Below are 288,358 nucleotides of genomic sequence, written 5' to 3'. Positions count from 1 at the left end.
GTGAATTATCAAGATTTTTGGGTAGTTTGTACATAATGTCTTGAAAGTAGAACATTTCAAACTTTGAAAATGAAGAATTTTAAAAACTTTTTCAGAACGAAGCTCAAAACTTATCCCTTAAATTTTACAACTAAAATCAAGTACAATGTGTCTGGAGAAAACGTTCTCAAAAGCATCTGGATATGTTAAAGCGTTCCGAAACGATAACCAAATATAGCTGGAAACCAGCGTCGTTGATAAGGGGTTAATCTCTGTCCTGCTCTTATATAGACACTATAGATCCTGTTTTGCCTGCTGAAAAAAATGGACAGGTTATTTAAAACGTAATTCCATCGTTTTATTGTTTTCCTCCTTTAACCCCTTACTGCTGTGGCCCTTTTTTTTTGTTTGTGTTTCCCTTTTTCACCACACACCTTCAAAAATCTATTTTATTTAAATATATCCTTTTTTATTTTTTCCATGTCGAAAGCAGTGTGAGGGCTTGCTTTCTTCGTAACAAATTGTTCTCAAAGTGATTTTATATAATATTCCATGCACTGTACTGGGAAGCTGGAAATATAATTCAAAATGCTGTGAAATTGGTGGAAAAACTAATTTGCGCTGTTTCTTGTGGGATTGGATTTTACAGCTTTCCCTGTGCGCCCCAAATGACATGTCTACTTTATTCCTTGGGTAGGTGCAATCATGGGATACCATATTTATATAGGTTTTATAATGTTTTCATACATTTACAAAAATGAAAACCTCCTGCACAAAAAAAATGTATTTTGCCATCTTCTGGCACTAATAACGTTTTCATACTTTTTTTTTTAGTACTGTACAGCCTTTTTATAGAATTTTTAGTATTTTAGAAATGACAAAAAGTGCCATTTTCCGTTAAGCGGTTAAATGCCGTAAGAAAGAAAACGCTATTCTATTTTGATAGATTGGGCATTTTGGGACATAGCGATACCTAACTTGTTTATGATTTTTACTTTTTATTTATAATTATATGACTTCTAGGGAAAGGGGGGTGATTAGAATTTTGGTTAGTATAATTTTTTTCCTTTTTTTTAGACCCCCTAGGGTACTTTAACCATAGGTTTTCTGATTGCTCCTACCATTTACTGCCATACTAAACCAGACAGCCTCAGGACACCCTGAGCCTTTAATGGCAACCGATCACCACCCCTGATGACATAATGGGGAGCGGCAATCTTAACCAAGCATGGGTCGCCATCGTTTGTAAGCCGCCGACAAAGGACTGATCGCAGGTACAATATGCAGCAAACACTTACCGGTTATGCAGAGGGCCCAGCCCGTGAGTCCTCTGCATTCACCTACAGCCGATGAGTGACGTACTACGTCACGCGACGGTAAGGGGTTAAAAACAGAATGATGCCCATGTTGTGCTTTGACAAAAATCTTTCTCGCTAGGTGAAGTGGGCTGAGACTAACCAACAAGACTAACAGAGTCCAATTCCCTCTGCCCACAGATCTCATGTTGCCTTGTGTTCTCTTTCAAAGAAATTTAGCAACAAAATCTGAGATTCTTACAAGAAAATCCACTGAACACTGCACAGTGTACATACAGGATGTATATGGTGACTAGCCTGCAACTCTCATCACATCGAGAAACATGGAACAAGTAGAAATCCTAAGTAAAATGTGTACATGAAGTATATAGTATGTGAGCACTAAGGGTTATTAGCTTTACTGCACAGTGCTAATAGTGTGGAATACAAGGTGGGGGAGGGGTGCAGCATGAGGTGAGGAGAGAGACAGAGGAAGTTCTGTAGAATCAGACTGCAGTGAAGGGATTGATATGGAACAGGGGAGATCTTGTACCTCACTAATTTGTGTAGGAGACCTCTGTATCCACAGCACCGCACATACTAAGCTCTGCTATACATACACACAGCAGTGTCACATGACCTCCCCCTGCTTCCTTCTCTGAAAAGGGAGCAGCAGCCCCTCCTCACCTGTGAGTCCTACTGTTTTTGTAAAGTTGCTTATATGGCTGTCTCCGGGGCTTCTGAACACAGACAGGAAGCACTGGGATAATCTGAGGAGTATAGCAAACAAATTTCTGGATATCGGTAACAAAGGTAACAGGCAAAGTTGTTATGAGTTTTTGGAAAAATTTTTTTACAGTTGTGCTTTAAGAGATATGCTTAATGTTGAGAATATTGTCCCTTCTAGGTAGCCCCAGGATGATTTCTTTGGGTGGCTTAAGAATAAGCCTAAACAGGTGTTTCCAGTCAACAACACCCTGAAAGAACTAATCACTGATGGCAGGATCCCAAAAAAAATCTCTGTCTCCAAGAATTTCCAGAAGCAGCTTCTATTTAACTCAGAAGAGTCTAAAGACTGGGACTCCTGTCCAAACGTCAATGTCTAGGGGGCTAAAGTAATTAAGAAAGTGGAACTGCTGTTTGAATAAGCTACTCAATTACGTGACCCTTATGGACCTTAATTCTGACTATTTACTGGGATAAAGCCTTGGATGCCTCCATTCTAAATCTTAAGACCAACATCACGGCTGCGTCAGTGTAATATTTTGGCTTGGAGTACTGGAGAATAATGTTAAAGAGCATACTCCTAGAGATGTTAGCTTGGTGAATATTCCACTCTTTCTTGTTGATGCTCCAGTACAGTCCATTAGATGTGCTGCAAAAGAAGGAGCCCTTTCCAGTGCCTCCAGAAGATGTCAGGTTCGCTAGGGAGATTGCTGGGACTTCTGGTTCTTCTGGTGGTACCAGCAGCGTTCTCCGAACCCCGGCGCGTATCCGCGCAAACTCCACCTCTCGTCCTGGGCAGCGGCTGCTAAGATCTCGCGCTGTCTAGGAGTGGCTGGGACTTTGAACCTCTGCTTGGTGCCTGGTTGTTTCTGCACCATGAGGGGTTAATTCCCAGATGCTGTCCAGCACCTATCAGGTTCTGGAGGTGGAGTTCTGGCTGCATAAATTGCAGCTTCACTAGTCACCTGTGCCAGTGTTTGAAAATCCCTTTCTCCACTCGCTGCTCTAGGTTGTTTTGCTCAGTATCTTTATCTGTATTGTTGTTACCTCGGCTAGTTTTTGACTTTGACTCTTTGCCTACTGATTTTGCTATTGACGTACCCTCTCGTTGTGATTCCGGCTTGTTTACCATTCTTTTGTGTTTTATGTTGTCAGTCTGTTTGTGTTTTCCTTCCCACACTTATTCCAGCGTATCTCGAAGTCTTCAAGTAGTCGCCCCACGGTTTAGCGTGGGGGGGCTATAGGAAGGGACAGAGGTTGGGGCAAGCTCAGGGCTCACTATCCCCTGTCTTTTGTGTACCAATCTTAACAGAAACACTGGCCACACATAGGTCTGCATCCTGTATCCGACCTGCTACATTCTCTCCTCCCATGGAGCCCTTGTCAGCTGTGGTCACTCAGGTCCAGACCCTAACTCAGTTTGTTCAGGATCTAGCCTCCCGTCTCCAAATTCAGGAATCTATGCAGGTTCCGCGGCAGACATCACCGCAGGATCCACTGCCACCCACACCTGAACCAAAGGTTCCTCTCCCTGACGTGTTTTTTGGTGACCGTAAGACATTTTTTTCATTTCGGGAGGGCTGTAAACTTTATTTTTCCTTACGTCCTCGTTCATCGGGCACAGAGATTCAAAGGGTGGGCGTGGTAATTTCCCTGCTGCGTGGGGATCCGCAAAATTGGGCCTTTTCTCTCCCACCTGACTCTCCATCCCGTTCTTCTCTTGATGCTTTTTTTTCTGCTTTAGGCCAGATTTATGACGAACCTGACCGCCGAGCACTTGCAGTTTCCCACCTTAGATCTCTGTGTCAGGGAAAACGGACAGCAGAAGATTATTGTGCCCAGTTCAGACAGTATGTGACTGACTCGCAATGGAATGACTGCGCCCTAAAAGACCAATTTATGTCCGGACTGTCAGACCGAGTACAGGACTTAGTCTTAGCTTATGCCGAGCCTCAGACATTAGATGATGCTATGACTCTGGTCATCCGAGTTGATCGTCGCCTAAGATCCAGGTGATCACCTCGGGTGTCCTCTGACTGTCAGCCAGCGGCCAGTCTGTCTCCAGGTAGTCCAGAATTGGAATCCATGGAGCTGGATAGCATCTCTCCTGCACAGCGGAAGCAACATCGACTGAGACGTCATCTTTGTTTCTACTGTGGAAGTCCTGATCATCTGGTCAACACCTGTTCCAAGAGGCAGCAGCAGGAAAACTTCCGCTCCTAAGCAGTAGTCGGGGGGACTGCTTAGGAGCTCAGGTACTCCCAATTGTGTCTAGAATGTATTTACCTTGTACAGTTAAGTTTCAGTCTTTTTCCTGCACTGGTCGCGCCTTTTTGGATTCAGGTGCTGCGTCTAATTTAATCGATTATAAGTTTGTCTCAGTTTTGCATGTCATTGATTCCATTGTCCACTCCTATCCAGATGTCGGGTGCGGATTTGACCCCTCTACAGGCAGGGTTGATCAAATTCAGAACCCCGCAGATAAAGCTTATGGTAGGAGCTATGCATGAAGAATGGTGTTCTTTCCTAGTTATGGAAAACTTGTCTGAAAATGTCATTCTTGGTCTACCCTGGCTCCGGATCCATAATCCGGTAATTAATTGGGAAACTCTGGAGCTGGTTCATTGGGGTCCTCACTGTAAGGATCACCTGTCCAAAGTTTCATTATGTACAGTAGTAGCGGAAGATCAGAGTCTTCCAGATTTTCTCTCTGATTACTCAGATGTGTTTTCAAAACCCTTGTCCCAAGTCCTTCCTCCTCACAGGGAGTTTGATTGTAAAATTGACCTTCTTCCTGATGCTAGATTGCCAAAGGGTCGTATATATAACCTGTCAGTACCAGAACGGGAGTCACTGAAGAGTTATATTGATGAGAGTTTGGCAATCGGACATATCCGTCCCTCTGAGTCGCCCACTGGGGCCGGGTTCTTTTTTGTTGAGAAAAAAGATGGTGGTTTACGGCCGTGTATTGATTATCGAGAATTAAATAAGATAACGGTAAAAAACTCAGGTCCTCTCCCCTTGATCCCGGATCTCTTAAATCAGGTTTCTGGGGCCCAAGTTTTCTCTAAATTAGATCTCAGAGGGGCTTATAACCTGATTCGGATCCGAGAAGGGGATGAGTGGAAAACCGCATTTAATACACCTTTGGGGCACTTTGAATACCTGGTTATGCCCTTTGGTTTGAGTAATGCCCCAGTGGTTTTTCAAGGGTTTATGAACTCCATCTTTCATGATTACATCGGTGTGTTTATGGTGGTATATCTAGACGATATTTTGATTTTCTCTCCTGATATGGTTTCTCACCAGCAACATCTCCGCCAAGTACTTACCAGGTTGCGCAAAAACCACCTCTTCGCTAAGCTGGAAAAGTGTGTTTTTTGCGTCCAGAAGGTTTCCTTCTTAGGTTATGTTGTGACTCCCTCTGATGTACAGATGGATCCGAGTAAGGTTCAGGCGCTCACGGACTGGGTTCGGCCTACCAATCTTAAGGCCCTACAACGTTTTTTAGGTTTCGCTAACTATTATCGGAACTTTATAAAGAGCTTTTCCGTGATCGCCAAACCCCTCACGGATCTGACCCGTAAGGGTGCTGATCCGAACAATTGGTCCCCTGCTGCTTACTCAGCGTTTGAAACTCTAAAAGCGGCATTCTCGTCAGCCCCGGTTTTGGTTCAACCTGACCTCTCTCTACCGTTTGTTGTGGAGGTTGATGCCTCCGAGGTAGGAGTAGGTGCAGTGTTGTCTCAGGGGTCTTCCACTCTCACCAGACTTAGGCCCTGTGCATATTTCTCTAGAAAATTTTCTTCTTGTGAGAGGAATTATGATATTGGTAATCGAGAGCTCCTTGCCATTAAGTGGGCATTTGAAGTCTGGCGACACTTTTTGGAGGGAGCTCTTCATCCGATAACTGTGCTCACAGATCATAAGAACTTAGTATATTTGGATACTGCTAAGCGCTTGAACTCACGTCAGGCTAGGTGGGCCTTGTTTTTCTCTCGCTTTAATTTTGTGGTCACCTACCGACCTGGGTCAAAAAATGTGAAGGCTGATGCCTTGTCCCGTAGCTTCGGGACTCCTGAGCTTCCAGAGGCTGCTGACAGTAATATTTTGTCTCCAGGGGTTGTGCTGGCAGCTGTCTCCTCCCACCTCTCCTCTCAAATTTTAGCAAGACAAAGATCTGCACCTAAAGACCTTCCGGAAGGCAAATTATTTGTTCCTCCTTCTTGTCGTTTGAGAGTGTTGGAGGAGACGCATTGCTCGGTATTGGCTGGTCATCCGGGAATGCGGAGTACCTTGGATCTCTTAAAGAGAAGTTACTGGTGGCCTCACATGACTAAGGATGTGCACGCATTTGTCCAAGCCTGTCAGGTCTGTGCGCGAGGAAAGACTCCCAGGAGACGTCCTGAGGGGTCTCTTCTTCCGCTTCCAGTTCCCACCAGGCCATGGTCTAACGTGTCTATGGACTTCGTCACTGATCTGCCAGCATCTCAAGGCTGTTCAGTGGTTTGGGTGGTAGTGGACCGTTTCTCTAAAATGGGACACTTTGTTCCATTAAAAAAGTTGCCTTCAGCTGAAGAATTGGCTGAATTGTTTATACAGAATATTGTACGCCTCCATGGTATACCAGATGATATTGTGTCAGATAGGGGCGTACAATTTGTTTCCAAATTTTGGCGAGCATTTTGTTCTAGACTGGAAGTTAATTTGTCGTTCTCGTCGGCGTTTCACCCTGAGTCTAATGGTCAGTCTGAGAGAATGAATCAGGAGATGATTCAATATCTGCGACTCTTTGTCTCGGACAGTCAGGACCAGTGGGTGAAATTCCTTCCGTTGGCAGAATTTGCTATTAATAACCACTGTAGTTCGTCCACACAGGTATCTCCGTTTTTCTGCAATTATGGTTTTCATCCACGTTTCTCTTTTTCATCTGTGCCTGTCTCTAATATTCCTCGAGCGGAAGCTATTACATCCAAGTTGCGCTCGCTCTGGTCACAAGTTCGGGAGAATATTCAGAGGGCACAAAATTCTATGGTCCAACAAACTGAAAGAAGGCACACTAAATCTGATACGTTTGTGGTGGGGGATAAAGTGTGGTTATCAACAAAAAACCTTAAATTGAAGGTCCCCTCTTTGAAGTTTGCGCCCAGGTTTGTGGGTCCGTTTGTTGTTACTCATATTGTTAACCCGGTTTCCTTCAAGATTACACTTCCAGCAGGGTGGCGGGTCCATAACACCTTCCATAAGAGTCTTCTGAAGCGCTATGTTGAGCCTGTTTTGCCTCTTTCTGACCCTCCTTCTCCATCTATTGTGGAGGGGAATCTGGAATTTGAGGTGGAAAAGGTGGTGAATTCCAGATGGGTAGGTAACTCCCTGCAGTACCTGGTCCATTGGAAAGGTTTTGGTCCTGAGGATAGGTCTTGGGTTCCGGCTAGAGATGTTCATGCTCCACGGTTACTCAGGTTATTTCATCAGACCTACCCTCAGAAGCCATCTTTAAGATCTAGGGGTCCGAAGGCCCCCCGTCAGGGGGGGGGGTACTGTCAGGTTCGCTAGGGAGATTGCTGGGACTTCTGGTTCTTCTGGTGGTACCAGCAGCGTTCTCCGAACCCCGGCGCGTATCCGCGCAAACTCCACCTCTCGTCCTGGGCAGCGGCTGCTAAGATCTCGCGCTGTCTAGGAGTGGCTGGGACTTTGAACCTCTGCTTGGTGCCTGGTTGTTTCTGCACCATGAGGGGTTAATTCCCAGATGCTGTCCAGCACCTATCAGGTTCTGGAGGTGGAGTTCTGGCTGCATAAATTGCAGCTTCACTAGTCACCTGTGCCAGTGTTTGAAAATCCCTTTCTCCACTCGCTGCTCTAGGTTGTTTTGCTCAGTATCTTTATCTGTATTGTTGTTACCTCGGCTAGTTTTTGACTTTGACTCTTTGCCTACTGATTTTGCTATTGACGTACCCTCTCGTTGTGATTCCGGCTTGTTTACCATTCTTTTGTGTTTTATGTTGTCAGTCTGTTTGTGTTTTCCTTCCCACACTTATTCCAGCGTATCTCGAAGTCTTCAAGTAGTCGCCCCACGGTTTAGCGTGGGGGGGCTATAGGAAGGGACAGAGGTTGGGGCAAGCTCAGGGCTCACTATCCCCTGTCTTTTGTGTACCAATCTTAACAGAAGAGCAATGGAAAGGGGAGACATTTGCTCAAAAACTAAGCTTTGTAATTTTAACTTTCTCTACCATCCTGGAAAAAGCTGCTGACAGAAAAAAAGTTGTCTCCAAAAAATAAACCCAACCCTAAAAAGAACTTTTTTGTGCCCCAGAGACCAGAAGGATTCATTTTGTGGAAAGGGGAAACAAGGCCATTGGAGTTGCCCCAAAGGAGGTGAAGGACATGGGTTCTACTTTTCTTCCGCAAGCAACAACTCCTCTAAAAATAAAAAACAGTGATGCAAAAGTTAGGGAAAGACTTGACTATAAGATTTTGGCTTATAGTAGTCAGAAATTACATGAGATCTCTGGGTCCGAGATATAGTAGAAAACTGATACAGAATAGAATTAACCCATCTTCCCCTTCAAAATACATCAAACCTTCATTCTTTTTTTTAACACATCTGCCAGGAGGTTCAGGTTATGCTCCATTTAGGGGTGGTAGTGGAAGTTTCCCGAGAGCAATGAGAATTATAATTCTACTCCGCACTATTAAAAAAAAAAAGAAAAAAACGGTTCAAAAGCTTCTCATGATAAATTTAAGAAATCTTAACCGATTCATTGTCTACCGTAGATTCAAGATGGAATCAGTAAGTTTGGCTACTCCTCTTATTTACCCAAACCTTGCACCGTAGATCTAAAGGATGCATCACCCTTCTTCTCAGAGATTTCTAAGATTGTCTATTCGGTCTAAAGAGGGCGAGAGTCACCACTTTCAATTCTGTGCTCTAATTCTGCACCAAGGGTCTTTACCAAAATCATGAAAAAGGCTGTAGTCTTCCTAAGAGGTCACGGAGTCCGTATTATTCCCTATCTAGACAATCTTCTGAATGTGGCTAGAAACAAACCACACCTAATAATGGCTCGGAACTAATAATTTCTACCTTATCAACATTGAGATGCATAATTAATTACTTGGTGCCTTATACTCAAATGAAATTTTTGGGAGTTGATTTAGACAGACTCCAACAGACTTCATTCCTTCCAGAGGAGAAAATAAACAACATCAGGATCCAGATGCAGTGCTTCAGAAAGAGGTCCAAGATTTCCATCAGAGCAGAGATGAAAATCCTGGCCCAACTCACGTCTTGCATACCTACCATAGGATGGTGCCAGAATCTTACAAGGATTCTTCCACTATGGATCATTTCCTCTTGGTGGAGAACATTCCCAGATCTCAAGAAAAAAATCTCCATATCCTCAGCGTTAAAAAGGGATCTTTGGTGGTGACTTTGAGAGGAAAACCTAATGAGAGGAGTCTTATGGAATTATCAACCAATGATTGCGATCCAGGGGACTTGTCAGGGGGCCGAGGCCTTATCCATTGAGCAGCTATGACCTTTCTCGCTTGATACAGAGAACGCTGGATTGCGATATTATTAAGTTCTGTCAAATTGTCTACCTTTAGTACTCTCAATAGGCATGCTAAAGGGCTCCTTCAATAACTATGGAAAAGACTTTTCTTCAGCTCCACATCTAGGGCATTCTGAATTGGGCCTAGCCCCTATACGAAACAATAGTTGAGGACATTTATAGGCTCTATGTAAAAGAAGAAGGTGGGACATCCACCTAGGAGAGAGAATTGGAACCAGTTCTAGGGCGTCAGACCACAGTTCCTCCTCAATAGGTCCCACCTCTCTGTCCCATTTTGCCCGTTTTAGTGGGGTATCCTTTATGGAGTCATTAAGCAATACACTATAGGAATAAGATATTAGGCCTTTAGTAGAGTTTGCTTTCAATATTCTGTTCAATGCCCCAATGGAGCCCACCTCTATCGGTTCCGCCCTGTTCTGCTCCTCAAATGCGTGCCTAAGTTGTAAATATTGATAAAACCACGCATGCGGCAACTGAAACTCCGCTCGCAATTCTTCAAACGTCTTACAACTTCCTTTCAGTTCCCACGGGATAATAGCCTTCCAAACGAAATATTTCTGGCAAGTCCGGATTTCGCTAAATTGGGGTGTTAGAGGTATACTTAGGAATTCCCATGATGTTTTTGGCTTTAGACCATACCTTTGACATTAGGGACACCCTAACAAATCCACCCTCCAAAGCATGCACTGGTGTTGTATGTTGTGTCCACAAACTAATGAAGCGGTAAGCTGAACTCACTGCCTCTCCTTCTACCTCCAGCCCACATCCTTGGAAGTGCTGCAACTGTGCTGCCAGAAAAGAGAGCCAGGGTTCAGTATTGCTAGGCCCCCGTCCTTCTTCCCCCTTTGCAAAGTGTCCAAAATTAATCTGGCTTGTTTGCTCTTCCAACGAATTTTCAAAACAGCCCGCGGATTCTATGAAAATATTTCTGTGATATCCAAATTGGTGAGTTATGCACGATGTACAATAGCTGGGGCAACAATTCCATTTTAGCAAGATTACCGCTCCCAATTGGAGATAGTGGAAGTTTGCACCAAATTTTTATTTTTTCTGTGTACTTAGAGAGCAACGGTTCTAAATTATATTATCTATTCTCGTTTGGGTCTGGGGTTACTTCCATCTCTAGATATTTAAATTTATTTACCACTTGTAATGGCACTTCTTTTGGGACAATATTATCATTAATTGTCAGTGGCATTAGAACTGATTTGTCCCAATTGATTGTAAACCCTGAGTAGGTACCAAACTCCTTTATAAGCGACATCACTTTGGGGAGGGATCTATTAGTATTTCCCATATCTATCATCATGTTATCTGCGTAAAGTGAGACTCTTTCTTCTCCCTCCCTTCCCCGGGAATCCTGTGATCTCGGCAGATTTCCTAATGATGGCGGCCAAAGGCTCTTTAGCTATAGCAAATAAATAAGGAGACAGGGGGCACCCCTGCCTTGTTCCCTTCTCTAATGCAAATTAATTTACTTTTACCCGTGCCGTAGGGCCTGAATATAATAATTTGATCCATTGAATAAATCTTATTCCAAATACCATACTCTCCAGGGTTTCCCATACTGTCGGACAATATTACTACAATTTCCTACCACAGAAGACAATGAGGAACCAGATTGCCAACTCTCCTGGCTCTATCACAAAGGATTTTTCTGTGGGAAGAGAACAACTGTCTCTTTTTTTTAAACTGACCCATCTTCGAGATGCACAAAATACCACGGCAGATTATTTAAAGGAAACCTACCATTTAATTTGATGCATTATGAAGCAAACATACTTTGAGAATACTGCAGCTACACTGATGCAGAATAATATCTTGTTTAATCCCCGTGCTGAATGGTTTTGCTGAAAAAAAACCTTCTGTCGCTTCTGTGCCTGGTCTCCGTGCTTTTACTTTCACATTAGTTATTCACTGCACCATAGGATGAAGCAATCACTGTTCTCCCTGCCAAGCAGAATAATCAATTTCTGCACCATTCCCCAGCTGCTGTGTGTGAGTGATCCAGCTCAGGTTGACTAAACCTGTCTTGGTTGTTCAGAAAGCTTGTGTGTAATGTGGATCCAGCTTTCCCAAGGTCCTGAATTTTATAATTGCTTTTTCAGCAAAACCACTCACAGTGGTTGAACAAGATATGTTTCTGCATCAGTGTTGATACACCATCATAAAGGTATTTTTGGTTCATAATGAATTAAAATCAAATGGTATATTTCCTATAATGAGACAAATACTTCACCCAAAGGAGTGGTGCCTGAAACAGTCATCTTGTGTCCCCTTCGGGGTGCCCACAAATAGACTTATTCGGTACAAGGAAAGTGCTGGATTTTCTACTATGCAGATAGATTAAAACCTTGTAATAGTGTTTTGGCACAATAATAATTTATATACTGTATATGATTATGAGTATATAAACAAAGATAATAAAGCTGGTGTTATTATAATAATATAAGGTGCTTGAAAAGGGAACCTCTCCCATGCAGGGGAAACTGCTCAAAGGGTGACCCCCTGACAAGGAACAGCCTAAAGAGCAATACTACATTACTCAATTTTTGTGGGTAGGTGAGGCCCCAGGTAGCAGGACTCTTCAAGAGGTTTGACATGGCTCACCACTGAAAGTGGCAGCCTCGGCCAAGAATGGAATTTTGCTCTAACGTACTGGATTGTATGTTAGTCATGCAATTGCTGTTGGTGCTAAACACTTCTCTAAACGCTTTGCTTCCCTACAAGTAACTGCTCACTAACAAGCCAGCAGGGAGAATAATGGGAATGATTGAGAGTAGCAGTAACAACACGTTATAGGCAGGAACAGTGTAATACGTAAATGTTAGATTCTAAAGGTGTAAATATCACTTTTTATGAAATGTATTGCATTGCAAGCCGAGGAGCCTTTTCGATTCGCTGCCATGCTGCATTTAGAGTGTAAAGTACATGGTAAATATGGGCTTTGCTCAAGAGTGCTTGTTTAGAGCGCTGCCAAGGAGAGACTTTCCATACTGTTTTAAATTAAGACACCAAAATCTGGAATAATGATGCAAATACATTCCCCTACACCATGTAAAAAGATATGGTAAGAAATATACTTGCATTTCCATCAATAAATATTCTACATTGAATGATTTTCCAATAAGATAAGGGTTAATGAAGACTGTATCAAGTGTTTGAACTCTAAACGCTATCACTGTTCATTCAATGGTGGATGAATTTTAAAGGGGTTTGCCCATGAAAGAAAATTCTCAAATTTTAATCCCCTAGTCATGTTTACTCTCTAAGCAGACACATTATGAACCCTCTAGTGCAATGAGAAGCCGTGTGCTAACAACGTGGTTAGATTATCAGGGTACAGGTAAATGTATGATAGTTACACTTTCATTTACCTTCTGAACATTGTACTATTATATGACAAATATCACGCTGTTTTCTGGCAGGAAGTCTCTGTGTGAGCTCATCTTGGAATGCAAGGGTGGGGGCTGGAGGCAGAGAGCAGCTCAGTGCAGCCTCAGACAGGAGAAAAATATGTCTACCGACCCTAAATTCATAAGGACTGATAGAGACAGGTTGGAATTTTAAAAAGAAAAGGGGGTGACACGTTTCGGACCTCATTTTCTAGGTCCAAAATGCATCATCCCCTTTTCTTTTTGTCATGTGATCATATTTTAAATGTATTTTCAATAAACTTTTTTTCATTTTTACTTGTACATAGGGGCAGTATTATAGTAGTTATATTCTTGTACATGAGGAACTCTATTAGATAGGCTGAGAACCACTGCTATAAGCAGACGCTTTATGATTCCTCTGTGCTATGAGATGCTCAGTGCTGAGAATGTGCTTAGATCATCAGGGTACATATTTATTTATACTTTCATTAAGCTTCCGAATAATCACTAGTATCTGACACACAGAAAAAGAGAGGTGAGTCAGATCAGAGATGAGATGATGAGATCCATGAGATGGATATAAAACACAATGACACACTTCAGCTCTGCTATATCTCAGCTATTACACACAGAGAGTCAGTTCTGCTACATTTCAGCAATTTTCTGATGTGCTCATCTAGAGTTTCCACACATTCCTCTAATATTCTGCAAAAGTGATGTAAATGCAAATGACGACATGATGTAAATGTGATGTGAACACGGACATCAAAACATAATGTTACTGCAAAAGCAATGTAAACATAAACTTGATGTAAAGGTATTTGCATAACATTTGAGAAATCATGATGTTTACATTTGCATTTACATGGCGTTTGTGTTGTGTTTACACTACGCTTATGTTGCATTTATGTGGCACTTGTGTTTCATTTGTGTTTATGTGCCGTCTGCGTTGCATTTGCGTTTATGTGACATTTGCATTCACACAGCATTTCCTATTAATTGCCATTTGTGTTTATGTTGCATATGCATTCTCTCTGTGTTTGTGGCACATTTACATTCGTCGGTATTTTTGTATATGTGCAGTTTGTGTTGCATTTGCACTCATGTAGTGTTTGCGTTTATGTGTTGTGTTTGCGACGCATTTGCGTTTACATTCCGTTTGAATTATGTTTACATATAAGTGGTGCTTGTATTGCATTTGTGTTTACATGTAGTTTGCATGGTGCTTGTGTCACATTTTTGTTGCATGTGCCTTTTCATGGCATTTTCGTTGCATTCTTGTTTATGTCACAAAGTTGCATCATGGCGGTGCAGGCTGTGAACTGTTAATCAACTGTTAATGGCTGTGAACTGTCATCTGTTAATCAGAATAAAATTGCCAGAAATACCTGGCAAGGAAAGAGTTAAACTTCCATGTTTTACTTTTATTTACAGAAGTTAGAAACAGAAGTTTAAAGGACATCTACCACCAGGAGGAAGAATTGTAAACCAAGCACACTTACATGCTGGTATGTGCCCCTTCTAGCAGGATCTGTTCTTCTTTTCTCTTCTTAAGAAAAAAAAGTCTTTGAAAATTATGCAAATGAGCATTAGGGGCTCCAGGCTCCATTAACACCACTGGAGTCTGGAGCTCCTAAGACTTGTTTGCATAATTTAAAAGCCTTTTTTTGGTAAAAACCAGAGAATAAAAAGATAAAAGAAGAACATATCCTTCCAGAGGGAGCACATACCAGTATGTCAGTGTGCTTGGTATACAATCCTGGTGGTAGATGGCCATTAAAGGCTGGCATGAACTGATCATTAGCCTTAGGCCACTTGTATGGGTATGGTAACAATAGAATTTCTGGAATATGAAGAATCCAATGGACATTAGCTGTAGCCATAGCAATAGCAGCTTCTATTAGACCCAAATGAAGAGCTCTTGCAAATTTGGGCAGTCCCTTTTTGTCACAAATAAACCAATTACCAGCTTTCTAATACCTAGCACTTCTATGTGGCTTTATTGGGAACAAGATCTAATAAAGATCTAATATATGACACTTGATCCTTGTAATAGCTGTCAGCATTGCTGTAGTTTGGCATCATCAGGAGGTATTCTGATCCATAAATCCAGGCACAGTGACTGTGGTAATCTTCTTATATTTGTATTCCATCACCTCCTTCCTTCTAAAATCAACATTTAAAATTAAGCTAATGGGTTTGAGTGGCTACCCTACCCCTCTGTGATCTGACTTTACAGACTCTTTCACTGTCTTACCTTCCCCCCAGTTCCCTGAGCATTTGTGCAGTGAGCACTTCCTGCTGTAATCTCAGTGCTGAAGGAGCAGGGGGAGGGGGAGGTAATGTAGGCAATGTAGCAGCTCATAGAGAGGCAGGGGTAGCAGCTTAGGTTCATTAGCATAATTTGTACATGATTTTAGACGTAAGGAGGGAACGGATAACAAATACAGGCGGTCCCCGGGATACGTACAAGATAGGTTCTGTAGGTTTGTTTTTAAGTTTTGTATGAAAGTTGGAACTGTTTATCTTATAATTGTAGTACCAGTCAAATTTTTTTGGTGTATGTGACCATTGGATTTTTAAAGTGTTGGATTGTCATAAGGATTAACAATAAAGATTAATTACAGACACATTTAATAACTGTTATAGTTGCTGATTGTAGCCTGGGGCTAAAGTACAGTAAATTACCAAATACCAGAGGTCTGTTTGTAACTAGGGGTCGTCTGTAAGTCAGGTGTTTTTAAGTAGGGGACTGTCTGTAAAAGAAGATAACCGCAGTCACAGTAACTGGATCATTAAGTAAGTTTATTATGCAGGATTTTGATGGTACCGTATATTCGGCGTATAAGACGACTTTTGAAGACAGAAAAATCTTCTGTCTTCCCTGGGGTCGTCTTATACGCCGGTAATCCCAACCGCCCGCCGTGTATTCACGGCGGCGGTCGGGTCCTGGTGCATGGAGAGGGCTCACGGGCTGAGCCCTCTCCATAGCCGGTAAGTCTTTGCTGCCATCGCGGGTGTTTTCACAGCGATGGCTGCCGGCAGCCTCAAAAAGCTGCCGGCAGCCTCAAAAAGACATCGGGGCGCATACTCACCCTCCGTTGGCCCCGATGTCTGCGCGGCTCGTCTTCAGTCTTCCGCGCCGTCTTCTTTCTTCTGCTGGGCGCCGCCATGTTTTTCCCAGCAGCGGCGCGTCATACTAGGCGCCTGCCGGGGAAGATCAATGGCGGCGCCCAGCAGAAGAAAGAAGACGGCGCGGAACACTGAAGACGAGCCGCACGGACATCGGGGGAGCAGCGCAGCACATCAGCGCCACCGGAGGGTGAGTATATAAGTTTCATTTTTTTTTTAATGTTGGGCTGGGCTGTATACTACTGGGGGCAGTGCTGTATACTACTGGGGGCAGTGCTGTATACTACTGGGGGCTGTGCTGTATACTACTGGGGGCTGTGCTGTAATGGTAATGTTGTTGTTGTATGCCTTATGTTTATGAGCGACAGTTTTCCTGCTATATACCTGCATGTCATAAGAATTTAAATTAAAAAAGGACCATGTTAAATTCAAATCTGTTTTTTTTTTTAAATTTTTACCGGTGTTTTGTATGTATATTTTAAACAGGAAAGTAGGGGGGTCGTCTTATACACCAGGTCGTCTTATACGCCGGAATATACGGTAGATTTCCTTCAAGCATGTGCGGCAACTAAGAGTGAGTATCATGTAAAATAATAACAACCTCATTCAGCAGGTGAAAGAGTTCAAATGTTTTATTAAAATTGCTGACTTACCAATAACTAAATTTTAACAAAATAGTTTTAACAGGTTTATGTATTTAAGCATTATATAGAATCATAGATGAAACATTTCAAAGCGATGCACAGCTTTACAAACATTTTTAAATTGTCTCAATTACATTAAAATTCTAAATTGAACTTGAATTATAAAGGGTTCAATTAAAAATTTTCCATTGTCTGTGTCTATGCTAACATTTTACAGGTGACAAAGAAACCTGGTTGTCAATTACAATGGAGACGCATTGTCTGAACAAATGCTGCAAAACAACAAAGTATGGGGAAGATGTATTAATCTGTCTATGCCAGAAAACTGGAGTACAGGCAATCCCCGGGTTACGTACAAGATAGGGTCCATCAGTTTGTTCTTAAGTTGAATTTGTATGTAAGTCTATACTGTATATTTTATAATTGTAAATTGTAAATAATCTTTTTTTTTGCCCCAGTGACAATTAGATTTTCAAAATTTTAGCTGAAATGAGAGGATTATCAATAAAACTTCATTACAGACACCTTACAGCTGATCATTACAGTCTGGAACTTTAGTATAGCATCAAGAGCTTTACCAAAGGTCCAGGGGTCAGAGAGGTCTGTCTGCAACTAGGCGTCTTCTGAACATTGGGTGTCCTTAAGTAGGGGACCACCTCTGATTTGCAATTACTCCCCTATGACTTTTTGGTTTCTTTGAAAATGTTGTGAAAGTGAAGATGAAGAAGCCTTCAGATTAAATTAAAATGCCTAAAACCAGTGCTCTGGAGATATAAAAAAACAAGCTTGGTTTTATGTCATCACCATCTGACAATAAATGCAAAACAATGAAGAAAAAAAGGTTTTATTAAATACATAGTCAACAGTAGAAATTAGATTAAAAAATATAAATATATCTAGTTTTAGTTTCTAGCTATGTCTATGAACTAAGAGCTATACTCATAACCTGTAGACTACCATAATTCTATCTATAAAGCTACCAACACTTGACCAATGCCAAGAGTTTATATTCACACGGTGACTATGGTACTTTACTTACATAGCCATTGCATAACCATTACACAATCCATGGGTTGAAAGGATTTAGGACAAAATATACATAATACTAATGGACAAATTCATTCCACTTCACCTTAAGCATTATTATTCTTTACATATTCATCATAAACAGATACATTTTCAACCATGTGAAGAATTGACTAATCTTATCTTTTATATGATGAAATGAAACAGCTGCATCTGTTTTACAGAATATATGGAATATATGTTTTACGCTATATGATCGACGTATAAGAGAGTGCATGGTTGGCACAGGGTGCACAAGGAGTGGATTTTGAGTGGATGCACTCCTTTGTTTTAAAATGAAGAATAAACTCCTTGTCCTATGGATTTCTGTAATTACAGTACCAAGTAAACAGCTACTATAAAAATCCAACAAGATAAATCAGGGACAGTTATTGATAGATCCAGGCACCGTTGACTGTGGTAATCTTTTTATAGGGTGAGGCAGTGGTAACAGCCTGTAAATTCAGACCACAGAGGGACTAGTGTAGCATAAAGTAGATTTTAGAAGGAAGGAGGCCATGGATAACAAGTATAAGAAGATTACCACAGTCACTGTGCCTGTGTCACAGGAGGTTGTTATGGTGGATTGTTTATACATGTTCAAGAGAGGCCTGGATGCCTTTCTGGAGTGCAACATTATCAAGGGTTATGGTGAAAAAAACATTTGTTTAATTCTTAAAAGTTGGACTTGATAGACTTGCATCTTTCTCCAGCCTTATATACTGTGATACTATGGATCTATGAGAAAGTTCCCTGGTTTATCATGATGGATTTTGATGGAAGATTTCAAGAAAGCAGTGTTTTACTGAACTGGTAGTTAGTACCTTTTATGATACCACCATAATCACAATGATCATCTTGCATGAAAATGGTAAAATCCTAAATTTCAGTAGACTACATATCTCATAAAAATGGATCAAGGAAGGTATGGAAAGAACACCTGAAACACTTGTACCCTTTTAGCCATTTATTTTCCTTTAAATAAGAGTTTGTCAAACAAGTAAGTTGTAAACTTTTGTAATTTAGAATAAAAGAGATCTAAGCAACCATACAAAAAGTTCATGCAGGTGTGAAGGCACAAGAATGTTTGCTGAAATTATTTTTTTTAAATCTTATATAATTGAGGATGAATTGGTTGTAATTATAGGGTGAACTTGGATGAACACTACATCTTTGATTCTTCCCTATTTAAAAAGTTGACTTTCTACAGTTAAGTGCTTCCGTTTCCTTCGCAATATATTCTTTGCCTGAAGATATAATGCCTGCATTTTGAGTTACATAGCAACCACCGGAATAGTAACAGAATTTCTCCTCATGTTAGGTTACATTTTTGTGTCCTTTGCTAAAAATACTTTTTTAAACCCCACATTTTTCTTGGGTTGGCTCGGGTTCTTTAGTTTCACAAGGGCTTGTATTTTCTGTTGCACACTCACAGGGCACAGGACTTGCCTCTTCCACAGTTCCAGCACCTTCCTCTTTAATTGTTTGAACACTTTGTTCTGCTGGTTCCTCTGGAGTTTCACCTGCTGGTGTAGGTTCTTCTGGGGGCCCTGTTTGAGCCTCATCCACCTTCTCACCTGGAGGTTCATCTTGGGTTTTGACAGTTTCTTCACTTTTCTCACTAGTGGTTTCTTCTTTGTTTTCATTTTTAGATGTCTCATTAGTTTCTTTGGGTTCCTCTGGGACTTTTTGATCTTCTTTGATGATAGGACCTTTTGTTGGAGACTTAAGGTTCTGTGCAGCATTTATGATATCAGTTTGTAGCTGTTTTGTTGAGTCTACGACCTCTTCGGTTTTGGAATCTTGTGCCTTTTCAGGAATCTCATTGAAGGACCTTACCCCTCCATTTTTGTCATCATGATTTACATACTCTTTGTGGGAGAATGAAGATGGGTAATAGGCAGATGCTTTGTGTCTATGACTCATAATCACTGCTGCACATACAATAAATATTAGTAAGATGACCAAAGAGCCCACCACGATAATGAGCAACATGTAATCCTTTAAAAACTGAGTTACACTATCCATGAAATTGGTGGTTGTGCCATTTCCATTTTTTATAGTGTTTTCTGTTGTAATAGTCAAATGGTCAAGGCTCTCAGTAGGGGAAACTAAAGTTGTCGCTTCTCCTTCTCCACTTCCATATTCAGTCTCTGTGGTATATCGAGCCAAAGTTATGGGACTGGCAACAGCGAGGACAATAAAAAGGGTGAAAAGGAATCCCATGGTGCAGTCTCTGTAAAAAAAAAAAAAAAAAAAAAATCATCGACTGTTACAAAGTTGTAACAAAGCCGCACACTTTTCACAATCTTTCTCTATTATTAGGTTTGCTTATTGCATTTATATATATATATATGTATAACACATTCCAAACGAAACTCTGACTTTAGAAATGATCTTTTTATTGCCTAATTCCTGTGTATCTTATGTCCCTCATGTGAGTATAAATAAAGCTGTTACATCAAATTATTTAATGTGAGGATATAAAGTGATAGAAAATAGAAAGAATCTTATGAGGACATGAAGTGGATGATGCCTTTCATGGTATGCCCTGGAGAGAAAGGGTTAAATAAAGATTACGCTAAAAGTTCTATAATTGAATTCTAACAATGAATTCTTTTAATTGCAGAGTTATTGTTAAAATGTAATCCTGAGAGAACGGTATGAGGGCTGAATGACGGAATTGCAAGGTTATGGACCATAAAATCTTTATAGTGCCTGTGAATTTAGCTTGCAAATCCTCTGAGGAAAATGTTCCAACTGAAATACATTTTGAGTAGAGGAGCAAGTTCAGAAAGTCTAGCCCTGCCCCCTTTTCTCTGTGCCTACCACATCTGGGCTCCGTCTGCCCTTTTGTTGTAAAGTTCTGTCCCTAGAGACTCCAGATCCCAGGCTCACAGGTTAGGAAGGAGAAAATATTTCACATCTGGAGGAAGGAACAGAATATGGGAGGTTCATCTACCATTTTCTGATTTAGAAACTAAGCTGAGCATACAAGACACTTTTGTTCCCATTAAGCACTTCTGTCTGTAAGAAAACGGATCACAATGTATCATTATGTAAGTGCTCTACTCCCTTCATTTCTAAGAAAAATCTTAAAGGCAACTTTATGCATTTCAGTTTTTTGGAAGCTTTTACATTACATAGTTATATAATAAAGTTTAAAAATTTAGAGGTCCATTAAATTCATCCTTACATTGGTATTTATGATGCCTAATATTTGACATATAAATAGTACACAGCCGGAGACTCTGTATAAGTACCTACATAATCAAATAGATATATTTCTAATTATGACTTAAACCCCCTTCTAACAAAGTTTCAATATAAAATACATTAAGAAAAGTCAAGACACCATTTTTTCCATTTTCCTCAGGTCCTTTTGGCAAGAATAGTATAGCCATAAAAACACCAGGACCCAAATAAAATCTTATCGACACCATTATAAGCTAATGAGATCAGTTTGAGAACTGACCCATCTTATTGTACAGCCCAAGAAACAAAACACATCCTTCACTTATAAAACAAAAGAGACTGAACAAACACTTCCCCGCTAATAAAACAAAAGAGACTGTCATAATATAATACAAATAACATGCTGCAGTTTTGCAAAGGTATAATTATAAATAAGTAGTTCTCGAATGAAATTAAATTTAGCATATAATGGGTCTTATAGGACATTGAAGTGCGCTGTAAAACAAGTTCACTTACCAAAAGCTTTTAAATTCCAAGATAATGAAAAAAAAATTGCCTGCAAGCCACACGCCAGCTGTGTCTTAGGACGCGTTAAATGTATACAGATATATCCCTTCCCCTATGGCCGTGTGATTTGTAACAGTCCTGAAGTCATGGAAGAGAAAGCTTGATAACTTACTGTGTGTCCCAGTCTTGTAATTTCCTGCAGGCTCTGCTGCTATGATCTCCCAACTCCTTCTAATGCAGACTGTTTTCATTAAGGGAAAGAAAAGGGGGGGATGTAGGCTCAGCCCTTAAAAAATGAAATCCCTCCTGCCTTTTCTGTGCATCCTTCTGGATCCAGAGGCGGAGACGTTTAACCCCCTTGCTATGAAATGGGGAAACAGAACTCAGATTTATGTCTTGAGTTTGTCCTATGAAGATTTACTCATTAGGATTACTTTATAGTAACTCTTTGCCTATACAAAGTGTGCATATCCAACACTGACAGGTCTGTTGGTTCATATGTGACGTTTAATTTAATGCACAGAAATAAAGTTTGACAATGCGCAGTCGTAGGCCTGGGTGAGTAATTGAATAAAATGACTAGTTTATTCAAAATTACATGCAAAGAAAACACACAGACCAGCTACAGAGCACTATATCTGTAGAATTCGACATCAGACAGATATAGCAATATACAATGAACAGGTTTTGTTTCTTAACCTCTATTTTACAATTTCCTACAGTTCAGCCTGGATAAGAAGACAGTTATGTACACTTTACTGTCATTTGCAAATCAACCCAGATAAATCTCTTACAAAAGACACATGTATAGAGACTTTGCTGGAAATAAAGCCCTGCTAAGTTCATATTACTCTGTTCTGTTGAGATCAGGTTTCTTTTTCATTCCTTTTAAGGTAGTGCAGTTGGCACAAAGATTTACTCCGTTGAAGAATTTGTATTGCCATCCTTTCTATCTATAATGTGCTGTTCATAAGGTGTAAGTACACTAAATATATATACATAAAGTACATTTCAGCTGTTTAGTTTCTGCTGAATAGCTTCTAACCGGCTTACAGCTATTCTACAAGTTGAAATCAGGTTTTCCATGGAAAATATGTTGCTGGCTCAATCTACTTAGTCTAGGGAAAAGTGCATATGCAGCATTTCTCCTTAGCTCAGTCATACAGTATACTAGTGAGTCTAGTGTCTTGCATGACGACGTTCCTACCAGCACCAAACTCTTAACTATAATACAATAGGGATTTATAGTGATATAAATATGAAGCGTTTCATCCAGTGCAGATTATTTATAGTCTAGAGCAATACAAATGCTTTAAGTTTAGGGTTTTAACACAATTTTACCCATATGGTTTTGGTTTAGAAATCTCTAAATGGCACATCCTTGTAAACTAAGCACTGTTGTGTCTACCACCACTTTATCAAGGGTTGGGAAGTAAAAGTTCTTCTTACGGAGACTGCCAATTAGGACCACCGTGTAGGCCTGTGGAGTCTTCTAGCCATTGATGCTTAACCTAGGGGATTCTGGGAAAATATGCAAAGTTTTCCAGGATGGAATTAGGAAAACCACGCCTCTTTTAGCTCCCTTGACATCAAGCATAACCTTCAGGAAGCCTTATGACATGTGGGATTAAAACCAAACCAGTATATCTATTCCAGAAGGATCAGACTCCCAACTGTAGACAGCACTGTTTCAACGTTGTTGGTACCTTCAGTACAGCGTAGGGAACTAGTTTGGCTGAGTGAAAGGCTTTTGACTAGGGTCGGGAAGTAAAAGTTCTCCTCACAGAGACTGCCAATTAAGGCCACCATGTAGGGATGTGGGGACTAATAGCCATTGATGCTCCACTAGGGGATTCTGGGAATATATGCATAATAGTTTTCCAGGATGGGATTAGGAAAACCACACCTTTTAGCTACCTTGTAAGGCAGCTCCCTTGACATCAAGCATGACCTTCAGGGGGCCTTATGACATGATGCCACTTTATCAATTCAACTTACCAGGGGGAGACTATGCCGTCTCCAGATACATGTTCTGTTAAGTGAATATTAGAATCTGCTGCATTTCACAAACTTTATTCAACTTGGGTGGTGGGAAATATAAGTAGGCCTACTTCAGGCACCATGTGGTGATCAACTAGGAATACAATGTTTTACCAAACTCTTTTCAGATGCCCATCTGAAACATTTTTATTTTTTTACTGGAGTCATTTAGTTTTAGCTGTTCATGCAGCATATATTTATTTCCTCACTTACTGTGCCTACCGGTATAGAATATACTTTGCATAACTTTTATATTTCTGTAATTTTATTACCAAGTGCTTCATGGTTACAGGAAATTTTAATAGTACAGCAATAAGACTGATAAACATCGCCAGGACAGTTTTCCATCCTGTTGGTCTCCCAGGGGAACCTTATAGCATCCTTCTTACTAGAGATAAGAGGTTGAACATCAGATAAAAGGGGAGGTTTGTTCTTGGGAAAATAAGAGAGAGGAAATGGTATTTGTAGAATTATTTAGGCTCACAAGTCTTCAGAGGGAAAAAGTTCTTGTGATCTCAAAACTTGTTTTCTGTACTACTGCAATTTACTTTTTAGAGGTCTTCTTCTTTAAAATCCAGCAGAAAAGAGTGATAGAATAAAATATAAAATCAGGTAAGCAGACCTATTATGGAATAGCTGTCCACTAGTGTGAATATGTGCTGGGCTGAGAATCCATGTGTTTACAGCTATTTCCTCCAAATATACAATATTTGACCATGAAAACTGACACTCAGCTTTCCTGAATTGCGTGTATTTTCATTAATAGTATCCACAAAACAAATCTGCCCATATAATGAAGAACATTCTATATTGTTTTGTAGAATTCCCATAGTATTTCTATTGGATTAGCTAGTAATTTTGTTCTTCAGGCAGTCCACGGGTTACATACATAGTTGGAACTGGTATATTTTGAAAGTGTTACGCCAGACAAAGTATTTCTTTCCCTAGAAGAATTGGATTATGATAATTTTGGATTGTCATGGGAACAAGGATTCACAATAAAGTTTCATTGCAAACACATTTGATAACTCTTATAGCTGATCATTGTAGCCTGAGACTAAAGATGAGTAAATTATCAGCAAAGAGAGAAAATGATTAGAGGTCACAGTGGGCCAAGAGGTCCGTTTGTAACTAGTGGTCGCCTGTACTAGTGAACATTATATTGTTAATTTTATTGGCTCCATTGTAAGCTGCCACTCCAGTCATTTCTATGAGTGCAGCTGAAGATAGCCAGGCACAATCTCGGGCCCATCCAATAGAACGTTAATGGATAAGCAGCAAGCATTATTGGTTGTTTGCTTCACCCTATAATGAAAACAGGATCGCCTCCTGTCAGACCCTCAGCAATTAGGAAGTTATCCCATATCATGTCAATTTGAAATAACTTCTGAGGTTGGGAAAAATCCTTTAAATATGCCAAACACTGTCTAAAATACTGTCTAAAAGAGAGCATGACTTCATATAAATGTGGGCATGCCCTAATGTGACATTTGCCTATATGCCAAAATAAACTAAGCCAACAAATATGACTCTATCACTATAGTTTACTCATTCCCTTTTAGCGTCCTCAGGTAGGGTATGAAATATACTTTCTAGAATTCCCAGACATTTTCTAGAATGTCTGTCTATAAAATTTTCCTTCAAAGTCATGTGAAAATGAGCAGAGAAGCCATATTATGGATATTAAGCCTGTATAGATTTTCCTTAGATACACTTCGGCTACATTCATATGGATGTCCATTGCACTGGAGAGGATGAGAGATGACCTCTCTCCTCACCATAGAGATGTATGGGGAAAGATATGACATGTTGTATCTTTCCCCCGTGTACAGACTGTTAAGGAGAAACTTTAGACCTTGTTTTAATTCATGGAATACATATTCAACTATAATATATATATTTGTAGTAATATATATAAAAATATTTCTACAACACACTGTACAATATGTAGCAACATGACCATAAAAAAATAATCTATTTATCAGTTATCACGGTGCTCCCTAACATGCTCTTTACCCCATGCTTTGAGCTGCTCCATGGCCCATTGTCTTAATGCTAAAACAGTAGTCACGAATAGGCAGTACCTTGGACTTTATGGTGAGGGACTGCTCTGAGAGCACTTGATGGACCGGCAACCCAAAGTTAAGACTTTGTTTTTCATATTCAATATGAACAATTTTGCTATCTGGTTCGGCTGTGATACGCAGACATAATGCCAGATTGGTAGACGAACAGCCAATCTGGCAAATTGATGCCCCATGGCCAATCATAGCCATGGCTAGTTGCAAGGAGCATCAATTTGCTGGATTAGCTGTTCAGACGTCAATCCAGCATTATGTTTGCGTTGCACGTTACAGCTCACAAAATTCTCTACCTGTCAACAAACATCAACAAAATTAGCGATGTAGCAGCTCTCTAAATCCAAGATATGCTTTTTTCCAAGCTTGCATATGAGTTCAATGTGCTGTAAAACTTTTGGTGGAATAAATTTATCTTAGATTGGAAGTTCAGCTTAATTGCTGATTTTGTTTCTTTCTATATCATAAGGCCTTCTGGAAGCCTTTAAATACTTTTACACATGCTGCTCCAAAAGACTTTATTTTTGTGTTGATAGCATTGTCAACAGTTTTCATGGTCAGTCTTCATGCTGACAGATTTCCTAAACTCTATATACAAAAGTGATGAGTGATGAGAAAGGTACCACAATAGTAATTACAATGCAACCATCAAACACTGCCTGCCTTACTTATGCTGACCATAATTTTTCCCAAAAAATAAAGCTTCACATTGGTAGAGAATACATATCTGTCACAGGCTAATTCACATCTTGTTTATTGTATACACTCAGCTTATACAGCAGGAAAGCTCCTGGCATATATGATTAATGTATACAATACATAGACATATACTGGTAGACAGAGGCCTCCTTTGCTTCTTTATGCACAGTATACCTTGTACACTATGGAAAAGAGTGTAAGGACCGTAACACTCTGAACGTAGGCAGCAGCCAATTCTTGTGTTTGCTCCTCCACCTGGGGGGGCAGAGGGACAAGAGCAGGACAACGTATACAGTGGTACAAGTCTTGGCCCTCCGTTGTAAGGGTAAGCCAAGAATCCTCCAAACATAGCCTTGATACTTAATGGCTAGAGTGGAATATGTGGCTGGTTAACAGAGAAAACAAAATAAAAGGCATATCTAAAACAAATTTGGCTGATGCTTCTTTGCCCGGGTGAGATGCCAACAAACAAAATTATAGATTTATGTTTGATTCTACCAAAAATGTTCAGAGTAGCCCATATTTATTTGACTGGAATAACCAGAGTAAAGGTGGTTCTGAATGCTAATTCATTTAGCCACATAAAGTGTCTCTTTTTTGTTTTATTTACTCAAAGTTTGTTGTTTTCACCTTGTGAGCTTTTCTAGTAGAACACGTTTTATTACTGGTGTAAAGCAACCACAGTCTACAGAAATCATGCTTTGTGCACCTGTTTACTCATGAACTACAGCTTCTTTTCTTGTACGTTTTACTTTCAGAATAACTTGACTACAGAGAACCCTCAGTATAAAAAACAGTAGCCCTTCATTTGTTTAGAGCTCTGTGTGACGCCCAAACATCAAGACCTTTCATTTTATAAAACAGCAAGACTTTAATCTGGGCTGCAGCAAATTGCTAGAATTTGTGGCCTAGGACATGACTCAATGACAACCTGCAGCAGGAGAAGCAAGGATTTCAAAGTGATGTCCTTATTTTATCCAGGAAAATTACAGAGTAGCGACCAGGCAACACAGTCTACTCAGTGTCAAAATAAGATGCTGTGCAATGCCACAAGTTACACGGGCAGCATAATATATACTGTGGATAAATGTAGTCTCGGTTATATACAGATATAAATATTCAAAATAGTTGGCATTTCATAATTCCCTCACTGCTAGAGAAGTCAGCAATAAACTCAGAATAGGAATAGGTGGAATGGAAGTTTTACTATTAATGGGCAGGATAGTCATAAAAGTTTAAAGGCACAGCATACCAGGAATACGGTAAATGGACTGTGCTCATATAATGGTTAAACAGTTTGGCATGTTACGTAAACTTTTTCCTTACAAAGTATAGGGATGTGTACAAGTAACGAAGATGTGCCTTGTATATTTGAAGCCAAGAGCCAACATTACAGTTGCACTTGGACCATAGCTACAATGCTGTGCCATTAGACTATTCAATGCGAGTGGTATGCTTTATAGAGAGCAATAATAATTATAAGTAGCCCTGCCAGACCGTGTCCCCAGCTCTAATGCAGACAGCCTGTGAGCAGAATCCAGCCACTGTAATTGCATTTCAGTGTGTTCAGCACAAAATGAACCATTAAAATGACTTCCCTGTTTCTTTCTCCCAAGGGAATTTCTCCTCCGCTCTTATAACAATTTCCTGACTGGCTTTGAAATGTAGATACTCATGAGTCTGAAAATCACCACATGGCCATATCTAGACTGTTACTCACCCACAGGTCTCCTAGCCATGGCTCTCAGCTAACAGACAATTTTTAGCTGCCAAATGGGACAATAGCTCATAGTTTAAAGGAATTCATATCAAGCACATATACATTCAGACAGACTTTATCGGTAACTAGTAGCAGCTACTAAATTCTAGCCAGATTTTGCCTCATGGCTAGATCCAAGAACACTCGCGCACATTTACTAAGCTCCACGCTCCAGTTTTCACGACTTTGCACATTTTTTCTAGTGTACACTGCTTGCACAGGTATTTAAGAAGTGTTGCACATTTGAGTCGCACAGGACCATTAAGTGCACTATTCTATATCCAAACAAATTGCTGCAATGGATGTTCCGGTGCTTAGTCGGACCTTGCACCACATTTATCATGCCAAGCCTCACAGTATTGTGTGGCACGCCCATAGCACATTCTGAATGGAGAGAGTGGAGTAAGCTTGTATAAAACACCTGTGTGTATATTTAACACCCTGCGGAAATGAAACAGTGGTAATTCTGCGGCCATTCCACAAGAATACGCCTTTTATCTATTGACTGGATTGGGATGCATTTTTATGCCATGATTTTGCAATGCAAAGCTTGAATTCCACACAGGGATCCACAGCAGATAAATGGCATGCTGTAGATCGTAATTACACAAAGGAAATCCATTGGAATTGCATGGAAAAACCCCCTCTATACTCACCTTCGGCTTTTTCTTCAAGGTACCGCAGCTCCGTTTTCTCCTTCCGGCCTGAAGGCACACACTATGACGCGATGGTGTCAGGGAATCAGCTGTGGACATTTCAATAGTGGGGGGATCTCTACTGTGGACATTTCATTAATAGGAGGCGGGATCTCTGCTGTGGACATTCTGTAAATGGGTATACATGTTAAAAAGAGGGTCTCTACAGTGGATATTTCTTTAAAGTGTGGCATCTGCTGTGGACATCTCATTAAAGGGGGCACCTGATGTGGACATTTCTTTAAAGGGGCATCTGCAGTGAACATTTTATTCAAAGAAGCATCTGCAGTGGACATCTCATTGAAGGGGGAATCTGCTAAGGACATTTTATTGAAGGGGGCATCTGATGTGGACATTTCTTTAAAGGGAGTATCTGCAGTGGACATTGTAGTAAAGTGGTATCTTCTGTGGACATTTCATTGAAGGGGGCATGTGCTGTGGACATTTTATTAAAAGGGGCATCAACTGTGGACATTTCTTTAAGGGAGACATCTGCTCTGGACATTTCTTTGAAGGGGGATTATGCTCTGGACATTTCCTTAAAGTGGGCATCTGCTGAGGACATTTCACTAAAGGGGACGTCTGCAGTGGACATTTCTTTAAAGGGGGCATCTGCTTTTGACATTGTAGTAAAGAGGTATCTGCTGTGAACATTTCATCAAAGGGGGCATGTGCTGTGGACATTTTATTAAAATGGGCATCAACTGTGGACATTTCTTTAAAGGAGACATCTGCTGTGGACATTTTTTGAAGGGGGATTCTGCTGTGCACATTTCCTTAAAGTGGGCATCTGCTGAGGACATTTCACTAAAGGGGGCATCTGCTGTGGACATTTCTTTAAAGGAGGCATCTGCTGTGGACATTTCATTAAAGGGGGGTTCTGCTGTGGACATTTGTTTAAAGGAGGGCTTTGCTGTGGACATTTCATTAATGAGATGGAGCTGCTGATGGACATTTTATTAGAGTAGCGGATGCATTTCCTACCCTAGGATTTATACTAAAGTCATATTATGTATATAGAGGATATAGAGTATATAGAGAAATACTTAAGTCCTAACATCCGGGCACATGTTGGTTTTTATGCTGGGGAGCCCTAATCATGTGAACAACCCAGGGCCCATGGAGCACTTAATCCACCACTGATAATATGTATTGTGTGATTGCACCTCCATGTTATCTGCATTTATCAGAATGGCTACGGAGCTGTGATTTACCCCAGCTGTGATTTTGTAACCATTTCTAAAGCATAAGGAACCTGCCAAAATGGTAATTCAATTTTTTACCTCTTTGGGCTGGATACAACTATGTAATACTTCTTAAATAAATGTATTTCATCTCTTCAATAAATGATCTTTACCATTTAAATGAAGAAACTATACCTAAAAGCACATCAAAACTGAATATTATTTGTAATGCAGTTTAAACTGCAAAGTGTTAACGTTTTTTATCTGACAGAATCCGGCAGGACATGGAATGTCACAGGAAGTCCTGAGTACTGCTGTTGGGTCACGTGACCTTGGGCTCCTCAGAGAAACCACCTGTTTCTTATTGGTGGCCAACCCCATTAAGCCCATTGTTCACAACTCAGTTTGGCACAGTTCAGCTCAGTGATTCTAGGTTTGTACCACTAATTCCTGCAAGTTCGCACTCAGCTGTTTATGCATCTCCCATGGATGTTCAAAATAAAGTATTGAGCAAGGTGGCGGTTCTTGCTCTGGTATGGCTCTGGTCTGCTCCTTAATATAAATCGGCGCATCACAAGAACGAAACATCCAACTCATTATCCTAAGTATATTAAAAATACATGTTAATTGAATTATTGTCATAACTGTAACTAATAACACATTATAACTAAATCTATGGAAAAACGCTTTCAAATTTTCTTCATAGTCGCACAGATGTCAACTGAGAAGGTAATTAATGTGTGTGGCTACTTCTTGATTTATTTCCTGCTTAAGGCTGCATTCACACTAACATGTGCTCTCCATACCGTAGTACGGCGGGCACACATTGGTGCCGGGGAGAGTAGGAGGGGGTGAGCGCTCCATAGAGAAACATGGAGCACGGCGCCTTATTCATGTCCTATCTTTCTCCCGGTTACTGAATGGTAACCGGGCACCGCTCCCGTAGAGCACCGTGCACCCATTGCCGTCTATGGGGGATGTATATCCGACTTATATATATGTTGGCCGTATATACATCCCCAATACGACTGTGTGAATGCAGCCTAAATCCAGTGAAAACAATTCCTTTTTTGAGATGCTTCTCTTACTTTCCTCCAGGAAACATATGAATATGAATGTTTGATTTCTCAGTAAGAATTGTCTCTATACATCCTGCAAAAGTCACCACTTATTGGATCGTATCAAGAGAACCCAATAAGTCCTCTGAGATGAAAGCAGGTATTTAAGGTTACTGTCAGATCACGACACATCTCTATACTTATTAAGGTGAATTTGTTGTCATGTGCTGAAATTAACCACTTCCTTTCAATCCAACACAAGGGAACAGCATTGTACAAAAAAGGACTTTACAGCAGCGAGTATTCTCCCTCCTCATGTGTATTCAAACCGCAGGGTTTTGAAGTAGATAAAAATAGCATTGGAGGAATGCATGACAGTTTAGGATGGAGGCAGTGAAGCTACTGCTGTCTGTAATTTTTGGAACTTTGAACTCCCTGCTGAGTTTTGCATTATTGGTCCTGTCGAAACTGAAGTGTTAACTTCATCTGGATTTGACAATATCGATATGAAAACTGAATTGTCTAATAATCATAATTAACATAATGTAGGATGACACCTCTGCTAGTGATCACAAAACATCTGGATTTTAGAACCATCTTGTTATTATAGGTTATATGCGACAACATACATCAATAGTACTGTGTTTCATCTCAGGATTACTTGTGATGAAGTATTCACAATACCCACATTCTTTTTATTACAGAATGTGTTTAGGAAAGGGGAGGGGATATAGAGGTCAACTGTTTCCATTCAAAGCTATTTCTAGTTTTAGCCACAACTACCAGCAAAGATTGAAAAAACTTCCTTAAAGGGGTATTCCCATTTCAGAAAATAAATGTCATTGTTTGTATAATGAAATGTTATACTATTCAAATATATTTTCTGTATCAATTCCTCATAGTCTCTATGCTTTGCTGTCATTGTTTACTTCCAGGGGACAGAAATCTGACCAGGGTCACAGTACCTTAGATGTCTTTATACATGTTCTACTGATATCTCTATCTATAGTATTAAAGCTATAATTTTTGTGACTTTTATTGATGTCCCCTGTTTCAGTTATGGAGGCAGGGAGCTGTAGTATACAGTCAAGCTACCCTCCCTCTTCACTGATGTTGATACTCAATGCCTAAGAGAATTCCTAAGATAGGGGTAAGGACAGGGCCGCATCTGTCATGAGGCGAGATGAAAATCTCGCTTCAGGCGGCAGATTGCGGGTCCCTGTAAAGGGCGGCGATATTCGCCGCTCTAATGTGGGTGATTCGGGCGTGATGACGTCACCCGTCTGTGTCTCTGATCAGAGCCACGGCTGACAGGAGAGCTGCGAGAAGATGGGAGCTGCGCTCCGTGGAAGCACCCTGCCGGAGGTAAGTATAAGTTTTATTATTTTTGATGTCCCGCTACTAATTAAATGTGGCCAATAAGGGGGATATAGGATTATATAGTTAATATAGCTGTGTAGGGATGGGGAGGTTTTTCTATATATTTATATATATCGGCCCATATTCCTTTTATCTGGGGGGGGGGGAGCTGTTCATTTTATATGGGGCCATAATCCTTTTATCTGGGGGGGGGGGGAGGCTGTTCATTTTATATGGGGCCATAATCCTTTTATCTGGGGGGGGGGATGCTATTAATATTATATGGGGCCATAATCCTTTTATCTTGGAAAGGGGGGAGGGTGCTGTGCATTTTATATGGGGCCATAATCCTTTTATCTTGGAAAGGGGGGAGGGTGCTGTGCATTTTATATGGGGCCATAATCCTTTTATCTGGGGGGGGTGATGCTATTAATATTATGTGGGGCCATAATACTTTTATCTGGGGGGGGGTGCTGTGCATTTTATATGGGGCCATAATCCTTTTATCTGGGAAGGGGGGGGTGCTGTGCATTTTATATGGGGCCATAATCCTTTTATCTGGGAAGGAAGGGGGGTGCTGTGCATTAAAATATATATAAAATCTTATGTAAAACGGTGGGATATATTAGTTATAGGATACAATAGGATACAACTTTGCATCGTGTAAACCAAATGTTGGGGGGGGGGGTCTGTATTAATAAATTGGGGGTGTTGTATATTGATTGCTGCTGTGCATGCTATAATTCCAGTAGAATGTATATATTATAGTGAAGGGATGTTTTATATGTGGGGAGAGTGACGTCCATTACGTTGTGAGGGGTATATATTATTTAGGAGCGCAGTGTTGTTATCCAGGAGACTTCATACTGTAAGTGACTGTGGTATTTTTAGGGATGCCGGGTGGAGATGCTGCATGGAGCTGAAGATATCTGGCCGTGAATTCAGCAGTGATATGTTATGGATTGGAGAACCCGGAATAAAGTCCTACTGATGGTAGAGGTTGTCATCTATAAGGTACTAGATGCCACTAATGACTTCCAGAACCTGTAGTCAGTCACACAGTGGCAGTAAGCTGTCTGTTGGGATGTTAATTGTTAGTAAAGTTTTCAGTATTTACTGAACAGGGAGTGGGGGGGCTGCATTTTAATATTCGCCTCAGGCAGCAAATATGCTAGAATCGGCCCTGGGTAAGGAGAAAGTTGATTTCTCTTCACACAGCCAGCATTACTCTTACCCCCTCCTTCCAGAGGGAGTGGTTGGTGATGTAGCAGAGCCAAGTCATGAACAACCACTATCTCCCTTACTACCTCCTCACCTCACCCTCAGGAATTCTCTTCAGCCAGATTAGCAGAGTCAGCATCAGAGATGAGGCTTGCCACTCCCCGGCAAGCCTCATTTGCAACTTGCTTGCAACTCCCCGTTTTCATGACTGTAACAGAGGACATCAATAAAAGTCTTTTAGAAGAATGTTGGCTCTAATCCCATGCATAAAGGCATCAGTGGAACATGTATAAAGACACCTAAAGACACTGTTTAGGGTTTGTGGGGGTGTTACTGATCACAGGTTCTCTTTAATGATCATACCATTTCTTAGGGTTTTTTTTTTACTGTTAATGCCTTCTACAAGCTATGACATTTTAATTTTTTTTGTCACTATAACTCTATGGGATCTTGTTTTTCACGGGACAAAATGCAGATTTTAATGACAAATTACCTTAATTTGCTTAATGAAATCCATTTGGGGAGAAAAAATGCTTTGAAGTAAGTCATGGAAATTTCAGTAGTTTGGAAATCAATACTACCACCCATCAGTGGGATAGCATTCACCCTGGTTACCTGGATTGGTTCAGGCAAATGTTACAAATGCTTGTTATCCCCAAAGCCAAAACAAAGTTCATATTAACAAAACTGGCAGCAGCCCCTAAATCAACAAAGGCCTTGCCAAAGTGAGACATTCTGGTAACATCCTTCTTAAAGGGGTAATTTCCAAAAAGACAAATTTCTCATGAAATTTGTACTCAGGATAACAAGATAACATATTCTTTCATTCACTGTTATTAACAAAAATCCAGCATTTCACAGATATAATTCCAACCTGTCCTGCTGTACACAATTTCAGTTGCCCATAGACACGACCCAGTAACTTCTAACTTAGGGTCTGGGCCATCTTGGATTTCTGTGTGAGATCGTACAGAGGAGATTTCTGTGTCTCTGCTGAGCCTGTAGCCACGCCCCCTGCACGGAGCTCAGAGACACTCACATCCTGCCAGGAGATGGTGAGCAGAGAGAGAGGCTGAAAACTAAAAGGAGATAGAAGCCAGATGAAAGTGTATATACACCTTGAACTCTGATAATCTAACCACATTGTCACCCCACAGAACTTGATGGATAATACAGTAATGTTTCTGCTTAGAGAGGCCCCTGCCGACACCCTGGCACTTTGCACTGAGAAGAGAGGGAGCTAAAACAGCAATTAAAGGAATAAAATTGTAAAGTAAGGGGTTAAAATGATCTTTATTCTGTTTACATCACTAGGGGATAAAAATGTGAGAATTTTCTTTTGTGGGAAAACCCCTTTTAAGACGGTTCAGGAAATTCCTGGGAACGGTTGCTGACCGTGGCCTTGTAGGTTCGGATCACATAAGACGACTGGATTTGCCACAAGTTACTTCTTGTGTTCTCTGTGTGAATGGGCTGAAATGGCTCCTATAGGCATGGGTTCCTGACAGACTAGACGTTTTTCCATCCAGCCTCAACAACCCCTTTAATGTAGTAATTCATTGTGCATGTTATGCAGAATACAGAATGATTACATTTCCATAGTACCCAATAATGTTATAAACCGTGAAGCCCAGAACATAATTGTTCCCAGGTTTATTGTTAAACATGTGGCATTGGAATTATGTTCTATTTTCAGTGCACAATACTATTGGAATGATTTGTTATTATGCCAAAAATACCCTGTACACATATCTAATAATTCTCTGCATTCGCTTTCTCACATAATGTTTTCTTCTGAGAATCTTAGAGGAGCCATGTAACATGGAACATGTTTCAGGAGAAGGGGGCTCCATGCCACCACTTGAATATAGTCTTGCAGGTGGAGACCTCATATATTTGCTCCAGCCTGTAATAAGAATTTGAGTTTCACCACTTCAGAGATGGTGACATTACCACATGCCCTAAATCTTAATAAAACTTTGAGAAGTGTATCCCACCCAGCCGGCCAGGATCCAGGCTCACCCTGTGGCCTTTTTCCTAATTAGAAGCATATATGTATATATCTGTAATTAACTTCAGGCGTCTTCTTTTGGACCAGTAATCCTCTTTCTTTGTAACCCTTTCTATGCTGAAGAAATATAATTTACAAGTGTGTCTAGCAAAGCAAGTGTTAACAGCCACTGGGTTCCAAAGCAGGCCGGGAGTCATCTGGCATCTATTGAATTTAGCCCTTGATATTCCCAGTTATTGGCAGGAAGACAACATGTAAATATATCCTTACTAGGCTTTAAACTGGCTAACAAGCTTCACTGGACAGTGCCTGATAGAATTATATTCTTCCATTCCAAACTTCAAGTGCAAAAACATGCATTAACTAAGACATTATATAATGTTATAATTGTTATTTCACAGTTTAGACGTGTTTTCCAAGTTCCTTCCCACTATAGTATAGTAATTTATAGCCTTGGCATTGCAATATGGAAGGAAAAAGTGAACATATTCTAATTAGAAATAGTACACATTCCCATGATCCTGTGCTGCTGAATAAGCCCAGATGCAGTAGGACCAGTTTGGTGCCAGTGGACATAGGTTGGTTGCTGTTTGTGTAGTTTTCTGTGTACATTACTAAACGTATTCCATTGTCCTCTTTGGTATGAACTGTTTGGTCTCCTTTCATCCTTGGCTCATGTCTTTTATCTCCTTGGGGCTCATTTACTAAGGATCCGAATAGCGCATTTTCGTTGAGTTTCACGAATATTTTACAATTTGCGCCGAATTGCCCTGGGATTTTGGCGCACACGATCGGATTGTGGCTCATCGGCGCCGGCTTTCACGCGACAGAAATCGGGGGGCGTGGCCGTCGGAAAACCTGACGGATTCGGAAAAACAGCGGAATTAAAAAAAAAATTGTGACCCTCTTTTCTTTACATTATGATCCACTTTTCCATACATTGTGTATCCCTCTTTTTCCTACATATTTCCCTGCGCCTTCTTCTGTATATTGTGTAGATTACCCTGTTTGGGATCATCTATATATTGCAAAAGTGGTGAATGATGCAGGACTGTGGGGATTACATGCAGCTTTAACCTATATTACACAAGAAGCACTATGGTATAAATCTACAAGTACACCCATGACATGTATAACAAAGACTTTTCGGCATATGGTGAGAAGGTGGGGTCATTGCTTCACCTAATATTGTAGAATTTTCAGGGTAGTTGGTGTTGGGTTCTTTGGAGTTTATGAAAAATTAGTAGGGGAGGGAATTCATATTCAGGTGGTCTTCCCCACAAATAATTATCGGATGGTTGGGGTGGTTCAATTTGGGCTCCTGCTGGGTTGTGTCCCGGAGAGTAGTGGTGGTGGGGCATTCATTTTTAGATGGTACCCTCCACATATGTTTTTATGGCACATTTGGGCTCCTTCTGGGTGGTGTCCCAGGGAGTGGCTGTGCATTAATGTTGAAATTGTTGTCCCTGAACCAGTGGTAGGGGGTTAAAAAAAAAGGCAGTGGCCGACTGGTGCCGGATCTTTAAGCTCCAAGGACTTTGGCATAAAAATCAGTATCACAGATCTAGTTTAAGTCACTTTTAAAATAAAAGTAGCTGAAACCTTGCCAGTACACTCATGAGTCACAAGGGGGTATGTCTTATTTGACTATTTCACTGTGACTCAGTGTGACTCACATCTCCCCAGCTCCTTCATTCCCTTATCCCTTAGGAATTCTCTTCAGCTCAGTCTCCCTCAGCTGCCCCACTCTCTTGTCCAAACTGTCTTTAGGTTTAGGTGGCTAGCCTGAAGAGGGCATGGTGATAAGTACACGACTAAGGTATTGCTAGAATCCCTGGGTTCTCACTGGATTCTGTATGTCAAGCAGAAACTATTGGTAAATCTCATCCTAGCACTTGACCACTACTCCACTGATTGTTTTAGTCTCTATGATTTAACTACTCAGACTCATAAGCATAATTGTAATAGTTGATTTTTAGAAGGAAGTAGGCCATGTATAACAAATATAAGAATATTACTACAGTTCATGGGTGTATGAGTAAGTGTCTCTGGTTTATCATGCTTGATTTTGATGGATGATGTCCTTTCAAGGGGTTTTCCTACGAAAGAAAATTCTCACATCTCAATCCCCTAGTGATGTTAACACAATAAAAGATCATTTAACCCCTTACTTTACAATTTACTCAGTTTTATTGCTGCTTTAGCTCCTATCACTCACTATGCTGCTCAGTGTAAAATCCCAGAGTGTGGGCGGGGCCTCTCTAAGCAAACACATTACTGTATTATCCCTCTAGTTCTGTGGGGTAACAATGTGGTCGATTATCAGGGTACACGTGTAAATGCACTTTTATCTGGCTTCTGACATTGTACTAACAACCTGACACATAGAGAGAGAGAGAGAGATGAGACAGATCAGAGATGCATGAGATGATTACACAGAGGCTGATAGACCATTACACTGTGAGCTCTGCTACATCTCACAGACATGTGCCTGCCTCCCCCTTCCCCTGGATCACTTATCTCATTTTAGCTTGTAGTTTGCAGCCTCTCTCTTTCTGCTCACCATATGCTGACAGGATTTAATCAGTCAGTGTCTTTGAGCTCCATGCAGGGGGCGTGGCTACAGACAGAAATCTCACCTGCACGATCTCACACAGAAATACAAGATGGCGACCCCCTGACTCTAAGTCAGAAGTTACAGTGTCATGTCTAGGGGAAAGTGAAATTGTGTACAGCAGGACTGATAGAGACTGGTTGGAATTATATCTGTGAAATTCTGCATTTTTGTTAACAACAGCGAATTAGAGAATGTGTTATTTTGTTATGCTGAGTACATATAAGAAACTTGTCTTTGTGGGAATACCCCTTTAAGGGGTTCTTGGTTCGCACTAGTCAAGAATTTATCAGAAACATACAGCCACAAAGACAGAGGGGACAGAGTTGGAGTCGGAGTCGGGCTGTGAAAAAAAAAGAGGAGTTAGTGGTTTGGCTTAACAACACAGCCTCATAATAGCATACTTAATAACTGGCTCATATATGGGAATATTTCCCAGACATATGCATCAATTGGAAAAATGTAACATTTTTCCTACTGGTGCCATCACTAGTGGGATAATCTAGAAATAATTCATTAGAAAATATTTTCTTGACTGTATCATTGTCATTGTCATCTCTGAATAAAGACAGCTGGCAGCTATTTCAATGTTTATAGAATCTCTGATACTAATTTTCTGACCCCTCACATATATAAACACTGGCTTAGTACACGGCAGGCAATGCAGCCGATGACTATTGGCTTACATAGTACATGCCATCTGTATGAATTCAGTAACATAAATATATACCACACACATTTACCATCCTAATCTTCTAAATTTTTCTTACATAGCTAAACAAGGAAGAGTTATAAAATCTAATACGAAGAATAAATATTTTTCTTTTGCTATAAACAAGAAATATTTGAAACCTAGCCTAAAATGTGATGCAGTAATATTGTGTAAACAGGAAGTGGCTATAAAGTTCTATATATTTGAGGAATGTCGCCTATAATGGTTCTCACAGAAATTAAACTTTGGGGAGGGGTTTATTAGATTGTTGCTTTTGTGCATTATTTATCACACATGGCATATGATTGCATAATGATGTACGATGTTATCTCTGATGTACCTCCTTAATGCTCCTTGTTTTGTTATGCTGTACCGTTTCATTTTGTGGCAACAGAGTGATTTAAAAAGAAAAAAAAAGCACTAGAATTATTCAGATGCACCGCATTGGCACATCTATGCCAGAGACTATTGGTCTCTGTCATCATGTGATAGATATGTGCCAGTGTGGTGCATCTGAATAATTTTAGTGCTTTTTAAGAGTTTCTTTAACATTACCTGTAATCAAATGTTTATGAAAAGCATAAAAGTAACAAATATAACATAATCATGATCATGCAGGATCAAGCAGGTTGTCATAAAGGTAACACATTGAAAGTAAATGCATGGATCCTCAATATGGAGCATGAAGCGAGACAAAGTAGAGATCCATTGCGAATGATCGACCAATACAGAAGTTACAGTAGCATGTTAGAAAAAGAAGCCACAAATAAAGAAAGAAGAGAGGATGGGGAGGTGAGGGATGATACAGAATGTGTAGAGGATTTTTCCAGTATACCATACAGCATGGAGAGCCGAGGAAAGGATATATGAAAGAGGGCCTCTAGAGATGTGGGGGAAGACCCCAAACCAGCACAGTCTGGGTCAGCTGATACATATGATGTCAACTGTCTATCCATGACATGGGAATGTCCAAGTGAGAGGCGCACAGAGACTCCAAAGGAGTGACGGAAGAGCCATCAACAATCTGGCCTAGACTAATATCTGAGGAGGCCTTCCAACAGAGGAACCTCTGCCTGCCTACCCCACAGGGGAATGCAGGTTAATGGAAAAATTAAGTAATGGGGCAAGGCATTTTTATCAGCCAGCATTTCCCAGGTGGAAAAGAAGTAAGTAGAGAACAAGGAGTGAATGAAATCAGGGGGTCGTAGTTAAGCCAGGACCCAGGGCCCAGATAATCTTACGGAACACTGAACGTAAGCTTGAGAAGGAGAAGCTTGGAGAGTGAATCGGTAAGGTCTAGTACAGGTACAGAAAACGAGGCAGTATGTACATTTTGAGAACATTTATGAGACCCCACCAGGATAGATACTTGACGGGATCTCTAATTATGCTGTCTAGGAGAGGTTTATAGTTCAATGCATATAGGAGGTCAGCAAGAATGTTGATGCCCAGAAAACGGATATGGGAGCCCCACAATTTGAAGGGGAATTGAGAGGATAGATGGTGTACTTCAGTTCCTGGTAGAGAGACATTTATTACCACATATTCAGAGAGGTTGACTTTGAAGTTGCCAAGGGAGTCAAATTTCTTAAATTCCTCCAGAATAGCTGGGAAGGAAATTCTGAGATGAGAAATACAGTGAAGAAGTCGTTGGCATAGAAATCAGTTTTCTTTTAATGAGGACCCACCTGATCACCATACATACTGGGGTTACTACGAAGGACAACAGCCAAATGTTCCATAGCTAGTACATACAATAGAGGAGATGGGGGTCAACTTTTCCAGGTGCCATTTCTAATGGGGAAGGGATATGACATAATTCCATTGGTCCAGAACTGAGACGTAGGGCCCGAATATAATGCCTTCACCAGTCCCAGGAAAAGAGGACCAATCCCATCCTGTGTTAGAAAGGCCCATTGGAACCCCCAGCGTACATGGCCTTTTCCTCATCTACATGCAGTAAGCACATTTGTAGAGCAAAGTCTTATTAGTATTATCCCGTGCCTCTCTCGTCTGGATGAAACCCACCTGATCACTATGAATAATGGAGGGGAGAAGAGCCCCAAACCGGTAGGTCATTAGGTAAGAGTGCAATTTCATATCTACATTGATTGAGTAAATAGTAATTGGTACATTTGGAGTGGTCTTTATCGTGCTTAAGGATAACAGAGATTACTGCCTGTAATTATTAGTATGGAAGGGGAGCAGATGCAGAGATGCAGTTAAAGATGCATGTTAACAGATGGACTAGTTCAGTCTTAAGGACCTTGTAGAGCAAGTGGTGAATCCATCTGGACCCAGTCTCAAGCCTGTGGGTCAAGGACATCGATCAGTTGAGAGTCCCAAAGGGATTTCTGAAGTTTCCGCATTTGGGGAGGAGCCAGGGAAGGTCACAGAACAGTCGACCGTGGGGTCCATTGGGAAGTTAAAATCCCCACCCAACACTGTGTTGCTGTCACAAAATTCCTGTAGACGGGCCTACACCCCAAAGCCTAACCTTTAAGAAGACGTCTGCCGTCGGGGATGATGAGGGACACCACTGGACTTGGCCCCTGGGTAAGTGCTTGGCCCCTGGGTAAGTGCTTGGCCCCTGGGTAAGTGCTATTGAACCATTTAGTATATTATCTGTTCCTGCTGCTAGGAACATGGTTGGTGCGAAAGTGTGTCTCTTCCATTAAGAGAATAGCCGCAGGGGAAAGACAAATACATGGGGAAGACATAGACAGGAGGGATGGGCAACAAATAAGGAGGATTCAAGAATAAAGGCAAGGCAAACAAAGAGAGTAACAAAAACAGCAGCACACACTTTCTTCTCAATTTAAGCTTCCCTTATCCTTACTCAATGCCCTCCCACTGCCTCAGCTTCTCTCTTGTTCCCTCTACCCGTTCATGTCAGAAAGGGAGCCAGGTAATGTTAAAGAAACTATTTAAAAGAACTGGAATTATTCATATGAACGACAAAGGCATTTGTGAAATCACCATGACAGAGGCTATTGGAACCTGTCATCTGTTCAAAATGACCTGATGACAGGTTCCCTTTAATGACTTTTCTACAAAAGGAAGGGACAGCATCCCAGATCAAACACAATCAGACACAAATGCAATACTGATGTTAAATGATCCATTCTAGAGGCAAAATAGATTGTACACATGAAACCAGCCTTACCTATTGAGATTTTATCCATGGTTTATATTCTGCAAATGCACATTAAACATTTGAAAAGAACAAGAGTCGGTATTTGGAATTTGATTATATTCTAGAGTGAACTTCTGCACTGTGATACTGTGATCTGTAGCAGAACCTGTCATACATAGTTAATGGGATAGATTAGACAAATCTCTGAACTACCCCATTAACCCTCTTTGTGCTGTGATCTTGTACTTGGAGAACCAGAATCAGAGCATCGTGTGACTGAGCCTCATCAGTCACTGGCAAAATGTTAAAAAAAAATTACCCCAATTTAACCTAACCCCTTAACGACTAGGCCATTATTAGTTTTTCTGTGTTTCCATTTTTTACTCTCCACCTTCAAAAATCTATAACCTTTTTAATTTTACATGTAAAGAGCTGTGTGAGGGAGTGTTTTCAGTTTACCAAATTGCAATTCATTGCGACAGTATTTAATATTCCATGCCGTATATTTGGAATCAGGAAATAAATTCCATATGCAGTGAAATTGGTGAAAAAAAATGCACTTGCTCCTTTTTTTGTGGAATTAGATTTTACAGCTTTCACTATTTACCCGGAATGACATGTCTACTTTATTCTTTGGGTCGGTATGATCAAGGGGATACCAAATAGGTTTTAGAATGTTTTCATACATTTGCAAATATTAAAACTTCTGGCGCTAATAACTTTTTCATACTTGTGTACGGAGTTGTGTGTATTGTCATTTTTGTGAGATGAGACAACATTTTCAATGCTACCATTTTGAGGACTGTACAGCCTTTTGATCAATTTTTAATAATTTTTTTATGTGTTGCAAAATGTAAAACAATGTAACAATTTTCGGTTACAGGGTTAAAGGCCGGGAATAACCGTCCTATTTTGATAGATCAGACATTTTGAGACATGGTGATACATGTTTATGATTTTTACTGTTTATTCATATTTATATCAGTTCTAGGGAAGGGGGGGGGGTGATTAGAAATTTTAGTATTTATTAATTAATGAATTTTTTAAACCTTTTTTTATTTATTTTTTTTACTATTAGATGTCTGTTAAAAACTGTGATGGCGGTGTTTGCTGCAGTATTCAGCCCGTGAGCCCTCTCCATACAGTGGCAGCTGATGTGTGACGTACTAATACGTCACACGTCAGTAAGGGGTTAAAGTGGTTTTCGGGAGGTGGATGCATCCTCCGTAGGAGCTGGAGTGGTGCTCACTCAGAAAGGGCCCAAGGGCTGAACTTTGAATTGCGGTTTATTTTCCAAGACTTTTTCCCCAGCTGAGAGAAATTATTCTGTTGGAGACAGAGAACTGTTGGCCATCAAACTTGCTCTTGAAGAATGGTGGTATCTTCTGGAGGGAGCTCTCCATCCAGTTTGTGTGTACACTGACCAAAAGAATTTACTGTACCTCCAGACAGCCCAGCGCCTGAATCCCAGGCAAGCCCGGTGGTCATTGTTCTTCTCCCGCTTTGACCTGCTGATTCATTTTCGTCCGGCAGACAAGAATGTCAAGGCTGATGCTCTGTCCCGTTCTTCGGATGTTGTTGGAGATGAACCAGCTCCTCGGCACATAATTTCTCCTGACCAGCTTGTTGTTGCAGCACCGGTGGACCTTCGGCAGCTACCTCCTGGCAAGACGTATGTTAGACCTGCTCTCTGGAAGAGGATTCTGTCTTGGGGGCATTCTTCTCGTCTGGCTGGGCACCCTGGGGTGCAACGCTCCGTGGCCCTCATCTCCCGCTACTACTGGTGGTCAGACCTGGTCAAAGATGTTTGGGAGTTTGTGGGATCCTGCTCCTTTTGTGCCTGCAATAAAGCCTCTCGTCTCAAACCGGCTGGACTGTTACTCCCGTTGCCGATACCCAGACGCCCGTGGTCTCACGTGGCAATGGACTTTGTTACCGATCTGCCTGTCTCCTCGGGCAATACTGTCATCTGGGTGGTGACGGACTGGTTTTCCAAAATGTCCCATTTTGTTCCCCTTCCAGGTCTTCCATCTTCACCACAGCTTGCCAGTTTGTTCTTCAAACATATCTTTCGGCTGCATGGCCTTCCGCTTCACATTGTGTCCCATCGAGGAGTCCAGTTTGTGTCTAAGTTCTGGTGTTCTTTATGTAACCAGCTGCAGGTCATCCTTGACTTTTCTTCTGCTTACCACCCTCAGTCGAATGGTCAAGTAGAGAGGGTGAACAAGACTTTGGGCTGCTACCTGCGCCACTTCGTCTCAGCCCGTCAAGACAACTGGACTGACCTTCTACCTTGGGCTGAGTTCTCTTACAATTCCCTGGACTCGGGATCTACTGGTTTGGCTCCGTTCTTTGTGGTCTATGGACGCATTCCTCGCCCTCCTCTCACGCTGTCTACTCCCTCTGTTGTTCCTGCGGTGGAGGAGCTGTTGCAGGATCTCAAGGCTATTTGGGACCAAACCCGCCAGTCCCTTCTACGAGCTACAGACCGTACCAAGACCCAGGCTGATAAGAAACATCGAGCTCTTCCTGTCTTCTCTCCTGGTGACAAAGTATGGCTATTCTCCAGATACGTCCGGCTTAAGATACCCAGCTACAAACTTGGGCCCCGGTTCCTTGGTCCCTTTGAGGTAATCAAGCGCATCAATCAAGTGGCCTACAAGCTCCGCCTTCCTCCATCAGTGCGCATCCCGAACTCCTTACATGTGTCCCTCCTGAAGCCAGTCGTCTTGAACTGCTTCACCCAGCAATCCCCTCCTCCGGCCCCTGAAGCGGATTATCCAGATGTATATGAAGTCAAAGAGGTTCTGGACATGAACCGCGCGCGGCAGTGCCTCCAGAATTAAAGGGCCAGCGCACAGATGATTTTACCCAATGGCTCCCATCATTTCCTGCCGGATCTTTGTGTGTATTCCATGGTGAAAGCTCCCCTGCAATATTCCTGCGTTCCTGTCTATTTCTGCGTTCCTGTTTTTCCTGCGTTACCAGAGTCCCTCCGCGTTGCCGTGTTACCTGAGTTCCTCCGTGTTGCTGTGTTCCTGTGTCCCGTGTGCCTGTCCTCCCGTTCCCTCCTGCCCGGACCTCCCGTTGCTGACCCCGGATTTGGACTTGACTTTGCATCTCTGCCACCTGCCCTGACCTGCTGCTTGGACCTGATCACGAGCCTGTCTTCCGCTAAGGTACCTCAACCTCGGTCGCCACCACGGGCTATAGGTCATTTATCTAACAAGACGAACCTCAAAATTTGCACCCTCTCACCACTAAGCTATGCTATATTGTGATGTTGCTAAGCAACTAAGGTGTATATTGTGATACAGAAAATGGGGGAAATGTCTCCATTCTTCCTCCATTCCCCATAGTGATACACGTATGATGCTACCTTCTGTTATTCATCTGTATTTTAAGCAGAAAATAAAGATTTGGGTTGCAGCACTATTTTTCTGTTTAATGGTTTTATTTTCGGTTATGCTGTTCCGTTATAGAAGATTATAAAGGAAACTATAAATAGACGGTAATCGTAATGTCTATTATACACAAGGCAGCCTTCCAATATGTCTCAGGTAGCTATAATGGTGAACATTACACTTTAACTTTGCCATTATAAACAACAGAACAGAAGGATAGGGTGCCAACTAAGAGGTAATCTGGGCACATATATAATACCATTGTATACATCTCCACGAAAATAATCTGCCTACATAACCTATACTGAAATCTTTCAAATTGTACTTTATACACAAACAATGGCAATCCTGGATCCTCCACCATACTTAACTGTGGTAGGGTTTTCTTTTCTTCATTGTGCCATCAGTAAACAAACTGTGGCTGTGCATTGCCAAACAGGTCTTTTTAAATTTCATCTGTTTGCAGAACATTTATCCAGAAGGATTCTGATTTGTGTCTTTGGCAAAGATCACTTGTTTCTTTTTATAAATTTTTTTTCTATGTCCATGCTCTTCGTCCATAAAGATCTGCTTGGTTTAGTGTGAGGCATGTGGTACTTGTTGAAACCATGACCCCTGACAGTTCCAGATTGGCCTGCAGGTCTTTGGATGTTTTAAAGGGTGTGTTTTCCACCATTCCCATCAACTTTGGAAGACATCTATTTTTAATTTTCCTCCACAAATGTCTTAATTACATTTTGCATGGTTGAAACTGCAATGCCAAGGTCTTTGGCAGTCTTGTGTTTGCTAATAATAGCAGTTCTGATGTCCTCAGACATCTCCTTTGTCTTCACCATTGTGACAAAGAAACAGGGCCAACCATGTGGCTTTTTAAAACATTACATGAATTACCACAGTAGAGTGAAAATGTGTTTCCATACTAGTTTAATGTAAAGGGAACCAAAACTAGTGTCCCAGCATTATGCTTTATGTCTTCAATTTTTCCCTCCCTTTATTTTCAATTCTTGTTTATTATTTGTTCTTTTGTATCTAACGCAAGATCTCTATACCAACAAAACTGTTCCACTTGATTCATTTTTTCAGGAGATATTCTACGTTATGTACCGTACTTAAAGGGAGTATGCCACCAGGTTTTACCCCTACTAGACTATTTACAGCACGTAGGGTATGAAATTTCCTTTCTAGAATTCCCTCTTTAATGTGAAATCTCATCCATTTACCTGGTAAAAAACCTCCCGTAAAGTCACCTAATTTTCCCATAAGATGAGTCAAGTTTAGTGGTTGCAGGGGCAGTGTCACTTCCCCCCTGTGGGGGATGTTAGTTAGTGAGGGCTGTGGGGACAACACTGGGGGCCATGAGGACATTGTTGTTGGCTATGGGGGGCATTACAGGGGCCTATGAGGACAGTAATGGGGCTGGACAGCAAATTAATTTTAATGTTCTTATGATAATAAGCGTTATACAATTTTTCAATATACTTTCTGTATCAATTCCTCACAATTTTCTATATATCTGCTTGCTGTCATTCCATAGAAAGCTTCTATGTTTACTTCCAATGGACAGAAATCTGACCATGGTCTTACAGGTGCATGGCTCGTTATATCACAGAGAGTAATCAGAGCTGTGTTATAAAACGAGCCGTGCACCTTTGTGACCATGGTCAGATTTCTGTCCACTTGAAGTAAATGCAACACCCCTGCCAATGCATAGGCATGATGGTTCTAGTGGATAGGGCTCTCTAGTTGTCAGGATCTATCTGGCGAGCCTGCGCAACTCATCCAGAAGCTACTGCAAAGTAAACTTAGTAATTGCAGCTTGAAGCCACTGCCTGGTAAGGCAAGAGTTAAGTATGCCAAATATTGTTATCCAATGAGATTCTTTTCTTCATTGTGCCATCAGTAAACAAACTGTGGCTGTGCATTGCCAAACAGGTCTTTTTAAATTTCATCTGTTTGCAGAACATTTATCCAGAAGGATTCTGATTTGTGTCTTTGGCAAAGATCACTTGTTTCTTTTTATAAATTTTTTTTCTATGTCCATGCCCTTCGTCCATAAAGATCTGCTTGGTTTAGTGTGAGGCATGTGGTACTTGTTGAAACCATGACCCCTGACAGTTCCAGATTGGCCTGCAGGTCTTTGGATGTTTTAAAGGGTGTGTTTTCCACCATTCCCATCAACTTTGGAAGACATCTATTTTTAATTTTCCTCCACAAATGTCTTAATTACATTTTGCATGGTTGAAACTGCAATGCCAAGGTCTTTGGCAGTCTTGTGTTTGCTAATAATAGCAGTTCTGATGTCCTCAGACATCTCCTTTGTCTTCACCATTGTGACAAAGAAACAGGGCCAACCATGTGGCTTTTTAAAACATTACATGAATTACCACAGTAGAGTGAAAATGTGTTTCCATACTAGTTTAATGTAAAGGGAACCAAAACTAGTGTCCCAGCATTATGCTTTATGTCTTCAATTTTTCCCTCCCTTTATTTTCAATTCTTGTTTATTATTTGTTCTTTTGTATCTAACGCAAGATCTCTATACCAACAAAACTGTTCCACTTGATTCATTTTTTCAGGAGATATTCTACGTTATGTACCGTACTTAAAGGGAGTATGCCACCAGGTTTTACCCCTACTAGACTATTTACAGCACGTAGGGTATGAAATTTCCTTTCTAGAATTCCCTCTTTAATGTGAAATCTCATCCATTTACCTGGTAAAAAACCTCCCGTAAAGTCACCTAATTTTCCCATAAGATGAGTCAAGTTTAGTGGTTGCAGGGGCAGTGTCACTTCCCCCCTGTGGGGGATGTTAGTTAGTGAGGGCTGTGGGGACAACACTGGGGGCCATGAGGACATTGTTGTTGGCTATGGGGGGCATTACAGGGGCCTATGAGGACAGTAATGGGGCTGGACAGCAAATTAATTTTAATGTTCTTATGATAATAAGCGTTATACAATTTTTCAATATACTTTCTGTATCAATTCCTCACAATTTTCTATATATCTGCTTGCTGTCATTCCATAGAAAGCTTCTATGTTTACTTCCAATGGACAGAAATCTGACCATGGTCTTACAGGTGCATGGCTCGTTATATCACAGAGAGTAATCAGAGCTGTGTTATAAAACGAGCCGTGCACCTTTGTGACCATGGTCAGATTTCTGTCCACTTGAAGTAAATGCAACACCCCTGCCAATGCATAGGCATGATGGTTCTAGTGGATAGGGCTCTCTAGTTGTCAGGATCTATCTGGCGAGCCTGCGCAACTCATCCAGAAGCTACTGCAAAGTAAACTTAGTAATTGCAGCTTGAAGCCACTGCCTGGTAAGGCAAGAGTTAAGTATGCCAAATATTGTTATCCAATGAGATTCCATGTAATATTGTAGAGCAAGCTGGAAGCTGATTGGAGGGTTCTACCACCTGACTAAGGGAGTATATAAACGGCTGGTGGGCAGGAGCACATGGTCTGCAGACTCAGTCAGAGTCAGAACTAGTCAGGGTGAGAGACTCCATCTTGAAGCACATGTAAGCAAAGCAAGCAGAGGAGAGTGCAGCACATGCCTGTATTGTAATAACCAGTGTCATAATACCAGGAAGCCGAGGTGCCTCAGGCCAATGCCTGACACCCTTAGGGCAAGTCAGGAAACTTCAGCCCCAGAGCAAAGAACCACCATCTGGTCTCAGATCCATCTTTACCATCTACTACCAGGATGTGAGCAACCTTCCTGTGGACCAGATATCTCCATAAATCTTCCAACTTGCTGAATCTGCTGCTACCATTTGGCTGTTGCCAACTTGCATCATCCACGGACTCCAATATACACCTCAGGGGTTGCCCCAGGGAGAAACCTCTTTCATCAGCCTCTCCCTCCATATTTCTTGCACACATCACCTGCTGGAGACCTGCAAGGCTGTAGGCCTGTATTCTGGTCCCAATACCAAGCACTGTGACCATAGCGTGCCCAAGGCCGGATAAACAAGCCACTCCAATATTCTGGGCCCCAGTTGTCTACAGCCACCGAAGAAAGGCTAGGCCTGTCACCAGGAATGTCATTTTTTGCTGGTGACAGATTCCAATAGTCTATGCTATGCTTATTTTAAAATTGCCTTTGTCACCATTCTGAATCATTTCAGTAGTTTATGTAAGTTTAATTCACATTACCTGGCTCCCTGCCAGCAGCATGTGGTGAGTCATGGGGAGGGGCAGCTGCAGCGATGTGCCTGTGTCAGTCTCTTCTCCTCCAAATTCTTGCAGCTCCCTCCCCACTTCCTGTAATTTGCATTAGGCAGGCAAGGGAAGAATGAGGATAGTGTAGAGGAGAAGAGACACAGGCACACACAGGCTGCAGATGCGACCCGCCAGGCCTCACCACACACTACTGGCAGGGAGCCACGTAATGTAAATCAAACTAATAAACTGCGGAAATGATTCAGAAAGCTGACATGGGCATTTTGAAGGGGTTATGTACAGGACCAAACATTACTCAATCTTTTATGGCCCTAGTAACGCTCTTGCTAGCGAGCATTGAATGAACTTACACCATCAGGTAAAATGACATAATTACTGGTTTTCTCCTAGTGAAGTCAATCAACATCATCTAAAATTAAAATGGGACACAAAAATGGGAAGTTATGCTGTTAAATCAGGTATCTGTACAACAAAAGATTGGCCTGCGCAGACAGCATTCAGGCTTTGAAAATGAGCTCCCTTGCTTTCCACACCAAAATTATAATAACCGACAATACTTCTTTGAGAAAATACATACCTGTTTTGTACCACCACAATTGCAACAATGTGGAGGATAAATGTATAGTGTGGTGTAAAAGTATTAATAGCCCTTTAATTTTTCCTCATTTTTAAACGCAACACCCACATACCCACATGTCAGCAACAAAAAGTACTAAGAATTTTTGAAGAGCAAGATCTGTGGTTTTCAAAAGTGTGCCGTGCATATGTATTTAGCCCTATTTATTCTGATAACTCTGTATAAAATCCAAAATTAGTGTAGTCTGTACTATGTGCGGTTTGACAGTGGAGTTTTTAGGGTGCGTCAGATTAATTAAAACACAGGGCCCGACGAAAGTGCGATCCACGGAGCCTTAGTAAATAAGCCAAACAGTCTTCATGAATCTGGTGCCCCCGCACTGCTCTAGAAGAGTGCACCATTTTTATTTTGGTGCACTTTGTTCATGCTCCAGAATTGTGGCGCATGTCAGTAATAAATGTGGCGCAAACACCAATTATGCACTAACACGGCCCTTTAGGTGCACATTTTTTCTGTCTTGTGGGGCACAGTGCAGCTGCAACACAAAACTGACGCTCACATTTTATAAATACCTTTATAAGTGCAAAATCAGATAGTAATCTGGTGCAAACGGTATTAAAAATTAGGGCCAGTGTGTCCAATTGATTTTGTAAGTCACCTAATTAGGAAATAGAGAACATCTGTATGTAATTTATTCTCAGTATAACTACAGCTGTTTTCTAAAGAACTCAGCATCATGAAACCAAGGAACACACCAAACAGCTCATGGATATGGTGCATTGAAGAGTTAGGTTTAAAAAAAAGACAATGCTCTGAGCATCTCACTGTTCAGCCCATGAACTGTAAATGGAAGTATTATAGCACAACTGCTAACCTATACTGTTAATCTTACAACCCAGACAAGCCAAAAAGCCCAGGGTCACTCTGGAGGAGCTGCAGAGAACCACATCTCAGATGGGAGAAACTGTCCGCTCTGAAACTGTTATAGTGTACTCCACAAATCTGTGCTTTACAGAAGAGTATAAAGAAGAAAGCCATAATAATTTAGGGATACAGCAAACATATGAAAGGAGATGCCCTGTCAGATGAAATAAAAATGAAAGATTTTGGTCTAAATGACAATGCTGTGTGTGGAGGAACGCCAACACACCACGGGGAAGCATAATGATGGCAGCATCATTGATACAACTGCAATAAAATCATTTAATCAATTTCGGCAAACCTTGTTTAGATAAATAAAACATGATCACCTGATCCCGGGCTGCAGCTAAAGAACCTAAAAATGTAAAAAAAAACTTGGTACTTCCCTCCACAGCTACTTTTCTGACTGCGGCTAAGTCTTCTTCTATTCGTAGCTTCCTGGAAGAGTGGGCAGAGGCACGTCTATGTGCTCTGCCCGCCGCACAAGCTATGATTCGGTGGTGTTAATGGTGGACTCTGCTGTGGACATTTTATTAATGGGGGGTGTATGCTGTAGACATCTCACTAATGAGAGGGGGCTGTTGCTGCTAGACATTTCATTAATGAGGGAACTTTGCTGTGGACATTTCATTAGTGAGGGCGGCCGGCTCTGCTATGGACATTTAATCAATGGGAGGCTCTGCTGCGGACATGTTGTTAATGGGGTTTCAACTGTGGAGATTTTATTAATGGGGGTGTCTGCTGTGGACATCTTATTAATGAGTGGAGGCTGCTGCTGGACATTTCAGTAACGAGGGCGGGGTGGTTCTGCTATGGACATTTCATTAATGGGGGTATCTCTACTGTGGACATTTCATCAATGAGGGAGGCTCTGCTGTTGACATTTCATTAGCGAGGGTAGGCTGCAGGACATTTTAATTGTGAGGGTAGCCTGCTGGACATTTCATTATGGAGGGAATGCTGCTGGACATATTATTATAGAGTAGCAGCTGCAATTCCCACCCTAGGCTTATACTTGAGGCAATAGGTTTTTCCCAGGTTTTTTGGTAAAATTAGCTGATTCAGCTTATTTTTGGGTTGGCTTATAATTGAGTACGTACAAAATGTATATTTTTTTCCTCACAGTGAAAAGGCATTAGGTATTATAAAGTATTAAAATATCCCCTTTTCTGTAGACTCATTCTTATAAAGACGGTCAAAAGAAAAAGGGGGCTACTGAAAAGGGGGCAGCTGCATATTTTAGAACAGGGGCTGCAGGAAATGGGACATTATATGGGTTGGGGTTAGACATGGACTATTTGCAGGGAACAATTTCTCCCCGAGGACCATGGTAAGAGGGTTAATGGATTTTGGGTGCAGCCGGTCCCCGGATACAAAAAGAATAGAGACCATCGCTGTAGAGGACACTGTGGTCTGCTCTACAGAAACATGCTGCACCATCCATTCAGGGAGTGTCTCCTGCTACTTTTACAATGTGGAGGATGCTCACTTCTTGGATATGTGGCTTTTGTGTCCAGCAGTTCCTACTACACTATAGTTTGCAGTACAACTATTGTTCCTTATCCCACTTATTCCAAGTAATTTTTGCAAGCATGGGTATTTTTATATAAAGGCTGCCTTGTGATATGAACTATACATGTATCATCCAACATCTTGGACACATTATTACTTTATTCTATCAAGCTGTTTTCTTGTTATATGGTGTTGTCTGCCACCTAGTGGTAAATAAGATTTTTCAATACAAAGATGTGGACTATTCATATGACTGGGTCTATAATCTACACAACATTATTTACAAAAAAAGCTCATTATTAATGTTTTGAATTTATTTTGAAATTTTTTCAAATTTGATGAAGTAAAAGCCAAGTTTTAATAGTTTGACAAATGGGTTTCGGCAAGGCCATTTTTAGGCCTTTTTTTGTAAATAAATAAGATTCTTAGACAAAAGTACAAATGGTGGAGGTTTAGATTATTAAAGAAGTACTATTTATTTACATAAAATGATAAGACAGGTTGGTGAGAACAATTACAATTGTAGCGTAGCGTACAAGTAGATGGTCAGAGGATCTGAGGAGCACACCGGCGGATGTGCCTGCTGAAAAGGCTGCGGGAGCATCGGCGATGTTGTGGGCGATGGTGGATGCGATGCTCCGTAGTCAATCTGCGTAGTAGCTTCAGGGCTGGACAAGGAGAGTCAGATGTGATATCTGTGTCCAGGTGGTAGTGTACACTCAATAGTGTATGTACGCAGTGTATGAAGAGGGGGGGGGAGGGGGGGGTGCACTCGTGGATGACAGAGTGCGGGGGGTCCCTAGTTAGCCCTAATGGGGGCTAGGTGGGGGCCCTGCCAATCCCTAGATAGTCCTAAATTCGGGGCGGCAGCCCTAGATGGCCGTCGTCCCGACCGGAACCTGCCCCTGTCCTCGGCCAAGTAACCCTAGTTACCGTGGGGAGGGAAAAGGGGGATATGAGCAGGTTAGGACAAAGGCTGTGAGGATCACAAGAATCTGTCGCAGTTAAGAGACAAGAGACAAGTGCAAAGGTAGAACAGTAGGGTGAGGAGAAAAGTTATAATTCGAGCTTTGTTTCTATAAGGTACGAATCCCTTAATGTGGTATATGACTGTGCGCGGTGCAAGTCGTGTGACAAGTTTACACCATGCAGAAATGAGGTCAGTTTTCCCTACATGCCATGTTTCACCTATTGAATATAGGCTCATCAGGGGAAATAAGACCCTTGTATTGTGTAGGTTTGCAACATGCCTAGTAGGATTGGGTTAAGGTGCACCAGGGGCAAGTCTGGGGTCTCGGTTCAAGGTAGAGGAGGTTCTCCAGAGGAGGGTGCACTGGCAGAAGGGGGCGACAGTATAGTGATACTGTCTGCGGGAGCGCTGGGACACTGTGTGTCGGTGGGGCAGCCCCACCGACACACAGTGTCCCAGCGCTCCCGCAGACAGTATCACTATACTGTCGCCCCCTTCTGCCAGTGCACCCTCCTCTGGAGAACCTCCTCTACCTTGAACCGAGACCCCAGACTTGCCCCTGGTGCACCTTAACCCAATCCTACTAGGCATGTTGCAAACCTACACAATACAAGGGTCTTATTTCCCCTGATGAGCCTATATTCAATAGGTGAAACATGGCATGTAGGGAAAACTGACCTCATTTCTGCATGGTGTAAACTTGTCACACGACTTGCACCGCGCACAGTCATATACCACATTAAGGGATTCGTACCTTATAGAAACAAAGCTCGAATTATAACTTTTCTCCTCACCCTACTGTTCTACCTTTGCACTTGTCTCTTGTCTCTTAACTGCGACAGATTCTTGTGATCCTCACAGCCTTTGTCCTAACCTGCTCATATCCCCCTTTTCCCTCCCCACGGTAACTAGGGTTACTTGGCCGAGGACAGGGGCAGGTTCCGGTCGGGACGACGGCCATCTAGGGCTGCCGCCCCGAATTTAGGACTATCTAGGGATTGGCAGGGCCCCCACCTAGCCCCCATTAGGGCTAACTAGGGACCCCCCGCACTCTGTCATCCACGAGTGCACCCCCCCCTCCCCCCCCCTCTTCATACACTGCGTACATACACTATTGAGTGTACACTACCACCTGGACACAGATATCACATCTGACTCTCCTTGTCCAGCCCTGAAGCTACTACGCAGATTGACTACGGAGCATCGCATCCACCATCGCCCACAACATCGCCGATGCTCCCGCAGCCTTTTCAGCAGGCACATCCGCCGGTGTGCTCCTCAGATCCTCTGACCATCTACTTGTACGCTACGCTACAATTGTAATTGTTCTCACCAACCTGTCTTATCATTTTATGTAAATAAATAGTACTTCTTTAATAATCTAAACCTCCACCATTTGTACTTTTGTCTAAGCCTCAAAAGGTGGACGCGGCTGGGCACCAACGTTACCCACCCAGTGTACTCTTCTTCTAAATAAGATTCTTAACACAAATTATTTTTCACTAGGGAAGCCCATAGAAAAAATGACAGATAAATATTTTATAGGCATTAAAAGGGTTGTTTCCACTAAAGAATATCATGTGTTAATTGTGCTATACCTGATTGTGCATTCCGGTCATATGTGGTCACACCGGTAAGATGATTGGTGTAGATTATGTCGATTATATAGATTAGTTTTGCAAAACTGGTTGGGACCACCAAAGCAATTGTGTTGGAAATGAAGGGGGGTTTAATGGTCAAGCTAAAGTCATATATTAAACCATTTCTTGTTCAAGTAAAATTCATAAAATTTAGTTGAATCATTGATCCAAGCAGAGTGGTAGAGTGGTGAAAAGATTCTAGTCTGCAATATATTATGGGTGCTACCCACCAAATGAGTACAATGGTACACACATGCCTTTCTTTATATTCTGTGCAAATATTTGTAGGAAAGCATATTTTAGGGGTTGTCACATTAGAGGTTATATTCTAGAGGAAGAGGACACCTAGTTTGTTACTGTAAGGCTCAGTTTACAGTACCTTTAGGACCTCCTTTAAATAAAAAAAACACAGATGATAAATAAACAGAAATAAACTGTTTAATATACTTAATACATTAATACCTTAGAGTTTAAATTACACTTTGCTTTTAGTTGATGTCAGTTACTGGCTTTCTTTAACATTTGACAAATCTGTTATCTTGTATAAATCATCCAAAAATGTATCTATCTACAGTAGAGGAGGATGGGCTCAGCTCTAAGCCAGGCAGTGCCTGGCACAGAACTGCGCTATAGACTGCACCTGAACCTAGCAAAGGCTATGTCTCGTGTGCCAGTCCACTGCACAGCTTGGCACCGGCTGCTCTCCACCCAACCAGCGAAGAGGGTGATGTAGTCTCTGCAGGCTCTTCACTACCAATTGTCAACCAACATCTAGTTATTGGATGTTTTTTAACATACATTATGATAAATTTGTTAACTTTTATAAATCATCTATAAATGTATTAATCTATAGGGGGGGGGGCATTATATGCTGGAACATCATTTTCCAGTGTATGATTCAAACATCCCCCTCCACTGGCACACACCAGATGAATCATAATGCTCCGGCCTCCTCATAGATATCCAGCTGAGTGGTCTGGCCTTGCACAGAACTATGCTATAGCCAGTCCAGAAGCTAGCACAGTCTATATCTTGGGAGCTGTCCCACTTCACAGCCTGGCACCGCCCCTTTTTGCCCAACCAGATGGTGGAGTAGTCTCTCTGTAGGAATTGTTGCGGGAATTGCAACTAATCCTCACCACCACCACCACCCATATCAAACGTCCTTCCATCTATCTAAATGACAAGTATTTCTCTGGCCAATCGCTAGAGCTTTTAGTAGCTTTGCTTCGAGATGCATTCCAAAGTGGAATGCATAGCCGCAACTTCCGATATGCTGCTATTAGAGTTTTTTATCCAGGGCTTCAACAACCCTTCTACAGTTGTATGGTTATCTCCAAATTAATTGTTAGGGAAAGAGGATAAGATAGCTGCCGATACCGGGATTACAGAGTATAACAGAAAGACACATACATTGGTCATAACTGTTCTCAAATCATACTTTATTCCAGGCGCGTAAAAAACAGAAACTGCTTTGCAGAGGGCGTGAAAAGGTGATAAAATACTGAAATGCTATATGATAGCTTGAACATACCAGAACCTCCCCCTTCAACTATTTTCCCAAATGAACTCTAGGTTTTGTTTCTTGCAAAAAGCACTACTTCTCAAGGAAAATGGAATGTTATCACTAAATGTATTTGTGAAGGTTCTCTAGTCATCAAAACAAGATGCAGACGCTGAAGCAAAACCAGAATACCAGTCAAGGACAAGCAGGCATATTACACAAAATGGCAGCTGATTCATGAAATGGATGACAGTGTACAAGATGGCGTCTTGGTGAACAGGATGGCGTCTGGAGAGACATATGACTTCTATCACACAGCTCATCTTTTTAATGCCCACAACTGCTTTGAATGCTGGCTTGTCATTCTTTGATGGTGTATACCGCCCTATTCTCCAGTCCTGTGCCACTACAGTGGGCAGTTCTGCTCTTTCTTTGTCCACTCTACCTTGCAATCTGATGCATATTGTGCCTTCTGCTACCTATTTGCCTTTAGATACATTGGGGGGTATTTATCTGGACACTTTTGTGGCATAGAAGCCCTGAAATAATCACATAAAGGGTGGTGCAGCCGATGGGGGAGTGATCCAGCAGGGGCATTCATGTACCTCTGCCAGCACCCCCCCCCCTCCCATTATGTTCATGTGATGATTGTAGAGGAGGTCATATTACTGTTTGTATCACCTATTATTGTTTATGTATAGGATCTCTATGCTTATTAGTTGTTATTGTTTGTGCCTACCCTTCGTACCCTCATTGATTTATTAATTCCTGAGCCCTCCAACATGTTCCTCCTTTTCTCTTGATCCAATCATCCTAGCTCATTTCCTATTACATTACATATAACTATATATATTCATTGTTTTGCTTTAACATCCTAAGTTTTGTACATTATGGGGCAGATTTATCAAACTGTCTAAAAGTCAGAATATTCTTAGTTGCCCATGGAAACCAATCTCAGCTCCCCTTTAAAATATTCATGAGTACTAATAAATGAAACCTGAGCTGTAATTGCTTGCCATGGGCAACTAGGAATATTCTGACTTTTAGACAGCTTGATAAATCTGTGCTGTATTGGATTTGCACCCACTTACTGCTTTCCACTAGAATATGTTTTCTTTTTCTCATGCCACTCATTACGCTTTAACCATTGATATTATTGTAGTTTCTGTTATACTTACTGTAGTTTCTATTTTAGCTTCTTAGTTTTTATTTTCAGTGTCTAAGGTTTTAATTGAGCCCGAAAAGTTACCCAAATTTTGGATTGCTGTATTCTGTGTACAAATAAATTTCTCTTTATTGCTTCATTATCTCAAATTCTTCTTTGAAGTTATGATTTTATATGGACTGGTATACGACTGGAGTGCACTAAAAAGCACCAAGTAGAGTGACGTGCAGTCTTTTACTATAAGTAATCCCCTCACATACCCCCAGTATATAGGTAGTCCACTCATATGCCTCCTAGTGTATAGGTTTTCCCCACACATGCCCCACAGTTTATAGGTAGTCCCCAGTATATAGATAGCCATGGCACATGCCTACAGTGTATATGCAGCACAGCAAAAAAATGATAAAAAATAAATACTCGCCTAACCTGCTAATAGCTCCTCCTGGCTTCCACGCTCTTGTGCTCTATGGCGCCAGCAGATGGGCGACCACTACTCTCTGTGACCCAGGGGCCATCACCTAAGCAATGACAGCGGCGTCACCTGGGTCACATAAAATGCACAGGCAGTGGTAACATTGCTGCATGCATCCAGTGATCAGCGCTTTGTGTGTCAAAAAGAAGCACATAGTGACCATTTTTAAGTCTTTCCAGAGATGCTCAATTGGGTTTAAGTGAGCGTTCTGGCTGGGCCAGTTCAGAATGGTCACAGAGATGTTTTGAAGCCACTTCTTTGTTATTTTAGCTTTGTGCTTGGGGTCATTGTCTTAGAATGTGAACCTTTGGCCCAGTCTGAGGTCCAGAGCATTCTGGAAGAGGTTTACATCTAGGACATCTCTGTACTTGGCCGATTTCCTCATCAGTTTGGGAGTCTTTCACATGGTTTTTGCAAACTGTATACAGCTTTCATCTTGCACAGAGAAGAGGCTTCCGCCTGCAGACTCTGCCATAAAGCCCTCGCTGGTGGGGGCTGCAGTGATAGTGAAACTTTCTCCCCTCTCCTTACTGCATCTCTGGGGCTCAACAAAAGTGATCTTGAGGTTCTTCTTTACATTTCTCACCAAGGCTCTTCTCCAACAATTTCTTACTTTGGCTGGATGGCCAGGTCACATTAGAGTTGTGATTGTCCCACACTTCTCCCAATAAAGGATTATGGAGGCCATTGTGCTTTTGGGATTCTTGCGTACGGCAAAAATAATTCTTTTGTAACCTTGGCCAAACCTGTGCCTTGCCACAATTCTGTCTCTGAGCTCCTTGGGGAGTTCCTTAGACGTCATGATTCTCAAGTGCTCTGACATGCACTGTGAGGTGTTATTTAAAAAATCCATCCAAAATAGGGAATTCATACATGTTCATTTTGAGTTAATCTGAGCAACATTAAAATCTATATATATACACTCCATTACAAAAAAGGCTGTTTTCCACTTTTTGAAAGTTTAACCCCAAAAAGAATTAATAATGAAAAATATTCATCAAACTCTTGGTAAGTTTTAACTAGCCCTATGTGTCATGAAAAAACAGTGCAGCATACATGCCCTAATATATTACTCTACAAACACTTAACTGCCCTGACTCTTCTTAGCCTTGCAAGTTAGGTATTGAACAACATTGAAACTGTTCTATGAACATTCAAGGATGGTATTATGACAATACAGTGATACCCATTAAGAAAAATGAGCTCCTATTGATATCTGAAGGTCTTTAGCAATAATTTAGTGAGGTGATAAAAATAAGGATATTATAAAATGCATGACAAGAAAACTACAAGCAAAATACAGCTAAGGCTACTTATCTTACGGATAGGCAAGGGAAGGTGCCTAACTGTCTATGCGTCTTTAATGTAATTGATTTCAAGAGTTTCCCAAGCTCTATGACACAGGTGGCGCAATAAAGCCATTGGTTTAATTTGGTAAATTGTGAGGCTTCTCCTGTAGATGCGCCCCGTGATGTGGCCTGAGAGTGTGGGTCTCTCTCTTGCTGAGTTGATCCACTTAAAACTTGTCACTTACATACCAGTTACAAAGATGTGTTACTGTTTGTGCAGTTATTATATATTTATTAAATGAAAATCAAAATGCTTGTTCAATATAATTTTGGAAAAATAGAGATATACTGCTTCAGTCACAATCAGTAACGGACGTATTTGTAGACAGTGACATTGCCAGCGGCTCAGAAGACATGGCAAAGTTTATTTTTCCATGTATAAAGCTGTATGATGACCATTTCCTGCGTAACAAATTGTTCATCCTAGTGTTGGTGTTTAAAATTCCACACCATGTACTGGGAAGCTGCAAAAAAAAATTCAAATTTGGTGAAATTGATGAAAAAATGTATTGATGTCTTTTTTTGTGGGCTCTGTATTTATAACTTTAACTGCGCTAAGCTACACCTACCCTTTGGGTCGGTACAATCACAGGAATACCGAATTTATATAAGTGTTATTATGTTTTAATAGATAGTTCGGTGTATGGACCTGTGTCTATTTTGGGGAACGAGATAATGTACACATGATGAGGTTTACATTGCTACCATTTTGGCGACTATATAACCTTTTGAATTTTTATGTGAAATGGCTAAAATGTGGCATCATTAATAAATCATTAAGCCACTGAGGAAAGAGCCGAGGAAGGCTTTGAAACGCGTATGGCGATATTGGACTACAATTCACACGTGGAGAAGTTACAAACCGCTGACAGTGCACACAGGCACCATCAACAGCCAGCAGGGTCCGCTATTCATTTCTCAAACCCTCGTTCTAACTGCTAACAGAGCACCTGAGCATTGTTTAGCAAGGGAGATCACCCATATACCTCCCAGATCCACCATATACCTCCTAGATGCTCCTTCATTCCTGTGCATCCTGAAATTGGAGATCAACAGCACACTCACTAGGAGGACGCCAAGATAATCACCATCATTTGCAAGGCCCGCACAGTGAGGCATCGGACCCCAAGGAGGACACTGTGTCATTCAACTAAACAGTGAGTGTGACTGTATACAATGAAAAAACTAAAGATCTGACGGTCGTAACAAAAACCCATACCTCCCAACATTTGGGAAAAGGAAAGAGGGACAAAATGGCGGCACGCGTAGCGTGCCGCGGCAATCCCCCTAAGCCACACCCCCAATCACTCCCTGGCCACGCCCCAAATTTTAGCCATATTAAAATAATAAAAATCATCATTTAAAAAAAAAAAAATAAAAAAATTATCCTCATTGGGATTTGAACCCAGAACCTGCAGTGTCCATGTACAATAATAAAACAGCGCCTCAACCCACTGAGCTATAACCTCTGTGATTAACAAGGTGGAGAATTTTGGTAACTAAGAACTATGACTATATACTGCCTTGGTATATAGGGAGGGATCTTCTCAGATTATTGTAATTATTGAGACTATTATTATTATTATGGAGATTATTATTATTATTATTAATATTATTATTATTATTATTATTGAGATGATTACTATTATTTTTACCATTATTAATAATCATCTCCATAATAATAAAATTTATAATAATAATAATAATAATAATAATAGTCTCAATAATGACAATAATAATCTCTGAGAAGATCCCTCTCTATATATCAGTGCATTAGTCTGTATCACAATGTAACACTGGCTGATAACATGTCTTAGTTACCAGAAATCCTCAGCTCTGTATCACTGGGCTTATAGCTCAGTTAGTTAAGCTCCTGTCTATGGTGCAGAGGGTCCCAGGTTCGATTCTCAGCTTGGCCAAAACTTTATGTAATTTAATTATATAAAGAGCTTGTGTCTGGGGAAGCCCTGGAGACCATATATGGACAGATGGTGATCAGACCTGATGACGTGGTCCCTGCTCTCTCTGCTAAGCCCGACACTTCTCTGAAAAGGATTCCCTCCCGATGTCTGCTCTGGGGAACCCTAGGAGATGCAGTGACCATATATGGACAGATGCTGATCTGAAGCTGATGACGTGGTCTCTGCTCTCTCCGCTAAGCCCGACACTTCTCTGAAAAGGATTCCCTGCCCGATGTCTGTAGAAGCCATTCTGTACTGTGAGTTCAGACTTTCAAAGTATTAACTATGCGGACACAGCGCCGGGACACAGCGGGACCTGGGGGGAGAATCCGTGACAATATCATAGCTGCCCGTGACGCGGGGCAGGGGTACAAAAAACGGGAAAGTCCCGTCAAAATCGGGACGGTTGGGAGCTATGAAAACCTATTGTTGGACCTGTATCCTAATACCACACAGGACCATTTTTTGTTTAATCTTTCTCGCAATATATCGCAGAGACATTACCATCTAGTCAGAGCGACACGGACAGTGTGAAAATACAAAGCATTGACTTAAATGACTTTGGTAATCAACAACTAAACAGCAAAAATAAAGAATAAAACATTACAAGGCCTCAAAACAATCATAGTATCCATGGACCACGTTTTTGTAGTCTATGGGGCAGATTTATCAAGCAGTCTGAAAGTCAGAATATTTCCAGTTGCCCATGGCAACCAATCACAGCTCAGCTTTCATTTCACCAGTGCTCATGAATATTTTAAAGGGGAGCTGTGATTGGTTGCCATGGGCAATTGGAAATATTCTGACTTTCAGACTGCTTGATAAATCTGCCCCTATATTTTAATTTTAAAAGGCAGAAATGTGCACTTGGGCTCTATTAGTTCCATTTCTGCCTCTTTTTTAGCCCAGCCTGAGGTCTTAAAGAGTGTGTATATTTCTATGTATAGTATATTATTTTTATACTGTTATACTTCAAGTGTTTGCACTAAGGTATACCTTTTAAGTGGATGAATATCCCAGGAATATTTGTGAAAAGTGAAAAATAATTTTTTTTTACTCATACATCTATAGCTACAGTGTGGATTGGTGCTACTTTCTGTCTTGTTCAAATTTGCTGATACAGTTAAGCACCTGTATGTCGCCTTCAGCAAGCCCACTTTCCATTTCATATCAATGTTAATGTCAGGGTAGTGCTGCGATAAAAAACTTTTTCTTCATATTTAATTCCCTAATCTACTGACTAAAGGCTTTCAGAAGGAAAGATTAAAGGGATATTCCAGGAATCAGCATAATTCAAATACAAGTGGGCACTCAAAATATAAGCTAATGTGTAATTAGTTGTTATTTAAAATTTTGCTCCCCTTAGCAGAAAATGCTGGTGACATAGACTGTAATGAAGAATTAAAATGCTACTGGCCCTTTAATCAGTTCGTTGATTTCCTCCGCGCGGTCCGTTGCAGGACAGAAGATGGCCGCTGGTCACATGTCCACCTCACATGTCCTGTACCTGCCTGGGCAGGTCATGTGATCACCACTATGTTTGGCTGTTGTCGGTTGGTTGCAGTACATAGAATGTTGTGGTGATGGCAGTTACACATCATTACTATGGTAACAGAGGAAGAAAACCTGTTACATCATCACTGTTATCGGAGCATAAGAGGTAGGAGGAGTTACTGAGAATGAAAGGATCATGGAACTTGTAGTTTCCAGTGGCGGCCATCTTAGTGATAACTCCACCTACTTTAGAGAGGCCATAAATTTTGTAAATCATAAAATCATATTATTTTAGCTCCGTTTTGTGACTAATGACATTGCGTATTGTTGTATTAATTTATTTATATCATCATGGGTTTTTGTGTCAGACGTTCATATTCCCGGAATACCCCTTTAAATAATTATTGCTCTGGGCAATGCTCGGCTCCCTCAATGCCCTACCACAATAGTCATTTGTGGCTCATAGCCGCACTGAGGAGCAGGTAGTGCGCATTGAGGGAGCCGAACTCGCATGTGCAAGACTTCACAAGATCGCTAATTTGCATAAATTAAAAAGATAACTTTTGTGAATTTACATCTTTTCGTGGATAAAGTAAACAAGAGTAGAGTATTTTGTACTTAACCCAGGGACTGACCTGTAAGAAACATTATTTCTTCGTAAACAGACAAGTCATTAGAGGTTCATGGTTATTTCTAAAGTTCTGGCTTAACTTTGCCCATTATTTTTAGGCACACCATCTGATTTACAGTTGTTATTTTCAGGTGAGGTTTCATAATAAGTTATCGTTACTCTATTTCTGCCATTGATATGACTTGTGAATGCCATTTTTCCTGTTGGTTCTCACTCTAATTATCAGTTGCCCCTGAGCTAGAGGATGGAGACTAGCTGCTATCATCTTTCCTATATATGCTACATGTTGAAAGAACTGACCTATATTGCTTCCATTATGGTTCTGAGGTCCAATATACTCAGATGCATTGTGTTCCCATTGCTATGAACGTCCAAACCATGTCTTAATAAATTAAAACTATTCACTTTAGCCTTTAATTTAAAAAAAAGACAATCCTGTCAACTTGACCCAACAAATATGGGTCCAAAAATCAATGAAGCTGCTAAAAATAACATCATAAGCCTAGTAATTAAACTAGGTAACTTCAGTTTTGATAATACCACCCAAATTCATTGTTTTGTAGTAATGATTTGTTCTAGATTTGGAAAAGAATAATAAATTCTAATATAATAGCAGCACCACTAAGGAGATGTTCAGAAAATTCATCTACTGAGTATAAAGGCAGCGCCATCTAGGGAACGTATCACAAATTCAAGAAGCAATATCTAAGCCTCTTCCCCATCATAATAATCTAATTGCTCCTATCTCCACCAAATATTGGTCTCAGTACATATCAAACATTCCCCTTATTCATCTTCACTAAATGTTTGGGAGCATCAGCTAAAATTGCAGAGATGTCTTTTTTAAATAAAAGAAAAAAATTTAGATTTTTCGTTTTTATTGATAAAAGGAATATGCACCGAAACACCCCTTTAGGAGCACAATATTGTGTATACATAATGCAGCCGCAACAAAATACTGGCGCAAACACTTAATAAATAAATGTGCAAACATTTTCCACATGTATTTATGAGCAATCTACGCCAGAATACTGGCGCAGATTGCTTGATAAATGTTGGCCATTTTTTGGATGTCATCTATACTATGCATACAGGGAAGAATCTGCTACCTAACTGTATCAGAAAAGTCAGCAGGAGCATGGATGATAGGCGAGATAGAGGCTGCAGCATTGTCTGTGTGGGTCTTTGCCCCTGTATCTCTCTAGCAGCCTCCTTCTCCCCCTCCTCTCTCAATGGGCTTCTTTGGGCCACATATAACTTGGTCCCATTGGGGAGTTAGTCTGTTTCATGAAGATGTATATAGTTCTTCAAGCATGGAGGTAGAGAAATGTAACCGTTTCACATTTTCTTGTACCACTGTTTTTTGCAAAGATTATACAGTGTTTATTTGCCCACCCTTCTTCAAAAAACAGTTCTTGTTAAGCTCTTTAAAAAAAAGGCAATCTCCCAAATGAATCTCTACCTGCTTTACTAGATGACATTAGAAGTCTTGATATCTGCACATTTTTACCATATACCATATTGCAAAGGAGAGGCCTGAGCATAACCCCATGCCACTACATGGCAGTGACTGTATCCTCTTGGGCATCTGGCACAATGCATTTATAAATAGAAAAACCTACACCACTTCTAACTTGCAGTCTTTCTTTCTTTAGAGGCACTAATCTACTAATAATGATCGGGAAGAAAGCTGTGAAGAGTGGTGTTGTCTCCATCACTCTCCTCCATGGCAGAAGCAAAAGTCTTCAATCTTTTAGGCTGTGGCTTGTTCTGTTGGTCGTCTGGCAAGAGAGAAGAAATACACCTCATTTCTGTGTAGGCCACTGGATGCCGTAACTTGTTTCTTTGTTTCATAGTAGAAAGTTTGGCAGCAAGTGCTATAGTTGTGATAAGAAAGATGGTGCAAGCAACAGCAAGAATCAAGATGGTAAGCATGCACTGTCTCATTATAGACTGTGTCTGTATTGCATCCGTTGAAGATGTAGTTATATGAGTTACTGCTGCAGGCTTTGTAGAGGAAGTCCAAAACCATATAGTGGTGAGTCTGTGTCCAGTAGTTAGATCATGTGATGTAGCTGGCGTTGTGCTTGGGAAACTCTCTGGTGATTGTGGTGATAAGCTAGATGTAGAATCCTCCAAGTTGTCATCCGGGCTTGTCTGTTTGCTACTTGTGTCTTGACTAGCTGTAGTAGGAGCGTGGTCTACTTGAGTTGGTTTAGTATATTTTTTGCTTGTTAAATCGGCTAACCCTTCCGATGTGGTAGGGTTAAATGTTGATTCAGTGACTAAAGCTTCTGACTGTGTAACTGATTTGCTTACATGTGTGGTTTTAACTTCTTTAAGTTTCTGTACAGCTTCCTTAGTTGTTTCTGGTATATCAGTTAAAGGGGTGGTTTCATCTTCACTGAGTGTCTGTCCAGCTCCCTTTGTTGTCTGCTCTTGATCAGTTAGAGGGGTGGTTTCATCTTCATTTAACAGATGCATGCTCTTAGCTTTTGTAATAGCTGCACTAGATGCTTCCAGAATGTATGGGGTAGCATCTGAAAATTTATCCAGTGGTGGTTCTGTTGGTTTAACTTTTGGTAAAGGTTGTTTATCTGGAATGACATCTCCTTTTTTGGACTTCTTATCTATAACTTCTCTTCTCAAGCGTGGCAACATTAGGGATCCTCCATCCATTCTGTCCTCTGTTTGCAATTCCCACTTGTAGTTAATGCCAAAAGGAGAATTATTAGGTTTATGTACAAGGTTATCATCATGAGTCAAAAGAGAACCATCCAAGAGGGGAAGCTTGTATGCAATGGCAGAAGACAACCACAAACACAGCAGGAGGGTTGCTGACGGGAAAGACATTGTACCTGTAACATAGATTTTGTAATATTAGTAAGGACAAATCAATTATGCAATTGTTTTACAAAATATAATCTATGGATTCTCACCATTAACAGGGAATATAGTGTGTAATTAGTACGGCCTAAAGAATACCAAACACAATGGGGCACATTTACTAAGGGTCCGCAGCCGCGAATCCGTCGGGTTTTTCCCGAATATTTCCTCTTTGCGCTGTATTTCACGGAATTGTGGCGCACGCGATCGATTTTTGGCGCAATCGCGCCGACTTTCGTGCGACAGAAATCGGGGGCGTGACCACCGGACAACCCGAAGGATTCGGAAAAACCGCAGAATTTAAAAAGCCATTTGTGTCGCAAGATCAAGCACTCACATACACCAGAAAAAAGCAGGTGAACTCCGGCGGACCTCGGCGCAGCAGCGACAACTGGGGAATATCGGCGCACGGACCTTAGTGAATCCCAGCAGAACCCGAATCAGCGTCGGAGAACCCGCCGCTGGATCGCGACTGGACCGGGTAAGTAAATGTGCCCCAATGGGGCACATTTACTAAGGGCCCGCAGCCGCGAATCCGTCGGTTTTTCCCGAATATTTCCGCTTTGCGCTGTATTTCACAGGATTGTGGCGCACGCGACCGATTTTTGGCGCAATCGCGTCGACTTTCGCGCGACAGAAATCGGGGGGCGTGGCCACCGGACAACCCGAAGGATTCGGAAAAACCGCAGAATTTAAAAAGCCATTTGTGTCGCAAGATCAAGCACTCACATACACCAGAAAAAAGCAGGTGAACTTCGGCGGACCTCGGCGCAGCAGCGACACCTGGTGAATATCGGCGCACGGACCTTAGTGAATCCCGGCAGAACCCGAATCAGCGTCGGAGAACCCGCCGCTGGATCGCGACTGGACCGGGTAAGTAAATGTGCCCCAATGGGGCACATTTACTAAGGGCCCGCAGCCGCGAATCCGTCGGTTTTTCCCGAATATTTCCGCTTTGCGCTGTATTTCACAGGATTGTGGCGCACGCGACCGATTTTTGGCGCAATCGCGTCGACTTTCGCGCGACAGAAATCGGGGGGCGTGGCCACCGGACAACCCGAAGGATTCGGAAAAACCGCAGAATTTAAAAAGCCATTTGTGTCGCAAGATCAAGCACTCACATACACCAGAAAAAAGCAGGTGAACTTCGGCGGACCTCGGCGCAGCAGCGACACCTGGTGAATATCGGCGCACGGACCTTAGTGAATCCCGGCAGAACCCGAATCAGCGTCGGAGAACCCGCCGCTGGATCGCGACTGGAGCGGGTAAGTAAATGTTCCTCAATATATTAATATTGTTATTATCATGTTATTATCATTAGTTGATACAACAGGAAATAATATTATTAGTAATAATGGCAAATGGAAAGCTGTCATATATAGTCCACATGTAATGGATAAAACACAGACCTCAGACTGATATAATACAACCTGTTACCTACTGAGCATCGCAAAGAGAGTCACAAAGAATCTGGATTCCGCCAACAACTCCATGAATATTTTATGAGTATTTTAGCATGTATTATTAACATACACAATATTTGGCCGTAAAAGCTCAACATCAGCTGGAAGTAACTTATCTCCTCTCGGCACTAAGAACACAGGCGTGCCCAGCTAACGTGAACCTGATCATGTATGGCAAGGTTGGGGGTAATTGCTGTTAGCGCAAATAGCTTTTGAAGGTATATTCCCACTTCAATGTACTTGGCAGAAGTAAAAAATTAGACTTAGAAAACACTGAGGAGACAAGGATAGTTCAAAAAAATTGAGAAAATAATATGCTTAAATCTCCATGTGACACCCCCCACCCGACCTTACAGCTCCAGCACAGATTTGCAGTGTTCATTACTTCTACTCTTGTTGGATTGAAAGTGCTAATGTCATGTTCATTCCACAGGTGACGCTGGATCCATGAATTACAGAATGAAAATGGGTATAGCACTCCTGGTCTGGTGGAGCTGGAAACACCAGAAACCAAAAACCATCTTTTCTTTTTTTGTTGCAAGGTTGAAACTTTAAAGGTGTTTCCATTTCTCTCAACTGGGTCTAAGGATAACATATATGCAAATAGGGCAATGTGTGGTCTACTGGCAGCACTTACACATCATTACTGTAAGTACAAAGCAGTCTTTTGTCTTTACCATATTGTTCGCATGTCTCCCTTTGATTTTTACACATAAACACATAATTGGGGACATGTATTTTTATTCTGATCTGATTTTCTCTCTTCTTTTTGCAAGTGTTTTACATTTTGGGGGGACTTTTACAACTATGCTAGGGTCTTGAGAAGTTGGCTGGTGGGTGTTTCTGTTGCCGTGTCCTTAAATGTATATTTCCAAGAAAGATGTTTTCTTTGTTCTGCAACTTTTAGCAGAGCAAATAAGAGACTTTTTACGTACATAACTACTGTAAGTACAACTCACCCCATGCTTAGTTCCATAGATACACCTAAAAAAGCTAATTTAGAAAGATACAAAGCACTGCTAAAGTAACAAATGATACATGTGCCCCAATATGTTTTATAAATGAACTGAAAAATGGAAGACTATAAAAAGTTAAAGGATATTTATGTCATGAGGAAGTCAGCTATACCGGCTTACTGAAAATAGAGGAAATGATAGGCGACTGTAGACTTAAATAATCAAAACTGAGAAATGTTCGTCTTGTGGTTGCCTAGAGCAACTAGAGCTCAGCTTTCTGAGCTATTGGCTGCGATGTCTTGAAGTGCTCTGAAAATGAAAGCTGCACCCTGGTTGGTTGTTTCACTAGTTACCCAATTTTCCTCTGTGTGTTTTACTTACACCTACTGCTTGACATCTGACTGATCATTAGAAGCAGATAGCAAGTCATAAGCCTGTGCATGTCCAGCACATGGAAAATTCTTCTGTGGTGATACAGCAAATATATGGCTCATATACAATAGATTGTAGACTTAGAGGTTAACCTGTTAATGTCTAAGGATATGCATATTTGTCCTCAGCGCTGTCAGCGCTTAAAGATGCATAACTGATTAACATGACTGGCTTAACCCATTGATCAGATAAATAGCACAGTCTGTAGTGCGAGTGAATACTGGTACCAATTTTCTGTGTTAACTTATTTTGTTAACATACTTTCAGTCATGTGAACCAGGTCTGCATATGTACCTGCATGATCAGCAGCTTGTTGCAATTGCCCAGACTGGAGGCAGCTCTTGTCAGGACAGTTCATTCTCTAAGATGTCAAAGTCAATGCTAAATGCAGGATAAACTCTGTCACCCCTTTAATGTGATTGTGAGGTGTTGTATTGCTATGGCAGTATGAGGTCTGATTATGGCCTCCAGGTCTGCATCTTCAGGCTTAGCCAAGGGTGGGCTCTGATAGACTGGCTACAACAGTTACAATACATTGCAAATACTAGCATTTGTTTTAATAATAAGAAATGTAAAAAATTTCAAAACATTGCCTTTTCAACTTATCCTGTGTTTAAAAGTTATAGTTCTAAAAAGATACCAACACTAAAGCAATAGTCTTTAACCTGTTACCAAGGTCACAAATCAGCTGCGGTTGTATTACGAGGGCTCACGGATTGAGCCCTCTCCTTAGAAGGTGGGCGTTTGCTATATATTGCATCAAACATCCACCAGTAACACCACTGATCATGGGTGCCACCATCTTGTCTTAAATAGTCACTCCCCTTGATGTCATTGGGGGAGCGATGATCTGTTGCCATGACAGCCTCTGGTCTTTGTAAGTCCAGAGGCTGTATAGTTTCTGATCATATGTTAAAATTGTAATACATTATCAGTAAAACCCCCTAATACTGTAGTACAGCAGTACATGGTAGGATCAATCAGATAACTTAGGGTTAGAGTACCTTATGGGGGTCTGAAAATTTTAAAAAAATAAATAAACCCTAAAAAGTCAAATCACCCCCTTTCCCTAGAACAGATATAAAAATAAACAGTAATTGAAAAAATTTTCAAATATGTCAAAATATAATAACATTTATTCCCAATGTTTAACCTCATAATGGAAATTAGCACCCAAAAGTCCAAAACGCTACTTTTTACTATTTCACAGCATCTAAAAAATGTTATAAAGTAGAAGTAAGTATGAAAAAGTTACTAGCACCAGAAGGTAATAATTTTTTTAATGTATTAAAACACATTAAAACCTATATAAATTTAGAATCCCAAAGAATAAAGGAGACATGCACATGGGGCACCAATTGAAAGCCATAAAAACTAAGCCCACAAGAAAATTGTCCAAATGCGTTTTTTTACCAATTTCACTGCATTTGGAATTTTTTTCTGCTTCCCACATGGCATGGAATAAATAAATACTGCCACTATGAAGTGCAATTTGTTATGCAGAAAACAAGCTTTTATATAACTCTCTACATGGAGAAAACTTATAGATTTTTGAAGGTGGGGAGTGAAAAAAGCGCAAAAACGAAAAAGGGCCTGGTCGTTGAGGGGTTTAAAAAGTTGTTCTATTAGAAAGGGTTGTAAAACATTAAAAACCTACACACAGTTTTGCATGTTTTTTGAAGTGACCAGCACTAAATTTTTATTTCAAAAGCAGGTGCTTGAAATGCTCTTTAATGTATAAACCCCTCTCCTGCCCCAAGAAATAGTTAGTACATTTTAATTATTATGTCACATAAAGTAAAAAAAAAGCACCCATGAACTTGAGTCGACAAAAAGATAAATAGTAATAGAAAGGAAAAACTAAAAATAAGTAGGATTTAATAAACTGTAGATTATTAAAGGTATTAAAGGACATCTGCCATCAGATTTATTGATGGTAGACTGCCCAAACTTACCTGCATGTTATGTTCTCTGGGGAATGGCACTGTTTTTCATGAGAATATAGCTGCTCCAAAACTAATCAAAAATGGTGCCATACCCCTGAGAACTATTTACAATAAAGGTCATTCATAACTAAGACCCATTTCTTCTTTAAGACGTAACTTTTATTATAAATTTATTAAAAAAGATAATTACTTCATTATTTCTTTTGTGGTATCATTATTTCCATTTGTAGATTAAAAATCGTGCAGCCAAGTTATGTCTGAAAGAAGAAAAGACCAATGGTTCTTAGTGAGGTCATGAATGACCTTTATTATAGCTTGAATTAAATATAGACCCAGTCATAAAAATCCACATAATTGTTGTGATACCCTAGAAAACATAACAAGCAGGTAAGTTTGGGCAATAGTAGATCTGTGCCTTTCCCGATCCGGAGTGTCCGACGATTCACTTACATCATGCGCCCGATATCCTGCATGTGTCGCTTCCCCGCTCAGGTCCACCAGAGTTCCCTATCTTCTTCCCGCTACATGTAAATCCTGCACTCAGTCCGAATCAGTCAGATTGTCCGACGGCCCACCCCTGATTTCTGTCTCATGGAAGCTGGCTACGATGCGCCAAAATCCGGTCGCGTGTGACACAATCCCCTTCTAAATCCCTGTCCCAGCGGCACTATCCCCGAAAACACCAGAAAACCCGACGGAAAGGCGGCCGCGGAACCCTTTGTAAATTAACCCCTATTGTGTTAGACAATGTATTGCTAGTTTTCTAGTTGAAAACACGAAATAGCCTCATGATCACCAAGTCAGGAACTGAATCTTTTCAGCCAATAGTTGGCACAAAATCTTAAAGGGTAGTACTGCATAGTAAAGACTTCATAGAATTATAACCCACAATAAACATAGACCATTGCTTGCAAACCACCTCATCATTAAATTGCAGAGAAAATATGTTATATTACGGGGCACATTTACTATGGCGCCAGATTTCTGTCAGACTTTGCACGTTTTTTCTAGTACAAAACTTCAACACATATTTAAGAAGTGCCTGCGCCACATTGGTGTCGCACACGACCGTTTTGTGTCTGCACTGAAATGGCTGTTCCGGTACTCAGTCGGACCGTGCGCCAGATGTAACATGCAAAGTCCGACAGAAGTGTGTTGCATGCCCAATGTTAAAGGTGCACCAAAAAAAAGTGGTGCACTCTGTTGGAGCAGTGCAGGGAGCACCAGATTCGTGAAGAAAGCGGGCCAGAAATCATGAATCTGTTGCACACTATGCACAGGCAAACTCCACATAGTACAGGCTGCACTGTTCTTAGTAAATGTGCCCCTATATGTTAGTTCTTTTGCCGTTTTTTTACTGCAGACTTTCTTTTGCAATGCACAATCTGATACAATATCTGTAACTAAATCTGCATAAATTTTTTTAAATAGTCACAGTCTATACAATGCCAGTCAAGTGTTTGAGCAACCTCTTTGAAACATGAAGTTCTGCACTCATCCAGGAAATGATGCCTATAGTTTTTACTGATGATTTCGTAATTGTTGTTGCTATAGAGAAGCCAAAAGCATATGTGACAAAAATCCCAAATAAATTATCATTTTACAAAAAAAAAAAACATGCTTTAGATACTATATACATATATTACATTGAAACATTAAACGCTGGTATACAAAATCAGGAAAATTATCAACTTATATAAAAAAATAAAGTAACTTGGGTCTGGCTATAAAATGGTTTACGTTGATGGATTTGGGGCTTTTTCAATTCACTACATAATTATATGTACTATCAAAGTTACTAGGGGGTTCACACATCTTCTAGATTACTGTAATCTGTGCAATTTCAAGATAGTAAACTGTTCACTACAATCAAATCATTATAAATTTGTATAGATAGATAAATAGACAGACAGACATATAGATAGATACGATTTGGTGACCAATGTGTCCCTTACCATAAAGAAAAGTCCTCCCTTGCCAAATGTATACTTTACCGTTTAGGCTGATCTAGTTTTGTTCCCATCCAGAAGCATTTCAGTCCTGTAGCCTTCAAACTATGTACCTGAACAAGACAGGAAACATAGAGGAGGGTGTGGAGTCTTCAATAAATAAGGAAGGACAGGACCGCAGGCTGTGGTTTGTGAGAGAGGCGGGGGAGCAAGAGATAGAGTGCATGTGAAAGAGTGTCAGATGAAGAATGCAGTTTTGTAAAAAGGAAAGGAGTGACAGATAAAGGCATATAGATTAGAGAAAACAGAAGCAAATATATTGTTTATTGAGAACTAGATGAAATGATATGTGGCCCACAGTGCATGTAGAGTAGAAGGATAGAAATAAGCCATGGAATGGAAACACAACTATGCAGACATGCATTTACATGCTTACACTTCTTTGCTCCCGGGCATCATCTGTTTAACCCTAAAACAAATTGTTGCTTAGTGAAACACAAATTTATGGTTACAACATTTATAATAGATACAATTGCACTAATAAATGTGCCACCTAGGTCTAAGCAAAAACTTCTGTTTTAAAGGAATGCCCAGTTTAATGTTACTATTTGCTGAAACATAACTGCAAAGAGAACTAAAGCCATTATTTTATAATAATGACAGCCAGATTGTTTAGTGTCCTCAAGTGGCTTTTCTACAATCACCATGTATGTAAATATCTTTTATAAGAATGGCCCTTGTGGGTTGGCCCTTCTCAAAAAGAAACTGAGCCCAACCAATACATTAAACCAATTGATCAGCTGTTGTTGCTAGGAAAAACTTTGTGGGGCTTATTCATCAAGAATTTTACTTTATGCTTCAGTCTAGTTCTCCCCTGCAAATTAGAGGCACCTAATGACTTAAAAACATTTTAAACCATACAAAGTTGTAGACAGTATTAGGTAGCAGACCTGGAGATCTATGTAATTATACCTTTATGTATATTGTTAGTAGGACAGTTTCTAGATCATTTATTCTACAGGGTCAATCTCAAAAAAGGAACTAAAGTAACATATACAAAAAGTAACATATATACAATGCCCCCTCCACATAAAATATTAAATACAGTGTTTTTGGATGAACTATAGTGTATGCAGTGTCTCTCCAAAATTACTTTTAAAACATACACTGACTCCCCCTTAGTTAAAATTTCTAAAGTGGCCTTTAAACTAAAATTAAGGACCTCCCATCGGTTATTGTAATAACTCAGCACATTAACACAGCACCAGATTTAATATAATTACAGCACCAGCAAGCTATGTACATTAAGACAGCACAGGAACCAAAATCACAACATAAAAGCAGAACTAGAACGGAGCTGAGTACCTAAATACAGCACCAGAACAAAGCTCAGGAAAAATAAAGAGCACCAGAACTGAGCTTTGTACATAAATACAGCACAAGAACCTGGCTTACCAAAACTGAGTTCTTTACATAAATACAGCACCAGAACAATTCTCATATAAATATCTCCATATTAATTGTTTAAATATGCAGTACTTCTCCACCCACTGATTGCAGACTGTAACTGAGGGGCTGCAGGAGATCCAGCAAATCCTACCAAAAAATGTCTACTTCATCGGGGTTTTATTTCCCAAAGCTTCTTACTGTTGTTTTGATGTTATTTTGGCTTCAATATTTTCTTGTTTAATAAATTAGCAAAAATATCTACATTACTGTGAAGATGGGATGTAGAGTGTACATTAATGAGCAATTTTTTTTTATATAATCTTACCAACTGGCTGCAATGAAACAAAAGGTGGAAAATGTAAAAGGGTCTGAATACTTTCTGTACCCACGATATGATGGTTGTGTGAATTAATCTTAAAGAGGTTGGGCAGGAATGTATATTGAGGCCTATCAGCTGTTCAGAGTTAGAAGCAGTTGTCTCTGTGTCTCTATGTGGGCCAGAACTGGAACACCACCCATGGCACACACTGCAGATGTAGTACTGGCGGTCCCCTACTTAACGACAGTCGACATACAGACGACCCCTAGTTACAGACAGACCCCTCGGCCCACTGTGACCTGTAGTGAAGCTCTCTGGATGCTACTTTAGTCTCAGGTTGCAATAATCAGCTGTAAGGTGTCTGTGATGAAGCTTTATTGATAATTCTTGGTCCAATTACAGCAAAAAATTTTGAAAATCTGGATCTACAATGACAAAATATACAGTTTTGACTTACATACAAATTCGACTTAAGAACAAACCTATGAAACCTATCTTGTACATAACCCGGAGACTGCCAGTATTCCCATACAGGGATATGGAATATGGATATGGAGCCAACTGCTTCTGTGTCCCTGTCTTAACAAACATATCTCTGCTCTTACTTAGTTAAGAAGCTCATGTTTAAAGTTCTTTTTCTCCATTTTGCGGAATCTCCTAGAATATAGATGAACATTCTTGTGCTCCTGTGGCATAAAACCTTATTATAGGTTACATTTTAAAAATAAAACTATACAATTATTAGGTTTCCACATCCTTATTTTAGTCAATATATTTGAATGCTGTAAATATAGCTCCATAGATTTTTTTTTAATCCGCTGTTCTTTGCATTTTGCCTTCCATCCTGCCATTCTATACTCTAAGCAAGTTGCAAAATGAATCCATCCACATACAGAGTTGCTGATCAAAGTTGTTTATTTCCCTGACCCTAAATTACCAGTTAAAGATACATTTTTCTAGATGAAAGCTCTGCCTGAAGACTATCTGCATCTTTTAAGGAACTTAGGCAAACAATTAACCTAGAATAAGTACAGTTCCTGTGCATACATATTTCATCAGCAGATCAATATCCAGTCTCTAGACTCATAATCCAACATATCATTATGCTGAATGGTAAAGAGGGTTCCCTCTGTGTACATGCAGATCCTAGGATTTCCCATCTATGTCTCCTTCAGTCTTTCCTAATCCATTATTCTCAGACAATAGACATAGGCCCACTTTTATCAAAACTAGTTCAGTCTCTACTATGTGCAGTTTGCCTGTGGAGTGTGCAGAGTGCACCAATTAATAAAAACTGGCGCACAGTCTTCATGAATCTGGGGCCCCCTGCACTGCTCTGGCAGAATGCACCAATTTTTTTGGTGCACTTTGTTCATGCTGCAGAATGGTGGCGCACGTCAGTAATTAATGTGGCGCAAACTCTGACTAAGCAGTAACACCCCCTTGAGATGCACATTTTTCTGTCTTGTCGGACACAGTAAAGGCGCTACACAAAACTGGCGCAGACACTTTAATAAATGTGGGCCATAATGTTAAAAACACAGGATGAACGGCTGTGCTTCAGAAGTCCTAAATTTTATAAAATCAACAAATCCCTCAAATTGCCTACATCGAATATACAGCTATTAGTGGTAATATTTATATTTGTGGGAAAGTGATACAGGGTCTTATTAACACCAGCTCTCCATGTCAGATCTGTTTTTACAGCTCAGGGGACACTGGGTGTCAACGTCATGTATGATGTTAGTAATTATAATAGTGTAAACCACATCAAGTGGATTAATATCCACTTGAATGACAGAAAGCAGAGATCTTGAAAAACCATGATTTTGAAATGAAGAAAGTCGTTTATCCACAACAGGAGAACATAATGGTCTTATGCCTATACGGTTCAAGGATCCTCATGGTCCTATAGTGATATGAACAAGTTAGTGGATTCTCACAATTCATCCATTTTGAAAAAATGCAGAATCAAGTTCCTCCATTAACATGAACACAACATTATCTGCATTGAAATGACATCCCTTACATCTTCCCTTACATGTTTGATCAGTTTAAGTGCCATATTTTATAATATGTTTAGCATATGACTTGGTATCAAAAGATTTTTTTCATCTATAGGGAATATTATATGTCTCGCAACATCTGTGGCTTTCATGTGATGTTTTCAGATTGCTTTGTAGCTTTGTCCTATATGTTAAACAAAATGTGTTTCAGGGAAGTCCCTGATATTAATATTATTCTGCAGCTTCTCCAATGTCTGTTAGACATTCATTTAACTTCACAAAGGCAAAGCTTGCCGATCAGAGAATGGGGCTTAAATTTAAAGAAATGTGCTGTACTTTCCGCAAACCTGCAGAGGAGTTCACTTCTAGATTATCACTTCCACATCCTGCTAACACATCCCATTTTTAAACTGTTTATAGTAATAAGTAATATGAGCATCATAGGAACAACCTGAATCTGCAGTGCCCCATAGTATTATCTCCACAAGTCCCGCTCGCAACTGAAATATATTATTTATCTATAGTTACCTAATGGATGAGGAGACACTTTATGAGCCCCTGAGGCTCCTTGGCTTGGTTTTCGAAGAGGGTCTTATAAGTTTTAACAACAATCACCTAAATTGGTGAATTTCAGTACACCATCACTTAACATGTAGATATATCTTTAATTTCTTTGGAGCATTCAACACACATGGCAAGGGAATGAGGGGGCAAAGGGTGGAAGAAGTTTCTAGTTAGGGTGATTGAGCATAGGTATTTTTATCTTAAAGTCTAAAGAGAGAATTGTATTACTGTAGATACTCGAGTATAAGCCGAGTTTTTCAGTACATTTTTTGAAAAAGCCTCACCCAGCTTTGGGGAAATACCATTATATGTCCATATATGGTATTTCTACATCGCCAAGGGCTTCCCCTGACACAAGGTCTCTAAATTATTTAATGATATCCTAATTAATTATTTTTTGGTGAGATTGAATTTGAATCTACAATTTCCACTCTCTAACAGAGCAACAGAATTGCAGTGATCTCAACCAGTACCCTTGAACTTACCTACTGTCAATAGAAGGATTATGTGTAACGTAGAGCTTCATAAGAGTTACACTGTTACACAAGCCTAATGCACTGGTATATAGAGATATATCTGTTCAAAAATCTCTTTATATATCATTACATTATCCTTTTTTAATACAGTTAAATTGAATTTATAAAACTGTATAAGGGCCTTTCATTAGTGAGAGGAGGTGATGTGTTGTTGTTTAATTAATGAGAGGAGGTTGCTGGGCATTTCATTAGCATCGAGAGGTTGGTTTTTTTTTCTTTTTCCTTCATTTATAAATTTTAATAACAATACAATGACAAACTACAAAAAACAACCAACAGCAAACATATAGGGGCAGATTTACTCACCTGGTCCCGCCGCGATCCCGCGGCACATTGTCCAACGTGGATTCCGGTCCGGCGCGATTCACTAAGATCGCGTGTCCGAGTTCCTGCATGTGTCGCTGCTGTGCCGAGGTCCGCCGGAGTTCACCTTCTCCTTCCTGGTGCATGTGAGTGCTTGATCTTGCCACACAAAAACTTTTTTAAATTCCGTGGTTTCTCCGAATCTGTCGGGTTGTCCGACAGCCAGGCCCCCCGATTTCTGACGCCGATCCCGGGGCAATTTGTTGCAAAAAGGAAATATTCGGGAAATCAGACGAAAGTGCAGATTGGGGCACATTTACTTACCCGGGCCTGTCGCCATTCCCGATCCGGACGGTCCGACGAAGATGAAGTCCGCCGCGATTCACCAAGATCGCGCACCTGAGATCCTGTATGTGTCGCTTCCCCGCTGAGGTCCGCCGGAGTTCACCTTCTTCTTCCTGGTATATGTGAGTGCATGTCTTGCAACACAATTTTAGATGTTAAATACCGTGCGTTGTCGCAAGTCCGAAGGCCCACCCCCTGATTTGTGAAAGCCGGCGTCGATGCGCCAAAATCCGATCATGTGCGCCAAAAACTCCAGTTAAATGCGGCGCAAAGCGGAAAATTTCGGGAAACCCGACAGAAATGCATTCCGCGGACCCTTAGTAAATGTGCCCCTTAATTTATACATTTGTCTTGGCCCAAACTTTCTATGTTAACCCTTTCTCGGCCCGTAATAGCACGTCACAGGTCGGCTGCGGGTGCATGGAGAGGGCTCAGGGGCTGAGCCCTTTCCATATCGCAGCAAAGACTTATCGGTAACACCTGCACATCGCCGCCAGCAAAGCCACCAGCGGCCTTAAAAAGATGGTGGCCTGTGGGCGCCGCCATCTTTTTGGAGATCGTCTCTCCCTGTGACGTCCTCGTGGAGCGGTGATCGGTTGCCATGACAGCCTCGGGTTTTTACGAAGACCCGAAGCTGTCTGGATTTAACCCATTCATTACTATGTGCTAATTGAACATTGTAATGTATGAGGATGAAGTATGGTAGTATGGTAGTATATGATAGGATCAATCAGACAACCTAGGGTTAAAGTACCCTAGGGAGTCTTAAAAATAGTAGAAATGAAAAAAAAATTATAATAAAAAACCTAAACATTCAAATCACCCCCCTTTCCCTAGAACTGATATACATATTAAAAAACAGTAAAAATCACAGAGAATATGTATTGCCACATCCAAAAATGCCGGTTCTATCAAAATATAATAATGTTTTTTCACTGTGTTTAACCCCGTTACAGAAAATAGTCCCAAAGTCGAAAATGGCACTTTTTTGCCATTTTTAAAAATATTTAAAAAATAAATAAAAAGTGATCAAAAGATCATACAGTCCTACAAAGGTCACAAAAAATATACCACCCACAGCTCTGTACACTGAAGTTTTAAAAAGTTATGAGCGCTAGAAGATGGCAAAATTTAAAAAAAAATTCTACACAAGGTTATAATTTTTGTAAATGTATAAAACCTATACAAATTTGGTATCCCTGAGATCGGACTGACCCAAAGAATAAAGTAGACATGTCATTTGTGGCGCACAGTGAAAGCTGTAAAATCCAAGCCCACAAGAAAACGCTGTAAATGCATTTTTTCACCAATTTCACTGCATTTGGAAATTTTTTCCCGCTTCCCAGTACACTGCATGGAATATTCAATACCATCACTATGAAGTGCAATTTGTTACGCAGATAACAAGCCTTCACAGAGCTCTTTATGTGGAAAAATAAAAGGTTATTGATTTTTGATTGTGGGGAGTAAAAAAATTAAAATGGAAAATCAAAAAAGGGCGAGGTCCTTAAAGGGTTAAACCCAATTATTGTTATATCCTTTGTTTCCAAAGTACAGCAGATATCCTTGTTCATATTTACCTTTTACTAGTACAGGTCATTCTAATTATATTTTCCAGGCATTCCCACTTTTACTTTAAGTGTTTTATGTGAATTACTTCATTATTAGAGAATACCTGTTCATATGTGTAGTAGGTCAGTAATCTTTTATGACATCTTTTAACAAGGGGGAGTTGTGATCATTCCATCTTGATGTTATTCCATCGGGAGGTTGTGACCAATGCATTTCCCACCCTAGGCTTATACTCCAGTCAAAAAGTTTTCCCATTTTTAAATCAGGTGCCTTGGCTTATATCATTGGTAAAGGTGCACTTTGTCCAAGGTTGGAGTTCCTTAGCAGTATTTTTATTAGTTTTATAGTTAGATTAGTAAATCCCTAGTTGGAGGAAAGGGGAAGGTCTGGATACATGTTTCACTGGGTATAGCCTGTAATTACTGTATTTCGCACTCTTGTATGATAGTAATTGATGAGTCTTGACAAATCTGTCTTCCCAGGTACCAGATGGTGTACTGGAAACTGGAGTATATTTTCATCGTTATTTCTGCTGGTAAAATGTCCATAAATGACTTCCTGTCACGGTTTACAAAGAAGCAGGGAACTGTATAAAGAGAGCTGCAAGAAGTAGAGAAACAGGGAAGGAAAAACTGTCCCTTACTATGAGGCTAAGCTAGTCCTTGCCTGTGGGTGACAGTCAGCTTACCTGGGCTACCTCCGGACCCGACAACTTCTCTCTCTCTGATCACAAATACCTTTTAAGATAGTTGGGGAAAGGACTAAAGGATACTAGGATCTGGTGTACTAAGTTTGCACCCCCCTAATGAAACAATTGCTGAAAGTAAAAACTTGGATAACTAGCAATCCCAGCATGCACACAAACACATAACTGAGACAAATACAGGAAGGAGGGCAATAGGAAGCACAGGAATAACGGGTAACAACCTGAGCAAGTCGTTCTGATATAGGGGACATTCGGGTATAACTATTCCAGCTAAATTACTTTATTGGTAACAATGGTGTAAGGTGTTAATATGCATACTGTACATTCAGTTGGTTTTAGGTGATATGTGTGTTTTGGTGACTTCCTTCACTGTGTCTTAAAATTGATGGATGTGGGGGAGGTCCAAAAGCAATGGAAAAAGTCTGCAGAGAAACCGTCACATTAGGGTCCACAGGCTAAGGGTAAATGTGTCATTTAGTGGGAGGGAGAGATTTACAGTAGGTCCTATGGGCTATTTATAGTTAATGTATATACTGCATATATATATGTGCATTTGCTTTAAAGAGAACCTGTCAGGCAAATTAACCACCAAAACTAAATATATTTTCATAAACTGCCTTTATAAAGCATTTCCCCTATCCCCACATTATCTCTCTACATGCCTGTACAATTAAACAATCAGGTGGTAAAGCTGTATGCAAATGACCTGAGAGAGGTTCAATGAATCATTAGCATACACAGCAGTCCAGCTTATTCATGATTGTGAGGCACAGCCACACCTACCATCCTTGACTGACCGCATGTATAATGATGTGGCTCCTCTATGTACTTCCTGGTTCCGATGGTCACGCCCCCTGCAGCCTGTGTGTGTATGAGATACTCCTATACACATGACTGACAGCCGGTATAATGATGTGACACTCCTGGTGCTTGCTCCTCTATGTGCTTCCTGGTGCTGGAGGCCATGTCCCCTGCAGCCTGTGTGTGTATGAGATACTCCTATGCACATGACTGACAGGCTGTATAATGATGTGACACTCCTGATGCTGGCTCCTCTATGTACTTCCTGGTGCTGGTGGCCACGCCCATGCAGCCTGTGTGTATATGAGATACTCCTATACACATGACTGACAGCCTGCATAATGATGTGACACTCCTGATGCTGGCTCATCTATGTACTTCCTGGTGGTGGCGGCCACGCCCCCTGCAGCATATGTGTATGAGATACTTCTATAAACATGACTGACAGCCTGTATAATGATGTGATATTCCTGGTGCTGGCTCCTCTATGTACTTCCTGGTGCTTGTGCCCCCTGCAGGCTGTGTGTATATGAGGTACTCCTACACACAGGACTGACAGCCTGTATAATGTGGTGACACTGCTGGTGGTGGTTCCTCTATGTGCTTCCTGGTGCTGGAGGCCACGTCACCTGGCTGCAGCCTGTGTATGTGTATGAGATACTCCTATACACATGACTGACAGCCTGCATAATGATGTGACACTCCTGATGCTGGCTCCTCTATGTACTTCCCGGCACTGGCGGCCTTGCCCACTGCAGCCTGTGTGTGTATGATATACTCCTATACACATGACTGACAGCCTGTATAATGATGTGACACTCCTGGTGCTGGCTCCTCTATGTGCTTCCTGGTGCTGTAGGCCACGTCCCCTGCAGCCTGTGCGTGTATGAGATACTCCTATACACATGACTGACAGCCTGTATAAAGATGTGATACTGTTGGTGCTGGCTCCTCTGTGTACTTCCTGGTGCTGGCGGCCACACCCCCTGCAGCCTGTGTGTGTGAGATACTCCTATACACATGGCTGCATCCTGTAGCAGTTGTAACAGCCTGACATGCTGTTACTCCTATACACTACTCGTGTAGCTAAAGTCTGTGTCTCTTGAGGGTAGCAGATAAAGCACAATCACCAGCAATGCTTTATTATACATCACACACAGATATCAGGGGTGAGAAGAGAGGGCAAGGGCAACAGGGGTGACATTCCTGTGCCCAGGCTCATTTACATAATAAAGATGATTTTACAATGGTTAATGTATTAATCAACTAGACAAAGGCTGGGATGGAATCTGTGTGAGATGCTCCAACAGGTAGTAGCGACAGGACTAGTGACAGAGACCTGATGACAGGTGTCCTTTAAGCTGTTTGAAAGATGATCTTAAATTTGATGCTAGAATACTTTGGGAACTTAGATCATGTGGCTACCAAACAAACTCAAATCCTCCATCACCGTGCTTGACAGAAAGGATGCTTTTATTCTGTGTTTGGTTGTCATCAAAATAGAACTGCACATTGTTAAGCCATAATCCATTTTATGAGGACAAACACTTCTTTGTCACATTGGTTCTAAGTTTCTACAATGTCTTAAAATATGGAGTAAGGCAATTACAGAGGTTTATGGTGCAAATTACGAATTTGTCAGAATTCTGACAAAGAAATTGATAAATCTGTCACATTGATGATAAAAATAAACTCTGTAATTGTAATTAAAATGTGTCTCTTTTTTTCCCTGCTTCAGTTTCCTTTTAGCAGTGTATATTCAGCCTTCCCTTTTATACTCACACTGGTACAGGTAGTACCTGGGTTAGGTACAGGATAGGTTCTTTAGCTTTGTACTTAAGTTGAATTTATATTTAAGGCGGAACTGTATATTTGATAATTGTAGCTCCAGAAGAAAATAAAAAGAATTTTGCCCCTGTGACAATTGGATTTTAAAAATGTTATGCTGTCATGGGAACAAGGATTATAAATAAAGCTTTATTACAGACTCCTTACAGCTGACCTACTAAACCCTACTAAAGTAAAGGGTCCAGAGACTTCACTAGAGGTTACATTGGGCAGAGATGTATGTAGGAGTCGTCTTTAAGTCGGGTGTCCTTAAGTCACTTGTACACATTTACTAAAAACAGTACAAAGTGCACCATGTGCAGTTTACCAGTGTAGTGTGCAGTGGGCGCCGGATTCATGAATTGTCGCATTGCGACACACGGAAATGAAATTCAGACATACAACATAATGCACACACATCATTTTTATAGTAGCTGCTCCTAAACAAAGCTACCATTTACAGAATATCACATAACACATACAATTTCAGGAGGATTTTTGAAAGGTATACAATGTACTGTAGAAATTTATTGTTCAATTTTTTTTTAATGAAACATACATATTTTAGAACAATTCGTCACTCCTTGCTTAACCACACATCTAAAATATTTATCTCCATCGCCCTGACAACTAGCTGACATACATACTCAAGCACTGCCAAATATGTCAAAGGACGGACTAAGATGCAGAACTTGAGAAAGCTTTTAAAATGTGTAAAATGTGAACTGAAAATTGTGCAGGTTAAAGTTTTAAAAATGAAGTCCGTATGTATAAAAAAAAGTCTTCATTTTGTCATATTCTGAGGCTTGTATCTTATTTATACTTTGGCGTATGGAGTTTTGTAAGCTGTAATGTTTTGCAAGACATAGTGATCTTTACATTGATACTGTTTGTGGGACAGGACTGTACAGCTTTTTGATCACTTTTTATTTCCATTTTTATGAGTTGCTTTCAGTCAGGATGTCATGGTGACGGATCATCGCTCCGCGATGATCACAGCCAAGATGGTGACACTCATGCACTGCTGGCTGCAACATTGCCAGCAGCATGTTAAGGTTTAACACCTGTGATCGGTGTTGGGTGTTTTCTATAATATTCAACAATCACTTATTCTGTATGAAGTGGAATTAGATTGTAAACCCTCTCCATAATCCCCTTACCACATGCCAATGTACTATTACATTGGTTTGTGGCAAGGGAAACATTGATATTAAAGGCCACCACAATGGAATAACAAGTGAAACACACAGGAATAGTTGGGATATGTTCCACATACTGCTGGATTGGTAACCCTGTGATGACTTGAAGGACTCTCACCATGGACAAGAAAATAGAAGAAACCATTTTGTTGTATAGCAGCACCAGTATTTGGCCGCAAATGGTTTCTTCCGTTTTCTTACCTTAATGGAATAGGTATACTGGTTTGGCTATAATCGTTCATGATGTCATAGGCTTACTGAAAAAGTCATGATGTTAAATGGGGCTGCGTTACAAGGTAGCCAAGAGGCTACCAAGATCTTTTCACAGAAGCACATTTTTCTCAAAAGCAGTAAAGTGGGGCAAGTAAATGGTTTCCCAGTTTCTCATCGTCCTTTAGATTTTAAAGAGTACCTGTCACAAGATTTTACCCCACTAAACTACTAGCCCCCTCAGGCAGGGTATGAAATGTCCTTATTAGAATTCCATTTTTTATGTGAAATCTCATCCATTTACCTTTAGGTTTTAATAGGTTTTAAAAAATAAAAACCTTTTTTTTTCTTTTTTCTTAATTTTACCATATTCTGACGCTAATAACTTTTCATGCTGTCGTATGCAGCTGTGTAAGGTGTATTTGTGGGGAGTTGTGGTGTGAGGGGGAAGCATTATTTAGGAGCACAGTGTGGTCAGTTGTGGTGTGAGGGGGGAGCATTATTTAGGAGCACAGGGTGGTCCATTGTGGTGTGAGGGGGAAGCATTATTTAGGAGCACAGTGTGGTCACTCGTGGTGTGAGGTGGGAAGCATTATTTAGGAGCACAGTGTGGTCAGTTGTGGTGTGAGGGGGAAGCATTATTTAGAAGCACAGTATAGTTATATATAGGTGGATCTATACTGTGACTGTCATGTTTATAGTTGTACAGTGTGGAGAATGTGCTGCACGGAGCTTAAGACGCAGGAGTTGTGGGTGAATACACCCATAATTTACGACCGGGAAAACAACTATGTTCTATCCCCAGAGGAGCAGCTCATCACCTGTAACTTACTAGATGCCTCTTGTGGCATGATGCTACATGTGCCTGATTTGTGCTGCCACTGACGAACCTAATCCTAATGTGTGTAACATTGATATGTCATATGGTGTACAATGGGAATTTGTAATGTGTGCTGTAATGGGGAGGGCGGGGGATTGGACTGACTAGCAGTATGAATACTTTTGGTTTTGGTTATTCTTTTCGACTGTGGAGGAAAATAATGGAAATCAAATATTTATGATAAATGGAAGCCCTTCTGTTTGCCATAATTAACATTAGACGTGCATGCATTGAAGATTCCCTTTTGTCATTCTTTTACTATTAAAATGTAGGAAAATAACACAACAAAGACTGCAGCGTTCTTTTTTTTTTAACTATAGTTGAAGCATGACAAAAGGCAACTTTTCATGCTTACAAGTGTATTATAAATGGGGGTAGGTGGGAGTCCTGATATAAATATTTCCCTGGGACTCGTAGTTACGCCACTGCTCTTCTCACCTCATTTTCATGTGAGATGAGTCAAGTTTACTTCAGAAATCTTCTGTTCTATAGGACCTAGACCTTGTGTCATATTACAGATAAGGATCACATTAGGCCTATGGCTTTGTGAGCTACAGAACTGGAGATACTCGCAGCTACAGACAAAGTTAGAAATGCAAGCCGCAGACAAAGATCCAGTTACCGCTCTGTAGTATATAGCCTGTCAGCCCCTGTAGTGTATAGACTGCCACCCCCTGTAGTTCATAGCCAGTTAGCCCCCTGTAGTATATAGCCAGCACCCCCTGCCGTATATAGCCTGCCAGCCTGCAGCCCCTGCCCCCAATATAATGCCTGTAAGAAAAAAAAACTAACAGTGTACTCACCTTTTTTTAACAGAGTCTCTACTTCAGGAGCGAAAAGTCTGTCCCACGCATGAGAAAACAAATGATAACTATTTGTGAGCTTATGGGTAATAGCAGCATTTAAAATCCAGAAACTCACAGATGACGTCTGATGAGTCTCTTTCGGTATTTTCTTCTGCCTGGCCACTATGTTTATCCTGCCATGATTCATCTCAGAACATTAACCAACACAAAAATTTTAGGTTCCTCACTTCATCTCCTCCACCTTCTTACCTCAAACTTAATGCTGTTCTCCTTCTCCAATAGCAATCCCTATCAGGTCCCCATAAAAGCCAATATAGTAATGGTGTCCCCACAGTAGCCTATATAGTAGCAGTGCTCCACAATAGCCAACATAGTAACAACATTCACACATTAGTCAATATAGTAATAGTGTCCCTACAAAGTAGCTATTAAAGTCACAGTGCCCCCACACAGTAGCCTACGTTCACCGGGCTTGCCTCACAGTAGACAGCAGTCAAAGCAACCTGCTCCCACAGTAGTCAGTGGTCACAGTGCCTGCTACCAGTAGCCAATGCCAACAGTCACAATGCTCACCTCACAGTAGCCAATATTCACAGTGCTTTCCTCCAGTAGCCTATGCTTGAGGTGCCTTTCCCTGGCATCCCGGGGAGAAGAAGGGGATGGCTGCATCTACAAACTATCACCTGTTAAAATTACTGCAGGCTCGTTTAGCAAGGGCAAAGCCCGTCTGCATGCTGCCTGTGTGAAGGATAGAGAGCAGAAGAGCATGGCAGTTAAAAGGACCTGTGCTCTGCTGGAGCAAGCCAGGAAGGGAACCAGCAATCTGCCCTGCTTCTCCCCGGCTCAGCAAGCCAGAAAGATTACACCCCTGCATGTTACCCAACAAAAGGCTTCTCTGGTTTTGGAAAAATTTTCAAAACTGACCCCATACTACCAGAAGCTTGGAGTAGGAGTGCTAAGGAGAGTGCCAAGTAGATAGTAAAACATTATGTAAGCCCTTTGTATACAGCCCTTTGGTAATTTGAGGTACAATAATAGCACACCACATGTCAAAGCATACAGGTACAGGGGTGCAAAACGTGTGAAATATATATGATATATACTGCTCAAAAAAAAATAAAGGGAGCACTCAGATAGTATATCTTATAGATAGATCTGAATTAATACAATATTACTTAAACCCTAGGTTGTCTGATCGATCCTACCATATAATGCCATACTGCAATATGGCAGTATATGGGGATTTTACTCATCATTCATTACAATGTGCTGATAGCATATTGTAATGAATGGGTTAAAACGAAGTAGCCTCGGGTATTTGGAACACCTGAGGCTACCATGGCGACGGATCGCTGCTCCCCGTGACATCATCAGGGTGTCATTGTAATACCCGTGACTAGCACCGATCGCGGGTGTTACCGGTAAGCCTTTGCTGCAATATGCAGCAAAGACTTACCGGCTATGAAGAGGGCTCGGCCCACGAGCCCTCTCCATGCGTCGGGAAGGGGTTAAATATTAGATGGAGGTTTGGATGTGGAGCCACCCACTAAATCCAACTTTGATCTAATGTCCTCAAAACAAGTCAAAATGCGGCTCAGTATTGTGTGTGACCTCCATGTGCCTGTATGATCTCCCTACAATTCCCCTGGATGCTCCTGGTGAGGTTGCGGGTGGTTTCCGGCGGGATCATTTTCCAGACCTAGATTAAAGCATCCGCCAACGCCTTTACAGTTTATGTTGCAACAGGATGTCAGTGGATAGAGCAAGACACGATATCACAGATGCACTCAATCAGATTCAGGTCTGGGGAAAGAGCGGGCCATTCCATAGCTTCAGTGCCTTCATCTTGCAAGAACTGCTGACACACTCCAGCCACATGAGTTACAACAACCGCACCAGCATATGATCTCACAAGGGATCTCATCTCGGTACCAAATTGCAGTTCAAGAATGCAGATTCTTAAATTATGTGTGCAAAAAAAAGGCTACCTCTGGCCAGCACATGGAGGGCTGTGGAGCCTTCCAAAGAAATGCCATCCCACACCATTACTGACCCACTGCCAAACCAGTCATGCTGATGGATGTTTCAGGCAGCACATCACTCTCCACGGCGTCTCCAGACACTGTCACATCTGTCGCATGTGCTCAGTGTGAGATTTTTTTTTCTGTGAAAAGCACAGGGTGTCAGTGGCGAAAATGGCAATTCTGGTGTTTTCTGGCAAATGGCAAGCTCCCTGCACGGTATTAGCCCGCATACCATGCTCATGGTTTCTAACTACTTGTGCAGACACATGCACATTTGTGGCTGCTGGAGGTCATTTTGCAGGGCTCTGGAAGTGCTCCTCCTGTTCCTTCTCGCACAAAGGCGGAGGTAGCTGTCCTGCTCCTGGGTTGTTGCCCTTCTACAGCCCTCACCACGTTTCATGGTGTACTAACCTGTCTCTTGGTAGCCCCTCCGATCTCTGGATACAGCAAACCTTCACAGCTCACATTGATGTGCCATCCTGGTTGAGATGCACTATCTGAGCCACTTGGGTGTGTTGTAAAGTCCATCTCATGCTACCGCAAGTGTGAAAGCACCACCAACATTAAAACTCACCAAAACATCAACCAGAAAGCAGTAGTACTGAGAAGTGGTTTGTGGTCCCCACCTGCAGAAACACTCCTTTAGTGGTCTTGCTAATTGCCTGTGAAATTGATTGTCAATCAGTGTTGTTTCCTAAGTGGGCAGTTTGACTTCACAGAAGTTTGATTTCCTTGGAGTTATATTGTGTTAAGTGTTCCCTTTATTCTTTTTTAACAGTAATATATATTATATACACTCACTGGCCACTTTATTAGGTACACCTGTCCAACTGCTCGTTAACACTTAATTTCTAATCAGCCAATCACATGGTGGCAACTCAGTGCATTTAGGCATGTAGACATGGTCAAGACAGTCTCCTGCAGTTCAAACCGAGCATCAGTATGGGGAAGAAAGGTGCCTTTGAACATGGCATGGTTGTTGGTGCAAGAAGGGCTGGTCTGAGTATTTCAGAAACTGCTGATCTACTGGGATTTTCAGCACAACCATCGCTAGGGTTTACAGAGAATGGTCCGAAAAAGAAAAAACATCCAGTGAGCGGCAGTTCTGTGGGCGGAAATGCCTTGTTGATGCCAGAGGTCAGAGGAGAAATGGGCAGACTGGTTCGAGCTGATAGAAAGGCAACAGTGACTCAAATCACCACCCGTTACAACCAAGGTAGGCAGAAGAGCATCTCTGAACGCACAGTACGTCGAACTTTGAGGCAGATGGGCTACAGCAGCAGAAGACCACACCGGGTGCCACTCCTTTCAGCTAAGAACAGGAAACTGAGGCTACAATTTGCACAAGCTCATCGAAATTGGACAGTAGAAGATTGGAAAAACGTTGCCTGGTCTGATGAGTCTTGATTTCTGCTGCGACATTCAGATGGTAGGGTCAGAATTTGGCGTCAACAACATGAAAGCATGGATCCATCCTTCCTTGTATCAACGGTTCAGGCTGGTGGTGGTGGTGTCATGGTGTGGGGAATATTTTCTTGGCACTCTTTGGGCCCCTTGGTACCAATTGAGCATCGTTGCAAAGCCACAGCCTACCTGAGTATTGTTGCTGACCATGTCCATCCCTTTATGACCACAATGTACCCAACATCTGATGGCTACTTTCAGCTGGATAATGCGCCATGTCATAAAGCTGGAATCATCTCAGACTGGTTTCTTGAACATGACATTGAGTTCACTGTACTCAAATGGCCTCCACAGTCTCCAGATCTCAATCCAATAGAGCATCTTTGGAATGTGGTGGAACGGGAGATTCGCATCATGGATGTGCAGCCGACAAATCTGCGGCAACTGTGTGATGCCATCATGTCAATATGGACCAAAATCTCTGAAGAATGCTTCCAGCACCTTGTTGAATCTATGCCACGAAGAATTGAGGCAGTTCTGAAGGCAAAAGGGGGTCCAACCCGTTACTAGCATGGTGTACCTAATAAAGTGGCCGGTGGGTTTGACCAATGAATGCAGATTCTTAAATTATGTGTGCAAAAAAAAAAAAAAAAAAATCACATTGTGTCCTATGCCAAAGTGAAAAATCTCACCTTTAATCATAGGTATAGGAATTTGTGTACGTCCCGTCTGCAGATTGACTCCACATGCAAAGCCAGCCATGGTTTCGGTGCAAATCTGCATCTTATTTCACATCAAAATTATACAGTGACACATTATATTTTATACCAGATTCACCTAAAAGTATTCATACCTTTTTACAGCATTAAATACTGGACATGGAACATTATTTCCTTTTACACAACTGAGCAAATTGGGAGAAGGCTGTTTGGATAAACAGTGTAAATTATATCATACTTCTGCATCTCAACTGAAATCTATAAAGGAAATATGTTCTCAAGTTATCTTTGGTTCTTGTGTGAAAAAAACACATTAAGGGTCAACAATTTCTGTGGGAAACCATTAGGGGAAACTTAAAGGAAACCTACCACTTGTAGTGGCAGGTTTCCGATGGCAATATCGGGCACCAGCTCAGGGTGAGCTGGTGCCGGAGCTTATTTTAGTTAGTGTTTTAAACCGCGGTATCGCGGTTTAAAACACTTTTTAAACTTTATAGCCGGCACAGGCAGGTACGCGCTCGGCGCTTACCATGCCCGCGGCTACATAGGAAGTGAATGAGAGCCGCGTGCACGGTAAGCGCCGAGCGCGTACCTGCCTGCGCCGGCTACAACGTTTAAAAAGTGTTTTAAACCGCGATACCGCGGTTTAAAACACTAACTAAAATAAGCTCCGGCACCAGCTCACCCTGAGCTGGTGCCCGATATTGCCATCGGAAACCTGCCACTACAAGTGGTAGGTTTCCTTTAAAGAAGACCTGTCACCAGAATTTTACCTCTCACACCAGTGATAGCTGCTGGTAAATGTCCTCTCCATATCACCTAAAATGATGTGATTGCCCAATGGTTGGCATCAGGCCAGAGAAACACAACCCTGTTTGGTCTGTTAATCCTGTAATAGGCACAGTGCTGGTGATGTATAGTGATATATGATGCAAGGAGTCACTTTATTCCCCACAAAACAGCAGCAGTGTGCCACACCACATTTATCAACTGAGAATTTTCTAAATAACGCAAATTTAATTGCAAAACTACACCACATAGGAGGTGGTGTATGTGGGTCCATTGCTACTGAAGGGGGAAGTTTTTGCTCAATTTTATGTTTGTGGTATCTGAGAATTTTCTGTGCAAAAACATCGCAAAAAGGCAGAAACTGTGCAGATGTTACACATACGTGGGACTGGTGCAGTCTATTCACACAGAGAACACACAGCTGATCAGAAGGCATGTAACACTGCACATACACCGGACTATAAATCCGACTGTCGGAAACCTGCCAGTCTAACACATAGCCAACTGCTCAAAATCCTGCCTCATGATAAATCTCCCCCATAAAGTTCTGTTTACTTATAGGAAATATCGTGTCATATTTTTTATGCAGTACCTTGTGTTACATTTATGTCATCTAACTCCATGCCCTAGTAACCTCTGCTGTCCCTGCCTACCTGCGCACTACTGGAGCTCTGCGCATGTACAGTAGCTCGGCCTTCAGTGAGGAGAGCAAGCAGCTGGCGGCATGAAGGAGAGGATATTGGGGCATGGAACGTATTAGATAAACTCTAGATTAGGTTAGACATCGTTAGAGGGTAGATTCATTATCATAATTTTATAATTGTTTTTTCAGCAAAACCACTCAGCTCAGGGATAGTGTAGCTACAGCATTCTCAAGGTATGTTTGGTTCATAATGCATCAAATCAAATGGTAGATTTGCTTTGAATTCATTCCATTTTGGGCTCTTTCAAATCATTATGTGTCAACTGCATTTGCAATACCTTCTACTTGTTCTGAGTTGTTCCTTTGTAGAAAATGGTGTAACATTTCCACACTCGTAGTTTGCAATATTAAGGAGGGTGATGTTTATAACAGCTGTCCATATTTTGAAATGCTGAAGATTTCATCACTCGCTCCAAATTTCAATACCCACAATGGCATAATGTAACAATCACCTTCAGGCTGTGTTCCTCCGTTCAAGTTTCATATTGCAGCTTTTGAGGTCCAAAAGAACCACCTGTCAGCATGCATTCACATGTGGCGTTTCCACTGCATTTTGCAACACAACACAATAGCTGAGGAACAGATTTGCCGGTCGCTGTCATTTGTCATGTAACATGTGTCATGAGATTTGTTTATAGCTTCACAACACTAACATATCAAGCTGACAGAGTTTTTTTGTGTTAGTTGCAAAATGTAAGTGATAAGTTTTGTGTTGCGTTCTGAAAAAAATTTGGCAAAATTTCTGAAAAATTCAGAAGTTTGAAATGTTCTGCTTTCCAGGCAGATAGTTATCTAGCTTTTTTGGGTAGTTTAACTAACATTTCCGGAATGTCTGTATTATGACATGGTTTTTAAGTGTCCTCTTATTTTATTTTCCAGGATGTTATGAGGCTTAGAACTTCATGTGCGATTTTTCACATTTGGAGGGTAAACTGCGCTTTGATGTGACTTTGAAAGGCCTAAAATAATTCAAAAAAAAAAAAAAAGTGATAAAATCCCATAAATTACCCCAGTATAGAAACTACACACCTCTTCGTATTAACCTACAATTTTTTTTTTTTTTTAAAAGACATTCATTTAGGCCAATGACACTTTCACGTTGAATTAAATAATGAAATTGCTCTGCAAATTTTGATGCCCAATTTCTCCTGAATTTACCGATACCCCATACGAGGTGGTAAACTGCTGTATGGGCACACGGCCCGGCATAGCATGAAAGCAGTGCCATTCACATTGTACCATCTATAACATTATTTCTTTGGTGATGCAAACATATGAGGGCTTATTATTCCCGGGGTAGGATACAATGTATAGATAATTCATGTTAGCGGTCCATAGCTTATTCACAAGATTTTATTAACTATTTCAAGGGGAGCACAAACAAAATCATCAATTTTTAGCACTTTTTTGGCTGCTCATCATATCATAAAAATAATATTTTATCTTTATTCTCAGGTTCACTACAATTATGGTGATACCTCATTTATATAGTTTTTCTTATCTTTGCTCAATTTTACTGAGCAAAACCTATATTGGAGAAAATTACATTTATTTTTGCTATCGAAAATTTAGCAAAGGCATATTTTCCTTATTTTTCTGTTGAGGGCTTATTTTTCACAAGTTATTTTTTTTCAGTCATATCATTTTAGGGCATAATATTTTTGATCACTTTGTGTAACATTTCTTGTGAGGGTATTTGATGAAAAATGATTAGTTTGTGTTTCTTTTTTTTTAATTGGTGGATTTAGATTTATTATACAGATTAATACAGACACATACTATGCACTTTTTGTGGTTTATATACTTTATTTGGTTTTTATATGTAACTGGCAGACCTTTTGATTTTTACTTTCTTTGGGATTTAAATTTTTTTCCAGACTTCTCCGATCGCACGTTTATTGCAGTGTGTAATGTAATTAACTAAGCAGGTTGAGCATGCTCAGTTAGTTACAGCTGGGTCTTGCCAGGAGGCAAAACCTGGAGTAAAGAGGAGCCAGCAGCCTTGGACCCTGGGGATGCAGCTGTATGGATCTGATCCCCCTCAGTGGGCTCACCAGGGCGGTCCGATCTAGGGGCATTACACGCCATGGTTTTCCCGATCCCAGGCACTAGTTAACCCCTTAATAGCAGTCATTAAGGGGTTAAAGTGAACCTGTCAGCAAAAATTGACCAAATAAACCACTACCATTATGTTATCAAGAAGTTGTACACCTTCTAGCTCATGTCTATTTCATGGCCCACCTGGTAGCAACGTCCAGAAAATCAACTTTGAAGTGGGATGTAAATTGGTTATAGAATGTTAAGGAGGCTGGGAGCTTAACACCAAAGTCAAGCTTTCCTCACTTCACAATGCCTCCTTTACTGTAACTGATGGTCCTCCACCTCCATGACCTTATACAACCAATTTACATCTCACTTCATCACAGGCTGCCTTTAACATTGCGTTTTGTTAAAGCAGGTTCTCCCCGCAGATGTTGTATTGTGTTTTAAACACAATGCAGATGTGAACAAAGCTTCAGGATATGTTCGGTTTTTCTAATGCAGTTGCAAATTATTTATATGTAAAAACATATAATCCTCTTTCACTCCCCTTCGGTTTTGGACATCAAACTCTGCATCTGTAAAACTGAACATAGGAATGCACCCACAACTATATGCTCTCACCCATCATGAGACACCAGCTTCTGGATTCCAAAACTTTGAAGAGATTGTAGAACAAATTCCTATGTTCACATCTTTAAAGGGAACCTGTCATAATATACTATTATGTTGTCAAGCAGCTTCATACTTTCCACACCATGCTTCTTTCATAGCCCAGTATGGTAGCATCACCTAGAACAGAAACTTTGAAGAGAGATGTATAAAGTCATGTGTGCAGAGTCTAGCATTAAATTTCAGATTTGCTTGTGTAAAGAGGTGGGAAAAGCTTGTCAGTCAAACTTTGAGTAGCAGGAGCTGGACCAAGCATGTCAGCTCGGTTCCGGCTGCTTGTGGCTTGGTCCGGTCATTCTGGGAAGCACAAGCAACGAGTTTGACGGATCCTAAACAAAGGGCTAGTCACAGTGAAGGGGACATTCTGAGATGGATAGAATTTGACTTTCAAGCTTAGCTCTCCACTCCACGTACATTTTTTGTATGATGCCACCACATTGGGCCCCAAAAGAAACATGATCTGGAAGTTTTAAAACTCAACAACTTACTGATAGTGGTTTATGGGATGGTTATCTAGTTTCATTATAGGTTGGATAGGAAATCTGTAACTCAACTATCTGCAGTTAGAAACCAACAAGTTTCAGAAACAATGGTGGGGAATCCCAGAGTTCTGGTTTTCCGTTGGCAACTAGAGCATTTTACCTTGGACACGTCCGTTAAATTTCCCCCATTGTTTCTGAGACGGTTAGGGTACTGTTACATGGTGCGTTCTTGGGCCGTTTTATAAAACGCATGGGTTTTTGCACGGTTTACCATGTGTTTGGCTGGCTTGAAGCCTTAACTTTTTCTCAGCCCTCTTAGTCTAGTTACAGGTTTCCTGTCTTAGACTTGCCTGATACATTTTCAGTTCTGCTGTCAGACACACCTGATATCTCCACCAAAGTGTTTTTGTAGCCATTATTTTTTTTCCTTTTTTTCCTATTTTGGTAATGTACCTTCCTTGGACATAAATGCCTAAGTGTGTAGGTCTTGTGCTGCTCGCTTGTTAATGAAATTACCAGGGGAAGCGACAATTCTTTGGTCAGAGTGAACACAGTACTAGAAAGCAAATCCATTTTTCAGACAATTGACAATAGTTGTGTGCTCCATCTTTTGTGTGCTCCATCTAATGCCAGCATGTTCTGCCTGAGCTCTGTAACATGAAAGAATATACAAAATATCCTGGAGGAACTAGCCACGAGTGTAGATGAACTGAGAGTGGAAAAATAGTGCCTTGTATATGATCTATACTTGTACTTTCATCTTTAGCCCAACACAGCGTCTGTTGGATTTAGTGGCCCAGGCATTAAGAAAGAACACTTTATTCATACAACATTTTTTTCACAAGCAAATAGACCAAACACTTTCACCCACAGTGGATAGAGCTTCAGCTTCCTGTAGTTCTAGATAGGACATCATCTCAAATGGTCAAACCTGCATTCATAAATATATAGGCCTAAATCAAGATCCCTTGAGAAAACATTGTGCATACAACACGTAATGTTACTTTCTGTATTACTCCTTTCTCAGTGTCTCGGTCATAACAGGGGGTTTTCCAGCAGCTCTCCACTTAAAAAGATGGGAGTTACAGCTCTAGATGTAGATGAGGGAGGTCGGGGACACAATGGGAAATGGTCTATGGCACATAGCAATGCGGAGTAGTTTACAAGCACAAAATTTGGTCATTTATATATGAATGTTTAAAAAAAATTGTAAGAAAAGAAAGCCTACAGTATCCAAGCTATAGTCATCTTTAACCACCATACCCTGTTTCACTTAAAAAGTCATTCTCCACTTTAGGTGATAAATTTTATACTGCAATATCCCCAATAGAAAGCAGGTAATGGAACAATAGTACAGCTTTTCATTTTTTTTTTGGTTTTGGAGCTTTCCAGAGCAGTTCTGGTTAAACATATAGATGATCTTTGCCAACACCGTACAATTCCCTACTACTTTCAACATGGAAAACTAAAAAATTAACAAAATGTTAAAACTAACCAAGAAGCTAAGGCCTATGGAGTGGTATGGCAGGTAGCGATGCTGGAGATCTCTTCTGGTTCATATACTTAGTAGATCCGGTGTCTAGACGGCCCTAGCTAATGTCTATTCTCACTCTCCATTTTCCCTCATTACCAAAACACTTCTAAATCTCTCTCGAAATAAAGGAAAATAGGTGTGTGGGTGGGGGGTATGGTGCAGATTTCTTTCCCTTTAAAAATCCAAATCTATTTATATAGAACTGGCACAGCAGCTTTTTATTAAATGCCGACAGCAATGTGATGCTGCTGCGAGAACCAAGGTGCATAAATTACTGTAACGCTGAGATTTCCCCAAGTCAGTATATTAGTGGGCTGCTTCCAAGCTTTAACAACCATGCTAAGCTTATGGATGGAAAATATTCAAAGCTTTCCTCCACGAGAACGGTATTCAATTACCGAATCAGTAATACAAACCACTTAGATGTTCATATAGTGCCTCTGTTTTACGGTAATACTTTATACGTCAACCTCCTAGATATAATACTGACAGCTCCCTAAAAAATACATTAAAAACTTTCCTCAGGACCAAGTCCAGTTGTCACAGTAAACTCTCATACCTGTGTGTTGAATTACCTGACAGAACCTAGAACTGCTGACCTGGACTCATCTGGTACCACCGCAGACACACACAGAGGAAGTCTGTCAGAGCAACCAGCCTTCGCTGAAAAGGCTAATAAGCCTTTATCATCCGAAAATTCCTTTCTTTCAATCTAATGTATACGCAAAAGAAATTTTACTGCACACAATAGCAAAAAGATTTATATAAAACTCATGAAGCTTTTATGGGTAATTATTTCTCGCGATTCCAGACAGTAACACAGTGCTTCCGCCTTTACATGAAAAATAAAAATACTATACGATGCAAGGTCCCAATATATTTAACAAGGTCTTTTTGGCAAGAAAAAAAAATATTGAAAAAATGTGGCATAGGTCCATCTCTTCCAAATACCCTTCTCTACCCAGAAAATTGAGATCAGAACCAGAATTTAAAAATAAAAAAAATATACATACTGATCTTGGAAAGTGGAAATATTGTCATGTAACACTTGAAAGAAGAGGGTAAAAATCTTGGCTTTTAATTAACAAAAAGTTTGTTGGTTTTAAGCAGAGGCTCCATTTGAATCCTTTCCCCTTTTGAATGAGGCCCACATATATGTTAGGGGTATCAACAGATTGTGACACTTCAGAAGTTAAGTAACTGGCTGCTAACAAAACTCCTGAAATGGCGCAAGCGTGGAGGCACCTAGTGGAAGGGGAGTAGGTGGAATGTCTCTGTGTTTAGATGGGAATGGTGGACACAGTCTGTGCTGGAATGCTGATCATTGCTAGGACTCGGAGGAGAGTGATTGGTGTGGAATGTGATCTGGCAGTGGGCACCTCCAGCTCAGCTAAGACCTCCTTTTATTCTTCAGATGTATCATTGTTGGTGAGATTGGCGATTATGTCTTCTAATTTGGAGATACGTTCACCCTGGGCTTTGATGAGGTCTTTCATAGAACGTAGTTCCTTCATCACCTCATCCAACTTTCCATCACTTGCCTGAAACAACCAGGGAAATGGGGAAGAAAAAAAAAAAAAAAAACTTAAAAGCAAAACTATACATGATCAAATATGCTGTTAAAATTAATGCTAAGTCTTGTCTATTCACTTGAAAGCTTGATATTTATGATACAAATTTTTGATTAGGCCGGCGTGTTTGTGGTCATATCAGGCAGAATTTAAGCAATGCCTGGAAGCCAATATATATCCACAACAGCTTTAAAGTGGGTTATTTTAAAACCCACTCTGATATCAAGGTGAACCGTTTTGCTCTTACTGCAGGTTCCCTCTGCAGATCGCAAGATTGGGACTCACGCAATCTGGAGAGCAGGGATCCAGTTTCTCGCTAATGGTTGGAACAGCAGGCCAATTCACATAATCAGTGAATATAGTGGCAGGGTGTATGCTCATCCCACCGCTCCATCAATTTGTGAGAAGGGAAACCCCATTCTCCAGATCCCGAATTGTCCCATTCTCTTGATCAGTGAAGGTCACAGCAGACAGACACCTTGTAATCCACTATACTGTGGAGATAACTCACTCAATGGCGAATAAAGCAACCTGACATTGCTTACGTAGGACACAACTAGGGTATCGAAACGAACAGAAAGAGTGAGATTTAGAAAATGAATGCAATAAAATGTAATGAGTGACACAAGTTAATATATTTCTGCCAAAGAGTATCTGAAGAATAATGAAACACCTGCAACATGTTACACATGTAATTTGCACCCTAAATGCTGTGCTCCGCATTTGCTGAAGGTTTTAGGACTAGTGTCAGGCAGTTTTCTGACTTGGAGTGTGTCCTCAGTAACTGGGGGTAGGTCCAAACAGAAAACACCCCCTTTACCAGAAAATTCAGACTGTGCGGTAAAAAAATTCCATATTGTGGCGCAGCGAGTCAGACCAACTAATAGGAGGTGCTATTGTAGTACTTACAGGACTAGAAGTCTGTGATGCCAGCTTAGGTGTGCTGGATGCCTCAGACTTCTTTTGTGCAAGTGGCTTGCTTCCCAAAATATTCTTCTTCACCACATTAAGGTCCCGGATCTTGCTTGGCGTGTACCCATCTTTTAAGGATATCAAAAGTGGATCAGCATTTTTTCCATCAAACCACTCTTCAGCTTCCATAGGGGCCTCTGGTCCGGCAGTATCAGGATACAAGTCATCTTGGAAAAGATCAGACTATGGAAAAATAATAATTAAAAAGGGGTACAAATTATAATTAATCTGAGGTACAAATAATTATAAAACACCTAAGTTATATTGGTTGCTACCTCAAGACTAAGTACTAACACACTTTGTAATACGTAACAGCCTTTAGGTCTCATTTTATGGCTGGATAGAGCATGCAGACTGGCACAGCCCACAGAGAGCGGTTCTTGTATTCTGCTTTTTAGCATTTCCAGAAGGTTTCACATGTACAATGCAAAACGACAACTTCACTCACCTTCCTGGGCACAGTCATGATAATTGGCTCACATTTCCTCTCATGCAGTTTGTAGAACCTCAAGAAAAAAAGTGACAAAAGATTATTTGCTTGTACAGAAGAAAATATAAGTTCTTTACTACACTTAATTAAAAAGTCCTAAAGTTCACATATTTGGTTTAAGAGCAACAAAATGGCACGCAAAGGCATTTAACACCCCATAAATCAACTCAAAAGTTTACTGCACTGTATTAACAATATGTCTGACTACATACAAGACTGCCAAGGCTAGTGATCGGCCGCAAGCCAGTCATTGGGCATGTAGTCAATACAGAACAGCAAACACAGGCTCACGTGACAGAATAGTACAAGTATGCCCAAGACCCACATAACAAAGCCTTAACATTTTACTTCAAAAGTTTCACTTGAAACCAAAAGAGTACAGAAGGTATGCTCCTACAGGCCTGAACAGGTCTCCAATACATGAAATATTTGACATATAAGCAAATTCCCTATAAAGTAATGGCAGTAGGCGTAGGAATAGATCACAGAACTTAAAGGCTTAGTCATCAGTTTAGTACCTCGCAATCTCACACTTGTTAACATCCAGTCCCCGCTTTGGCATATACCCCATTCCTCGCTGCGGTTCCTTGCTGCTAAAAGTGTTGAGGTAGTGAACATAAGGCGATTCATCTGTGATCTCAAAATACCGAATACTGCTGTCACCCTGTACAGGAAAAGCAGATAACATTAAGATGGCGGCAAGAATTAAATAGACAACCTCGTACGTCTTCACATATTCACTGTCTCTTAAGCTCCAATGATTGTGCAATTATGCAGATAAATCCACAAATACAAAGATACAGCCAAAGCTCACATACAAACCTTGTGCAGAACAAAGCATGACATGTTCTGTAAGTCTAAAGCTTGGTTTCATAAAACATTACACTCAGGATACAGGATAACTGTCTGATCTGTAGGGGTCAAACTAGGATCCCTATCTGGATGATGAATAATCTGTAATAAAGTTACACCACCACATACATGCTGAGGCTGTGAGCATCTGTGAACATGGTACAACATATCAGGCCCCTGTCAGTTGACTATGTGAAGTGTATGAGGTCTTCTGACAGTAGGCACCATAGGAGAAATGTACTTGTGTTGTACTTATTTATAGATGGTCTCGTCTTCCCTTATAGAACATATGCATGCATGACCAAGTAAACTGTGCAAGTAATAGTGTATAGGAGAGGAAATATCAATCAATCAGTTATCTTATGTGTATGGCCAGTAGTTTATAACCTATGCTAGTTATTTTACAAATGAATTGCAGTTCGTAATGTCATAAGGTCATTATTATTTTTAACAGGTTCTTAGTAAAAGGGTCTTGGAGTATAAAAAAAGAAACCCCAGCCAGCATAACATATATCAATAAAACTCTAAGAACTAGGATTGCAATCCTTATGTTGGCTCACATTACCAATTGCATTTGATGCCCATGGATAAGCTTCTCAATTTTAAATAGAAAAAAAAATGGCTTTAGTGTGATATCAGATATCAGTAGCCTTTACAAGGGTTTACAAGGTTTTTATACTTCTCAAGTTGCACATTGTTAGTATAGAAGACTGCCTGCCCTCTACACGCAGTCCCCGGGTTACGTACAAGATAGGTTCTGGAGGTTTGTGCTTTAGTTGAATTTGTATTGAAGACAAAACTGTATATTTTATAATTGCAGATCAATTTTTTTTTTTGCCTCAGTGACAATTGGAGTTTAAACATTTTTTGCTGTAATGGGACCAATGATTATCAATAAAGCTTCATCAGACACCTTGCAATCTGGGGCTATAGTAAAGCTTTCAGAAAGCTTCACCAGAGGTCAGAGGGCTCTGTCTGTAACTATGGGTTGTCTGTAAGTCGGGTGTCCTTAAGTAGGGGACCACATGTGCTCATAAAAAGGTACCTATCACTCCCTATTATTGTTCATTTGCAATGAAGAATACAATCTATCCATCTCACCTTGCCACACAAGTAAATGATGCTCGTGTCTGGGTCATAAAAAGGCAGCAAGACGCCATTGCTGGTGTCCATTTCATGTAGTGCAATAGGCTCATCCATACTTTTCTGTACAGAAAGAAAAAAAGGATTAACAAAAGTCACTTTCATAAACGATGCCCTTCACATATACTTTCATGTCTAAGTAAAATAAGTATGTCGTTAACCATTTGTTTATCCATTTGTATATCAATACACAATGACAATACTTAGTCAGTGCTGTCAAATTTTGTCGGGACAACTGGATCTAGTCTTTCTCCTTGTCAATATATTTTAGAAACGGCACAAAACAAAAAGTTAAATTTAAAAAAAACCTCCAGAGCTGCTGTTTCAGCAATGTCAGGGACTGTTTGAGGTTTAGTTTCTGCGCTACACTCCCCATAACAAAGTGTATATTATTACACACAGGTAACCATTCACAAGAACAGACATCATTAGTAAATGTTACAATGAAAAAACCAAGTATCAAATCACATGAGCAACAACAGTGACTACATGCTTCATCTCCTAGCAGTAGGATGTGTTACATGTATAACTGCGTTTTCCGCTGAGGTCTAGAAGTGTTGTGCACACAGCAATCTTAGCTTTGCTTCATGCATAAAACATGTCTGACAACCTACCTCCAAGGGCTCTCATTTTGCACTGTGAAAGGCTACCTGCCAGTAACACATGTTAACATAGTCACATTTTCCATGAAATTGTAGTGAAATACAAAAACACCACACTGAAGCCACCAATATAGAGAAGACTCCTGCCTTTTGTACAAGGCTGTAATTAGATTTTTAGTCTGAGCTGTGATGCAAGTCTTTGTATGTGCAAATGTGTGAGAAACACGCACTATTCCAAACATTCATTGCTTTTTTGTATGCAGTAAAAGGGAACCTGGGCTGATTGGCTCATGGCCAGAGGTCGTGTTCCCAGGGATTTCCCCCCGCAGCAGATACTAGAGATAAAAGGTCGCTCAATGGTGCAATAATCTCTAACAGGAAGGTGAGAGGAATTTAAAGGAGTAAACCAGGATTGCTATATTTATCATCATCGTCAATATCATGTGTGTGGGGATCCTCAAACTGGCACAAAATGACACAAAAGTGCTCCTTTTTTTTTAATCTACTAGTCCTGATCAGACACACACCAATTGTTTCACATCCATGATTTACTCCGTCTGGTCACATACCGGATTCCATAACGCTAACTGGCGCTCACTCATACGGCTGAACCCAGTTGTGAAAATGCTGCCGTCCGATAAAAAGATTGCCCTCATGGGCCGAGCTCCTTCGTGTGCTTTATCTTTCTCCTGTAGAAAAGGCATGAAAAAAATATATTGAATGATAGAGTGATAAATTTAAAAATACATTTTATTTAGCAAAATAAGAAATAGTTTTAACCCCTTAACAATACAATATACTTTTATAGGGGTTCTCCAGTCATCACAAGTTAGACTTTATCCTGTGAATAGGGTCTAAAATGCTGATCATTGGGGGTCTTAGTGATGTGACCCTCATGAGAACTTGCATCTCGATAACCGAGCGCTGTACTCTGCAATCTCTGCCAGCACCATAGACATGAACAGAGCAGAACCCCTTTTAGTCAAGTGATTATTAAAGGGGTTTTCCAAGAACCCTGAAAATCCACACTGCTGAGGTTGGGGTGTCTGGGACCAGCTTTGTCCAGTCGCTTCTGTGGCACCAGTTAAGAAACAGCCGGCAGTGTCAGGGAACTAAAGACCACCATAATGCTATAACTTTGACACACTCCAGGGGGGAAAGGCACCTTTTACCCCCCCCTCTCCTCACACTACCCCACTACCCCAAATGCAACCAGTTTGTGCCATAATGAAATCTGGGAAAGCAAAGGGCATACGAAATTGGTGAAACTTGGTTTTTAATAGTTTTAATTTTCTCAGCTTGCATCCTAGTAAACTGTACGAATTAAACTAAAATAGCCTTCATACGGCTCTGTTAACTGAAAAATTAAGTTAAAGCTGAAAAAGTGCTGCATAATTTGATGAAACTATATAAAGATTATTATTATTAGAAGTGATATTTAACCACTGTACAGGATTGATCCCATCTACATACCGCTACTAACTCCATTTTGCGTGGGTCAATGACACGTAGCTTCTTGTCCTTGGAGGCCGTGCAAATGAGGCTGCCGTTTCTGTTCCAGCTGGCACTGTATATCATGTCACTGTGCATATCCTCTAGGGAGACAAGTGCCTCCCCAGTGCCCACATTCCAGATAATAACAACATTGTCACAACCTGGGGACATAAAAAAGGACAATGCCAAGTAAAATCACTGTGTGACTGTATCCTGTTCAAACCTAAATTTTCAATATAAAATAAAAACCGACTAAGGCTGGATTCACACTACCGTTGCCCGACGTACCGTAGCACTGCGGGCACACGGCAGCGCGGGGGGAGAGGAGAGCACTGCTCACCCCTGCCACTCTCCATAGGAACATATGGCGCACGGCGCCGTATGCCGTGAAAAGATAGGACATGTCCTATTTTTTCACGGGGTACGGAGTGGTACGGTGCCACACGTGTGCTGCACAGTACCGCCCCCGTAGGGTGCCGTGCGCCCATTGACTTCTATGTTGGGGAAGTATAATGGCCATATATACGTCGGCCGTATATACATCCCCCATGCGGCAGTGTGAATGAGGCCTAAAGGCAGTCCCCGGGTTACGTACAAGAAAGGTTATGGAGGTTTGTTCTCAAGTTGAATATCTATGCAAGTGGGAACTGTATACTTTATAATTGTAACTCCAGGCAAATTTTTTTTTTGGTCTCTTTTTTTGGTGACAATTGGATTTTAAAAATGTTGGATGGTCATTAAAACCAGGATTAACTATAACACATCTTTGCAGACACCTCTGATAACTGTTGTATCAGTGAATGTAGCCTAAGGCAAAAGTAAAGTAAATGACCATTGTACAGAGGTCTGTTTGTAACTAGGGGTCGTCCGTAAGTTGCATGTTCTTATGTATGCGACCAACTGTGAAGGTAAATATTTGTAAGCATGTGGAGACATCAGATGCAACTAAAACTGTAGTTGCAGACATCTTTAGGTAAAGAGTCAGTAGGAAGCCACCAAAATGCATTCTTCACCATTGATTGAGCTACACAGAGGAGACCTCTCTGGAGGAAAACTAGCCTTAACACATTAAACCTCCAATCCAGCTTAGGGTCTACTTAAACAGTAGTATTAGGTGTGTAACGTATGGACCACACTGATTGCTACACTAAGGAACAGGATTCCTAATATAGTAGCGTACAGGCAATACCCCGGGTTACGCACAGGATAGATTCCATAGGTTTGTTCTTAAGTTGAATTTTTATGCAAGTCGAAACTGTATATTTTATAATTGTAGATCCAGACCCAATTTTTTTTTTGCCCCAGTAACAATTAGAGTTTTCAAATTTTTTTGCTGTAATGGGACCAAAGATCATCAATAAAACTTAATTACAGACACCTTACAGCTGATCATTGCAGTCTAGGCCTATAGTAAAGCATTCAGAGAGCTTCACCAGAGGTCAAAGTGGGGTCTATCTTTAACTAGGGTCATCTGTAAATCGGGTGTTCTTAAAGGGCACCTACCACCACAAATCTACCTATAAAGGTAGATTGGGTGGTAGGTGGATCATTGGGACGTGAGGATAGCCCTTTTAAGGGCTAATCCTCACGTCCCTGCACTTTTTTGAGAACTTTAATTTGATATTTATTCAAATTTACTTATGTGGCTACCGGGGCGTGGAGTAGCCGCTTATGAGATTACACGAGGCGGCTACTCCACGCCCCGGTAGCCACTTTACCCCTCCTACTCACCCATCTTCGGCGCGCAGCTCCGCGTAGCTGCGCGCCCTCGTCCGGCGAGCCTGCCGTCTGCGCATGCGCAGAAGAGCAGGCCCGCGCCTGCGCGGTCACAACTCCGAAACAGGCGCGGGCCTGCTCTTCTGCGCATGCGCAGACGGCAGGCTCCCCGGACGAGGGCGCGCAGCTACGCGGAGCTGCGCGCCGAAGATGGGTGAGTAGGAGGGGTAAAGTGGCTACCGGGGCGTGGAGTAGCCGCCTCGTGTAATCTCATAAGCGGCTACTCCACGCCCCGGTAGCCACATAAGTAAATTTGAATAAATATCAAATTAAAGTTCTCAAAAAAGTGCAGGGACGTGAGGATTAGCCCTTAAAAGGGCTATCCTCACGTCCCAATGATCCACCTACCACCCAATCTACCTTTATAGGTAGATTTGTGGTGGTAGGTTCCCTTTAAGTAGGGGACCGCCTGTACATGGAGTGCCTGAACCACATGACCTACCGGTTGCATATAGTATGAAGGCATAGCTTCAATACCATATTATTTCCAATATATTTTCACTAAAGATCCTGTAGCATTTTTAGTATGGATTTACCCTACTAATATCACCCCAGGTACAGTAAAACTGGGAAAATCCACAGTAAAAATCATGCTGTGAATATGCATCTAAGCTCAATGGTTATTTTTTAAAATCTCATCGCTCCACTTTGTCACCATACCTGCGCTCATCAGCACGTTTCGGGCTGTAGGATGCCATGTCACGATGCCTACCCTCTTGGAATGTCCCTCCAGCACCACCACTGGCTCTGTGAGGGGAAGGGTTAACCCATTTTCTGGTATCTGCCATACCTACACAACACAAGCGAGATATTTCACATTACTTCACTGGGTTTAACAACCATTTTCATTACAATTGGATTAAACTGATAACAAATGCCATTTTAAGTACTTTTGAGGTAAAATAAATAAAATTTAAAAAACCTACTCAAGCAGCAAGTAAAGCCTATAGTGGAGCAAGAAGAAATCCACCATAATATATGTATGTATCAAAAACCATGAGCAAATGCAATGTATTTTCTCCTGGACCATGTTCACTCCTTTCATAAAAAGTGACAGTGAGGCCTTGAATGCAACTCAAGAGGCTAGAAAGGTAACCAAGTAAAATATAAAGTACTTGGCACACCTTGTTATATATTACTGCTTTCTATTAATGTTCTATTATTCTTATTTGTACAATGAAGTGTACATAGGTCTTGCATGAATCCCTTCTACAATGTACCACTAGGGGGAGCCAGCAGCACACCTCCAAGCATACAATGGACTGCTGCAGTACTTACCATGACTGTGCAGTCTTCAGAGCCACTAGCGATGACATTGTCATTGTGGGGACACCAGTCAATGTCTAGCACTGGCCCTGTGTGACCACACACTGTAGGGTAGGACTTGTCAATTCTTCCAGACTAGGAAAAAAAAATAAATAGGATGTTAGGAGGAGCACATTAAAAAAATAAATACCGTACAAAAAATATATATTTCACTGAATAATAATAAAACAATAAGAGATAATATTTGTGGTAAAGTATAATGTCACTACATAGCCCAAAGTGTTTAGCAGTATGAATCAGGAGGGAACAGAAACCCTCAGTAAGGCCATAATCAGTCAGCAGGATTTGGAAGCCACAAGTAGTGAACAAGTGAACAGTGCCATACAAAGACTAGCATCTCATTCAGGATTTTGTTCCACTCCTGGTTTTGGCATACAAATATTATTAGATAATACCACTGTGTGAATGGGGCTTATGCTACCCGCATAGTTTTTTTTGTGTTTTTTTTACTGCCATTTTCCATGGATCCTAAAATCTAGGAGCGATCCATTAAGAACAGTTCTGACTATTTTTATATTAGTGAATGGTCCGTTGAGCTTCATGCAGGCCGCAAGCTGTGACCATGCATAACGCAAGTCCAGCTCATGACCAAAATTGTGCGCACGTAGCGTTACACAGGTTACTAAAGAACGTATTAGTGTACAAGACAGGACAAATATTTCTATAGTGTATCTATATGCATTTCTATCCAACGTCCTGCATAAGGGCCACTACATCATTTTTACACAACAGATTCTGAATACATCCATTATCTTCACTAAGTCTGGGAAGGTCAATTGCTGAAAGGTCATTCATGCGAGCGACTATGTATGATCACAGCAATGACCATAATGTGCAGATAGCTTCTGGTCTGCTACACTTATTTCTCCTGGAGCGGGAAGATCAGAGCCAGGATTTCTAGAAAGCAGTCAAGGTCACACATTACAGGGATCACTCATGAATTAAATACCAAAGCCAGGGAGTCCTTGCATCATGTATGATACAAGTCCAGTCCAGTCCTGTGCAGTCGGTGGGATTGGATCATTTTCACGGTCAGAACATGATTTCTGAAGCCCTCCATACATATACAAGCAGCAAAGTCTACATCACCGACATATCCTACATTAAAGCAGGATTTCTGACCTATATACAGGTTGTCCAAGGCAAGAAACCATTGTAAGAATAGCCTGGATACAACAGCTGTATTCTCTGATAACCTGCACAATGACAGCCGTGTATACCAATGTTTTTGTTCACCGCACATCATCATTCTTAATAAGCCCTTAAAGGGGATGTCTGGAGATTAAAAAAAACATGCACTGAAAATATTTTTGTATACCAACATCTACATATAAATATTGAAAACACGGCTACTTTCTTCTTTAAAAAAAAATATATATATATAAACCCCCACCTTCGGCTCATACCAGTATGGAAATTATGGAAAGAAGGCAGCCATGTTTTCTGAAAACTGGATATCTCCAGTATCCAATATTCGGCTATCGGAAACCACAATGACACAAAAAGGGGGCAGGAAGCTGAGATTTGGAAGCCTGATGCATTTCTACTAGAACACTATAAAGAGTAAGACCAGAAAACATCACTATCCTACGGAGCCAGATGTCCTCATAGTATCACTGGACACAAAGGATCAAATGTAAGAGGAAAGAACAAGGCGTCCAGAATAAATCTTATACCAGGCAACATTTGTTTTTTTCCAATAAAAAGAAAGCAGTAAGTTACTCTCACCAGTCATTAGCCCATAGGAGGACGCCAACCACATGCAGGCTCCAGAGGTTCCCTAGAGCATAGCACTTTACTGGCAGCGACAATGCTTTTTCTAGTATCCACGCTTACATTTTTCAAGTTCTTGTCTTGGAGACTGTCTGGAGCTTGGAAAGCAGCCTGGCATGTAACATGTGCTTTGCAGCTTGTATTAGGAAACGTCACCCACACAGGATCCTCACAGCAAAGCCTCACTCTGGTATGCGACTCTATACAGCAAGGGGTAGGTTCTAGCCTCAAGCAGTTATCCTTTCTGCTGACAGGTTCCCTTTAACAATTCAGTTAAATTGCCCTAATAAACCTCTGACCATATTCTGTCAAGCAGATTAACACCTTGAAGATCATGCTGCTTTCATGGCACAACGTGGCGACATCATCTAGAAAATCAACTTAGAAGTCAACTTTAAAGGGAACCTGTCAAGGTGCTTTAAGACACTAAATGGGACCCTAAACCACAGGTCGTCTTTGAAACAGTTTTATAAAGTCAAGTAGAGAGGTTAGCACTGAAGTCAAGCCCTCTAAATCTTAGAATGTCCCTTGTTGAATGATGGGCATCATCATCAGACTTCTGTAGAGCCAGTTAGTGATTTCCCTGCACACAGGACCATCAATTACAAAAAAATGGGACCTTCTGAAGTGATGAGTGCTTAACTCTGCCATCATGACCTCATATAATCAGTATGCATCTCACTTCAAAGTAGATTTTCTGGATGACGGTACCACACTGGGTCATGAAGAAACCATCTTGAAGATACCAAGGCATTTGACAACATACTGGTAGAGGTTTATGAGGTCACTTTGTGCTGAAAGGTTCCCTTTAAAAAATAAAGCTTGGCTGTTGGGGGTCTGATAACTGGGACACCCATTTGTCATTTCAAAGACTTCAAATGTAGTGACAGGTTAGGTATGACTACAATGCCTACTACTACTTACTGGGGCAGGAACATGTCAGAATGGAGGATGCCGGTTCTCCATACAACTGGTGGGAGACTTATTGCATAAACTGCACCAAATCAGTGCTTAAGAGTTAAATTCTTCAGGCTGGAATACCTTTGTTTGTTACATCAGTTTATAATCAAAATTCACTTTGTGTGGTGTATAAAAGCTGGTGGTACATGGGTGCCACCACATTGGCTCAGATTGTTGCGCCCTGTGATGTCATTAGGGAATGACAATCTACATCAATGACAGCCTAGAGTCTATATAACACTCCAGGACCGGTCACTTATGCAGGTGGTGCATTTTTACAGATGTATAGCAAAGCTGCCATATACTGCAAGATATGGTGAATCAATCACTTCCCCTAGGCTTAAATTACGCTTGTTGGACTGAAAATGGGGGGGTGGGGGGTGGGGGGGGAATAAAAAGCTAAGCGTGCTCCCTCAGCACTGCGATTACAGCAGGAAGTGCTCACTGCTGAGGAAGCAGGGGGAGGGCGAGACAGTGTAACAGCCTGTAAAGCCAGATAACATAATTTTAAAAGTTGATTTTACAAGGAAGTAGCCATGGATGACAATTATACATCACAGTCCCTGTTCCTGGATCTATGAGCAAGTGTCCCTGGTTTATCAAGCTGAATTTTACTTTTGTCCCCGTCCTTAATGAAGTTAAAAATCCATTAGTCTTAGGGGTTTTCCACCACAAAGGATAGGCGATTAGTAGGTCATCAGCTAATCAGCAATTCTGCTCCTGGAAAGTATACAGAGGTTTGATCATAGTGAAGTGTCTGTAGATTAATGTTTTGGTGTGAATATGTCTCTAGACTGTTTCTTCTTTAGTCTCCCCTTATTCTGCAGATTACAGATTACCTACTCGCTCTGCTTTCTATGAAGTTGGCTGAATCCAACAAGTTACATATCGTATCCAGTAAAAAAAGAAAGGATACAAAAGGATGAAAACAAAAAGCAACACAGCATTAACCTCAATGTAGAAATAATCCAAGGCTGTGTGTGGGTGTGTGTACTGTATCTGAAAAGGACAGGGATTACGCAGTCAAGGATCAGCCTTCCTATACAGCGGCTGGCGGTGAATACAGCAATGATTGAGTGATGTAGCATGGGAGTATTCACACGGCCTCCCTCCTCCCCGGCCACCGCTCCCCAGCCCAGACACTACATTTTACCATATAAGGCCATGGAGGATTTGAACCCTGACAGGCACAATCCCTGCTCCCTGCACTGCTTGCTCATTGGCTGCATTGTCTCTGTGCTGTGATGACAGCAGGGTGTGTGCCTTGTGGGCATGGACACAGCGGCAGCATGGTGAGTTAACTCTTTACCTCCAGGGAATCATGGCAATAGCATGCTGTGCCTATGTCTGCAGTCACAATACTGACTTTTACCATGTCACACAGCATAATACACCTAAAATAGAGAAACTAGGGATCAGAAAAGCAGATCACTATGCTCATATTTTCTAGTTTCAAAACTATGGCGCATAGGTTCTTAAATGAACTAGCAAGGCATAAGCAAGTCCTACAGACCACCATTCTTCATCACAAAGCCCCTGCATAGCACATACTGCTACCGTAGTCAATTATGTAATGAAACCAATACATACCAGGGTAGGCACGGCTATACAATATTCTATAAGATCTGTATGTTATAGCTGAGAAAATATATAGAAACCTCCATTTGATCGTAACCTAAAGGATCATATATTGTAAAATATATGAAAGAATCTTTAAAAGTTCTGTTATATAATATTGTTTCATGTCATTTTGAATAAAATTTTAGCAAAACACTAAAATACATACAGGAAGTAAAAATAATCACTTCTCCTTTCCATGCTTTTACACAGCATTTCTTTGAAGCCACATGAACGCTGTGCAAGCAATTCCAATGCTGTATCTTTCATTCTTTGCGTTTCCTGTTCTCTATATAAAGACGAGGCAGGAAGCGCGTTACCACTACACACAATACATTATAACGCTTTTACACTTCCAGTTATCTATAGGCAAAATTGGAGACACTGCAGCATAAAGCAGAGGATCTGTATAGCTAGGTTCTTAGAGGACATTGATCAGAATTACATACACAGCATTAGGATAGAACTCACTCATCTTCTGCATCTGTCATTAGATAAAATATCTGTACTTACTATTACAGAGCTTTAGTTTCACCAAAATGTCTTGCATGTCACATCAGTTTACCATTTTCACACAGATCAAGTGTCTTAGAGTATTGTAAAACACTATGGACACCCCCGGCCTCCCATTCGAAGCACAATTTTGCTGGAAAGGACCATGTGTTATACTGTGATAAGCAGGCCTAAGCTCATCCACATGAAGTTGTCCTAGTGTGTGGCAATGCCCTAACATCAAGGGCAAAATTAATGCCCATGTACATGTCCCCTTTTTGGTCAGTGTTTTACACAAGGCAATGTGGGTATTTCAACCAATGTGCTGCTCTGCTAAAGGCAGAGGATATAAAGGAAACTTAAGGGACATTACCACCAGGATGAAGGATGGTAAACCAAGAACACTGACATACAGGTGTGCGCCCTCTCTGGCAGGATCTGCTCCTCTTTTAGCTTCTATTGCCCTGGCTTTTATAAAAAATAAAAAAAAGATAATTCTGCAAATGAGTCGGAGTTGCTCTGGGCTCCATAGGTGTTAATGGAACCTGGAGCCCCTCGGGCTAATTTGCATAATGTTTCAAGCTTGCATAATGTTTCCACTTGCATGTGGAAAACCTACATGCAAGTGTGCTTGGTTTACAATGCTTGATTCTGGTTGTAGATGTCCTGTAAGTATCACCATGCAATTCCGTAATATATTACAATTTCTCCACTCTGCTTTCATACCTTAGGAGAGGCAAAGCAGTGCTACAATCTAACAAGGCTTGTGTGAGCAGGACCTTCCCATAAGACTTCCATCTATCTCAATGCAAACTGCCGTTTCATCTTTCCTCAAAAGCAACGATTTGGGCAACGGCGTGTCTGTCAGCGAGGCTCTTTGATGTCCCTTACCATGATAACCAGTTCTAGGAATATGAATACATTTACATACAGACACAGTAATTCTCGCCCCGCGGCTAATACACGACCCTTTCACAGGCTGCGTGTTCCTTTAAGTCACCATCTAGATAGCAGGTTGCAGAGGTGCAGACAATAACATGTTCCCAGCGCTGTGGTAATATCAGGGCAGGGCTGAATCAACAAGCCCAAGAGGCAGAAATGTGCCTGTGCTACACGCTATATCAAAAGGACTCCTGGGAAGGGAGCTAAAAGCTCTTTATGCACATTATTGATTTGTGATCTAACCCCAGGACAGCCATAATCTCATTTTCTTTACTTTTATTGATTCCACATGGGGGATGGGGCCAATTTAGAGACCAGCCCAGTACACATCTCCCTCCATTCCAAACTGTATTGTGCCCCTCTCATAAATACTTCCAACAATTCCATGGATGAACAAAATCCCATGTGCTCCAACAGTATCCAGACCAGTGATGAGAATATTCATGGTCTCAGGCACACTACTGTATTCACCTTATCCTGCTGCTTTTATTCCACAGAATCAAGAACATGTTCAATCTGTAAGCCAAACATCCATGTCTTCCAAATGTTGCATAACACAGAATATTTCACAATCCACATCTGCAATGTTTCTACAGTAAAAGCACAAAATGAGAAAAACCAAACAGGAACAGATTAAAAAAAAAACCTTGATAACAATTCTGAGCTAGGTACCAAATGATCTATATTTAATGTCCTATGGAGCTCTGTATTAATGATTTTCTTTCTCTTCTCTTTATGGGCTCATTTTACATCTGAAGGCTATAAAACCAAACCACACAGCATGTTCATGCATGGCGTCATTGCTTAGGATTGCACAATAACATAGAAGGGTGAGGCCAAGAGACTGTCAGCCCTGGCAATCGTCAACATGGCGCACAAATACGGGAACGCTTCATTTACACTCATATTTAATGTGGTAATAAGCACAATATAGCACAGCATAACGCCTAATCTACAAACAATGAAAGCCAACAAAGATCACACAATCACAAGCTCACACTGCTGCCCACAAGATGTCCTTAAAGGAAATCAAAGGAATTAATAGAAAAAGAAGGGCCTTGCACTGAGTACAAGGGTCACAACTATCAGGTCATTGTGTGTCTATAATGTGTTACTGCACATCAGCTCCCATTCATTTAATGGGTGAACAATGTATACACAAGGCTACAAAGATCTTAGAATATAGAGGTGATCAACTCTCCTAGACCACTTCATTCCAAGGCAAGCAAAGAGATCTTTAGAGTTCATATGTAGGAACACAAGGCAAGGCCACTATTAAACTTCCCAGTTTAGAACAAAGGAGATTTATGTCATTAAAGGGTGTGAACAGACTTGTGTTTATACAAGATACACTATAAGATCAACATTAGTATAGACAAACCAAGAAGAAGTAAACACACATTCTCCTCTATAGGTGAGCATATGATAGTCAGACGCAGTGCTGTAACCCGGTAGATGACTAAGCCCACATGCGCACAAACATGTCAGTGCAGCTAGCTAGATGTTGCTTTAATGGGTAGTAAATGGCCCCATGTATTTCAATGGGTTTACACCCATTGGCTGTGGTGTCAGCGGCCAGAGCCACAAATTCCTGCTGGAGTCTGCAGTTTGGGCAATCCATAAATACAGTCATTGATATGCAAGTGTACCTCACATGCTGAAGACATGAGGGCCATAAACAATCCATGGGTCCTATGTTAGTGGGCTGACATTGCACCCGTTCCAGCCTGTGTAGGCACACATGGGCCACAGGCTGGAGTGGGAGTGCTCGATGGTCATGACGTCATCGCTGTGCCTCAATAAAATATAGAGGCCGGCTGTGATGAAAGTCACAGTGCTGGACCAGTGCTGGAGAAAGGCAAGTATAACTTTCTTGTTTTCACAAACCTCCACTCCAACAGTTACTGCCTAGATCCAGGCACCGCGAGTGTGGCAATTCTGTTTTATTTGTTAACCATCGCCTCCTTCATTCTAAAAAAGTTGGTTTACAACTATGCTAATGATGTTCTCTGGCTTCACAGGCTGTTGCATTGTGCAAGGAGCACTTACCCCACCTCCCGCTATGTGCTGAAACTTTCTCTGCTGCTGGGGGGAAAGGGACACAGAGAGCAGAATGGGAATGTGAGACAGTGTAACACCCTGTAAAGCCAGAGCATATTAGGGCTATAGTAGCCCCTCAGACTAGCATATTTTCCTGGAAAGCAGGAAGTCATGGATAACAAATATAAGAACATTACCACAGTCATGGTGCCTAATCTATGAGTAATCATGCTCCATTTTGATGGTAGATTTCCTTTAAAGCTTGGACAATCTATTTAATGGTTCTGGTAACCAAAGAATATACGTTCAGAACTAGAAGTTGCAGGTTTCAAAAGGAGAAAAGCATTTAGAAGGAGAAAAGTATATCCCAAAAAAATTCTTTAAAATTACCTTCTGTAATGGCAGCACCAGGAAAGCTCCTCCACCGCTGGCTTCTATTATTATGGCAACGAATTTGGGGTTAACCGCACAGAAAGAGCTATCCCAGGTAACACGGGAAACTCTGATGTCATCGTAGCACTGATCGTTCTTCACAGCCTGCCCGAAGACATGCCGGAATTTACTTTGTCGAACTACACGTCTCATTGTTTCTGTAAACACAAAAGAAAAAAAAAGTCACTATGTATAGATAGATAGATAGAAAATACACACAAAAGAAAACTTACATATAGCTCAGGGTAACTTGGAACATGCAGTATGTGGCCAGGGAAAGTACCTGGGCTCTTCAAGGTCCGTGTCAGGTCTATAATCTTGTAAACTGGTATTGTCAATTTATAAACTCCGCATACAAGCAAGCAATGCATCACTTTCATATACACTTACCTGCAAGGCAAAGTGTTACTAAGTGACATCAGAAGCCGTCCAGGCTCTATCATTAGCACTGGTGATTACGTGAATTAAAAATTTATAGTCAGTGTCTCCAAAAATCGATGGCTTCCTCCCACACGGTTGACGGTAAATCAACGCGACTCCTGTAGATTACAGTGCTGCACATTGGGCAAAGCTGGAATCTGCCAGCTTTAAGATGCACTATGGCATTTTTTTAAGTTTTATGCGACTGGCAACTTGCTCATGTTTACTGTAGATGCATTGATGTTTAGGTATATTTTCTGTACAGTGCGATGTGGAAAATGGGGGGGATCCAGAATAGCTGAATAAAATGATGGCTCAGAATGTGTCCATTATTTCCAGCTGCAGGAAGCAGATAAAAACGGGTGCTGGATACAGAACACTACATTTATAAAATGCAGTAAAGTGCAATGCAGTAAAGCAACGAAGAACATTGAGTCATACGCTCTCTTGTCATTTACAGAAGTGCAATACTAATTATGGCATAATCACAGATTGGGAAAGAACAGGAGTCACCACTAGGCCCCATTTCACAGAGAGAACTGGGAACATCACTAAAACCAGGAAAGGAGTTAAAAGAAGCATTTAACACTGCAACGTATCACACCCAAGAAGCTTCTTGAAGACCATGACAAGGGGCAGTAGTGACATCAGAATTGCAGAGACTTCAAGAATAATAAAGGAAGCGTCTGCTACTGGTCCGCAGCCAATTATGGCTGACAGCGGATCAACAGCATGGATGCAAGCGAAAAGTAACCCTTACGCTGCCAGGAGAGAAGAAAGATCCTGCATTTATTACTGAATGTATCAGACACCTCATTGTGAAGCTGTATCACAATCTGGGTACTGCTAGATCTGACCGTGGACAATATAGTAGACGTTTTATTAGAAACTGAAGAGGAGAATTGCTTGGCTTAGTAGGCATTCCTGGTTTTTGGACACAGCTTATCTACATACTTGAGGAACAGGCTGCACCCAGCTATATCTGCAGTCTCCTGAAAAATCATTGATCAGCTCCATTATTCTCCAGCGCCGTAGGGTTATAGAAGTGTCGACAAAGAAAACCAGCAGAGTTTGTTTTACATACTAGGAGATTAACATTCAAACGCATTTTATATGGCCAAAAATAGGTTTCAGTCGCACGCCGCTCTTTGGGAGATTACCATCTTGGGCAAGAACTACTCTCAGTACCCACACAAAATCAGTAATCCACCTAGGGAAATCGTTACCCTTTTATGTCCAGGTTTGGTTTCCAGCATGACTATGCGTTCTCTCTAAACAATGCACAGGAACAGAACAGCTATTTCTTCATCTACTCTGACGCCTATTACAATAAAAAATACCTTTCATCCAGGAATGAAGCGCACAGCTAAATTTATCTCACATATAACCAGTGTCCGCTACGTCACAGACTCAAATACAACCAGCTTTTTTCCTATGACATTGAAGGATATCTCTATCTATCTATCTATATCTATATCTATATATATATATATATATACACTCACCGGCCACTTTATTAGGTACACCTGTCCAACTGCTCGTTAACACTTAATTTCTAATCAGCCAATCACATGGCGGCAACTCAGTGCATTTAGGCATGTAGACATGGTCAAGACAATCTCCTACAGTTCAAACCGAGCATCAGTATGGGGAAGAAAGGTGATTTGAGTGCCTTTGAACGTGGCATGGTTGTTGGTGCCAGAAGGGCTGGTCTGAGTATTTCAGAAACTGCTGATCTACTGGGATTTTCACCCACAACCATCTGTAGGGTTTACAGAGAATGGTCCGAAAAAGAAAAAACATCCAGTGAGTGGCAGTTCTGTGGGCGGAAATGCCTTGTTGATGCGAGAGGTCAGAGGAGAATGGGCAGACTGGTTCGAGCTGATAGAAAGGCAACAGTGACTCAAATCGCCACCCGTTACAACCAAGGTAGGCAGAAGAGCATTTCTGAACGCACAGTACATCGAACTTTGAGGCAGATGGGCTGCAGCAGCAGAAGACCACACCGGGTGCCACTCCTTTCAGCTAAGAACAGGAAACTAAGGGCGCGTTCACACGTTGCGTTTTGGTTGCATTTTCATTGCGTTTGAAACGCATATACAACAGCTGATGTGAGGTAATTTGCCTAATTACATTACCGTTTACGTTTGTAAACGCAATGTTAACGCATGTGTTAACAAAATGCATATGTTAACGCCTCGTTAACACATGCGTTAACATCGCGTTTACGATGCGTTTTGTAAAGGGAAACGTTAACAGTGATGTAATTAGGCAAATCACCTCTCCTCAGCTGTTGTATATGCATTTCAAACGCAATGAAAACACAGGTCAAAACGCAACGTGTGAACGCGCCCTGAGGCTATAATTTGCACAAGCTCATCGAAATTGGACAGTAGAAGATTGGAAAAATGTTACCTGGTCTGATGAGTCTCGATTTCTGCTGCGACATTCGGATGGTAGGGTCAGAATTTGGCGTCAACAACATGAAAGCATGGATCCATCCTGCCTTGTATCAACGGTTCAGGCTGGTGGTGGTGGTGTCATGGTGTGGGGAATATTTTCTTGGCACTCTTTGGGCCCCTTGGTACCAATTGAGCATCGTTGCAACGCCACAGCCTACCTGAGTATTGTTGCTGACCATGTCCATCCCTTTATGACCACAATGTACCCAACATCTGATGGCTACTTTCAGCAGGATAATGCGCCATGTCATAAAGCTGGAATCATCTCAGACTGGTTTCTTGAACATGACAATGAGGTCACTGTACTCAAATGGCCTCCACAGTCACCAGATCTCAATCCAATAGAGCATCTTTGGGATGTGGTGGAACAGGAGATTCGCATCATGGATGTGCAGCCGACAAATCTGCGGCAACTGTGTGATGCCATCGTGTCAATATGGACCAAAATCTCTGAGGAATGCTTCCAGCACCTTGTTGAATCTATGCCACGAAGAATTGAGGCAGTTCTGAAGGCAAAAGGGGGTCCAACCCGTTACTAGCATGGTGTACCTAATAAAGTGGCCGGTGAGTGTATGTATGTGTGTGTGTGTAAAGAGGAGACTAACGATGGATTTCAAATGCCCTTTGTTGCTGCGGTGTACCACACTCAAGTAGGCAAAAACCATGTGTTTATTACAAAATGCGATGTAGTAAAAAGTTAAAAACCCTCAGGAATGTGAGCATTAACACAGGAACACATCTATTCTTGGAGGATTTGTACAAATAAAATAATGATAAAATGCAATGTCAAACTCTCGAGCAATAGGGAACGATGGGAGCTAGTCTTAGGAGAAAATTACCCTTTTTCTGTACAACCCTATCAGCTCCATAACATGAATAACCCAGGGTCAGGTATATTAAAAAAACACTAATATTCATTTGTTAGGCGATTGAACCCTTGTCTGACCCTTTGTCAATTGTCTACAGTGGCCCATAAAACTCCTCCTATGCCATGTGTATAGACACTTAGGGTGTGAACAGAGAGGAATTAAAACATCAACAAAACCGTGTTTAGTTCTTCCGTCATAGTTTTTAACAATAATTGAAGCATAATTATTGAACAGGGTTTACATTTATTTAAAGGGAATCTACCATGGGGAATCTACTTTGAGAGATTCTCCATGGTATATTCCCCTTCCAGACAGCAGCTGCATCCCATTTATTCACTAATTCAGGGATGCAACTGCTGCAGAAATAAAGTTTAATGCTATAATAAGTAAATTAATCTGAGCTTTGACCAAGCGCAGTATGTTGTCGCCAGCAGACGAATGGGTGCTGCTGCTCATTCACAGAGCTCAAATGACGCTGGAGAGGGGCCACAATGGCTAGAGGCAGGTCAGTATTGGCAACTGGGGCGTGGAGAAGCCTTCGCCCCCAAAGCTGTCTTAGGGTACTCCACGGCCCCAATAGCCTTAGAAATTAAATTAGCAAATTATTAGCATTAAACTAGTTCTGCAAAAGAGAAAGAAATGCAGCTGCTGCCTGGACGGAGAATATCTCAAAGTAGATTCCCCATGGTAGATTTCTTTTAAGATGTTGTACCCAAATCAAAAACTGCACCAAAACTGCACTGTGTGAATACTTCTAGTGAAGGACTTTTCAAATGTAATCATTTTCAACATAGCAAAGATATCAAATATGATACAACACAGAAGTCAGATTGTGGTTGGTAATTATATAGGACTTGTACCGACTTCATGATAAGTTTCCTTTTTGGAACAGCAGAGGAAATGGATTTAAGATAGGGAAGTGACTGAATATTTTGTAAAGCTGGGGGCATTTCAGAGGAATGAGAAGTTTGTAATGCGAGGTTTCCTTTGTTACTGAGCCGTTTGCAGTGTAAACAGGACAATTTAGCTATGAAGAGTTCAATGTTGCTTAACACATGTAATCTCTTTGCCTTTCTAGCCAATGGAAATAATAACACTGGGCACCAAATAGGGCTCAAAGATGGGATTTCACTCTCGGAGAGCAAATTAGACATTTTAACATCCAATACTTCAGGTTGGAAACCTAATGCTTATCTCACCAAATCTGCCATTAGATGGCCATGGGTATAGCAGCAATAATTCACAATCTGCAAATTGTAAAAGCAAGTTGTGCTGTGGTTTTCTAAGCAGCATGTGGAAAGATATTAAATCTTTGGGTACATTGGGTGAGCTGTGGGCGATGTCACCTTACAGGTCCCTGGTCTGCACTACACCACTGGCTGGCTACCTGTACCCAGATTGTATAGTTCTGTCCCAGGAATGGAAAACTATTGTGTTAGAAATCACAAGCCAGCAATCTCACCCAGCTCCAACATACTAATGCACACATGGACAAGCCATATTGTTTAGAATAATGGTTAAAGGCAAGTAAGCCAACACATGAGCACTTACCCACAGAGTCCTCTCCCATGGGAACAAAAGATTGAGAAATGTATAGCCAATCTATGAAACGCCAACAAGATTGTTCAAGCTCTCCGGGAGATTCTGGATGCAATTGTGTAGGTAGCTCCCAGGTCTGAGAACACATTCATTATGCATCCGGGCTGCATACCTGGACAAGCCAAGGCGGTACAGTCAAGTATGTTCATGCTCAACACCATGGTGTAACACTTGCTATGTCAACAGGGGACAAGAATGTTTCTAGCATGCCGAAAGAGGGCAAAGGGCAAGTTGTTTTATGAATGTATCTCAGTGTAAAAAGATGTATATACAGAAATCCTGCAACTGCTAAAAGACATTTAGAATCTGCAATATCTGTATAATCATGTCAAAGAACCTTGTGCATAAAAACCTGTTCCAAAGCATTTCCCATAATAGCCAGAAAACTTAAATCTAATGACGAACAAGCAGCGGAACGCACACAGCCTCCGAATCTACATAACCAAAACTGACTGGTTTCTGTTGTGGTATTAAGTTGCATTTTTGCTCTGGGAGGGGAGAACTCAAACTTTAAATTGAACAAGTTATATTCCGAACTAATAAATCGACATACTGAGAATTTAGTATGCAGAGCATGAATGGGATTTGTATTATTCCCAACCGCTGTACTGGTACAAAGTGGCACAAACCACAACACAGCATGGCTTGACTTCTGCAACATAAACTGTTCTAAATGTTATTTCACTTAGTTGTGTGGATTAAAAACCTACAGCGGAAAGGCACTTCCACTCGCATTTTCCTTCTATATGTGTATGGGATTGTCATAAATCCTATAGAATAGAACATTACTGTAATAGGTTACATTCAGGCACCCGCTGATGGGGATGTCCCCATAAACTGCAATAGCGCCACTGCACCAAACAAGTGGCACCGTTCCGCGCCGGACACCGGGAAAAGATAGGAAAAAGCGACACGCAGCCGCAGGCTCTATGGAGGGAGGAGGGGATACCTCCTCTCCAGCACCCGGCGGGCATATTGCCGTGTGAATGCACCCTCTGATGGTTGGCTGCACCTGCAGATATACATTCCCAGAATGAATTAAATAAAAACCACAGATAATAAGGTATATAATACACAACAATCTTTTAGGCCCGCTTTCCGTTAGGGTCTATGGTGATTTTTATTTATATTAAAAGAAATGGAATTGTCTTCTGAAATTGTCTGGTTCGTAAATCTACAGTAGTTGTTTCCCTGTAATGAGCATATTTGTATGGATGTACACAAGAATGATGTACTCAGCAACCATACCAACCAAATTCCTACAACTCACTTATGCAGATCAGAAACACAAATTCTGTAAGGGCATGCTTGTATCAGGTAATTTACCTGAATGCTTTGGAGGGGGGACACATGCGTGAGATTTGCAGACAGTTGGCTGACATCACTTGCAGTCAGAGATGCACAGGCCGGACCCGGCTACAAAGGGAGCGCGGCCGGAGACGGGATGCACTGTAGCTCATTTGCATAATTGTTTACAAGTCTCAATAATGGCAGCATTTCAGGACTGAATAAAAATGATTCAGTCTCCCAGATTACATGACGAGCAGGTAAGTTACAGCAGTCTACCATCTGTTATCCTTAGAATAACAGGTTAGAAAAGTTATCTTTATGTTGGTATTACACTACAGAGTGAAAATGACTTAAAGCTTAGGGAAACTTTCCCAAAAACCTGTCAATGCTGGACGAAGCCTAGGTGGGACAGAAGTCATTAGGAAGACTTTGATCCCAAGACACCAGGCAGGTGCTACATCCTCCCACATCAAAACACCAGCCACATGTCATTAGACAAGTGCGACTATGCAGGCTGAACAATCCCATCCGCCGTAGTTTCACTCAGCCAGAAAATGACCCGATTGAAACCAGATGACTGTCAGAATACCAGGATTTTCCAAGACTAAAATTCCACTAGTCGTTATAATTGTTCCAGCCGGAGTCTTGTTTACACTACAGCAAATACCTTGCAGCCATCATTAAAGGTCTCTGTATGGATGCATTCAAAGCTCATTTCAGTAAGAAGGCAAAGTAAACTATCCTATGGAAAGCAATAGATCTTCCCAAACCTTCACCATTCCTGGATTGGATTGGGGTTGCTATGAAACAAAAGCAACACAATAATACTAGAAATAAAAATAGATTATTTTAGGGGCTAGACAGGAAAGATCATATGAACAATGTGAGGATGCAGTGCCATGCTGGTAAACCTTATACAGGTCTCAGAGGTCTACAAGTAGTGCCAGCAGGAGGCAACTTGTATCCAGGGGAAGACCAAGAAAGGAAGTACTCTAAGAAAAGGGCTGGAAAATTCACCCCAGGAGTCCTAGCAATCTGCCACTGCCTATTTTCTTTATTTTTTAGAAATTAACTAGGATAGTCCGAGCTGTGGGGCCATTATATAGTGTTTGACATACGGAGCAAGGTTATTTTCCCACCATGTCTCTTCATCTGAATGTGCAGAAACAACCTCAAATACCTATGGAATTACATTTATGAAGCAAATATTCCCTTATGTGAACATGTCCTAGTTTCCGCCTACCTCAGGCCATGTTCAGACTTCGCATAAATGTTTGTGTAGGGGGGGGGGGAGCCATTTACTTGCTAACAGTTTCACTGCCCATTTATATATTACACACATCATTGTAATTCTCCTTCATTGCTGGCGGATTACAGGGCATTCAGACAAGACGCCAGAATAAAGGGAGCAGATGCCTTGGCTCTGGGTCACACAGCAGTCTGCAGTCACACGCATCATTTCTGGAAAGCATCCTTATTCCGCTGCCCGGTGTTAACATGGCCAGGGAATTAGGATAAATTAGAAGGTCAGAAACCTACCAAAAGGAGTAAAGGGATATTATATTGAGCAGAGGGCATCAACAAAAGCCAGATGCCATGGAAAGAATAGGATAGGGCAAGCCTGACCCCATGTTTCCACAACATGATGCATAACTGGAGGGATCCACTGACACACACATGTACAGAAATATTAGGCATTCCATTTTCTATGTCATGTCAATCAAGGGTTTACTGTACAGATATATGAACTTCCTTGTAAAATACTGCATCTTCAGTATTGGTCGATTCATGTTTTAGTAGCTCATGTGACCTGCTTGTGGAGGAAGGAAAAATTGTAAGAAAGGTATCCTCTGCATATTCTACGAGATCACAGGAAAACTGAAATTCCTGAGAGAGGAAGCAGGAAAGAAGTGTCTGCGCAGCAGTAAATAATAACTGCATTGACTAGAAATGGAAGGCTCCCAGAGCAATGTGAATGGGCAGGTCTATTCCACTGTATAAATGAATGCAGCCTGGAGAGACCTATATAATGCAGGCTATATGTCTGACACGCTGCACTCACATCTGCATTTCCCAATTTCTCTGGACATTAAAGTGCTTATTCCAAACTCAAAGTTCCTATGGAATCTAATGAGTTCCATCAGGGCATCTTCTTTTGCCAGAAGAAAACAGCACTGCAACAGTCACTGCTGGGCTACCAATGCAAAAAAAATCAGGGCAAGGAAGAACTTGCCCTTTTTTCTACCCTATTAGTTATATTCACCACTTAATGCCCCAAACATACATCACATCATTTAGTGCCTGACTTACCAATTCACACTGCATGTTGTATGCATATACTGGTAGCCAGTTTCTCCATTCATTCTTGGAGACATTCAAAGTATAAATCCAGAGAAAGGCTTCAGGACGCAGTCAAAAAATAGATACAGTCAAATAGAGGAGACTTTGTCAACTATCAGGGACTACTTTCCCTGTTCAAGATTATAGGTCAATGTATGGTACCACAGATCAGCCTTAAAAAAAGGCCCCTACAATTGGGGTGATTGCATTAACAAAGCAATGTGCCAACAACAAATGCAAAATGTATGGGAACAAATTGTGATTGTTCCCATTCAGGTGAATTAGCCAACAAGTCAGCAAAGATCATATAGGACTGTTCCTAGAAATGGGTTCAAGGACTCTGTACAAATCTACACCCGGTTCTGTAAAAGCTAGTATTCAAAATGAAAGGGGTTAGCCAGTTTACCGCATGTTTCTTGTAATGCGTGGGGGGCAGGATATTTGGTAATTTACCAATATACATCTATAAAAAGTTCTCCTCTACTTTCTTGATATGTAAAGTGAAGCCTCCTGTCTCTTAACTCATCAGCCAGACATTCCTGTCCATAAAATGGCCTCATATGGAGGGTCATGTGATCTGTAACTAGCGATTCTTCATGGACAGAGAGATCACATGACCCTCCATCTGCGGCCATTTTATGGACAGGAATGTCTGGCTCATGACGTAAAAGACAGGAAGCTTCATTTCACATATCAAGGAAGCGGAGCAGAACTTTCAATAGATGTATATTGGTAAATTACCTAATATCCTGCCCTCCACACATTACAAGAAACATGAGGTAGAGTGGCCAACCCCTTTAACAACTTCAATGTCTTCACTAGAACCTGTCAGAGGTTTTTTTCCTCACTGATCTGCTATAAAGTGCACAAAGATTTTCATAAATTCTGCTAGTATGCATGCAGACATATTTTAAAGCTCAGTTCTGACACTAATTACTACTCAAATATATAAGAAAATATGCAAGGTCAATTTAACAGGGGTTTATTATTATACAGACCCATAAATAGTTGGAGACGTGGGATCTTATTCTTATCCTTATCTAAACAAACCTGAAGGTAACCAACTATTTACAACCCTCTTACAGAGCAGCTCGCAGACCAGGGGCAGGAGGACAGTGGATACTGGCACAGTCATGGAGAGGATGGCTAGCTTTTACTGGGGTAATGTCGGACAAGATTCCCCTCCCCCATGTCTGCTATACTCCCATAGAAACCTACAATGACATCTAGAAATGGACGGCACACACAGTCACATGTTGCCCACACCCTTTCAGGCATCCACACCCTTTTAACAATCTCTATTGCTCAAAGGGGTTAACATGCCATCGATCCACATACACACCCAGCTTTCTTACAAGGTGTTTCATACTTTTACGTATCACTGGCACATCGCCTAGATGAAGAGCTGTCAGCATCCACCCATCCAAGCCAAAAGTGCACCCCTTACCAGCCCACCTGCATCAGGCTCCAAAAGCTACAGCGCCAGTATGTTACATCCATGTATATCAGTCCTATAGGGCAATGCTACAGGTCACTATATAACACAGATATACAGAGTGATAACAAGCTGGTAACATATAGCAATAGAGATGCAAGATAGAAAGATAATACAAGGATTCCTATGAAAAAGATATGAAATACATGATAGAGAGAAATAGATAGATAGATAGATGCCCTCCTCCTCCACCCCCTGCAGCCATGCACCGCATACATCAGATAGCAGTCACACATCACAGCTCCGGGATGATTAGGCTGCAGCAGGCAGGATCACACACACACATATATATATATATATATATATATATATATATATATATATATATATATATACACACATACACCAATACATAACAATGGGGGCGCTGATGGGTGAGACATCTGGAGTCAGTTCACACAATGCACCATCCGCACAGCACGATAGATGGCATCATGCCGTCAGACTCTCACCTATAAATCAGGGTGACTTCCTCCGTGCCCTCCTGCGAGGCGCCGCCTGCGCTCCGGTGCTGTCTAGGGGCGGTGGTGGCCTGTGGATCCGGGCAATCACGGGCTCAGGCTGGGCTCTCCCCGTACTCTTCCTCCTCCCTCTCTCTACCGCACCGACTAGTCCTCGTAACCGGAAACGCAGCTCCCACAATCCCCCTCCCGCCGCTACAAACAGGCAGGGCACAGAGCCAATCACAAGCTTAGAACAGACGGACGGGCGCTACCCAGGTCGGAACTACATGCTTGTGTTCCTCCGCGCGGTGAGCCGTCGACTGGGGAGGGAACCTAATGTAGTTCCAGTCGTTATCGTGGTTCTATAGGTGACGTCTCGGCTCATACAAACCTTATAACATTTCAAAGGCGCCAAAAAGCAACGTGACGTTAACATATATAACAGTGGGTTCCCCACCGCCGCCGCTTCTAAATATGCAGGTTTTCTAATAAAAATGTTAGTTCCTAGCTTTTAAAGAGGCAGTGTAACCATAAAATGTCATGTACACTGTATATAGCAAACAGAAAAAAATAGAATATGCTTGTCATGTTCATGCTCCACCGGAGACCTATGACATATACTTTTCATATGTACTTACATAGAGTATGGCGCCACCTGGTGTTTACAGTGTATAGCAATGTGCATGTCCATGGTCACATCCCTACAGACTGTACACAACAACTTTGATTTCCAGAAATTGAGCAGTTAAGCCTTGCCAAAAGATCACTTGAAGAAAAAGATTATAACTGAATAGAGATGAGCGAACCCGTCATTTGGGTTCGGGTTCAGATTGATTGGGCAAATTGATGCCCCTAGCATCTAGTTATGGCAATGACAGGCCAGGTGTCCCCTGGCCAAAAATAGCCATGGCTAGCTGCTTGGGGCTTAAATTTGACGGATTAGCTCTTTGTCCGAGTCACATCGCCAAACGGGAACATTAGGTACTTTCATCTTTATTACTGAATATTAGTCACAGTAAATTTACGACTGTTGGCAACTGTTGAAATCCTTTGCTGACTGTGGAGCAGCCAATAGACATAGCTCCTTACCCTGCATGTCAGGAAAGTGAAACAACCCTGCCAAAGCATAGGGTAGGTAGTTGTTGCAAATAGCTTTGAGGTGGTTTTAGGTGTAGTTTTGTCAATTGAACAGGTGAAAGACATGAACTTTATGGGTGAATTTGATTTTGAAGGGGAAACCTACTCCACAAATGTCATTCACTCATTCAGTTCATGTCTTTCACCTGTTCAATTGACAAAACTGCACCTAAAACCACCTCAAAGCTGATTGCAATGCAGTTTTAACTGCAACGTGTGACCGCACCCTCATTGCATTTAGGCATGTAGACATGGTCAAGACAATCTCCTGCAGTTCAAACCGAGCATCAGTATGGGGAAGAAAGGTGATTTGAGTGCCTTTGAACGTGGCATGGTTGTTGGTGCCAGAAGGGCTGGTCTGAGTATTTCAGAAACTGCTGATCTACTGGGATTTTCACGCACAACCATCTCTAGGGTTTACAGAGAATGGTCCGAAAAAGAAAAATCATCCAGTGAGCGGCAGTTCTGTGGGCGGAAATGCCTTGTTGATGCCAGAGGTCAGAGGAGAATGGGCAGACTGGTTCGAGCTGATAGAAAGGCAACAGTGACTCAAATCGCCACCCGTTACAACCAAGGTAGGCAGAAGAGCATCTCTGTACGCACAGTACGTCAAACTTTGAGGCAGATGGGCTACAGCAGCAGAAGACCACACCGGGTGCCACTCCTTTCAGCTAAGAACAGGAAACAGGCTACAATTTGCACAATCTCATCGAAATTGGACAGTAGAAGATTGGAAAAACATTGCCTGGTCTGATGAGTCTCGATTTCTGCTGCGACATTCGGATGGTAGGGTCAGAATTTGGCGTCAACAACATGAAAGCATGGATCCATTCTGCCTCGTATCAACGGTTCAGGCTGGTGGTGGTGGTGTCATGGTGTGGGGAATATTTTCTTGGCACTCTTTGGGCCTCTTGGTACCAATTGAGCATCGTTGCAACGCCACAGCCGACCTGAGTATTGTTGCTGACCATGTCCATCCCTTTATGACCACAATGTACCCAACATCTGATGGCTACTTTCAGCAGGATAATGCGCCATGTCATAAAGCTGGAATCATCTCAGACTGGTTTCTTGAACATGACAATGAGTTCACTGTACTCAAATGGCCTCCACAGTCACCAGATCTCAATCCAATAGAGCATCTTTGGGATGTGGTGGAACGGGAGATTCGCATCATGGATGTGCAGCCGACAAATCTGCGGCAACTGTGTGATGCCATCATGTCAATATGGACCAAAATCTCTGAGGAATGCTTCCAGCACCTTGTTGAATCTATGCCACGAAGCATTGAGGCAGTTCTGAAGGCAAAAGGGGGTCCAACCCATTACTAGCATGGTGTACCTAATAAAGTGGCCGGTGAGTGTAGAAAATTGTAAGGAATTGATACAGACAGTATATTGGAAAATTGTATAACTTTTTGTAAACATTAATTTAGCGCATATTTGTGTAACTTTTTTTATTTATTTTTTTGTGCTAGCTTTACTTTTAATTCCTGCCCACATCTTTATCACCCATTGAATGAATTTTCATTATCCAATGTTTAATTATAACTGCAGTTGTCACCATACGGAATAAATAGAAAAATGCCAAAGGCCATTTCCAACAACAATGCCACAATACAAGGGCTAAAAAATGCTGAAAACTTAGCCATACATTACCACCACACTGTAACTGAGTAACCCCACTGTACTGTTAAAAAAAAAACAAAAAAAAACATTTTCATTGCTATCATTTTTAGGACTGTATGACCTTTTGATCACTTTTTTTGATTTTTTTGATTTTTTTCAAAATGGCAAAAAAGTGCCATTTTTTACTTTGGGCGCTATTTTCCGTTACGAGGTTGAACACAGTGAAAAAACATTATTATATTTTGATAGATGGGGCATTTTCGGACACGGAGATATCTAATATGTTTAGGATTTTTACTGTTTATTTATTTTTATATCAGTTCTAGGGAAAGGAGGTGTTTTTAATTTTAAGAGTTTTTAAAAAATTTTTTTAATTTTTATTTTTACTATTTTTCAGGCTCCCTAGGGTACTTTAACCCTAGGTTGTCTGATCGATCCTATGATATTCTGCCATACTACAGTATGGCAGTATATGGGGATTTTCCTCCTCATTCATTACAATGTGCTGAGTGAGCCTCAGGTCTTCAGAAGACCCGAGGCTGTCATGGAGATGGATTGCCGCTCCCCATGACGTCACGGGAAGCAACGATCCTTGCAAGGTGGCGGCGCCCATGCACACTAGTACGGCGCACACTGGTAAGGGGTCAAAAGCTCATAAAACACTATGGCCATGGAGGAGATTTATCAGAGCAGAACTGTTCTAGTGCCCATGGAAACCAAGCTTTAACTTTCCCACAGCTGTTTATAAAATTAATGCTGAGCTCGATTAGAACTGTTCACCTCTCAGACACTTCTGATAAATATCCCCTAAATATTTGTAACATCCATGGAACATAATACGGCTGAGGATGCACTGATTTTGTCTTGTATTTTACTCTGACATTCTCAGTGAATGACAGAAAATGATTTATGTTTGGTCGCTGCGTTGATTGAATTCCACAAAACCCATTACCCTGCATCGCTGCTCCAGTTCATCGGCAGTTAAACTGCTGTGGAGGAGTCTTTATCCTATCAGCAGTGATCCGGCAGCCTCCTGACATGACATTAATGTGTTTTCGGTGTGCTTATATGTGATCTCTAGGCTTGTCTCCTGGTAATCCTTTAGTCTATCGATTTGGTACTTCATTTGTCTTTTTGTTGTGACCCTGCTATGGTGACTATTATTATCTGGTTATACTGTCTTGTCTCTGTGTTTTGCACTTTGGAGCACAGAGGGATCACCTTCTAGTTGTCTACCCACCACATAGGGTAGGCTGGGCAATAGGAAGGGCCAGCTAGGATGGGGATTAGTGTCAGGGACAACTGTCTCTGTCTGTGTATTCAGTCAGTTTCAGACCCTTTGTCTGTATTTTTGTACTATTTCTTGCATTAATTAATTTATTTAGTGTGAATAGTGTTGCATCAAGGTCATCTGTGCTAAGGGGTTTTGTAGTGTGAACATATTTCCCAGCATTCAATTGAACCATTACTAAAGGCCTGTTAAGAGGCCTGAAACACAAAAGTCTGATGTTTTTAGTATGAAGAGTGATTTCAACTGCATCCAGCGGGTGTTGTATCTTTTACATTGCTACCATCTATTACATGGATTTCTTTTGCCTTTCTGTGCACTGCTGACATCTGGGACGACCGTGTGTCCTTCAACATTGTTCATACCATGTGTGAGCTACCTTGTTTCTATTTTGCTATAATGACATACTCGGCCCACTGCCAGCTAAGTGATCAGTGCACATGTATGTCACTTTGTTAACAACCTGCCAGTCGCTACACTTGTACTGTATAATCTCTATACTCTTGATGCCCCTCACACAAATTCAGAATTACAGAGAATAGGGACTAACTTAGTAAAATTCCCTATCCACTCTTTCTGGCCTTAGGCACTTGTCCCCCTTCCTATCATTATTTAGTTTCAAATGTTAAATGTAATAAATGCATTTCATATATTAAGCTTCTATTCTAAATATGTACAACTATACTTGTTTTAATTTTGTAATGTGGGTCAGATTTATCTCCACCGTCAGCATTACAAAAATTACATACAGAGGTGATTTGCATGATTTTGCATTCATACATATTGCATTTAAACAACAGTCTAGAATGACCCTGGACACTGCAGCACATATGGACATTAACTGCCTGGAGGTCCTTCCAATACACAGACACAGCAGCTATTTTGTTCCAGTGATAAATTCTTGATGCCAAATTAAAATTACAACTTGATGAAGTCACTTTGAGTGACAGAACACATGCTATGTGTTTACAGTGGAAATAGGTGGGGCCAAACACACTTAGAGCGTGTCTTCTTTATTTTGTGGACTAGAATAGCATGTGTCAATGTGTAGTTCTAGATTTTTGACAAAACACAGATGTGCACCAATTTTTTAATTGTCCATTAAAAGGTACCTAAAATGGCCCTGTGAATGCAGAGTTTTTTATATTTAAATATATATACAGTATGTGGGCGTGGCCTGACGCACGATGTGAGCGGTCGCATGTAACAGCGCTCCCGACTCACCATCCTAAATTGATCCTGCTCGGGCTCTTCAGCCCGGTCCCGAACGAACCGGAACAGAGGTGGAGGCTCATAGGATCCGTGGGCAGCAAAGTGGTGCTTTGCCGAGCCACCAAAAAACAAAGGAGGTGAGGGAAAGGAGAGCACGCCAGCCACGCCGGCCAAACAAGATGGCGCTGCCTTACGGAGCAGCTACATACAGTAGCGGCGCGCCTGGAAAAATACGCCAGGACAGTGCAACCAGCATCAGGCACGTCCAGGGCTTTTCCTGAAGAGGCACAGCCACAAAGGACCACCAGAGCAGCAGGTGCTGGGACATCCTCTGCAGGCAGCTATGCTGGAGCAGCGGTAAGGGAGAGAAGCTGCTGCAGATGCCATACTATCAGAGGGACCCTCTCTGCAGGATATATTTGAGGTAGTCACACAAAGTGGGGCTGCTATAAGCGCTCTGGGCACTCAAATAGGAGAATTCACAGAAGAAGTGGGCCTTATTAGACATGATATACGAAAAGTTAATGAAAGAGTGCGTGAGATGGAAGATCGAGTAGGAGTTTTGGAGGATAAGATACCGATGCCAATGCATCGTGATATGGGCAGAGTGGCGCACAATATCTCTAACTTACAATCCAAAGCGGATGATTTGGAAAACCGATTACAGAGAAATTACCTACGCCTGATCGGGATCCCTGAGAAGGTGGAGGGGCAACGACCGGCTGAGTTCTTAGAGGATTGGTTTACAACTCAATTTGGAAAGGATATATACAGTATGTGTGTCTTATGTGGAAGTTTGTGGATGGTGCTCTGGATATCCAAAGTAAAAACAAATGTAAAATAAATTTCATAGGCAAAACTATGGGGGAAGTTTAACAATGTATCTCAGGTTCCACAGTTTCTAACTAGAAAACACTTTTGCTGTGCCAGATTTATCAATGACAGTTCCTACTTAAGACGTAGTTTATGGGGTGTTCCAGATAGCCACCTTAATTGGACATGTTGATTGAAAAAAAGGTCTAAAAGCCTTTGTAAATGTGTTGCAGGACATTTTAGTTTTTTTTTTTTTGGCACAAAACCACCAGAATTCTGTTGCAAGAGCGTAAATAAATTCCCCCCAATGTGTCTAATAAATACAATGATACTCTTCTTCTTGACTACAGTTTTCAGTAACTGTCGAGAACCACTCATGCAATGGTCCTGTTGAAAAGACTGACATACTACCTTTGTCTCGTTTATTTTACTAATTATTTATTTTCTATTGTTTGCATAACTTTAATTTTAGAATTTTGATGCAATGATATATAAAAAAGTATATATTTATAAAAGGAAGTTGCACATGAAATATCATTGGCATTGTGTCTTGGACGCACTATTGTCATTGGAAATTGTAGGATAGTGATGATATATATATATATATATATGTACACTGGAGAACAAAAGTAGAGAACACCACATAGGGGCAGATTTGTCAAGATGTCTAAAAGTCAGAATATTCTTAGTTGCTCCCCTTTAAAATATTCGTGAGCACTGGTAAAATGAAAGCTGAGTTGTAATTGGTTGCCATGGACGACTAAGAAGAGTTTTAGACAGCTTGATAAATCTGCCCCATAGTTTTCGAAATGTCAAGGTCACAGATAATTGTGAAAGAACAGTGATCATAATTAGAGAACACTTTCAGATATCTGCAAGTTATTGGAGTTAATGTGGCACCTGGTGCTAATTACCAGATTACCAGACTTTGGCATGGGGCCCCCTTCTTGTTAAAAATACATATTTAGGGCTTCCGTGGTTCAGTGATTTTCATGGGTGCCACTCAAAGCCATTCTTTTCAATGGGTGTTTTTACATTGTCTTATTTTTTCTCTGATCCTACATGTCCTATTTATTCACGTATACGGATCAAGAAAGGCAATAGAAGTCTATGGGTCTGCAAAAAAATAAACTGATGAAATGTAATTTTTTTTTTGTCACTGAAGAGGCTGAGAAACCAGGTTATCTAAAAAAAGCTTCAGATTTTTTTTGGATGCGGAGACAACATGGAAGCATCACAAAGACAAAACGTAAGCATAGCAGAGACACAACAGAGACAAAATGCAGGGGATGCGCAACACCTATGCAAATGTGAAACTAGCCTAATACACACATTTTTACATATCATACACGCACATACAGTCAATAGACATTATATATTAGAACAGTATATTATACAGTACATATACATCACGTACACGTAAATGGGGCACATTCATTAGAAGTGTCTGAAATAAAACTGTACTAGTTACCCATGGAAACCAATCAGAGCTCAGCTTTTTTTTTTGTTTATAAACAGCTGTGGGAAAATGAAAGCTGTGCTCTGATTGGTTGCCATGGGCAACTAGAACAGTTCTGCTCTCAGACGCTTCTGATAAATCTTAGCCAATAAATACATATCATTTACACTCACAGTATATGCACATGAAAAACACTCACATACAGTATATAAACATTGTATGCATACAGTCCAGCAGTCTTCTCATCTCATCCCCTGCTGTCACCAGTAAGCACATGGTGCATAGCACGAGTGGAAGTAGATAGCAGCAGTCTATTGAACTGTGTGCTGTGTAGAGGTGCAGAATAATATCTATACACTGCTGGATGTGTTCTCCTCCAGTGTTGCAGGTCAGGTGGTGAGGCCAAGGCAGCTGTTAAGAATGCTACCCTTGTAGTTATGCCTTGGACTTCGAGTTTTGGGCTCAGGCAGTTGGCTCACACACTGGGCTCAATAAACAACAGCCATGTACATGAGACTTTGCATAAATGTGATATATCTGGTTGTACCTATGCAATATTCCTGGGTGCTGGGTATGGTGGCATTGTCACAGTGCAAAAATTTATTGGGGAATCATGGTCTTGTCCTGGCCCTACTGGCACTTCCCGCCCTATGTGTCACTTTGGATATACTAAAAGGCCCCAGCATATCCACCTGCCACATGCTCTAGATAGTCAGTGGCTTGACATGGCCCACTCCTTGCCCATTTATGATTATTTGGTGTAGAGGTAGCATAAGGGAGAAGCCATGATAAATCCCCCACTATGGATCAATACCTTATTGGTTTATAGATGCTGCTTGCTGCCATTCTATTGGAAGATTCACTATTTATCTCTTGTGGATAGAAATCTGAGGAACTGACACAGAAAATTATATTAATGTTGTATTATGTTTTTAGTAACTGAACAACCGTTAAAGAGGACCTGTCACCTAAATTTTCGGCACTAGGAGCTGCTTAATAAGTAAGCAGCTCCTAGTGCTTGATCAAACGCCGCAGTGTTAGAGTGATAGCGTTATCGGAAACCTCCGGTAACGCTATCAAACACTGTGGCGGGGTACAGTGTAATCATCGGACAGCTTGCAAAGCTGTCCGATGTATTCATGAGGGGGCGGTCCAAGGCGTTGCCTCTTCTCCGGACCGCTCGCTCCATAGGCCGGCAGTGACTGCCACACGCTAGGCGGCAGTCACCGCCCCTAGCCACACCCCAACCCTGCCCCCTCATGAATACGTCGGACAGCTTTGCGAGCTGTCCGACAATTACATTGTACCCCGCCGCAGTGTTTCCGATAACGCTATCACTCTAACACTGGGGCGTTTGATCGAGCACTAGGAGCTGCTTACTTAAGTAAGCAGCTCCTAGTGCCGATAAATTGGGTGACAGGTCCTCTTTAAGGTCAGTGATTGGCTGTGGCAGTCATGTGATTGATGTACTCCACATCATTGCTCCAGGACCAGTGATTACCAATGATAAGAGTGTAGAAGCTAACCAGAATTTGATCAGGTATAGGTTTATTTATACTTATTATATCCTGCTCTTACACATCATTGTTTTTTATCATGTGTGACCCCTATATTCACATAACCTCAAGAGACCTAACAACAATACATCACGTTACATTCTCCAGCTAAAGGCTAAATAGTGTCCTGTTTTCTGTGACCCAGAAACGCACAGGTTACCTTTAAAGAATTGAAGAAGAGAAACAAGTAGAATGATTTTGACACGAGAACAAGATGGAACATCCCTCCTCAATGTAGATCGTAAAGAACATTTATTTCCCTTTTTGGTGTAAGGCCCATTGACAATACAATTTTTCTTGTGAAATCCATAACCTTATTCAGCTGCCAAAACTGACTGAAGAAGTATGGTTGACAAAATTACTGAAAGCTTTGCTATTCAAAATTACATACACTTTTCGAGGCAGAATAACAGAGGAACAGTAGAGAACTCTATGCAAAGATATTCCAGAAGAGCGGCCGACTGGTGCAATAACAAGAAATGAACACATTGTTATTTTATGTTATTATAGAACACTATTCTTATGTCTCTCTTACAATCTATTAGTATTCTTTAGCAATCATAGTTATTAAAAGAGGCATTTACATGCTATCTACTAGACAGTAGAAGTCAGCTTTAGGGTGCGTTCAAACGCTCAGGTTACCAGATGCAGTTTTTGATGTCCAAAGCAAGAATGGAGTGAAAAAAATAGAAGCAGCTGGTTCTCTCAATGACATGTTCTCACCAATTATGACCCACATCTGCTTTTGGCTTCAAAAACTACATCTGAAAAACTGAACGTTTGAACGCACTCTCACCAACACGTTCAGTTTTTCAGATGCAGTTTTTGATGCCCAAACCAGGATTGGAGTGAAAATAGAGGAGGAGCAGCACTTTGAACGCGTTTTTGCACCGTTTTTTAAGCAGTCCGTTTAAAAACGCATGCGTTTTTTTTATAGACTGCTTAAAAATGGGCCAAAAAACGTGTTCAAAACACCACGTGTGCCATCACCCTCAGGGTGATAGTGGCCCTACCTAAGCTCCTGGACCACTGATTAGCTCCACAGGTTGCACCAATAATATGTTCTCCCAGCACTCCCAAATTGTTATATTATAGGGGTAGAAATGTACAGTTATTCACTAAAACAGACTTGAAAGAAGAGAGAGTCAGATACTAGATTGCTCATATTTCTATAAAGACTACAATTAAGCGCTGTGTAGAATGGCAATGAATTTTAATTGATCTATCAAGACAGATAGACACAACTTTGAGCACATCCATATACTTTTCCATCATGATTTCGCCAGAAGTAATGCTATGGAAGCATAGACCAGAAGCTTTTGTAGAGTCCCCCATTACAATAGCAGCATTGTCTCATGCATGCCATTATATATGGATTTGGCACAGACATAGATTACCACAAATGGCTTCACTGAAGAGCAGCATCATACCGGTGCATGCAGGTTCATGTATCTGCAGATGAGGATCACTTATCACACTGAAGGATACCACACACAATCTGTAACACAATCTCCTCTCATATCTCCGTGTATCACCTTCACATCAGTAACTTACCTCTCTTAGAGGGACAGGCGACTGATGTGCGTTTGGAAGAACTGGAAGCTTCAAAGGCTTTCCGAGCATCTGCTACTGAGAGGACCTTGTCTTCTTCTGGGTCCCCCTGCTTGGGCTTGCTCTCCTCAGAAGAGTTCCCTGACTGGGAGTTGGTTTCCTCGGAGAAGACCCCTTTTCTAAGCACCTCAGTACAGGGACTGGGGGGAGTGTCTTGCGGGGGCTTTGCATTTTGAGCAGCTCCTATGTTCCATAAAGTTACCTCCTCCGCAGCACCTCCATGTCTATATGGTGAGCTCTCCTCCTCGTCCGTATCACTGAGGTTCTCCTTACACAATGCATCCAGCTGGTAGACACGCTTGGGTGGCCCCCGGCTCCCGAGAAGACGCTCCTTCTCCTTGTCATTGCTATTTTTGGAGATCTCCTGAATACTGGTGCACATTAACGCATGGACGCTACTTACCATCTGTAAGTGGTCCGTGCTGTGTGACCTTCCCATTCCTTGGAGGGACAGCCTGGTGACCTGTCTGTGGCCATCACTGCTCTCTGAGGCAGAACGGCTCAGTGCCCGGATACTGCCCTGGAGGTATGAGACCAGGTTCTCACTCTGTGCCCGGCGGTAGAGCTTTACCTTCCTCATCCTGTCCTCTGCTTCCACAGACTTACTGGAGTTAGAGATGCTATTCCCACTATTCCTGGAGAGCTTGTGTCCTTCACTCCATAGTCTGGACTCATCTTCTTCCATCTTATACAGAATCACATTCATTTGTTTGTGTTGGTTACCCTCTGTCTTTTCCAGCTTGACCTCCACCATACCACCACCATTGTCTTGATGTAGTCCACCTGGCAAGTTCCCAGTGTCCAACACATCCCAACTAACACTCCTGTCTTCCAGCTTCCATTTTCTTCTTTGGATACACTCTCTGCTTGACATTTCTGAGGCACTCTCCTTTATGTTGTAGGACTCACCTTGTACCTTAACTCCACCTCCAAGCCTCTTGTCCTCACCTAGACTCTCTGCAAGGTGCCTGGACTGATCAGACCTTTCTAAAGTTGTGTGGTGGATGGGCTGAGTGGAATAATATATATCTTCTTGCCCCTTTAGTGAGCCACCCCTAAAGCACAGTGGAGTAGAGTCAGAAGTTTGATGTCCTAGCTTCTGATCTTCTGTGGTGGAGTCACTATAAAGGTGTCCTGTGTAATCCCCCTCCTGTATAGGCATCCTTCTCTTCAAGCGGTTATCAGCTGATTGTGGATGAATCGGATCCATGCTGTAGACTGTAGACTTCTCCTATTACAAAGAACTCCTATCTGTTCTTTTCCATGAAGATGCTACACTGTGCTTCTTGTTACTTATTCATGTCTGTACCGAGGAGCCAAGGAAGACAAGTATAGAGAACTCTGTAAAAGTAGAACACTTCAGCTGATCTTTGACTTACACTTGCTTATTAAAAGGATTGCTTCCTTCAAGGTTCCTGCATGACATTGAAGAAGTCACTGGCGAATACTTGGGTATAATAATATGGGATGCAATAAGGTGGCTGCGATGAAGATGTTCTTTGCCAGGATTCCTGCAGTCGCACCCTCCTCGGGGAAATGAGAAAAACTCTCTGTGCTTTCTTGAATTATGAGCTAGGAAATCCTTGCAGGGGCAAACATGGATGTGACAAGCACAACAGGACTGCACAAACTTTACTACCAACTACCCGCCGTATCAGAACTTTAGATATGCTCCCAAATAATTGACTGCACTATAAGATGCTCATAGCCACCAATAAGGGCATAAGTTTCATTCAGAACTGCACTACTTTACTTCATTACTTTTTAGGCACACAACCACATTAATCATTTGATGGGCCATTTATCCCATACAGTTTACATTTTCATATTTAAGAACATAAATAAAATAAAATGTAGCTAAAATATCTTTTACACATATCTTTTGTTGTATTGTGTTGTAATTTTTTTTGTTTTGTAAAATCGAAAAACAAGGTCTATATGGCTGGACTGCTAAGACCCAGCTTCTCCGAGACCTAGCCAGCAAATGCATGACCACAGAGGCCTGACCATCGCTGCCTTCTGCATGAAAAGTCCAGCTTCTACTTGGCTCCCCTTTCGGTATTGGGGGCAGCTTCCTATGTACCTGTATGACAGTCTTTTCATACATTCTTCCTCTTTACCATCACCCACTTTGTGTCATGTGCATTGAGCAGGAATGGGAGGGAGGGAGATTGTGTGGAGGAGAGGAAGAATGCAGGAGGAGACAGGTAACCACACTCCTGGCCGGGTGCCAGGTAATGTGAGATAAAGTTTTATAAAGTACTGAAATGATTCAGAATGCTAACAAAGGCATTTTTAAAATCAGCATAAAATAGGCAATTGGAACCTGTCATCAGCTAAAATAATTACATTCCGGTTGACAGTTTCTTTTTACATTCACAAATCTTTGGTGGATTGAGTTCCCTGCAGTGATCTCAATTACGGTACCTTCAATAATCCAAAATTTGTCCTGGTGGTTTGGTTATTTATAGAACTGGCAAAGGCAATACTGTCTATATAGTATGCCTAATGTAGATGCTGCAAGCTGCAGCACTAGCACTTTAGTACATGAATACGTTCCCATAATTTTCTATGTATAAAGTTGTCATTTGTTCTGCATTTTCTGGGATTATCCCCAATTTTCAGTTACAATGTTGGTAAATATGGACTCTCCTGGCCTGGCCTGGCCTATATATATATATATATATATATATATATATATATTTTATGGATGCATACAGCATGGACAAGATGCTGGATTTTACTATGAGGGAGCACCAATAAGGAGACCAAAAAGAAAATGAGCAACCAATTAAATTTTTTATGACACTGCAGCTTTTAAAACATTAAATCTGATTGGTTACTAAGGGAAACATTAATACTTTGTTAAAACAGGATTAAAGCACGTAGATCCTTGTGAAATACAAATTATCTCATCTTAAGCTAAATATTGACTCCAAAGCTCAACAAAATAGCTTTCCATGTTCCAAGATCCTTCATATTAAAAGCGGACACATTAAGTGCAGGATTCAGAAGCAGAAATCCTTCTCCTTAAATGGTTAGCTTAGTCTAGGCTCACTGCTTGTGCTCAGTGGACTGTACAACACATACACTACCAGTCCTAAAACTCAGATCCCAGCAAGACCAAGAAAGCACAACTATGCGTTCATGTGTTGTATACATACTAAAGGAAGTCTACAATCAGAATGGTAGCTTGTAAAGTAGTGTCACTGATGTGTTCTTCTGGGCACCCTGATTCCTGATCTGGTCTTACATTCCATTTTTATAGGCTCCTTTGCCAAAAAACAATCTTTGAAAAATATGCTAAATGAGCCAGAAGTGTTCCATGGGGCATCACCAGAGCCCATCTGTGCTCTGGCCTTAAAGGCTATTACATGGCACTGCTTGATCCGCTCCGTGTACTCCTGTATACGTCATCGCTTCACTAGTGATGTGCATCCCTGAAGTTGCTAATGCACATGTAAGGCCGGGGCCCACTTTAACATATTTTTGGCATTTTTTTTTTAAAAAGAAGCCCATGATAAAAGAATTTAAACCCATATCAGGGTGCCTAGAAAAACAACTCAGTGACACTGGTACCATTCTGATCATAGATTTCCTTTAATATAAATAGCAATCACTGAAGGAGCAAAAATAGTAGTTATCAGAAGGTTGTTGTTTGTATTTGAAAATTTTCTATAAAATTTCTGTATCAGTTTCTCTTGGTTTTATAGATCTCTGCTTGCTGACAGTCTACAGGAAGGTTAAAAGTTTACATCCAGTGCATGGCTCATTAGAGGTAACCCATTCTGAGTGTTATAACGAGCCGTGCACCTGTATGACATCACATGACCACGGACTATCTTCTAGCCACTGGAAAATATAATGGAAAAATGGATAACGATTCATTATACATACAATACCATTTATTTGCTTAAAATGAACATCCCCTTTAAGGAGTATTTAAATGGATATTTGTACATCAAAAGAAGCCTCCACTGAAGTCTCTATTAACCAGTGGGAATACTTTTAGGGGTTGTCCCAAGACCAAGTATGGTTCCATTTTTATGGAGATATGAATGGAACACATTCATAAGTCCTTGAAACCTTTCTGCAGTACAGGCGGTCCCCTACTTAAGGACACCTGACTTACAGATGACCCCTGGATACAGACTGACCCCTCTGCCTCCTGTGACCTCTGGTGAAGCTCTCTGGATGCTTTACTATAGTCCCAGTCTGCAAATGGTCAGCTGTAAGGTGTCTGTAATGATGTTTTATTGATAATCCTTGGTACCATTACAGCAAAAAATATTGAAAATCCAATTGTCACTGGGGCCAAAAAAAGATTTTGGCTGGAGCTACAATTATAAAATATACAGTTCCGACTTACATATAAATTCAAATACAAACCCAAAGAACCTATCATGTAAGTAACCCGGGGACTGCCTGTATATTAAGCACCAAGCAGTAAATCCAACCATCACTTTATTTCTTTTATTTCTACCTTTACAAAACTGAAAACAACCGCCACTATAATACAATGAAACAAAAGTAATGACTATGGTCATCACTGTACGGCAATTCATGAAAAGAAAGTATGATAGTAGCTCTGACTCCAGCATTAGGAAAAGAACATTGCTATTCTTTAGGGCTGGGGGAGCTTATTTTTAAGATTAAAAATTTTATATAAATTTCCTTATTAATGTCTTTAATTGATTTCAAAATAATGTAATAAAATGTATAAAAAACATGTTTTGTCCTGGCCTCTGGAAAATGGTATATACCATGTATGACCGTATTATGTTAAAGGGACCCTGTCATAATGCTTTAGACTGAGGAGCGGAGTAGAATCACGTTGGCCTGTATCCCATAAGATACCTTCAGCAACTGATACCTGGACAATGGGTCATCCATTAAGTCAGGAGGGGACATTCTAGCATGACTCGTACAATACAAATTCAATCTATTTTTGAATAATCAAAATACAAAGATTTTGGATACATAAAAAGAAAATGTATAATCCGGCAACAATATTGTTGTGTATCAGTAACAGAGATTCCGGTTTCTTGAATAGTTATCCTTCTTGGACACGATAGGTCACTGAATCCAAAAGCAACTACCACTACTGTTAAATCGTCGGATCTGACGAATATTTTACTTCATGGAGTCATTGTTTTCATTGGGTGTTTTCACATAGTCCGGTAAATGAAAGGAAGAGATGGGATGGCACTCACCGATGGTGAAAAAGTCTTCTCTATTGGTGCAGGATAAAATACAGGGAGGCACGCAGTGCCGCTGAGCCGACGGGCCGTTTCGCGCCACTCGGCGCTTTCTCCAGGCTATCAGAAGACTTTTTCACCATCGGTGAGTGCCATCCCATCTCTTCCTTTCATTTACCGGACTATTCTTGTTTTTGAGATTGAGCACCACCACGGTGTAGTCAACTGCCTGTATACATACCCCCTGTCCACTCCACTGCGCTGTGCTATCTGGACTAGGTGTCTGCGCGGTGCCCGCGCTTCCTTCTACCGTTGCCGGTGTTTTCACATAGGCTTTTATTTTTATTTCAAGGATCTGGTGACCGTGGAAAATATTTTGAAACCTGCATTTTTTTTTCACACCAAAGAAGTCTAAAAAAAACAAAAAAAAAAAAAAACTGATGACAGGTGAGTTTTTTTTTTCCACTGATGAGGCTGGGAAACCAGGTGTTCTGTTATCTAACCAATGGTAAACCTTCAGTTTTTTTTTTTTTTTTGCTGACACGGACCAAAAGCAGAAGCAAAACGGAGACACAACGCCACACATGCACAGACAAGCAATACACCCGCCATGTGGGTAAATGCACATGCATGTAGCCAATTATTGGGTGAGTTTTTAAGAACCTATTCACTTTATTGGGCGAATTGCTCCATTAAAACAGGTCCAAAAAATAATAGTGAATGCACCACTTTGTTTTTGTTACTATGGAATGCACAGGGCTTAGAGAGTCTATCAGGACTTTTGACCATGCAAAACTGCAGACAATGTTCTGTATGATCCCTCAAGAGTGATTTAATCAAATGTATTTATATTCCAGGACTGACTGCTATAGTATTCAACCAGAAAAGTGCTCCAAATCCAGCTACTATCTTGGGTTATAAATCTAATATTGACAGTCCTGCTGCTACTAACAACATAGAGAAAGGTATGGTTACACACATATCCAGGACTGCTACCTAACACTGGCTGCAGTTTTAAATGACAAGGGTCAATCTGAGAAGCAATCACTGTTCCTAAAACTTTTTTTTTCTTTTGAAATCATATAAAGCATGGCATTTTTTTAATTTTGAAAAAGAAAAAGTTTTCGAATGTTATTTGGAAGGGTAGGTAGAAGGTAAAACATCACCCTCGTATTGTAAATTAGTGGAAGACTTCATTCACACGATGTGTTCCCACCTACTGTAGCATGGTGGGCACACAGCGCCTGGGAGAGGAGGGGGGTGAACCCTGCCCTGTGACCATTACCGTCTATGGGGGCCGTATATGGCCGTGTGAATGTAGCCTGACAGTGGGTTTTCCCAGCTGCTTATGTAAATTCCCTGAAGGGTCAGCATTTGAGAGGGGTGGGGGGAACAGAAGAAAAAATTACTTACCCAGGGAATAGACGCTTCTCACTAGAACGTGATGCCTAGACCATTCATTGGTCTCAAAATGTGATGTCTGAGACTAGGGAAAGGCCCAGATGTAACATGTGAAGAAGTAGAATAAGACCAGAAGGGTTGGGAAACAGAGAATAGGAGCCAGGGAGGTATAGTTTTGTGTTCTACTATTATGGCCCTAGTGCTCTCCACTTCAGGGGTTTCCTCTAAAACAGAAAAATCCTCTTATCATTTATCTTCTTACCCAAAAAGTGACAAATATGGACTTCAAAATCTGCTTAATACAACATGACCCTTTAAAAGGCATATTTTATCTTTCTTATTCCCCAAATAAAACGGTGCTTGCTGAAAAAGAAAGAAATTTAACAAACCAACCCATTCAATTTTAACATCTCCTTTCACAGCATTCTTCTATATTTAGGCAAAATATTTCAAATCTCACCACCGAAATAAACATAAAGCAATAAGTCATAACCACTGAAAAAATATAGATGGTAAATTTAAGGAGTAAACGGAAACCTACCACCGGGAAACTTTCTGAAGAAGTTCCTGATGCAGATCCCCCCATGCCTGCAGCATCTGCTTCCAGTTTTTGCCTTATTCCGGGATACAGCTGCTGCAGAAATAAAACTGTAATCCGTCAATATACAAATTAATTTCAGTGGCTGCTGGGGCCTGGAGTAGCCGACACCCCCGGAGATCCAGATATGGGGAGGCCTAGATGGGAGATGTCAGCCGAGCAGGACACACCCCCTCTTGTATAATAGAACATAAAGTTGATGAGGATGTAAGGGAAACAATATTTAGCTAAAAGAAGGGTGTAAGTTACTGAGGCTCTATAGTAACCTGTCACTGGATGTATTTGTAAAAATGTGGACACAGGTTCCTTTTAAGTTTAGACTGTAGCTATTGTTAATGGTTCTTGTTACCTAATCCCTTCAATAGTACAGTAAGAATAAGTCACAGCGTAAGGCTACCCTGCACACAACATGTGCCGTTATACAGGATGCAAACAATGTTTGTTTATCGTGTATCATCCACACCATTCTGTACAGCCTTTTGAGCACTTTTTACATTTTTCAAAATGGCAAAATTTACGATTTTAGGGCGCTACTTTCCATTACAGGGTTAAATGGTGGGGAAAAAAAACGTAATTTTGTTTTGATAGATCAGACATTTTGAGACGGGGCGATATCTAACATGCTTATGATTTTACGGTTTAGATTTTTTTTTTTTACTATTTTTCAGAACCCCCTAGGATTACTTTAACCCTAGGTTAAAGCAGTATGGGGGTATATGGGAATTTACACTTTATCTTACAATGTGCAAATTGCATATTGTAATAAATGGGCTAAAATCTCAGTAACCAATCGCCCGCCCCACAATGGCACAAGGGGCAGTGATCGATTAGCTGGGCCCTCTCCATACACCCCCAGCCCATACGTCACAAGTCAGAAAGGGGCTAGGCTGCAACAATTTAGAAAAAACAGTTTTACTAGGTATAGGTTGCACGCTGTGCTTTTCATCAATTTACTCCCCCAAATTAACAATCCTTTTAGCAAAAAGTCAATCAAAATTCCATAACCTTTAAAAAAAAATTAATTAAAAAAAAAAAAAATCACCTGCCTGATAATCATACTACTGATTAATGGAAAAAAAAAGGACAACACAATGGGGGCACATTTACTTACAAGGTCACTCGAGTTCACTAAAAGTGCATTGTCCGTGTATAATGCTGCGTGTGGCAATTCAGATTGTTCGCCAGAAATCATGAATCTGCCTCTTCCCTGCACTGGTCCGAAAAGGTTCACCATTTTTTTTGTGATCCCCCTTTAACATAAGGCGTGCGACACAATTTGAAAGTTAAAGAAGAGAGTGTCAAGGAATTGGTAACAGCAATGCTTTTTCATTTATAACCACAATATCTCTCCAGATGAAACATGGTTTTGATACACCACCGCCCCCCCCCTCCCCCCAGGAAGATTTAATGAGATCAGTACACAAGACACCAGCAGATTCTCTTTAATTGTATAGACCTGTATATTGGTGTCATAAAGCCTTTCTAAATGGAGGTAGCATTAAGTAAACGTGAAGTGCAGCACAACTTTATACATATATTAGTTATTCTTTTTCTACAAATTGTAACAATGTTGTGGTACCCAGTCCAAAAGTAACTTAAATACAAAAACAGTACCTTCATTGGCAGTAACAATAAAATACAAATAATGAACAATACAAAAGACGAAAAAAGAAACACATTAGTAATGAATGCAGTAACATTATGTGCACAGTTAGTCAAGTAAACTTGCAATGGGTACAAAAGCAATAGAATATTGGTCTCAAATAAATCTGCCCCCATTACTTTTACATCAGACATACAATAAAAGGAACATTCGCTAAAAAGTCATCTTGTATCTGTCTCGGTCATTGAGGAATTATTAGACTCCATGAGACCAGATGCAGTTTCCATTGTGGAGGTTGATGAGGGAGTGTCAGTGCAGACAAGAGGGTCTCTCAGCCTTGGGCTCTTGCATTCAGAGCTTTGGAAGGCGTCAGGGTCACATGATAAATCATCTGTGGAAAAATTGAGACTTCCTAGTTTGGCTAGTGAGTGGGATCTCTTAAGAGGTGAGGAAAGAGTAAGCCCGGCCAGACGCATGCGAGTTTCGATTTCTTGAGTCCTCTGTTTGACGAGACCTGGCTTACCACGGACACTGTGGATGCTGTCACTGCTTGAACTTCGGGTGAGATTAGAACTCATAGAGGAAGAAGTTGGAGTGTAGCAGACAGTTTTTAGGAAGTCTTTTGTATAGCTACTTATCAATTCACTTTTGCAGTAGGATGGAGTAGATGTCTTTTGAAACACACCATCATTTATGTCCGCAGAGTCCACTTTTCCTATGACTTCCGGCTGGACGTCAATGGGTTGATCAGGGAGTTGCTGTGCACCTTCAGGATTGGCGCTCTCTGTCTTTTCTAAAGGACTCTCTTTGAGTACAGAAGAACTTTCACTCTTGAGACGCTCTAATTCTTTGGTATGCTTTCTCACCAAACCAGCTTTTTGAAGCTGAATAATGGATTCTTGATGTTGCATCAAGTAGCTATGCGTGGCAGGTTTTTCCAAGTCCCTGCTGAAAAATAAATATTTAAGATCTTTAGCTTGTTTGAAATCTTTTTTTGAGTCTTCAGAATCTCTGCAATTCTCATCAAGTGCTTTAGAAGGGGGTTTAGCAAAACTGCTCATATCGGTTTTCAATGGAGTCGATTCAACCAGTTTGTGTCCGTGCATCCTGTCCAAAATGGCGGAGGTCATGTGTTGTAATAGTGCTGGCTGAGTGCACACAGTGGGGGCTTCAGGCACAACAGCTGTATCCAGATCCGGGCACTCCTCTGCTCTCTCAGAATACATACAGTCCGTACAAGATGGATATCGGGGTTTCACCTTGCTGAGGATTCCAAAGATGGCATCTTCCTACAAAACCAAAGATCATAATTTGAGAGACACAAACCTGGTTTATTTAGGCGAAGAAGTTTTAGAAAAAAATACTCATAACTGCCCTTTCATGAATGATAGAGATTAAAAAAGCCACAGAGCATACCCACAAATCAGTCATTTTTCTCAGCACGCTGTGATTTCCAAGGAAAGCATACTGACCCATTTAAAGTCTATGTGGTTATTTACAGGCTGCCAAGTACACCCCATGCTTCCTCAACATTACAAGCCCACACAACATCATACCTGCTGCAGACCAGAAAAATCTTAATTTTGCTCATGAGAAAATAAAAATGTAGGTTGTGGAGTAAGATTTTTTTTAGGGGAGGAGGTGAAATGCAAATAAAAAACAGACGGAGGGTTTGGAAGCTAGTTTATCCTTATTGCAGCTTTGTATTACCTATATCACGGTTGGGTGTAAGATCATGGGAAGAGCTCCCGTGGAGCACTCCCCAGGGCCTCCACCACCAGCAATGTGCATGCAGCAGGGCAACACCAAAGCTTTGCAGCGCTCCCAGGGCTAGCTCATCATTGGTGCTCTTGGAGAGGAGCGCCAGGCTCTGGCATCGAGCTCCAATGATGAGCCAGTTGCAGTATGTAATTACTTGCATGTGCATCTTTTTGACGTGCATGCAAGTGATATTACACACCTCTGCCACGCGGCCTCTCAAAGAAGCAGGAGCATGTTTCTGTGACCGCAGTCTTGATTCTTAAAAAGGCTGCACCATCAAACAGATTACTGACTGGAAGGGGGGGGCCCCGCCTATTGGATTACTTTAGGCTTGCCTAATGGATTGCTAAGGAGAGAACATGCCTAACAGATTACTAACTATGGAGGATGGGGCAGCCTAACGTATTACAGACTAAGATAGTCTGATAGATTACCGGGGGGTAATCTGTCACTTATTAAACAGCTGTACTATGTATTATTATCTCAGGGGGATTGCTTGGACTGTACCTTAATTTAGCCATGTTGATACTGTGTAAAAGTGTTTGGGCCCTGTATATAAAGAGGGGGCGAATGTGTATAATTGTGATTGAAAATGTATAGAATATAAATGGGCACTATATGTAATTCAGGGGGATATATGCATTTAAAATGGGTAAATAATAATGAAATAAAGGGAGACTGCAATAAATTAGCAGGTTAAATATTTATTCAGGGAAAGTAATATACACCTGTCACAGTGTGAATGGCATATATGACACACTTGTATATGGGGTGTGTGGTATGTGGGGTATTGTAATATGTAGGGGTTGTGGTGTGTGTCTTAAATTATTGCTCTTATAAAAGGCAATAGGTCTTATTTTCAGGGAATGTCTTATTTTTTCAGGACCAAGAATTCATATTTATTGTTCCACCAAAAAAAAAATATATATATTAATATAATGTAGTCATAGTCTATGTAGTCATAGAGTCTTGTGACTATTTAAATGTACAACAATCCTATGGTACATTTAACTATCCCATATTTTTCCTGGGGCTTCATTTCTATTGGAATCATTGGCTCCAATCTCTCATGTTTAGCAATAGCCCTTTTCTTAAATGACCCCTTCTCGTCCGGGTAGCTGCTCGTAACGTATTTGCACCGCAAAAGTCAATGATTCTATCCAATGACTGCCGCTAGGTCTTATTTTCAGGAGAGGCCTTATATTTCTAAGCTTGAAAAAAATTGCTCTAGGTCTTATTTTCACTGGGTATGATATATGAGGAGGAACAGAATAGTACGTGGGGTATAAATGATATGTAGGAGGTGGACGGTGTGATCAATTGTGGTCTGAGGGGTATATATGATATACGTGGAGGTCAGTTATGAAGCATTTATAGGATAATATCAACCATTTATGTATTATAAACCTACAGAGATGAGTATCTGCAGATCAGACCGAAGGGAAGAGACACCATCAGGGGCATCAACTGTATGGGATTGTATTACACTGCTGCCTCTGTGCAGGAACGGTATCTACTACTATATATTCATAATATGGTGATAAATACTAGTCTGTGTTATATCTGATCACCTGAAATCACATCATGCCTGCATGGACTTCTACTCCTCCCCATGCCTCCCATCTTAAAGGGAACCAGTCAGAAAAAACCTAATAAACCACTATAAGTTTGCTGTTTCTTCCATGGTCCAGTGTGATGACATCTAATAACTTTTCATACTTCTGTGTACAGAACTGTGGGTGGTGACATTTTTTGCGACTCTTGATGACGTTTTAATGCTTCTATTTTTAGGACTGTACGGCCTTTTTATCCCTTTTTATTGAATTTTTTATATCTTTCAAAATGGCAAAAAAGTAAAACGCAGTCAAACGCATGGAAAAAATGTTATTATGTGAGAATCGCACATTGCAATGAATAGGTTAAAATGAGACAGCTTCGGGTCTTCGGCAGACCCAAGGCTTTCATGACAACTCATCGTGGCCCTCCGATGACGCCATGGGGAGTGACTATCTTGACCTTTTTGAAGTCGCATGCAGCTTTGCAGGCAGCGATGAACGGGTTTACACTCACGGGCAATATGCAGGAAACACTTTCCGGCTATGGAGAGGGCTCACGGGCTTCACCCACAGCCGACGTGGCTCTCCTGAAGACTAAGGAATTTTGGCAATCAGAACAGAGGGGATATTCTGAGGCAGAGAGAGCTTGACTTCAGTGCTAAACCTTACGATGTGACTATATACAACCTTTAACCTCCCTCCAAAGTTGATTGTCTGGATAATACCACACACTGTACTATGATCTGGAAGGTGTTAGAGGTTCATTAGGTCAATTTTGGCTGACAGGTTCCCTTTAACATCTTAAAAGCAAGTTTTAAAGGTGTAAATACAGATAAATCCAGAGTACATTGCCCTTGGAGCTGCCATTATATGAGTGAATACATAGCTTCAAACTATATGTGGATTGTAGGACTTCTTGTGAGTATTCTTCCCTGTGTATCCAGCTTATACATGTATACTACTAAGCCCCCTACCCCATTATGCCCTCATTTGTAAATTGCACCTTAATGTTTTTCCATTTAAATATTAAAAATGATAAATTTGGCAAATTATCAATTAGTATAACTGGATCGATTCCTACCTCACTGTCTTTTGGACAACTTCTCTTACTGCTGTTGTTGTTGTTTGAGAATTCCATGCCAGAGCCTTCATCTTCCCTGTAATACATCATGTGTGCGGGTAAATTCTTCCTTTTAGTTTCTGCAGAAATTGGATCACCCTCAAGAAACTGCGGACTTAAAGCGTTTTCAAAGTCCAGTTTTTTTCTTACTTCCTGCATTCGGAGATCTAGATCTCTTCCCACCTTGTTACATGTGCTCTCTTTGGTTTCCATTGAGCAGTATGGTTCCATAAAAGGAGGGTCTTCTAATAAGGCATCTTTCTCCAGGTCTTGGACTTCCAGCAGCACCGTCGATTCAATTAAGCCATGAGGTTTGGAAAGATTTCCAAAACATTGATTTTTAGGCAAAACTTCATCATCTTCCTCATTTAAACGATAGGGAAAGTCAGATTCCAGCTTACTTTGGGGATAGGTAGACGGAAACATAGAATCAAATTCAGCTTGTTCTACACGTTGTTTCCACAGTTTATTGTGTCGTTGTTTGCTACAAAAAAAAAAAAAAAAAACATGAAGGTTACATATACACATATATAGGTAATCTTCTTATATTTGTTATTTATGGCTTCCTTCTTTCAACTTTTTAAATTAGGCTAATGAACCAGAAGTGCTCTGCGGTGTGTTACGAAATCCCGTCCATGCTGCAGCTTCACAGCCTGTTACAAGGTCTCACCCTGCCCCTCTGCTCTCCTAGCACATCCTTCTTCCTCTGCCTGCTGTCATTTGACTGCTGCACAGGAAGTTTCAGCACACAGTGGGAGGGAAGTTCTCCTTGCACACTGTAACAGTCTGCGGATCTGCAGCAAAGAGGGGCTCTGTTTACACCCCGAGAAGCCCTTCAGGTTCATTGGCATTAATTATAAAAGTTATTTGTAGATGAAGGGAGGCCATGGATAACAAATATAAGAATATACAGTCACAGTGCCTGTATCTATGATTAAAGGGGTATTCCAGGAATCAGCATAATTCATATACAAATGGGTCCTTAAAATATAAGCTAATATGTAATTACTTGTTATTTAAAATTTTGCTCCCTTTAGGAGAAAAATGCTGGTGACATAGACTGTAATGAAGAATTAAAATGCTACTGGCCCTTTAATCAGTCCATTAATTTCCTCCACATGGTCCGTTGCGGAGCAGACACAGGACAGAAGATGGCCGTGGGTCACATGTCCACATCACAAGTCCTGCAGCTGCCTGGGCAGGTCATGTGATCACCACTATGTTTGGCTGTAGTCGGTTGGTTGCAGTGCATCCAGAATGGCCAGTATTTTGGTGATGGCAGTTACACTTGATTACTTGGTAACAGAGCAAGAAAACCTGTTACATCATCGCTGGGAGCAGAGCATAAGAGGGAGGAGGAGTTATTGAGAACTAAAGGATCTTGGGACTTGTAGTTTCCAGTTGCAGCCATCTTGGTGATAACTCTGCATACTTTAGAGAGGCCATAACATTTTGTGAATCATAAAATCAAACTATTTAAGCTCCATTTTGTGACATTGAGTTTTGTTACATTCATTTATTTATAGCACTATGGGTTTTTGTATCAGTCGTTCATATTCCCGGAATACCCCTTTAAGTGTCCCTAGTTTATTATGCTTGATTTTTGGGTGTACTGGTGATTGAACTCAATGATGGGTTTGTCCCCAAAACTTACCTGCTTTAGCTGAAAAAATTTGGATTTATAAAAGATAGTGTCTCAGGCAATTCTAAAATATAGAAGCTCTTCTGCCCCAAATTGTCATTTAAGGAAAGATACACACAATGAGAGATAAATTCACCTGGCATCGAGGATCCCTTCATACTCCAAGAGTTGACGCATGAAGCCTGCATTTGGTCTTGCTACACTGCGTTTCTGTTTCACATAATTATAGGCTTTCTCCATGGACCAGCCATACTCCTTCATGGCATAAGCAATTACTGTAGAAGCGGAGCGACTGACTCCCATTTTGCAGTGCACCAGACACTTGGAGTGATTTTTTCTATTGGCACAATAACACATTAAAAGTCATAATGCAGAACTAATTTAAGGTTTCACCACATCATAAACAATTATCCGATAAACGGCACAATAAAATGACACTAAGAAACAACTGGATGTCACTCTCAATGTCATTTACAAATATATAGCTTTATAGATTTTAATAATACACTTGATAGAATTTTCAGTCAGACAAGACCATACCCCATCAAGAATATAATGAAGGAAAATAGGAAAGGTTAAGTGTGAGTTAAAGGAAATCTATTTTCTGAAGTAGACTTTCATCTCCAAACCGCTTTTAGCTAAAATTTAAATTTTCTCATTCTGAAATCTAAAAATTGTTATTTTCTCCTTATACAAATTACTTGCAGGGGCTACTGGGGGCATGGAGTAGCGCATGCGCCGAACTTCTCTACTGCCGGCGCCCGTCATAGTCCCCACTGCTAATTTTACTCCCCACGTCGCGAATGTGCTTGATTGTGCCAGTAAAGGGATTAAACTGCCTGACAAGGCTGTATGTAACACTGCCAATGTGCCAGCGGGATCCGAAGGACAAAATAGATTAACCAATTGCAGCAATGGGCCGCTATTTAGGATGATCTATTTCGTCCTATGTCTTCAACTAGTTAATACAGGCAATCCCTGCATTACGTACACAATAGGTTCTTTAGGTTTGTTGTTATAAAGTATAACTTGCATACAAATTCAACATAATTGTAGATCCAGACAAAAAAAATAAACATTTGCCCCACTGACAATTGGATTTTCCAAATTTGTTGCCGTCATGGGAACAAGGATTATTAATAAAAACGTAATTATAGGCAACTTACAGGTTCTCCGTAAACATGGAGAAAAGAAAAAAGGTCATGTAGTTGCTCTGACACATGCCTGAATTCCCTTGCTAAAGTGCTAGACTGTGTTTGGTCTTTAGGGAATGACTGTAAGAAACAAAAGGGAAATCCCAGCTACAATGGGACTAGGACTGCTTTCCTGCTGCTAGAGACCTGTGGAGACAGGACCAGAGCAAAGCTACAGGTGGGGATTTATGGTGCTACTGTTCAAGCTGTGTAGCATTTACCAAAGATTTCAGAAGATCAGAAGAGGTTTCCAGCTGAGAAGAGAGGTGGTGCTGCTCCACAATCATCTTCTCATCCTGGAGCCTTTGGCTACATGCACACAAACATTGTGTTTGGCTGTGTGATAGCTGCTCAACCCCATGTATTTCAATGTGCTCATACAGTACACACTGCAGTGGTTTCCTTGTTTGTCACCTGCGCTGACAAACTATGGAACAGGTCCAATTCTTGCCCATGTGATCTATTGTCATTGGCATGGGAGCAGACCCCACACACCAAGGACACGCAGTCCAGCTGATGCATGGCCTGATGGGAAATTAAAGGGTGTTGTGTGGAGGTTGAAAAACATAGCTGCTTTCTTCCAGAAACAGTGCCACACCTGACCATGTGGCGTGTGTGGTATTGCAACTAAGTTCCATTAATTTCTATACAGCTCAGCTGCAATACCAGCACAAACCATGGTAAGGAGAAGAGCCACTTTTGGAAGAACCTGCTCTGGAAGTCGCGCTGTTCGAGCGAGTGACAGGTGGGACTTGGCAGTAAAGTATAGAGCGAGGAGCATGCATACTTAATCAGAGGCAGAGCCCAGAGGCACTCTGGTGACGTCGCCATTTTCTACAGTTATATGGTTGTTCCTGAAGATAATAGACACGTTTCCATAACGTTTCCATAATAGGTACGTTTGGACATCTACCATCCTTAAGCTCAAGCTCTCACACAGGACAGGGCTGAGAGACATTTTGTTTCTGTATCTTACAAAGGCTATAGTTTCATAGTTTCCCCCCAATTCCCAGAGAACTCCTTAAATTATTGTGAGCAATCCTGAAAAGGTGTATGACCATACATAAATGTATATAAACCTACAGCAAATTATGGGGCAGGCATAAAAACAGATGACAAATGTGTACTTGCAGGTACAAGTCTAAAAAAGATACCAACTTTGCTTTGTTAATAAAGTTATAGGCATCATTCCAGTGCGACAATAAATCAGTGGATTCTTCATCGTATACTCTGATGTTATGGTAGGCGAAGAGGCCTGGAAAAAAGTTATCTATTTCCCTGGTCACATTTAGGATGTACCCAACTCTGTAATAACAAAAAGAAGGGGGGAGGGACACGGTTGAAGCATGCTTGCTAGAATAAATTCTATAAAACATTATTATACAACATAATACCCTTTTGCAGTCTTGGCTTCTCATACTGTATCTGTTCAGATCAAGTTTTTTACCTACATTTTTAGCTGAAGCTCATCCAAAAGGAAATGCTTTAAAAGAGCATATCTTTAGAGAGACAAATGTAAGAGTAGAGTAGATATTTTTATAGATTGTAAGCTCTAGGGAGCAGGGTCCACATTCTTATCGTTTCATCTGACTAAGGTATGGCAATACTCTGTAATGTACCCCATGATCTGTAAAGCACTACAATATATGATGGCACTAAGATTTATCATTATTATTATTTGTGCTTCCATGTTTCCACTATGTTCACATAGTAAGAGCTCTAGGTGAGACTCTGTCCTTCTGAAAATATTTACTGAAATACATACTCATAAGCTTTAAACAAATGTGAATACTGACAAATTGCCTATATAGGAAATAATAAACTAGCAGTTGTAAATCTGATATTCACCAAGAAAGAATAGCAGTATAAAATACACATTAATATTTGCTGTGAACACTGATTTAGGTTGTACTCACCCTGCTGTATTTAACTCTTCCAAGTTTGATGCATTCCACTCTGAGCCCTGAAATACATAGAACAATGAACCTAAAAAATGCAATCTTAAAGGGAACCTATCAGCAAATTTTACCCCATTAAACAAGCTCAGGCGGCATATGAAATGTCTTTACTACAGTTTCCCGTTTTGTGTGAAATGTCACCCGTTTACCTATAAAAGATCTCCAAAGTCATGTAATGAGTAGAGTAAAGTCATATTTTGTCTGAGATAAGTCAAGTTTAGAGGCTGCATGAGTGAGTGCCACTTTAGACACCACTATTAATAACATATACATAAAATATCAAAATATAATACAGGGTGGAGGTGTCAATGATAGGCTGCTTGTTACGCGTTTTACATGTATTTCGGCATCTTCGTTGCCGAAATTACAACTTTGTAAAAGTGCCAGAGGCGTTCAGGTTGACGCAGCCCAATTGCCTCTCGGTTCCCACGAACTTTATTATAATCACGCCACCCCGCTGCAAGCCTCCTCCTGCAGTCGGCCGGGGAATTAGAAGACAGCACACGACCTGGCTCTGACGTCACCAGTCGGATCCTAGTTCCCCTGGCGGTGACAGAAGGAGGCTTGCAGCGGAGCGTGCATAAATTGAAGTCCATGGAAGACGAGAGGTGCTCGGGCTGCGTCAGCCGGAGAGCCTCCTTGACTTTTACAAAGTTATTATTTTGGCAATAAAGATACTGAAATACATGTAAAACACAGTCCCCCCCATCCACTGGACGTAATGAACAGCCTATTTAGGACACTACCACCAGTAATGCTGCATGTACGATGCGTTTAGAAGAAGTTTTGCCATTAGAGTCTGCCACTCAAGAGAAATTTGAATAGAACTTTCTTCATACTATAGCTCTATATGAAACTTTCTTTTCCATTCCACAAAGGCTGCTCAGACATCTCCCTACAGCACAGAAGTCAGGAAGAATCGGTATTATATGAAAATAATTAATACTGCTTTTATAACATACCAGGTACAGATAATCAAAGATAAGAGATGCTTTATCCATCTGTCCAAGAATCAACAACATTTCGTTGTCTATATATTCTTTGTATTCCTTTAAGTTGCAGCTTAACTTCTTTTCCACCTCATTTCGGATCTAAATGAGAAACAGAAGTTTCAGAAAGAAGTTCGCACAACGTCCAGGAAGGCTTTAAGGGAAATCCACCATCAAAATAAAGCATGATAAACCAGGAAAACATACTAATAATTGGTGACTGTGGCAATCGTATATATGTTATGTGTGCCTCTTTCAGGTGTTTCCAGAGCACCTCAGTGCTGTAGCTTCACAGGCTGGTACAATGAGCAGAGCAGGTTTCTCCACAAGACTTTACAGGCAGAGGGAGGAGGGAGAGGGCAGGGGGTTAGGTGAAAGAAATTCTGCTTACTGTTACATATATGATTTTAGAAGGAAGGAGGCCGTGGATAACAAATATAAGAAGATTACCAAAGTCGCTAAACCTGGATCAATGAGCAAGTGTCCCTGGTTTATCATGTTTGATTTTAATAATAATTATAATAATTCCTTTATTTATATAGTGCACACAGATTACGCTGCGCTACACACAGCTTGCCAAATCAGTCCCGATGGTAGATTTTCTTTAAATAATGTAATGTAGAAATATACAGCTGATTTAATCATTTCACCTCTTTGCATGTCACATTCTCCAAGTCTTTGCTCATCATGATGCTCCTAAGTGTCGCTTTGATGACCCATTCTGTCTTTTCACCTTCACTGGGTCTGTAAAAGAATCACACTGCAAGTCAGAAAATTTAGGTTATGTTCACAGCAGATTTTCCAGAACTTATTCTAAACTGGAAAGATTGAGAAAGTGCAAACTTCACATCTGCAGCAGAAATTTGAGTACAGCCTCAGATCTCTACCACAGATTTTATCAACAGTTTTACTTTTTAAACAATAAGAAGTATCTGAACTTGTCCTTAGCATAAAAAGCAGAAATATCTAAATTCACAGCCATAGCACATTGCAAGACAAACTATAGAAATGTAATATGAAGCGATGTTGATTTAAAAGGGATGGCCACTTTAGCCATGTCTATGCATGTACATGTACCCGTGTCTTTGACTTCTTCCATAGCTTCAGTGTGTCTTAATGGCGTCACCCATTGTGCCTCTTTCTCTCACAGTCCGCCTCACTGACAGACACAGAGAGAGGGGAGAAGAGCAGAGGGAGTCATAACTTTCTTGCTTCCACCCCTCCTATTCATCAGTGTTCAGGCATGTAAACAAACAGGCATGTAAACAAACAGACAGCACTAAAGTAAGTAGAAGGAGCCCTGAATCACTTGATGTACATTCAGGGATTATTAAGGCAGTAAAGGAACATAAGCAGTTTTTGTATAAGAGTGGCCAACCCATTTAAAGGAAACCTACCATTTCAAATGGTAGGGGTAAGCTGTAAATACCGAGCACCAGCAGAAGCTGCTTCGGCGCTGTGTGTGCACGACCGTGCGCGCGCCTACATAGGAAATGCCGGAGACGGTGCTCGCACATGGTCGCGCGCATCGCCGAAGCAGCTTCTGCTATAAACATTTAAAAAAAGCGTTAAAACCGCGATACAGCAGCTTAATAAAGTAAGCTTGGTATTTACAGCTTACACCGACCATTTGAAAGGGTAGGTTTCCTTTAAAGAAAAGTATACACTCACTTGTCCATGAAGAGTATAGGGGAATCTGGCCGAGTGGACTCCAGGTCCTGCATGGTGTTCCACTCATTGATGCAGCTTTGTTCAGAGCTAATACAGCTCTCATAGTATGAAGCCCATACGAGTGCAAGTCCTCCAGGAAAGTAATTATACCGTCTGGAAACCTCACAGGCCTTGTGGAGAATCTGAAGTGCTGACCTGTTAGATGCAAGTCATATAAGGATACACGCTCCAAGAACAAACATCAGACAAAAGCCATTAAACACAAATTACAGCTTCACATATGGCAGCACTGGGGGTGCACATGTAAGCAGTGCCTTTCTGCTACTCATCACAAACCCCCTTATCACAGGAAAATGTTTCTAGGTTAAGAACATTAGCTTTACAGCAAGTAATTACCACAGTAATAATAATGTGTCTTCCATGTCTTCCAGGGTGCTGGTCACAGTACTGGATCTCAGATGTAGATTACATTAAGAAAAATGTGATTTAGACTCAAAACCTCAAACTGCATTGAAAGTTACATTTTCTAGTCTTTACAGCCTCCAATCTCAGTTCCCTAATGTTTTAGAAGATGTTTTTTCAATTGGGCCCTCAGATATCAGTTGTTCAATAGATCTGGTACCTTGCTGACCATTTATAATGAAAACCTATAAAGTGCATATGTATTTCTGTCTTTAAGTACTCAAGTATTGCAGATTAATTTTTCAGTGGCCCACTGTGCCTTATGCCGCAGAATACCACCCAATGAGATCCCAATAAAGAATCTCTGGCATGTGAATGAAGCCCTATGGATACATTTGAGTTGATAGCAGTAGGTGCCTCTAACACAATATGTACACTACCCACACAAAATAATATATACATTTAAACAAGGCTGGTTCTCTGAACTTATATCTGCTGTGATAAAATAATGCAGCAGAAACAACGTCACTCATAATCTTCATTAACTGTGTACAAATATAATGTAAAAAAGGATTGTCACTGCAATTATCACTTACCACATGGCCTGGACAGATACTGGTTTGAACACATGAGTTCTTCCAGCCGTGTTGACACTGAACCCCCTAAAAACAAATACAACAAGAGATATGAAGCAATTACAAAGATATTTAGCGCTTTCCAAATATAATAATAAAATTACTGGGTTGTTGTGATGCTACTGCATGAATCTAATACCCACTTATAAGCCTCATGCACATGAATGATTGGCTATGTACAGTTGTTTGCTGCTTGCAGTACACTGATGGGTGAGCGCTGCTCTCCCTACCCATTGAAAGTGAACCATACCTGCCCGGATTTGTGACGCAGCCAATCATCACATTCATGGTGCTGTGAAACATGGTGCATACAACGTGCCTCACCATGCTTTAACTGTGCACAATAGGGCATAAAATTAACTGTTGTCTGTGTAGCTGGCCCACGGCACCAAACAGGGTCGTGTGAGCAAGAACTTACCAATTTATCACCAAAAAGTCATGGGTTATTTCATGACATAAAGGGCCTTTTTCAATTTTAGTTATTTTTGGGGGTGGGGAGGTTAAATAAAAAGAAATAAAGATTCTCCAGTGTGTGACGGTCCTTTTGATATATAATATGTTTAGTCTTGGGCAAATAGAGGTAACTATGGTTTTATTGCAAAATATGAATGCTTCTTTTTTTTAATATTAATTAATATTCAGTGTTTTTTTTTTACTTTATATGTCCCCTTAGAGGTCATAAAAGACATCGGGGACATTTCTTTTACTTTGTAGTATTCATCTGTAACTGGGGCATCTATGAGCCCCGTGGTCTATAGAGCCAACTCTTCTATTCACACCATATCGCTACTTCAGTGCTATGCAGTGAAGAAAGGAAGAGGCAGAAGCGGTAATAAACCACCCCAGTCCTACTCCCATTAAAAGATGTCACTGCACACTCGAGACCCGCACTTGCTGATGTCTTTTGTGAGTGAGTGATCATCGGAATCTAGTTAAAGGAAATCTACCATCAAAATCATGACTGATAAACCAGGGATACTTACTTATAAATTCACGTGAGGCACGGTGACTATGGTAATCATCTTATATTTGTTATCCATGACCTCCTTACTTCTAAAATGTACTTTTACAATTATGCTAATAAGCCTGAAGGGCTCTGGGGACTTTACCAAAGCCTTCCCTGCTGTAGATTCACAGACTGACTCCCCCATCGATCCCCCCTCCCTCCGCCTGAAAACCTATTGACTCGTGTATAAGCCAAGGGTGGGAAATGCATTGGTCACAGCCTCTCCAGTATATAGCCTGCCGGACCCTGCCCCATAGTATGTAGCCTGCCAGCCCATATCCCCTAGTATATAGCCAGCCCCCTGCCCCAGTATATAGCCAGCAGCAGGGGAAGCCAGAAAGGTGAGTTTTTTTTACTCAAGTATAAGCTTATACTCGAGTATATATGGTAATCTCACTGCAGCAGAAGAAATTTCAGCACAGTGGGATGGGGAAGTGCTTTGGACACTGTGACAGTCTGTGAATCTGCAGCACGAAGGGGCTCTGGGAACCACCCTAGTATGCCTTCAGTCTCATTAGCAGAATTGTACAAGTTGATTTTAGAAGGAAGAAAGCCATTGATAATAAATATAAGAAAATTACAACTGCCTCGATCTACACTCACCGGCCACTTTATTAGGTACACCTGTCCAACTGCTCGTTAACACTTAATTTCTAACCAACCAATCACATTGCGGCAACTCAGTGCATTTAGGCATGTAGACATGGTCAAGACAATCTCCTGCAGTTCAAACCAAGCATCAGTATGGGGAAGAAAGGTGATTTGAGTGCCTTTGAACGTGGCATGGTTGTTGTTGCCATAAAGGCTGGTCTGAGTATTTCAGAAACTACTGGGATTTTCACGCACAACCATCTCTAGGGTTTACAGAGAATGGTCCAAAAAAGAAAAAACATCCAGTGAGCGGCAGTTCTGTGGGCGGATGCCAGAGGTCAGAGGAGAATGGGCAGACTGGTTCGAGCTGATAGAAAGGCAACAGTGACTCAAATCGCCACCCGTTACAACCAAGGTAGGCAGAAGAGCATCTCTGAACGCACAGTACGTCGAACTTTGAGGCAGATGGGCTACAGCAGCAGAAGACCACACCGGGTGCCACTCCTTTCAGCTAAGAACAGGAAACTGAGGCTACAATTTGCACAAGCTCGTCGAAATTGGACAGTAGAAGATTGGAAAAACATTGCCTGGTCTGATGAGTCTCGATTTCTGCTGCGACATTCGGATGGTAGGGTCAGAATTTGGCGTCAACGACATGAAAGCATGGATCCATCCTGCCTTGTATCAATGGTTCAGACTGGTGGTGGTGGTGTCATGGTGTGGGGAATATTTTCTTGGCACTCTTTGGTACCAATTGAGCATCGCTGCAACGCCACAGCCTACCTGAGTATTGTTGCTGACCATGTCCATCCCTTTATGACCACAATGTACCCAACATCTGATGGCTACTTTCAGCAGGATAATGCGCCATGTCATAAAGCTGGAATCATCTCAGACTGGTTTCTTGAACATGACAATGAGTTCACTGTACTCAAATGGCCTCCACAGTCACCAGATCTCAATCCAATAGAGCATCTTTGGAATGTGGTGGAACGGGAGATTCGCATCATGGATGTGCAGCCGACCAGTCTGCGGCAACTGTGTGATGCCATCATGTCAATATGGACCAAAATCTCTGAGGAATGCTTCCAGCACCTTGTTGAATCTATGCCACGAAGAATTGAGGCAGTTCTGAAGGCAAAAGGGGGTCCAACCTGTTACTAGCATGGTGTACTTAATAAAGTGGCCGGTGAGTGTATATGTGTTACTGGTTTACTATGCTTGACTTTGATGGTAGATTTCCTTTAATAGAGAAAACAGACTCATAATATTTAACATCTCTACAATTAAAAATTTACGTGCGTGCAGTCACTCACCCATCTCCATCTAAACGTATGGTGGTATCACTCCACAGGTGAAGGACCATGCCAATAGTGCAACTTTTACTACAAGACAGGGAAAAAAAATTCTGTAACTGTGAAGTTATGACCACAGCATTTAACAAGAAGAGACAAAATAAAAAGGTGTCATATATAGGTTTTTACAATTATGCATTGGATTTCTGAGGAACTCTGCAAAATGGTTTGTGTAATAAAAAAATAAAAGTGCTTTATTTACATTATGTAAACCTTCATTTTTTTTACTGCAGCTTTTTTGCTACCAAGTACAAATTATTTTTATTCAATGCTGTATGTATGAAGGAATGAATAAATACACCAGATAATTTCTCGTGTATAAGCAGCATCAATGGGCGGGGCTGGCTGCATGGGGCATTTCATGGGGAGGCTGTGACCAATACATTTCCCACCCTAGGCTTATACTCGAGTCAATACGTTTTCACAGTTATATGTGGCAAAATTAGGGACCATGGCTTACATATGGTATATAAATAAAAAAATTTAAAAAATCATCCTTGTGTTTAGAACTGTCATTGTGTCTAAAAAGCATTTTTCTTTTTACTCAGAAACCAAAGTTCTCAACTTTTCTGCTGACAAACCTGAGGTTTATATTTGTAAATAATTCTAGGTTTTGTCTCAATCTTAGGCTCCATGCACATGAGCAGATATACATCCGCACAGGTGGTAGCATACATAGTGTGCATGAGGCCTTATTTTCTATCATTAGAGAAGATGGTAAAATATGTACTAAATAACGAAACGAAGACTACAACTTCATATAAAAAAAAAAAAAAAACAACTCACCTTTCTTTACTGGTAAAATCTACCCCTAGTAGAACATTCTCTTCTGTGTCCTGACGTCCACTACTGTAGACCACCACCATGTAACGTACACGGTCTGACCAGCTGCTCTCCAGACGAACAGCCTAAAATAAAGGCACAACATACATCTACTGTAGGTACATATAACGCTATGGATTAAAGAGCATCTGTCACCATCTGTTAGTTTGCTGACATGGTTCAGACTCCCTAATTTATACAGTCCTTGTGGGATTAATATACATGTTCGTAAATTTCTTTCCGATAACAGCTGCTCTTAAATCTAAAATTCTTGTTAACCCCTTCACGCGCCACGGCGCTTATGCCGGCTCGGCTCTGGATCAGAGCCGAACCGGCATCGGGAAACACGGGGTGCCGGCTGTAACTAATAGCCGGCACCCCAGTGTAACACCCGCGATCGGAGTTGTCTCCGATCGCGGGTGCTTAACCCTTTAGATGCCGCGGTCAGCGCGACCGCGGCATCTAACAAGTATCTGGGGGGTCTTTCCCCCACGATCGGCCCCCCCGAACCGTTTTCGGGGGGCGCCGATCGTTGCTATAGTAACTCTGGGGTCCGATCTGGACCCCAGAGTTACTAGCAAGAATTGCCAGTAAGATGGTGTCTGTGACGTCATCTTACTGGCAAAGTGCCAGCCTATGCAAGTGTATAGGCTGACACTGATAATACTCTGCAATACATGAGTATTGCAGAATATTATCATGAACAAGCAATCAGATGATTGCTTCTTCATGTCCCATGGTATAAAAGTGAAAAAGTAAAAAAAAAAGTTATTCAATAAAAAAATAAAGTCATAAATCACTAAAAATGCCCCAAACCCCCAAAACATATAAAGAGACATATAACTCAAAAAAAAAGTCTAAATCATAACACAAACCCCACATATATAGTATCACCGCGTCCGTAACAACCCGTAGAATAAAAGTAAATCATTATTGAACCCCCACGATAAACGCCGTAAAAAAAAACTGTTATAAACCCTCCAAAAATTATGATTTTTACCTTTTCAATCCCACAAAAAATGCTATAAAATGCGACCAAAAAACCATATGTACTCAGACATGATACTGGTGCAAAGTACAACATGTCCCGCAAAAAACAAGCCATCAACCAGCTCCGTAGCCAAAAACGTAACAAAGTTATGCCACTTGGAAGATGGCAATACAAAAATTATAGATTTTTCCCCACATTAGGGTTTTGTTTGACAAATTTAGTAAAACGTAAGAAAATATATTCATGTCTGGTATCCCCGTAATCGTATCGCCCCATAGAATAAAGATAACATGATTATTAGTCTATACGGTGAACACCAAAAAAAAAAAAGTCAAAAATCCAGTACAGAATTGATGCTTTTCTACTCCTGCCCTCAAAAAAAGTTCCTAAATTTTCAACAATAGGTGATACCAACCCCAAAATGGTAACAATGGAAAAAGCATCTCATCGCGCAAAAAAAATGCCGTCACATGGCCCCAATAACGAAAAAGCGAAAATTTTATAGCCTTCAAAAGGGGCCAATGAGGAAACTAAAATCCTGGCAGCTGCAGCGCCCTCCTTCCCTTCTGCGCCTTGCTGTGCGCCCATAAAACAAGTAACGGCCACATGTGGGGGGTCTTTGTACTCAGGAGAAATTGCAGAACAAATTGTATGGTGGGTTTTCTCTTTTTATATTTTGGAAATGTGTAAATTTTAGTGCTAAATGAACGTATAAGGGAACAGTATGACCATTCTAAATTTCACCTCCATTTTGATTCAATTACTATGAAGATCTCAAGGGGTTAACAATCTTCGTAAAAGCTGTTTCTGATACCTTGAGGGGTGCAGATTTGAAAATGGGTTGGTTATATAGGGGGTTTTGATGCTAAATATGTAAAATTTCATTCAAAACTGTATTTATCCCCAAAATAGTCAATTCTGAAAATCCGGAAAAGCGCTATTCTATTTGTAAGCCGCGTGACGTCAAAATAAATTATCCAGACATTTCAGAAATTATGAAAATGTAAAGTAGACAAATGGGAAATGTTATTCAGCAACTTATTTAGGTGGTAAATCTATCTGCCTGAAAACGCAATGATTTAGAATTTCGAAAATGGCAAATTTTTCAAAAAATTTATCATATTTTCTTTTTTTTTGTAAATAAACGCAAAACTTATCTGCCAGAATTTACCACTAAAATGAAGTACAACATGTGGGGAAAAAACAATCTCAGAATCGTTTTGATAAGTAACAGTGTTCAAAAGTTATAACCATATAAAGCGAAGCAAGTCAGAATCCAAAAAATCGGGCTGAGCCTTAAGCTGTAAAATGGCTGCGTCCTTAAGGGGTTAAAAGTTAAAATTATTTTTTTTTTTGGAACAAATATTTACCAGTTTAATGCGATCTTCAGAACGAAGAAGATTGATCATAACCTGAAGGTGTTGAGGTAGATCACCTTAAAAGAAAATTACACATAGTGACAAGTAGTTCTGCATAGACTCATTTTTTGGGAAACATTTTCAAAGCCAGTTTTGGCACATCTCCAGAAATTTCTTTGGTAATTTGGTAACACAGATAACAGAAGAAACAAACATAATGGACACCATCATAGTCAGTGGGATAATTTGATCTCCTTTGGAGTCAGTTTGGCCTCTTGCTAACATATAAATAAAGCTACAACCCTCACTCCATTATTTGGTCTTCCATTAACCAGAACCTAATTAATTATCAAGTGTGTAGATGTCCACATAAATACCAAGATTGCCAGACCCTGATGATTACTCTGGGTCAACCAAATATCTTGTGCATACAGTAGTGCAGTGATGGCTAACCTATGGCACTGGTGCCGGAGGTGGCACTCAGAGCCCTTTCTGTGGGCACTCAGGCCATCACCAGAGATGACTCCAGGTATCTTCCTGCAGTCCCAGACAGCCCAGGACTTGCTGTGCACAGAGCTATTTTAAAGTGACAGCTCTACCTGGGACTATTTTCTGCTTTATTGCTGTCCTCAGGTGCTGGTATCAATGAAAACTGTGACAGAGAACGGAGTATAAATCACAAATTACATTTCTGTGTTGGCACTTTGCGATAAATAAGCGGGTCTTTGTTGTAGTTTGGGCACTCGGCCTCTAAAAAGTTTGCCATCACTGCAGTAGTGCAACAACTGTCAGGGAAGAAATATCTGACATGCTGGATTTCAACACACCCAAACCATTGCCATCACCGAATATAAGTCACTATTAGGATTTTCTAATGAGAACACCTGCATTTATCCCTAATCCTAGCTAACACATATATGCAAGAATTAGGAAGAATAACCCAATGGCCCATAGCTACTGGCAGTGTATGAGCCACTTACCTACTGGCTCACACAGAGATATTCATGAATGGAATATGAAAAATAAAAAAGGACAATGCCAAAGATTTAACAAAATATGTAAAAATAATAAAAAATCTGATTGTTCCATTTAACTACATCCTATGTAGATGGGAAGCATTTTTGCTCTTGAACTCCTAGTTACAGTGTGGACAATGCTGACATCATCTTCCCATGAGGTCAGCTAGCAGTAGTTCGGGTGATGCAGAAGGTTAGGTCCTTGAACATCTGTCACCCTGACAAGTATGTATGTGATCTGCCCCAAGGGATCCAAGCAACACAATTAGCAGCACCGCCAGAAACTATCCAGTATCCCTCCTCAGAAAGCTGCTGACCTTACGGCCACCCCGTACCAGCATTCTTGTGCAAGTGGAGAAGACTCCTTTGTCCTTGGTCCTTGCTATTTCCTTGCTGCAGGAAGAGGGCAGCTCCCTTCACCATGAAAAAGCTGTCGCTCAGGCTGAAAAGAAACATATAGCAGTAAGATTTCCTGTCCATTAATGTCCTACACATTGCAATTTGTATGATGGTTGTAAAGCAATTCACAGGGTAAAGTGTTATCGTAACGACATTACGGCACCGATCTGTATCAAACTTATAAGATTTACTATAAAAACTGTAATATTACACAAGAATAGGTAATGATGGGAAGCATAAAACATATTTTTGTACATTCTTCTTTATACACATGTATAAATGTAATATACTGTCAGTCTACAGAAGCAGTGGGAGTTCACACTATGAAGAATCCAGAGACACCTAAAGGTTAGCAATGACCAAACATTCAGTGATATAATACAAGGAAAGATGTTTTTTAAAGGCAAGAATCAACTCAAACAATAGAAAAATTGTGGTAAAGTAGGTAACACAAGACCGCCACCACACAAGCCTCTGGATATCACCACCTACACTGGGTCCAACGTGGCTTCTTCCATTTATACTGGGAGATATGCGAGCGAGGCTCCGGCACAGGCATCACAAGTGATAGAAAGCCATTCTCCAGAGATCTCCTGCCGCCCTGTAGCCATACTGTATCACTGCCAGACATCCAGCAGCATCGCTCAGCTCTTTCTATTACGGCCTTGCAATGTGAAGAGATTTCTTCACTATCATCTTCTTGGATGTACATATAGCATTACACAGAGAAGATGACTTCACATTTCTGTAACTCATTCAGATGCAGTGTTATTAGGTCACTCGTGGGCTGGTAACATCCAGAAGAACCATTTGAATAGCAGAAAGAAGGTGCTGTATATGATCCATATATAAAGCTTACATAGAAGGACAGAAAGAAGCCTTACCTTCTGTATGTGTTTAGAAAACATATTTCTAATCTCAAAGATTATATTTTGCCAGTGTAAAAAATTTACATAGGGCCATGAAGGATCAGGCCCTCAGTATTGGAGTCCTATCTTCTGTCATAGGACTGATCTTCTGACCAATATATTTAGTCATAAAGCTGGACCAGTGTAGCTACCAACACTAAGGGTGCATGCCCATGAACGTATGAGGTGGGGAGTATATACGGCCACATAGTTGTCTATGTCCCCCGGGTATGTTACAATGAGTGCTTACCATTCTGTGCCGTTGGCCGTATGCCACTATTCTCTATGGAGAGGGGAGGGGCGAGTAACGCTCGCTTCTCCACCTCTCCACCACGCCCAACATGTGCCTGCCCGGCTGTAGCCATGTGGGCACAAGTTCGTGCGCATGAACCCTAAGGGGGACATATATCAGTGCCTCTGTGCCAGTTGTCTGTTGTAAAAAGCGCTGAAATAACCACAATTTCTTGCACACTGCATCATGTGGGTGTGGGTGCAACCTCAGGTGGTGGGGCAGTGTGGGGCGTTCTTGCCCTGTGCATACACACTCGATATAGCCTGTGAACATTCACTGCCAAATGTTCACAGGTCTTTACACCAAACTACACCAAGCCCTGACACTGTTCATACAATGCTCAGGACAACAGATTGTTTAGAAACATGACTGTAGAAGAACTACTTATTCACAAGTATTCCCGAGGAGTAACAGAGGGAAAATTCATTAAATGCACCAAATCAGGCGGTGTAAAAAAAAAAAAAAGTTTTGTGCAATGTTTTTGCCTTGTTTGACACTTACAAAAAGTGAGCAGGGCCTCCTGATGTCCAAATGTCTATCATTACTGCTACCCTGTTTCCCCCAAAATAAGACACCCCCCGAAAATAAGACCTAGAACAATTTTGTTCAGGCTTAGAAATATAAGGCCTCCCCTGAAAATAAGACCTAGCGGCAGTCAGTGCAGCAGCTCCCCCCATGCCATACATTAGTATTAGTGGATCTTTTAGATGCTGCAGAAGGTTATGACATGGGGAAGAATTCATGGAATTAAATCACTGACTGTTGTGCTGCAAATGTGATACCAGCAGCTACCAGGATAATAAGGGGTCATTTATAGAAAGTGCTTTTACTAAACATGAGAGATTGGGGCCAATGATTCTAATAGAAATGGAGTCACAAGAAATACAGCAAGAAAGGATGTTAAAGAAGGCATAAACACTTTAGAATACAATCTAGAAAAAAAAAAAAAATGTAAATTCTTGTTCATGGAAACATAAGACATCCCCTGAAAATAAGACCTAACACTAAAATTAATATAAGACACTGGGGGTCATTTACTAAGGGCCCGATTCACGTTTTCCCGACGTGTTACCCGAATATTTCCGATTTGCACCGATTGTACCTGAATTGCCCCGGGATTTTGGCGCACGCACGCGACTGAAATCAGGGGGCGTGGCCGAACGAAAAACCCAACGTATTCGGAAAAACCGTCGCATTTAAAAAACGAAAATGTGTCGCTTGGGAAGCGCTTACCTTCACCTGGTCCAGCTCGGTGTATCCGGCGCGTTCAGATGATTTTCAGCGCAGCAGCGCCACCTGGTGGACGGCGGAGGAACTACCTTCATAAATCCCGTCCGGGCCCAAATCCTGTTCAGAGAACGCGCCGCTGGATCGCAAATGTGCCGGGTAAGTAAATCTGCCCCACTGTCTTATTTTTGGGGAAACAGGGTAGAAACTGGTGGAACATATAGCTCAACCTACCCTTGGCATCTCTTATTTAGCATAAATTTACTTTGATGAAAAAAAGCCCAGCGGTGTGCCCAGTTTGGTGGGCCTTTTAATAGATCAGGTACATCTCACACCAATAGAGAAGAGATCAAGGAGCCCTATGAAATTCCAGTCTTCCTTAAAAGATAGTCTCAACTAGATACATCAGGAGAACCATGATGTGAATGCAAACAGGGAAGGCCGTGTACTCTCAGGTTACAAACCTAGTGCAGTAGAGGAAGCAGGGATACTCATGCTTTATACAACATTGCCATCAGTTGTCATCTATTGGTGGGTGAGAAAGTCTCTGCACATGCTAACAATGTTCACAAAATAGAGCACATGGTGGAGCACATAAAGAGCAAATCATCAAGGTCGTTATGCATCTTGTGTCCTCACCATCTTTGGTTTAGCCCTGTCATCCAAACCATTAAAGCCCCATACATCAACTAACACTGATCAGCAGCTCGGAGATCTGAAAACCCGTGACAGGTCCCTTTAACATATTACCGGCATCATTGTGATGAAAGTGTGAATGAGGCTATTTTCAGTCCCAGAACAGTTATTGTCATGTGGGAAGTGTCAAAATGTTTATTTCAGAACTATGCAAAACACTTCCCAAGAAAAATTACTTTTTGTTATAATGAAAAAAAAAAAAAAAAAAAGGGTATGAATCTTAGATGGTATTTAGGGAGGCGAAAACAGATGGCACAAGGAATACACACAGGCCTACTTTCCGGCCACACGGCAGAGACAAGGGGAAGTTACTGTTGTCACACAGCCACTAGAACCATTTTATTTCGCTCGTAGGAAAAACATTGGGTGCAAGAGGCCTTAAAGACAGAAAATTAAAGGGTCATATAGGGTCAAATTTCTCTGCTATTGCTGGCCATGCTGTGGACCCCCCCAGTGCACGGTCACCAGTGTGAATGTGCTAACACGTTTTGCAGATTTAGGAATTGTTGCGCTGATAAAGTCTTTGAACGGTGCATGAACACCTACAAACTAAAGGTCGTGCCTTAAACAATTTTTTTTTTTTTTTTTGCATTCGACTCAATAAAACATATGTTGACAAGAACAACGCCAATCCAATTGGCAAGACCAGACACCAGTACCAACAAGATAAATACTGGTGAACATCTGGTGTGGCTACTTGTGACATGGACGCATCACTTTCAGATATTAGATCTCAAAAAATCTCTAAGAGTTAATAAAGATAAACTTAGATTTAGCCTCTTGTGCGGGTGACGTGGGCAATGTGTCACGTTTGGAGATATGAGTCAGCACATGAAGTCCCGCACAGCCCTCTCTTCTAGTAACTAGAAATATGCTTCATTGTCTGCCTGGCTCTGACTCAGCCTCCGCAAGTGACCTTTTGGGGAAGAAATACAAAGAAGATGCCTGCTGTGTGGCTAAAAGAAGCACAGCGTTAGCCTTTTATTGCCATGTCACATTCATTATAAATTGTGATCGTCATTGTAAAAATGAAGCCGCATTACACTGGGCTGAACCCTCAGGTCCTGACGTCATTAGCTTTAATGTGCCCAATTCAAGGCAAAACACAGCTGATATGTGGATGGACCAAAATGTAAAGAGAAAGGGGTTATTAGCAAAACTAGTAGAATTAATCATTTACATTTCTCAGTATCTTTGCTTCTGGAAGTGTATTGTAAGACGAACCTCTTCCAGAAAGCAGAATAGAGAACTCTTATGGGTATTTCCAACCAAGTAATTTATCGCATATCCACAGGACACGTCACTAGTGGGTACCACGTCCAGGATGGGGTTGGGCAGAGCAGAACATGCACAGCCTCCTTGCCATTCACAGTTAGGGGAGATAGTGGTCTCCTAAAGATGGAAATCACATCTATTAAATATGCAAGTGGTTTCCAAAGGCCCCAGTGTGAACTGACTGCCCAAGCTGCAAAATGTAGAGCAGGTCCTATTCCTGCCTGTGTTAAGGGTTGGGCTGTCCTTACCTACTGTCATCAGTGTGTGAATGGACCTCAATTGCCAAAGACACAACAACCACAAACAATGGATGGCAAATCCTTTGTTGCGGCCTGTGATAGGCAGATGTTTGTGTCCATGAAGGGCCAAGAAAGATGTAAAAACTCTCCAAGTGCTCAAACTCCTTTGCAGATCATAATAGTACATTTTGTAATCTCATTTATTAAAGAAAACGGTTTCTGTGCTTTTTTCCCCCCATGCCTTATTTGTGTAAATCAATTTTCCCTTTCATACTTGAGATAGGAAGCTGGTAAAGTCTTTAATGCCTTAACTCCTTACAGGCACTTGATAATTTAGCTCTGTGATGTAAAATATTGTATAGGCATGAAGAGTGTTAATTAGAGATGAGCGAGCACTAAAATGCTCGGGTACTCGTTATTCGAGACAAACTTTTCCCGATGCTCGAGTGCTCGTTTCGAGTAACGAGCCCCATTGAAGTCAATGAGAGACTCGAGCATTTTTCAAGGGGACCAAGGCTCTGCACAGGGAAGCTTGGCCAAACACCTGGGAACCTCAGAAAAGGATGGAAACACCACGGAAATGGACAGGAAACAGCAGGGGCAGCATGCATGGATGCCTCTGAGGCTGCTTAATCGCACCATTATGCCAAAATTATGGGCAACAGCATGGCCATGACAGAGTGACCGAATGAGGCTAGATAGCATCTAAAACATCCAATAATTGACCCTGACACTATAGGGGACGGCATGCAGAGGCAGCGGCAGCAGCGGCAGGCTAGAGAGTGGCATGGCAACATACCCTAAATGGACTCAGGCTTCAAACCAATGGGTGGCAGAGAGGAACCAAAGGAGGTGAGCAAGAAGCGCTCAAATAATATCGGTACATGATAAAAGTTTGCCAGTATATTTTGTGGATTACACAGCAGGGTGGCGACAAAGTTAACATGGAAGCCATGAAAACAATCCAAAATTCTGCCTGACACAGCTCGTTTGATAAGGGGACCATGTATGGAGGCAGTGAACTAGTAGTAGATTAAAGGTGCTGCAGTTAAAACTATGTTAGTTGGATCTTGGCATGGAGCTGGCGCTCCACTGCCAGGCGAGCTTTTGCCAATCCAAGCCCCTGTCTCTAGGCTACTCCCCAAACAGCACTTCTAAGAACCTTTTGTATAAGATCAAGTGTAGTAGCGTTCTTATAAGTTTGGGATATGGCGGGTGAGGGGAATGTAAACATCTGCGCAAGAAGCGCTGAAATAATATCCGTAAATGAAAAAAGTTTTCCAGTATATTTTGTGGCTTACACAGCACGGTGGCGACAAAGTTAACAAGTTTGATGCGGAATGCCCTGTAATAGCTCTTGGGCGGTGTGCCTTTTATCACCTAGGCTCAGCAGTTTGAGCACCGCCTGCTGTCGCTTAGCGACGGCACTGCTGCTGTGCCTAGAGCTACCGACTGATGGCGCCATGCCCACGGATGGTAATTCGGAGGAGGAGGAGGAGGTGGAGGAGGGGTGGGAGGAGGAGGCGGCATAGTAGGCCTGAAACACCTGGACCGAGGTAGGCCCCGCAATCCTCTGCGTCGGCAGTATATGACCAGCCCCAGGGTCAGACTCGGTCCCAGCCTGCACCAAGTTAAGTGTAGTAGCGTTCTTATAAGTTTGGAATATGGCGGGTGAGGGGAATGTAAACAGATGCGCAAGAAGCGCTGAAATAATATCCGTAAATGGTAAAAGTTTGCCAGTATATTTTGAGGATTACACAGCAGGGTGGTGACAAAGTTAACAAGTTTGTTGTGGAAGCCATGAAAACAACCCAAAATTCTGCCTGACACAGCACGTTTGATAAGGCGGCCATGTATGGAGGCAGTGAACTAGTAGTAGATTAAAGGTGCTGCAGTTAAAACTATGTTAGTTGGTTATTGGCATGGAGCTGGCGCTCCGCTGCCAGGCGAGCTTTCGCCAATCCAAGCCCCTGTCTCTAGGCTACTCCCCAAACAGCACTTCTAAGAACCTTTTGTATAAGATCAAGTGTAGTAGCGTTCTTATAAGTTTAGGATATGGCGGGTGAGGGGAATGTAAACAGATGCGCAAGAAGCGCTGAAATAATATCCGTAAATGGTAAAAGTTTGCCAGTGTATTTTGTGGATAACACAGCAGGGTGGCGACAAAGTTAACAACTTTGATGTGGAATCCATGAAAACAACCCAAATTTCGGCCTGACACACCTCGTTTGATAAAGGGACGATGTATGGAGGCAGCTATATGGACGACTTTTGGAGGTAGCAATGGAGACAACGTGTGGAGGCTGCTATGGAGAAAATTCAACTTGGATAGTGCCTGTATGTGGCAGTCCAAAAAAGTTTTCAAACCAGAGGAGCAGGTAGGTGGCCCTCCATAAAAATGGAATAGATTGAGTGCCTGTATGTGGCAGTCCAAAAAAGTTTTCAAACCAGAGGAGCAGGTAGGTGGCCCTCCAGAAAAATTGAATAGATTGAGTGCCTGTATGTGGCACTCCCAAAAATTGTTTAAAACAGAGGACCGGGTCGGTGGCCCTCCAGAAAAATTAAATGCATAAAGTACTATAGCTAGAGCCAGTGGGCCCTGTAAAAAAATAGCCAGTTTCCTCTGCTTTACTGTACAAAGAGGAGGAGAAGGAGGAAAATGAGGAGGAGGAGGAGTGGATAAATTATTCAGGTTGAGCTTCCTTCACCTGGTGGAGATTGGAAATTAGGAGAAATCCAGGCTTTATTCATCTTGATAAGCGTCAGCCTGTCAGCGCTGTCAGTCAACAGGCGTGTACGCTTATCGGTGATGATGCCACCAGCTGCACTGAAAACCCGCTCGGACAAGACGCTAGCGGCAGGGCAGGCAAGAACCTCCAAGGCGTACAGCGCCAGTTCGTGCCACATGTCCAGCTTTGAAACCCAGTAGTTGTAGGGAGCTGTGTGATCATTTAGGACGATGGTATGGTCAGCTACGTACTCCCTCACCATCTTTCTGTAAAGATCAGCCCTACTCTGCCGAGACTGGGGACAGGTGACAGTGTCTTGCTGGGGTGACATAAAGCTGGCAAAAGCCTTGTAAAGCGTACCCTTGCCAGTGCTGGACAAGCTGCCTGCTCGCCTACTCTCCCTCGCTACTTGTCCCGCAGAACTACGCACTCTGCCGCTAGCGCTGTCAGAAGGGAAATACTGTTTCAGCTTGTGCACCAGGGCCTGCTGGTATTCATGCATTCTCACACTCCTTTCCTCTCCAGGGATGAGAGTGGAAAGATTTTGCTTGTACCGTGGGTCCAGGAGAGTGAACACCCAGTAATCGGTGCTGGAATAAATTCTTTGAACGCGAGGGTCACGGGATAGGCAGCCTAGCATGAAATCTGCCATATGCGCCAGAGTACCAACGCGTAAGAATTCACTCCCCTCACTGGCCTGACTGTCCATTTCCTCCTCCTCCAACTCCTCCAACTCCTCTTCTTCTGCCCATACACGCTCAACAGTGAAGGACTCAACAAAGGTCCCCTCTTGTGTCTCGCCAACATTCTCCTCCTCTTCCTCCTCCTCATCCTCCTCCACCACCTCCGATATGCGCTGAGAAACAGACCTAAGGGTGCTTTGGCTATCAACAAGGGAATCTTCTTCCCCCGTCTCTTGTGAGGAGCGCAAAGCTTCCGACTTCATGCTGACCAGAGAGTTTTTCAACAGGCCAAGCAGCGGAATGGTGAGGCTGATGATGGCGGCATCGCCACTGACCATCTTTGTTGACTCCTCAAAGTTACTCAGCACCTGACAGATATCAGACATCCACGTCCACTCCTCATTGTAGACTTGAGGAAGCTGACTGACCTGACTACCAGTTCTGGTGGAAGTTGACATCTGGCAGTCTACAATCGCTCGGCGCTGCTGGTAAACTCTGGATAACATGGTCAGTGTTGAATTCCACCTCGTGGGCACGTCGCACAACAGTCGGTGAGCGGGCAGTTGGAGGCGGCGCTGCGCTGCCCTGAGAGTGGCAGCATCTGGGCTGGACTTCCTGAAATGCGCACAGATGCGGCGCACCTTCGTGAGCAAATCAGACAGATTGGGGTATGTCTTGAGGAAACGCTGAACTATCAGATTTAACACATGGGCCAGGCATGGCACATGTGTCAGTCTGCCGAGTTGCAGAGCCGCCACCAGGTTACGGCCGTTGTCACACACAACCATGCCTGGCTTCAGGTTCAGCGGTGCCAGCCACAGATCAGTCTGCGCCGTGATGCCCTGTAATAGTTCTTGGGCGGTGTGCCTTTTATCGCCTAGGCTCAGCAATTTCAGCACCGCCTGCTGTCGCTTAGCGACTGCACTGCTGCTGTGCCTAGAGCTACCGACTGATGGCGCCATGCCCACGGATGGTCGTTCGGAGGAGGAGGTGGAGGAGGGGTGGGAGGAGGAGGAGGCATAGTAGGCCTGAAACACCAGGACCGAGGTAGGCCCCGCAATCCTCGGCGTCGGCAGTATATGACCAGCCGCAGGGTCAGACTCGGTCCCAGCCTCCACCAAGTTAACCCAATGTGCCGTCAGCGATATATAGTGGCCCTGCCCGGCAGCACTCGTCCACGTGTCCGTGGTCAGGTGGACCTTGTCAGAAACGGCGTTGGTCAGGGCACGGATTATGTTGTCTGACACGTGCTGGTGCAGGGCTGGGACGGCACATCGGGAAAAGTAGTGGCGGCTGGGGACCGAATACCGAGGGGCGGCCGCCGCCATGAGGCTGCGAAAGGCCTCGGTCTCTACTAGCCTATAGGGCAGCATCTCCAGGCTTAGCAATCTGGAGATGTGCACATTAAGGGCTTGGGCGTGCGGGTGGGTTGCACTATATTTGCGTTTCCGCTCCAGCGTCTGGGGTATGGAGAGCTGAACGCTGGGGGATGCTGTGGAGGATCGTGGAGGCGACGATGGGGTTTTTGTGGCAGGGTCCTGGGCAGGGGGCTGACTATCAGCTGACACAGGGGAAGGAGCAGTGGTGTGCACGGCCGGAGGTGAACGCGCTTGTTGCCACGGAGTGGGGTGTTTAGCATTCATATGCCTGCGCATACTGGTGGTAGTTAAGCTAGTAGTGGTGGAACCCCTGCTGATCCTGGTTTGGCAAATGTGGCACACCACAGTCCGTCGGTCATCCGGTGTTTCCTTAAAGAACCTCCAGACTTCTGAAAATCTAGCCCTCGCCGCAGGAGCCCTCGCCACGGGAGCTTCACTAGTTGACACATTTGGCGCTGATGCACCAGCTCTGGCCCTGCCTCTCCGTCTGGCCCCACCACTGCCTCTTCCAACCTGTTCTGGTCGAGGACTCTCCTCCGTCTCAGAAGCACTGTGTTCACCCGGCCTCTCAACCCAGCTTGGGTCTGTCACCTCATCATCCTCCGATCCCTCAGTCTGCTCCCCCCTCGGACTTCCTGCCCTGACAACAACTTCCCCACTGTCTGACAACCGTGTCTCCTCATCGTCGGACACCTCTTTACACACTTCTTCCACTACGTCAAGAAGGTCATCATCACCCACAGACTGCGACTGGTGGAAAACCTGGGCATCGGAAAATTGCTCATCAGCAACCGGACAAGTGGTTTGTGACTGTGGGAAGGGTCCAGAAAACAGTTCCTCAGAGTATGCCGGTTCAAATGGCAAATTTTGCTGGGAGGGGGCAGACTGGGGGGGAGGAGGCTGAGGTGCAGGAGCTGGAGGAGTGCCGATTTCGGTGACATGGGTGGACTGCGTGGAAGACTGACTGGTGGATAAATTGCTCGAAGCATTGTCGGCAATCCACAACATCACCTGTTCGCACTGTTCTGGCCTCAACAGTGCTCTACCACGAGTCCCAGTAACTTCAGACATGAACCTAGGGGAGTGTAGCTCTGCGGCGTTCCCCTGCTCCCTCATCAGCAGGTGGTGTCTCACCCCGCCCAGGACCACGGCCTCTGACCCCTGCAGTAGTTGGACGCCCACGTCCCCGCCCTCGTCCTCTACCCCTAGCCCTCGGGTTAAACATTTTGAAAATGAGAGTTATAACTTAAATTTTTTTTTTAACTTTTTTTTGTGTTTTTTTTAGTTTTTAAAACCAAACGATGCTATCCTATTGCTATGGCTATTTTCTAGCCAAGTATGAAAGCACACTGCTATGCCAGATGAGATGACGCTGAGTTATGAAAAAAATAAACGTAAAATAAAAAAGGAAATGGCAGACTGTGCCTAATTGAAATCCAACCCCGGGCCCTAATAAATTTTCCCACTTCGGTCTTTGCGATGGATATGTGCGTCACTAAGCGCAAAACACAGTGGTCGCAAGTCTCACTCCAAATTGCTCACAATTGGCTACTAGATGCACTGCAGCAACTACAGCCAACAGCAGATCAACCAGAAATCAAATATATATATAACGCTACTGTAGGCGTAAGTAAGCCGTTTTGGATTCTCCTATGGCTATTTTCTAGCCAAGTATTAAAGCACACTACTATGCCAGATGAGATGACGCTGAGTTATGAAAAAAATAAACGTAAAATAAAAAAGGAAATGGCAGACTGTGCCTAATTGAAATCCAACCCCGGGCCCTAATAAATTTTCCCACTTCGGTCTTTGCGATGGATATGTGCGTCACTAAGCGCAAAACACAGTGGTCGCAAGTCTCACTCCAAATTGCTCACAATTTGCTAGTAGATGCACTGCAACAACTACAGCCACCAGCAGATCATCCAGAAATCAAATATATATAACGCTATTGTAGGCGTAAGTAAGCCGTTTTGGATTCTCCTATGGCTATTTTCTAGCCAAGTATTAAAGCACACTACTATGCCAGATGAGATGACGCTGAGTTATGAAAAAAATAGACGTAACATAAAAAGAAACTGGCAGACTGTGCCTAATTGAAATCAAACCCCTAATAAATTTTCCCACTTTGGTGTTTGAGGTGGATATGTGTGTCACTAAGAGCTAAACACAACGGTAGCAAGTCCCCCTGCTAATTCCTCACAATATGGTACTACTACCACACTACTAGTGCCAGCAAGCCCAGCCACAAGCAAATAAAAAAAAAAAGTATAACGTTATTGTAGCCTTAAGAAGGGCTGTTGGGTTCTTGTAGAATCACTCCTGCCTAACAGTAAGCTAATAGAACAACCTAACGCTTTCCCTGACCAGCAGCAGCTCTCTCCCTAGCGGCATCCAGACAGAGAATGATCCGAGCAGCGCGGGCAGCGGCTAGTCTATCCCAGGGTCACCTGATCTGGCCAGCCAACCACTGCTATCGACGTGTAAGGGTACCACGTCATGCTGGGTGGAGTGCAGAGTCTCCTGGCTTGTGATTGGCTCTGTTTCTGGCCGCCAAAAAGCAAAACGGCGGGAGCTGCCATTTTCTCGAGCGGGCGAAATACTCGTCCGAGCAACGAGCAGTTACGAGTACGCTAATGCTCGATCGAGCATCAAGCTCGGACGAGTATGTTCGCTCATCTCTAGTGTTAATCTTTACCGTCCTATCCTAATCCATCTGCTGTGTACAGACCCGATAAGGCTTTCAGAAACACTGCTCACCGAGTGGAGGAGCAGGAAAATAGAACAAAGAAACTATAATAAAGTATATTACAAAGTTTACTATTATCACGTGTAATTCATTTCAGAAACAAAAAAATAGCTTCAAAAGTTTGGTTTGGTTAAGTCCGGCACAAGCAGCAAAGCCAATTTCCAAAGGATTATCCCAAATGATCATGTGCATTATTCATTTCAGCCCTTTAGCAATGTTAATATCTAAAAAATTGGTCCAAGGGCAAATTCCTTATTTGTCAGTACAAATATTCCAGTGTATACTGAGTTATGCAGTGCCATGTGTATCTTCTTGTTGGTATTTCTTTTGTTTTAAAATGGAGGAATTGCACTGCTTGGCTTGCGTTACAAAACATTGAGACACATCTTATCTGTACAAAGACACAATGGAGCCTTGAGATTGTGAAGCCCCACATTAAGGTAACTTTATTACTCTTTAAAGGAATCTTTCCCATTGGCTACATCAGCTGTAAGCTACTCATGAGAACAGCATGTACAGAGAATTAGTAGGTCTTAATTGGTAGATATTGCTGAAGGCCATCATTCAGAACAGGATGAACACAGCGGTAGAGTCATTTACTACAGCACTGGCCAAGTTTTCACAGGACGGATGCCCACTCCATGACCAGCATGTGATTCACAGTCTTGCTGCATTTACATCATGAGGAGGCATATTAACCCTTCAGAGTAGAAACTCTAAGGTAAACATACACTACATACCGTACTGTAAATATACAACGTAATGATAGTTAAAACACTAGATATCTTTACTTAAAATATTGTATTTTTATACATATTTATTACTCATTTACTGAGGAGGTAAAATATATTGGCTGATGACCACTGGGATCCCCATCAAATACTAGAATCACGGATGTTGGATCGAGAATGAATTTCTACCAAGTCGAGGCTATGTATGCACTGCACATGTTCCAGCATTTGGACCTGTGACATCGGGTGGGCCAAAGCACTGCCACAGGGAAACAGATTCCGCTCCCGTAAAAAACAGATTGACCATATTTCTGTAACAAAAATTTATTCGCCTTCAAAGACACTGAAGAGTTCAACCAAACTTCAAAATCGATTGTGCATGAGGCAATTCCTCTACACACTGAAATAGTTAGAGATGTTGCCTGTGTGGTTATTGCTTTGCCACTAACCCAAGTTAGCGTAGAGAGACTGTTCTCTGTCCTTAAACGGGTATTCCGGGAATATGAACGTCTAATACAAAAACCCATAATGCTATAAATAAATGAATATAACAAAACTCATAAGTCACAAAACAGAGCTTAAAGGAAACCTACCAATTTCAAATTGGACTAAGCAGCAAATACCGTGCAGCAGCTCAGGGTGAGCTGGTGCCGGAACATATCTTCGTTATTTTCATAAAGCACTGTAATGTTTTTAATCACTTTTTTAATCTTTATATTCTAAGCAGCTTCGGCGTGCGGTGATACGCGCTCGGCAACACCATGCACGCGACCATGCCGAGCACATATCCCCATGCGCCAAAGCGGCTTCGAATATAAAGATTAAAAAAGTGATTAAAAGCATTACAGCGCTTTATGTGGACATGTGACCAGCTGCCATATTCTATCCTGTGTCTGCTCCTCGCGGAGGAAATCAACGGACTGATTAAAGGTTTAGTAGTATTTTAATTCTTCATTACAGTGTATGTCACCAGCATTTTTTCTGCTAAGGGGAGCAAAACTTTAAATAACTAATTACGCATTAGCTTATATTTTAATGACCCATTTGTATATAAATTATGCAGATTCCTGGAATACCCATTTATAGTAATTAGATCAGATTTATTGTTATCCAAGTAGGAGGATGTGATTTAGGCGATACTATTTCTCTGAACAAATTCATAGGCACACTCAACAAATGTTATTCAGTTGTCCCCATTTACTACATAATTGCAACACAAGAAACATTAATAAATTGTAAAGTTGTATTCCAATAAATATATTTTATATCCTACATACATATTATTTAAATATACAACTATAAAGACAAAGCAATATGAAATAAGAAACTAGGCTGTATTCACATGTGTGCATGTGTGTGGGGGGCACTGGAAGCGTCAATTATTTGGTGACAACAATACAACTATTGATGAGGTATGTAACCATGACTCAAACCCACTGTCACCACCTTGTGGTAACAGCGCCAACTGCATCCTCTTATGATCTGGGATAAATCCTCAGTATCAGGGGGTGTACCAAGTTTTGCTGTTATAGTATTTTAATAGGAATAAACAATGTGTAAACAACACTGATCACAAGAATTCAAGCATGTGCCCTGCCACTCTACTGAATGTCTACAGGAGTGCCCAAAGTTATGAACACATCTGTCACTCTCTCTGGGACTATAAAAAGCAGTGAATGGCAGTGTCAGAATATGCCTATGGCGCTTGGCCGTGGTACGGTGAGCACACACACGTGTGTCACCATACTGTCGACAGGAAAAATATACAGCATGCTCTATCTTTTCCTATATGAACGACCAGGGATAAAAGTGTCATGAGATGTGGTAGAACCTAGAATTTATGTATCCAACACTAATGAGTACATGGAGTCCAATTATAGTTTTATAACCAAATAGAGATATAGGTTAGTCTAGTATTATATGTACTTCTAGCTGAAAATGGAAGTATAGAATAACCCTATTGTGGACATGGAGGAAATAAACCAGAGGACTAATATCAGAATGGTCAGCTGAAGACTAAGAGTATCAAAACTATGGCTGAGGATGGCATTTATGTTATGAGATGCCAAAATACAGCAAGTAGAAGAGGTCCAAAGGGTGAAGTTAGGCATATACAGGCAGTCCCCGGGTTACATACAAGATAGGGTCCGGAGGTTTGTTCTTAAGTTGAATTTGTATTAAGTCGAAACTGTATATTTTATAATTGTAGATCCAGACAAAAAATTTTTTGGCCCCAGTGACAATTGGAGTTTAAACTTTTTTTGCTGTAATGGGACCAAGGATTATCAATAAAGCTTCATAACAGACACCTTACAGCTGATCATTGCAGTCTGGGACTATAGTAAAGCATTCAGAGAGCTTCACCAGTGGTCAGAGGGGTCTGTCTATAACTATGGGTTGTCTTTAAGTCGAGTGTCCTTAAGTAGGGGACCACCTGTACTAAATTAATATGTATAAGGTGTCGTACAATGTGATGTGTAACCAATAACAATTGTATACGTATGTTGCATCTGACTTATGTGACCTTATGATAATGATGTTTGTAAAATGGTGCAAAATACTTTGGAAGCGATGCTGGGCAGCACACCCTTCTATGATATCCACTCTGTAAGCATTGTATATTCTGAACTTTTCATTCTATTCTGTTGCTGCTCTGTCATTCTGTAGTATGAATAAACGCTGCCCTTACTCAGACTTCCTGTTCAAAACTCCCTGACACTATTGACTGTCTATAGGAGCACCCAAAGCTAACAAGCATATCGCTCAGCTATATCTGGGACTCTCGTAAGCAGTACTTGGCAATTAAAGGTACTTTCATAGAAGTGACTGGAGAAGCAGGACACATGCTCGACCTGCAGCTCCATCAATTAGTGTGGGACCTCCACTCTCGCGATTGGTGGGGGTCCCAACAGTCAGACCCATACCGATCAGATTGTTATCCTGTAGATAGGCAATAACAATATAACTTGTCAAAAACCCTTGTACCCCTGTAGTACTGACAAGTTTTTTTACTTTTCTTTTGATGCTTATTAGTTTTTCCTGCCTTGTCACCAGAAATAGCACAAATGACCTCTGAGGATTTCTAATATCTATCCAAATATTTCAACAGATGAACAAGTAAGTATTACAGAATTAATTTGTCAGCACTAGACAAGGATCACTCACCTTAAGTTAGCCTTGCGCTCTTCATCATTGCCGAACTCCTGTTGGAAAAAATGACATTTTAAAATGTGATTAAAAAGGGTTTAAATATCTGTATGTATTATTATTTCTCAATTTCATCTGAATTCATGAATTACTTTTAACTTCATTAATAAGTGTCTGATCACTGGAGCCAATCTTTAGGAGTACAGAGATCCTAAGAATGGGACAAGCACGCATCCCAAGTTATGTGGAAGTCTTATGGAAGTCAACGGAGCAGTGGTAATGCCACAGTAATGAACCACAGTTCCCTTTGGATGGGGAACTTGCGGGCCCATCTTTCTGTTATAAATGGGGATCCCAGAAATTTAGCAATAAGGAAATTAGCTGATAAGGTTTAATTGTCCTTAAATTTTTTGTCCCAACTTCAGAAGCTATTCCCAAATCACAGGATAGGGGATCACTTCCTAATTGGTGAGGGTCCAGCAGCTGCGACCCCCACTAGAAAATCCTGCTATCACTAATAGGTGCAATGGCAGGGTGAAATAGATTAGCACATCACTCGATTAACTCCGACACTACCATGGAATTGAATGGAGCAGCTGGAAGCATCCCAGCTGACCCTCACCAATTAGGAAGTTATCTCCTATCCTGTGGATTGGGGATATCTTCTGAGTTGGGAAAACCTATATTCACACTGCCGTTGCCCGCCCGTACCGTACCGTAGCGGGCAACGGCAGTGTACGGGGAGAGGAGGAGGAGGTGAGCGCAGCTCACCCCCGCCCCTCTCCATAGCAACCTATGGCGCACGGCGCCGTATTACGGGAAAAGATAGGACAGGTCCTATCTTTTTCCCGGGTACAGAGCGGTATGGTGTCGCACGTGTGCTGCACCGTACCGCTCCTGTAGGGTGCCGTGCGCCCATAGAAGTGTATGGGGGACGTATATCGGCCGTATATACGTCGGCCGATATACGTCCCCCATACGTTAGTGTGAATGTAGCCCAACTCTGCAGTATGTGCATGGACTTTGTACAGTGCAGTAAATATCCCTGTTAAGATGTATAGAATAGACCTTCACTTGTAGAATTTTCTGCATGACTCTGCCAAGGGATATTGTAACCTTAGGCCATTTATACACGAGTGTGTTTGTTTAGACAAACTTGTTGCGTATATATATATATATATATTAGCCCGAGAAAAGTAAGCGTCTCCTAGTGCTACAACAGAAGTAGCAGTATTACACTACTAGCGTTATCAGAACCCTCCAATAAAGCTAGCAGACACTGCCGCGCTGCACAAGAGGAACGCCGAACCAAGCTGACAGCGGTCCCGCGTATTCATGAAGGGGTGGGACTAGGAGGTGGCCTATGGAGTGGGAGTCCGAGGCGCTGCTTCTCCCCCGGTCCGGGGCATAGTGCCCTGCTGTCATGCCTTCTAAGCAGCATCTTGGGAAGACCTCTCCGATTTCTGTGTACAGCGCTGCATGACCCATAATTTACGGAAGCGAGGCACTTGAAGAGTGTAATGCTGGTGTAAAAATTGTCCAGGTAGAGGTGGTAGTCCTGGTCCAGTAGTGGGTGCACCAAATCACACATCATCTTCGCAGTGATACCCAGGCATTCTGGGGGTACTATAGTGGAGTCCTTCCCTTCCTATACCCTGAACTTGTACGTATACCCTAATGCACTCTCACACAGCTTATACATCTTCATACCCTCTTATTAGGCAGGTACTGGCAGAATTGAAGCCATTTAAATTGTACCAGGGACTCTTCTATGGACACGCGTTTTGCGGGGTTATATGCCTTGGCAAACTTGGCACTAAAATGGTCTGTGGACTTCACAGAGCTCTTTACTTGTAAAAATAAAAAAGTTATAGATTTTTGAAGGTGGGGAGTGAAAAATGGAAATGAAAAAAAACAGGAAAGTGCCTGGTCCTTAAAGAGGACCTGTGACCCCCCAAAAATACCCCCACCAAATATGTCCCCCCTAATCCTGTCCCCAGCCCCTTTATATTAATTCCATTTTTACTAAAATTTATGTTTGCAAACTTTGTTTTAATTGATCCAACCTCCTACCAAATAAGAGGTTGGATCCTTGTATTCTGTCCCCTGGCAGTCGGCCGTATTCATGAGGGGGGCGGCCGACACCCCCCTGCACGCCCCTGTGAGTCGGGGACCCGTAAGAATAGCTGCCATGGCCCATAAAGTCTGGGACCTGAGGAAGTCCCAGGCACTACTCCAGTATAAACCCTACGGCGCCTTCTCGGGGGTTCCTCCGGGTCACTGGAAGATGAAGAGGAGGAGAGGTAAAAGGGAACATCATCCCCACTAGCTGACTCTGAATCAGAGGCCAGCATCTTGTATGCCTGCAACACGGTGTACTTCACTTCATAGACATTGCACTATGATTATATGGTACACAGAAAAATTAGATAACGTGCAGCAGAAAAATTAGATAATGGGCAACTACGCGGACAAGCCGCACAGCCAGAACACATAAAAATTGGATAATGCGCACAAAACTACACAGACATGTTGCACAGCCGGCACATAGAAAAAGTGCACCAAACTACATGCACACCGTAGGTATAAGAATACCAGTCGCAAAAAAAAAAAAATACAAACAAAACCCTATGTGCACCGTGCAAAAAGGCACCACAAATGCACCTAGCCCCAAGACGCCCTAACTACTGCTAAAGATACGGTGCAGCGCTATTCACATGTTGCACTGAAAAGTGTGCCCAGTGCAGAACAACGCTAACACGGCTCACTGAAAAGTGCGTTTCGGTTCTGAAGGGACAGACAGGAGAAGGGAAAAACGGAGGACAAGTGTGATCACGCAAGGTGATCACACAGGAGGGTATCAGGAGATAGGATAGGAAGATCAGATACAAAGATATATAGTGTATAGTGTGACATAGGCATTGCGTGAGAGAGGAACAGAGCTTTACAAAGTAAAATGGTGCTGCTGGAGAGAGTAAAGGAGGCGAGATTTTCTTTGCCCAAAAACATTGCGATTGGCAAATCAGAGCGATCGCCAGGGCTGCGTGAGCATGCACCATGCAATCCTGGTGCTGGACATTCTCCTCTTTAGTATGGCACCAGAACTAGGTCCAGAAGTTATATCCTTTTGAAGTGTTCACCCCTCCATACTGCCAGCTGAAGGCAAAATGTAGAAGGAGCTGCAGGGAGACAGAGCTGACATTTTGCAGAAGTACATTTACCCTCTGCATCTGTAGCTGTATGTCATCAAGGTAACATATAGATGTATACATTTTTAACAAATGTTGGTAAAAGGTTTATTAAATATTACTGCTTATTAATAAAATTTTACTGGAAAATGGACAAAAGAAAAAGCATATTTTTCACATTTTTATTTGTTTGCTAATTATACAAACAAAAAACACATCATTTAACGGAAGACATAACACAGGCAATAAAATTTAACTGGACACTCAGGTACCAGTGACCTTTGGTCACAAAAGGGTTAAAGAGCTTATACCAAATCAGTGATTTTTCCTTGGAAATTATATAGAGCAGCAGAATAGCACAGAGCTGCCCTGACAGTCATCACTGGTTAGGTGAGCACCAACTGCAGTATTTCTATTTATTTACTGCTCAGACCCCCTACTGATCCCACATCAATGTTCAATCCCGTTTTGGAGAGGAGCTGTGCAGCATCCACAACCCAAACCCCATAAATAAGTGTTATCACCATGGACAGATGCTAGGGATGCACAGTTGCCGGCTGTGTGTCAGTCCTGGCCTGGTCTGGGGAGGGGGTCTGGGTGTGTGTTTTCTGTGTACTGCTCAGTATGGATCCCGCCAGACACATCTATGATTCCATTTTTTCTTGATCTAACAGTACATTTAGTCTCTGCCTCCTATAAACCAGTGACATCAATAGACTGGAATGAAATTTTAGTACACATTGCTGGAAGACAAATTGCAGATTATTTAACCCAAATCATGGCCCGTGTGCAGCAAACTGTCTGCCAAGGGTAGAAAAAACACCTCAACACAGAACATGCAGTCACAAGACAATCTCCAAGGATGTGACATAAGCTCATGTTTAACCTCAGTCCACATTTCCTCCTGATCTAAGCTTCCTGCCATCTGGATATTCTGTACACTAAATCTCCCTCCTACTGCTTCACCATGAATACGCCATATCCACTGTGGGCTATGGGAAATAGGTTTTCTCAATACAGGGAGTATTTCCTGACACACCAATGTATAGGACACAGACTCAAGATTTTCTCTTATTGGAAGGCCTAACACAAATAGAAAAGGCTACAATGTATCTCCCTATATAGAAATAAAGTGGGATGCATTGCACATTACATGGGCATAGGGTTTAACATAGGATGTAGGGCATTGGCCTTGGTCCTGCAGATCGTACCTTCCTCTTCCCCACTACTATGGAATGTATTATTCACATGCATCCTGACCCATATGTAGTATTGCTCATAAATACACTCTTCTGGGCTACAACTGACCCATTAAGGCCATTTTCCCACAGTGACCATTATGCGTGGGAAAGCTGTGGTGTAATACAAAAGCAGTGTTTTACGGTATATGAAATTTAGCAAAATCCTATACACTCTTTAGGATTGGCTGGGGAATTACTGCGGGGTAAATAGACTCAATGGGAATTTTTTATATATATATTTATTATTTATTTATGAAAAAAGGTCAATTTGGTAAACATTTTGAAAAAAAATTAGCCATTTTCAGAATTCAAAACGTTCTATTTTGCAAACTAATAGTCTTACTACCCAAATTAGTTACTAACTAACATTCACCATATCTCAGCTTTGTGCTGGCGTCATTTTATAAATATTCTTTTGTTTTGATTACTAGAAAGATCATAACATTCTTTCAAATTTTCAAGTAAATTTAAGAATCAAGTACCATTTCATTTCATTAGGGGTGTTCTGTTAATAGAAACCCCTTTTGTAGGGCAGAATAGTTTTCAGATGCAATGACGCGTTTGTAGAGGCCGTGGGAAATATATAGGTTCCCACCTGCGATCACATATTGCGGTAAGATTGCATTTCCTTCGGGTTTAGTTAACGTGTCGGATACACAATGGGGCAGATTTACTTATTCGGTCCAGCCGCGATCCAGTGGCGCGTTCTCTGACGCTGATTGGGGTTCAGCCGGGATTCACTGAAGGTCCGTGAAGACCTTAAGTTAGGCCAACCGAGAAACCAGTGGGCCTAGCCCAAGGCCCCTTAGTGACTGACGGAGAAATCCGTATGGGCGGGTTAAAAGGGATATTCTCACCTGGTCATTTACAATGAATTTAATTCATCTGATATATACATACACACAATTCTTTAATTTAATGTTATTAAAAATAAATGTACTTGTGTGAAGATTAATTTTCATAAATGAAGCCTTGTTGCCCCCAAGAAACGAGATGGAGTCTTTGGATACAACCACCGTACACCCTGACGACCACACATTCATTATTGAGCTCTTCCTGACCACCAGGATTCAGCGTTCATTACCATAGGACGGCTGTGGAGCATGCAGTAACTCCTGACCATTTAATATGCAAAATCTATTTGTTTCTTCAAACAATCAGTCCAGCAGCAGTGGTCGTATCCAAGGACAACAATCTTGTGTTTATGGGTCAACATGGCTACATTTATGGGAAACTTCACACAGCTACGTTATTTTTAATAACATGCAACTGAAGAAATGGTAGATTAATTAAATTAAACATGAATTCTCAGATGTGAATAACCCTTTAAAGGGAACCTGTCACCACATTTGCACATATACAGCCAGTGACAGGTTCCACTAAAGCTCTATTAACTGACTGACACCTTTAGCTAAAAATTGTTTCGCTTACATCCACATAAATCCCCTTTTATCTTATATTACCTGGTATCAAAGGGGGGGGGGGTCTCCTGCTGGGCTGGCCCCTCCCATCTTCTCCCCCCCATGCCTTATGCCTCCTTATTGTCACAGTTCATATCATGTGACCAGAGTGACATCATCTCAGGTCCTTTAGCAACTTAATAATAGCAAACTGTATCCCATGTATATATCTGACCACATGAAGTCACAGCTGCCTCCATGGTCTTCTACTGCTTTCCATCCTACATGGAGGCTGCTGTGATTTCATGTAATCACATACATGGTGTACAGTTTACTATTCTTAGAAGGCTAAAGGATCTGCGATGATGTCACTGGTCACATGTCATGAATGTAACACAAGGCACCGTGTAAAAAAAATGGACACAATATTTCCCATCTGTACTCTTCTCTCTCTCAGGCTGGCAGCTCTGTGTCTCTTCAAATCCCTGCTCTGCCTCCTTTTACTTAAGGTCTATATGTTTGTAGTTGAATATTAGCAGACAGTCCCTCAGTACAAGGAGGCAGAGAAGGGACTTGAAGAGACACAGAGCTGCCAGCCTGAGAGAGAGAAGAGTCTGAGACACAAGACAAGAGTCACAAAAGTTAATTTTCATATGAGAAAAACGTCTAATTATGCAACAATGCCCCACTAGCAGCTAATTTTAGGTGATATGGGGAGGACATATAACCCTTTATCAGCAGACATTGTTAGTCAGGATGGTCAAAATCTGGTGACAGATCCTCTAAGTACTAATGGCAGGCTGTTGCAACTACCAACTATTTATATGTCCGAGCACAGGATTTAAATTAAAAAGACAAAAAGGTAAGTGGTCTCATACATTCATCCACAGCACATGTGATTACAAGACATTATGAAATATTTCTTATCAGAGCAAAGTGCTTCCTTCTGCACTTCCCACTAAATCTGCTTTTCACTTCAAAGTCTGGACTGAAAGGGAATCTGTCAGCAGTTTTAACCATCCAAAACTGTAGACCATGTTACAGACACAGAGAACTGTGTTGGATTGTAACTGGACTTGGAGGGCTCATCACTGAACACAGCACAACCCCTCTCCATTAGTAACTGCTGCAGTATTCAAACAGAAGTCTGCTGTAGTAGTGACTCACAGCAAAAAGCAGGGGCTTTGTTGTGTTGAGTGAACAGATCTCACACACCAGTGCAAACAGATTTATTCAAGTCCAGCTACAATACTGGAATACAAATATATTTTTCACAGTCCTGTTCCTACTGACACCATACACAAAGGTATGATTACACAGATCGCCAGTTCTACAGAACACTATCCGCAGCTTTGTATGCTGTAAATTCCCATGAAGCTCCCAGAATACACAGGAGCTATATGCAGAGAGCTCAGAGCCAAACACATGGTTTGATTTGACACTCTTGACATTGTATCAATACTCCAATAACACATATGAAGCGAATGCTCTTTGCCTGGCGACTAAAGGCTTCCTATACTATAGCAAGCACAGACCGGCATAGTACAAGGATATGTGGGATATTAAAGGGGGTCATCCACTGAATAAGGTTACTAGATAACCTGCCTGTATTTTATATAATTTATGCAGATCATTCTTATTAAAACGAAGCAAAGGGGAAGAGGCAGAGAAATTAGTGAGTCTTATCTAGACATAAATACATTGTTATATGTTATTATTACACCCCTGAAAGGACCTACAGGTGGTTCAGTACCCAATGTGCACCGGGCAGGTTACTCTTGATGGGTCTTGTGCATTTTAGTGGGATGTGTCAGGGAGATGCATTTAATGGGTTTTGCTCCCCTTATGGTGTTTCCCAGTGACTGTACTGCAGGTTCCCGGGCTGACACATGATATGAGGGCTATGCCCGAGCTGATGACAGAAGCTACTACAGTACAGCATAGGGCACCCGTGTGATCTCACCCCCGGGCCTGCACAGCCTGCACCTTCCCCGCTCTTTCCTGAGCTCTGCCTGTGGGAGGAAGTTCTCACCTCGCTGGTGCTGGCGGAGGAGGCGGCGCTGGGTGTCGGGGATCGCTGCAGAGTCACTAAGGCCATGGTTAGGGTGAGCGGTGCTGTCCGGTGCCCGGTGTGCGAGGCTGCGGCCGCTGTCACTTCAGGGGGAGGCTACCGGCCATTGCATGTCAGAGATTGCGGCGCAGCACAAGTGTGACGAGAAGTTCTACATGTCCCGCCAGGACAGGGCGGCCGGCGGAGGGGGATGGAGCCGGTACCGGGTTATTATGGTCGCTGCTGCCTGACTGACCCCGGTGTGATGCTCTGTCCCCGCACTGATCCCAAACTCCGCCCACCGGGGGGTGGATAACGGACAAGAGGGGTCTCCTGGGTCACACGCTGCATCCCCGGGCAGTGCTCCTGTATACTACACAGGTGACGTCACCACGTTACATTATATATAGGGTAATGCCTCCCAGTGTAACGCTATTTATATAAATGAGCATGAATCATACTACAAAAACAATAGGGATGAAGAGGCTGTCCCAACTATCCATAGGTTAGGGGAACAGGACTCCCAACGATCTGGAGAACTGGGATCCCACTTGCTGCTCCATCAATTCTTATGGGAAAGATGGGAGACTCTATGGGGGGCGTTTATTACCCTCCTGTACACAAAGCGCTGCCCCTCTGGCGTCACCGGATACATCAGGACTCTTCCACCTATATGTATCTGGTAGTCGTCTACAATTTTACAACTGGGCTATCACCAGCAGCGCTCAGGCAATAGCTACGCACCCTCCACTGACGGCCGTACCCCCTTCACACCCCTCTACGACCACTTGGTGTGGACTTGGCGTAAAGGGAAAAACAATCGGACTTCTTTTTTCACTTGCATCAAAAAGAGGATGTGCTTTCTATAGCAATGGATCAGAGGAAAAGGTATCGCACTTTTGTCTCAGAGTGCAATGCATCTATGATGCGACTTGTTTGGACATGAAAAAAATGTATGTCTGATAAAAGCCACTAAATACAAAGGGGGAAATTCATCAAGACACCACCCGCGCGGGCGCCCCAGCCCCCATATTCACTAAGAGGCATCTTGGTGGATGTGGGAGCAAACTCCTACCCGTTCTGACCAGTACACCAGATCGGAGCTGGCGGAGATTTTTGCTCTAGTCTCCACCGGAACTCTGACGAAGACTACAGTAAACATTCTACGTCCCATCACACCTATACTGGCTCTGGCCTCTTAGTGAATAAGAGTGTAGACTCCGCCAGTTCCAACCTGTAAACTGAGTTTTTTGCTCCCTGCCCGTTCTATGCCCCAACACTCGTATAGTGGTGTGCGGCTCGTAGAATGTCTGTAACTGCCAGGGACTGGGAGATTCATGTGGTTTCTCTACCACAAAACTGGCAGAGAAGCCATAATAAATCTCCCCCAATATGTCCAATGCAAGTCCCACAAATGCAGAACAAGCAGATGAAAAAGGCAAAGAAAAGGCGCAAAGAAAGATGAGACATTATTAAAATATGCCAGATTTATTATTCCATATCAGTCTAAGGCTACATTCACACTATCGTATGGGAGATGTATATACGGCAGCCAAAGACGGCACTGTACCGTTCCATAGCCGGGAGAAAGATAGGACATGTCCTATCTTCCCCCCAGAATACGGCGCCGTGCGCCATACATCACTATGGAGGGGGGCTGGGGAGCAGTGCACACCCCCTTCTCCTCTCCCCGGAGCCACTGTGTTCCCCCCGTGCTACGGTACGGCAGGCACACATTGGGGCACATTTACTAAAGGTCCATGGACCGCGATTCCGTTAGGTTTTCCTGAATATTTCCGTTGTGCGCCGAATTTTTTGGCACACTTGATCGGATTGTGGCGCTGGCTTGCACGCGACAGAAATCGGGGGGACGTGGCCGTCGGACAACCCGACGAATTTGGAAAAAACGCGGAATTTAAAAAACAAAATGTGTCGCAAGATCACGCACTCACATGCACCAGGAAGAAGAAGGTGAACTCCGACGCCTGCAGGAACTCGGACACATGATCTTAGTGAATCGCACCGGACCCGAATCCTCTTCGGACAACGCACCGCGGGATCGCGATAGGACCGGGTAAGTAAATGTGCCCCATTGTGTGAATGTAGCATAACTTTTAGGTTCTTTTGATAAATCTGCCCCAATGTCAACAGTTTTATGTATCATTTACTGTGGATAATAAGAAATGTGTTACATGTTAATACTGTTCTTTGTACACCGCACTGTGCAAATGTTAAATTGTGACATGTGACCAGAACAACCTTTGCCCATTTTTATAACTTAACCTTTAGTAGTTAATATAAGTGTAGAAACTCGGCAGTGTCTGGCATCTGTTTTGCTGCGCAGTTTACAGGTAAGTTCCTTAGCGCTTGATACAGATGATAATGTTATCTGAATTGTATTACAAGCCTATGTGACATGAGCTGAGAAAAGAACTGGCAATGAGTTTATACATTCAGTGTTTTGTATTAGTGAATGAGAATACTGTTTTTTATTCAGTTCTTTTTATACAATCCTATATGATATGTATTCTAGACAATGAATTATCATACATTCGTCACTATGTTTATTTCTTACATATAATGAAATTGGTGAAATCTATATGATTTGGAAAGCTCTGTGTGTACTATATAAATAAAGAATTAGCATTAATTTTAAAAATGGAAAATTTGAAGATTTTACCATAGCACACACCAGGCCAAATATCCCATGTACAAAATACATAATTTGGCTCCTGTCCTGGTACCTCGTCAAGACCATTAGCTTAAGGAACAGTCCATTTTCGTTGTTTCCATTTCCATTTTTCAGTCCCCATCTTTAGAAATCTGTAATTTTTTTTATTTTCCCATTTCCAGAGCAGTAGTAAGGCTTGTTTTCTGTGTTATACACTGGGGCACATTTACCTACCCATTCCTGGCGCGTTCCCCGCTGTTCATGGTCGTGCGCCCAATATCCTGCACGTGTCGCTTTCCTGATCAGGTCCACCGGAGTTGACCATCGTCTTCCCGGTGTATGTAAGTGCATTGGTTGTTACACAGTTTTAATCTAAAATCCTGCACTCAGTCCGAATCAGTTGGATCATCTGCCCCCCCCCCTCTGATTTCTGTCGCATGAAAGCCGGCGCCGCTGCACCAAAATCCGATCCAGTGCAACAAAATCCCTTGCTAAATTCCTGTCACAGTGGCACAAATCCCGAAAATGTGACAGAAATGCGATCCATGGACCCTTAGTAAATAAGCCCCCCTGTGCTTCCTGGCGTCAGAATTTCATATTACTGGGAAGCTAGAAAAGTGTGATGAAATTGTAGAAAAAAACACATTTGCGCCATTTTCTTGTGGACACAGTTTTTACAGCTTTCAATGTAAGCTCCAGGTGACACCTCTTCTTTATTCCTTGGCACGGTACGATCACAGAGATAGCAAATGACGTTTAAATTGCTACCATTTTCACTGCATGACCTTTGATCACTTTTTATTCCATTTTTTGTGTTACAAAATGGCAAAAAATTGCGTTTTGGACACACAGGGTTTTTTTTTCTGTTACAGGGTTCACTGCCGGGATCAACTGTTTTTATATTTTGATCAGACATTCTGGAACGCAGTGCTACCTATGATTTTATTTTTATATCAGTTCTAGGGAAAGGGGGTGATTTTAACAATTTTTAAAAAAAAATTTATTTATGTTTTACTATTTTTTTTACTATTTTTTTACTTTTAAGACCCCCAAGAGTACTTTAACCCTTGGGGGCCTGATCATTCGTACAATATACTGCAATACTACAGTATGGCTCTACATGCTGTTCCTCTGGCACAGTGTTATAGATCCTACCCAATAACAGGTCCTGGAGCCCATACAGCCCATGAGTCCTCTTTGTACATTCTTGACACATTATGGCATGCATGTATGTCATAATGCGTTAAGGGGTTAAGCAATTGTATTCATATACTATCATTAGAGCGAAAGATTGGATGGAAACTGCAGAACTACTTTTTCTGTCTAATATGACATAAGCTGAATGGAAGCGGTGCAAACAGACACTAACAGAAGCCTTAAAAAGTCCATTTAAGAATTTTTAATGATATTTAAAAAGAAACATTATCAGTGTCTGAGAGCAGAATATTATCACCACATTATAGTTATAGCTACTGACAACCAATCAGAGTTCAGCTTTCATTTTCCCCCAGCAATTTATAAAATGAAAACTGAGCTTTGATTGGTTTCCATGAGAACTATAAGTTTTGCTCTGATAAATCTTCCACTATGTCACTATGAACAATTAAAAAAAATTCAGTTTTCATTCAACCTCGATGTTTAACAAAAGATTGACATTTAATTCTGTCAAGTTTTCTTTTAAGCCTCACCTTACTCATATCAAAGACAGGATTATAATAAAAAATTTCACCGCTATAGATAGCACTGCCCATGATAAAATCCACTTTTGACAGTAGGGATTACCTACTCTCTTCTCCCTGCATGAAGCATGTCCTGGAGTCAGCTCGTCTGTTGATAATAATGACCATGAGAATGCTATAAAGAATATCACTAAGTTGCTGTTAACAGGGCAGACGAGAAATGTAAGTATTCCCCAAAATCCTCCAGTAGCTTACCTATAAAATGAACTTTTATATTTATTCAAATGAAGCACAAGTGTCTCAAGGGGCTCTGGCTAATACACACCCCCGAAGCACTTGTAACTGACCTTCCTGCTGTCTTGGTGCTTTCCCCGCCGGCTCCCTGCAGTAAATTCTTGAGAGAGCAGTGAGTATCAGCTCTGTGTTGCCACAATATTTCGGCACAGGATGGGGCAGGAAGGCAATTACAAGGGCTTTGGGTGGGCGTGTATGAGCCCCACTCCTGCCCCCTCCCTGTACGATACGTGGTAGATTTCCATTAAAGAAAGTGTTCTGTAAGGAAGCTAATGTTTTAATAAATTGGCAGAAGCAGAATCATAAACTAAATTATTATGCTTGCTGGAACATCTGAAGGTAATCATTCCAAATGTCAATTTATAATCATTCTCAAAATCTTTTTTTATATATCGCTATCACGTTCCACAGCGCTTTGCAGATCATGGGGTACATATAAAAGCATAATTACAGAGCAATAAGATGGTTACATGGTACAATGGGAATGAGGGCACTGCTCACAACAGCTTACAATCTATGCGGGACATTTATCAGGACTTGTTTTTTGCTGTAGCAGTCCTGAAATAATTGCAATCACTTGCAAACTGTCAGTGATTGCAATTATCTTCCCCTTCACTCCACCTCCACGCCTAGGAGGAACGAAGGAGGCTGTGGGCAGCTCCTGCAAACAGGTTTTTGTGCAAATCTATCTAAGGTCTAAGCCTCCTGATGTATCTTCCATGACAGGGGAAGCAGGACTTCCATCATATTATAAACTTCCCTATGACTATTGCTTCACGCTAATGTAGGTGGTAGTGATTCCTATCCAGTAATCTGGTATCATTTTCTACACTGCATTTATAACTAGTCATTTGTGTTCTGATGCATGCTGTTTCATACCACTTAACATGTAACACTTATAATCATTAGCTTGCTATAATCTTGGCTGAATTTCACTTCTTGGGATTTAATATTAAACTTACTGTGAGACACAGAAAAGCTGTGTGGGCATATTTTAGAAGTCAAGGTTAGCTAGATCTTGATTTGTATTATCAATGCTATTTCTACTCTTATTACAAACAGTTTAGTGGTTTAGCGTGATGCTTAAAGGGTTGTGCAGTAAGCAAAATTAGGGGAGTAGGCAGGGGATGTTACAAAATAAGAAAATAAGAATTATGTTACTAAAATTGTTCACCACTATTATGGTCCTCTTTGCAGTCTTCTTTTATAGATATGGGAGCTTTGTTTCTTCTACATACAAAGAGTCCAATACTGCAAACAATACATTAAAACTAGAGAGCCCGGTACATATTTTAATTTGGGGCCAAGCAACAGGGCTGCCACTAGGAATTTGGGGGACCCTGAATGGCACATTTTGTGGGCCCCTCCACACCCAGATTATTTTCTAATTTCCAGTTTGCATAAGAAAGGCCTTGAGCTCTCAAGCTTGTGGGCTTCTCAACAGTCTATAGTTTTTAAATAAAAGGATATATAGTGCATAAAAACAGTAATTAAAAAACTTGCTTCATAGGAACTATAACATAACTAAACATATTAAATGGCAATAATACCAAAACCAATCTTACTGTATTGATGCAGCATCAGAGCCATGCATTCCCTATAGATAAGGCACCAGTACCAAGCCCAGTACATAAAAACAACACTGGATCCAAGCTTCCTGACATACTGGATACATCCAAGATGACTAAATAGTGTCATGGGTGCTCCTGCGACCCATGTACCTCTGTGTGGCCATACTTCATCGCAGCAGTTGTAAGTTTACTTACCCGTCCTAGCTCCAGCAACGGCTCCTGTGACCGACGTGCGAGTTCCCGCCTCTGTGAAATTTAATGGCTCATATAACAGCACCAATTAGTGGCGCGCTGGGCGCCTGCTGCCCTGTTATAGCCTGTCTCTTCCACGATCCCTGACGGATCTTTATGTTATGTTGCCTTTGAGAAAGCGTGTTATTGAGACTCTTATGTTTTACTTGTTGTGACTTCTGCTTTATTTCTTGACTTTGATTCTCTGCTGCCTGCCTTGACCTTCTTCTACGTTCCCGACTCCGATCCTGTGCCACCTGTCCTGTCCTCCTGCCTGACTACAACTCTGATTCTGCCTGCCATCTCTGTACCTCTGTACCACTACTGTGAGCAAGTCGCGTCTGTGGAGCAACCTGGTGTTATCCCGCTGCAGCAAGTCCATCCTGCTTTACGGCAGGCTCTGGTGAATACCGGGAGCCACTTAGACACAACTCCCAGGTGTCGGCTTATGTCATCACTCCGATCCTAACAGATAGATACAGCACTGGAACCAAGATTAATAAACAAAGATTACTAAATAGATACAGGTCCAGAACCAAAGCTACTTCATAGATACAGGAACCAGGCTCAGTAAGCCTCCACCTTCTCCTTACCTTACTCTACCCCCATGACCTGACCTGTGGACCTTGATTTGGTCACCAACTACTTAACATGGTCTGATCCGCAACGTATGACGGGGTTGTTACCCCTTGCATGTTTTTGTTGGATGGTTTTGACCCACAGTGCATAGGGTATATGTACAGTATCCATCATTCTTTTTGGGACCTATATGATGTTGCTTACCAGGAAGAGTAGTTGTTTACACTGCTATTGATAGAGGAGGTGTGTAGTTGATTAGCCCTACCTGGATAATCCAACTAGGTGTTGTTTACATGTACTGGTACATTTTTAAGTCATTTTCAGAGCATCACTGGTTCAAGTTTAAGTATGTATAATTAAAAAAAAGTCAAAAACACTAAAGTTAACACATTAGAATAAATAAATAAAAAATAAATGCATTAAAATATAAGCCCCTAAAATGTCACTTTCCTATAAAAACACTTAATAAAGTATAAAAAACACAAACCCCCCCCGCATATTTGGTATTGCCGCGTCCGTAACAATCTGTATAATAAAACAGAATCATTACTGGACCCGCACGGTACACGCCATAGAAAAAAAAAGCAAAAACGTTCCGAAAAAAGATAATTTTTAATTAATACCCTATAAAAAAATGCTCTAAAAAGTAATTTAAAAAATGTTATGCACTCCAAAATAAGCCCACTAAAAAGAACAACTCTTCTCGCAAAAAATAAGCCCCTGACCAGATTTGTCAGCCGAAAAATAAAAAAGTTATGCATATGAAACATTTTTTTAATTAACATCCAATTAAAGAAATGTTTACATAAGGCAAATGAATTTAATTAAATGTAAATGCCCAAATGGTAATACCCCTTTAAGGCCAAAAGAGGCTGAGTCCCGTAGGGGTTAAGTAACTATTGTTTGCACAGTATTTTTTGCCTGTTGACACACATGCTTTCCTTCTTTGTATTGTTGGTTATTACTAAGTGTGTTGGCGACTCTCTACATTGGTTGTGCAGGGGACCATTTATGTATATTATATGTGTGATAATATATTATGTATATTATCACACATGCTGTGTGATAAATGTGACTTGGTATAAGACTGTCGCCATGTAGCTCCCCGTTATAGGAGTCACAGCACAGAGAAGATGCTGCAGAATTGTGAGCTCATCAGTAATACCAGCACTTACTGTATATCTGGTAACACACAGAGGGAATGTCTCCATTTCATCTTCTATCAGGCCTCCATTTTATGCCCTTGTTTTAGGAAGATGTCCACCTGCGTGGTGTTGTCACTCCCGGGTCTCCTGTAATTAGATATGCAGTCTGGTTGGTACTTGTGATTATTTACCTTTGCACATGCACTTTGACCCTATTTATGATGTAATGTTATTATTTAGGTGGGTAATCTTATAATCAGCATTGTACTATTTGGCGGTTATCGGGCTGTTATGGGCATATAAATAATGGATGCACTTGCACTTTAATTATACTGTGTATTGGTTGCAGACACATGTATTGGGGACCAGGATATGTAACATATTATAATCCACCACCACCTTTTATGTTTTTAATGGGTGTTTTTAGGTCCTAGTGATATTATGAATTCTGCATAATGAATTAATAAACTGAATATTTGGGATTAATTTGGTGCTTTGATCCGTTTATTAAAACTTTACAGTGGCAATATCGCCTGTTTGTAGGTATAAATTATGGTCATGGGGTTCCAGCGAAAGGGTGCCCTTCTGTATTTATGTATTAATTATGAAAAACCATATACACTCACCGGCCACTTTATTAGGTACACCTGTCCAACTGCTCGTTAACACTTAATTTCGAATCAGCCAATCACATGGCAGCAACTCAGTGCATTTAGGCATGTAGACATGGTCAAGACAATCTCCTGCAGTTCAAACCGAGCATCAGTATGGGGAAGAAAGGTGATTTGAGTGCCTTTGAACGTGGCATGGTTGTTGGTGCCAGAAGGGCTGGTCTGAGTATTTCAGAAACTGCTGATCTACTGGGATTTTCACACACAACCATCTCTAGGGTTTACAGAGAGTGGTCCGAAAAAGAAAAAACATCCAGTGAGCGGCAGTTCTGTGGGCAGAAATGCCTTGTTGATGCCAGAGGAGAATGGGCAGACTGGTTCGAGCTGATAGAAAGGCAACAGTGACTCAAATCGCCACCCGTTACAACCAAGGTAGGCAGAAGAGGATCTCTGAACGCACAGTACGTTGAACTTTGAGGCAGATGGGCTACAGCAGCAGAAGACCACACCGGGTGCCACTCCTTTCAGCTAAGAACAGGAAACTGAGGCTACAATTTGCACAAGCTCATCGAAATTGGACAGTAGAAGATTGGAAAAACGTTGCCTGGTCTGATGAGTCTCGATTTCTGCTGCGACATTCGGATGGTAGGGTCAGAATTTGCCGTCAACAACATGAAAGCATGTATCAACGGTTCAGGCTGGTGGTGGTGGTATCATGGTGTGTGAAATATTTTCTCTTTGGGCCCCTTGGTACCAATTGAGCATCGTTGCAACGCCACAGCCTACCTGAGTATTGTTACTGACCATGTCCATCTCTTTATGACCACAATGTACCCAACATCTGATGGCTACTTTCAGCAGGATAATGCGCCATGTCATAAAGCTGGAATCATCTCAGACTGGTTTCTTGAACATGACAATGAGTTCACTGTACTCAAATGGCCTCCACAGTCACCAGATCTCAATCCAATAGAGCATCTTTGGGATGTGGTGGAACGGGAGATTCGCATCATGGATGTGCAGCCGACAAATCTGCGGCAACTGTGTAATGCCATCATGTCAATATGGACCAAAATCTCTGAGGAATGCTTCCAGCACCTTGTTGAATCTATGCCACGAAGAATTGTGGCAGTTCTGAAGGCAAAAGGGGGTCCAACCTGTTACTAGCATGGTGTACCTAATAAAGTGGCTGGTGAGTGTATTTGACATCCCAATAGATGCAAGAATCTGTACAGTATTCAGACCCCTTTAAATTTTTCACTCTTTGTTTCATTGTAGCCTATTGATAAGATCAAAAAACTGAAAAAAAACAGAAATGTACATATTTTTGCTAATTTATTAAACAAGAAACACTGACATATCACAATGTCATAAGTATTCAGAACCTTTGCTGTGACACTCATATTTAAATCACATACTGTCCATATCTTTCTGATCCTCCATGAGATGGTTCTACTCCTACAGTATGTTTAATTTAACTGACTTGATTAGGAAAGGCACACACCAGTGTATACAAGACCTCACAGCTCACAGTGCATGTCAGAGCACATCAGAATCATGAGGTCTAAGGAACTGCCCAAGGAGCTCAGAGACCCAGATCAAGGCACAGATCTGGCCAAGGTTACAAAACAATTTCTGCAGCACTCAAAGCACTCAATGAGCATAATGGCCTCCATAATTGCTAAATGGAAGAAGTTTGGGACGACCATAACTATTCCTTGAACTGGCTGTCCAGCCAAATTCAGCAATCGCGGGAGAAGAGCTTTGGTGAGAGAGGTAAAGAAGAACCCCAAGATAGCTGTGCACCATACTTTATATAGGCACTGAGACCCCAATCTTTTCATAACACAAAATAATTGTTTTACTTCCATTTTTATTATTTGCTCTGAAATATTCACAGATAGCCTCTTCCTGACAGATGGCTTGTAAGAACAAAACTTTTTTTTTTCTGCTGTGGTTACTCCAGGCATTTATAATTTGCCGTAAGTGGCATGTGGTTAAGTTCCTCATATGCTGGATTCACTAGTGAAAACTATTCATATGTTTAGAGTCCATTCCTCAGGACTGACTTGGGCTAGTTCGAGTAACATCTCCAGAATTTTGATTTTGACTGCATTACCTGCTGGTGTTTTACCTGCTGGTGTGTTTGTGTGCATGCTGGGATTGCTTGTTCGCCAAGTTTTTACTTGTAGCAAGACCCTAGTATCCTTTAGTCCTTTTCCCAACTATCTGGAAAGGTCTTCATGTTCATAGAGAGAGAAGTTATCGGGTCCAGAGCTATCTCCGGGCAGCTGACCATCACTAGATCAGCCTTAGAGTAAAGGACAGTTTTCCCTTCCATGTTTCCCTAGTTCATACTGCTCTCTTTATATGCTTTCCTGCTTCCTTGTAAACTGTGACACTGAGCTGCATTAACCCTGCATACCGCATACTACAACCAAACCTTATAATTTACAACATTTTCACCCATAAAAATGTAAAAAAATTTATAATTTTTCTAAAACACAACATTTCCGTTTTAAATACTATTCAGGGAACAAAGAGAACATATTAGTCAACAAAGACTTTAGTGATTCCAGGAACCTGTAGGAGTTATGTTTATACGGTGTGGGAGTCTAACATCTCAGCTCTAATGTGCCAAGACAAAAGAATTAGTTTCGGGCAGAGACTGTGGTTGGATGTGTTTCTGAATATTTAGACTATAATGGGCTTATTATCACAAACACTGTCCATGTCTTATATAGTATATACAGCGAATTATCAAGATATTTTGTTGCAATGAAGTATAAATCGGAGACTTTTTTACATTTCAATAACGATGAAAACTTTCCAACTGGATCACAAAATAGGCCAAATTAAAGGAAATCTACCGTTGGGAATTCTATAAATATGCCTCATCTCAAAACAGGCAGTCCCCTCCTCGACTTACAGCTGACCCCTAGTTACAGACCTCTGGATGTTGGTAATTTACTGTACTTTAGCGTGTCTGTAATTAAGATTATTGTTAATCCTGGTTCTTATAACAACCCAACATTTTAAAATTCAAAAGTCATACAGACCCCAAAAATTTTGCCTGGAGCTACAATTATAAAGTATACAGTTCCGACTTGCATACAAATTCAACTTAAGAACAAACCTGCAGAACCTATCTTGTATGTAATCCGGGGAGTGCCTGTATAGCTTTTATTAACACTAAAGATACTTGCATTCAGATGAATACTGATCATTTTACTGCTGCATGTGAACACGGGTTTGGCTGCCTTACTGTTTGCATTGAATTAATTGCACCACACCCTTCTCCTCTGCAGCTCTGCTCTGGTCCAGCAATAGTTAACCTGCTCTAACAGGCCGAACTCTGCTGCAATAATCTGTCTTCACGTAAACATTTTTGCGCCCTTTCAGTTTGGTGCTGGTTAAAGCTTATGTTGACTTGCTTCATTCCTTGTGAGAGTAACCGTGTTCACACACTCTGTCTACCATATAATGGTAGTACGAACCATATGTAGATCATAAAACTTTAAAAACAAAATAAAAACAGGTTAGATGAGGTGAGATACCTCAGCTCAGAACTGTGTATGTATTTACAAGTGCAAAGATCACTTATCCACCATCTTCTAAAAACAGTCATGAGTTCACATACTATGTATATATTTATCAAGTCATCTGGTGACAGGTATTAATAGAAACAAATAAGGCCACATTCACACGAACGTATATGGCGGGCGACCCCTCCACTCTCCATAGCCATGCACGGCGCCGTAAGACGGGGAAAGATAGGACATAGGTACCATAGCTATCAATCATTACATGTGAACAGATATATATATATATATATATATATATATATATAGAACAGCAAAAAAAGGCAGCACTCCGAGATTTGTGGAAATCAGAAAAACATACTCATTTATTCACACATGTGTCAAGGCTACGTTTCGGCTCCTTGCATCTGGAGCCTTTCTCAAGCAAAGGTGCATGTAACACAGTGAAAAATTTATACAAAATACACAGGAAGTGACATCATCTTACAGGTCATGTGATCACAGCAATACCAAGTTTAAATCACATATTTGAATACAAAAAGGACTTTACAATTACATATAAACATTAAGTTAGAGACCTAGTGCAGTCATGTGCATAATAAAAGGAAGATCTAGCGCCTACCTAAGGATCAGTAGCTGGCAGGATGTGGAATAGTGGCGTTCCCCCATGGAGCACCGCCTCTGACACAATCATGTGACTCATATAAACAGAGCTGGCAGTCACGTGACGCCATCTTGTGAAAGGGAGAACCATGCAGTGTATAATAAATACGAGATTATTGTCTCAAAAACGGGTGCCGGGTCTCAATGGGTCCACAGAGTGCCATGCACAGACATCAGTCACATTATCGTGACTGAGTTATCAGCACGGCCCGATCCGTAGCTACCCTTTCAGGACCGGAGTCCAGCGGGTGCATAATGCAGGTCAGGTTATCACTCTATATCTGGCCTATAATAGAGACCATTTGCAACCCGAAATAAGTGCTGTCTCCCTATAGATCAATAAAGGTTACTGAAGGAGGTGAATCATGATATGTAGTGTCTGATCCTTAGGATAATCAGCGGAGATCACATCTGCAGAGTGAAGAAAACAGTGGGGTGCCTCTAGTGAAGTGTTTGCGAGATCTAAAAAAGAAGAAAAAGTGGTAAGTATACGGCTTGGTAGGAAATAATCATTATAAATATACAATATCATACACCAATGTTTCACTGATTCAGATAAGGTGACCAAGATTCCAACCTACATAGGTTTACGCCCATTATAGAGCAACTTCCGTGGTTCTAAATTCAATATTGAGACCCTTGGGTTTCAGAGTGTCCAATCTATGGATCCACTCCAATTCTTTCCTACGAAGTCTATGTAGCCTATTTCCCCCTTATCTATGAGGTGGGACATGGTCAATAATTCTGACTTGTAGTTGAAATTCCGTATGTTTGGCCTCCACAAAATGTTTTGAGACTGGTAAGTCAACTCTCCTGTCCCTGATGGACTGCCTATGATTATTCAATCGCAACTTCAGTTCTGTGCTCGTTTCCCCAACATACCATAAGCCACAAGGGCATTCCAAAAGGTATATAACATAAGATGAGGAACAAGTGAGATAGTGTCTGATAAAGAACTCCTTGCCAGTATGTCGGTCGATGAAAGTATTCCCTTTAACAATGGTTTTGCAATTAACGCAATTCAAGCATGGAAAATATCCCTTCTTCCTAGTGGTTAAGAAGGATTGTACAATTTTTTTCTTTGGGCCAATGTCAGATCTTACTAACTCGTCCTGTAAGTTCCTCACTGTATGCGAATACAGGAGGTTGGTCAAAGATGGTAGGAGTACCTAAACCATCTCTCAAGATGGGCCAGTGTTTTCTAACAATGTTAGAAATAAGTGGGCTAGTCTCGGTGTAGGTAGTGACAAATGTGAGTCTGTCAGTCTCCGATCTGTGGGGTGTACTGCTTAAGAGTTTTTTTCGATCAATATCTGTCACCTTTTTCTTATGGGTGTTTAAGATGTGCGAAGGATAACCTCTCTGGCGAAATTTATCTGCCATGTCACCATAAATATGATGTTCCTCAAAAAAACGCATATACATATTTGCGTAAGTGGGTGCCACATTCGACCCCATGGCAGTTCCTTGGGTCTGCATAAAGAACTGATCTCTGAATAGAAAATAATTGCAGGTCAGGATAACCTCCAAGAGCGCCAAAATGAATGTGTTGCACTCCTCCGAATATTGAGAAGACTCAATGAGGAAGTGTTTCACTGCTGCAATACCCCTAGCATGGTCTATTGAAGTGTATAAGCTCACTACATCAAAGGAGACAAGTATTGTTTCTGTGTCGGTGGGTAGGCTAACATCACCTACTTTTAACAAAATGTCAGAGTTCTATAGCAAATCTGGGATCAGAGGACACTTGTTGATATACATTCACATCCATTAGTTGTCTCTCGATCTCCGCTATATAGTGAGCCTTGTCCATGATGACAACCGCCCCGCCCTTATCGGCCGGTTTGATAACCAAGTTGTCATCCTGGGCAAGAGTCCTCAATGACTCTCTTTCGTCATGACTCATGTTAGGGCGTTTGAACCCAGTTCTACCCTTTGACTTGAGTACATCCAAATCTCTTTTAACAGCAATGAGAAAGGTTTCAATAGCTGGAGCTGAAATGTTAGGAGTAAAGTTACTCTTGGTCGAGAGATCCACATCTCTCAATGTTAATTCAGATAATCTAGGTTGCATATTGGGAGTGTGTTCAGAGAAAAACACCTTGAGTTTAATAGACCTGATGAAGGCCTGTAGATCTAACTCTAGCTGAAACCAATCAATGTGTCTCTTAGGGCAAAAAGATAAGCCCTTATTTAAGGTCCTAAGTTGTACCTCATTCAGTTGGGTCGAAGAGATGTTCACGACTAAGTTCTCTTTTTCGTGTTGCGGCTTCTTGTCAGGGTCAGTGGTTGCTTGGCCTGTGGATACTTTTCTTCTCCTCTGGTTGCACTTGCCCCCTCTTCTAGTTGCTTTTCTCCTGGGTCCGGGGTCAATGAGACCTCCTCCAAAAAAGAATTGTGATCAGTGGGAGATTTAGGTTTGCTGTTTTGCCTCTTACGTTTTTTTATGTTCCCCTTAGTCTGGTATCCATTAGGTTTCTTATCTTCAAATTGCCAATTATATACTCTACCCGACTGGTAGTCCTCTAGGTCACGGTGCCACTTTCTTCTTTTAGTATCCTCCTGCTCAATCTGGAATTTGGACAACATATTAGTAAGTGTGATCTTGTTTTTATTTAGTTCCTCTTCACTCAAAAGTGTTTTCAAATTCTCCTCAATACTGGTTATACGTTCCGAAACAGACAATACTTGTCTCCTTTGATGTAGTGAGCTTATACACTTCAATAGACCACGCTAGGGGTATTGCAGCAGTGAAACACTTCCTCATTGAGTCTTCTCAATATTCGGAGGAGTGCAACACATTCATTTTGGCGCTCTTGGAGGTTATCCTGACCTGCAATTATTTTCTATTCAGAGATCAGTTCTTTATGCAGACCCAAGGAATTGCCATGGCGTCGAATGTGGCACCCACTTACGCAAATATGTATATGTGTTTTTTGGAGGAACATCATATGTATGGTTCGCATCACTTCAGACAGGTCTTATGTTGGTGGCGTTATATAGATGACACATTCGTCATCTGGTCTGGAGATGAGACACAATTACATACATTCTTTGACTATCTGAACTGTATTGATCCCACTGTAAAATTCACCTACATACACTCCAAGAAGGAGATTCAATTCTTGGATGTCAAAGTGTCACTTGAGAATAATATACTTACCACAGATCTGTACACAAAAGAAACGGACAGGAACAATCTTTTAGACTTTCATAGTTGCCATCCGAGACGAATGATTAAATCTTTGCCTTACAGTCAGTTGCTACGGGTGAAGAGGATTGTTGATGGGGACCCCCCATTACAAAACAGACTAGATGACATGGCAGATAAATTTCGCCAGAGAGGTTATCCTTCGCACATCTTAAACACCCATAAGAAGAATGTGACAGATATTGATCGAAAAAAACTCTTAAGCAGTACACCCCACAGATCGGAGACTGACAGACTCACATTTGTCACTACCTACACCGAGACTAGCCCACTTATTTCTAACATTGTTAGAAAACACTGGCCCATCTTGAGAGATGGTTTAGGTACTCCTACCATCTTTGACCAACCTCCTGTATTCGCATACAGACGAGTGAGGAAGACGAGAGGGAATACTTTCATCGACCGACATACTGGCAAGGAGTTCTTTATCAGACACTATCTCACTTGTTCCTCATCTTATGTTATATACCTTTTGGAATGCTCTTGTGGCTTATGGTATGTTGGGGAAACGAGCACAGAACTGAAGTTGCGATTGAATAATCATAGGCAGTCCATCAGGAACAGGAGAGTTGACTTACCAGTCTCAAAACATTTTGTGGAGGCCAAACCTACGGAATTTCAACTACGAGTCAGAATTATTGACCATGTCCCACCTCATAGATTAGGGGGAAAGAGGCTACATAGACTTTGTAGGAAAGAATTGGAGTGGATCCATAGATTGGACACTCTGAAACCCAAGGGTCTCAATATTGAATTTAGAACCACGGAAGTTGCTCTATACTGGGCGTAAACCTATGTAGGTTGGAATCTTGGTCACCTTATCTGAATCAGTGAAACATTGGTGTATGATATTGTATATTTATAATGATTATTTCCTACCAAGCCGTATACTTACCACTTTTTCTTCTTTTTTAGATCTCGCAAACACTTCACTAGAGGCACCCCACTGTTTTCTTCACTCTGCAGATGTGATCTCCGCTGATTATCCTAAGGATCAGACGCTACATATCATGATTCACCTTCAGTAACCTTTATTGATTTATAGGGAGACTGCACTTATTTTGGGTTGCAAATGGTCTCTATTATGGGCCAGATATAGAGTGATAACCTGACCTGCATTATGCACCCGCTGGACTAGGGTAGCTACGGATCGGGCCGTGCTGATAACTCAGTCACGATAATGTGACTGATGCCTGTGCATGGCACTCTGTGGACCCATTGAGACCCGGCACCCGTTTTTGAGACAATAATCTCGTATTTATTATACACTGCATGGTTCTCCCTTTCACAAGATGGCGTCACGTGACTGCCAGCTCTGTTTATATGAGTCACATGATTGTGTCAGAGGCGGTGCTCCATGGGGGCACGCCACTATTCCACATCCTGCCAGCTACTGATCCTTAGGTAGGCGCTAGATCTTCCTTTTATTATGCACATGACTGCACTAGGTCTCTAACTTAATGTTTATATGTAATTGTAAAGTCCTTTTTGTATTCAAATATGCGATTTAAACTTGGTATTGCTGTGATCACATGACCTGTAAGATGATGTCACTTCCTGTGTATTTTGTATAAATTTTTCACTGTGTTACATGCACCTTTGCTTGAGAAAGGCTCCAGATGCAAGGAGCCGAAACGTAGCCTTGTCACATGTGTGAATAAATGAGTATGTTTTTCTGATTTCCACAAATCTCGGAGTGCTGCCTTTTTTTTGCTGTTCTATGGTTTGATGGACCTTGGTTCAGGTCCTGGGAATTGCACCCGAGTTCATAATTTTTCCCGAGTGCTGCCTCACCTCTTTGTATCTATATATATATATATATATATATATATATATATATATAATTTATTGCTCTACATATAGCACAAAACCCTGGTCTGATCAATATGTGCATTTCTAAATTATTATAAACTTTTATTGTATCCTGTTTTTATTTTTATTTTCAATTTTTAGTTTTGTCTTTTAAGTTTTATGGTAGACAGAGTGGTCCAGTTTTATCCAAACTAGTGCAGTCTGTACTAAGTGCCGTTTGCCTGTGAATGTGCAGGGGGTGCCAGTTTCATGAATTGTGGCGCACGTTCTTCGTGAATCTGGCGCCCCCTGTCCTGCTCTGGAAGTGTGCACCATTTTTTTTTTTTGGTGCACTTTGTTCATGCTGCAGAATTGTGACGCACGTCAGTAATAAAAGTGGTGCAAACTCCGACTAAGCACTAACACACGACTTTAGGTGCACTTTATTTCTGTCTTGTCGGACACAGTGCAGCTGTGACAACAAACTGGCGCACTTTATAAATACATGTGCTAACAGTTTGCACCTTATATACAGTGCAAAGTCAGACAGAAGACCATAGTAAATGTGGCGAGCCAGGCTTTCATGCCTTCCATCCCAAAGTGGCGTGCAGATTGGAGAAGCCAGAAAACTGGCAGAGAGGGGTATATTCATGTGCCTTCTCTGCCATTCTATTGTGGACCTAATGAATCTCCCCCATACAATGTGAAAAAGATGTAAAAACATTATAATATCCTCATATTTGCACCTCATAACATTCAATAGCTGCAGTTGTTTTTATTGTTGCATATATATATTTTTAATATTGCTAATTTGTGTATATCCTTTATTACAATAAAATAAAATACTCTTACAGAGGTAATTGTGCCAGAATTCTAAAATACCGCACATGGCTTAAGAAGTTGTCACATTACGCAGGAAATCTGTTGACTGTTCTTGGAATTTGTGTCATACACTGCGCTCTTAATCCCTGCACCCAGCATGACATTATCAGTCTAGGCCGGAGTGTTGCTTTACAGTTGGCCTGTAAGTATGTCCCTGTACTATAAGTAGCCTGCGCTGTAGTGAATCATAACGCTTCCTTGGCATGAATGAGTTAACAGAGTACGTTTCTTAGCAAAGACAATCTGATTGGTTTGCTGGTCCTATGACTTCTACAGCAAATAACTTCCTCTGGAGGGAGTGAGTGTCACTGTTGACTGGTAAAGGAACATGAATAAATAAGTGAGTACATCCGCTTCTATTACTTCTTTCACTTTTATGATGTTTGCCGTGTTGTATCAGGATCACATTGCCTATCAATCTAGTTAACCAAGGTGTAAATGTTGATGCTGGAGAAAAGTTCACCAGCCACACTACATTGATTGCTTGATGGTTAGACTCTTGCAATATTGTATTTACTGTGTGAGTAACGTTTTACCTAGAAAGAAATAATAAATATAATTGCCCACGTTTATTATTAGTGCACTACGTGCAGTTTGCCTGACTATCGTGCAGAGTGCGTTCAATTCATGTATACCGGAACACGGTCTTCATGAATCTGGCGAACCCTGCAGCTAAGGGTACATACCGCCGTGTGCTGGAGAGGAGGTGACCCCTCCTCCTTCCATAGAAAACAGCGGCACACGGCCGCACATGCTCTATCTTTTTGCGGTGTGCTCATGTGTGGCACCGTATCCCCGCCGTGCCGCTATTGCAGTCTATAGGGACGTACATGCAGCCGCACATTTGTGGATGAGCCCTAAAGTGCAGTTTTTTTCTGGTGCACTCAATTTAACGGGCGTAAGCCACAATTATGCCGGACTTCCGTTATAAATGTGGCAGCCGGTGTGAATGCACTATGTACGCTTGCGGCGTACATAGTGCAGCCGAGATAATATACTGGTGCAAACACTTTATAAATACATGTGCAAGCAGTTTACACATGTATTTATGTGCAGTCTATGCCAGAATTCTGGTACAGATTGCTTGATAAATAAACTGTATTTAGGAGGGAATTTATAATATGACATAAAATAATGTATTGTGTAAGAGTATATGGTCAAACCCTTTAAATGTGTTAAAGATCCCCCTTTTCTGGCCCCCTTACACCACACTACTTCCCTTGCCCCTCTCTTCTTTATCTTAAGTTACTACTTTCTTAATAATTAGTAACGTGGTCAGATTAAACTTTTATTTTTTATCTTTTTTTTGCATACTTTGAATTGACATAGATAATACTAATTGCACTTGATCTATGCATACTGCTGTTATGTATTCTTATTGTATTATTATTATTATTATTACAGATTTTGTGCATTTGTTCATTGCCTCGGGACATTTTGTACAATTGCATTATGTTTTTAAAATATGATAAAGGATAAAATTAACTTCAGAAAAAAAGAACACATGAGAACTTATGTGCATGAACTCATAAAAAGGAATGTGGGCATCTGCTAATTGTTTAAAAAACATTCATATTCAGTAGCCCTTAGTTTGATTGATATGGGTTAAGTTGCAATATTTATTATATATGTTTGGGAATCACAAATTCAATTATCACCTCAATTCAGCCTTAGTATTGTGAAAATGTACTTTTCTTAGCTACTTAAAGCCACTCTGTTAGCGACTTTTACCCCATTAAACTACTAGCCCCCTCGGGTAGGGTATAAAATGTCCTTTCTAGAATTTCCTCTTTTATATGAAATCCTGCCTGTTTATCTATAAAAAAAATCCACTCAAAAGTCATGTAAAAATGAGCAGAGAAGAGTCATATTTGCTTGAGATGAGTCAACAGTGTGCTGATTAATAACAAAAATAAGTAATAAGTACAGTGCTTGCAACATATGATCCCCACATGACCCCTTCACAGCCACAAAATTCACCTACAGGAAGACATAGTTGGAAATAAGGTGTAGTTTTTGTTTTAGCCACTGCGGTGCTGCAAACTCTAACATTAGAGTGTATTGTATTCACACCGTAGAGTCAGACAACTGAAAACGTAACCTTGTAGTGATACTTCCTTGTGTGTGAGCTACGAGCTGCAGGGCTTGGGTGCTGAACTCACACATTTTCAGCTATGTTTCTGAAAGGTGCTTCTTTGTGTCTCGCTCACACTATCAGGTATTGCTTTTTTCCATTATTTAATGCTATTTTGTTCTTATTATTCTTGTAACCTGCTAATGACCAGGCATGCAAAGGCCTTCGGGGTAACCTGTCACGTGGCAAATGTAGTGTATTCAGCAGGCAGCATTTTATCAATGAAAAGGTGCTGATCCAATTATATGGGCAAAGATTCCCTTCTAGGACTGCCCCCATGACCAGGGCAGTTTCTGGTTACCTTATTCAACAGGGCAAACCTCCTTCCCCTGGAAGTCATTTATATGCATCACCAGATCCGTGCTCCTTACATAAATACAGCACTAGAAGCTTCTTACACAACAATAAATTCAATAAATTCATTTTTCTCACAGTCCTTTGAACACAGTTCTATTAACAACACACACACACAAACATATGCTTACACAGATCTCCAGGGCTGCTACCTAGTACTGTATTCAGCTTTCTATGGTCAAACCACTGACAGATTCCTTTTAATGTCATTAAAGGGGTTTTCCCACTTAAGAAAATTCTCAAATCTTAATCCTCTAGTGATGTTTACACAATAACGATCATTTTAACTTCTAACTCTACAATTTGACTAAGTTTTATTGCTTTTTTAGCTCCTATCACTCTAAGTAGACACATTATGATCCATCTAGTTCTGTGAGCTGAAAATGTGGTTAGATTATCAGGGCACAAGGTTTATATACACATTCATTTACCTTCTGAATATTGTAGTACATAGAAAGAGAGATGAGAAAGATCAGAGATGATGAGATCTATGAGATGCGTATTACACACTTTCAGCCCTGCTACATATCTGTTCTCCCTCCCCAGACAAAGAACTTATCTGCCTATAGCTTTTAGCTTCTCTCTCCTCATACTGTGCTGTTTGCCGGCAGGAAGTGAGTGTCTGTGAGCTCCGTCCTGGACTGCAGGGGACGGGGCTAGAGTACAGGGAGCAGAGAGAGAAACGCACACAGAAATCCAAGATGGCTTCTCCGGCCCTAAGTCAGAAGTTACAGGGTCTTGTCTAGGGGCAACTGAATTTGTGTACATCAGGACTGATAGAGACCGGTTGGAATTATACCTGTGAAATTCTGTATTTTTGTTAATAACAGTGAATTAGAGAATGTGTTATTTTGTTATCCTGAGCACATTTAAGAAACTTGTCTTTGTGGGTATACCCCTTTAACTACAGTACTTAAACTGGTTGACTACCAAAAATCAACAAATAACAAATAAATTGTCCAGAGCACCAAATTTTGGAACACCCTATTACCGTTGCAAAAATAGTATATACAATTTCTATTCCTTGGTAAAATACTTGATTCTTTATTATACACTAATATCTTGGATATCCAACAAATAACACAAGAAAAATAATACATAAAAATATATAATAAAAATTGGAATTACAGTACATATAACATATTTACTATATAATCAGTATAAATCTGTAAACCACAACACTTTTTTCATAAAATGTGCATATAGGTAATGAGTTTTTCTCAAAGAAGGGTGTATACCCAAAATTGCTGTGCTAAGTTCACACTGTTGATTAATGAAGTTCAGATAGTGGAAGTCACTGTAGCTAATCTTCATGGAGATAGCAGTTAGAGATATAATATATGTTATGTCATATGACAATATAGAAATTGTGATTCCAATATCTAGACCTCCCAAGACTCTACTTAAACTGAGTTGGATCACATTGTTGCCAGATTTTTAAGTAGTAGAAAAACTACATTAAATTCCCTTAACATATTTTGTTAATTTATACTGCAAACTTGTGGTAACTGCAATATTGTTATAAACATTTCCAAGAATGCTATTCGTCATGTTGGACTCAAGAAATCACTCTTGACTAAAGGTGACTAAAAACCATTTTCATTTACTAAAATATTCACAGCAAGCAATGGCTTGGAAACAATCTGATGTCATCGTGAACCACTCTGAATGCCCAATTAGTTGTCTAGACCTGTAGTTATTCCACAGACGTAGCTGGCACTTGGGGAAATTGTGTGACTGGGGTAGTAAAAGTAAGAAGAGCAGATTACCTTAATACTGACGGATCATTCAACGAAGGTAGGAAAAAACATAGCAAGGTGCTATCACATATGCCCTTTATAAATGATGTAGTGGACAAAGTAAGGAGTGGAATGTAAGAAGGGGGTTTATGGTAAAAATTCCACTTCTCTAGATTTTAATCCACTTCTGGATTTGCCTTAAATGCTGCATCAGAAAACTGCATTAAAGCAGCACATTGAAAATATGTATTTTATTAAAAAGTGACAGAAGACTAGAATACAGTATATAAAACATGCATTACATTTTGACTCATAGTTCACTATATCATTTGCACAGCACATGTCCTTTAGTAAGATGGCATCCATGCTACTCTAGAAAATGCAGTGCAAGAATCATACATAAAAAATATTTTACATTTTTATCCTTGTCAGGGATGTTGGATCTTTAAACCATGCTGCAGGTTATCCATTTCTCAATACAACTTTCTCTAAAACACTGAAAATAGACTTATCCCCCGGGCCAGGCGCCAGCACCTGGCCAACCCGGGCAAGTGCCGGGGTGCTGGCTGGGCCCACTCGGGCCCTCGGATCAATTGTACCAGTGTCGCTATAAGACACTGGTACAAATGATCAACATCAAGATCAATTACTTTTCTGCCTCTATGCTGCGTTCATCGTGAGAATCTAAAATTCACCTGTCCTGGTTCCCCTGAAGCTGCGCTCCGCATGGTATGCAACAGCTCTGAAGCCGGTGCACATGGTGATCAGATCATGTGTGCCGGCTTCAGGGCCAGCGTGTACGGGAGGCCCAGGCCGAAGAAAGAAGGCAGTTGCAGGCAGCTGCAGACGCTGCTCCGGGGGAACCAGGAAAGGTGAGGTTTTTTTTCTTTCCCGGGGGGGGGGGGGGTCAGTGAGTGTGTCCGTAGGGGGAGGGGGGTGATCAGTATGTCCGCAGGGGGAGAAGGGGTGGGTCAGTGTGTCCGCAGGGGGAGGGAGGGGGTCAGTGAGTCCGTGGGGGGGGGGGACCAGTGTGTCCGCATGGGGAGGGGGGGCAGTGTGGCCACTGGAGGGTGACCCATGAAGGGTCCCACTAAGGCTCTGTCACCCAGGGGCCCAATAAAACCTGGAGCGGGCCCTGCCCACCCCACACTAAAAAACACCACATAAATGTCTTTTGTTGCTTTATAGCCCCAATCTTCTCAAATTGGGGGGAATTTACCATATGATAAATACAAGGAACCGTGTACATGACCAATTTGCATATGTCTATGAGAGATAATATTGTATGACTGATGGCAAATTAAAGAGTTTTGCAAGGGATGTCGCAATGAGTATCTTCCTCTACTACATATCAATCAGCGAGAATCAGTAAATCTTTGCCATATCCTGTGTTTATCGTCTACCTTCTGGCATTTGGATCACAGTGGGTTTGTCTAGGTTACAAGGGAACAGATATTAAGCAGTTCAGTTATAGTCAGATCGACGGCAACTCACAGCTACACTGGGCACTGAAGGTAAAGTTATGCTATATGGATTATTTATAAGACAACTCCAGACAGTGTCTCATGTAAAGGAGATAATTCCCAGAATACAAATTTTTAAGCTATGTGCAGTCATTATTGTAAGTAATGTGTATATTCTTAATATGAAGACAGATTGGTTGAGATGATTCATTACAAATTGAGCTTTTAGTCCTGAATTACTAATGTTCTACCTACAATATTTTGTTCTTTGTCCTGCAGGGTCGTAATAGCCAGGGAAATGCATGTCGCTGTGATAGGAGCTGGAGTCATTGGACTCTCCACAGCCCTATGTATTCAGGAACAATACCAACATTCAATACACCCTCTCAAGATTGAGGTGTATGCAGATAAGTTTACCCCACTCACTACAAGTGATGGAGCGGCAGGCCTATGGCAGCCATATCTGTACGACAATGGAAACAAGCAGGAGACGTAAGTTCTAGAAATCAACTTATAACTTCCCATTTCCCTTTTCTTCTATTTTGGGTAATTTAGTTGCTATATGTACACAAGCTTTATTTCTGGTAATTGTCTTTTGACTAGTTATGCACTTTCACTATGTTTCATCTCAACATAATAAAAGTAAATAGGGTTAGGACAAGGAGATTGGTGCCAAAACAAAATGCGAGCAGGCACTACCAAAATAATACTTCCTCTATATCCTCTATAAACATCCAACTTTTTTCTGTTGTTTCGACTAGGAGAGTGGTGTGTCACAACTGCAATCAAAAATACAGCAGTAGTCTGTTGTAGCACCACTCAATCCCAAAATACTGCAAGTGAGATGGTTTCTGCGTTTTGCATTACACCTGTGGTTTTGGCTGTTAAAACAAGAACCCAACAGGAAGGAAGTTTATGCATTGTGATCCATTTTGGGCTTTTGAAAACTGCTTGCACATGTATTTAAGAAGTGTCTGCACCTGGTGCTCAGTCGGTGCTCAGTCGGACCGTGTGTCACATTTATCATGCAAAGTCTGACAGAATTGTGTCGCACACCGCATGTTAAAGGTGCACCAAAGATAAGTTGGTGCACTCTGCCAGGACAGTGGAGAGGGCGCCAGATTCATGAAGAACGGATGCCACAAATCTTGGCACACCCAGCAAACTACACATAATGCAGTTTGCACAGTTTTTAGTAAAACCTGCCCTATATGTGTGCTTACAGCTTCATAAAGGCCTACAGCCACCCCAGGTATGGAATACTGGTTGCACCTGCAACCTATGCTTTACTCACATTAATAAATGAGCTTTTGTGGAGAACCACTGAATACACTGTATGTAGAATATAGTATATATTCACATACAACAGCAGTGTCTGTGTATTAACGTGTTTTCATTTTAATTGATCTCACACTTCTCTACTACTAAGGTTGGTCATGCACATTAGATAGTTGTTGAATATTAAAACTTTTGGCCAACTGTATTTCCCAGCATCCGTTTACATATGCATATGTATGGGGAGAGGGGTGGGTCTTGCCAGAAACATTTAGTGGCAGCTTATCTCCCTTCAGGATGAAAGAATTTGGCATGTGCAAAATCCCCCACCGGGGCCTAGCCTTCTCTTGGGGCCTGGAGACAGCCGGGGCCTAGAATACCAGATTGGCTGGCGGTTGCGGCCTAGGGCTTGCTGATGTTACGGTGCTTGGTATGCGGACCGGAGGGCTGTCCTACAGTCTGGCAGGTCTCCAGCAGGTGGTGTGTGCAAGAAATAAGGAGGGAGAGGCTGAGGCACTGGTTTATCCCAGGGGCAACCCCTGAGTGTCTGTAAGAGAGGTCCCTGGATAATGAATGGGGAAGCCCCTGGTGGTAGACAGCCGTATCCAGGGATCAGACAGAGGCAACGTTGTGCAAATCAACTCATGGTTCTTTATTGAACAACAGGTAGCAGGCAAGTGGCTAAAACAATCAAATAGCAGATCTGGATTCTGGTACTGGAATGGTCATGGAGAGTGGTCCTCAGGAATAATGCACCAGCCTCGTAGTAGATGCTGGTTGGGATAATGGAGATGGAGATGTGTCCAAACTGTGAAAGGTGCAGCTCTGGATTAGAGTCTCCTGACTCCATTCCTGGGATTGAGTTCTGTGATAGAAATGAAGGCTCTTTCTTCATGTGCTAAGTGCTAGATCTAAGACCTGTGCTTCCACTTCACAGGGGTTTTATACTCCCCCTAGTCAGGTGATGGCACCTCTACAATCACACTCCAGTTTACAATACAGCCAACTGATTGGATAAAATCTTACACTCCTTTAACTTTTGCCTTACCAGGCAGAGGCTACAGCTGCAGATTACCTGAGATCTCCCTGCATTATCCCTTGGGTGGCTCACGAGATGGATCCTGACAGGTAGAGGGACCTATTCGCGACTAGTCCCTTGCCTACACGTTGGCAGGGGTGTTGCACATGTTAAACGCAAAACAGGCAAAACTTTATATGAGAGGAACCCATACACAATAGATGGCTGTCCAATGCTATGGATTCAGCAGGACTGAACTGATATGTAGTGATAGAGAGTACTCTCATCATACATGGTAACCTGCTGCAGAGAATAGACAGAAAGCGTTATGCTGTATATTATTATGTAGTATTAGTAGTATAATATAAGCCAGCATTTCCAGTTAATAATGAGTAGTTTTTTTAATTGTAGTTATTCTTTTTCAGTCGATGGAACAAGGAAACTTTTGACCACCTGCTAAAATGTGTACACTCTGCAGAAGCCCAAGACATGGGGATATTTCTACAGTCGGGTTACAATATATTTAGAGAACCTGCAAAGGTATGTAAAAAGAATGAAATTTCTTTTCTTATAATTATGTAAAGGGGCATATCCTTCATATTCTCTTCCAGTGAGTCATGACAATTAGAGAAGATTTCGTATCTGTAGTGTATTATTATACAATGAACATATGAGATGTAATTGGTTCCTTATACAGCACTTCTGAGTCATATTTTATTATAATATGGAAACTGTGGTGCAATCTCGCATGTGATGAAAAGATTAAGAACCAAAATATGTACAACTTAAGTTTGTATTAGATTGTACCAGTGTATCACATGCCATATAGGTAAAATAGATACAAATTAAACGTCCTCTCTATAGTTAACTATGAAAGTTACATTATCCCAAGGACACACCGTTATGAAAATCCCACCATGGCGAGCAATAAGATATTTTCCCACATCCAGAAACCCTTAAAGGATTTTCCCAAGCTGCAAATATTGTTAACATGTTCATAGAATAAGTCATCAATATCAGCTTAGTAGGGGCAACATTCAGCACCCTACAGATCAGCTGTTTTCAGGATATGATAAACAAGGAATGAAACCGGTAACAGACAGTTCTGTTTCATGTGTAATGGTCAGACCACAACACTTAAGATTGGTTTTCATTAACTTAAGATGCAGTCACTTGGTTTAGCCACTACACATAGGAGCAGTCATTCTCTTTGTATCAGGTGCTGGGAACTCTGTGGGGGCAGGGGGGCTGCTAATAGTGCTGACTTATATTGGCAATCTGATATTGCTGACGTATCCTCAGGATGGATTATCAATATATTTATCATTTTAAAAAAAACCTTGAAATGTATATCATTAGACCACTAAGAAGTTAAGTGTCAATTGAAGGTCAGTTCGAGATATATAATACAATAAAGTTTATGCAGATTAATAATATTTCTATCATTTTCCAGGCTGCTTATTAATTCAGTTTCTTTAAAAAATATTTTTCAGGAACCTTCATGGAAAGAGGCTGTCCTTGGATTCCGACACCTTACACCAAGAGAGTTGGAATTATTTCCTGGATACAGGTTTGTCAGCTTGAACGTGTGGACGTGAGCTAAATGGCACAGATGGCAGCTGTGCAGCACATGCTCCGCATCTTGACCATGTAAACAAACTCATAGTAAGCCACTAGGTGTGTAAAGCTACACATGGGCCGGGAAAAGGCATTTGCCTGTTGATTATTTCTGTAGATATAATGCATTTGCAAGGAAAACATTAGGGAAAATGTGTACCATCTACTGGACAATGGAGGCATTTCAGTTCTTTTTTTTGTTTGTATACTGAGAAAGAATGTTATTTTGTATTAAAAATAACATAATAAAGTTTAATCCTTTATAAACAGCACATTGCTTTATATGCACATTGCTGATGGCTGAACAGAACTGGTTTGTTGTGAAAACTAGGGAATAGATAACATTTTGCCAATTATAATAGAAATCAGATATGGGAATGTTTGTGCCTGAGAACAAAAAGGCTTTTGGAATTCACATTTGTGGCTGTTGGCACATTAGTACTTTTATTGTGATGAGTTTGGGGAAAAAGTTTTATGTTATTGTTTATTCTTTCATAATGATATAAACTGACCACACAGAAAGATGGGTGATAGTAAATGGGTGACAGAGTATGGTATGCTGTGTGTCAGCCTGTCCTTTCATCTTTATACGTTTGTTATCACAGTTATGGATGGTTCAACACTGCCTTGATGATTGAGGGGAAAAGCTACTTACCATGGCTTACCAAAAAGTAAGTTTTACAATTATTTCCTATGCTCCAAGTGCATTAGTACTCTGCATACATGTCAGTATTCTTGAAATCTTCATGCATGAAGATCTGGGTCGGCCCCAGGTTTCAGTAGGCCCCTTAGCGACAGAACCTCAGTAGGCCCCTTGGTGACAGAACCTCCGTAGGCCCCATTGCAGTGAACTCAAATGGCAGCATTAAAAATTCAGAAACTAAAACAGTCTCCTGTTCCCTAGTTTATCATAACAAACAGCCCCCTCCTGGTTATATTATATAAGCCCCCGTATACCCTATGGCAGTGGCTATGCCAGAGGTGGCACTCAGAGCCCTTTCTGTGGGCACCCAGGACTTCACCCCAGCACAGAATTGCTAGACGTGACTCAAGGCTTCCTCCTGCGGTCCAAGACAGCCATGGACATGCTTTGCTCAGGACTATTTTAAAGAGACACATCCTTGGCTGCCAGGACTACACAAGAAGCGAGAAGGTGTGGACAGAGATGGATTATCTTTGGAGCTCCTGCTCTGGTTCCCCTGATTCTTCCTCTTTAGGGGACCCCGGAAGGAAGCTGCAATCCAAATTTCTCCATCTTCTTTCTATTGTATTGGTGCCCTCAAGATCTCAATACAATTGAAACTTGTGATAAAGCAGAGATCAATAGGATACTGCTCAAATTGTCATGTTGGCACTTTGCAACATAAAAGTAGGTTTTGGTTGTAGGTTGGGCACCCTGTCTCTAAAAGGTTCGCCATCATTGCCCTATGGAATCATTAGCTACAGTCTTCCGTCTCCCCCATGAATTCCTTATGTACAGCATTACAGATTTCCCACTGTATCATGTCCTCTAAGGTTATCATCACATGAACATGTCACAGCTTGGTGTGAGGTCCTTTTTTCCATTTACATACCCATTTATTTCAATAAGTGAATGGATTTGTGAAAACAGGCCGTATGCCTGATCCATACAAATGTATACATGAATCATGCATCTCATATGTCATAATATATGTTCATGTGAATAAACCCTAAATATATTATTTTATCTTCTATAACTCTGAATAAATTACCACCATATTAATTTATATTTCACTCACTTAATTGATAAGAATGTATTGACAAAAGCACAGAGAATAGAATGTATAGACAAAACTGTCTATATTATAGGTGTGCTGTGTGCTTGAACCAGTAGTGATTGTCAATTTAGACCCTTCATAAGCAGCCACAGGAGGGTCACCTATGCATGGATGCTTCTCCCCTGCCACATAAGATAAAGGGTAATGTAATGTTTTCTGTGCACTTGCCCAGTTTTCTACTGGTTTGTAATGTGCTACAATCTTGCAATGTGATGTAAATTAATGTAATGATCCCTATAATTACAGTATATTTTACAGTGTTTCACTCAATTTCCATTTCCTATAATTCTTTTTACTGTAGCTTTTTAGATGAAGTCTTATTCCTGCAGTTTTTCCCACTCTTTAGCACCTATACCTCTTGCCGGTATCTATTTTTATTGCACAACCTCTACTTATTTCCTTATTGCATAGCTGACTTCTTTTAATTACTATTAAGAAAATTGAGTACGGTAAATACATTCATTGACGTGACATGTCTGAACAGATTTTCCCCAGCCTTCTAACTGTGGGAATGAAGCTTAAAATGATTAACCAGAGCTGTAACTTGCTGTAAATGTGTGTAATAAACAATGTAAATGGGTTTATTAAACTTTTGTCTGCTACAGATTAAAGGAAAGAGGAGTCAAATTCATCCACAAAACCATTAAAAGCTTTGATGAGGTGAGTGTTCAGATGATAACTGCTATGTCCTGGGAGTCTATTATGTCATTCTGTCTTATCAGAGGGCAACATAGAATAGTGACATAGTAGTCCACCCTACTGACGCTTATTGACAGCTTTTTCCATATACCATATTTAGGAAGAATGGTGTCAGTAAGCAGTTGTTGTGCAATGGGATCCTGATACTTAACACTGCGGGCTTACTTTTAAGAAGACTCTCGCACCCACTTTATACTAACTAGGCCATATGGATGTTTAGCAGCAGAATGATGTTGTTCTTGTGTTTAACCCCCAGTTGGCTGCATTAGGGGCAGATGTCATCATTAACTGCACAGGAGTACGTTCAGGGGAGCTACAGCCAGATCCAGAATTACAACCAGGAAGAGGGCAGATCCTTAAGGTAAGTTGGATCCATTGTTATCTAGAGTAATTGTCAATTTTCACATTTTTCCTAAAGTGAATGCCCACCCAGAGGTATAATTGTGGTTCCCAGACTTCTTGACTTCAAACTCCCTGTACAGACATGATTTCAGAGTTAACATTCTATCTTACTTTGAGCAGCACTAAAGAGGGTTTACTAGTTTATACCTCCGTTCCACAGGTTCTGTTTCCTCTTCCATTATCAAATAGCAGTAGAAATAGTACAGTAGCCTGTAATTTTTTTTTTTAACTACTGGTAATGGAAGCATAACGAAGGTAACTTTCGCTACACTGAACTCAATTGGACCTGAAAGGTGAATCGGAGAACTTACTTCAGCTTCCATTTTTAGTTATTCCCATTATGCTCTCCTAAAACGGAGGTGTGTAACAGGAACCCTTGACACGGGTGTAAACTAAGCCTTAGGCTACATTCACACGAACGTATGGGGAACGTATATAAGGCCGACATATATATGCCGTATATACGCCCCCATAAAGGGAAATGGGCGCACACGTACGGCACCGTACTGTTCCTGTAGCCGGGAAAAAGATAGGACATGTCCTATCTGTCTCCGGAATACGCCGATGTGTGCAATGTTCCTCTATGGAGAGGGGAGGTTCCTCTCTCCGACGCAGACTTGTGCCCGCCTTGCTACGGTACGGCAGGCACACTTTAATGTGAATGTAGCCTTATTCTGCTATTATATATGTCAATTTATGAAAATGTGAGCTCCCCCTAGAGGCAGCTGCAGACAGCTGGCATACTATCTGTTATATCTTTGTTCAGGAATTGGAGGTGTGTTGCAAATACATATATCAGAGATGGCACAGATCATTCACAATTTTTTAACAACTTTTAATGTGGTTATTAATTTTCACTTGAAGATCAAAAACAGTTTTCTATAACAATGGACAATATTCTATAGAATATCTGAGTGCATTTCATCAATGCACCTGTAGGGGAAAATTGTTTCGCAAATCTGAGTGCAGAAGCGACACATGCAGGATATCAGACGCACGATCTTAGTGAATCGCGGAACAGTGCAATATCGACGGACAATGCACTTTCTGTGAACTCACTAACGTAGGACATCAGCAGGCACGGTTGCCAAGTCTGCAGCGACGTCTTTTGATGTCCCCAATAAAATAACAAAAATCCTGTGCTACACTGTAAAAAACATCACCATAGTAGATCGTCACACACTAGGGAATTAATTTATAATGGGCAATTTAAGTTAATTTGAAAACTGAAAAAAATATATACTATACATTACCGAAAGAAATATTCTTCACCAGTAGCAAATACTAACTCATTAGATACATAAAAGCTACCACCACCCCCATTGTTTTAATTGTCACTATTCACATGCACAATTGTATCAGTTCAAAATAGATCTGAATTAAGATGTTTTTTACTATATTGAAATAAAGGTTATATTTTATGGCCAAAGGGCTTTTTTTTGGTTGCACGAGCGCAACTTTTTGAAAAATAATATAGAGAATTTAAGCCTAAGTGGTCTAAAGAATATCTATCCACCTTTGTAGCAGGAAATTACCGTATCTTCACACAGGTACATTTTTTTTTTAAAATACAAATGAAGAAATGTATGCATATGGCAGATGAATTAAGTTAGACATGAATATCCAGTTCGTAAAACCCCTTGAAGTTTTAATTACAAAAAAAATTGTAGCCTTTAAATGCTGTGGAGTATTTTAAAATTAACTGCATATACACCTTTGTTCACCCTAATTCATGGATGTCCAAACCCTGGGACCACCGATCAGAAGATGAAGTGGCCACAGCGCTGGCTATCCCTTCTCTTTTTGATCTGCACAGCACCGCTCCAGCCACCTATGCAGAACTGCAGCATGTCCCCTTACACAGCTGTAAAGGGAGGGTTTCTTGGGACTGTTATATTGAACATCAAATTCTCTATTTATTGACTACATTACTTGGTCCACTAAATTGTAATAATTAGATAAAATTAGACAAATAAGACATTTTTAGCGATACAACCTTTTATACCTTGATATTGTATACACAATCACCTGTGATTATCTTATTTATTTGCTTTATTTTACTTTGCTTCCTAGGTTAAGGCTCCTTGGATGAAACATTTTGTACTGACCCATGATCTGAAAACTGGAGTCTACACCACTCCTTATATCATTCCAGGGTGAGACTGATGAGAAATGTTCTATTTATAAAAAAACAGACCCATAATCTCATGGGTACATTCTGTAATCTCCATGGATTATTACCAATACACATGTCTTCCTGCAGGTCTGAGTTTGTGACATTAGGAGGCATTTTTCAGTTGGGAAACTGGAATGAAGAGGAAGTGTCCAGTGATCATAACTGGATATGGGAAGAATGCTGTAAACTAATACCTAATCTGAAAGTAAGAGAATTACTTGTTTATCCTTATTTGTATCATAGGGTGAACTTCACATAACATTAGTGAGCCCCTTTCAGTTAATGTAATGCTTTGTTGCCACAGCCTTTTCTTTTTCTTAATTTCTTTCCTCCCAGATGAATTTTTCCATGTACAGAGATGTATAAAGGTTTGTTTTCTATGGGACAAAGTTTTCTCCCCATTCCCCAAAAATTTCCAAATGTATTGAAATTGAAGAAAAATATATTTGTGACATTTTCTTATGGCCCTGTTCTTGCAGCTTTTACTGTCCTATCGAAATGACATACCTTCTTAATCTTTGGGTTAATACTATCACAGATATTCTAAGTTTATATCGTTTTTATTATGTTTCAAAAATAACAAATTTCAGTACTCCCATATTCTAATGTAACTTTTTATACTTAATTGTTTTAACATTTTGATAGATTGGGATATTTTGGTTGAAAAGGGGATGATTTCAACTTTTTAGGGAGGGGTTACTTTTTTTGCTATATTGTTTTAGTCCCCCTAGGATGTAGTGTGTTATAATATACTGCAGTGCAACTGTATAGGTGTATATAGTGTATCAATAATGCACAGACAACTCTCCGTTTCGTGGAGCCAGGGGAAAGGGGTCAGCAGAGGTGGAACCCAATTCTATCATGTAGTATGAGATATCCTGTGTATATGTGATAAATATTTTAGATGAGGTTACCCTTTAAAGATGTACTTCCAGCATCACTACATTTTGAAACAACGAAGGATCTGTCTGTAGTATGCTGCCATCAGTGGAAAAAGAGCTCATTCACATATGTATATATTCTTATACACCTTTGTGGCTGAGCCTGCCAGTTTAGCTTTATGTATGGTCAGTTATTCTGAATGATATGTTGCCTGATTATCACAGTTTTTTTTTAGAATGCAAAGATTGTACATGACTGGACAGGACTGAGACCAAAACGTCACAAAGTAAGGCTGGAGAGGGAGCCCTTGGTGTCTGGATCTATTAAGAGTGATGTAAGTACAAACTGCAGCCCATAATACAGTGAAAATGTATGATCAATATTCTCACTATTCCCTGTCTGTAAATCATCCAGTGCTAGCAGAAGCCCTGGATGATTTACAGATAGGGTTCTGGGGGATGAGGGAAACAAATGCTAGTCTAAATGTCCTATGGGTAAAATGCCCTAGCTGTGATGCTATATAATTTTTTTTTACATTTAACTATTAATTTACTCTTTGTTTACAATTTTTTTCTAGATCATACACAACTATGGCCATGGTGGCTTTGGCCTCACCATCCATTGGGGCTGCGCTATGGAAGCTGCCAAGCTTTTTGGCCAAATTGCTGAAGAAAAGAAAAGAAGAATACCTAAATCCTCTCTGTGATTATGTAAAAAGAATGAAAGCTTTGTCAATGAGATCTGTAACACTCATAATACTGACAAACTGTATCAATACTAAAACAAGTTATGGAAACATGAGCATTTTGCTATTCAGGTACTAGCAAGGTCTAGAAAATCTAGGAGGTATTTGCCTCCCATCATTCCTTCAGAACCAAGTGCATAATTAGCAAATATAGCCAGCATGAAAATTACCTACACTACAGTATACATTGTGTATACACTGTGCACCCTAACTAAGGCACAATAAATAAATTGTTTATTTTCAAAGATCTTCATACTGTTGGATTCCATATCCAATCATTCTCCCTTTATACTACTGGCCAGAAATGGGAAGGAGAATAACGGAGGGAATTGTGCTGGTTGGTGTTATTGAGGGAATTATATCTATTGATCATACCTGAAGGTAAGATGGGCTCTATATTGTCGTGTATTATTTGAATGTCATGAGGCCTAGCACAGGTGCTGGTTTAGCGGCAGCATACACATTTCACCCTTACCATGTGGGCGCCATATGTATGCCACCTTTACAGTATTTGAGAGCACAGTATTAGGTATTAGCAGCAGGACGCTTTCATCTGGGCACTAGAAGAAACAAATGGCTGAGCCTTCTGTCATTACTGTCATTTCTTATTGTATCATAATTCCTAGTAATGGGCCAATTTTTTAAACATCTAAGGATATATGTGAGTAATTCCCCTAAACTGCCAACCCTCAAAAACACCATACTGTCGGTATTGTCACTGAGCCTATCAAACCTCCTTACATAAGGACATGGATTCAGTATTTTAACATTTTCACTTTAACAGTAACAGTTTAAATGCAGGATCTGTTTTCTTACCTCCTCATTTTCTAATCTGAAAACCAAAATCTTTTACCTTAAACTTTTCTTATCCTGCTCTGGCTCCACTTCTGATGTCACTTCTGTGACTACCAACATGTTAGGGAATGGACAGAAGAAGAGGAGGCTTCCTGATGTCTGCTCAGGAAGGGGGCCATTGGTAGACCCCACAGAGTTTTCTAAAATTCATGGAAACCTTGGTAGGGACATCAAGCTCAAAAATCTGTGTCTCTGTAATATAAATTAGCAGGCATGTTGGATGCAGATGAATCATGTAATCCTCTGCTGAGATTGGAACAAGTTAAATTAACTGTCAATAGTTTTTTCTTCTAAATGACAAAGATATGTCACAATACTAATTGTATTCAAAAATGTAATATTTTTTGCATCATATTAAAAAAGTTGTAATTTCTAACTAACATCAAATCACAGATTTTTTTTCTTTAAATGTCCAGGTGAATGTGTGACCCAACTGTATGGTCAATATCTGGCAAGAGTAAAAACCTATTCTCTCCTCTTTGTGAGCAAAGAATGAGGCATACTAAAATTATTTATTTTGTTCCTCTTTGTTCAATGTCAAATTACGTAATAGAGTGGGGTTAAGAGTTTTCTAAAATATATTATTTAGTTAAAAAAGAAGCCAAAATAATGTTGATTACACCGATGAAGATATAGGAGTCCACTAGAGATTTTTTTCCCTAAATATTGTCTTGTGGTTCTTTTTTCTCAATCGAAACGGTAGCTTGACAAAGACTAGACAGTTAGATATGCCAAATGACTAGTTAGTTAGATGACTAGTTAGCCATCCAAGGATTCTGCTCAATAAACTTACAAAAGTAATGTGCTGAGGCTCTGACTTCCGCTGTCCCCCAGCGAAGTGTAATAATACACAGAGGTAGATGCTGTATCAATCCATCAGTGTGATCTGGAAGAACAAAGTACAATATTACTATAAACAGGGGGGCCCCATGCCGACTGCACTCTGAGCACCTCCAACCAGACGATCCTAAAGCACAAACTAGTGACATAGGAATGGAATTGCGGTCTTATGGCACATTACAGCAAATGATTAATATTGTTTGTGTAATGAAATGTTATTAAATTTTCCAATATACTTTCTGTATCAAATCTTCAGTTTTCTAGACCTCTGCTTGCTGTTTTCTTGCTGTCAAGCTATAGGAAGCTTCATTGTTTACTTCCTGTATATAAAAAACACTGGTCCATGGTCATGTGATGTCACACAGGTGTATGGCTCGCTAGCATCACACAGCTTTGATTACACTGTGTGTAAAAACGAGCTCTGCACCTGTGTGACATCACATGACCATGGACCAATGTTAACCCCTACGGGACTCAGCCTATTTTGGCCTTAAGGATGCGGCCCCATTTTTCAAATCTGCCCTGTGTCACTATAAGTGGTTATAGCTTTGGAACGATATAAGATATCCAGGGGATTTTGAGATTGTTTTCTCGGGACACATTGTACTTCAAATTAGTTGGAAATTGCAAATTTGGATGATATCTTTTGTGTTTAGTTATGAAAAAACCTAAATTTGGCAATTTTCAAAGTTCTAAATTCCCTACTTTTGATGCAGATAGTCATAGCACCCAAATAAATTCATAACTTACATTTCCCAAATGTCTGCTTGATGTTGGCATGTTTTTTTAAGATTCCACATATTTTACTAGAATGTTATGAGGCTCAGAATTTGGGTGCCATTTTTCAAATTTTTGGGAAAATCACCAAAACCAATATTTAGATGGACCTGCTCAACTTTTAATTGACTGTGAGAGGCCTAAATAATAGCTAGACTCGTAAATTACCCCATTATGGAAAGTACACACCTTGACGTTGAAAAACCACTTTTAAGAAGTTTGTTAACCCTTTAGGTGTTTTATAGGGGTTAAAACAAAATGGGGGTATGGTCTACAAATTTTTGACAATACATTCATTTTGGGTGGAAAATTAACATTTGTAATGGATAAAATGAAAAAAGGCTCCATAAAGTCTGATACCCTATATGTGGTGGTAACCTGCTGTACGGGCGCACGGACAGGAATAGAAGGGAAGGAGGCGCCATCCAGATCAGATTTGCTATGTCACATTGTACAGGCTATAATTTTTTTTGTTTTTTTATTGTGGACCTATAGGGGCTTATTTTTTTGCCACATGAGATGCGCTTTTCTGGTACATAATTTTGGGGCATCTATAGCTAATTGGTGAGATTTTATTAACTCTTTGTTGGTGGAGGAAATCATCATCAATTTTTAGGAACTTTTTTTGTATTCTTTTTTGGCCGTTTACCGTACCATAAAAATAGTATATTATTTTTATTCTATGGGTCTCCATGATTACAAAAAGACCTTATTTATATAGTTTTTTTTTTAATTTCCCATTTTACTGAATAAAAAGTAATTAGGCAAAAATGTAAATTTTAGCATCACTGACTTTCATATGCATAACTTTTTTATGTTTCGGCTGACAAATCTGGTTAGGGGCTTATTTTTTGCGAGAAGAGTTGTTCTTTTTAGTGGTCTTATTTTAGAGTGCGTAATATTTTTTGAATCACTTTTTAGATAATTTTTTTAAAGGTACAGTATTAATTAAAAATTAGTAATTTTTAATTACCCCCCCCCCCCCCCGCTTTTACCGTGCTGGTCTAGTAACTATTCTGTTTTATTATACAGATTGTTACGGAGGCGGCAATACCAAATATGTGGCCTTTTTTTGTGAGTTTGTGTTTTTTTATAATTTAAGTGTTTTTATGGGAAAGTGACATTTTAGGGGCTTATATTTTTATGTATTTATTTTTTATTTATTATAATGTGTAGTGGTTTAGTGATTTTACGTGTTTTTACTTATACTTACTTGAACTTGAACAGCAATGCTCTGATCGCTGGTTCAAGTCCAATACACTGCTCTACAATACTTTTTTATTGTAGAGCAGTGTAAACTGTCTGAGCATGCAGGCGCATGTGCAGACAGTATACAGTCAGACCCGGAAGGGATCTGATTGACAGGGACATCGGGCAGCCCCGGAAGCACATGGCAGACTTCGGGGCTGCCCAGAAGAGGATTGGATCCCCCGGTAAGCGGCTCAGAGGATCCGATCCACAGCAGGAACACCCTTACACGCCGCGGTCATACTTGACCGCGGCGTGTAAGGGGTTAACACCCGCGATCAGAGTCGGCTCCGATCGCGGGTGTTACAGCGCGGTGTCAGCTGTGATAGACAGCTGACAGCCGCTGCTTCTGGTACCGGCTCCGTTCATGAGCCGGTCCCAGAAGCTGGACGTTATACTACGTCCCGGTGCGCTTAGCATGTAGCCCCGGGGACTTAGTATAACGTTGTGGTGCGGCCAGGGGTTAATTTACTGGAAGTAAACAATCAAGCTTCCTAAAGCTTGACAACAAGAAAACAGCAAGCAGCGATCTAGAAAACTGAAGAACAATGAAGCTTCCTGTTGCATGACAGCAAGAAGACAGCAAGCAGAGATCTTGAAAACGGTAAAGAAAGTATGCATAAAGTATATTGGAAAATGGAATAACTTTTCATATCAATTATTCACTGGGATGTGCTTAAAGCGGAAATCACTTTAATGCTTACTACAAAGCTTGTACAATGCAAGAGGCCCATCAAACAGTGTCCTTATGACCCATAAGGCCCTTCTGAACAGCCACGGAGGCTCTTTAACCAAATGGGAACCTTTAAAGGGAACCTGTCACATCAAAGATTCAGTCTGAGCCAAAGGCAGCAAGTTATAGAGCAGGAGGTTCTGAGTAGATCTAAATGGATTAACAAGTAATGGTACATTCGGACGAACGGTGGGCTGGAGTGGAAGAGGAGTGGAAGCACTTCTCACTCCTCCATAGGAAATAAAGATATAGCCTGCTCAATCTTTCAATCTTTTTGGCACGGACGGCATGGTGAGCACACGTTGTGCTCATCGTATCGAGCACAGGCACCGTAGGCGTCTATGGGGACTTATTTCTGGCTGGAAACTTGTGGGCGAATGAGGGTCCACACAAAGGCCTTTGTGAATGAAGCCTAATAGTGTATATTTTCTCTCCAGCAATAACTGATGATTTTTGCTGGTAAAGTCAAAGTTTAATGTCAAATGTCCAAAATGTTAGTAAAATATGTGATTAAATATGATTAAATGTCAATATGTAATTTGAAACTTTTAATATGAAGCTATATAATAAGTTATAATAAGAGCCCACATATTCTTCAACCACAGACCTTCAGACAAAATAAAAACAAAAAAGCTGATACATAATGAAAGACAGATTCATTTAACCACACTGCTCAATGTAAAAATTTTATTCAACATAAAATATTCAACTTACAGTAAAATCCAAGTCAACAAGGCATTGTGGACAGAAGAGGTCATACAACAAGCATCTTACACAGAGACGTTCAAACATTTATGTGCATTCATCGAAATTCTGTACATTCAGACACACTAACATTCACTTTTCTGTCTGTTCCTGTTGCGTCTGCTGACTTCATACATACAGTGCTATGCAGAAACAAGCAATGATTCCAACCCAGTTTCTAGCTAACCTGGGCTATACCAGAAGTATGAAATGGAGTGATCCACATTGTTCTTTATAAACCAGTATCCTCAATATCATTTTTGAGTAAGGGACAACTATATGATGGTCATTGCATTAAACACTGTCCAGATCAGCTGAATACGTTTGCCATCAGAAATAATCTGTCGAGGGACACAATTAGTACATCTATTTTTTTCCTAAAGTGCAGCTGTCACAATGAAAAATGTTATAGAGCTGAACAGACACATATATGATTTTGCAGGGAACGATGCAGTAAATGTTATTCATGACTGACAGCCTTCAAAGTATTAGTGTGCATACAGAGATAGCTGTCAGTCACTAGAAAGAATGCCCCCAAATTGCTCAACATACAGCTGATATTTAAGAAAGTGAAAATATTAAAGTGTATAAAGTCGTACTGAATCGTTTCCCACAAACTATGGGGGAATTCATTAATGTATCGCATAGTCTTATAGTACAGAGCCTGACAACAAAAGTCTAGTGCTGCGCCAGAATCCTCAATGTGATGATGAATCTGTCGCAGTTTATGGTCAAATTCATACAACTGAGCCGTACATACGTCCCCATAGACGGTGATAGCCGCACGGAACAGTCCGGTAAGCACAACGTGTTTTCACCGCACCGTTCCGTAGCTGCACAAAGATAGAGCATGCTCCATCTTCGGACGTATTTACGGCCGTGCGGTATTAGTTTCAATGGAGCGAGGAGGGGTCATCCTTCCTCCTCTCCAGCGCAGCTCATATATGCCCAGGTGGGCATGTGTTCGTGTAAATGTAGCCTAAGACTGTCAAGTTCTACTTTTAGACATGCTTTTAACAGGTCTACACTGTGCGTCACAATGGTGCACCATCCTAATCTTATTGGCGCACAAACTATTTCCTGTTCAACCATACCCCTTTGTCAAACCAGTTTGAAAATTAAAAAAAAACTGTGGTCTAAAAACCTTCATAAATGTGTTGGAAGCAGTTTTTTTGGCACAAATTATGGTGGCTAAATTAAGTGGCTTTGTGAATTCCCCCTGTTTATTATTAATGAAAGTTGTTCCTGCATTTCCAAGTGCTGATTAAGTACTTCTAGAACAGGTGAGTTTTGTATATGAAATTAGATAATGAACTTCTTGTTACCTCTTAAAGGGGTAGTCCAGAGGTTGCTTTCTTTTGACCATGGTGTGTGCTGGTATAGAAATAAAAGGAGCTTTGTTTAAATACCACTCACTAGCCATGGTCAGGAGAGGAGCTGTTTTGGGAAGACAGAAGCCATGTTTTTCAACCTTCGGACAACCTCTTTAACATGATATGTCTCCTGTTAAATACACTTTACAAACGCTGATCAAATCAATTCATTATCATACAACATAATTTATAAGGGCTCATAAATAATTAGGTAAGTGATTGTTATATTTTATAGTCTAGAAATCAAAGGTCAGGATCATTATGTCTAAATGCAATGTACCAACCTGTGTGTCTGCAGATGGAAATAAGAAACTGCTAATACAATTGCTCCGCACCCGGCAGTCCTCTCTTACCCTGTAACGAATGTGTTAACCTCAAACACATCGGCATTCAGGAGCCATGAAAAATGCAAAACAACTGAGTCATTTGCAGGGCACAATCACATCCCGTACTGACTTCTGCGTTTGCTGCTAGAGCTAAAAATACAACATTTGTTTTCCTAAATTAATGGTAATTAACGAAGTCCATTACTGTCCCTGGAACATATTGCACATTTTAACCCTTTTACAAAACTCCAAATACATCCTCATTCCATTACCGAAACATTTTTTTGCAATTCATTGATCATTGCTGTCCATTCTTTAATTCATCCATGTAATGGTAGATGTGAGACTGAAAGGCTATCCGTGTGGCGGTGAGAAGTGATGGGTTACTCCTGTGAACCAGAGTTTGAGGGAGTGACCCCAGAATTGTGTGCACCTCTTCCCACCATCTCCTGACCCCATTCTCTGTGGCTGGACTCTTGAAGACCCCGGCCTTTGGTTTCAATGGGGAGGAAGCAAGAAGCTAGTGCTGCAAGTAGACAACAGCCACTGTATACCAGCACTGTAAGATATATAGACGACTCAAGCATCACCTGGAGATAGAGAAAAATACTGATAACAAGTGCTGTTGTGAGTTAGACCCTAACTTAAAGGGGTATTCCCACAAAGAAAAAATTCTTAAGTATACTTAGGATAACAAATTAACACATTCTCTAATTCACTGTTATTAATAAAAAGCATTTCACAGATATAATTCCAACCTGTCTCTATCCTGGTGTATACAAATTACAGCTGCCCTGGGATTCGACCATAAATCTTCTTATTATGGTCGGGCATGGCAGATTCTTCTCATCAGAGTGCAGGTTTATCTACATTTTAATCTACAATATTTTTTAGCTTTTCCTGTCTGCATGATGCAGTGTGAGCTTTGCCCCTCCTCCTCCATTATAAGATGGCCTCACACATAGACATACAGACACTTGCTGCCAGCCCACTGTGTGCTATATCTATCTCATGGATCTCATCATCTCTTGTCTATGATCTGTCTCATCTCTCTTTTTCTATGTGTCAGGTACTAGTAAAGTTCAGAAGCTAAATAAAAGTTTAGATAAACGTGGACCCTGGTCCTTTAAGCACATTGTCAGCACACAGGGATTCTTATGTGTCTGCTTAGAGAGTGACCATCACTAAATAATAGGAGCTAAAACAGCAATAAAAATGAATAAAATTGTAAAGTAATATGTAAGGGGTTAAAAATTATCTTTACTGTGTTAACATCACTGTGGTTCATTATATTGGCCCCAAACAAATTTGTTAGACAGTTTGTCAATTCTAAAAAATAAAAGTTATACTTAAAGAGACACATAAAAAACACACTAGGAGCTGCTTACTGAAGTAAGCAGCTCCTAGAGCTACCCCATTTTTAGCAGTGATAAGCTGCTTGCTTTATACCTTGCACCATACCTTCAGAACACGGACCGAGCTCAAAACGGTAGGCGTATTAATGAGGGGGCGGTCTAAGGAGCTGCTTCTTCCCCATATCGCCCCTCCAACTCCATAGGCCGGCGGTGGCTGCCAGGCTTCATGCGACAGTCAACACCTCCTAGTCCCATCCCCTCATGAACATGCCCGGCCGCTTTGATCTCAGTCAGGCGTTCTGAAGATATGGTGCTGCAGTGTCTGCTAGCTTTATCGGAGGGTTCTGATAAGCTAGCAGTTTATCACTGCTAAAATGAGGTAGCTCTAGGAGCTGCTTACTTCAGTAAGCAGCTCCTAGTGCATTTTTTATGGGTGACAGGTCCTCTTTAAATGTAAATAAACTTTCAACAAACTTAGCATGCATCAATGGTATCATGGCTGAAAACAATGTCCTCTGATCTGGTTACTGCCATAAATATATGGTGACAAGGGGCTTCTGAACACATCTAGTGGTGTTTATCATCAAGAATAACAAAGCACTGGATACTGTGGGCTAAAATGCCCCATTAGTGTTTTTAGCAATAGCGACATCAGGGGACAGCTGAGCTTACCCTTTATATATATTGGATTCTTAGTGGGTCCAGTCAACATCAGTAAAAACCGTTGACAGTTCTACTGACAGATCAAAGGGGTTAGCCACTTTATCTCATGTTTTTTTGTATTGTGTGTGTAAGGGGTGGGTGGCAGGATATTCGGTAATTTAGCAATTTACATCTATAAAAAGTACTTATTGATATGCAAAGTGAAGCCTCCGGTCTATCTGCCTCATCAGTCAGACATTCCTGACTATAAAATGGCAGCCGATGGAGGGTCATGTGATTTGTATCTGTCTATGAACAATCGCCCCAGGAGATTTTTTATGGACAGATAAAGATCACATGACCCTCCATCTGTGGCTATTTTATGGACAGGAATGTTTGACTGATGAGGTAAAACACTTCACTTTACATATCAAGAAAGCAGAGCGGAACTTTAAATAGATGAATATTGGTAAATTACCTAATATCCTGCCACCCACACTTACACACACATTACAAAAAACAAGAGGCAAAGTGGCCAACCCCTTTAAGATGTTTACTTACACAAATAAAATAGAATTATCTAAATTCCTCTACATTGTTAATGAAGACATTGATACAATGAGATCATGGCAAAAAAACTTTTCAAATTTTTACTGTGGAACATTTACCTGTGCAATAAAAGGCGTAACTAATGCCCCTACACGAGCCATGCCACTACATGTTCCTAGTCCTAGGGCTCGTGTAGCTGTTGGATAAACCTGCAAAGGTAAAACACCCAAATGTAACTAATAAAACAGCAACAATCATAATAATAGATTCCCGCAGGCTCATTAAAATATTTTCCACATAAAATCACTAAAACACTGGGCTTTTAGAAATAAAATTAGGCTCTCTACTATTAGATGATTTTAAGAATTTCTCCGTCCATTTGACAGTAGAGATCAGCAAATAATGAAAATGCATTACTCTGCAATGGAGGGCCCTGGAGAGAAAATTCCAATTATTTCCGAACTTTGGATCAATGTCTGTTAAAGCATGCAAGGGGTTGGGGTTGCTGAAGCTGGGGAAAGGACCTCTTTAAGCATGACATTGGTGCCATCCAACTGGGAACTTGGTTTCACAGTCCACACCCAAATACCAATATAGAGTTAGGTGGAATAACTACAGCAAATGTGATCAAAAGTTGAGAAAAAACGTTATTTATAGTTGCAATGTTTTATCTTCCATTCAACTCTTTCTTAAACATGATGCTTGATAAATGCTCTAGTGTGAAGTGGCATTTGCAAAAATGTGTGAATAAAGGGCGGGGGGGATTTATCATGGCTTATTCCAGAATACCCACATACAAGACGCAACAATCACAATTCCTGGCGCAGAGCCAAGAATTGTGACTAATTCCCCATCTACGTCCCATGGGCTGAAAGCACATATTATAGCACCTCTTGCTATAACTGGTCCTGCAGATACAGTAAGTTAGAATGTAATGGGGTGCAAAGTTGACATTGACTTAAAGGGGTATTCCCACGAAGACAAGATTCTTAAATATACTCAGGATAGCAAAATAACATAATCTCTAATTCACTGTTATTAACAGAAATACAGCGTTTCACAGATATAAGTCCAATCAGTCCTAGTGTATACAATTTTGGTTACCCCGGTATCCATCTTCTGATTACGGTTGGGCAAGACAGATTCTTTTCATTAATAGCTTCTCCTCTCTACTTCCTGCCCCTCCCCCTACTTTACAATACAAGCTCACACACAGATGCTTTCTGTTGGCAAGCAGCTGTGTGCACAGACTTACTCTACAAGCTACAAAAAAGATAAGGTTTTTATCCAAGGAGGGGGGCACTCTATGTTTGTTATAGCTCAGATGTAGCAGAACTGACAGTGTTTGTTATAGCTGAGATGTAGCAGAGCTGCGAATGTCATTGTGTGTTATATGCATCTCATTGATCTCATGATCTCTCAGCCCTGATCTGTTTTAACTCTCTTTTTCTATGTGTGAGATACTAGTAGAATGTCCAGAAGCTAAATGAAATTGTATATAAACCCTGTACCTTGATAATACAATTGAGTGAAATTGCAAAGTAAGGGGGTTAAAAATAATTTTTATTGTGTAAACATCACTAGGGGATTCAAATTTGAGGACTTTCTTTCATGGGTCCTGTTGCCTGAGGATTACAAAGATTACTCTTCTGCATAAAAGTACATCAATATTAAATAAGGTAGATGACATCCTGTTACAGATTATACATTAGGACCCAGGAACTTCAATAATGCCCTTGCACTTAATTATCTAGGTAGATTTTGCAGTATGTAGCTTGCCACACACATCAATCTTGTCATGGCTATGGACCTACCTCTGGTGTGTAAACATAGGCAGCTTGGAATCCACCTGAAATGAAGGCTCTTGCAATGAAGAGTAAAACAGTAAGGACATTCCTGGAACAAATCCAAATAACAAAAGCATTTACCCAGGAAACAAGATTTATACAATTATACGGCAAAACATTGTTATAGGATATTATACTAAAGGGCTTATTTAATAGGGGTTACTAAGGGTCGGTGGACTGTTCGGCGGTTTCAGGATTTGCACAGCTTTGACAGGTATTTTACAAGGGTTTGCGCTGGGATTGTGTCGCGCGCGATCGGATTGTGACGCAGCTGCCCTCGCTTTCATGCGACAGAAATCGGGGGCCGTGTCGTCGGAAGATCCAACTGATTCGGACTGAGCGTGGGACTTAACTTTCAATTTGTGTCGCAAGACAATGCACTTACATACACCAGGAAGAAGAAGGTGAACTCGGTCGGACCTGAGCGGGGAAGCGACACATGCAGGATATCGAGTGCACGATCTTAGTGAATCGCGGCAGAGATTATTGGCGAACAATGCACCTTGGGTGAACTCCGTTGGACAGGTAAGTAAATGGGGCACATTTACTAAGGGTCCGCAGCCGCGAATCCGTCGGGTTTTTCCCGAATATTTTCGCTCTTCGCTGTATTTCATGGGATTGTGGCGCACGCGATCAATTTTTGGCCGACTTTCACGCGACAGAAATCGGGGGGGCGTTGCCACCGGACAACCCGAAGGATTTTGAAAAACCGCGGAATTTAAAAAGCCATTTGTGTCGCAAGATCAAGCACTCACATACACCAGAAAAAAGCAGGTCAACTCCGGCGGACCTTGGCGCAGCAGCGACACCTGGTGAATATCGGCGCACGGACCTTAGTGAATCCCAGCAGAACCCGAATCAGTGCCGGAGAACCCGCCGCTGGATCACGACTGGACCGGGTAAGTAAATGTGCCCCAATGTGTCCCTATGTGTGTCAACTAGTTCATTTTTTGTGAAAATATTTCACATACCTTCCAACACAAAGGAAAAGAAGAAGAGCACATAAAGAAAAAACAAAGAAACAGATGGCCATTGTCTTTTTCCGGCCCAGTCGGTCAATAATCCATAATGTCACCAGCACACCTTGTAAAAATAAAACATTTAAATAGTTTAAAACATTATTTCTTAAATCATAGAATTTGCAAATTACAGATAAAGTGTAAACAATCCTAGGTAGTAGTCGCTATAAACAACTTTAGAAGTTATAAAATTCCATTAAAGTGGATTTTACCTATGTAGACTCAGGCCCCTTCCACGCTTTTGACGCGCAGAACTTGCATTGCACTCTGACCCATTGTAACCAATGGGTCTTTTCAGACTTGCATATTTTTTCACGCACACACGCGCGTTTTTTTTAACGCGCGTTTAAATCTCGACATGCTCTACTTTTGCAAGTCACGCGTGTGAAAAACGCACCATACATGGAGATGCATCAAAAACGCATTGCACTCTGAGACACTTGCAAGTGCAATGCAAGTGCAATGCGTTTTCACGCATCAATTGCCATAGAAAAGATAGAGCTCAGCACTGAGTCCATTTCACGCGCATTTTCTGCGCGTGAAAAACGCATTGAAATTGCATTGCAATTGCATCAAAAACGCGCGTGAAAAACTGAGACACTGAACAAACTCTGACTGAAAACTGATTGCACTCTGATGCAAAATGTGCGTTTTTCACTGACCAAACCCTGATCGCACCCTGATCAAACTCTGACGTGATCTGCAACGCAAGTGTGGAAGGGGCCTCACTGAACATCTATGAGTGTTGTAGCTTAACTAACCTGGGAATTCAGATAGTGTGGTCCATAATAAATCTGTGTAATCTTCCACAGTTAAATATTCACAGGAGAGACTGCATTTTGGCTTTACTGCCTTCCTTCGACTGGAAACTGCGGAAAAGGCGAGTAATAGAAGATGTAAAGTTTTGTCAGTTGTGACTTGGTTAAAAAGGTAGTCCAAGTTGTTGTTTTTTTATTATTTTCACCAAATTTCATAAAATAACCAAATAAAGATTACTTCTCTTGTTTTATCCTAGGCAATTCAGTGCTGCCGTTCCTAGTTTGTGCTCAGTAGTCAATTATAATATAGTCGGTTAGGGTGGTAGCCTGGGGCCCAAGCCTGCTATGGGGCCCATGGCCACACAATCCAACCACCAAATTTTATACTGAGAAGGACCTTTACCCATGAAATTGTCATACATCTGTTCCTGCTCTCAATACACATGTACACAAAAGGTCCTCCAAAGGTCCTGAAACCGCATATTGAAAGCAGGCAGAAGGGTAGCATCCTCCATTCCTTAAGAAGCTTGATTCTAGCACCATAAGTAGTAAGTGTATTTATAATATCCATACAGCCCAGAGCCCGTGTCAGTCTTAATCAGCCCCTGTGTGTGCTGAAGGCAGTATGGGAACACTGCAGCCAATCAGTGGCTGTGATGTGCTACAATAAGTCCACTGATTGGTTGCAGTGGTCACTTGTGGCCTAATCTACAATTGAGACTGGAAACTTGGTTGAGCTTTATTGCTGGATTGCCTGAGATATGTAATCTTAATTTTGTTGTTTTGGAGCATTTGGGGGCATTTGAAAAACTACTTGAAAAATTCCTTAAAGAGTTGCAATGTGTAAGAGAACCTTGCTGATCTGCTAATTTAGATAATGAGAAAAACAATTTCTGTGTGTACTGGAAACCACAGCATGTCTATCATAAGCTGGTTTCCATATTGTTGGACCCCATAACTGGGATACAAAACTGACTTTGCTACTTACTACTGCATACATCTCCAGCCTGGAACAGTTCTGTTGTTAAGAGAACCAGCCCATAGTAGGAAAAAGCATTGGAAAACCTGTAACAGAAATTGACATCTATGACAATGATCAAAGGGTTTGTTTCGGTATCTGACAATTGGAATGATTCTGGTGTGGCCTATAGGTGCCACCCAGTCTCAAGGGTTGTCTTCCCTATTAACATATGCTGATAGACATGTTTCCCATGTTTATGAGTGCTTATACGTGGTTAGTGGAAAACTGCTATGGCACTGTAGTACTGTTATGATTACAATATAAAACTATCTGCAGATCCTAATATATCAAGTTGCCATTGCAGTTCTGATTGAGGCTTTGCCAGCTATGCCATCATTACTCTTCAAAAAACTATATAACACAGATGGCATCGGAATAAACCTATTTGGTTTTCTGCCAATAAACGTTTAAAATTTGATACTGGTAGTAAAATGAATAATAGAGTACTAAATATTAGACTTGGCGCATACACAGTCTATACAGTAGCTAAAATCCTTATTTATAGGGTCAAGACTTATATAGTTTATATGTGTTTGATTTATAGTCCACAATATGGACATCAGTAAAGAATTGATGCAAATAACATAGCCACTTACCATATAAACCAAAGCAGCAGAGTAGTACATCTGAACTGAGGTGAAAAAAGGTCCCGTATTCTACCACGATCCTCCTATAAATATAATAATATATTTCATTAGATAATCTAAATGTTCAATTTGTTGCAACATTTTCATAGGGGCAAACAGCACTTAAGCTACAGAGCCTCAGTGTTTAGTATATAAAGCACCGCCCACCTAAGCAGGTTGGCACCTTCACTCTAAATTTAAGTTTCCTAGCCCTGGCACTCACTTCACCACCTAAAATTTTCTCATTAATTTATAACAAGATGGAAAATAGAAAAAAAAGAAAAATTAAGGTAGCCCCTAAACCACCACGTATGAAAATTTGCTAAAAATGTTCGGTCACTAGAGGCTTTTAAGGCCACGTCAATAAGGTTTAAAAAAAAACAAACGTGTACTCACCTACAGATGTCATGTGTCACGGTCCGTTTGATCCATGCCCCTGTAAACAAACAAATGTCCCTATCTCTCAGCACTGTATCAGGCGCTGGGATATAACGATGTGTGGGCATGTTTGGCCCTCCCGTACTAATTTTTTTGAACTCTGGGACAACCCCTTAAAGTTGTTTAAGGCTACTAGCAGTCACATATTAAAAGTTTTAAAGATTGAATACACAGATGTGCAATGCAAACAAAAAAAAACCTTATCAGATTAAAAAATGGTTAGAAGAATGTACATACAATACATACATAAACCATTGTAAAAATAAAAAGGGATAAAAACAAATAGCATTACTAGTGCATAGTCGAAATTTGCCGCAGACTCAGCTTTATAATTTTTGGAGAGCCTTAAGGATGGTAATGGAGTTTCAAAATGACTGACCAAGAAGGTTTCTCTCACTAATAGCATGTCCCAGCAGCGGCCTCCCCTCACTAATAACATGTCCAGCAGCGGCCTCCCTTCACTAAAGGGTCTGGCTTGCTAATTTAAACCCAGTGAGTTTTTTCCTCCCACCCCCTTTTGCAGAAGTTTATGCTAAATTCCATAACCCTTGATAGGAGGATGGAATAATTGTGCAATTGTCTCCAACCAACTGGGCACCTCGTTACCTATCACCCAATACCAGGCAAGAGAGGTTTATGTCCAGGAATGGGTGTTAGGAGATTAGGTTGTAATTTTTTAATTTGTTTTATTAAAATTGAGTATAAAGCAAAATAACAGTTTTCATAAAAAGAGCACAATCTCAGCCTCTGTTAACTGTCAAAGTTAACAAACAACAACCAGCATTAGGTACAGTAATACAGCGGTACAATCCAATGACATACAAGAAGTGTGTTCACAACATAAGAGAAAGGAGGACTGGAGGACTTCAAACAATAAGTTATGGATATAGAGTATTTGTACTATTGCCACATAAATTATTTATCAATATATTTAATATATATGCATACATTTATCAATTTTTAATAAGTAGAAAAGAACATGAATCCCTTGTAATCAGCTACCTTTGCTGTCAGTTTATTGAACAGTGATGTTGTCTCTGTTTCCTCATTGACTTAAATGTAAAAAATATGTAGATCAGGGTGGAAACAAGAAAGAACATTATTGTACTCTATACCAGTGTTCCCCAACCTTTTTGTATCTGGGGACTGGATGCACCCAATTTTTTTTTTGCCAGAGACAGGGCCCGCTAACCCTCTTACCATGGTTCTTGGAAAATAAAATTGTGTGCCCTGCAAACAGTCCATATCTAAACCTAGCCCCCTTTCCCCCTTAACTGCAGCCCCTGGTCTAAAATGCCCCCTCTCCTCCAGCTGCCCTTTTTTCTGTAGCGTCCTTCTAATGTCTTGATAAGATGGCAGCTACAGAAAATGGGGGCATCATTATATCCCTTTTTCTATAGCAACCCCCACACACCTATAATGTCTTTTACTGTGAGGAAAAAATATATACATTCCAAATATATGTAAGTAACAACAGAGGTGAAGGGCGGCACAGTCAAGTAACGGATTAGGATCCAAAGTGGGTGCAGGCTCAAAGGGATCTGACTCAAAGCAATCCATGAAGACGAGTATTTTATTCCACAAGTGGAAAAATGCAACGTTTCAGCTAACTCAATGAAGCCATTCGCTTGAGCCCTCACTAAAAACATGTCCCAGCAGCGGCCTCCCCTCACTAATAACATGTCCAGCAGCAGCCCCTCATCACTAATAACATGTCCTGCAGCAGCCTTCCCTCACTAATAACATGTCCAGCAGCAGCCTTCCCTCACTAATAACATGTCCAGCAGCGGCCTCCCCTCACTAAAAACATGTCCCAGCAGCGGCCTCCCCTCATTAATAACATGTCCAGCAGCAGCCCCTCATAACTAATAACATGTCCTGCAGAAGCCTTCCCTCACTAATAACATGTCCAGCAGCAGCCTTCCCTCACTAATAACATGTCCAGCAGCGGCCTCCCCTCACTAATAACATGTCCCAGCAGTGGCCTCCCCTCACTAATAACATGTCCAGCAGTGGCCTCCCCTCACTAATAACATGACCAGCAGCGGTCTCCCCTCACTAATAACATATTCAGCAGCGGTCTCCCCATTACTAATAACATGTCCATCAGCGGCCACTCCTCACTAATAACATGCCCAGAAGCTGCTCCATTCACCAATAACATGTCCCAACAGCAGCCTCGCCTCACTAATAACATGTCCCAACAGCAGCCTCCCCTCATTAATAACATGTCCAGCAGCGTTCTCTCATCATAATAACATGTCCAGCAGCGGCTTATCCTCACTAATAACATGTCCCAGCAGCAGCCTCCCCTCAGTAACAACATGTCCAACAGTGGATTCCCCTCACTAACAACATGTCCAATAGCAGCTTCCCCTCACTAATAACATGTCCAGCAGCAGCCTCCCCTCACTAATAACATGTCTAGTAGCGGCCTCCCCTCACTAATAACATTCCCAGAAGCAGCCTCCATTCACTAATAACATGTCCAGCAGTGGCCTCCCCTCACTAATAACATGTCCAGCTGCAACATTCCCTCATTAATAACACTGCAACATTCCCTCATTAATAACATGTCCAGCAGCGCTCTCACCTCACTAATAACATGTCCCACCAGCGGCCTCCCGTCATTAATAACATGTCCAGCAGCAGCCCCTCATCACTAATAAAATGTCCTGCAGCAGCCTTCCCTCACTAATAACATGTCCAGCAGCAGCCTTCCCTCACTAATAACATGTCCAGCAGCGGCCTCCCCTCACTAATAACATGTCCAGCAGCAGCCCCTCATCACTAATAACATGTCCTGCAGCAGCCTTCCCTCACTAATAACATGTCCAGCAGCAGCCTCCCCTCACTAATAACATGTCCAGCATCCTCCTTCCCTCACTAATAACATGTCCAGTAGTAGCCTTCCCTCACTAATAACATGTCCAGCAGTGGCCACCCGTCACTAATAACATGTCCAGCAGTGGCCTCCTCTCACCAATAAAATGTCCAGCAGTGGCCTCCCCTCACTAATAACATGTCCAGCAGCAGCCTCCCCTCAGTAATAACATGTCCAGCTGTGGCCTCCCCTCACTAATAACATGTCCAGCTGTGGCCTTCCCTCACTATAACATGTCCAGCAGCAGCCTCCCCTCACTAATAAAATGTCCATCAGCAGCCCCCCCTCACTAATAACATGTCCAGCAGTGGCCTCCCCTCACTAATAACATGACCAACAGCGGTCTCCCCTCACTAATAACATGTTCAGCAGCGGTCTCCCCATTACTAATAACATGTCCATCAGCGGCCTCTCCTCACTAATAACATGCCCAGAAGCGGCTCCATTCACCAATAACATGTCCCAACAACAGCCTCCCCTCAATAATAACATGTCCAGCAACAGCCTCCCCTCATTAATAACATGTCCAGCAGCGCTCTCACCTCACTAATAACATGTCCAGCAGCGGCCTATCCTCACCAATAACATGTCCCAACAACAGCCTCCCCTCAATAATAACATGTCCAGCAACAGCCTCCCCTCATTAATAACATGTCCAGCAGCGCTCTCACTTCACTAATAACATGTCCTGCAGCAGCCTTCCCTCACTAATAACATGTCCAGCAGCAGCCTTCCCTCACTAATAACATGTCCAGCAGCGGCCTCCCCTCACTAATAACATGTCCAGCAGCAGCCCCTCATCACTAATAACATGTCCTGCAGCAGCCTTCCCTCACTAATAACATGTCCAGCAGCAGCCTCCCCTCACTAATAACATGTCCAGCATCCTCCTTCCCTCACTAATAACATGTCCAGTAGTAGCCTTCCCTCACTAATAACATGTCCAGCAGTGGCCACCCGTCACTAATAACATGTCCAGCAGTGGCCTCCTCTCACCAATAAAATGTCCAGCAGTTGCCTCCCCTCACTAATAACATGTCCAGCAGCAGCCTCCCCTCAGTAATAACATGTCCAGCTGTGGCCTCCCCTCACTAATAACATGTCCAGCTGTGGCCTTCCCTCACTATAACATGTCCAGCAGCAGCCTCCCCTCACTAATAAAATGTCCATCAGCAGCCCCCCCTCACTAATAACATGTCCAGCAGTGGCCTCCCCTCACTAATAACATGACCAACAGCGGTCTCCCCTCACTAATAACATGTTCAGCAGCGGTCTCCCCATTACTAATAACATGTCCATCAGTGGCCTCTCCTCACTAATAACATGCCCAGAAGCGGCTCCATTCACCAATAACATGTCCCAACAACAGCCTCCCCTCAATAATAACATGTCCAGCAACAGCCTCCCCTCATTAATAACATGTCCAGCAGCGCTCTCACCTCACTAATAACATGTCCAGCAGCGGCCTATCCTCACTAATAACATGTCCCAGCAGTAGCCTCCCCTCAGTAACAACATATCCAACAGTGGCCTCCCCTCACTAACAACATGTCCAATAGCAGCTTCCCCTCACTAACAACATGTTCAATAGCAGCTTCCCCTCACTAATAACATGTCCAGCAGCAGCCTCCCCTCACTAATAACATGTCCAGTAGCGGCCTCCCCTCACTAATAACATTCCCAGAAGCAGCCTCCATTCACTAATAACATGTCCAGCAGTGGCCTCCCCTCACTAATAACATGTCCAGCCGCAACACTCCCTCATTAATAACATGTCCAGCAGCGGTCTCCCCTCATTAATAACATGTCCAGCAGCGGTCTCCCTTCACTAATAACATGTCCCGCAGCGGCCTCCCCACGATTAATGTAATGTCCTCATCAGAGGCCCCTAATGAAGTGCCCGAGCAGTCCCCCCTCAATTAATTGTCCCCAGCAGTGTACCCCGATAAAATGTCCCCAGCATCAGTTTCTCCAGAAAATGTCTCCAGAATTGCTCACCCCAGAAGATGTGCCCAGCAGTGCTCCCCATCCCCCATATGAAATGTCCACACTTGCCTCCGGCGCTCCTCTTCACCCTGTATCTCAGGCTTTGGCCGCGGCACGGCGGTTGAAGAACACTGCTCTATACCATACAATGATATTGGTTATTTATTACTGTTCATTGATAGCTCTGAAACAAACTTATAGGGGCACATGTACTTACCCGTCCGACGGACGCATGTAAGTGCATTGGATTGCGACACAATTTGAAAGTTAAATTCAGCACTTAGTCCGAATCAGTCGGATTGTCCGATGGCACACCCCTCAATTTGTACCGCAAGGAAGCCAGCACAGCTGCAACAGAAAACGATTGCATGCGACACAATCCCAGCACAGACACCTGTTAAATACCTGTCATAGCTGTGTAATCCCTGAAGAAGACAAACAGTCCGACAAAAGTGCGTTCCTCAACCCTTAGTAAATGAGCCCCATAAGCTATTTTGTGGCAAATATGCACTTACCTGTCTGGATAAGATAAGTTTTCCTAAAGGCATTGGAGCACCATTCTCTGTTGCAATACGCTTTAGGGTAGCCAGCGCTTTCTCCTGATTTCCAGACAGGACATCATATCTAGCACTCTCCGGTAACCACTAGAACAGAATAAAATGGGTTGATTAAGTCAAGTAACAATTATTGATTATCACATAGGGAAATTCTTTTTGGAAAAATGTTATTGATTGGAATTCACAAAACTTACAAAACACAAGACAGCAAACAGCATTAGTGGCAGTGCAGAAAGGATCAGGAGCCAACGCCAGCCTAGGGTGGGCATCACAAAGATAGCCAACAGAACTTCAAACACTGTGCCGACTGCCCAAAATATCTGTCAATAAGAAGACATTCCATATCAATTTATACAAGTTTTATTTTAATGGCTTAAATATAATAAAAAATATGATATGTAATAGTTTAGAGAAAATTTTTAAAAAACGAAACAATTTTTAAGTTGTAATTTAGTGAGCACTGTTATTTTTTTATATTCCAGCAAGGTCAACATCAGACCCCAAAGAATCATCGTTTCTCAAAAAGCCTATGATCATACAATGTCCAGTGTTCACTACCAACATTTACACAATAAGCAAACCATCTTCATCTTTCTAGCTCTGTGCTGTCTGATATCATTACACATGCTGGCAACACAATGTGATAAAAAATGTGATAAACACAAGAGTATCCTTTACATAATAACGGTGTGACAGAAGCCTATGTAATCATCATCTGTGACAGGAGATTGTGCCCCCCTTGTGGCATACAGTCAATGCAGTTTCATCATACAGAAAGTGCTACATTTTAGCTTTACTCTGTAAAGGTGGCAAACACACAGAACAAATAATCATCTGATGAATGGCCACTTGAGTGCTCTGATGTACTCTTTATTACATTGTCCTTGACCCAGGCGGTGTAATGATGCCATTGTACCACCTGCTGACTCCAAGTCCAGTAAAGCCTGATTTCAGGCCCTGTAAAACTCCTGGAGAGCTCCAGTGGATAAGACCTACCTGCTATACACAACATTCCCTCAACAGGCAGCATCAGGGACACTGGTGTTGTGGTGGTTATTTAGTAACTAGAGGTGGTGTTCCCCCAGATTGACTGTTGCCACTCATTTTATAGGATCAGGCTCTAGACAGGGACACTCTCCTTCTCTGCAGCAAACGTTACTCTTATATTCTTTTACAACTGTACAATATGTAACTCTGTAGTTATGTTGCAAATTTCTATTGATTATATTATATGTATGGTGCAAATTGACTTTCCAGTTTTCGACTGCTGGCAGTATTTATAGGTGGAGTTGACAAAAGTGGAAGTACACAAGAGTTGTCATAAATAAGTAAATGATCTTACCTCTATCAGAAGTATACACTTGGCTCTTGCTTTCATAGGAAGGAACTCTGCATACAGTGTCACTCTAGTCAACAAATAAAAAGATAGTACAGATAAATAAAAGGCTTACATTTAGGGCTCTATTCATACTGTGCAGTCAGATATAAAACACCTATCCTATCGTATTAAGAATCATGTGCATGTTCAAGAAGCACTAAAAGACATGGCATATACCTCTTGTGGTGAATGTAGGTGTTATCTTTACCTCTTGGCTTTGTGATTGTCACGTTTTATTGTAAACTGTGATATTATTATTATTATAAACCTGAAATTTATTAAAATTACTAATAGGTTATCTCTAAAATAACAATCAATCATCAAGTAATGAATTTTCTGAAATACAGTTTTATCATGCTAGCTTAAAGTAAAGGAAGCTCCCAGGATTTAGATCCTTAGGATAGACCACATGTACTGAGTAGCGACCATTATTCTTTACTGAATCTCGGTTCTAATCCAACTGAATATGAAGTAATCTTCAGTGATGTAACATGGCCACTACATTGTGCTGTCTGCAGCAGCAGTGGAGTCCACTAGGAGTCCACTGTGAATATACCATGATAGGTCAACAAAACTGGAAAAGCTTTTTAACTCTTTATAATGCCATAACTCTTATAAGTTCTCTGATTTTCCGGTTGGCTTTCTAACAAAAATGTTTCCCTAAAATATTCAAACAAATATTTCTTCCCTAATATTAAAGGAGAATTCAGTTTGTAACATTGCATATGTCCTCTAATGCCCCCTGACATGTTTCCTCAGGGATGCAGTACAGCCATGTAATCAGTGAATGAGTATTAAAGACTTGATAACATAGAGATAGGTAGCATTATGAAAGTAAGCTTTGCACGTCACAACTTGACTATATGCCACCTGGTGTATAAAAGTATCCCTGAGCACCCCTGGGGCTAAACCACTGGATCGTCAGGGAAAAAGCAAAAAATACTGTTTGTTATATTTTTATGCATTTAAAGTGAACCTGTCATTATAAAAGGCCATTTTTACTTGATGATATGTTCTTTTGAAATGTTGATTTAAAAAATGCCTTTGTTGTTCATCTGATTTTTAATAATTTCTTTAACATATCGTTTGGTGAGTCCTGGGAGGAAAGGTCAAACTGCACAACTTGTCTTCTCCTCAATGCCTCCTTCCCACTTATTGCCCTCCCCTGCCTCAGCTGGGAGCATGGGAGAGGGAGGTGCAAGGGCGTGCATAATTAGCAGCCTGGAGTGATGGACATCTCGTCCCCCTGTTCTGTGCTGCCAATTATAAATTTCTTTTCTAGTTGATCCTGGCATGTCAAACTTAGCGACAGACAGCACCAGGATCAACAACAAGAGCAGCGGAGGTGAGTATCTGCAGGGTTTTTTTTTGTTTTTGTTCTGGTTGATTTCTTTTAAGTATAATCTATAGATAGTATTGTAAACTATATAAAAGAATCAGCAAATCATAAACTGAGATGACAAATCTTTGTAAATACATCCAAACAAATATATCTGCCATATATAGGGCTACATCGTATACACAATATATACAAACAGTTAAATTATAAAAACAGCCAATTGAAACTTACGACTGTGGAACACCTCCAATCCCAAAACCTACTAATCCCCTAAGAACAATAATCCAGCTGTAGACTGGTGCAAATGCACTAAGGATTCCATAATACAATGTCCAAAATACACTGATCTTCAGACCCTGGGGAGATATGTTAACAGCCGATGTCAAAAGAGGCAAAATTCAATAAAAGGTGACATAATACAAACAGTTTATATAAGGCATCCAATATATTAAATGATCTGACTTTGTAACGCTTACCGTTTTCCTACCATACTGGTCTGACAGATTTCCCCAGAGGGATGAGCTGGACATCATCCCAATAAACACAACCTGTTGAGAAAGTAGAAAACAAACATCAGCAATCTCTGTGTCGCAGTGTCCTTTAGTCGCTGAAGGTGGTATCCATCAATTGAAGATCTGAAAATAAGAGGGCAGCTAATCTATAATGAAGGGAATATGGAGAATATAGCTCAAATATTATATAAATTATGATGATAACTTTCCATACATCCAGTAACATTTGTAGACATACCTCAAACATACAATGGGCTGCAAACACAGTGTGCATAGGGCATATTCACTGTAACTTGTTCAATGTAATTGTTAAAAACATATGTTACAGATGTAACTTCCTAAACGTGTCAGGTGGACACAAAGTACAGGGAAGAAATGACATGTTTTATAGCCACCTCTTAAGAATACATTAGGTAAAAAGGAATCTTTTATGGTAACACTTAACAGAATCAATTACCAAGGGCATAGAAGTATAAATTTATCACAGAGTTACTGCAGCTAACAATTTTATATTCGATAACAGTGCCAGCAAAGCTTTGTGCTTACACAGGATAAGTGCAAGTCCTTGGGCACGCATTACGTCAATGCAACACCTGGAACTTGATCCAAGAAATGGTCAGCGCATCTGCTTACCGATGTGAGCAAAGCAACTTGCCAACTGGGTAGTCTCCATTCACAGTGGAGCTGCGGAGCCAGGATACTAAGGATCATCATTTCCATTGCATCTGCCATCTACACAAATCAAGAGGCAAAGACTTCAGGAGCGAGATAACTCGAGAAGGTAAATTAGAGATCAACAAATGAAAGTACCAACTGTGCTAGGCTAAATGACAGAAAGAATACCATTCATCATCTTCATACCACGATTACACCATCGATCCAGAATCAAAATCCCATGTATACAGACATTATAATGTAAAGAAAATATAATTATGGCTGAAATACTGTGTGATGCAAAAGATCAGTTCTTCTGAAATCAAATAAAAAATGATAAAGAATTATATAGATGGCTAATATGTCACCTGTAGAGCTAAGAGCACAGGTGGGCATTATAGAAAGGAGTACAGTATAGAATCAATGTGGAACTTTCATGAAGATCACTAACACTCAACGCTCAGGTCCTGTTTCACCAACACTTTCTTTTCTGACTGCAGACGTTGCCACAAATTTGATAACTGCTGATTTGCTAAATGCAAATGCAAATGCTTCGTATGGGATAACATAGGTGACTTGTATTAAACAGACGTTGGGGCACATGTATCAAACTTTTTCTAACAGAGTTACTTGCCCAGGCCAGTCCAGTAAGAATTGACAGCTTCCACTGGAATTTCCCGAATCCAATTGCTTCCACAGCATCTTCCACCATAAATGTGTCTGTAAGAAAGATTAAACAAGACTTTAAGTAAAGACTTTGATAAATAACAGTGGGTTAAGGGCTTATTCACATGGCTGTCTGCGGGGACGTACATGTGGCCGCATGTACGTCCCCATAGACAGCAAAAGCGGCACGGCAAGGATACGGTGCCACACATGTGTGGCACCGATCCGGGCCGCACACCCCAAAAAGATAGAGCATGCTCTATCCTCCGGCGTGTGTGTCGGCCGTGGGCTGCTGTTTTCTATGGAGTGAGGATGGGCCACCTCCTCCTCCTCTCCAGCACACAGCGGGCATACCGCGTGTGTATGTACCCTAAACATAACTGACAAAACTCCCACATGGGAATGTTTTACAGCAAAAATCATATGTTTCTTTATGAATCTCATGGATCTTATCATCTCTCATCTCTGATCTGTGTCATCTCTCTTTTTCTATGTGTCAGATACCAGTAGAATGTTCAGAAGCTAAATAAAAGTGTAAAGTGTGCTTAATTTACAATCTTTGACCCTTGTGGTAGATTTTCTTTAAAAGTGTTATGGTGTAAGGCATACAATTAATAATATACTTTTTACTTTAATTCCTCACAGTTTTCTAGATCTCTGCTTGTCCTTCTATAGAAAGCTTCTATATTTACTTCCAGTGAATAGAAATCTGTCCATGCTCTTGTGACACAAGCCATTAGTATCACATGACCATGGATAGATTTCTATGCACTTGAAGTAAACATAGAAGCTTCATAAAGTATGACAGCAAGCAGAGATCTAGAAAACCATGAGGGATTGATAAAGTAACTATACTGGAAAATTCTATAACTTTTCATTACACAAAAAATATAGATTATTTGCTGAAAGTGGAAACCCCTTATATCGTTACTTTTCATGTACAAGAGCACTTGGTGTGTTCCTACCATCAGTAGGGTTGGCAAATTCCTTTGGCACTGTGGTTCCATCTTCCAGTTCCACCGCTTCCAAATCTGTGTGGACAGGTCCAATTTGAATTTCATGTTCCCCAGATATGTTGTCTTCTGATTTTGCGCTTTCTCCAGTGCGACGGAATTTGACAACACTGCAAATAAAAGATAATTGTATATTGCAATATTAAGACATTTTTATACTTTTTTATGAGTGTATGAAGCAGCTAACATTTTCATTACCCTTTTGGGAACTTTATGATTTTTTAATTGCTTTTTATATGGGAAATGGCAAAAATTTGGTGACAGATGAACTTATTTTTTTCTGACACAGCGTTCACTGTAAGGGATAATTATTTTTATATTTTAGTAGAACAGGCATTTTGTACACCTGTTTATTTTTATGTTTGTTCTATGGTAAGAGATGATTTTAATTTTTGTGTGTCTTATTTATTTTACTTTTTTGAACTGTAGGGGTCTGATTGCTTATTCAATACACTTCAAATAACTATAATAGTAAAGTGAATCCATCCCTATTACATCCTGCCTTTAGTAGGGTGTAATAGGGATTCTCAGTGCTGTAATGGAACCTTAATTAGACTCCCAAGTCATAGGATTGGAGATAAGATAGTGGCTCTGCTGTTTAGTGTTTCATGTATTATAGCTCATTAGTCCTCTCAATACAGGATAAAAACTTGGTGCAGTATATGAGTAGTTCATAATATTCAGTGTTTTAATACCTCACATGTTGTAGTTGTGAGTTTTACATCAGTTATCTGTGCAGATTGCTGCATAATGCTGGTGAATGGAAACATACCTAACAATTGCAAACACAAGTATTCCATTAACCGGAAATAGAAACGTTACAGGTTTCAAAGCTTTTCAGCCATGCTAGTAAAAGTAATCACCTGTAAGCTAAATAACATACACTACCCTGATATCATATAGCGTTTTAGGAAAGGAGTATGCTGCTAATGTGCTTAGCTCGAAGAGTATTGTAACGCATAGCTCCCATCTTCATTAGATCTTTGGTTATTTGCATTGGTTATTGTGAGCCAAAACCAGGTGTAAGAGAACACACAAGGAGTCTCTGCCTGCTGGCCAAACAGCAGCGCCGACACTCTAACAACTGTTCCAATTTTGCCGCTTCTCTGTACAATAGCTGGAAAGACTTGCACTATTTTTGCGTGTTCAACAACAAATAGTTTTATCTCTGAAGTCCTAATGGAGTCCTAATGGAGATGTGAAGTTGGCCTCAAATTTTATACACCTGAAATTTTAGGCCTGTACTTTTCTGTTTGTAAAATTGTCATAAGACATTTTCTGGCTTATATATGTATAATGATATATTTTGACAACCCAGCAATCTGATATTATGGGTCGTCAAAATATATAAACCAGAAGACCTCTTTGATCTATATGTGAAAACCCAGGCAATTAGTTTTAATTTGAAGAGTGTTACAAATATTGCATATTTTTGCTGCACACATATAATGTAGGTCCATCGTACAACGTTCATCATTGATAAAATGGGGGAGAATGATCAAAATCTGGTACAAGTTGTTCTGTTACATTACATGCTTTTTGAGGATCCTTTGATAAATGTTGCAATTATATTTATACTATTTGTTACAAATGTATTTTTTTGTACTTTGTGTTCCATTTACACAGTGAACAAAGTTCAATACAAGACTAAAAGCATGTTTTCAATATTTATGGTTGTTGAGAGACAAATGACATAGAAATAGATCTATCCAAGCAGCCTTTGTGTACTCACATAATGACCAACCCAGCCTGTTATATGATGAAGGCCATGAATTCAGGCCCTTCTGTACAAACATTATAGAAATATGTTACTGATGGTATAATGGCAACTAATTCAGCAGTGACAGAAAATTACACTCGCTTTCTTTCATCTGCAGAAAGGTGAAATCAGCAGCGGGGAAAAAGCCTGAAACACAATGAGGAACATTTCTAAAAACATTTACAGGCGCATTTTTAGAATTGTCAGGAACAGAACTACAAGAACTAGTATGCGAGTTCCGGTGCTTATAGGGACCTAACAGTTCCTCTGCTACATATGTTCACAGCACTCCAATAAATAAGATGCAACATTGCTGGTCTTCTCAGATTTGTAGTAGGGCCCAGTAGATTAAAAATACCATCTATTATCATGTATGGAAATCTTTTGCTAGAGGTAAAATACAGATGCAAAATCTTATAAGCAAAAAATCTATAAAATATTCAAAATTCTCACAAATTACTGATGCATATTTTTTAATAACAGTTCACAAAATGACTTATAATAAATGTCTACTAATATAGATTTAACTTTAAAGTTAAAGAGGATCTGTCTAAAGTACGCAGCTCCTAGCGCTAGCCCATTTTTAGCAGTGATAAACTGCTAGTTTTTCTGAACCCACCGATAAAGCCAGCAAACACTGCCGCGCTGTACACTAGAATCGCCGGACCACGCTAGAAGAGGTCAGGTGTTTTCATGAGGGGGCGGTCCGAGGTGCTGCCTATTCCCCAGACCCCCCACCCACTTCATAGGCCGGCGGTGACTGACGAGCGTCATGCGGCAGTCACCGCCCCTAATCCAGCTCCCTCATGAATATGCAGGACCGCTTACAGCATGGTCCAGCATTTCTAGTGTACATCGCGGCAGTGTCTGCTGACGTTATTGGAGGTTTCCGATAACGCTATCACTGCTGCGTCGGTTTTAGCACTAGGAGCTGCTTACTCTAGCTCCTAGTGACGTTTTTACAGGTGACAGGTCCTCTTTAACAAACGCATGTGTTAACATGTGTTAATGCATACATTTTGTAAACGCCATGTTGACAGCAATGTAATTAGGCAAATCTGCTCTCTCAACTATTGTGATGCGTTTGAGAATGCATGCGTTACTGCCACCTGTGACCTCCCTTAGTAACCAATACATTTTAATAAAATGTGAATGCAAAAATGTCTAAATTAAAAAAAAAACTACTTTCAATGCCCAACAGATTTATGTGCAAAATTCTAAACATTTAATGCATGTGAAATAATTAAAATTTACATGTTAAAACAGGGACCATGAAAAAAAATATCTCCACTTGCCCTGGACCAGGTACAGATTTGCACCTAAAAGGTTGCAAAAATTAGCAAAAAAAGTGATACATAAATTAAATGTCATGCAAAAATTAAAGAAACTAAAATTGCTGAAATAAAGCTACATGTACCCCAATGTTTTTTTTGTCGTTGTGACAGTTTGATTTTCAAATTTTTGGGTTGTCCTGACAACAAGGATTAACAAAAAAGCTTCATTGCAAACACCTTTGATAACCAACTCTTACAGTTGATTATTGCAGCCTAGGACTAAAGTTCAGTGAATTACCACAATCCTGAGGTCCATCTGTAACTAGGAGTCATCTGTACGTCGGGTGTCCTTAAGTTGGGGACAGTGAACTTTTAAGTACTCCACAATCTTGGCTTTTGTAGATAGAGCATACATACCACGTAGATCAGTGTAAATCCTATGTCACATATTTTGTACAAATTGCTCTCTGTCAGAAATTTCCTATAGATATTTATCTCCTCTGTTCTATCTTATCTTGTTGTATATACATTTATCTCCAATAGCCATTTATTTAGCTTACTTTTCAATTTTAAAGGCTCTGGACACCTTTTCAAAGAATTTTATATTTCAAGAAGAGGGGAAAAATCAGTTGCCATGGGCTTTGTAGCACCTACAACAATGCTTCTGGTGTTATTTTACAGAAGAACTCTGCTTTGATTCTGAAACACCAAATTCACAGTTCTCTGTTCTGTAGCACCAGAGATGTAGCTGTTAAATGCATTGTTGGGAATGCAAACTGCAGATAAAAATCTAATTTCCAACTATGTCCTTAATGAGGTTTTCTGCAAAAGAGGCAAGATTTAGGACAAATAGAATAAAATTCTATATCTTACCCCTCCATAGGGTATCCCTTGTTCCTGCAGAAATAACCTCCTCTTGGCTGGTTATTCCCCTTGAACCCTTCCCTTTCAGGGGTTTCCTTAAAAAAAACTTACTAGGGATAGGGAGAAAGTTGTACATGTAAAAGGCGTAGTGCACCCCGGCTATATTATCTCAGTTTCACTAGACATGTGAGTCCAATGTTCCTTCTCAGGCTCAGATCTAGGAATGTATAAATGTTATTTTGTTTTCATTCAAGGCACTGAAAACCAATATACAGGTCGATTTTGGGGCCGTAGACTACAGGGTCAGTATCATATTGGATAAAGTTGAAAAACTACTTGGTCCATCAAGTCCAAACTATAAATCCTGCAATAGTGATCAAAAGGAAGACAAAAATAATCCTGCAAGGTGGTAATTGGCTGAAAGTAAGAAAAAAATCCTTCCTAACCCCAGATATGGCAGTCATAACTCCCTGGATAAACAAAACCTATATAAAACATGTTTTGTTCCCATAATCTTTGTTTCACAATGTTTTTATTAGTTTTTAAATTTTGAAGGGGTACAGAAATAAAAAGGGGATGAAGAGGAGATGCACAATAAAAGCCAGTAAGAGCATTTAACATAGTATCTCTCAGACCCTACTTGGTCTGGTAATTCTATATGTTACAAATTATAGACCCTCTGGGTCCGCTATGAGTTCTTCAAAGCAAATTATCTCCAATATATAACAGGAGGGAAGGGGAAACACAATTAGGAACGGAATACTGGGTAGGGAAGGGGGTCCTGTTGGGATGAGAAATTGTCTATCTATATTAAACTCTTGATTGATATGTAATCCACATCTGCCATGTTTCATTAAACAGTGTCATTTTATCATGTACTGTACAATAAAGCTTATCATTAACCATTATCCACATTCGTTTGTTTTTTATCAGTTCCAGGGGAACCATGGCCTTTTTCCAAGAGGCTGCAATCGCTATCTTAGCTGCTAGAAAGAAAAAGGATAGAAATCTCCTCATGGGAGCAGATATATCTGGGATCTTTTCGTTGAGTAAAGCTTGACTGGGGGATAGTGTCAGGTTTATCAAGGTTATCGAGTATAACATGTTATAAATACGCCTCCAATATCTACGAATTTTTGGACACTCCCACCACACATGGAAGTGAGTGCCCCTAGCACCACAGCCTCTGAAACACAGGGGAGAGTAAGCAGGGGCAGCTTGCGCAATACGTACTGGGACTAAATACCACCTAAGTAGTACTTTATAATTCGCTTCAACAAGTGCCATATTAATAGAAATTTTCGCCGTATTTTCTGCCATATCCTGCCATTCCCATTAAGAAAAGGATTTATTTAAGTCACTTTCCCATGCCAGCATATAGCCCAGTTTCCCAGGTTGGTCATTTAAAATTTGATAAATATTCGATAGAGTGTGGGGTAGGTCCGCTGTTTTTAGACAAAGGTCTTCGAACAAGGTATGAACTGTTATATCTTGACAAGAATTTTTCAGTTTTTGGAGGAAATTATATATTTGTTGAAATCTGTATGATTCTGTCTCTGGCATATCGTATTTTGTTTTAAAGTACTCCCTTGATCGAAGACCTTGTCTATCATAAAAGTCCCCTATACGATACAACCCCTTGTCTGTCCACCACTTAAATTGGCCATGTTGGAGGCCTGGGGAGAAGCTAGGATTGTTTAGTATTCTTGCAACAGGAGTATGTGGCGACTGTAATCTATAGCTACGTTTAATTCTATCCCAGATCGAAAGCATAGAAGAGAGGAGTGGGCACATAATCAGCGGCCTTTCTCTGGGTTTCAACCAGGGTAGGGCATCAATCGGTATCTGTGGGCATGCAGATTGTTCAATTTGCGCCCAAAGTGGTAAAGCTTCCTTTTTGTGAGAGGTAACCAAAGGTACTAATCTGGAGGCATAATAATATTTTAATATATTTACCGCCCCTAAGCCACCTTGAATCTTGGATGAGTACATCGTTCTTGCAGAAATCCTACTTCTTTTGGGTCCCCAAATAAATTTATTTATGTCTCTTTGAAGGGATTTTAAACTAGCTAGAGGTACGTGTTCCCATAATCTTTGATGTTTTTGCTCTCAAAGGCTTCCAGGCCCCTCGTGAACATTTACAAATTTACAGCATTCACGACTTCATGAGTTCCCTGTCTATGGCGATGGCATGACCACCTCTCCAGAGGATGCCCCCTTGTCTTCTGGGGGAGAGAAACATTCAGCCACACAGGCATAATACTGAACAATTTTTCCATTATAAATAACAGAAGCATGACGTAAAGTAGCCTTCCCTGTATGGAAATCATCTGATACTAGATAGAAGGTCTTCCTTATGTATCAGTAGTTAAGTTTCTGCTGTCCTCCTCCTACTGGGAGCAAACAAAGGTAAAATCTGCAAAGGGAGAAGGAGATAATTAAAGACTCTCAGGCAGCATTAGTGCAGAGGGAGAGCAGAATCTAATGGGAGGAGAAGGATTACACACACAGCACCAGTACAGAGACATCTGAGGTTAGAGTGTTTTAGCACAGATGGGTCTGTATTGGAAAGAGAACGCTGTATAGGATAAAACAGATGCTGATAGAAAATAGCTAGTGAAGGAAGCGCCATACTGGATTCACAGAACTCCCTTGTGGTATTTTCAGCATTTAAAATTATGACTGCCATAATGGAGTTGGGAGGGAATTTTTCCCAATTTTGGGCTAATCGGAATCAGCCTAGTAGGGTTTGTTGTGCCTTCCTCTTGACCACCACTGTAGGAGTTATAGGTTGGATTTGATGGAGGCAATAGTGGTCACATGGAACTGTGTAGTATCAGTATTGTTGGCCGTATGCTAGTTGTACAAATGGCAGCTAGCATTCAGCTTCCATAGGAGTGCACTATGACGGCACGGTATAGTGAGCCCACAAGCGTGTCAATGTACCGGGCCGTTGCCAGAAAAATGATAGCGTGTGCTTTTTATTTAGCTGTATGTACTGCACGGCAGCACACCTTCCTATGAAGAGGGGAAGGGTGAGGAGCGTTCCCACTCCACTTCTCCAGTCGAATGTATACAACGTATCATATGTTTGTGTTAAAGCTGCCTAGGAGTGGTAGCAGATCCATGAGGTGTGCAGCACCGTGTTAACAACAGATTCTAACCTGTTATGTAACTAATTCTAATAGAGAACTCCAGTCAATAATGAAAAACATCCAAAACTGAGAATGCCAAAGGATTTATTAGTAAATATATTGCTCTGACTTTTGTCACAATCACAAATGCATGTTAAATCAATACTTAATATAAAATAAAAAGGTTTGTGTTTCTATGTCTCAGCTGTGTTTATCTGCATTCCTTGTATCCAACAAAAACAGACAATGACAACAAAGCTTAGCCGTGCCAGTCTGCTTAGATTGGACCAATTAGCTGAAAACATCGGAGGGGGGAGTTAATTTATAGAAATGGCTTGTGTCTTGCCCAGCAATATTAATGTAGGAGCTTCTGGAAGATGCAAGATAAAGAATATTAATATGAAGACATTTCTGAAGTTCTTTATTATCTATTGTACAATATGAAGTACATACGGGTAGGTACACACATTCTTTCAGCAACATACAATTCTTTCGTAACACTTGTATATGGAATTGTATATTCTGCCTCATTGTAATAGCAGAGCTTTTGTAATATTAAAGCATTAACATGGAGACTGTCACCAGCTTTTACACAACTAAACTATCCTGTTTCCCTAAAAATAAGACACCTCCCGAAAATAACACATAGGGCAAATTGTTTCAGGCTTATGAATCTAAGGCCTCCCCTGAAAATAAGACCTTGCGGCAGTCATTGCTACCGCTCCCCCCACCCCCAAAAAAGTGCTAAACATGAGCTATGGATGGGGCCAATGATTCTAATAGAAAGTCAAATTCAGAGTTTGGAGAGTTAAGAGTTAAGGAATTTAGAGAAGCTGAAGAAAAATTTTTGTTCATAAATTGCGCTATCACAGTGCAGTAGAAGGACCGAAACGTAAATCTTGGAAGTTTCGGATGTTTACGGTGCTCAAACAAGTTTTACAACGGATTTCTGCTCGTAAACCGGAACTTTGTGTATGTCTGACGAAGGCTCGGTTTCTGAGCCGAAACGCGTTGCAAACCTTAATAAAAGATCTTCGTTTGAAGCTGAACCGAAGAAGCTTTGCTTGTTTGAGCGCCGGCAACATCCGAAACTTCCAATATTTACATTTGGGTCCTTCTACAGAACCATAGATATGGCCAGTTAACATGGGAAATGAGTTGCAGAAAAAAAAATCCCTACCTTTTTCTTTACCTGCCTATGGTTACCTATCTATGGTTTTGTAGCTCACAGAACCACAATCCTGATTTAGTTTCAAAGATTAGATTTTTAACTTTGATATGATGCTAAGTGCTATAGAGCTCAAGGTATGGGCATCTGAAGTGACACTCCCCTTCAGCCTCTAAAAGGAACCCATTTATAGCAAAAAGTTGGTCTTTTCAGCTCATTTGCATATGACTGAAGGTTTTTTTTTTATAAGAGCAAATGAGTTAAAGGATATTTTATACCCTGTCTGAGAGTACTGGTAGTTTTGTGGAGTTGAAGCTGGTGTCCCTTTGATCGGTTTGAGAATAATTTAACCTTTTAATTTGCCAGTCTAATTTATTATTACCATTGTTTTGGCATACACTTTCTCACTGATGTACATTGACATATGACATCTAAAATTTACACTAAATATTTTGAAAAAAATATCCCCTTTAACATAAATAAAAGGTATAAAATGTGTATATTGTGGATAGTCCCTAATAAACTCAACAGCCCAAAATGTAATCTATTACCTTTTAAAAGAGCAGAACATCCACTGCTATTTCCAGCTTGTGATGCACAAAGTTCTGCCACTACCTTCTGTTACAATACCTACTGTATTTTAGGGCACATATCGGAATGTATTGAATATAATCTTATAATGTAGTTCCATATTTAGACATCAGTGACAGCAGCTGTTTTGTTTTTGTACTAACAAATGAACATATGGCAGGGTATATTTACATGGCATATACATTAGAGATCAGTGTAAGCAACCATATATGCTGAAGATACACATTGTTATATGGATATTTATAGATAAACACAAGAAATATCCCAGTAATACAGTGTATTCATATTTGTTAAGATCTATTTCCTAAATTGTTTCTAGATTCTTTATTCCATCTACACTATATTCAGGTATGCAATACTGACTTAATACTTAAGACTTAATAAAGCCCAATGTGATTCTGGACTGTTTATCTCCCTTAGGCTTAGTTCACACACTTAAACCTCCGTTCCTTATCGCCATTAAAAACGTAAAGAACAGAGTTTTAACACAACAGTTAAAAATTCGATTGACTTCAATGTAAATTTTATGTGCAATTAGGAAAGCATCCAGTATGTATGTGGGTTTTTTAATGAAAAAAACTACAGTGGCAGTACTTTTTTCTCTGTTAAAAAAAAAAACACATGCACAACGGATGTTATAATTTTTACACTGAAGTCAATGGGAGACAGATAATTAGAAAATGTGTCAGTTATTACATCAGTTTTTTGAGATATATAGATATAGATAGACAGAGGTAGTTAATCTATATATAAGTAAATAGAAGATGGATAGATAGATAGATAGATAGATAGATAGATAGATAGATAGATAGATAGATAGATAGATAGTGTGTGGCCGGAACATCTGGGGGCTAGTATAAACTCTTGTCAGAAAGATAGATATGGATAGAAAAGATAAACATGACATATACATCAATGATTTGTCATAATAAATGTTAAAAATGGACTATAAGGCTATTTTTACATGAACGAATGCTCAGGCTACAAGCTACACAGGTACGCGTGCAGCATGGCTGTACATATCTATGGGGATCGATATCCAACCTTAAATTGTGTGCTTCCCTAAATAAAGGGTTTGTATGTTCTCTACATGTTTGCATTGGTTTCCTCCGGGTCCTCCGGTTTCCTCCCACATGCTAACACATACTGGTAGGTTGATTAGATTGTGAGACCAATTAGGGTCTGAATTGGCAAGCTCTGTGCTGCTCTGAGTAATCTGTGTGCACTATATATGTAAAGGAATTATTATTATTATTTATGTGAAAGGGGCCTAACTGGCATGTCTTCAGTTATGTTCAGTTTATTTATCATCCTTCTTTTCTAATGGAGATAAATACAGTGGAATCTTGGATTACAAGTAACGTGATCTGCAAGAGTTTTTCAAGACAAGCTTACATTTTGCAAAAGATGTTACTTGGTTTACAAGGAAAATGTCATAACACAAGCATTATGTGAGCCCCCCCTCTACTATATAGTATCTCTCTCTCACACAAAATAATAGAAGAAATATTATTATTACTATTATTATTATTACTATTATTTTTATTGAAGAAGTAGAAGAAATAAAGGAACTGGATGTTGTACTACACATGACTAAATATTTTTGGGGCGTGGAACATATTGGTGCTCATTTACTAAGGGTCTGTGGAGCATTTTCGGCGGGTTTCCTGACGATTTCCGTTTTGCGTCCTGGTATTTTGGGGCTTGCGATCGGCCGGCTTGCACTCAACAGAAATGGGGGGACGTGGCGGTCGGTCAATCTGGCGGATTCGGACAACGCGCAAGATTTAACATTTAGAATTGTGTCGGACGGACCTCGGCGCAGAAGCAACGGATGCAGGAACTCTGGCGCATGATCTTAGTGAATCGCGGCAGACCTGAATCCTCGTCGGACAACCCCTGTGGGATCGTGTCAGGACCGGGTAAGTAAATCTGCCCCATTGTCTCTGTTTCAATGATTTCCTATGGGAAAAATTGCTTTGTTATGTGAGTGATTTGGATCAAAGGCTGTAGTCCAAGGCTCCACTGTAAACTAAAATGCTGATGGTAGTGTGAACCTATTCTCATTCGCTGTGTATTATAAACAGACACAGTAATAATACAGTGTATGAATATAGGAATAGCTTCCATATACAGAGGTCTGAGCACAGGTATTCTATCTGGAGTACTACAGTCTTATGTTGTTTCTGATCTATTTTACAGTTAACTATTTTTGGACAATGTAAAATATCATGAATGACTATTACAGAGAGCCCCCTGAGAAGGGAAAGGGATAACCAACCCCTGGTATAATGCCCTGCATTGCATTGCTCAGAACAATGAAGACCTCCTTACGTCCTTTCAGACTATTCTTTAATATGACAAAAAAAAAGCCCTTCTTGTGTCTTAGCTGTTAACCTATTGTTGCACAAGGCATATCGCTGCCTCCATTTATCTAACGCTAATTCCAATGATAGATAAGACACAGGGGGCCTTATCCTGCTGTGTGGATGCTGAATACAGTCACAAATAGATGCTGAGGATGGAGCTACTCACGGAAGATGTCTTAGCTGGAACAGGTCATCCTCCATCTCTGTGCTGTGTGTGGTCCAGACGCCCTGACTGCTCTCCTGGCCTGTCACATGGTGCTGGGTGCAGGAGGTCTGCCGGCTGGACAGCTCCTGTGTGTTGTGAGCACAAACAGATGTGTCACACTTCAGGAATGGTTCCCTGCCAGCAATGCCAGCCACACAGGCCCTCCTCTCCCCTCACATGTAACATGCACGCCCATTGGCTCTGCCTCTATGACATAGATGGCCTCCTGCATGGCTGCCTCCTATTGGCTCCTCATTGAGCCCAGGCTGCTAATAAGAGCTGATTGATAAAACTCTGCCAGTTTGGCACTTGCTGGAGAGCAAACAGATTCCTCATGTATGGAAGAAAACTGATGTAGAATTGTCCATGGCTGATCCCCTGCTACCTGAATATCTGTCACTGGAACAGCTTGCATTGTCTTATGATAAAGTCTTCATTCTAGGTATCTTTTCTAGACGCTTTCTGACAGGTAACCATTTATTTTACACTCCAGAGAAGAAAAAAAGAAAGAAAAAAATTCATCCCAAATCTTATACATCATTACTATATTATCAATCGATTTAAAAAAATGATCAAAAGGGATTGTAGGCTTCTTGTAGGATCACTAAAGGAGAATAGGGGGTTTTCCAGGCAAAATGTATTTAACTATCCAAAGAATAGGTCAATAATTTATTTTTCCCAGACAATCCTGCTTTCTGGTTTGGTATTATAAACTGCAACTGAATACAACCTTAAAATAAACGTGAATGTGTGAAGATACCATAGCTGTGGATATTAGAATGGTCCTATAGTGGTTATAACATGCACAACCTGCAATGTCTCCCTAGTGTCACCCGGAGACACTAGAAAGAAGGGAGATGCGGTTTGTTACCACTTCTCCCTTCTCCGCTCCTCACAGCATCGCACTAAATAAGACAATGCACAAAGGAGCAGAGCCCGGGCGACCGCCGTCACCATAGACTCGGCGGACACGTGACTGCTAGGTCTAAAGGGGTTAATCAGAGCTGCTGGGTCTAATTAGCTCTGATCAGACTCCCCAGTGACAAGTGGTATTTCCCCTGTAACTGAGGCTCATATAGATGCCTCAGTTACAGGGGAATACTTGCAAAAGAAAAAAAAATTAGGATTTTTTTTTTTTAAGTAAAAATGTCCCCCAGGGGTCTTTTTATGACCTCATGGGGGACATATAAAGTAAAAACACACACACAAAAAATATTAATAAATATTCATAAAAATACAATGACATTTCCCCATATAAAAAAAATCCCCCGCTTCACTACAAAAAGCATCGCCATAGTCGCCCCGTTTGCCCGAGACTATACATTTTATATCTCAAAACGACTGAAACAAAATAAGGAATTCATTGATAATATTCATTTTGAGTTAATTTGAAATTTAAAAAAAAAAAAAGTTAAAAAATGTTTACCATCCGTTTGGCGGCTTTGAACCTGTAGAACATTTCTAGTAGTATAGGCAGCTGCGAAACAGATTAAAACCAGCCAAACACATGGTAAACATTAAAAAACGTTTTTTAAACAGACTGAAAATGCATGCTTTAAAATGGTTCAAAAATGTAACGTGTGCCATCACCCTTAGGGTGGTGTTACATGTGGCGTTTTGAACCCGTTTTTAGTCTGTTTTTAGTCAGTTAAAAAACGCATCCTTTTTTGTCCGTTTTTAATTAAGATAATTGGGAGAACCGGACAAAAACAGATGCGTTTTCCAAAACACATGTGTTTTTTGACGGACTGAAAACGCACGACTAAAAACTGACTAAAAATGGGTTCCAAACGCCACGTGTGACACCACCCTTAAACCCAGAATTGAGCTCCACCACTGGGACTCAGTTCCATCTGCACCAGCCCAGCTTGAACCTACTACCAGGCTATGTGTAACCTTCCTGTGGACCGGCTCTCCATGACTCTTCCAGCTTGAGAATCTGCTGTTAATCGTTTGGCTGTTGCTTAAATAAAGTTGATTTGCACAACGTTCCCTCCCTCTGATCCCTGGATACGGCTGATTAACACCACGGGCTTTCCTATCCATCAGCCAGGAATTCATCCTACAGACACCTCAGGGTTTACTCCAGGAGAAACCACTGCATCAGCTTCTCCCTCCATATTTCTTCCACACACCACCTGCTGGAGACCTGCCAGGCTGTAGGGCAGCCCTCCGTTCCCCATACCAAGCACCATGACCACAGAGTGTCCAGGGCTGCGTTAGCATGCCACTCCAGTATTCTGGGCCCCGTCTGCCCCCAGGCCACAAGAAAAGGCTAGGCCCCAGTGGGGGATGTTGCACCCTGACTAGGCATTATACCATGTATCACCTTTGACTGTAACCCATCTGGTAAAATTTTGTACTGTGCATTGTCAATGGAGACCTTCTAAGCAAGACATAAACAAATCAAGGCTACCTACATATGACATGTACAGTTTAATGGGACATAAACAAAGGTTGTTTGCTGCCCATGTATCATCTGAAGACAATAATAATAGACTGTTTGAGCGGCAATAGGAATAGGGGTAGGAATAGGGCCAGCTCAGTCTTTTGTGGCTCATGTTGTCAGCTCATGTACGAACTGTGGAATCCATAGTCTTATGCATGACCCATATAAGTGGATGAGGACCAGGTGTTGAAACTATGGCTAGCACACATCCACGTTGAAGGCTAAAGTTGAGGCTCAGGCCTCCTAGTCTGTCACATAGTTCGCAAGTCAGCACAGCATGCTGAAGACATGAGACAGTCAGGTGTGATACAAGCTTACTCTACTTTATGTGTGATGTGCAAAACCATTTATGGTTTTATATCTTGTTAAGTGACTAATCATTAGTAGTATAAAAGAACTAAGAGAAAATAAGGGACATGGGCAGAACTTTGAAATTCCAAAATCTTGTAGGAATTTTACCCCCAGATTCAAACTATTTCAAGATAGTTTGAGATCCAAATGCAATAATGTGCAATAAATACAAAAAGGAGAATGAGAATAGAGGAATCACCTAAGCTAGTCTTTATTTTAACAGCCTAAACATGTATTTCATATTTCAACAAAGACTACCGGCTGTTACACATGGGTGAGTTTGGTTTGACAAACTTGGACTGTGTGTAGGCACAATTTACTGCCCCAAACCCACTACAGCAGAAATAAAATGGGCTACAATCTGCTAAATCACTGCAGTAGTGGGATTACTAGAAATCTCATGAATGTGCTGTAATTAAAACCCACAGTGCAAAGAGACCTATGCTGCAGGTTATATATAGAGAAGTTTTATGCAGGTGTGACACGGCAAACCAGGCTGCCAGCACTGGTCTATGACTGCATATTATTGAAGGTAATAAAAAGTAATCACATTTACCTTCAAAGTCATATCATTATTGCCCATCATGGATAGGCTGGGCTCAGCCGCATGTGTAACCGCAGAATGCGAACATTGAGCTTTTATCAGTTCTATTTCTTTTTATTTGAGAAAAATAAAATGTTTGAGGAAGATAGGCTGCAAAATGAAAGTGCAAATTATATTGTTTTTCTGAACAAAGCTAATGGAGGTGTAAGCTGCTGTTTACATACTAAAAATAGTTTACAATTCCACCCACTCAAGCTTGATATGCTCTGAGCAAAAGCATGTCTAATATGTGTTCAAAAGATCTATACTGCTTGCTTTTCACATATACAATATAATAAAATATGAATTTCATATTTGCTTTTTTTTAGCTATTTATTTCCACAAATGAGGCAGATTTGGGATGTGGGATTTTTATATATTTTACTTTTGGAACTAGGTTGACTGTTTCAGGAAGGCAATTTCCGCAAAAAGCAGTACTATTACATGCATGTTATGACACCGGCCATGGACACTTATCAGCTAAAAAGTATTGCAATGACGCTGTGTGCCATCTGTCATGCTCCTGCCTTTAGTCTATAAATCCACTGGTGCAGCATAAATATAATTCTCCAATTTCCTAGCAATTAATTTCCCTTCTTGAAGTGTTCTATGCTGGAAGCACTTGAGCAGCCATCTACCATTTGGTTACCCATTATTTTGAATGGGTGTCATTGTAATACAACATGGAAATGGATATCTCCCAACTGTCCTGTTGTCCTGCCAAGTGGGAGGTATGTCCCAGGACATCAACTTGGAGTTGAATACAGGGACAAGGCCATACATGTGCTGAGACAGGATAAAAATCCTGCCTCAGGTGACAGATTGCAGACCCCTGAGGGGGGCGGCAGATTGCCAGTAGTACAGACTTGGCAGACGCTGGCAAGTCCATACTATCAACTTTGTTGGGGAGGGGGATCTGGCAGCATTGATACTATCTATGCGGGTTATCTGGCAGTATATATACTGTCAATGGTGGGTAACTGGCAGTATAATCACTATATATGGGTGGTATCTGGCAGTATATACACTATATATGGGGGTATCTGGCAGTATATTCACTATATATGGAGGGTATCTGGCAGTATATACACTATATATGGAGGGTATTTGGCAGTATATACACTATATATGGAGGGTATTTGGCAGTATATACACTATATATGGAGGATATCTGGCAGTGTACATGCTATCTATGGGGGGTATCTGGCAAATACACTATCTATGGGGGTATCTGGCAGTATATACACTATCTATGGGGGTATCTGGCAGTATATACACTATCTAGGGGAGGTATGTGACAGTATATACTTTATATAGCAAAGGGACCCCTTTAGATTGCACATAGCGCTGCATTAGATACCATGGAGCTCCCCTTTATATAGTATATACACTATATATGGGGGTATCTGGCAATATAAACACTATATATGGGGGGTATCTGTCAGTATATACACTATATATGGGGGTGTCTGGCAGTATATACACTATATGTGGGGGGTATCTGGCAGTATATATATCGTCTATGCTGGGTATCTGGCAGTATATACACTATATATGGGGGTATCTGGCAGTATAAACACTATATATGGGGGTATCTGGCAGTATATACACTATATATGGGGGTATCTGGCAGTATAAACACTATATATGGGGGGTATCTGGCAGTATATACACTATCTATGTGGGTATCTGGCAGTATATACACTATATATGGAGGGTATCTGTCAGTATATACTTTATATAGCAAAGGGACCCCTTTAGATAGCACATAGCGCCGTATTAGATAGGATGGAGCTCCCCTTTAGATAGCATATACACTATATATGGGGGTATCTGGCAGTATATACACTATATATGGAGGGTATCTGGCAGTATACATGATATCTATGGAGGGTATCCGGCATATACACCATCTATGGGGGTATCTGGCAGTATATACGCTATCTATGGGGGGTATCTGGCATATACACTATCTATGGGGGTATCTGGCAGTATATACACTATCTATGGGGGGTAACTGGGGGTATCTGACAGTATATACTTTTTATAGCAAAGGGACCCCTTTAGATAGCACATAGCATATACACTATATATGGGGGTATCTGGCAGTATAAACACTATATATGGGGGGTTATCTGGCAGTATACACACTATATATGGGGGTATCTGGCAGTATATACACTATTAATAGGGGTATATGTTAGTATATACACTATATATGGGGGGGATCTGACAGCATAAATACCATCTATGGTGGGTATCTGGCAGTATAAACATTATATAAGGAGGGTATCTGGCAGTATATACACTATCTATGGGGGTATCTGGCAGTATATACACTATATATGGGGGTATCTGGCAGTATATATACCATCTATGGTGGGTATCTGGCAGTATATACACTATCTATGGGGAGTATCTGGCATATACACTATCTATGGGGGTATCTGGCAGTATATACACTATATATGGGGGTATATAACAGTATATATGCCATCTATGGTGGATATCTGGCAGTATTGACACTATATATGGGGGGTATCTAGGAGTATACACACTATATATGGAGGGTATCTGGCATATACACTATATATGGGGAGTATCTGGCAGTATATACACTATATATGGGGGTATCTGGCAGTATATACTTTATATAGAAAAGGGACCCCTTTAGATAGCACATAGCGCCGCATTAGATACCATGGAGCTCCCCTTTATATTGCTTAGGGACCCCCTAAGACAGCACAAGGACCCTCCTTAGATAGTACAGGGACCCCCCCCCCCCCCCCCCCCGCTTCAGATAGCACAGACACCCTCCATTTCCCAGCTCGGTGACCAAAACACTTATCTTCTGCAGACTTCGTCTCTTCCTCTTCAGCCTACGGTTCCTCTCACTCAGGGCACCGGCTGCTGCGTGATGACACTGCTACCGGAATCCTCTCTATGACTCAGATGGAGCAACAATGTAATCACCCAGTTGACAACGCCGACTAAGTCATGGCGGATGAAGATGGGAAAAAAACGCTGCAATTAAACCCCTAAGGTAATGAACATTAAGTTGGTGACAGTCTACCACCAGTAAAATGGTGGTAGACTTCCTTTAACAATTCCAAGATCCAGCTGGTAGAAGTCAGAGCGGGGCTGGTCATACAGAAGAGACAGGAAATCTGTGTGAGTACAGAGATGTCTCCTAAAAGTCACTATGTTATATACAGGCAGTCCCCGGGTTACATACAGGATAGGTTCTGTGGGTCTGTTCTTAAGTTGAATTAGTATGGAAGTCGGAACTGTATACTTTATATGTATACAGTATTTATACTGTATACTCTGTGATCATTTTTGAGACCCCTGACTGAAGCCCAATTGAGCATCTCTGGAGAGACTTTAAAATGGCTTCCACCAATGTTCGCCAACCTGTATATGGAAGCTTTTAATACATGTAACATATACTCTACTAATACATTCATATCTACAAACAGTATATTGACAATTGCATCATATTATGGTCAGAAGAAGTCATGAAATTTGTACAATACTTAAATAATAATGAATTTAATCCAACTTTTACATATGAAATGAGTAGGGATAAAATCAACTTTTTAGATTTAGATAAAAGGAAGGAATTAAAAAAAAAAAACTTGAAACCTATGAAAAAGGACGAAGATCCTATTTGTGTTATGGGTTATAGTAAAAAAAACCTTAACATTTTAAAAAATCATTGAAAAAACTGGCATCTGGTGTGAGGAAGTTGTTGTATCATTCCCAAGAAGACTAATAGCTCAAAAGGTAATTCTACTCAATACTGAGCAAAGGATCTGAATGCTTATGGTCATGTTATATTTCAGTTTTTTTGTTCAATAAATTAGCGAAAATATCTACATTTCATTTTTATTCTGTCAATATGGGGTGCAGGGTGTACATCAATGAGAAGAAAAAGGACTTTTTTGATCTTACTAATTGGCTTCAATGAAACAAAGACTTAAAAATTGAAAGGGGTTTGAGTACCTTCTGTATCCACTTTATATATTCCTTGAGTCGGGTTTGTTGAAGTCTGGCTGGGACCATGATCCTTCTACTCTACAGGAACAGGGGGCAGGTGCCAAAGTATGAGGGGGATGGAAAACAGGGGACCATAGAAAGAGCAGGCAGGAGGACAAAAGGCCAAAGGAAGAGAAGGATGGAGGAACAGGAGGCCACAGGAAAAGGAGGTTAGAGGACAGGAAGCCACAGTATGAGGGGGTGGAAGCAGGGGTGAACCCAGCCTTTCTGCTGCCTGCGGCGAGCTATAGAAAGACCCATATATATGTAATATTTTAAGGAGTGTCAGGACCAGACCCAATCATATTGGTTTAATATGAAAATAAAGCAATGCAAAATGCATAGAGTGTACCACCATGTACTATATAATAAACGTAATGAGCTACCACAAAGAACAAAATACATACAACAATCCGCCATATAATATAAAATCAATACAGCGTGCCGCTATATTCAAAAAATACATCTGGCGTCCTCCATGTAATATATAATAGATCCAGTGTGCCATAAAATACATACAGTGTGCTGCCATATACCATATAATATATACACCGTCCTGTCATATACCATATAATGTATACAGCGTGCCGTCATATACCATATAATATATACAGCGTGCCGTCATATACCATATAATACATACAGCGTGCTGCCTTATACCATATAATACATTCAGCGTGCCGCCTTATACCATATAATACATTCAGCGTGCCACCATATACCATATAATACATACAGCGTGCCGCCTTATACCATATAATACATTCAGCGTGCCACCATATACCATATAATACATATAGCGTGCTGCCTTATATCATATAATACATTCAGCGTGCCACCATATACCATATAATACATACAGCGTGCCGCCATATACCATATAATATATACAGCGTGCCACTATATACCATATAATATATACAGCGTGCCGCCATATACCATACAATACATACACTGTGCCGCTATATACCATATAATACATACAGCGTGCCACCATATACCATACAATACATACAGCGTGCCGCCATATACCATATAATACATACAGTGTGCCACCATTTACCATATAATACACACAGTGTGCCGCCATATACCATAAAATACATACAGTGTGCCGCCATATACCATATAATACAGCCGGAAGAGGCGGGCCGCGGATGGGTGAGGAGGCCGGCTGGGTGAGACGGGCTGGGTGACCGGGAGAAGCGGGCGCCGGACGGGTGAGGCGGACAGGTGAGGCGGGCGGCTGGACGTGGGCCATGGACGGGAGATGTGGGCCAGGCGGCTGGGAGAGGCGTGTCGGGAGGCGGCCTCAGACAGGAGGGGCGGCCCAGGTGGCCGGGGACGGTGCAATTGGGGTGGTCACAGTGACCTGCCTGATGCCGCCCCCACCATCCACAAGGAGGCGCGGCCGCCTGAGGCGAGTTTCTCAACTCGACTCTTGGTAGGTGTGCCCCTGGGTGGAGACAGGAGGCCACAATATGAGGAGGAAAGGGGTCACAGAATGAGGGTGATGGAGGACAGGGGGCCAAAGTATGAGGATGAAGGGCAGGAAGCCACTATATGAGGGGGATGTAGAACAGGGGCCACACCATGTAAGGAGGAGGAGTACAGATAGTATTATATATAAGTTTGGGGAGATAAACCAAATGTAAAGGGAGGATAAAATTGAAGAGGGGGTATATGTTGCCCAGTTGCATTAGGGGGTATTATATGGGTCTATAGGGGGAATCCCTACAGTAAGTGGGCATTATACTATGTGGCAGCCATTAAGGTCAATATTCTACTATGCTTGTGCAACACCCTCGCCGATGCAATGGCGAGGTAGTGCTTGCGAATACGTCCCACCTGTAGGTAACACCACATTACACTACATGGTCCTTATAGGATCAAGGGGAAATTGCAGTGGTTAATCCTGCCTGGCAAGGCAGATGTTAATTTGTGATGTAATTATGTCAACCAATGTCTGTGTTACATCCTGTCTTTGTGCACTGAGAGGTAATTGGAGGAGCAGCCATCACCTGACCAAAGGGAGGTAATAAAACCCCCTAGCCAAGAATGTTCTAGAGGAGAAAGGGAGGAGACTCTCCCCAGAGGAGAAAGAGAGACATCTCTCTCAGGAGAGAGACCGGTCCTAGTCAGGCCCTCTGGGTCTGTAGGACATAAGCAGAGAGTAGTTAGCTGAGCAGCAGCTCAGAGTCTCTAGCATACCAGACCAGTGCAGGAAGAGCCTAGCCCCTGCCTGAAGTGGAAGATTAGACTAGAGTTAGTGTAGTGAGGAAAGGGGTATCATCCTACCTTCAAGGGTGATACCTGAAGAGATCCAGGACCGAGCTGAAGCCTCCTCTAAGGACACAGCTGCCTCCCAGCCTGCCCTATACATCCAGGCTGGTGAACTACATCCTGTGGCTCCCTCCAAATACCTCTCCAGTACTCCACCTGTTAAAGACACGTTTTCTGCAGTTCCTGCCGGTTGCAATAAACGAACTGTAAGTTGTTTTCTTCAACTTCTGTCTCCGTTTGGTCCCTGCTACTACAACTACCATCATCACAGGCACCCTGTCCATCACCCAGAGACTCACACTCGGGACATTAAGGGGTTGCCCCAGGGAGATCCGCTATAGCAGCCTCTCCCTCATCTTTTCTTGCCAACACCACCCTGCTGGAGACCTGCCAGGCTGTAGGACAGCCCTCCGGTTCCCCCGTACCAAGCCCCGTGACAGAAGCGTGCTTAGGCCGCAACCGCCAGCCACTCCGGTACCGCGGGCCCCGGCTGTCTCCAGGCCTCACCCTCAAGGGCTAGGCCCCGGTGGGGGATGTTGCAAGTGGCGTCACGAACAGGATATTTACTTCTGTGCCTTATCACGGCATTAAAGACTTTCCTTTATTAAAAGACTGTGCTGCCTAACCCTGCTGCCATCCGGGTTTAGGCCCAAGGACTTGTGTGTTTCTGAACTGCGTTATACTGCTGCCACGTGCTGCCGAGCGTCGCTCCAGCACTCCAGAGGTTAATCCTGGCAAGAACTGTACCAGCTCTGCTACATCCGGCGCTGCCGCGCCTAAAGATTTTTACCTCAGAAACTATGGCGCAGCAAATAATTCAAGCCCGCCAAAACCTTCACAGGCGGGAAATCCAGATGACGCACAAAACTCCACCCACGCGCGAATGGCGCGAACCCCGCCTCCTGTGGCGCAGGAAAAATTAGAGCCCGCCACAGCTCTTGGCGGGAAGGACTTGGACTCCTCCCACTGGCTCGAGGCGGACTTCCTGCCCTGCCTCAGAGAAGCGCCAGATCTTGAGTGGACTTTGGACAGCGAGGACAACGCCATGTGGGGTCCTCCGCCTTTCCCTCCTGTGGAGCGTCCGGAGTTTTACGAGGTCCTAGAGACTATGGTGGTGGTCTCTGCGCAGCCTGTCCGAAGACCATCCGCTGGACATCGGCTACACCGAGGATTGACTCGGGCCTTCGTCACCAGGACATGCTACCAAACGGTGACGCAGTATCAAATTCCACCCGGGCGGTTCCTCGTCCCTATCCCAGCTACCATCCCGGTACCGCGGGTCTACGTGGAGGCGCCACGTGGGGAGGCCCCGACTCCTGCGGAGCCAACGCCTGGGCCTAGTGTTGCCGCTCCACCTGCTCCGAGGCCTACTCCTCCTGCTGCGCGGCCTGCTAGCCCCGCTGTAGTGGTTCCTGACCCTCCGGTGGTTCCTGCTCCTGTTCCGGCACCTACCTGTCGTCCAAGGAGATCCGAACCCGAACCGGAGCCACGAGCCCCAGCACCGAAACCTCCGCAGCCTCAAGGCCGAGGTGAGGCCACCCGCCGGCGACTCCGAGACGCTGTCTCGGAACAGCGACGCCGAGAGAAGGAGGCCCAGCGGTATATGGCCGGCAGATCCACAGCGGGAGCTTGGGTCGAGAAGAACCGCACCACCGGCATGGTCCGGTTCTTTGACAAGCGGAAGGGCTATGGTTTCGCCACCCAGGACTACACCGGACGGGAAGTATTTATACCCCGCCGGTCCGTCAAAAGGCCTGATCTGCCGGAGAGCCAGCACAACCTCAAGCCAGGCGAGTGCATCGAGTTCTCCCTGCAGGAAGGACCTCGAGGACCCTGGGCGGCTGGAGTGATCCGGATCCCCGACTCCGATGAGGACCGCTACTACCCGCACGATGACTGGTATGAGGACGACGAGTGGCCGGAATCCCCGAACACCTCTTCTTCCTCGGCTGCGAGTCCCCGGGCGGTGACCCACGTGAATGCCCCATCCACGGTAATCGTGAGTACGGGTCCCATTGCCATCCATGGGCCGGGCATGATACAGGGCGCCACCCCCACCGGCTCCCCTGCCGGGAGCATTGCCAGGTCCCGCGGCTCTTCTGTGGGAGAAGACATCCCGGCTAGCGAACCTTGTCCGGAGGTTCCCTCTAGGCCCACATCTCCCCTGACTGGTTACCAATGGGGTGATGACCCGGCCCCGGAAGAACCGGAGCTGGAAGGAGCCACGGCGCGGCCGCCGGGCTCTGTTTATTTCTTCTTGGACCCCTCCGTGGTCCCTGGCTCAGTTGAGCCCCCGGCTGGAACAGCCGACACCCCGGGCGACAGCGCTCCTCCCCCTGAAGGTCCGGAGGATGTTGCTGCACCTGCAGTACCCACTACTGCCACTGGGTGTCCCCAGCCGGCACCTACTCCCGCTGAGGATGCACAGGATTCCCTGCAGGAGCTGGATCCTGTCTTTGCTGAACCCAGCGATACTGACTAATCCCTGAAGGGCTGTCGCCCTCTCCAGGTACTATGTCCTATGTACATATTGTGTATATTTCTCCATTTTCCCCAAAGAGCCAGAGACAGTCCTGAGACTCTTACCCTTATTTATCTCAGTCAAGAGATTATGTGCTATGATAGCACCCTTCCTCTGCCACAGCAGAGATGTCATCAAAGGACTCTGTCCCTCTCCAAATAGAGGAGACCCTTTGCTTCTTCATTGCACTTCTCCCCACATCAAGGGCTGTACCCAGAAGATGGACTTTGTCAGTAGAGACCTTCTGAGAGACTTTTGCCAACCTCCAGGAAAAGTTGCAATGTAATTTACTATTATTTTGCACTTAATGCCTTCCTTTTTAGGTATGGACATTCTGCATGCACTTTTATGCCTTTCCTTTGCAGGAAAAGAGACATTTGCTACCATGCTACCCTGAGTAGCCTATTTCTCTATGTAACGTTATGTTCAAGATGTGTACCCATTGGGCTGCTAAGCCAATGTGAGTTTACAAAAATATTTGCACACTGTCATATCTGCCAGTAGTCTGCATTAACCCTTTCATAGGCTTTTCAGGTTGTAGTGTGGCTGTGTCGGACCGTCTTTTTGTGTAAAACACTGACCGCTACCTGATCCCTCAAACTGAGGTTTGCACATGGGGGTAGTCCGTAAACTGCGGGTCTTTAGGGGACCGGGGGTGTTACACAGATAGCACCTGGATGCCACCCATACATGGGTAAGGATGCCAGTCAGGAGGTACTTGTGTCGCATATGCTAACGCAATGCAGATAGACACCTTATATAATTGCCGCCAGGGAAGAAGTGTTGATAAAACAAATATACAGGCCTTGGTGCAAGGAGTGGATTACAGGACATGACACCACACCTTTCCTACTGTACAGTTCGGTTTAATGGCGTCAGCGACCAACTGTCATACAGCTATATTTTTGTCTTAGTCCGACACCAACCCAGGTGCCTGTCTCCAGGACCATGGGCGGTTTGTCCCTACACCTCACATAGCCTGCACTTCCTAGAAGTGCCCTTAGCCCCCTCTGTGCCCCAAACCATCTGTAGTCGAGCCGAGGGCGGCTCTTTCAATTGCCCCCGGGGTATGCAACACCCTCGCCGATGCAATGGCGAGGTAGTGCTTGCGAATACGTCCCACCTGTAGGTAACACCACATTACACTACATGGTCCTTATAGGATCAAGGGGAAATTGCAGTGGTTAATCCTGCCTGGCAAGGCAGATGTTAATTTGTGATGTAATTATGTCAACCAATGTCTGTGTTACATCCTGTCTTTGTGCACTGAGAGGTAATTGGAGGAGCAGCCATCACCTGACCAAAGGGAGGTAATAAAACCCCCTAGCCAAGAATGTTCTAGAGGAGAAAGGGAGGAGACTCTCCCCAGAGGAGAAAGAGAGACATCTCTCTCAGGAGAGAGACCGGTCCTAGTCAGGCCCTCTGGGTCTGTAGGACATAAGCAGAGAGTAGTTAGCTGAGCAGCAGCTCAGAGTCTCTAGCATACCAGACCAGTGCAGGAAGAGCCTAGCCCCTGCCTGAAGTGGAAGATTAGACTAGAGTTAGTGTAGTGAGGAAAGGGGTATCATCCTACCTTCAAGGGTGATACCTGAAGAGATCCAGGACCGAGCTGAAGCCTCCTCTAAGGACACAGCTGCCTCCCAGCCTGCCCTATACATCCAGGCTGGTGAACTACATCCTGTGGCTCCCTCCAAATACCTCTCCAGTACTCCACCTGTTAAAGACACGTTTTCTGCAGTTCCTGCCGGTTGCAATAAACGAACTGTAAGTTGTTTTCTTCAACTTCTGTCTCCGTTTGGTCCCTGCTACTACAACTACCATCATCACAGGCACCCTGTCCATCACCCAGAGACTCACACTCGGGACATTAAGGGGTTGCCCCAGGGAGATCCGCTATAGCAGCCTCTCCCTCATCTTTTCTTGCCAACACCACCCTGCTGGAGACCTGCCAGGCTGTAGGACAGCCCTCCGGTTCCCCCGTACCAAGCACCGTGACAGAAGCGTGCTTAGGCCGCAACCGCCAGCCACTCCGGTACCGCGGGCCCCGGCTGTCTCCAGGCCTCACCCTCAAGGGCTAGGCCCCGGTGGGGGATGTTGCACTTGGGCATCGTTTAGAAAAAAAAGGGGTAGGGACTTTTTGTCTTTTCTCTTGCCCAAAAGTTAGTAGGTGAGATGTAAGACAATCAAACCGCATCAAAAACATGTTAGTAAACATTTTTAGAAGTTTTTGGTGAAGTTCTTAACTCTACAGGTTATGTGTATTGCGTTCCATTAAACTGAACTGGGATGAGCTGCAGTATGACACATACAACTTTGTAGACATGAATGGAAACATATTCGTGGGCTACAGCTAATTCTGGACAACCCCTTTAACTAAGGGAATAACAATAATGATAATAATAACTTTATTGGGGGGAATAAAATACTAGATTTACTTGGCTGCTATAAGCAGTCTGTATCTGTATATAAGATTCATTACGAAGATACGTAGGCGTTCAGCGCTCTACGTACTGTAACTATGGTTTCCATGGCTACTAACTCTCAGCGCGGTCCGCCCACTTTACGGTCCATGCTAATTTCCTGGTGCTCTCATTTTATTGTCTTACAGAAACAAGAGGCAGGAATAAGTGGTTCCGCTTTGCGGTGTCCGTTCTGGGCGTGATGCTCAGCGGCTCAACCCGGGTCTCTGAGGGGAGAGTCGGCGTGCCATTCCGCAGAGGTCCTGGCGTCAGGTTAGAGAAGGGCCCGGGATGGAAGGGGATAGATATAGCTGTGGGTTATATAGAAAGAGCGCGTAGGCCGCAGGTGCACTCTCACTAGTAGTGTGTACAGAGTTCACTATGGTGTTTTCTATATGCAGTGTCCAGGTTGAAGAGTGCTGCTCCTGTAGGAATATGACTGGGCCTCTGCAGCACACATGAATAAAAATATATACTAGTTCTCTGGTGTTACCCTCTTGGTGACTGTGTATCCCCTTTTTATAGGAAAGGGATAAATGTCTTATTCTCTGAGAACCTGAAAGGTCCTATAAACCTCCCTGCGGTTAATAAATATGGACATGAATAGTCTCACTTCTTATGCTCATATATGTGTATATACTGCTGTCTGTGTCAGAAGCGCTTTCTTATTTTGGGAGTGTTCTATGATAGGTAACAGCAAAATCCAGTGAAAACAAAGTGATCCTATGCAAATGCATCAAAGAAAAGTCAGCAAATAAAACATTGTTTTCTGGCGATTAAGCCATTTTCTAACAGATCAAGCACTACTGCAGGTTATCATCTCTGTATCATCTGCTGTAGCGTGCAGATGAAAGTCCTAAGGGAAGGATCCTCTGTGACTTTCTGTACCAGAAATTGTTACATTACATAAATGTAACCTCCCCCCCCCCCCCATATCCTCCCTTCCGCTTTCCCAAACGGATGCATATCGGTGCCTGATTTTGTTTCCTTCCTTGTCCCCCTTTTTCCCTCTTTTCCTTTGTTCTGTATCGTTGTGCTTTGTTATGAAAATTAATAAAAATTTAAATATGAAAAAAGAAGGGAAGGATCCTATGATATAATATCCATATGCAATGTGTACAGTATTATGAATGCCCACCATGTATTATAGTCTAGTGTTATACATTATAAAAGACTTTACATGTAATGGTGTATTAAAATATAATTGATATCACGATTTCATTATTGGTTACTGCTTTTCTTTCTTTAGATGTAAAATGATGAAGAACTGGGGTATGATTGGTGGGATTGCTGCAGCTCTGGCAGCAGGAATATATGTTCTGTGGGGACCCATCACAGACAGAAAAAAGCGCAAGAAAGGTAAGATAAATTGATACATTATTAATAGCTAATATATTATATACCTCTTACACAGTTACAGGGATATCTGTAGTTGTGGTGTTCATATTAATACTCCCTAACGGGCAGAGGTCGTATTAGGGCCTCTACAAGAGTCTCTGACGCATGTAGAGGCAGTTTTACCCCTTGAAAATGCCTGATGGGGATAATTCTGCATCTCATCTCCTTATGCCCGGGCCTGGAGTTGCCGCCTCTTCATCTCGCTTCATGTCTGCTGAAGCTCCGATATAAGATTATGTGACTGGAGCTCAGATACTTAGTACAGGCACCGGTCACATGATCTAAAGCAGAAGAGACAGGCGGGAGGCAGCCTGCACTCGGAGGACAGGGGCATCGGCACTCAGCAGCATTGAGGGAGAAGCTTCCTGCTTTGAGCCGCTGCCTATGTTGCTGTAGCAGGTCAATTCCCAGCCTGTGTGTCTGCTAAACTCTGATATATCAGTTGGAACAGTAAGGGGAGGTAAGCACAAGTGTGCCGGCATCAGCTATGACTCAACCCTGCAGTCTCATCACAAACACTATGAAGAGTATGTACAGGTAATGTGTCTGATGTTTTAAAAACACCCATCCCCTCTGCACTGTATAACACGTCTTTCATATCCCTAAATATCCCCAAATAGTGCAATTCCAGCCTTCTGTCACTACACAGTATAATGCACTACTTAAAGGAAACCTACCACTTTAAAATGACCCTTCTGACCCACAAATACCTTAAGCTAGCTCAGGATGAGCTGATGCCGGACCATATTTTCAATTAAACCAGAAACCGCTGTATTTGTAGAAAAATGATTTTCTTGTGGTAGTAAAATCTCTCTTCGGCGCTTCTATAAGCGTCATACAGCGCGCACCCCGGACCCTGCTCCGCGATCACGCTCTCGTCAGCGCCGCTCCCGTCACTAATTTTGCTGTGCCCGAGAGCCGGTGACGTCACCGAGCTCTCGGGCACACTAGCGCATGCGCACCACCTCCTCCTGGCGCGTCGCGGCCGGATCCCATTGCGCATGGGCGAAGTCCCGAAGCCTCGTAGTGGCAGTGGAGGGAGACCCCCCTTTCGTTGGTGGGAGCGGTGAGCATAGTGTTTTTTTAATGTTCTCTCACCCCCACGGTCTTCTCTCCGAAGCCTCGCGATACTACGAGGCTTCGGGACTTCGCGCATGCGCAATGGGATCCGGCCACGACGCGCAGGGAGATTTTACTACCACAAGAAAATCATTTTTCTACAAATACAGCGGTTTCTGGTTTAATTGAAAATATGGTCCGGCATCAGCTCATCCTGAGCTAGCTTAAGGTATTTGTGGGTCAGAAGGGTCATTTTAAAGTGGTAGGTTTCCTTTAAGTTACTAAGTGTCTTAAAAGGTTATTCCCACAAAGACAAGTCTCTTAAATATACTGAGGATCAGGGCCGATTCTAGCTTTTTTGCTGCCTGAGACGAAAACTGAAATGCTTCCCCCCCCCCCCCCCTGCAAAAAAAAAAAAAGCCTGGCCCTGATCTCCTCCTGTATTTCACCCACTGAATTTAAATACGCAACTTTAAAAAAGCATCTAGAACCTGCTTAAAGTTAGCTGACAACATTATTAATAACATCCTCACAAAGCGCCACAGATCACGGACATCCTATGACTGACGCTGCCTCACACACTAGTATCATTCAGTTACACAGACATTGGTGACCTCTGGTACCTTACAGGTGATGATCTGCTCCATGAGAAAGAGAACTTCATTACAATTTCTCCCCTCCATGACAATCACTGTTTAATTCATGGCCCGATGTCTTCAGCTCCATGCAGCATCTCCGCACTGCACCCATAAAAATATAACAATCACTTACAATATGTCACCTGGATAACAACACTTTTAGTAATATATATCCCAAACTACACAATTTAATATACAGCCCCTAATAATTTAATAAAAAGTGTCACCCTAATGAACTTATGTACAGCCCCCAATTAAATTATATACAGAACCCCACAACAGCCCCCCCCCCCGTACTTACAATCTGCGCCCCTTAGATGGAACCTCCAACTTTAAAGAGGTTTTCCAACAAAGGAAAGTTAGGCGCTATCCACAGGATAGGGCCTAACTTGCTGATCAATGGGGGTCTCAGTGCTGAGACCCCGCAGATCGTGAAAACGAGGGGTCCGTCGGATCAATGGAGCAGACGGCCGCACATGACTGTTCTTCTCTATTAATCTCTATGGAGCTGAAGGAGATCAGTGAGCGTTGTGCTCGGCAATTTCCGTCAGCACCATAGAGATTAATGGAGCAGAACCTTCATACGCGTCCGTCTGCTCCATTAATCTGACGGAGCGACAGCACAGATCAGCACGTTAGGGACTAACTGGTCTTTGTGGGAAAACCCCTTTAATTATATAGAGTATTCTATAATAGCCCTCCCCATATATGCTCCTTTTATTTAAGATCTGACTCCCATATACAATATCCCAGTATCCCACTAAAGCTATATACAGCAACCCATCAGCCCACCCCTATTTACATTAATATTCATCCCCCCCATAAAAGTCCCCTCCACCCCAGTTTAGTTATACATAGTACTCATTTTACCATAGGGAATCTTCCCTCCCCCTCCCCCAGGTTTTATTTCCCTCTCCTTTTTTATTATATGCACACAAATGTTTTTTTCTATATAAAATGTGGCCAGTTAAAAAATAATAAAGCTTCTACTTACCTCATCCCACGCTGAGGTCCCTCCTCTTCTCTGGACTGTTCCCGGGCAGCTCCGCTGCTCTTTGGCACCGGAGGACGCAGGCGGCGTTTGATGACGTCACGTCGCCTGCAATCTCCAATACCATAGAGCAGAGCAGACAAGCAGGTCTGCGCTGCTGCCCTGTACTGCGTGGTCGCGCTTGAGACCGCTCTCGCGGTCAAGATATTTTTGTAGAACGGAAGCCAGCGGCAGTCCGTACTGCTAGTGGGTGATTCGGACGAGCGCTGTTTTTGCCGCTTCTTTCAGTGCTCCGCATCTGCCGCCTGAGGCGGAATTTTCATCCCGCCTCATGGCAGATGCGGCCCTGCTCAGGATAACAAAACAACACATTCTCTAATTTGCTATTCAACCTCTGTCTCTATCAGGCCTGGTGTACACAATTTCAGTTGCCGTTGTCACTGATTATTTTGTTTTCTAGGTCTTGTGCCTGGTCTATTAAATTTGGGAAACACTTGTTTTATGAATTCTTTACTGCAAAGTTTATCTGCCTGCCCATCTTTTATTCATTGGCTGGAGGAATTCACATCACAATACCAACTTGAACAGAAGGATACAGCACATCAGTACCTATCTGTCACTTTGCTTCAGCTTTTAAAAGGTAAGAATAAAAAAAAGTTTTTTTAAAACAATAATTTTTTATTTCACAAAGAGTTGTTAGAGGACATGGTTGACACCCACTGCAGGCATGTATTATGTGCATAGGAATATGATTCCAAGTAATGTGTTTTGGTTATTATTTATGACAAATAACATACATACGGTACTCCAACATTGTAATTGCAAAATACAGACAGACAAATTTCTGCATATCAAAGAAGTAGTGGGTGTTTTTTTCATCAGCAAATCATGATGTCTTCAAGCAGCAAGCTCTAATGTGACATGTGAGATCTCCATAAAAGCCAGATCAAAAAAATTTTACCACACATAAAACTATTGTGGTATGAATGTATGATGCCTCTTATTTGTTATCAACACTTGTTGAAAATGGAGAAGGATAGAATCCTTGATCTGAGAGACCTTGGTTGATAACTGTCCCAGATGTCTAGATACAGGGGGTCCATTGACCTTACTTCACAGCTATTAAATGCTATCACAGTGTAGGGCAAAAAGGAAAGGGAGGCTTTAATATAGGTCTTTCCTCTTTAGCAGCGAGTCCCACTTTTGTCCACTACACAATTATAACTGCAGATTGGTCTGGCGACCACTTGGGCAACCCATGAAGATGCCTTTAACTTCAGACCAATTCTACTCTCTAGTTTAAGGTGTGAGGTGGAAAACTATATCGTAGCCAGACCACTGTAACCTTCATTCCAGAGTATTCCATGAGCTGAATTTTAACACAACTCCTTGGTCTTGCATATTCAATATTGAGGAATATATAAGGTGGTGTTCTTCTATAATAGTTACTGTCATCTGTGTCTTAGGCCGATTCTGCCAAACAACAGGTCAAACTATCAACTACAACACATAATAGTGTATCCAAAAACCCTATAAAGCTTTGAATGGGTATAGTGATTTGCAGTGTAAAATCTCTATTATATGACCATCTCAACTATATAGTCTAATAAGGTTTTCATATATACATATAATATTTATTTTTAATTTCAGCATTATCTAATCATGAAGCTGCAGAAGAAGAGGTATTAGATGCCAGTCCTCTTCTGGATGTCCTGAGAACATATAGGTGGCAAATATCTTCTTTTGAAGAGCAGGTTATTATATTCTTACAATCTTTATGTATCATTGCTGTAGTTTGTACTTAAATGGTATTCCTTTAAGTGAATAGAATCTGCTTTATATGTGCAAAAGCAACAGTGATTGTACTTCAATGTATCATCGAAAAGCTCTGAATTAATTTTGTGTTTGTATATATATCTCACACAATGCATTATTCATCAGAACTTTACTATGATACATTCAAGTAAATCACATATATATTTATATGTAATTTTTGTATATATATTTTTCTAATATGTAATGTTTGGAATCTGTTTTGTTGTGGTTGTACTGCAGTTTTTAGTAAAAAGCCAGCAAAAACAAGGCAGTTTATGTAAGAAATCCATGAAAAGCAATCTAATTCATAATGTGCCATTAAATTGTTCAGGATGCCCATGAGCTGTTTCATGTGTTGACTTCATCATTGGAAGATGAGAAAGATCATCACCCTCATGTAACACATCTGTTTGATGTCAGTGTTTTAGAGGTAAGTGTTTCCTTATTTTATGTACAGTAGTTGTTTGTAAGAATGGGAATTTGAAAACCTCATACATAATACCCAAATGAGTGCTATATAGCAGTAATAAAATAAAGTCTAGATTTGTTTGGCAAAACTCTGGCCCACATTTATGAAAACTAGTGCAGTCTGTATTATGTGCTGTTTGCCTATGGTGTGTGCAGGGTGCATAAGATTCATCAAAACTGGTGCACTCTGCACTGTATTTTTTTGGTTACTTTGTTCAGGCTGCAGAATTGTGGTGCACGTCAGTAATAAATGTGGTGCAAACTCTAACCTTTAGGTGCACATTTTTCTGTCTTATCGAACACAGTGGAGCCGCGACACACAACTGGCACAGACACTTTATAAATACATGTGCTTTTCAGTGCAAAGTCAGACACAAAACCTGCGCAAATGCTTTAATAAGCGTAAGTTTTAAAAGGAGGAAGCAGTAGGTGAAATTTTGTGTGACTATAATCAGGTAATGCACATGTTATAATATAACAACAAATGCCTGTCCTTTAACCAATTCCCGGCGTGGAGCCGATGCCAGTCCAGCTCTGCACCGGAGCTGAGCCGGCTTCGGCAATCGTGGAGTGTCAACGGTGATCTATGATCTCCAATGGCAGGTGTTAAGCCTTTAAATTTTGCAGTCATGCAACTGGCTGATGCGTGACCCTCCTTCCGTTCTGCGCCTCGCTGTATGCCCCTACAACAAGTAACGTGGGGTGTCTCTTTACTCGGAAGGCATTAAAGATGGATTTTCACTTTTTATTTTTGTGAATGTGTAAATTTTACAGCTAAATGAACGTATTACTAACAAAATGGGACCATTCTAAATTTCATCTCTGTTTTGATTTCATTACTATGAAGATTTCAAGGTGTTAACAATCTTCCTAAAAGCTGTTAGTTTGAGAGGTTTCTAATATTATATTTAATAAATATAAATATTTAAAATTTCATTAAAAACAATATTAATCCCCAAAAAAGTCAATTCTGAAATCTCATTGAAACTACTGAGATATGATTGATTGATTGATTTTAAGGGGCTTGACATCAAAATAAATTATCCAGACATTTCAAAAATTATGAAAACGTAAAGCAGACATATGGGAAATGTTATTGACCAACTACTTTATATACTCGAGTATAAGCCGACCCAGGTATAAGCCGAGGCCCCCAATTTTACCACAAATACCTGGGAAAACCTATTGACTCGAGTATAAGCCGAGAGGGGGAAATGCATTGGTCACAGCCTCCCCATTTATATAGCCTGCCGGACCCTGCCCCATAGTATATAGCCAGCACCTGCCCCCAGTATATAGCCTGCCAGCCCATATCCCCCAGTATATAGCCAGCTCCCTGCCCCAGTATATAGCCAGCAGCGGGGAAGCCGGAAAGGTGAGTTTTGATATATATTTTTTTTACTCAAGTATAAGCCGAGTTTGGGTTTTGAGCCCTTTTTTTGTGCTGAAAAACTAGGCTTATACTCAAGTATATATGGTAATTTAGGTGATACAACTATCTGCCTGAAAATGAGATAAATTAAAAATGAAAATAGTAAATTTTTCAAAAAAATTCATTACTTTTAATTATTTTTTTAATAAATAAACGGAAGACTTAAGTACAACATGTGACGAAAAAAAATCTCTCTCAAAATTGGGGTTAGCATTTCATTAGCGTAATTTTAAAAGTTGATTTTAGAATGAAGGAGGCCATGGATAACCAATAATAATAATATTTTAAGAGTAAGTGTCTCTGGTTTATCATGCATGATTTTGATGGTAAATTTGCCTTAAGATATTATGTGCAATATTGTTTATTTCTGTTACAGCTCCCTCCAAGTACTGATGGGCAAATTCACTGCAGGACCCAAGGTATTGCTTATTTTTTTCTGGCTAATAATTAATAAATTAAGCAGCAAGATGTAAGCAACTGGTCTTCTATTTAGGGGTGTTAAACCCCATCCCTAGGCAGTGGAAAACTCAGCACCCCTTTCATGGAAGATTAACCAGTAACATGGTATGCAAGCACTGTCAACATCAGGTAAGAATAAGGCTCTGATATTTTCTTATTTGCAAATAAATAGTTATTTAAAACATCTTATTAAAAGTTAACATCTGAGTTCCCATAAAGGCTCGGAGAGCTGCCTGCACAAAACATCAGAACAGATAAATGGGAGCTTTACACGCAGTTTAAGGCTGGAGATTTTTTTTCTAGATCTAGACAAACATAATTAATCTATTTCAGTGTAGGAAGCCGGGTGACTGCTGTTTTCGTCTTTTCCAGAGCAGTTTTATAGTGTCACATATATTTGTTCTTGTTTTTGCTGTTGCCAACATCTGCAGCAGTTATATGACCAAAAGCAGATCATTGGGGGAGGGTCCATTTAACTTGGCAGAATGAAATGGGTTAGAGGGCTTCCAGTGCCGAAATGGTTGGATAAGACCGCCTGTAAAAGGGAAGTGACAGTATTATTTTTATGAATTCAGGTGAGCCTCAGAGAGCCTCATACCTCATCAAGGTATGATCCTTTATACCTCATCAAGCCTCATACAATTTTGTTGACTTATTGCAGAAACAAGTGTGCTTCATACATATGGTTCCACAGGTAGTGCAAAGTACACACTCCCATCTTAAAATGTGTTTTGTGAACAACTCTGAGAAACAAAGCTTTGTAATTTTTATGTAATATTTCTTCTTTCATAGAGCCCAATGAGATATGATACATTTGACAGCTTGTCCTTAAGTATCCCCTCTGCGTCTTGGGTATGTATAATTTGAAGGCAGATTACCAAAACAATTCCCCATCATATCGCCTTTTAAGGTTTAATGCAAATCTTAATAGAAAGTAGAACCTACAAATGTGTATTTATGATAATTGGGCATAAACAAGAACAATATTTGCTGGCATGTCAAAGATTCTATATGGGTACAAATCACAAAAAATTTAAGCACATAGGCAGAAATCTCAACACTGCCGCTACACCCACAAGCTAGTTAACCTAACAAATAAAGTTAAGATAAATTAGCAATAATAGGAGTAAACAAATACCCTATATATTTGAGTATAAGTTGACCCAAGTATAAGCTGAGGCCCCTAATTTTAATACAAAATACTGGGGAAACTTATTGACTCATATATATATGCCTAGAGTGGGAAATGCATTGTGTTGCAGCCATCCCCAAGTAATGTAATATCCCACGCAGCAGCCCCTCTGTGTTTAAAAAATAAACTTCCATACTCACCTTCTGATGCTCCACGCGGCTCCTCTTCCTTCTTATCGTCACGTGTAACAGAGAGTCGCCCGCTGCCTCTTCCCACTCTGTTACAGGTGAAAAACTCTGCTTATACACAAGCGCATACGGTACCTTACAATGCACATTGGTACAATCCAGTGTTTGGGCTGTAGCACTCGGCCAAGCCCAATCAGGTTGATTGCTGAGGTTTGCCGAGTCAGGTGTTGTATTTCTGACATATCCTAAGGATAGGCCAGAAATTGTAACAGTCTTGAAATTTCCATTAATAATACATTCTCAATCATGACAAAAAGAACAACACTAACACTGTAGTATGCTATTGATGAACAGTAATATTAGGATTAGTGTAAGATATACCCTAAAAACAGAGGGTTTTTTTCTCCATGGTTATATTATTGAAGTAATGCTGCATCACAGAGACCATGTGGGAGCACAGATCGTCATTCTAACCTGGAGGCATATTTGCTTGTGGTCATAAAGTCTTACACTCATGGAAACCATCTGTAACAGTCTGTGTACTTTACTTGGAAAGATAATGTTTTGGTCCTTCTACCACCAGGGCCGCGCCATGACGCTTGATAACTGTCTGCAGCATTTTATCTCCAGTGAGAGTGTTAAGGATGTAGTCTGTGAGAACTGTACCAAAGTAAGTCATGTTTTATGTTTGCATAGCGAAAGCTTTGTGTAATAGTGCAGTATATAGAAACCAACACTTACA

The 288,358-nt window shown here is 41.4% G+C and overlaps 7 protein-coding genes across 18 annotated transcripts in view; 2 read left to right on the top strand and 5 right to left on the bottom strand.

The window, feature by feature from the left end:
* Positions 1–16,700: 16,700 nt before the first annotated feature.
* TMEM119 (transmembrane protein 119) lies at positions 16,701–33,743 on the bottom strand. Of its 3 annotated transcripts, none has more exons than XM_072147777.1 (2): positions 33,682–33,743; positions 16,701–20,028 (listed from the first exon to the last, which is right to left on the bottom strand). In XM_072147777.1, the coding sequence occupies exon 2, from the start codon at positions 20,016–20,018 to the stop codon at positions 19,149–19,151; it is 870 nt and encodes a 289-aa protein (XP_072003878.1). In that variant the 5' UTR covers positions 20,019–20,028; positions 33,682–33,743; the 3' UTR covers positions 16,701–19,148. The 3 variants fall into 3 exon arrangements, with proteins under 3 accessions (XP_072003878.1, XP_072003858.1, XP_072003867.1); XM_072147757.1 differs by lacking the exon at positions 33,682–33,743 and adding an exon at positions 21,667–21,742; XM_072147766.1 differs by lacking the exon at positions 33,682–33,743 and adding an exon at positions 21,504–21,648.
* A 30,968-nt stretch (positions 33,744–64,711) lies between these two features.
* SELPLG (selectin P ligand) lies at positions 64,712–73,850 on the bottom strand. 2 transcript variants are annotated; one of them, XM_072147732.1, is made up of 2 exons: positions 73,489–73,850; positions 64,712–66,708 (listed from the first exon to the last, which is right to left on the bottom strand). In XM_072147732.1, exon 2 carries the CDS (start codon positions 66,701–66,703, stop codon positions 65,519–65,521), a length of 1,185 nt encoding a protein of 394 aa, XP_072003833.1. In that variant the 5' UTR covers positions 66,704–66,708; positions 73,489–73,850; the 3' UTR covers positions 64,712–65,518. The 2 variants fall into 2 exon arrangements, with proteins under 2 accessions (XP_072003833.1, XP_072003843.1); XM_072147742.1 differs by having other exon boundaries at positions 73,528–73,850.
* Positions 73,851–96,641: 22,791 nt separating this feature from the next.
* CORO1C (coronin 1C) lies at positions 96,642–137,602 on the bottom strand. 3 transcript variants are annotated; one of them, XM_072147701.1, is made up of 11 exons: positions 137,420–137,602; positions 115,813–116,012; positions 107,551–107,673; positions 106,933–107,062; positions 104,476–104,657; positions 103,572–103,691; positions 102,359–102,463; positions 100,924–101,069; positions 100,364–100,421; positions 99,853–100,098; positions 96,642–98,913 (listed from the first exon to the last, which is right to left on the bottom strand). In XM_072147701.1, the coding sequence occupies exons 2-11, from the start codon at positions 116,005–116,007 to the stop codon at positions 98,776–98,778; spliced, it is 1,443 nt and encodes a 480-aa protein (XP_072003802.1). In that variant the 5' UTR covers positions 116,008–116,012; positions 137,420–137,602; the 3' UTR covers positions 96,642–98,775. The 3 variants fall into 3 exon arrangements, with proteins under 3 accessions (XP_072003802.1, XP_072003819.1, XP_072003811.1); XM_072147718.1 differs by lacking the exon at positions 137,420–137,602 and adding an exon at positions 126,782–127,007; XM_072147710.1 differs by lacking the exon at positions 137,420–137,602 and adding an exon at positions 121,157–121,293.
* An 8,463-nt stretch (positions 137,603–146,065) lies between these two features.
* Positions 146,066–191,035, bottom strand: SSH1 (slingshot protein phosphatase 1). 4 transcript variants are annotated; one of them, XM_072147632.1, is made up of 15 exons: positions 190,658–191,035; positions 182,815–182,852; positions 166,678–166,784; positions 165,339–165,403; positions 162,942–163,063; positions 162,117–162,185; positions 159,165–159,230; positions 158,167–158,361; positions 157,146–157,239; positions 156,469–156,597; positions 155,465–155,511; positions 154,707–154,853; positions 152,492–152,692; positions 150,675–151,197; positions 146,066–147,565 (listed from the first exon to the last, which is right to left on the bottom strand). In XM_072147632.1, the coding sequence occupies exons 1-15, from the start codon at positions 190,721–190,723 to the stop codon at positions 146,498–146,500; spliced, it is 2,937 nt and encodes a 978-aa protein (XP_072003733.1). In that variant the 5' UTR covers positions 190,724–191,035; the 3' UTR covers positions 146,066–146,497. The 4 variants fall into 4 exon arrangements, with proteins under 4 accessions (XP_072003733.1, XP_072003740.1, XP_072003744.1 ...); XM_072147639.1 differs by having other exon boundaries at positions 190,932–191,014; XM_072147643.1 differs by lacking the exon at positions 190,658–191,035 and adding an exon at positions 190,589–190,643.
* A 1,928-nt stretch (positions 191,036–192,963) lies between these two features.
* Positions 192,964–227,090, top strand: DAO (D-amino acid oxidase). 4 transcript variants are annotated; one of them, XM_072147681.1, is made up of 11 exons: positions 192,964–193,026; positions 215,515–215,727; positions 217,954–218,068; positions 219,022–219,098; positions 219,751–219,816; positions 221,550–221,604; positions 221,900–222,004; positions 224,119–224,201; positions 224,309–224,426; positions 225,339–225,437; positions 225,681–227,090. In XM_072147681.1, the coding sequence occupies exons 2-11, from the start codon at positions 215,534–215,536 to the stop codon at positions 225,807–225,809; spliced, it is 1,041 nt and encodes a 346-aa protein (XP_072003782.1). In that variant the 5' UTR covers positions 192,964–193,026; positions 215,515–215,533; the 3' UTR covers positions 225,810–227,090. The 4 variants fall into 4 exon arrangements, with proteins under 4 accessions (XP_072003782.1, XP_072003774.1, XP_072003766.1 ...); XM_072147673.1 differs by lacking the exon at positions 192,964–193,026 and adding an exon at positions 209,798–209,885; XM_072147665.1 differs by lacking the exon at positions 192,964–193,026 and adding an exon at positions 211,630–211,763.
* A 3,884-nt stretch (positions 227,091–230,974) lies between these two features.
* SVOP (SV2 related protein) lies at positions 230,975–263,539 on the bottom strand. The gene is made up of 16 exons (XM_072147617.1): positions 263,314–263,539; positions 251,941–252,098; positions 250,944–251,029; positions 250,289–250,387; positions 249,620–249,691; positions 249,375–249,499; positions 247,769–247,832; positions 246,621–246,746; positions 246,385–246,513; positions 240,532–240,605; positions 239,903–239,979; positions 238,918–239,025; positions 238,109–238,220; positions 237,105–237,186; positions 235,410–235,499; positions 230,975–233,334 (listed from the first exon to the last, which is right to left on the bottom strand). The coding sequence occupies exons 1-16, from the start codon at positions 263,346–263,348 to the stop codon at positions 233,128–233,130; spliced, it is 1,644 nt and encodes a 547-aa protein (XP_072003718.1). The 5' UTR covers positions 263,349–263,539; the 3' UTR covers positions 230,975–233,127.
* A 14,604-nt stretch (positions 263,540–278,143) lies between these two features.
* The window catches only part of USP30 (ubiquitin specific peptidase 30), a 20,432-nt gene continuing 10,217 nt past the window's right edge, over positions 278,144–288,358 (top strand). Inside the window, exons 1-9 of the mRNA XM_072147604.1 lie at positions 278,144–278,309; positions 279,286–279,395; positions 282,583–282,762; positions 283,773–283,876; positions 284,269–284,367; positions 286,214–286,256; positions 286,331–286,425; positions 287,089–287,148; positions 288,200–288,286. Of these exons, the coding sequence (XP_072003705.1) occupies positions 278,239–278,309; positions 279,286–279,395; positions 282,583–282,762; positions 283,773–283,876; positions 284,269–284,367; positions 286,214–286,256; positions 286,331–286,425; positions 287,089–287,148; positions 288,200–288,286 (849 nt within the window). The 5' untranslated portion in view covers positions 278,144–278,238. The remainder of the gene's footprint in view (positions 278,310–279,285; positions 279,396–282,582; positions 282,763–283,772; positions 283,877–284,268; positions 284,368–286,213; positions 286,257–286,330; positions 286,426–287,088; positions 287,149–288,199; positions 288,287–288,358) is intronic.

Source organism: Engystomops pustulosus, chromosome 1 (assembly GCF_040894005.1).
Source record: "Engystomops pustulosus chromosome 1, aEngPut4.maternal, whole genome shotgun sequence".
NCBI classification, from domain to species: Eukaryota; Metazoa; Chordata; class Amphibia; order Anura; family Leptodactylidae; genus Engystomops; species Engystomops pustulosus.
Note: the sequence above shows the minus strand (reverse complement) of the source record. Positions and strands in the feature narration are given on the sequence as shown.

Bases quoted from the DNA above. Each gene is read 5' to 3' on its own strand.
- TMEM119 (XM_072147777.1), bottom strand. From the start codon at position 20,018: ATGGGATTCCTTTTCACCCTTTTTATTGTCCTCGCTGTTGCCAGTCCC.
- SELPLG (XM_072147732.1), bottom strand. From the start codon at position 66,703: ATGTCTTTCCCGTCAGCAACCCTCCTGCTGTGTTTGTGGTTGTCTTCT.
- CORO1C (XM_072147710.1), bottom strand. From the start codon at position 121,292: ATGTGTTCTCAGACCTGGGAGCTACCTACACAATTGCATCCAGAATCT. The intron at 116,013-121,156 runs GTAAGTGCTCAT...TTGTGTTTACAG, and splicing joins CATGGGAGAGGACTCTGTGG to AAACAATGAGACGTGTAGTT. The intron at 104,658-106,932 runs GTATGGTGACAA...TTATGTCCCCAG, and splicing joins AAACGTGCTGATGAGCGCAG to GTTGTGACAATGTTGTTATT.
- SSH1 (XM_072147632.1), bottom strand. From the start codon at position 190,723: ATGGCCTTAGTGACTCTGCAGCGATCCCCGACACCCAGCGCCGCCTCC. The intron at 163,064-165,338 runs GTAAATATTTGT...CCTTTATTTTAG, and splicing joins CTGAAGATCGCATTAAACTG to GCTGTTCGTCTGGAGAGCAG. The intron at 152,693-154,706 runs GTTGGTATCTTT...TTGTGCCAATAG, and splicing joins AACTTTATTAACAAAGCAAA to AAAAAATCACTCCAAGTGTC.
- DAO (XM_072147665.1), top strand. From the start codon at position 211,720: ATGTTTCTGAAAGGTGCTTCTTTGTGTCTCGCTCACACTATCAG. The intron at 215,728-217,953 runs GTAAGTTCTAGA...ATTCTTTTTCAG, and splicing joins AATGGAAACAAGCAGGAGAC to TCGATGGAACAAGGAAACTT. The intron at 222,005-224,118 runs GTAAGTTGGATC...TTTGCTTCCTAG, and splicing joins GAAGAGGGCAGATCCTTAAG to GTTAAGGCTCCTTGGATGAA.
- SVOP (XM_072147617.1), bottom strand. From the start codon at position 263,348: ATGGAGGATGACCTGTTCCAGCTAAGACATCTTCC. The intron at 240,606-246,384 runs GTAAGTGCATAT...TTATATTTATAG, and splicing joins AACTTATCTTATCCAGACAG to GAGGATCGTGGTAGAATACG. The intron at 235,500-237,104 runs GTAGGTCCATAG...TTACCTTTGCAG, and splicing joins CCTATGTTTACACACCAGAG to GTTTATCCAACAGCTACACG.